Source organism: Rhinatrema bivittatum, chromosome 1 (assembly GCF_901001135.1).
Source record: "Rhinatrema bivittatum chromosome 1, aRhiBiv1.1, whole genome shotgun sequence".
NCBI lineage: Eukaryota > Metazoa > Chordata > Amphibia > Gymnophiona > Rhinatrematidae > Rhinatrema > Rhinatrema bivittatum.
This window is the reverse complement of record NC_042615.1, coordinates 285,916,390-286,180,908: the sequence shown is the minus strand read 5'-3', so window position 1 is coordinate 286,180,908 and position 264,519 is coordinate 285,916,390. Positions and strand designations below refer to the sequence as shown.

The 264,519-nt window shown below is 44.2% G+C and overlaps 1 protein-coding gene and 1 long non-coding RNA gene across 4 annotated transcripts; one reads left to right on the top strand and one right to left on the bottom strand.

Moving 5' to 3' along the window:
* Positions 1-16,526: 16,526 nt before the first annotated feature.
* On the top strand, positions 16,527-30,360 carry LOC115080543. Its single transcript, XR_003853593.1, has 3 exons — positions 16,527-16,611; positions 18,406-18,767; positions 30,213-30,360. It is a non-coding gene; the product is annotated as an uncharacterized LOC115080543 (long non-coding RNA).
* An 11,134-nt stretch (positions 30,361-41,494) lies between these two features.
* On the bottom strand, positions 41,495-249,650 carry EGF (epidermal growth factor). Of its 3 annotated transcripts, XM_029596110.1 has the most exons (23): positions 249,055-249,650; positions 197,299-197,498; positions 195,876-196,054; positions 174,522-174,749; positions 172,103-172,305; positions 169,782-169,904; positions 169,556-169,678; positions 161,237-161,359; positions 159,962-160,087; positions 158,093-158,229; positions 147,144-147,292; positions 146,118-146,222; positions 121,999-122,219; positions 117,550-117,717; positions 106,943-107,101; positions 105,251-105,367; positions 102,447-102,572; positions 96,534-96,656; positions 93,639-93,789; positions 73,828-73,992; positions 63,810-63,885; positions 60,979-61,084; positions 41,495-43,975 (listed from the first exon to the last, which is right to left on the bottom strand). In XM_029596110.1, exons 1-23 carry the CDS (start codon positions 249,182-249,184, stop codon positions 43,740-43,742), a joined length of 3,474 nt encoding a protein of 1,157 aa, XP_029451970.1. In that variant the 5' UTR covers positions 249,185-249,650; the 3' UTR covers positions 41,495-43,739. The 3 variants fall into 3 exon arrangements, with proteins under 3 accessions (XP_029451970.1, XP_029451977.1, XP_029451985.1); XM_029596117.1 differs by lacking the exons at positions 197,299-197,498; positions 249,055-249,650 and having other exon boundaries at positions 174,522-174,729; positions 195,876-196,008; XM_029596125.1 differs by lacking the exons at positions 41,495-43,975; positions 60,979-61,084; positions 63,810-63,885 and having other exon boundaries at positions 73,988-74,089.
* Positions 249,651-264,519: the final 14,869 nt, after the last annotated feature.

Here is a 264,519-nt window from a genome sequence, read left to right as displayed (position 1 = left end):
CCGATGAACGTTGGGAACATCTCATCGGTTTACTTTAAAACAAAATTATAGCTAACCGAGCTTTACATAGAAGTTGGAACTTGGAACCAAATGTAAAATAGTAACAGAACAGATAATTAAATACAAGACAGAATCAACAGTTAACTTATGAAGGGCATTAACTGAGATGGGAGCAATAAAGTATAAAATAGGGGCAAGAAAAGGGGAGCTATTTACAGGAAAATGGGGGAATAGTAATAAAAAAAAAATAATAATAATATTAAGGAATATGATTACAGGTAGTACCTTGCACTTTACCTTGATCATAAGCCTGTGCTGACATCACTCCGATTTATGTAAGGTATGGAACTCCATGCTCAGTCCGAGTGACCTCAGAGATCAGGTGGGGACTATGTAAAAAAAAGTACACAAGTATGTCTTCTTCCCAAGGTATAAAAACAGTGAAATATTCAGAGAAGTCTGAGAAGAAAAGCAGCATATGGAAAAACCTGGCTGTGAAACAAATGGTGTCAATAGTGTCAGATCCATCGGTAGTCAGGGACAGATTTAGGATTTTGCTGCTGTTGAGCACATTTGGTGCTTTTACCATCCCACCTCCTGCAAGAGTCTGTAACAGGGTAGCAGAAGGCTGTTCTCTGCTGAATGAGATTCAGCGGAGCTGGAAGACAGCAAATCGTAGCCATCTTGCTGCCCCGAAATGTTTGCCGCCCTAGGCACAGGCATAATAGATTCCTAAAAGAGGGCTGCAAAGCAATAGCTGCTAAATATGTAAAATCAGATAAAAGAGGTGCTGAGCAAACCTTTGTACATTGAAGCCAATGTTCAGAAGTGACTTATCTGGCTACGTGGTGGCTGATGAATATCTGGCCACATTCAGCAGCCACCATTTAGCTGAATAAGTCACCTATCCAGATAAGTAGTTAGCTAGATATGCAGTGGGCAGGTTGGGACAGTGCTGCTTAGCTGGATAAGTAGCAATATTCATACTTATTTGGTTAAGTTAATTGGATAAATTGGACCTGCCATGGATCAGGTCTAATTTAGCTGGATACAATTTATCTGGATAAGTAGCACCAAATATAAGGATTTTCAGCCACATAGCTGTGCTTGTGAATATCCCATGTAAAATTAGCTGGATAAATTTTATCCGGCTGATTTACCTAGCCATTTTCTTCCAAATATTGAGCCCATAAAGTTTTATTCTGCAGCATTTCCAAGTGGATGAGATATTTTTCTCTTATTTATTTCTTGCAGAATTAGCATTATATAAAACCATGTAAAGTGCCTATGTAAGGGAAAGTCAGTATGGTAACTGGGAATGACAACTTGTAGCCTGTCCATCCTGCTACTCTTGTGACTTCAGTTGCAGTGAAGACCATAGTTTACCAGAAGTATGACGGGTAGGACATGTCTTGGGCACTTAAGCTATCTCAGTGGGTCATTGCTCATAATTGTGGTGATTTTGATTTATGACAGCTCCTTATGTACAAACTGGATCCTGATGACCTTCACTACTCTCTAGCATGTGCAAACTTAGATGCAACCATATGGTGCATCTTCTGATATTTATTTCTGTATAATGGTTTGTCATTGCTTAAATCAACTCATGAAACAAATCTAAAATAGGCAGCTGAAATTGATTGCACCAGCTATTTTATCTAATAGTGGGTAATATTTATTTAACAGTATTGTAAAGGTTGGATGTAATAAGGGGAACTTGCTTTGTGCAGTTTCAGGCCTTAGAACTGGACTTAATGTTTTTTTGAGGTTTGTTTTTTTTTAAGAAAATCCCTCTATTTTTAAAAGGATTCCATTGTGTGTCTGTGACAAAAGTTCCTAAACATTTGTCAGCCTTCAGTACTAAAATTTATAGCTGTGTTCTTAAAAATGAAGAGTGTTTAGCAAACAAAAGAATGAATTTGTTTTTACATGTCTGTGACATAGTGTTGTATTTCCAAACCAGAATGTACTTTGCATATCACATTTGCGAATTCTCAGGGCAATACAAATCATCAAAGAATGAAGTCAGTCTCCAAGCTAAAATACTCGTTTTCAGTGTAGTAGCCCATGTATGCCCTCTATCACATCCTTTAGGCGTCTACAGTAAGACATGTCTGGTAATAACGATGTCAGGTTTTTGTTTTTTATAAACTTTTTAAAATAGTTTTAAATGTAATAAACACATTAAAGCAAACATAATGAGCAACGATATAAACTCTGTTTTGTTTTGTTTCCATATTTGCTGCAGTGATTTGATTTATGCTGAGTTGACATTGAATTCAATAAATGATGCCAGTGGGTATGACACTGTCATGCAGCAGATCCACCTTCAGCCTCCTTTCTCTCTCTCTCTCCTTCCCTGAAATGTCCCAGCTTGTCCTCCCAATCCTCTTCCCACCCCTGGCCAGGAGGAACAGCAGTGCATAATATCATGTCAGCATCCTGTGCCTCCTCCCCCAAGCATTCACACCCCTCCTTACTTTGTCCAACATTCATCAACTTTTGCACTGCCCCTGGCCCCCCCCCCCCCCCCCCCCATAAAACCATTCACCCCTTTCTCCCCTCACCCCCTTTCAGCATTCACCCGCCTTCCCTTCCTACAAACCAATGTCACCTGCCTGGAGTTCCGGTTGACACCCTCTTCTGCTGTCAGCTGAGCGATTCCCAAGTCCCTGCAGCGCTGACATCTAAGGCTGGGGGGCAGTGATTCTTCAAGCAAACAGAGCATAGTACTGAAGGACACTATACTCCAGGCAGCAGGTGGGGAGGGGCTGGAGCAGGGAGCACAGGCTCTTCTCTGTCATTCACTGCATCTGCGAAGGCTCCCTGCTTCTACCCCTCCCTCCAGTCTTCCTCAATGCTGTCTTGTGCCATGGGGACAGGTGGGAGGAGCTGAAGCAGCATGCAAGAGATATGGGGGCGCTGTCCAATGGAGTCAGAGCATGAGCCCGGGGAGGAGGATCATTCTGAGGCAGACAGCATTGCTGCATGGGAGGAACTTTCCCGAGGCCCACCAGTATGCCACAGCACACAGCTTGTGACAAAACACTCCAAAATAAGTACTTCGTTTGTGGTATGCTCCCATCAGTTGTACTGGACATTATAAATCTTATATCTGTATAAAAAGAGGAAACCAATGACTAAAATAGAACCTGCCACTACACTGTCCTTCTAATTCAGCAGGATTTCACAGGGTGTAGACTTTGGGGGAGGGGGGGGGGGTAAACTCTTTATCCAGTCCCTCCACCCTCCATGCTCTCATGCAGCTCCAAATAAAACTACAGGATTCACTGAGTTCAAATGTCTTGTTTATTTCCTGGCACATTTAAATACAGAGAATACAGGTTCCAAACGTGAGATTGTTGAATACATTCAAAGGAATCCCATAATCACCAGCACTTTAATAGATGATGTTACTGCCTGATGTCATTAATCAGTCCTGCATCAGACAATGCTGCTCATATTTTAGAGAATTCACTAACAGTGGAACTGATGTAACTCTCTATGGTACTCATGCACTGAGGGCCTGTCTGAGTCTTGGCAGGAGGAGTTCCAGAAAGACAGCTGGAATTATCCTCCTTGAAGCCCCCGGATTGCTCTACAGGGAGCTGGGTCCTCCTAAGGCAGCATCCTAGAAGAGCCGATGATGCATGCTCTCCTGCCGTCATGGAGTGACCTCACAAAAATGGAGCATGCTCTTTTATAGCAGCCAAAAATACTAAAACTCACCATTAGGGGCCACTAGAGTACCATGTTACATAAAGACACAGTTTGGAAACATCAGGGAGACATGGAGCATGAGTCCCAATAAAGGATAATGAAGATAGTGAATTGGACCCTCAATGGAAGGAAATACAGGATAACTGCAACAAACCACTTCACCCATAGGCATGGGGTCCCAATGACTTGTATATCTTTGAGGTAGAAATTATCAAATAGTCACTGGAGAAAATATTTACAAAAAAGGCAAATAAATAATTCCCTTTAGTCCTTTAAACAGGTTAAAAAAAATTCAACTAAGGGCTTCATTTACTAAGCATTTTTTCCATAGACACAGAATGGGAGAAAAGCCTTAGTAAATCAGGCCTTACGTAAGTGTAGGGAACCTCTGTTTTTCCTAACAGGAGTGTACAAACTATCTGGGGAGGTTTATGAATAGATTAGTAAAGAGAGGTTTGGGTCTTACTCCCCCATGTGGGAGATGCCGATGGTGTGTCATAGCTGTTTATCATCGCAAAGCATCATCTATCCTCGTGGATTTTAGTTTGGATTTAGTTGGAGCAGGAGTTCTCTGTTCCAGTCCTCTGTTTTTTTCCCCTAATTTATGGGAAAGGAGTAAGGAAGTTTCCTATATAGGGCTCAGTGTGTGTGTGTCCAGGTGTGTGTGTGTGTGTGTGTGTGTGTGCCCTGTTAGGTCAGACCTAAGGTCCATTGAGTCCAGTGTCCTGTCTCCTACAGTGGCTAAACCAGGTTGCTAAGAGGTACTCGGCAAGAGGCACAAAGAGGTAGATCCATTTCTTTTTGCTTACTCCCAGGAACAAGTGGTGACTTTCTCCAGTCTATCTGGCTAGTAATTGTTTATGGACTTTTCCTCCAGAAACTTGACCAAACACCTTTTAAACCTTGCTATGCTAGATATCTTGACCACATTCTCCAGCATCAAATTCCACACGGTTTAACTGTGTGTTGAGGGAAAAAGCTACTTTCATTGATTTGTTGTAAATTTGTTACTATTAGTTTCATGGAGAATCCTCTGGCATTCGTTCTATTTGGAAGCATAATTAATTGCTCCCTAGTTATTTGTTCCACCACTCTACTCATGATTTTGTTTACCTCTTCTCCAAGATGAAGATCCCTAACCTGTTTGGTCTTTCTTCAAAGGGGAACCATTCAATCCTCTCTATCATTTTTGTTGTCCTTCTCTGTTCCTTTTAAAGTTCCATTATATCCTTTATGAGATGGGGTGACAAGAAGTGTACAAAATACTCAAGGTGCGGTCGCACCATAGATCTATACAGAAGAATTATGATATTCTTCATTGTATTCTCCATTGCTTTAGTTAGAATAATTCCAAACATTCTATTTGCCTCTCTTGACTGCCACTGCACGTTGAGCAAAGGATTTCAATACCTTGTCTATAATGACTCCAAAATCCTTTTCCTTTTCCTAATATAGAACCCAGCATTACACTATAGTTAGGATTATTTTTACCTATGTGCATCAATTTGCATTTGTCCACATTAAATTTCATCTGCCATTTAGATGCCCAGCTCCCCAGGCTGGCAAAGTCCTTTTGTAGTTCTTCACAGCCTGCTTGTGGTTTTTTTTAACAACTTTGAATAATTTTGTGTCATCTGCAAATCTGATCACCTCACTCCTTGCTCCCTTTTCCAGATCATTTATGTAAATGTTAAACAGTACCGATCCCACTACAGATTTATTTTATTTATTTATTTAACAATTTTATATACCGACCTTCATAGTAGATTACCATATCGGATCGGTTTACAGTTTAACAAAGGGAAAAAACTAGAGTAACAAATTCACGTAAATGAAAGATAACCAAAGCAGGAATAAGTCACTATTCACCTTTCTCCTTTGGGAAAGCTACCTATTTAGTCCAACTATCTATTTCCTATCTTTTAACCAGTTACCAACCCAGAGCAGATCATAAAAACATAAATTTTGCCATACTGGGATCAGACAAGGTCCTTCAAGCCCAGTATCCTGTTTCTAACAGAGGCAAATCTAGGTCACAAGTACCTGGCAGGATTTGCCTCCACTTCTGTTTCTCTTTAATTTCCTGAGGAATCTCTCATGAGAGACACTTTCTATTCTCAGCCTGTTTGAAACAGGTAATTTGAATCATTTGTATTTGTCTGCTATATATAAATCCATCTGAGCTTCTTCAGCCCTTACCACAATCTCTCTTCGCTGTTTTGACAATATTCTTGGAACAGAGGTTCCCAGCTGGTGTGCCACGAGAACTTCATGCGTGCCAAAAAAATTTGGCCACCTGCAGAGGGAAGACAGGAGCGGGTCTTAACTGCTGCCACTGCTGGCAGAAAAGTCTTCCTCTTTCTTTTTCCGCCTGCAGCTCTTGCACAGTTGTCTCCTGCCATTGTGCCAACAGGAGTCACTGAGTAACACTCATCGGCTGCTACTACCTCCTCTGCTAGCTTCCTGCTGAAGTCAGAAATGCATGGAACTGATGGCTTTCCTGAAACTATGGAGCCCTGCATCGTTCAAACTTCAGCAGGAAGCCATAGAAGGAAGAGGCGGCAGCAGCAACAGGAGATGGAGATGAACCCAAGTGGGTAAGGGAACAGGGATGGGAAGAAAGTAGTGGTGCCATGGGGTGGGAGAGAAGGAAAGATGGTGATGCTAAAGGGTGAGAAGGAGGAGGAAGGGAAGGGATGATGGGGATGGCAGGGAGGAAAGGTAAGTGGTGCTGCCAGGGGATGGGAGCAGGGAAGGGAAGGTGGTGATGCCAGGGAGGTGGGGAGAAGGAAGGAATGTGGTGATCCCAGGAGTTGGTGGGAAGAAAGGTGGTGCTGCCAGGGTATGAAGGGAAGGAAGGGAAGTAGTGATGCCAGGGTGAGGGTGGAAAGGGAAGGAATGGTGGTGATGCCTAAGAGGAGAGAAGGGAAGTAGTGCCAAGAGGTGTGGGAGGAAAGGGAAGATGGTAATGGCAGGGGGGTAGGGGAGGGGAAGGAAGGTAGTGATGCCAGGCGGTGTAGGTAGGGAAGGGCTGGGATGGTGATGATGCCAGGCAGGTAGGAGAGGGAGGGAAGGAAGGAAAATAGTGATGCAAAGGGGTGGGGAGGAGAAAAATGGAAGGGATGATGGTAGTGGTGATGTCGGAGGAAGGGGGTTGGAAAGCGATGATACCAGGAGGGTGGGGAGGAGGAAATTTAATGATGTCAGAGGGTGGGGAGGTGGGATGGGGGTGATGCCAAGGGGGTGGAAAGGAAGGGAATGATGTCAGAGGGTGGGGAGGTGGGATGGGGGTGATGCCAAGGGGTGGAAAGGAAGGGAATGATGCCAGGGTGGGGCGGTTGAGGATGATACCAGGGGATGGTGGGTGGGGGGGAGGGAGGTGATGGTGTGCTGCAACAAAGTGAACCCAGTGTTGCTGCTATGGCATAATAAAGACTGGGAACCACTTCCTTAGAAGGTGCATCTCTCTGAGCCATGCACTCCTGTGTGGATGTTGGCTTCCCCCATGACCTAGGTTATAAGCTGCTCTATCTCCTTGCTGAATGTTATTTATTTATTTATTTATTTTTATGTTTTTTGTAGACTGTCGTTTAAGTGTTAACCATCACAACGATTTACAGTAAGGCACCCAATAAATTACAATATAAAAGTTAAAAGTGCCATCCTATAACATCAGGTTACAGAGTAAAACATAAAAATGTTAAAAACAATTAGCATCATTAACTGGGTTCCAACCTGATTAAGATGGAGTCCATCCAATCAGAATAGGCTCTTCCTTCTCCAAAATGTTCCCCAATTCCTAACAAATCTAAAACCCTCTTCACTGCACCATCGTCTCATCCACGCATTGAGACTCTAGAGCTCGGCCTACTCCTGGAGTCTTCTTGAGCATGAAAGTAGGAACATTTATGACAATGCAACCCTGGAGAATTTAGATTTTAATCTCCTACCTATAAACCTTAACCCATTATGTTCCAGTGTCCTATTTAGAGCAGAGCTTCTTAAAAAATTTGGGACATAATGGGTTAATCTGGCTTCCAGAACTTCTCTACTACTACTATTATTGCTATTGATCATTTCTAAAGTGCTATTAGACATATGCAGCGCTGTACAGATACAGATAAGAGACAGTCCCTGCTCCATGGAGCTTACAATCTAGTGACGACAAACATACATGACAAACAGGAGTCAGTGAAGAAGAAGGGCACAGATGAGAATGACTTGCTCAATGAAGAGAGTTCACAAGGAAGGGTATTGTTATGGTTTGTGGGTTTCGTGGACCCTTGGCCTGAGGTGAGAGTTGTTACCACCTGTGGGGAGGAGCCCCACAGGTCCACACTGTTAGGAGGCGAGGTCAGGTACAGCAGGAGCTCTGGGAGGGAATCTGTGGGAAGGTCCCGAGGAGTGGGGTGAGAGACACAGCAATGAGGTACCCCACAGTAAGCAGGGTGGGCTGGAGAGCAGTACCTGGGCAGAGACCTCTGAGAGGATGGCGCTAGGCAGGCCTGAGGAGCGGGAAACTCGAGGCAGGAAGTGCAAGAGGTATATTGCTGAGGCAACCCCGGGGGGCAGAGTTGTGTAGCGAGGAAGGTACTGATGTGATGATGTAGGCTAACCCGCAGAGCGGGGAAGCCAGAGCGGGTCTCCAGGCAATGACGTAGACAACCCGAAGAAGCGGGGAAGTACAGGAAATCACCGGTGTTTGAAAGTAGGCACTGCCCCAAGGAGCGGGGAAGCACAGTCTCTGGTGTAGAATGTAGGCACTGCCCCGAGGAGCATGGGAGCACGGAGATACTGTAGGTCTCCCAAGTGGTGAGAGCATTCCCAGAGGTGACCCCGAGGAGCCGGAAGCCGGCGGGTAGGACTCCTGGAAGGCGCAGGCCTAGCCCGAGAAGCAGGGGAAGCCAGGAGACCGGGTCTCCAGAGACAGCGCACGCAGACCCCTGAGAAGTGGGTACCTGAGACAGAGTCCAGAGTCCAAGAAGGGTTCACGACAGTGACCACAGGTCCGAGGAGACAGGAACAGGTAGAGTAGTGATGGAACTCGTTGCCAAGTCGGCTAGCAGGGGGAGGAAGGCGATGCTTAAGAACCCTGACCAAGTGATGTCATCAGTCAGGGTTGCCCCTGAGGTTCCCGCCGTAGCAACTTCAAAAGAGGGCCCGGTGGCAAGCATGTGCACCTAGGAAGGCCCAGAGTCGGCCTGGGTGGTGGCGGCATCCCGGCCGCCACGAGGAACCATGAGATACACGGCGGCAGAGGCTAGCCCCCGGCGGGAGCAGGCCCGGAGAGGGAAGCAGAGCAGTACAAGACGTGAGTAGACGCGGTTGCAGCCGTCTGCAACCGAAGGTCATAACAGGTATAGGGATAAAGAAGAAAAGATGAAAAGAGGCGTTGTATGTATATCTTGTAGTGAAGGCAGGCAGTTCAGTGGTAGCTGCTGTTTCCATGAAAGAGGAAGAGGCTGTGAAGCTCAAGGTTTGTGCTAAGTCATTTCAGTTGGCTCTTTAAGCTCTACTACATTTTCCTATGTCATTGGTGCCCACGTGTACCACAAAACAGCTGGCTCCTCCCCAGCCCTCTCTAAGATCCTGTCTAGGTGGTGCATGAGGTCTGCCATCTTTGCACCAGACAGGCAAATTACCGAATGATCTGCATGCCCACATCTACATTTTCTAACGATTAATTTGCCAGTAATGATGACAGTCCAATCCCATCCCATCCCACCTGGGCACATGCCCTTGGAGATACTTCCTCAGTGAGAGAGGATAGCTCATCATCTGGATGGGAGATCCTAGCTACAGGATTGCTTTCTGCCAAACCAAGGTGATGCTGTCCTTCCTGGTGACCTTGATCCTCCAAGACAGCACAGAGGCCAGACTCTACTATGTCCCTGAGGTCTCCTCTATATACCCCTTTATCTATCTCAACTCCTTCAGGTTTTCCACTGTAGCCTAAATAGATCAAGCTTGTTCTCTGAGATCCAGGAGCTCTTTTCACTGGGTACAAATATAGAACCTCCCAACAGCAGGCAGATACTCATATATGTGACGCTCGATGCAAAATACCATCTTAACTGCTGAAGCATCTTTTTGTTCATAATTTCTTTTTAAAGTTTAGGTTCCTGAAATGTAATTTATTTTTGTTTACTCTGTTTTCCCATAACCTATAATTATGGCTTCTGATCTTAGGGGTTTTATAAATTGTAAATTTAGGGGGGTTTTTTCCAGGCATTTTGGTGTGTTTGGCAGGTACTAAAATCATTAACAGTGTTTTCATGGTGCAAATTAAAATGTTTTGCACATTTTTAGGAGGATTCAATTGTAAAAGGCATAAATCAATGTATCTTCAAGTGTTTACATACTGTACTGCTCAATGTGTGTATGTGGCTAGGGTGGGAGTGGCAGAGGGGGTGTGTAGCTGAGGGGGTGGGGTAAGGACGTGGGGGTAGGAGAGTGGAAGAGTAAATGTGGGTGTGTGTGTATGCCTGGGGGATAGCAGGGTGTGTGTGCCTGGGGGATAGCAGGGTGTGTGAAGCTTTGGGGTTGGTGGGGGACTGTGTGAGGCTATGGGAGTCACAGGGCGCTTATGTGGTGGTGGTGGTGGTGGTGGGGGGGTTTGCTGCTGTGGTTCAGTGGGTCCTTCCCTATTGCACTCCCCCTTTTACTCCCCCGCCCCTCTCCACCCTTCCCCATCCCATTGCACTTCCCTTCCCTCCTTCCCCCCTCCCCCTTTGTCACCCCCTCTCTGTCCCATCCCAGCCCACTGCATTTCTCTTCCCTTTCCCATTGCACACCTTTCCCTTCTCTGCTCATATGTCCTGCAGCTTGCAGCAGAGTTTGGGCTCCCTGCCAGCCCACTCTTCCGGCTTGTTCCTTCTATGGCCGGTAGGGCTTGGTCTCCATGCTGGCCCACTCCCATGACATCATCTGGCCACAGCTCATGTGCTAGATGACATCATGGACAGCGTCCACAAGGTAGGCCTATTTTCAGGTTTTAGCAGTTAAAACCAAAAAACCCAATTTCCCCATCAGGAGTGTTCTATCAAGATTTCTCAGTTCTAACTGAAAATCAGAGACCCTATCTATAACTGATCTGCTATTTCTTTAAATTTCTGGGTAATTTTGCCTTAGTGATGCGAGGTCACTAATTGACTCCAATTATGCACAATTGGTTTCCCAACCCACTAACTGGGCAGTAATTTTAATTTATATAAATTTATACCAATACTTGAGCCTGGGAGGGGTGGGACAACGCTCACGTTTCCCACTCAAACAAGCTTCTGTTATAAACTTTTAAAAACGCACCCACTGCCCACACAGGAGAGCCCTTTTTTTTCCTGGTCCTGCGGCTCAGCACACCACCTAGAGGAAGATTCTCTCAGTGCATGTGCACAGATAGCTCTGCTCCACCAAGGCCCCTCTCAGTCTCACTCCTGCTCTCTCACCTTGAATTCACTATTCCAACTCTAGCATTTTCTCTACTCTTGTAACTCTCCCTTCTGGACTGGCTCACTCCTAGGCTTACTCCAAGGGTGAAAGCAGTCAGTCCATTCCCTGTTGAACTCATTTGTAGAATGCAATAAGGAATTTATTTTTCTTTTTCCTCTTATTTTCCTTTACTTTTCTAAAGTTAAATAATAATTTTGGAGTATAATTTCTTTTAAATAATTTGCCCCTGATAAAAGCAAATGGTTCCCAAAACATGATTACCCTGGGTCTCTATATTTAAGTGTTGAATAAAAGGTGGGGGTTCTTTTTCTTAGTTGTATTTTTTTCTTCTTGGAGGGCCATGTGGTTAGACTATTAGGTTATGTTTCTATGGACCATACCCTGAGTCTTAAGAGAGCTCCTTCTTCCATACTGAGCTGACATTGTCTCTGTACACAGGATGTAAGTGTTCTTTGCATTCTATAGACTTACATAGATATTTTAATTCAACCACTATTTCTCCTTGTGCGTTGCTTTTTGGGGTTGTGAGACCTGTTTTGATTCACCACTCAGTGGACAGATATCATTCTTTGTCACAATTCAGTAGATGTTTACTCTCTCCTTTACTTCTACAAATGACTAGGAAATCCTCAAGTAACCAAGACCTTACATCACCAACTTTTTCAAAGCTCCTGGCATCATGTATATACTAGCTGAAGATACCTGACATTCAGAGATTGCTCCAATGGATCAGCTTCATTATGCAAACTGTCATTAAATTCATCTCTACTCACGCGCGAGACAGATGCAAATGGCAATACAGGGTTTAATGGGTCAACATTGGTTCTGCCTCCATACAGCATCTCCACAGGGTCTCTGCAGGTGAAAAGCATTTTACTCAGCTAAATCGTCTCTCTGAATATTGCATGTTCTCAATGTGACTGACATTCTGCACACTGTTTCACAGCATGCATACTTTTGGCTGCATTCAGAGGAGGTGTTACCAGGGTGATTTTAGGTCATGGGAGGAAAAGCATGTATATAAATTGCATTTTCAAATATAGACATGTTTTCCCCAACAAAATTCTGCTTGCACAAAAGGCAGGTGCAGCCATCGCAGGTGCATCCATGCCGATTTTCAGTCTTGTCACCTTTGAAAATTTGTGCCAAGACTGCAGGCAGTATGAATATTGCTCCCAGGAACTTTCCCTTTGAAAATTGCCTTGCCTGCACCTTGCTTTTTTTGTGCAGATAGAATTTGGCTGGGAAAGTATGCACGTAGATCTGAAAATGCAAAGCCCGCATGTACTTTTCCTCTCCCAGTCTAAATAAGCCCCCCCGAAACGCCTCCTCAATGTGGCCAAAGCTGCTCTGGTCATGAAACAACAAGCACATTTTTAGCTGCACTGAGTATGGGCAATCTTTAATCGATCAATTTCCATGGCAGATGTCACCATGATAATTACGCTCCCGATCTTTTGTTTGTCTTAATCTTGTCTTAATCTCTTCATCTGTTTACCTTCACCCTGCATCCAGCATCCCCTCGGATCACCAGCTGGTCCCAATTACAAATTTAATTGTTCAAAATTCCTTGAGTGACTGCCTCGTGTCATTTGGTTGCAATGCACAGATTCCAAAAATGACTGCTGAACAGCTTAGTTCCCTGTGAAATAGCCTCAGGAAACCTGCTGTGCCTGCACCATAAAGTCACCAGAATTTGAAGCTCTGAGTAGAAGCGCAGACAATGAATGCTGGATTAAGTGAGAAAACAAACACAAGAAAAAAAGGTTACAAAGGCAAAAGTTGAAACTTCAAATTGGATATTGTCTTTTAAGCTTCTCTGCAAGAACATGTGGAAAGAATAAAGCTTAATCTTCATTCGTCTTTTTATTTTCTGCCAGGTTTTTTTTTATTCGGAAGACTAGTGTTTATTCTTTAAAGCCTCTGATATGACATCCTTTCACTGGAACTTTCCCTGTTTAGTCATTTGCTGGTATTAGTATCTGACTATGCATACATCCTTTCCTAGGATTTTGAAACATATTATTTGTTTGGTCTAAATGTTAAAACTTCCTTCCATTCGCTCCTTAGACTTTTCTGGTTGCATTCTAGCTGGATAGCTTGAAGAGCTTTCATATTTTCCAGGTCTGCAGTTGGCAGACTTTTGATTGGACGTTGATATGGAAAAGATTACCTAAGCTGTGGCAGTCATACAACTCTCATTTTGCAGCTGCAAATGAACCTGAGGTGAATAGGCTGTTTGGGCTGGTCAGAGACCAAAACGATTTTGAATTCAAAACTGGTGCAGAGGCTATGCAGGAAGCCAAATGAGGCAAATAGGGTGAAAATGAACATGTAATGAATCATTTTGAGCCCACCTCCCCACCCCCAAGCTGTGCAATGCATTAGATGCCTCCTCAGTGCATGCGCAGGATTATCCATTTCCAGACATGCAAAGTCACTCAAGTAATGTTGGTCTATAATAATAATAAAAAAAAGGGCAAGGAAACTGCACATTACCTCATTTGTATTATCTCTGAACAAGTATTCACCCCAGTTCCATAGACATCAATGGGATAAACCACTGCATGTACACGCATTTAAAAACTTCTTATTACAGTAAGAAGAAAAATCACAAATGTCTTATCAAGCCGCAAGACAAGAGGAACTGCCAATCTGCAAGACCAGCATGTGTCCATGTGTGAGCACTGAATATCGATCCAAATTTTCAAAGGAGAACTATATGGGGAGTTTACCTTTGAAAATTAGCTTGCAGGTACCAACAGGCCCATCTCCTCACCAAGATCTGATTACTGCCCTCCCCAAAGTCGATTTTCAAAAATGCTCAATTCCTAAATTAGGCTCCTACATTTTAGGCACATAATTTAGACAGATTTTCAATCATACTTCAGGACCTAAATTTTCTACTGAATATTCACCTAAATTTACATCCCAAGATTTATCAAGCCGCAATGTTTTTTTACAGGAAGGGTCTCACTATCACAGAAGGGTGTCACGGCAATAATTGGTACCCTCCCCCAAAAAAGCACCGTGGCTCTGTGGTGATTTCTTTTATGTCACGGTCAAACACAGCAACACAAAAGAATGCGGCAAGCAGCCCTTTAACGCGATGGCGGCTCCAACCTCATGGGTCCGTCATCATCTTAAAGGGCCTCTGCCCCTCCCTTCCCCCAATGTTGTAGCCAAATGGGAGGTTGAGCGGGGATTTCAGCCAGGAGCCAAGGAAAATGAAACAAAACACAAGTGTTCCATCACTTTTTCATGTTGTTTAAAAACAAATGCACATCCCTACTTGCCATGAAATATTTAGATACAAAACAATAGATAAATAAGCTTTGTATAGGACCCCCTGCGATAAAAGGGATTGTAGAGGAGCAGGGCACAACATGGGCAGCAACTGGAAGAGTCCCGAGGGGGGGTTGCTGAGGGATGGCAAAAGGATGGCTAAGGGAAGAAGATCAGATTAGAGACGTTGAGGGAAGGAGGGGGGGGGGGCAGGGATGAGGGGATTGAGTCGTACAGGAATACCAAAGGGATTTAAAATAGGAAAGGAGGAGGAGGGTGGGGCCAGGTACCAGGGGCATGCCGGCAGGAGAACAAAAAGAGGAAGGGATCAGAAACCCCCTTCCTTTCGTTCCTGCAAGCCGGCCAGAGAGGTTTCACCTGAGAAGCTTCTCCGAGCGCATATCCTCTAGTGCCGAACAGAGATTGGACAAGCAGCGATAATCCAAGAGCAGTCAGCTGCATTTTGCATTTGGCGCCACTCCAAACCTCCATCCCCCAATTTCTTCTACCAGGCCACGCAATGGCCGGCCTCCTTGCTGGTCAAGGAAGCCGGCATCTGGATGGCTTGTGCAGCCGGTGCCTCTCGATAGCAGCAAACGGCTGACAAGTAGCATGCGTTACTAGGGATGTGAATCGTGTCCTCGATCGTCTTAACGATCGATTTCGGCTGGGAGGGGGAGGGAATCGTATTGTTGCCGTTTGGGGGGGTAAAATATCGTGAAAAATCGTTAAAAATCGTTAAAAATCGAAAAATCAAAAAATCGAAAAACCGGCACATTAAAACCCCCTAAAACCCACCCCCGACCCTTTAAATTAAATCCCCCACCCTCCCGAACCCCATCCCTCGCCGGAACATCGTTAAAAATCGAAAAAATCGAAAAATCGAAAAACCGGCACACTAAACCCCCCTAAAACCCCCCCCCGACCCTTTAAATTAAATCCCCCACCCTCCCGAACCCCCCCCCCAAATAACTTAAATAACCTGCGGGTCCAGCGGCGGTCCGGAACGGGCTCCTGCTCCTCAATCTTGTCGTCTTCAGCCGGCGCCATTTTCCAAAATGGCGCCGAAAAATGGCGGCGGCCATAGACGAAAAAGATTGGACGGCAGGAGGTCCTTCCGGACCCCCGCTGGACTTTTGGCAAGTCTCGTGGGGGTCAGGAGGCCCCCCACAAGCTGGCCAAAAGTTCCTGGAGGTCCAGCGGGGGTCAGGGAGCGATTTCCCGCCGCGAATCGTTTTCGTACGGAAAATGGCGCCGGCAGGAGATCGACTGCAGGAGGTCGTTCAGCGAGGCGCCGGAACCCTCGCTGAACGACCTCCTGCAGTCGATCTCCTGCCGGCGCCATTTTCCGTACGGAAAATGGCACCGGCCATACGCGTATGGCCGGCGCCATTTTCCGTACGAAAACGATTCGTGGCGGGAAATCGCTCCCTGACCCCGCTGGACCTCCAGGAACTTTTGGCCAGCTTGTGGGGGGCCTCCTGACCCCCACGAGACTTGCCAAAAGTCCAGCGGGGGTCCGGAAGGACCTCCTGCCGTCCAATCTTTTTCGTCTATGGCCGCCGCCATTTTTCGGCGCCATTTTCCAAAATGGCGCCGGCTGAAGACGACAAGATTCAGGAGCAGGAGCCCGTTCCGGACCGCTGCCGTTCCGGACCGCCGCTGGACCCGCAGGTTATTTAAGTTATTTGGGGGGGGGTTCGGGAGGGTGGGGGATTTAATTTAAAGGGTCGGGGGTGGGTTTTAGGGGGTTTTAGTGTGCCGGCTCACGATTCTAACGATTTATAACGATAAATCGTTAGAATCTGTATTGTATTGTGTTCCATAACGGTTTAAGACGATATTAAAATTATCGGACGATAATTTTAATCGTCCTAAAACGATTCACATCCCTATGCGTTACACAGAGTGTATGTATAGTGGAGGAGCAGTGGTCTGGCTTCCCCTTTAGCAGCAAATTCTTTTACTTTTTCAAGGTGGAGTTGGAAGATAGCAGCAAGGAGGGGTGTGGGCGGTGCCCGCTGGTGCAATTTGCTTCATTGCTCAGTGATCGATTCGGCACTTGCGGGGGTGGAGGGGGCATCGGGCAGCTCTATGTGGATGGAGGGGCCGTGGAGGGTCTGAACGATGCCCTTACTGCCAACCTGTTTTTTGCCAGTGAGTATCGTGCTATATTTGTATTTAAAAAGGGAAGGAAGAGAAGCAATTGTAATCAAAGTTGGATCAGACCTTGTTGCAGGGTCCGGCTTGGCCATCAGATCCGACGGGCTGTGGGTGGCTTGGTGGCATGCTGCTCGGAGGAGATAGGTGGGCGGGGAGAAGTTGTGAGCGGTCATTTTGAGGACACCTTCAGGTCATGTGGGAGGTTCGTATATCTTCCAACGTCTTTGAGTTTGGCTGTGAATTTATTTTAAAATAAAAATATGTATATGGCTGGTGGGTGTCGGAAAGCAGGCATGGCCAGGTTATTTGTTGAATCAATTGCTGCCACGTGGTCCACTGTGCGTGCGGGGGAGGCGCACATTTTTACTCTCAAAAATTAACACCAGCTCTGGAGCTGGCATTAAGACTTGAGGAGTCCAAAAAGTGTACATAAAAGCAGAAAATAGAAAATACTGCTTTTCCATCCTTCTGCTGACTTAATATCGTGGCGATATTAAGTTGGAGGAATTAATAAAAATAAGCAAGGTCCCAAAAACAAAAATTAAAAAAAAAAAAAGTGTGCCGGCGATCAGGTTAAGAAAACGGACACTCTAAAACTGAGCATCTGTTTCCTAACCTGTGGATGATAGCCACCTCTCCCAGGCCCCCACTGTCGGGGAGGCAGTAGGGGTGCGCAGTTTCCCCTAGCGCCTCCTTTTTACCGTGGCAGACCATTTGCATTTAGCCTCGGGTGCCCCGGAGAGGAGGATCGGTGCACGTTAAAGGAGCAGGCGCCTAATTATCAGGCCGATACAGTAAAGTCCGCGGGAGAGGGGGCGAACACCCGCTCTCCCGGCGCACGCACCGGCCACTTGCCGGTGCGCGCGATTCTGTATTTAAATTAGGTGGTGCGGTAGAAACGGGAAAAAGGAGGCGCTAGGGACACTAGCGCGTCCCTAGCGCCTCCTTTTGACTCGGAGCGGCGGCTGTCAGCCGGCGTCGGTCTCGAGCCCGCTGACAGCCACGGGCTCGGAAACCGGACGCCGGCAAAATTGAGCGTCCGGTTTTCAGCCCGACAGCCGCCGGCCCATTTAAAAAAAAATTTTTCTTTTTCTTTTTTACTTTTTTTTACCCTTCAGGACCTCCGACTTAATATCGCCATGATATTAAGTCGGAGGGTGCACAGAAAAGCAGTAAAAACTGCTTTTCTGTGCACTTTCCCGGTGCCTGCAGAAACTAGCGCCTACCTTTGGGTAGGCGCTAATTTCTTAAAGTAAAATGTGCGGCTTGGCTGCACATTTTACTTTCTGTATCGCGCGGGCATACCTAATAGGGCCATCAACATGCATTTGCATGTTGATGGCCCTATTAGGGCATGTTGGAGCGCACTGTACTGTATCGGCCTGTATGATCGCCCCTTTAACATGCATCGGTATTGCATTGGCCCGTTAGTTAGAATGGTGTTTGCAGGGCTGGGGGAGGGATACAACAAAAAGGCCTACAAGACTGGGAGATTGTGAGCATTTGTACTTTATTTGTTGTTGAATTCAAAAGAGTATAGTCAGAATGACCTGCAGGCAAATCAAAGGGGCTGGATAAAAAGATTTAAGGGGCAGAGCATTGTTTTAGCTGGAGCAGCAAACAACTAGGAGCTGCTATGTCCAATTCTGCTGCAGGACACAATTTCTTATTATTATTATTGCTTTATCCAGTGTTTTGCTAATGTTGAAAGCAGATAAAACAAACAGAGAAATAATGTTAACCACTGACCATCGATTTGCTTCTCTGCTTATGTTGCTATTCCCATAGGAATTCCTGAATAAGGAGCTGATGATGCACCAAGGAAGCGGTCTGGGAGCACTACTGCTGAGGATAAGGCAGTGCCCAAAGGGCCAAATAAAAAAGAGGCCAGCAGGCCTATTTCCAGCGGCAACAAAAGAAAGAAAGCCGCCCGCACTGCAGCCCCAGCTGGGATACGAGTGCCATCTGGGCATACCAGCAAAGCTACTAGTGACCAGCAGGATCTCAAAGGAAGTACGCCAGCAGGCAATGACCCATGGTACACAATGGCTGTGAAGCAGGTTGACGCATAATGAACTCCCTGCTTTGCCCAAGCCAGGGACTGGCAGCAGTGCCTGGTGCGTCAGCGCAGGGCAATCTGCCAGATTCAGGTAAGAGAAAAGTCCATATTTCTACGCCAGGTGTCGGTTCTTCTGACACCGGTTCCATCTCTGATAGCAGACTTTCAAAAAAATGAGAGCAGCCAAAAAAGAAAGCTCTGCTGGTACAGTATGGGGTCATGACCTGCCACGGTCCACAGATACTTCTACCTCCATCCCAGCTTGCAGTACTTCTTCTGTTATCCCTTTGCATAATACTCACCATAAAGAGGATATTTTATGCGGTGTTAACATGCTGTCGAGAGGTATTTTGCGAAAAATTAAAAAGAAGATATGGAGGCAAGAATTCATTGATATTTTTTCCCTTTTAATTACTGACCAGGAAGGGGATGGTAGTGAGTCTAAGGTCAGGGATGGGTCAGTGGACAGCAAAGAAAAGAGACCCAAGGACCTAAAGACTATCCAGAACTGGGTTGCAGCATTCCATATTTTTATGAATGTCATAGCTGAGCGTGAGCCAGAACACGCCCCCTTTCTAATAAGGTATTTAGATACAATAATGAAAGGTCACAAGCGTTTTGGTGACTGGGTGTGGCTTAATTATGATATCAAATTCTAGTGGAGCATGGAAGAGGACAGCTCTAGCTCATGGAGACATCGGGTTGTAGACTTGTGGCTCGATGAGATGACTATGCAAAGACCATTCTCTTTGGACAGATCTAGCAGCTTCCTTCAAAATGTTGCAAGGGACAAGGACTCAAATTTCTCAGTGGGGAGGTGTGATTTCTGCAGGCAATATAATTCAGGCCATTGCACCTGGGAGAGTTGAAAGTTCCGGCACAGTTGCTCAATTTGCAGATCAGGGCATCCAGTGCAACACGCAAAAAGATAGGCGCCAGCAGACATCATTGCTTCCTCGAGGCAATGAGGGAACGAGCCCCTAACCCAGTCAACATTGAGGCCATGGTGCCTTGGCTTAAGGAATACCCTTTCAGGTAACAGGCTGGTGAGATAATAAAGGGTTTCTGAACTGGATATATTATTCCATGCAATATTCCTCTTGATTATAAGCCAAGTCACGTATGTAACGCAAAGTCCCTTGAACAACACATGAAAATAGCTGGGAAAAAGATTAGTCAGGAGGTCACCTTGGGTAGGATAGCTGGCCTTTTTCAACATCCACTGTTTTAGAATTTTGTCTTGTACCCGCTAGTGATGGTACCTAAAAAGGAGCCAGAAAAATTTAGACTATAACTTATCATACCCAGAAGGTCGGTTAGTTAATGACTGGTTAGACCTGCAAAACATACACTTCTTTTGATCAAGCATTAGACATCATTCGCAGCTTGGATAAGCAGGCAGGCTTGGCAAACCATCAAATTGACTTTCCGTTTGCTTCCACTTCATCCTTCTTCTTTTCATCTTCTTGGGTTCCAATTCTTGGGGAAGTACTTTTTTGACAGTTGCATTTCCATGGGGTGCACGATATCTTGTGCTTACTTTGAGAGCTTCTGCACCTTCTTATACTGGGTTGCAGGGCAAGTATCAGGGTCATGGAATATCGTTCATTATCTGGACAATTTTCTGTTCATGGGTAGTGATGCAAGCGAATGTTTCCATCTCCTGTCATCTTTTCAGCTGATGGCCAAAATGTTCATTATTCTGCTAGCAAAAGACAAGACTGAAGGTCCATCTGAGATTATTACATTTTTGGGTATTGAGATTTATGTTAATGCTAGGCTGACCAGATTACCTCAAGAAAAAGTTGCCAGGCTCTCAGAGGCTTTGGAAGCAGTTTGCGGGTCATGGAAGGCTATATTGGGGTAATTTCAGTCACTCAAAAGATTGTTAAATTTCACATGCCAAGTCATGCCAATGGGGAGGGTTTTCACTCACCATCTCGCTATGGCAATGGCAGGTGTTAGCAAAAAGCACCACCGTATTCGTGTCACCAGGAGTACCTATCAGGCAGGATATTGGAATATGGAGATCTTTCCTCAGTGATTTCAATGGGTTCACAATATGGCAAAACCCACTGAGATACAATTCTGAGCTTGAGTTCTTTACAGATGCAGCAGGTGGGAGCGGTTTTGGTATTTATTTCAGGGGGGCTTGGTGTGCTGAGGCTTGGCCTACAGAGTGGCATGAAAATGGCATTACCAGGAATGTTCCCCATTGTAGTAACCCTTAAAATCTGGGGAAAGGCCCTAAGCAATGCAAAAGTGGATTTCCGATCTGACAATATAGTAGTGGTATAAACAGACTGGGAAGGCTTTGGGTACAACTGTCAACTATGCTGTAGAGGGAGCTAGCACTGAGCTGTCTGCGCTTCAACATTACTTTGCACGCTTGTTAGCCCACTAGCAGCAGAGTACATGAGACCACCAGTGTGCACTCACCACTTCGATGGCGGATGGGGCAAGACAGTGCTACGTTACCACTCGAAAGCTGTGCCTTTGACGGATCAGGACGCTTGACAGCAAGATTAGCATACAAACCATTGAACTGGCTTTTATGGCCGGGCAAATGGGTTACAAGGGGCAGACGGCAGCCTGAGGCACAACAATTTACAGAATGTGGGTCACTCATTGCACAATTGGATTCACAAGTTCAGGCACTGACATATTTTGAATGCATATTGTTGGTGTTAGATAGTGCCAGTTGTTATTTAGGCACATGTTAAATGTAATGATATTTAAGTTTGCTGGGCTGCGGCCATATCATACCAAATAAAGAAGTGGCTTGTTTTTCTCATTGACGGTGAGGGCTCTAGTTATTTCAAAGTTTGGGGCAGGGGTGGTGTCTAGTAAGAAGGGACCCCCTCGGTTTGCACATGAGTCCAAGGTTTGCTGGGTCTTAATGTATTGATGTAAGAGTTGTCCCAATGTCCCTGCTCTGAAGGATTATGTTTGTCATCTGTGTTAATAATTCTAAAGTACATTTATTGTATTTTAGTACATCTTTGACTGCTCGGGCAAACAGAACGGTCTTCTGGTTCATAAGCCAAAAAAAAAAAAAAAAGAGAGAGCGTTATGACCTTGAGGATAATGGCAAAGCCTTTGAGTGGGTAGTTAATACCTCCTTTAGATCTTCATCAGCAAGATCTGTGCAGAAAGGACTGCTACTTAAGACCAATACTACTCTCTGGCAGAGAAAGAAGGAAAACCCAGTGCAAGCTGGACCCCTCTCCCTGCTGGCCCTGCTCTCATCACATGGATTAACCTTTATCCCTTTGTCTTTACTTTAATTCCAGACACCTGAACTGAATATAAGCAAATTCCACTGCTGCTGCAGCACCCATTAATGTTCAACATTTGGTCTGAGGAAATGAGTTTCAACTCTGTAACTATTTCATACAGAAGGGGGGGATCTGTAACCTCTTGTAATTACCAGCAGGAGGTTTCAAATCAGATGTTCGGCATCAAGGAAACAATAAGTTGACTGATGTCTTGAAACTCCAAAAGTAATTTCTAATCAGGCATTTTTAAACCTGTTTGAGAATATGTTTCCTTTTATACCATTTGCAAATCAAGCACATTTATTGGGTGCAATTTTCTTCTCTGTCTGAATTAAGACTTGCAAATGATGTTTTTCACTCAGAAAATCCCTCCCAGACACCCTGTGTGGCCTGGCGCATTGCTTTTCCCTACAGCAGTGGAGTGGTAAGTTGGGCCGCAGGGCGTAATACAGTACTGATACTATTTTGGCTCTCTGGCTGTGCAGACATAGGGTGGCAGCACTACAATTATGGTGCATCTGTTCATTTTATCAAATTGGAGATCAACTGTTCGTTCCATGTGGTATACTAAATACAATTTTAGCAATAGTTAAAAAATCATAAAAGGATTTTGTGCTTCTGAATTTTTCTTTTTAATATATGATTGTTCCTAATTTAGCAGGTAATTTAAAGAAAACATTTTTTACGGGGTTTGCAGACTCGTAGATACATTGTACCTGCAAACAAATTTTCAAAGTCATCCTCCCTGCAGTTTGGAGGCTGGCAGCACCACAGGTACTTCAGTACCCCCAGAATTTGCAGGTGCAAAGTCCAGCTTGGACTTTTCAAAAACAAAATTCTCATGCGTTTCTTGCCAGTTCCTAGCCTTCCCCTGGCCTCAGTCCCACACCCCCTGTGAAACTGGGAGGACAATTTTTCCAGCCCCTAAATTTACCGGGTAATTGCTTAGATAATAACTTACAGGCTGATTCAGTAAAGTCCGCGGGAGAGCGGGCGATATTAAGTTGGGACCTCCGACTTAATACCGTCATGATATTAAGTCGGAGGTGCGGCTTGGCTGCACATTTTACTTTCTGAATCACGCGCGAATACCTAATAGTGCCCTCAACATGCATTTGCATGTTGAGGGCACTATTAGGTTTGGCGGGTTGGACGCGCATTTTCCGCCCCTTACCGAATAAGGGGTAAGGGAAAACGCGTGTCCAATAGCAGGCTAACAGTGCGTTCCGTCGGAGCGCACTGTACTGTATCGGCCTGTTAGTAAAATATTTTGAAAATTGTCTTCCCATTCTCACTCTGCCTTGCTAGTTCTCTTTCTCCTCTCCCTGTCATAAGTGTGAAAGCAGTTGACAAAGGAATATAGCTGACCTAACCACAGAATTGGTTGGTGAGATCTCCTGTAGGAAAATTGCCCCGCTGCCATGCGGCTAGCTAGACTCACCTGGATTCTCTGCGAGGCTAATTAGCAGCTCTAAATGTAGCTGCCCAAGGGAAGGCCGGGGTACCATGACTGGGGGGGGGGGGGAGAAAACTGTGCATCTAATCCCATCCGCAGAACTAGTAGGGACTGAGCACACGGCTGCTTTTGTACCCGCATAATGTGTAGCGAATTTGTAAAGGGAAAATATCAGTATAGATTCCTCTTTGAATATTTGCTAAACGTATGCTGGTACATAAGTGGCCACGTGCCATGCTGCTCTGCAGCTGAAAATCGTCACCCATAGACACAGAACATCTGCCTATAGGACCTGAATTCCTAGCCGATGCCCTTAAACCTGCAGATTTTGGGAACGGCTCTGTCTAGGCCAGTGGAAAACCATGAGAAAAAGTCAAAAGACTGTGGTGTCTTTGTCAATGTGGGAAGAATCCAATGGCTTGCCAGCATAGGATGGATAAAAAATACTTTTTTTTTTTGTTTCATGTTTTTCTTTCACTAGAGGATGTACTATTACGCCAAAAAGAATATAGTTTCAAACGCTCCTGAAATTGATGGTGAATTCTAGTAAAAAACAATAATGTGAAATCAGTGGGTTAATGCAGAGTTTCCCAACCAGTGTACCTTGGTACACGCCCTCAGCCTGATCAGGTGCACCACAGAAAGGTCACCACTGCCTGATGCTCAGATGCAGGCCAGCACCTGGGCTCTGCTGTCAGCACTTTGCAGCAATCAGAGACTCCAGCAGAGGCTTTTAAATGTATCAGAGCTCCTTTCTGAGAACATGTGTATTCATGCATGCCTCCTTTTCCTGGCTACAGCATGAGCCCCAGAGTGTGGTAATTAAAGGGCAAGGATAGTTGGGCCCCCGCCCCGCTATGTCCAGCACACCCAGTGCACACAGCTCCTCCTCCTCTTCCCGGTCTTGAATCTCCTCCTGTTCCAGCTTCCTTCTTATCCCAGGCTAAATAAGAAGGGGAGAGCATACACTGAACCCTCGGTGTGGCTTAGGCTGAGTGCTGGAAACAACAGTGAAGGAGCTCTGGCAGCCATTTGCGCCCACCCACACCACACCGACTTCTCTCTTCTGAGGCACTTGTATATAGCAGGAGCTGCTGTATTGTGATAGGTTCATGTGTGTGACTCACACCTCTCTTCCTTTATTTTAAAATTTGAAAGAAAGACTGGTGGGGTTTCCAGTGCTTCCCTAGCTATTCTTTTAAGCATATGAGTCTTCTGTTTCTGCATTGCCTGCTGCAAGAAAACCTGTGTGCTTAGCTTCACAACATTTTGTTAAAGTAGGTGTGCCATGTGCTTGGCTTAACGTCATAGAGCAAAAGATGGTTGCTTTTTTTTTTTTTTTTTTTTAATTATCTCTATTGAAAATCTAAGATTTACTTTTTTTGGATTGCTGTGGTTTCTCTAATGCCTACTTATTATGGCAAGAACACTAAAGATGATATAAAATAGATGGCAAGCTTTTGAAAAAAATCTCGTTTTTAGACTGGGTGACTAATAAAATGATCAACAAAAATCAAGTTTTCCTAGCGTGTAGCAGATGGACTCAGGACCGATGGATCTTACTCACCACGGACGCGAGCCTACAAGGGTGGGGAGCTCACTGCCAGCAACTGACGGCCCAGGGGCAATGGGACAAGGAAGAGTCGGGATGGAACATCAACCGACTGGAAGCCCGGGCGGTCAGATTAGCCTGCATACGGTTCAGTCACAGACTCCAGATTTTCAGAAGATGTTTGACAAAGTCCCTCATGAGAGGTTTCTAAGAAAATTAGAAAGTCATGGGAAAGAAGGAGATGTCCTTTTGTGGAATGCAAAGTGGGTAAAAAGCAGGAAACAGAGAGTAGGATTAAATGGGCTGTTTCACAATGGAAAAAGTTAAACAGTGGCATGTCTCAGGGATATGTAATTGGACCAATTATTTTTAATATATTTATACATGATCTGAAAGGGGTTATGACAAGTGAGGTAATGAAATTTGAAGATGACACAAAATTATTCAGAATAGTTAAATCACAAATGGATTGTGATAAATTGCAAGAGGACTGTATGAGACTGGAAGATTGGATGTCCAAATGGTAGGTGAAATTTAATGTGGGTAAGTGCAAGGTGATGCATATAGGGAAAAATAACCCTTGCTGTAGTTACACGATATTAGGTTCCATATTAGGAACTACCATCCAATAAAGAGATCTAGTCATCATAGTGGATAATAATACATATTGATATTGTTGGCTCAGTATGCTTTGGCAGTAAAAAAAACAAACAGAATATTAGGAATTATTAGGAAGGGAATGGCAAATAAAATGGTGGATATCATAATGCTTCTGTATCGCTCCATGGTAAGACCACACCTTGAATACTGTGTGCAATTCTGGTCACTGCATCCCAAAAAAGATATAGTTGCACTGAAGAAAGTATAGAGAAGGGCGACCAAAATGATAAAGGGCATGGTATGCTTCTCCTGTGAGGAAAGGCTAAAGAGGTTAGGACTGATTAGCTTGGAGAAGAGACTGCTGAGAGGGTATATGATAGAGGTCTACAAAATCATGAAAGGACTTGAATGAGTAAATATGAATCAGTTATTTACTCTTTCAGATAATAGAAAGACTAGGAGACATTCCATGAACTTAGCAAGTAACACATTTAAAAGAAATCGGAGAAAATTCTTTTTCACTCAAAGCTCAATTAAGCTCTGGAATTCATTGCCAGAGGATGTGGTTAAGGCAGTTGGTGTAGCTGGGTTTAAAAAAGGTTTGGATAAATTCCTGGAGAAGTCTATAAACTGCTATTAATCAATAGCAGAACAGCCATTTTGCTTGTTACTAGCATTAGTACCTTGGGATCTATTTAATGTTTGGGTATTTGCCAGGTATGTGTCACTTGAATGAGCCACTGTTGGAAACAGGATACTGGGCTTGATGCACCCTTGGTCTGACCCAATATGACATATCTATCTGACCCAATATGACATATCTATCTCCCACTAAACTGATACGGACATACCAAACACTACACGTTCTTATTCTTGTTAAATTTCTATCGTCTTATTCTTCTTCTTTTCCCAGTTAGAACCATCCTTGTTTTATTGTAACTGATTTTTTTCTGCGCACTGTTATAACTTGTTATAATTTGTAAATATATAAAATGTATACTCATGTTATATTTATACACGTTTATAATGTATTGATCACCCCTGTTTTATGTAAACCGACATGATACGATTCTCCGTGAATGCCGGTATAGAAAAACTCAAATAAATAAATAAAAAATAAATCTTATGTTCTTATGTAAAGAGAACCAGTGAATTGATTTAGGGGAAAACTGTAGGTTGTAGAAGAGGATCCAAAATACATTTAATAAGATTAACTTTTATTATTTTGGGGCAGATTTAAAAAAACTATGCCCGCGCATACTTTTGTTCGTGCGACCGGTGCAAACAAAAGTACGCCGGATTTTAATAGATATGGGCGTATCTTTTAAAATCCGGGGTCGGCGCGCGCAAGGCTGCGCAAAATCGGCAGCCTGTGCACATTGAGCCGTGCAGCCTGCCTCCGTTCCCTCCGAGGCCGCTCCGAAATCGGAGAGGCCTAGGAGGGAACTTTCCTTCCACCCCCCGCACCTTCCTCTCCCTTTCCCTACCTATCCTACCCCACAGCCCTATCTAAACCCCCCTACCTTTGTTCAAAAAGTTACGCCTGCACGAGGAAGGCGCGCCATGTTCCGGTCCGGGGGCTGGTCCGGAGGCCGCGGCCATGCCCCCGGGCTGGAACCACACCCGCGGCCCCGCATCCGGAATGCCCCCGATGATGCGCCAGCTGCGACACGCCCCCGACTCGCCCCCCAGGAAAGCCCTGGGACTTACACGCGTCCCAGGGCTTTGCGCGCGCTGGCAGCCTATGCAACATAGGCTTGGTGCACTCAGGGGGAGCTTGGGGCAGGTTTTCGGGGGCTATGCGCGTATTTTACGCACGTACCCCTTTGAAAATCTGCCCCTTTATATTTTATCTGCCTTTTGACTATTCATCTTGGATTTGTCTTAAATGTAATATTATTTTTTTTTCATGATTGTCCTCTGCTTTGAACTAACTGTAAATGCAAGTCATAAATATGTTAAATAAATAAATAAAAATGTAATTCTGAGTAGTAGCTTTAGCTGTTCCTTTAGCAATGGGTGGTTTTCAGTTTTCTCTCGAAAAGCTATAATGATGAACTGAATGCACCAATACAAATACTAATAACCATGCAAAATCTGCTCCTTAATTAACACTTTTACAGAATGTAAGAAAAGAAGCAGCAACTTAGGTAAAAATAGAATACCCTTCCCCCCTCCCCAACAAAGTACAGTATTTTTGGCTGTATGCATGAGTCAGGAACAGCTTTATCATACCAAAGCATAGGGATATCGATGATTGTTATATTACTAGAGTTTCATAATGCGAGTTCAGTCAAAAACGTACCAGAAACTGAAATCACAGAAGAAATGCAAATATCAAAAAGCATAATTTCTTCTGTCCCCAAAAGCAATGCATTACATCCAGCATTTGAACCTGTATGATATGGGCATGGCTCAGCTACAGCTCATCACTATTCAGGTGTCTATATACTTACTAGTTTCTGCGCATCCCTTCTTTGGAGGGCAGTTGGAGGCTGCTTACTTCCTCTTCAAAATGAAATACTGAAATTGTTTTTCGCATTGCTAGCAAGCAATGTCAGAAATATCCAGGCATAACCTACTACCTATTAAGCTGTTTTATTTTCGTTCTTAAGACCGATTTTCTCCTTTGTTTGCTATAGTTGAAGGTGGTAGAGATTGGGATTTCAATAAAAAAAAAACCCAAACTATTTATGTTTATATTTACAATATAAATACATTTTCCTACTTTCATAATGTTTATTTGGATTACCATAGTGGCCCAATTACAAGATGAGATCTTTTTTTTTTTTTTTTTTTTTTTTTTTTGGGGGGGGGGGGGAAGTGCATTTTCAAGTCCTACCTCATCTTATAAATCGTAGCCAAGTGGAGAAGCTCAAGTGATGGCAATGGTATCTTGGTAGGCCTGGGTGGAGGAGGAGCCAGTAGTGTTCTTCCTGGGGTCTGCAGAGGAAGAGGAAGTAGCCACATGTAAGGCTCAGCCGGAGGATAAAGCAGCAGCCTCCCACCAGGCACAGGTGAAAGAGGAGGCCAAAAGATGAGTTTAGGGCTCAGAAGCATCACGTTGGCCTAAATATATGAGGATTGTCCTATATTTGCAGACATCATTCAGTCAGGCTGATACGGTACGTATGGGATCATATGGTGTATATATTCACTATCTGTTAAATGCATCTTATAAAATGGGCCAGAAAAATTGATATTGTGATTCATTAGACTGCACCTTGTGAGTATGTATAAAGTAGGACATAACTCATGATACAGGATGAATATAAAGATTATACACATGGGGGCAGTTGTTCCAAAAAAACAGAATCCCTAAATTTCAAATCCTAAATTAGGTGCTTCACTTAGGAGCCTATTTTTAGCCAAACCTACCCCGGGATTATAGCAGAATGATGAGTTGCGAAAAAAAAGGGGTGGGGGTAATACTGAGCAGGCGGCCGCAGCACGGCCATGCTGCCCATTATCGCTCACATAGCACCACAGCAAAAGGTGTAGTCATTTCCGGTGCTAATGCCAGCGATAATGTGTAAAACATTATCGCCTGCAGCGGTAAGGGCATTAAAATGTTATTAACCCCACCCTATCCCCTTTCCCTCATTTCAATTTTAAGGTTGCGATGCGGTAGTTAGTTATCGTGTGCATTAGGTGTTTCTACGTGCATTATTGCGCGAAAACGCGATAATGGCCCATTGTGTTTTAAAGAATGACCCTGTTAGAATCTTACGTTTTCAGCTGAAAATTCACATAAATTTAGATACCTAAAAGTTAGGATGCTAAATTTAGGCCTGTGTCCTGTCTCCACAGGTGTTTTTATGTCTGGCTTTCACAGTGTCTTGCTTCCAACGCAGTCTGTTTCTGTTGCTAATGCTGTGTTCGTGTTTTCATTCTGCATACTTTTCTTGTTTCTGTTATACTGACAACTGGTGGTCAGTCTGCATGTTCACAGCTTCTTCTGTATTCAGTGCAGCTGACTCTAAAGGGTTAACCTCTGACTTGGAAGCAGAGGCTCCTGGATGTTTTTCCTCGTGTTTTTTTGTCATCTTTGGTCAGCTCTGGCCTGTGCAATGCAGCAGCTAATCTGACCCACTTTTGCAAAATAATCCTTTTTATTATCTTTTATATCTTTGGCTTAGACTACACTGGTTGCTGTTATCTCCAGTTTACATACAGTAAAATACTGTTAATTGTTTTGCCCATTAATAAAGTTTAGAAAAAGCAGCCTCCTCAGTTCGCATGTAAAGACTGAGTTAATTTATCTGTTCAAGTTGTACATATGAAACGTGTAGCGAAGACAGAATTGTAAAATAAGGGATTAAACAATGGGATTAGAAAAGAAGCAGCATTGCACTAGCTCTCACAGCAGATTCACTCCTGTGGCTATATCTCTACTGTCTGGCCTCTCCTTACTGCCGGCCTTTGGACATACAGTCAAAACCAGGAGCAAAGTGCAAGCTTCAGATCTGCTGTTCCACTGACTGCTGTAACCTCTAAGACAGTATCCAGCTGATCCACAACAGGATTCAAAGCAGTGCCATCTGAACTCTGTCACCCTTTAACCCTGCTTGTGGGTTGTCAGTGCTAGAGACTCATAAGCAGGCATTATGGCAGAATCTAGGTTCACAGACACTACTATAATTTTTGCAGAAACCACAGAGGCTGAAATCCTCCCTCAGCAAATTCAGGAAAGTAGAAGGCCTAAGAGGACTGTGATTCTCACACAGAAGGCCAGAGAAAACTATGAAATTGTCAGAGACCAGGATCATAAGAAATTGGACAAAATCTGGAAAAAGACTCATTGGTATGTATAATATTACAAGCACAGCAAGTAAACAAACTGTGAGCTACCTTAGGTCCGCTTACAGGAGCTACCATGTACTATCACGAGAATATTTCACTTTCCTTATGTAATGGGACCCTCTGGATACATTACTATTAAGCCCTGGGTGAACTTCTTTCAGCTAGTGCAGTATACGTTTGGTAATTAGGGAGAGGTCTCATTCATATTTACTTATTTAAAATCTTTTCTATACTGTCGTTAAGTTATATACCATCACAACGGTTTACAGAGTGGCACATATAGTACTGTTCAGAATTGTGTTGGGTAATACGTTTTATAAAAAGCGCCATAAAGGTTCCGGTAACATAGTTTCACAATAAAGACTAATTGATGAGTGTACTAAATCTTGTCCTATTATACATGTAACAGTTTTGTTTACATGTATGACTCTTTTGAACTGTATCTTTTTCTTAAAGTTAACGGTGAATATAAAAACTAAAATAATGCCTCCCTTTGAGGGTGCTGGAATGGCCAACCCCCTGGAAAGTAATAAAAACAACTTTCTTCTGAGAGTACTGGGGGCAGTGCAGCTTGGTTTTGGAAGTTAGAGGAAGTGTTGGAGTTTGCCTTCATTGGTTTTTGGCCTATCCTGGGGCACAGGTGCCATCCACTTGCAGTCTCTGGGCTAGGTTGTGGGAGCATCCCTTTCAGTCCACTCACAAGCTGGCTGAGTTTGTTCTTGGGTTTGTTTGTCTGGCATTTTGAAGCATTTTCTTTGTAAGAAGCCTGTGAGACTTCTGGGCGTTGCTTGGGGTGAGAGCATGGGGGAGCCCTCTCCCTGGGGGGGGGGGGGGGGTGGGTCCAGGATAGGGAAGACCTGCCCCACTCTGATCTTCCAAGGAAGCAGATAAATAAATGGTGGTGGCCTGCTGCACTGTCCCCTGATATTTGGAAAGAGATATTTTGGGGTTAGAAGATCTGGGAGGAAGAGTTTTTGCTGCCCCTGCCCTGACAGAGGAGCATCGAGAGCTGTGTGTTCCAAGGGATCCCTTTCCAACAAGATTCGAAAAGGAAACAGAGAAAAAGATCGAGAGAGATATTTGGAAAATTATGAGTAAAATTAATATTGAGTTACATCTGAGGACCCCCTTGAAGTCTTCATCCCTGGGGAGAGCCAGGATTTGGACTCTGTGCAGAGACCGTGTTTCATCCTTTTTTTTTTACCAGTTTTGAAAGGGGTCTTCCTGTCCAACTAAAGGATACCCTACCCAGCTTGAAACTCGTCTTAGCCAAGTCCTGGAGTGTAGATGTTTCCCTGCCCTTGTACTGATTCCCATACACAAAGGGAAAAAGACTGTAAGAGAGAAAGGAAAATCTGTGGTGCTGAGGGCTCTGTTATTGTGCCATTTTTCAATCTGATTACCCATCAGTAAAGAGTTTGAATTTGGACCCTAAAGCTAACGTCTCCAGGCTGGTTATTGGCACTTACGGCACACACAGTGGGAAAACGTACACCTCTCCCAGGGAAAGAACGTGTAAAAGAATCACCCCTAGCCCTCCGGGCCTTGAAAGGAAAACCTTCCCCCCCACCCAACAAAAGGTTCATACCATGGGGGAAAGAGACAAGAAAAGAGCTCATCAGGAGTGGCTCTAGCCCCAAAGAGACTTTCAGTTCTTTTATGACCTCATCAGAGTGCAGTTAGCTCCCCGGGATGGGGTTACACTTACATGGATCAATTCGGATGACAGCTTGCAGCAGCAGTATCTTCAGCAAACTATTGAGCAGAGACATGATAGTTTGGTCAGAGTGATTGTAGCAGAAGTAGAATCTCAAATGGATTGCTTTAAAAAAAAACTGGGTGTTCTTCATGCTGCCCTAGGTAGATTGCCCACCGGTCTAGTGAGTAAATGGTTGGTGACATCGCTACACTGGGCACGGAGGAAATTTACAGCTATGTTGAAGATGGCTAGTGCATGTTTTCTGTTTTTGCCGATTCAGGGAAATTTAGATTTTTTTACCTGGTTCTCAGTCCAGATGCTTTATTTTCTGAGAGGACCAAGGTATCACACAAATCCAACATGTATAGTCAGATAATGGAGCATTATTATCTTTTCAATTGTTAAAAAATCAATTTGAATTGAGGGACTCTGATTTCTATTCATAATAAGTGCAATTGTGTCACTATGTCTTTCATTGCGAAAGGAAGACGGATATGAATACGGTTGAGATATTTGTAATTTCTTTCATACAGAGCGTACAAAGCTTTCCCTTTCCTGAATTCACAAATAGTTGCAAGATTCCTGGATTGGTTCTCTGTGGAATAGTTGAAAAGCAGTGAGCGGTTTTACTATCTCTCAAAATGTCTTAGTAACCTGCTTTAATAATTTGAAGAGTGTATCCTCAAATATTTACTTCAGGAAATGTAATTTAAATTTTTACATAGAGCATATATCTCTCCATTGTTGGCCTTTAACGTGTATATTACTAATTCCGAGATTTGTCTAAAATGCTCACAGGGAAAAAGTCAAAAGATCAATTACGCATGCTTTTGGACATGCCCTATAATATTGCAGTTTTGGGAGAAGATCTTATGTGGGTGATCTTTTGGGTGTGTCTGGAATTGTTTGGCATGGAACTACCTAAACATGTAAAGGAGGAAGGGGATAGGGTTTTTGTTAGTAAAGCATTGGTTCTGGGCAAGAAATCAATTTCATTGGTCTGGCATGACACCAGTCCACCTCTTACTGGCAATGGTGGCATGCCTTACATATCATGATGTTTATGGAATCATTAGCGGTTCATACCTCTTTTGCTTATAGAAAATGATTTTTTGAACACTTGGGATAATTATATTCAAAGCCTATTTGGGAGAGCTAGAAGTTTGATTTTGAATAATTTATAGAGAAGCTTGAATTGACACTCGAGAAATTTGGTGTATGCTGGGTATTAGTCCCTTGAATACTACATGTAGGAAGTTTAGGGTTGGGGTATGATATGGTAGGGGGGAGAGTCTCATATTTGTGGGATCCTTAAAATTATGGGAGCCTGGATATGCCAGAAAAAGACATCCAGGCCCAGTTGTTTACATGTATGTAAATGGAGATTTTTGGGATCCTGAAAGGAGGGGAGTAAAAAATTCAGAAAAGAAGAGAAACTAGACGAATAGAAACTATTGACTGTAGTTGACCTTGCTTGGTTCGAGGACTGTATTGGATGTGATAAACTATTGTTCTTTATTTGATGTCAATGTAGTCTGTTTTCAAAGTTGTGTGTTATATTGATATTTCAATAAAGATATGTAAACATAAAAAAATAATGTGTAGCAGTGCTCCAGGTCTTCTAGATGCAGAACAAAATCCTCAAAATCAGTGCACTCAAACCATTTTCAACAAGTGCAGCTGCCACCAGAGCACATACTGAAGCAGAAGCCACACAGGTACTTGCATCTTCTAGCAGGAAAGAGGCAGCCTTAAAACTGGAAAGAGCCAGCGTGGAGGAGCAGGAGCAGAATGCTGCAGTTGCCCCTGTACACAAGAAAGCCGAGTTAGAAGCTAACCTAGGTGTATTACAAGCAAAGGAACCAGCTACTAGATAATAGAAAGGAAGCAGCTGCAGTTAAGGCTCAGGCTGAGATACTTGGTACAGCTGCAGGGCAGGATGGCGGGGAGACCTGGGTTAGTCGAATTGCCTCAGAGGATAAGCTACTCTGCCAGATTTCCCTCCCAATGCAATGAGATATCAGATGTTGAGGCAATATAGACTTCTCATGAAGTAAATGTCACGTCTGACAGAGATCAACTCAATGCATGCCCTACCATGGATGCACTACCACTGACTCCAGATCCAGGCATGTCTGCTCAGAGATACACACTACTTCTTGCCCACAACTATCCCACATGAATTGGGATCATGATATGGCTGCAACCTTCCTGATGAAACTTGCCCTACTTTAGAATTAAAAACTGACATGCTAGGTGATGAACAAAGTCATATAACTTCCAAGAGTATCCCAAAGTATTTCATCAATCACAGACTGAGGACAAGGGCATGTCAGATCGTTCTAAATACATGGTTCATTGTGAGCTTGTCAATACAGGGCTTACCAAGTTGAATGACTGCTTGGAATACTACAGAACATGGGAATCTCTATTCAAAGGCATCATCTCAGAACTGAACATTACACCAAGTGAGGAGATTAACATATTGGTGAAATGGTTGGAGAATAAATCTTCAGAACACGTAAAGAGACTAAGGTCAGTGCATATATAATCCCTTAGTAATGTGTAATGTGGCAAAGACTTGAACAATGCTATGGTAGCCCAGAAGCAATTGAGAGTGCTCTGTTCAAGAGGATTGAGGACTTTCTAAAAATCTCAAAGATAATCACAAGCTGCAAGAGCTTGGAGATCTACTACATGGCTAAAGTTGACACATATATCTTTCAAGCCTTAGCTATCTAGACACTGCTTATGTAGTAAAACTGATCTTGAAGAAACTGCCATCAAGTCTGCAGGAAATGTGGGTTTTCTAAGGTTCAAAATATAAAATGGTCAATATTGGTGCTTTTTCACTTTTCACAGTTTTCTCCAGGTTCATCCGGGACTTAGCAGTGAAGAAAAATGAGCCAAATTTTATACATGATGTGCTAGATATGATCAGCCCAAGCCACCCCCTGGGAAGAACAGCCAACTACAAAATATGGTAACATAAAAACAACCTGTAGCTGTGCACAAAACAGAAGTTTCACCCATGACATCTACACCTTCCTACTGCCACAATCAAGAAAGTAGAAGATCTAGACAGACAAAAAAACCTCACCCTCTAAAGAAGTGCCTTGGCTTCAGGGATAAGTGGCTAGGTGAACATAAAAACTTACTCAAGGAAATAAGAATCTGCTTCAGATGCTGTTCTTCCACAAATCACCTCTCTAAAACCTGTAAAGCAGCCATTAAGTTCACAGAGGGGCGGATTTTAAAAGGGTTACACGCATAAGTTACGCGTGTAACCCTTAAAAAAAAACCCCTGCGTGCGCCGAGCCTATTTTGCATAGGCTCGGCGGCGCACGCAAGCCCTGGGACACGCGTAAGTCCCGGGGCTTTGCTAGGGGGGCGTGTCGGGGGCATGTCAGGGGGCGGCGCGACGTTTGGGGCGTTCCGGGGGGCGTGGTGCCGACCCAGGGCATTCCGGGGGGCGTGGCTGAGGCCTCTGGACCAGCCCATGGGTCGGGTGATGGCACGCCAGCGGGCCACCGGCACACGCGAATTACGCCTGCCTCGAGCAGGCATAACTTTTGCAATAAAGGTGGGGGGGTTTAGATAGGGCTGGGGGTGGGTGGGTTAGGTAGGGAAAGGTGGGGGAGGCGGAAGGAAATTTCCCTCCGATTTCGGAGCGGCCTCGGAGTGGCCTCAGAGGGAATGGGCAGCGCGCGCAGGGCTCGGCGCGCGCAAGGTGCACAAATGTGCACCACCTTGCGTGCGCCGACCCCGGATTTTAAAAGATATGCGCAGTAATTGTAATGGTTTTAAGCTACATATGGGAAGACCCAGTAATTGAACAATGGTCATGCAGAGCCAGCTCCATCACAAAAAGAATATGAAGAGTGCTGATATTTTCCTACCTTTGGTGTATAACATTCTCAGAAATCTGGTCAAATCAGGATTGTATTTGATTCAAGGGCACAGTTTCAAGGAGTTTCTCTGAATGATGTGCTTCTTACTGGAGCAGACTTGACAAACAGCCTTTTAGGAGTTTTGATCCAGTTCAGAAAAGAGCCTGTTGCTGTAACTGCTAAATATTTTTGGTCCGAGAAGATAATAGGAATTACTTAAGGTTCCTAGGGTACTGTGACAATAACATTAGCATTGACATCATCAAATACCATATGAGAGTGCATGACTTTGCCAACAGTCCATCCCCCACTGTAGCTACTTATGGACTCAGATGAACAGCACAAAAAGGAGAAATGGAGTATGTTACAAATGCCAGAGTTTGTGGAAAGGGACTCTTATGTAGCCAATGGATTCAAGTCTATGCCTACAGAGGAAGAGGCCACTGACCTGATGAAAAGGATGCAACAGATGTTAGCCGTTGCTAACTTGAGTCTGCACAAAATAGCTTCCAACAGTGCAAAGGTAGTGAAGGCATTCTTTTTGGACAACCATGCAAAGGATCCAAAGGACCTAGACCTAAGAGTCATCTCACCACCAATTCACTGCAGCCTTGGTCTCAACTGAAATTTCAAACAAGACACATTTATTTTTCAGGTTACAATCCAGGAAAAAAACTTATACCAGATGTTGGATCTATGTTATAGATGTGTCTTATTGCAATTGGCGTGGAGGGGGGGCACTTTTCCCGATGTCTTTTGCAAATTGAACAACTCTTATGATGTTTACAAACTCTTATGCCGTCTGGATTGAATACAGATTTAGATGTGTCTGTATTTTTATGATTACTTTGTAGCTGTTTTCAATGGTTGGTGCTAATAAAGTTTTTCTGTTCAGGAAGGCCAGATGATGTCATTTCTCTCATTGCATCTTCATAAAGAATTGCTCATGGTCGTGTCAGGACAACTTCTTTTCAACATATGGCGATCAGCTGATACAGTTAGAGCTATCGCTTCAGATGACACTTCATTTAAGAGGCAGGAGATCCAAAATGCCAGCTGATGTCAGGGTTTGGCTCTCTTATGTCAATGTGTTCTTTTCTTATTTATATAACAAATGGTGGATGCCACAAGAAGTCTTTTTCAAATATTTATTGTAGGAGACGTTAAAATCATATATTGATGCCCGACTCTGGCCGAGTTTCGCCACTGTGGGTGGCTGCCTCAGGGGCTTTTGTATCAGAGAATCAGTGAGATGATGGTTTAAATAGATTCCGACGTGCATATATAAATCTTGTTTCTACACAGAAGTTTTGTGTGAGAGGAGACAGATCGTGCCGGTGTAGAAACAAGATATATATATGCACGTCGGAATCTATTTAAACCATCATCTCACTGATTCTCTGATACAAAAGCCCCTGAGGCAGCCACCCACAGTGGCGAAACTCGGCCAGAGTCGGGCATCAATATATGATTTTAACGTCTCCTACAATAAATATTTGAAAAAGACTTCTTGTGGCATCCACCATTTGTTATTTCCTTACGGCTTCACTGGATCGCCTACCCTGCTGTTTTTTGGGTCCATCCTTTTCTTATTTATGCCTCTAAGTGTTTTTTATTTACAATTTTTCAAAAGTATACTTAAAAAATATTGATATGATTGTTGCCTACCAAGGGCCAGGGATGGATGACTGAGTTGTCCGGGTAATCTCCTTCTTTAAGCACCTGGCTTGCTGACACTCCATCTCTTGATTTAAATAAGTTTTGAGGATTTGTGTTGACTTGTATTTCTTTCGATTGCCTTTATTCATTTTGTCTTACACTGTGGGGTAGATTTTTAAACCTATGCATGTGCTTCCCGGTGCACACACATGGATACACCAATTTTATAACATGCGCACGCCAGCGTGCGCATGTTATGAAATCTAGGGACTGTACCATGTGTGCTGGATTTTATAATCCGCGCACACATGTGGGTGTGGCGCGCGCAAGGAGGGGGTATTATGCAATTTTCACGTGGCGATGCATTCTGGCCTTCCCCAGTTCACTCCCAGACTGCTCCAATTAAGGAGCGGACTGGGAGGGAATTTCCCTACCCCTCTACCTCACCTTCCCTACCCTTTCCCTCTCCTTCCTACCCCCTAAATCCAATTTTTTTTTTTTTACCTTTGTAGAGCAACTTACTTCAGCTCAGGAGCTGAAGTAAGTTGCATGTGCCAGCAGCCAGCCAGCGCGTGAGGCTCCGAGACAGCAAACAATGGCGCTGTCCCAGCCCGCCCAGAACATCCCCCCCCCCCTCCAGCCCAACTCTTCCAAGAAACCCAGCACTTGAGTGCCTACCAGCCTTTACGCGTGTGACTGGGCCTCTTGGAAAATATGCCCGGTGTGCGTAAGGCCCGGCCACACGCATAAAGACCGGAATTTCCGCTCGCCAGGCATTTAAAATCTGCCCGAGTGCCTTTTGTGTGGTTGATTTTTTAGTTGAGGACAGTTTTTGCGGGGCTTTATTTGTTTGGACCAAAAGTACAGAACAAAAATATGTGTGAATGTGCAATATTTCAGCCACACCTCTACCAATTAAAACTGGACTTCTAAGGTATTTTTCAGATAATTTACGTTGATTCCTTGTAATTCTCCTGAAGCTCCTGAATGATCCATAGGAAGTTTTTCCTCTGAGTTATTGAATATGCTGGTTGACATTTTGGTTATATCAGAGTGCTCACGGGATCCTTAGTAGGAAGCATAAACAGTATATGTGCCAGTGGAGCACATATGTATATGAGGTCATAGGAGGAGTTTAATGATATACATACGCACCCCAATGGGTGGTGCCTGAGGTTTCAGAGATGGAATAAAACCAAGCACACAGAAAGTTCTGGAATCTCTCTTCTGTAGTGGGTCTAAGATTCATGGTTGGAGTCCCTGGGACTAAAATGAGGGGGTGTTCTTACAGCAGCTGGGAGGGGTCTCCAAATGGGAATGTGTATAGTGATTCCTATTGAAAGGGAAGCATTTGCCATTCTTCTTGTTGTACTGGGATTTATTCACACCAATGTGATCTGAAGCAAGTGTATACCCTCAGGAACAAGCCAGGTTCCAGGGGTCTGCAATTGTGGAAGTTATGCTACAAAGGACAGTGCAGTAGGAGCTTCTCCAGTGTTTTGTCAATTCAAGAAGGGAAAAAGAGAACCTAGAGACTGAAGCATCAATCTTCTGGAACAGAGTGATCATTCAAAGAACTTCCAGGGAAAAAGAAGAGGGGAGGAGTCAAGTATAAAGGGGAGTCCAGGAGAGCCAGGGATAGTTTCTTGGAGTCAAATGAAGCCCCTACATGTTTGTGACTATTTATATTTAATTTGTGGATATCACCAAAAGAAAATGTATAATCCACACGTTTCTTGGTAAACACTATTGAGTAGCCTTTATTGCAAGCCCACAAGAGTATGTTTCTAGCCCTTTGGTTCTTGAAGCAAGTCTAGAGGAACCTCAGGGAAACCCATTTGTTACGCGATGGCCCAGCATCTCCCAGATGTGCTCCCTGTCCAGTCCAGGTGTGGAAGGGAGATTTTTACTTAATGGAAAGGGGAGCTGAGAAAAATGTTAGATATGGTTTTCCGGTTAAAGCCCATTGAGTATGTTTCTCAAAATCAGCGGCTTGGTTCTCAGAGAAATTGTGAGTAATGAAACCGTTAAGCTGACACCTTGAGAGGGAGCTGGTGTAAAATGCTTTTGAATTCAGGTAACCTTCTGTGTGTGGCTGATATCAGACCACATAAGACTACAGTTACGACTGCTAAGATAAAGAAGCTTTCTTCCACTATGGTTTCAGTGTAAAATAGCTGTAGGAGACTATTCCAAATAGTTAAGACATTATTCTCTCATTCAGCGAGTAAGCATCACTCATTCAAATTTAGAATGTGAGAAACTGCACGTTTTTTAATGATAAAAATTACAAAAATTTGTAGCGAGTTGGCAAATGTTAGACTGACTGAACCATCAAACATACAGTATCCTTTGCTGTAGAAAGCCTGACTATACTGAATGGTTTTAAACTGGTTGATCAGAAGACCTTGTTTGGGTCTTTAAAGAAATGAGAGCAACAATTTGTCCAGATCCTCCTTCTCCTTCTTGGCTGTGATTGTGGTGGTGGTGGTGGCGGTGGTGGTAGTAGGAGGGGGGTAATTTTTGTATGGTTTGTCTCTATATCAAATGTTTCCTTCAGCAAAAGAGTTGTGCCTAAGAGCTTGGAAAATGCAGTGGTATGAAAAAAAACCCTTACTGGACCAAAATAATCTTGAACGCTTCACACCAGTTTTCTGGGCCTCAATCTACTATGGTGATTCCATGGGAAGGAGGGAATTCCATGGCAAGGGATGAATTTTGTGGCCCTTACTACAGCCACAGACTTACAGGAGACCAGGGGCCCTGAATAAACAAATAATTAAATTATTAACTAGGCAGAAGTGGAGAAGTATCTTTTTTATTTTTGTAGAAATTGCCAAACAGAATGCAAACAATAAACTGATATTATATATCTAACTTCTTAGCTTTAGTAATGCAATATTTTTAGTATAAATATATAAATGTAAAATCTCTAATGATTATATCCCTCTGAAACAAAAATTACTAGGGGTGTGCACAGACATTTTTTCATTTTGTTTTGCTTTTCGCTTTGGAGGATTTTTATCATTTTCATTTTGTTTATTGTTTGTTTCATTTCTTTTCATTTCTGTATAACAAAAAACAAACAACAAAAGAAACAGAAAACATAAAATGGAAAACAAAAGTAAACAAATGGGTCCACAACCTAAAAAAAACCCCTCCACTTGTGGGCCCTCTCTTATTTCCTTTCAGTCCTCCCCTCCCTAGACTTTCTTATGAATTTATTGCAAATTTCTTCATGGGTCAGGAGCTACCATGGTTGCTTCTACCACACCATTTGCAATAGCAGTAGCTGCAGGGCGGGCACCACAAGGGATTGCTCATGCTCCGTGAAGAAATTTTCAACAAGAGGATAAGAGGGATGGGAACTTGGGAGGAGGATTGGGAGGACTCACGTGGGAGAGTTTGGGAACTCGGGAGGAGGATTGGGAGGACTCACGTGGGAGAGGGAGGAAAGTTTAGCAGTGGTGACAATGTTTGTTTTTTTAAAACCAAAATAAATTAAATTTCATTCAGTATTCTTTCATTTAGCTTTAAAAATGTAATAAAATGGGAACGTGGAGTGAAAATTTGAATATTGAACATGGAATAAAGCTGTTGTGACTGAAAGTAGCTGTTCTGAGAAAGTTATTCCAGAAAACTGTTAGCATTTCATGCACAGCCCAGCTGTTAGTCTGTTACAATGAAATTCACGTGGAAGTCACTAGTAAAATAGCTCACTACTCACATATGTGCAAACCATGCCCCTATCATGCCTTTATCACAGGTATTTTTACTTGTGCAGGCCTATATATATACATGCATGTTACATGTTTATAAAATTTGTATTGTGCACTCGGGCTCCATCTACACACGCGTATGAGCTTTTATGCATGTGTAAGCTTTTGAAAATTCACTTGCAAGGCTACAAGTGGTGTGTTCTTCAGAAAATAATGTGCCATCAATAGTGAACCCATAGGATTTTTTTTTTTTTTTTTAATAAAAATGAAAGCATCCTTGATAAAATGCTTCCATGTATTTTCAATAAGAAAAGTAAAGGGGAAAGTTCCTTTAGGTGTTGCTGTTATAAATAAATCACAAGGGATAAATATTACACATTTTGCATTTCCTCCTTCTGGCTCAAAAATTCCTGAGACATTGATGTGTGTGTGTGTGTGTGTGTGTGTGTTTTGTGCGGGAAGGGACAGTGAGGGGAATGGGGGAGGCCGAGAGTTTCCTCATACAAACTCCATTTGCAAACTGTTTTCAAAATGTGACATTTCCTCAGGGAGCACCTTTGAGACATTGGATGGGAGCAATTTTACAAATTAAGGGGCCGATTTGGAAAGTCTACGCAGGGCCTGTAAGCAACGTTTCCAAAGAGAAAAACCCTGCAGAGTTTACCATTGGAAACACAGGAGCTGGCTGCATGGGTACTTTTATCCACAGAACAGGAGGGCAATATTTGGGGGCCCCCTTCTCAACTTTACCCAGTTAATTGCTTAGTTACCTAGGTAAAATAGTTTGAAAATTGTCTTTCCAGAGGGCCATTTTGAGTCTCCCCACTGAGCTTGCAAGTCCCAGGGGGTATCCCACACCCATGGGACTATATGGGACTGGACTATATGGTCACGTTCACCGAGTACCTGTGTTCTTTGCACCTGCATGGAGGCTGTTTGGAAGTCAAAAGGTGAAAGCACACATGGAGTTTTGAACATGAAATCTCTATGTATGCTTTCTTCCCCCTGACCTAACTCTACCCCTTTTTTTTAGTGAGGGTAAAAGCATGCACGCTGTGAAACAGCTCATATTTACCTGCACACCAGAAGGTGACGTGAGGAGGGGGAGAGATCGTGTGGGATTTTCAAATTGTTTTTTAAGGCTGGTAAGCCCGCATTTACCCACGTATCACTGGGCTTACCCCTTTCTCTAGATTCTAAACAATGTTTCTTGTACCTTATGCTTACAGTGCATCCTATAATGAGGCTTTTCTGCTTCAAACCAATCCGATGTGAATGATTTCCCTTTCCACTGACCCTTAAACAAATGTCAAAAAACAACATAGTTCAAACCTGGCTTTTCTATTTGTCTTCCTCACTGAGAAAGCGCTTTCACAATCCAGTCAGATCATTTGGGAAGAAACCTGGTCTGAGATTCCTCACATGTCACAGAACAATCCAATCACATACTTACAGTAAATGGCATATAAATAATAATTGGGAGAAATTTCACACACATAAAAATAACAGGATTTACATCAATATCATCAGATAGTTTGACACCAGTTAAAACAAAATTAATTGGTAATGTTTATTTTTTCTTCATTTTTTTAGCATAGCGAATGCCAAGAATTGTGGATTAAGTATAGGCTTCCTGCTTCCCGACTGTAAAGCACAGAGGTAGGCAGCCTCCAGTCCCCGTGGACACCAATCTGCTCAGGTTTTTGGTCTATTCCTAATGAATAGGCATGTGGTATGTTTGCATGCACACGGCATCAACTGCCTCATTAGGGATATCCTGAAAACCTGAGCAGATTGGTGTCCACGGGGCCTGGAGGATGCTTAGTGCTGGTGGGCTTGGGTTGTTATGGCGCATAAGTGCACCTCCTTAGTTTCATAAGTATACCTATACTGTGTAATGCACAGCATGTTATTAGCAGTTGTTAATGGAGCACGTCAAATGTAATTTTCCTGTTCAGTCTCGCCCCCACCCTATTACTGTAGGTCCTCCCGTCCTGTGCTGACAGCTGCAATGCCTGCCTCTTTAATTGTTTGATTTTTACAAATTCACTATTTTACTAGAGCCGCACAAGAGATACAAATAGGGCCAGATTTACGTTTCGGGGGAAAGTAAGACACAAAAAGGCTGCCAGTTCTTTGGGAATATTGTGTGAAAGTGCTAAATATAAGAATCAGGCACAGATTGTAGGACATTTTGTCTGGTATATATATTTTTTTTCCTGTGGACTTTCTTTCCTTTCTGAATATGCAGACAATTAAAGAACCTTGGGCAAAAGATGTTTTGAAACTGTGCAAACCAACTGACTTGCAGGTTTTCGTAGGTTTGTGTCCTGCTTTGGGCCAAAATGTAAATCTGTTCTTTAATATTAAGTTCATTCCAGCCGTTGGGCTGCAGCCCTTGCGATCTTTAGTCTGGCTGCAGTGGCTGGCTGGCCTTCCCTGGCTGCTGAGTCAGACTGCCGTCACGCTGAGGCTGGCTTCTCTGCAGGTCTCCAGTCCCCCTTCTCTGCTCGGGACTTTGCTTTTCAACTTCATGAGAAGTTAATGTTTTGCTGTTAATCAGCTGGTGCCAGCATCCCAGTGTTTTTTCCATTTCTGGCAGTCCACTTGCTTCTCCATTATATTCGCAAGGCTCTGCACACCCTGCAGACAAAGTGCAAAACCTGTTATTTAAAGGAATGGGCATGATAGTCGTTAAAGTTTCCTCTACAGGACAGTAAAAAAAAAAAAAAAAAAGACAGTCCAGTCCTTCAGCAGCAATCCCAAAAAACTGAAATGTGCTTTTAGGGAGGGTAATTTTATAACAGCCTGAATTTTCAAATCAGATTTACATGCATAAGTCTTCTTTTAAAATTTGTGGGCTGCCTTGGTATGCATGTGTGTAGAAAGTTTATACTGTACTCCCCAATACCTTTCCACCAGTATATTTACCTGCATGTCCTTCAGAGTGAGGAAACCCACACAAAGATGAGATTTGTACAATGTTCTCTCAACCTAGCTTGATGGACTCTCAACTTGGGTAACATCAAGCTAGGTTGAGAGAACATTGTACAAATCTCATCTTTGTGTGAGTTTCCTCACTCCGAAGGACATCAAATCTTCACAAGAGTGTACTGTTCTAGATGTACGTCTCACTCTGCATGTCAAAATGGACCCTAACCTCCAAAACCACTACCTAAACCTCACCTCGAGTTACTAGGTGGGCCTCCTATAGAGATATAAATACCTAACTACTAGAAAGGCTTTATAGCTGTTCTCTCTCTTTCTCACTCTCAAAAATTGCAATTGATATTATGCATTATGGCTTTGCAAAGCCAGCCCACTGTTACAAAATTCCTGCCCCCCCCCCCCCCCCCCACTAATAACCACTTTCTGTTTTCTATTAAAAATGACCTGCATAAATTTAAAAACTGTACCTCCAATATCTATTTTTGATAAGCAATCAAGTAAAATTGTATCATCTACTATATCAACTGTTGCAGTAAGCTCAAGCATCACTGGGTGGTTTGCTGGCTTAAGTAGTAAATGCCTGGCACTTCCATGTGGAAGGTCCCTGATTTGATCTCTGGATCAGGACTTCGGCTCCCTGGGTTGGCCAGGGCTGAGGCTGCTACAGAGGCAATTTTCACAGCCCTTGGGAAGGAGGAAGGGAGTCATGCTTAAGGTTAACAGTTAAGTGGCCAGATTCAGGGTCCATGGTTTCAGGGTTTTGGAAGGAACCCTAGTGCATGACCCCAGCCCAGGATCATAATTGCAATGACTGAACTAAACATAAATTGGGAGAGGATATATAATAAGGAAAAAATTCCCTAGGTAGTTGTGAATGTTAGCTGATGCCAACAGATCTCAGTTCTGGTTTTGATTAAGCTGGAAGTACAAAGAAGCAGGATGAAACTGCCATGTAAAAAAAAGAAGCAAAATAGGTCATAACTAGGGTTTCCACACCACCCATATCCAATTGTAAGTCACTGGTTTGTAGGAGCATTTATTGAAGTAAACATTTCTCCCTCTGCCAGCAATTCCTAAGTTACAAGGACAAATGGCGACATGTAAATAACCCTTTGCAGTCCTTTTGTCAATCACAGACAAAATGCCTAAGGGTTGATGCCAGTGGATGTTTGTTTGAAAAAAAAGTGTAATCAACCTTATTTATGATAGGTACTTGAGAGCTGTATTTCCTCTTGAAGTGTTAAGTGGGGAACACTGACCTTATCAATACCAATTATGTATATGATTCTATTAGAACAGCAATTCATTAGACAACAGTGAAATTAATAGATATTACTGAAAAGGGAGAATACTAGAATTTATTATAATTACCTTTCCTTGTTCACTTATGAAATACTAATTTATATTTGAACTGACAAATGGTATATCTTTGCATCAGTGCTTAGGTAAGCAATATTTATTTAAACATTTTTATATACCACCTAAAGCAAAAACATTGTACTAGGCAGTTTACAATTACACATTTACCATGTTATACACATAAACACAGTATAATAAATACATAAAATTAAATGAATCAGTAAAATTACTAACAAACAAAATATAGAATAAATGTATAACATTACCAATCATAAAATAAAATAATTACTTATATATTCCCAGTAGCCAATAAAAAGCAAGGGATTCACTAATGAATATTTTTAAAGTGACAGTTTTTATTTAGAGTCTGAGAGAGAGAGAGAGAGAGAGAGAGAAAAGAGGCAGGGGGATATAGAGCACTGAGGTGATGCATACTTGCAGCTTGGCTACAGACCAGAGGGAAAAAAGTGGAAAAGGAATTTTCTTTTGCTGTAGGGAGTTTACCATTTGAATGTTCCCATATTCAACCAGCTGAAACAATCATAACCCCTTTGTTGTTTTTTAGCAAGAGCAATGAAATTGTTATTTATTTATTTACAAATGTGTTGACCACCTCTCCTGAGAGGCTGCAAGGCAGTGTATTTAAGCGAAAATAAATAATACTTAGGAAACCAAACACAAACATATCCTGCCACAAGGCCAGCACCAAAACCTGAGACATTTCCCTAATATTGTACTTTCTGTAATCTGTAACTTACTGACAGGTCAGTCACACTCAAGATCACTGTTTTCAGTTTTTTTCTTTTTTGCGGGCGTTGTGTAATTTCTGTTGAATCCAACACCCCTAATAATTTTCAAAAGTTGGCTCCTATGAATGCGACAAAGTCTTCCTGCTTGAGCCTACTTTTGGAGACAACCTCTCTTAGTTTATACCATTTATTTGGCTGTGCAGTGATTCATTTGGAATAATAATATACCTATGTCCTGCTACTTTTTATAAGACAGTTTCATGCAGAATATCGAGCACGAAACTGGAGGCTAGGCTTTCCACCCTTGAGTTAGTTGTATACGTGCCTCTGCACAGTTGCAGTGCATCATGGGATTCTGCTTGGATGAAAGAGAGATTGGTGGAGGATGCTACAGTGCCAGTTTTGGTTCTTGTCTCTTCTTCCCTTCCCGCTGTTAGTTTTGTGATGAGGAGGTAGGCAGCTGTGCGCAAATGAAAAACTATTTTAAATACTCTTTATTTTTTACATATCTGGGTCTGAGTGTGCCTTGGATCCCTATTGGCCTATCCTGGTTTAGGAACTTAAAATGCTCTAGTCATTTAGAGCTTGTCTTTGAAAGCAACTTACTTTCATAAAACCCTGTTATATATGCGTATAAGTGGCACTTTCAAAATCATTGTATTTTTTTAATTTAGTGTTTTTATTCTGTTTTAATGATGTACACTGCTTTGACCAGGTCTGGTACCTGATATGGTGGTGTAAAAGAATTTAGAAATAAAATAAATATATAAATAAATTTAGGAGAATGTGCATGTAAAAGTATGCATGAAACCTCATTGCACGCATATTTTAATCCATAACAGCAAGAGGCATTCTTGTGTGTGTGTGGGGGGGGGGGATTTAAAGTTGGGGCAGGGAAAGCTGGATTTACGCGCACAAGGCCCTCGTGCACCGGCGCGCCTGTTTTGCATAGGCCGCCGGCGCGTGCAGAGCCCCGGGACGCGCGTAAGTCCCGGGGCTTCGTAAAAGGGGCGTGTCGGGGACGTCGCGTAAATGTCGCGGCGTTTCTGGGGCGGCCCTGGGGGCGTGGTGCCAGCCCGAGGGCATGGTCGAGGCCTCCGGACCAGTCCCTGGGTCAGGTGATGGCGCGCCAGCAGTCCGCTGGCGTGCGCAGATTTACGTCTGCTTTCAGCAGGCGTAAATCTGCCAACAAAGGTAAGGGGGGTTTAGATAGGGCCGGGGAATGGAGGGGAAGGTGGGGGGAGGGCGAAGGAAAGTTCCCTCCGAGGCCGCTCCGAAATCGGAGCGGCCTCGGAGGGAACAGGCAGCGCACGCTGGGCTCAGCGCGCGCAGATTGCACAAATGTGCACCCCCTTGCGCGCGCCAACCCCGGATTTTATAAGATATGCGCGGCTACGCGCATATCTTATAAAACCCAGCGTACTTTTGTTCGCGCGCACAAAATTATAAAATCTACCCCTAGGGGGATCCAAGATGGCGCCGTAAGGAGAGGATGCACCGAGAGGAGCTCCTCACTCATTTCAATTTTCTTTCCTTCCTCGAAAAAGAATGCCTCACACTAAGAGGAAGGGGAAGGTAAGGCTGGTTTCTGCATCCACAGCCTTGCCAGACACCCTCCAACCATCGGTTGAGGGCTTCTTCGGCGCGGCATCAACTTCCACCCCAGAGACGGCCCGCGGAGGCGTCGGGAATGGAGCAAACTCAGACGCCGTTGGGCATTTCAACTTCTCTAAGCCCTGGGGTGCCCAATACTCCCTCTCCCCTACACACGGCGCGATCCCCGAGAAGGCCTGGGCAACGCGGCCGAAGGGGCCCATAGGAGGCCAGGCGGATGTGACTGCTTCTGGATCGGGAGCCATGGGAGCAGCAGCGTCTCTGAACACCAGAGGAGAGCGGATTGAACAACAAAGAACCGCAATGCAGGTCAAGGCGGATGAGAACGCAGCTGCGAATATCATCGGAGGGGGAGAGGAACCGACAGAGGAATGAGAATCTCAGAGGTCTGTCGGAGTCAGGAGGTAAGCCTGGATACCAGTTTCAAATTATCAAGGCCGCAAGTTGTAACATTGGATAGTGTATGGAGTGCCCTGGTTGCTCTAGAAAAAGCAATTGTAACTTTAACTGCAGCTGTAACCAACTTACAACAAAAGGACAGTGAAATTAAACCTATATTGGATTCGCATGATAAGAAGGTTAAAGAAATTGAAGAGACTATGACAAAAGTTCAAGAAGTCCAAGTGAATTTAATTAAAAGTGAGGCTAATACTATGAGAAAGCTGGAAGAGCTGGAAAATTACCAAAGATATCTAAACCTCAGGATACTAAACTTTCCCTCTATAAAATAGATCTCATTGCGTGACCTCTTTAAAAAATATTTGAAGGAAGTTTTACTATTTTCAAATGAGGCTATACCACCTATCACTAAAATATATTTTGTGAAGAAAATGATTGACGGATCCCAGCAAGAACAGAATCCCCCTAATAACATAGGGGTTGATTTAACAGCATTTCTTGAATTTTCTACAATGGAGCAAGTAGAGTTCCGTGGAACAGTATTGTGTACATTTGTTTTTTCTGGGGACTGTGATTTGGTTTTAAAGAGTTTTCTTCGTAATAGAGAAAAGTTGTTTTTCGAGGAGAAAATTAGAATTTACCCAGATATCGCAAGAAATACACAGCAGCGTAGAAAGCAAATGTTACAGATGTGTCAAGAAGCTAGACAACTTGGAGCAAAAATAACAATAAGATATCCTTGTTAATGTTTAATGTATATTAATAATAACAAATATGTGTATTATGATCCTATACACTTGCGATCCTTTATAGATAATTATGGAACTGAGAGCTAAATCCTAGAGTAAGGGCAATATGGATAATGTGCACCTCTTCCTTTTTGATTTCTTTTGACATAGTATTTGGAAAGTAATGATCTTTATAACGTCTGGATCCCCCACATACGTACCTTAACGAAGTTATCTATGAATACAAGAGGGTGATTTGAAATCCTTATTGGCATTGATGTATAATTCATATGTTTTTCTTCTTGTTTTTCACTTGTGGAATGTGAAATAAGGATGGATATAATTGCATTGTATGTTTAAAAAAGTTTGTTAGTCTTATAAATTATGGAAAAAGATTAATAAACATTAAATTTAAAAAAAAAAACAATCTACCCCTAAATGTATAATTATATACAAAACAATAATGCTTACATACAGAAAAAGACAGATAATTATAGAATAAAGAAAACATTTTACAGAAAGCAATTATAAATGTAATCATCAATCTAATAAAAGGAAAACACTTGAAGAAAGGAGGTGGCAAAAAATAGGAGAATAAAGGGAAAAAAGCAAAAAGGAAGAAACTAGTTTAACATGAACAAGCAGCACTACCTATACAATGGATCAATGCATTAATCCTACTGAGAACCAGAGGAAGTTGTTGGACCACATCTGGAATCTAAAAAGTACTTAAATTGTTCAGGCAGATTGCAATATCATGATGCAATATCACACATGTAAAAACATGCATCCAAATTGGGCCCATTTTCAATGCGCGCACTTCCACCTCTCCTGGGCATGCAATGCAATATTCTAATGAGCTACTGCACTAAAAAGGACATGCTAGGAATAAATTGTGCATCCCTAACGCTCAAAAGTATTGGGCACCCAGGAGACATGGCTGTGCACCGGTTAGGAAAATGGACGCTCAATGTGAGCATCTGTTTTATCCCGCAACAGTTCATTTACCCACACAATATACACTGCATGGAGCATGTATATTTTGTTTGTGTATTGTGCACCCCCAAAATTTAATTTTTTTATAATTTTATTCATCACAAGGAGTAGATCTTAGTACTGCAATGATATTAAATAGGAGAAACCACAGAAAAATAGTATTTTTTGTTTTTTAGTTGAGCTCTTGACACATGTGAAGACTTTACACTAGCTTTGGGGCTGGCATTAAATTTGCTGTGTTAAAAAGTGTGATTTTTTGCATCAGGGGTAATAGCTAATAGCCTCATCTACAAGGTATTTACAAGTCATTGGCACTATTAGCTACGCATTTGTTTGGACGCACATTTTGGATGTACTAATCCCCTTATTGCATCGGGTATAAGTCTAGCACATTTGAAACGCATGTCCAGCTGCGGGTTAACCTGTGCACTTGGCTGAGCACACTTTATTGCATCAGCCTAAGAAAGAAAACATAATTATTATGATATCTAATGATGCACTTGCAAGGATATCAGAGTAAATCAGATTTGTACTGCGTAAGACAGGGTATTTTAAAATGGGCATGCCACGCCATGACCAGTTTCACATGTTCATCCACCACTTCTCTTAGTCTACAGTTAATTCCTCCAAACCCCCCTGGTTTAATAGCCTGCACTCCCCTAGTTACCCCAACCCCTTTAAACCCCTCCGAAATTGCTGTTTTTATTTTAAACTTACACCTCCTCTGTAGCAGAAGTAAACTTACCTGGCAGTGGACCTGGGCGCGTAAGTATTTATGAGCACATCTTTGGCCATGCCCTGAAATGCTTATGCCCCACCTAGGCCATGCCCACACTATGCCCCTTTTTGAAATGGAGTGAGATGTGAGCACTGCAAGAGATACACTTGCATCTAATCGGCTTTTAAAATCTGGTCGGCGCGAGGAAGCCCGACTTGTGCTCAAATCACCTCATTGATGCGCACACCGGGTTTATGAAATTCACCTTAAAAGTAGCATATATCAAAGCCCATTTCCAAAGCCCATTTATGCGTGTAAAGCCTTTTGAAAATTCATCCCTATGCCGTGAATTTCCAAAGGAGTTATGCATGTAAAAGTAGCAATTTTCAAAAGTTCATTTACGCATGTAAATCCTTTTGAAAATGATCTACAGACTTTTTCAAATTAAAAAGTATGTGCAGAAATACTGACAGTGCTCCAACTCCAAACCCCCCTCCTTCCCAGGAATGCTTCTCAGTGCATGTAAAAGTATGTACTAAACTGGGTAATATGTGTATTTTTATGTGCACTTAGCCCATCAGCTAAATATATAGATTACCTGTGCACATTATACCTTTACTTGCTGCAGTATGGAATATCGGGTAATATGGTTCATGACTACCATGTAGGGATGTGCATTGTTTTTTGATGATTTAAAAAAATCGTCAAAAGAGTCGCGATACAATAGAAATTCCCCTGATTTATCGTGAAAAATCGTAAATCGGGGGAGGGCAGGAAAACCGGCACACCAAAACATCCCCTAAACTCACCCCGACCCTTTAAAATGAATCCCCCACCCTCACGAACCCCCCTTTTTAAAATAGGCCTGAATCACGTAGGCTTTTGAAAATCCGGGCCTTAGTTTTTGGGTACTTGCCAGGTTCTTATGGCCTGGATTGGCCACTGTTGGAGACAGAATGCTGGGCTTGATAGACCCTTGGTCTGACCCAGTATGGCATGTTCTTATGTTTGTGGTAGACCAAGTACAGAGGAGGAAGAAACCTCAGATTATCAACTTTCATCCCAGGGAAGTGGAAGTCTTGGTTCATAAAATGGCTTCACATATCCCACAGCTCTATGAAGAGCAGGTTAGCACCACTGGGAAACGCAGGAAGCATCTGATATTGCATCAAGTTCAAACTGCTGTTAATAAGATTGGTATGGCACACAGGGAGGTGAAGGCAGGAACTCAAAAGCATGTGAAGAGTTAAAACAATACAGGTGGTCTTCAAAGTAGCCAGGATAAGGCACCATGCCAGAGACATTTGAGGGCGTGGTGGGGGACACTACTTGTAGAATATCTAAATCTCTGGAGGGGATGTCTGCCTACTGCAGAGACTGTTTAAGAGGAGCTGGAATCAGGATTTAGCTCTCATCCTGGTAAAAGACAAATCTTAGAAAAATGTATAAATCTAACATTTATAGGACTCAAACTAAGGCTACATGCAAGCCTGCACTTCATAGGACAGAATGAATACCTGTATAACTTGGTATTGATACTGTAATATACTTGATATATATTTAGTTATCATAAGCAAGGTTAATGTTATTGCTAGTCTTCTGTAGGCATGCTCAGAGAAAAAGATTCATTTTGGTTCATTCATTTTTTCATGGGCACCTCAATTTGTTTCATTAGTTTAAAAATTATTATTTGTTTTATTTTTTTTTATTCATTCATTCATTTGCCATTAAAGTCAATAGGGAAAGCACTGCAGCCTGTTTTGAGCTTCAGAATTGAGGTTCTCTCATTAATTCTAATGAAATTTGTGGGAAGACATCATCAGAAGGGAAAAAGAACTCCAAGGCATATAGACTATGGCAAAGAGTCACCATAAGTGACATGAATAGTCTAAGGTACTGTTAATGAGCAAAGGGATACAAGTAGTGGCAGTTCTCAAGGTATTTTTAGAGGAGCAAAGCATCAGCAAGAAAACGAAGAACACCCCAAGGTTTCAAAAGAGGGCACCAACAACAGTGATATAAAACCTCAAAAGCAGCACAAGAAGCAAACTGGCACCAAGAATGGCATCAGCATTTTAAGGGTCCATGAAGGGGGATACAAGGCAGAAAAGACAACAGGGAAGAGGAAGTGACATCATGGTCCTGCATGGTCGCATAAGTTGTATGCATGGCTCAGTGAAATAAGTGCAAAGGAACAGGATTTCAGAAGTGAAATGACTCCCCTTATGTAGGACACACAAGCTTGACTGACCAGGTATTTTGACTCATTGAAAAACCGGGGAAATAAAATCATATTTTGGAATGTGCGAGTCAGGAGTGCAGTGCACTAGCAAAGTTAAGGAATCACATGTGCAGGCCGACTGGAACTGAGATGGTGCTAGTCAGAATGAAAGTACAAGGAACGCAATGCAAGCAACCTCATGGGGAGAGCTGAAGTGTTGATTCTGTGAATTAAAAGAGAACTTGACTGGGGTAAATGAGTTTTACCATGGCCATGATTACAGAGCTGCATGGCAACATTATGGTGGGTGGCCATATTGATGAGATTGAACAGAGGACCATGCAGAGCAGCTGGTGGGCCTCACCAAGGAGACAGAGCAGACTAACCCTGCAGAGGTATGGAATAAGTTAGAGAATCTGGAGAATCAGCTGCAATTCACATCCGAGGTCTACCGGAAAGTAGTATATGGATTGTATAGAAGTGGTCCAAAGGATTTAACTCAAAGGATTTAACTCACTCCACTATGAATAGGAGATCTGAGATCCCAGCAATGCCCCAGACATCACAACTGAGTGAGTGCATAGAGTACTGGATCCCAAAAACCAAATCTGCTAAAAGACATACTTGTCTGCTATAGAGATTTCCCCACCAAGGTCTCTATGGTGAGACCACACCTTGAATACTGTGTACAATTCTGGTCGCTGCTTCTCAAAAAAGATATAGTTGTGATGGAGAAGGTACAGAGATGGTGATGGAGAAGGTACCAAAATGACAAAGGGGATGGAACAGTTCCCATATGAGGAAAGACTAAAGAGGTTAGGGCTGTTCAGATTGGAGAAGAGACGGCTGAAGGGGGATATGATAGAGGTCTTTAAAAACATGAGAGGTCTAGAACGGGTAAATGTGAATTGGTTATTTACTCTTTTGGATAATAGAAGGACTAGAGGGCACTCCATGAAGTTAGCAAGTAGCACATTTAAAATTAATTGGAGAAAATTCTTTTTTCACTCAACGCACAATTAAACTTTGGAATTTGTTGCCAGGGGATGTGATTTGTGCAGTTAGTGTAGTTGGGTTTAAAAAAGGTTTGGATAAGTTCTTGGAGAAGTCCATTACCTGATATTAATCAAGCTGATTTAGAAAATAGTAGGGATGTGAATCTGTACCAGAATTTGTTCCGGTATCAGTATCGTGGACTCGTGAGAAATTCAATTTCCTGTGGTCCAAACGTTTTTTCTTTTTATCGGCTGCGCCAGAGCTGAAAAACAAAAACCCCACCCTGACCCTTTAAATCTAATTAGTTAGAATCTCCCACCCTCCCGACCCCCCCAAAACTTTCTTAAAGTACCTGGTGGTCCAGCGGGGGTCCAGGGAGCAATCTCCTGCTCTCGGGCCATCGGCTGCCAGTAAACAAAATGGTGCCAATGACAAGTTGCCCTTACCATGTAACAGGGGCTATCGGTGTCATTGGCCAGCCCCTGTCACATGGTAGGAGCAATGGATGGTCGGCGCCATCTTAAAAAATGGCGCGGGCCATCCATTGCTCCTACCAATGGGGCCCGCGCCATTGGTAGGAGCCAGCCAATGGCACCGATAACCCCTGTCACATAGTAAGGGCAAAGGGCCATCGGCGCCATTTTGATTAGTGGCAGCTGAGGCCCGAGAGCGGGAGATCGCTCCCGAGACCCCCGCTGGACCACCAGGTACTTTAAGAAAGTTTTGGGGGGTCGGGAGGGTGGGAGATTCTCATTAATTAGATTTAAAGGGTCAGGGTGGGGTTTTTTTGTGTGCCCTTTCTTCCCCCCTCCCCCAAAACTATAAGAAAACCACACGAAAAATTGTGTGGGGTTTTCCTATCACTTTCGGTGACCCCCTGATATCTGACGGATCAGAAAATATTCTACGATATTTTCATCCGTCAGAAAAATGATTCACATCCCTAGAAAATAGCCACTGCTATTACTAGCATCAGTAGCATGGGATATATTTAGTTTTTGGGTACTTGTCAGGTACTTGTAGTCATGATTGGCCACTGTTGGAAACAAGATGCTGGGCTTGATGGTCCCTTGGTCTGACCCAGTATGGCAATTTCTTATGTTTCTTAAGGAGTAAATAATAAGAAAAGCCCAAACAATGAGTACTGTTGTGTGGGAAGAACACCGGTTGGAAATTTTCAATGATCTATTGTCAGTGACTCAGATGGTTCAGAGAGATGGAGGTGGTCACAGAGGTCTTAAAACAAGGAAATGTGCTATATTGATGGCAACTGCTGTTCTGTCTCCTCTTCACCTTGGAGAGAAATCAGTGGAGGAGGGTCATAAGGCCTTGGTGAGAGTGGGACTAAGAGCAGAAGGATCTGCAGAGGATGAGCAGATTGAAAAAGCATGGGAAAAACTGCTAGCGAAAAGTGAAATGGTAAAGGGTCCCAGTTGGCAACAAAAGAGGGGGCAAACGATGAGTGGCCCAGGAGAGTTGCTTGAGAATTGAAATGTCTACTGGGGAGACCCTGGGGGCAACATAAAGTAATGGTGCTCCATTACTGTTCCTGTGGTTGATGTAGATTGTTCGTTACCATTTCTTGAAAGAGGGGGACTCTGATACCAGTTTATTAAGAGCGAAGTCCAGAAGGGAAGTAAGGCTTGGAGGGCTGGTGCATCACTCCTCTGCACTATTGTCTGCTCAAGAGTAGGGAGCAGTCGAGACTTTGGTATGTTACAGGAGGGGGTGGGGGTAAAGGGATTGGAGGATGGCTTCATGGAGGGGCAGGGATGGGATATGAGTAGAGGGGACATAGGGGATGGAGGGGAAATAGGAGCTGGGGGGAGGAGAGAGCATGGGGTGCAAGGCAGAGAGTGGGGAGTACACGGGGGTATAATGTTTGAGGCTTGAACACACAAATGAAATTACAATTGTTTCTCAAGGAGATCCGCCGAAGTGCTGCAGATATTATCTTCTTCAGGAAACGCATCTGAGGAGGAGAAATGAAAGTCTAATGAGATTCCAAGGGTAGAACTTGGGGGTATTCACCTCTAACTCAGGAAAGCAGACTTGTAGAGTGGGAATACTTTTTTGTAGCAATAATAACACTCAGATCCTTGAAGAGGGACACAAAGGGGCGCTAACGTTTTCTTAATATTGTTTCCAGGGGAGAAGCACTATGCATTGCCACCATTTATGCTTCAAATGTTACACAGAAACATAGAAATGATGGTAGAAAAACTTATGGTAGTATCTGCTGTGCCGTACAGGCCACCCCCATTTTTACCAGTTTCCCAGATTGTAAAAGTCAGGACCCTTGTTGGTTGCTGTCTGAGTCCAATTCCCCATTATCTCTTGCCATTGAAGCAGAGAGCAATGTTGGAGTTGCATCAAAAGTATCAGGTTTATTGTTAAGGGTAGTAAGCTCTGCATCAGCAAGTTACCCTCACGCTTATTTGTTTTCTCAGACCATAAAATTTGATGTCCTTGTTGGTTGCTGTCTGAATCAAATTCCCCTTTTCCTCTTTTGCCCCTGCCATTGAAGCAGAGAGGGATAATAGAGTTGCATCAATAGTATGAAGTTAAGGATAGTAACCACCACACCAGCAAGTTATCCCCATGCACTCTTTTCCTCATTTCCATCCTCTAGCCTTTAGGGATCCTCAGTGTTTATCCCATGCCCCTTTTAACTTTTTCTCTCTTTTTGTCTTCACCATCTCTTCTAGAAGGGCATTCCAGGCATCCACCACCCTCTCCATGAAGAAATAGTTCCTGACGTTGGTTCTGAGTCGTCCTTCCTGGAGTTTCTTTTCATGACCCCTGGTTCTACTAATTTCTTTCCAGCGGAAAAAATGTGTTGATTGTGCATCATAAAACCCTTTCAGGTATCTGAAGGACTGTATCATCTTTCCCCTGCACCTCTTCTCCTCCAGGATATACATATTTAGGTCCTTCAACCTCTCCTCATAAGTCATTTGATGGAGACACCACCCCCCCCCCACCCCCACCCCATTTTGGTCACCCTTCTCTGGACTACCTCCATCCTGTCTCTGTCCCTTTTGAGATATGGTCTCCAGAACTGAACATAGTATTCTAGGTGAGGCCTCACCAAGGACCTGTACAAGGGGATTATCACCTTCTTTTTGTTACTGATTATTCCTCTCTCTATGCAGCCCAGCATTCTTCTGGCTTTAGCTATCACCTTGTCACATTGTTTCACCATCTTCAGATCGCTAGATACTATCACAACAACCTTTCACCCCTCATCACATACAGCTCTTTTGAATTACCGCACCCCAGATGCAGGACTCTGCACATCTTGGCACTGAATCTCAACTTCCATATCTTCGATCTCTGTTCAAGCTTCCTTAAATTGCGTCTCATTCTCTGTACTCCTTCCTGTGTGTCCACTCTGTTGCAGATCTTACTATCATTCACAAACAGACAAACTTTACCTTCTATCTCTTCCACAATGTCGCTCACAAAGATATTGAACAGAACCGGACCTAACACCAATCCTTGTGGCACTCTGCTTAACGCTGTTCATTCTTCAGAGTAGGTTCCATTCACCATCACATGCTGTCTTCTATCTGTCATCCAGTCTGTAATCCATGCCACCACATTTGCGCTCATTCCTAGGCTTCTCATTTATTCATAAGCCTCCTATGCGGGACAGTATCAAAAGCTTTGCCGAAATCCAAGTAGATCACATCGAGTGCTCTTCCTCGATCCAATTCTTTAGTCACCCAATCAAAAAAATCAATCAGATTTGTCTGACCTTCCCCTGGTGAATCCGTGCTGTTGCAGATCGAGCAGGTCACCAGATTGTAGGTAGTTCACTATCCTTTCTTTCAGCAGGGTCTCCATTAATTTTCCCACCACCGAGGTGAAAATAACCGGCCTGTAATTTCCAGCCTCCTCTCTGTTCCCACTCTTGTGAAGCGGGACCACCGCTTCACAAGAGTGGGAACTCTCCAGTCACTCGGCACCACTCCCGTTTCCAGGGATCTATTGAACAGGTCACTCAGCGGACCCCCCCAGCACATCTCTGAGCTCTCTCAGTATCCTTGGATGAATCTCATCAGGCTCCATGGCTTTGCCCACTTTCAGTTTTCCTAGCTCTTCCCATTCATACTCTTCCATAAACAGGGTTTCATCAAATCCACCCCATCCACAGCCTTGTTAACCAGCGATGGTCCTTCTCCAGGGTCTTCCTTAGTGAACACCGAACTGAGGTATTTGTTTAGTATTTCTGCCTTTTCTTTGTCTCCTTCCACACATTGATCCTTTTCACCTTTCAGTTTCACTATACCACTTCGGACCTTTTTCCTTTCTTTGATGTACCTGAAAAAACTTTTGTCACATCTCTTTACCTCTTTGGCAATCCTTTCATCCGCCAGACTTTTTGCTTTCCTGATTACTTTCTTCGTTTCTCTTAGTTTAACCAGATATTCTTCCCTGTGTTCCTTTTTTTGGGATCCTTTATATTTCTTGAAAGCTGTTCTTTTTATTTTTATTTTATCAGCCACATCCTTTGAGAACCAGATAAGTTTCCTATTTCTCTTGCTTTTGTTTATTTTTCTAATATAAAGATTAGTTGCCTTTGTAATTGCTCCTTTTAGTTTGGCCCACAGTTGTTCCACCTCTCCCATTTTCTCCCAGTCTTCAAGTTCCATCTCAAAGAATTTTCCCATTTCAGCAAAGTCCGTATTTTTGAAGTTCAAAACTCGGCTCTTCATGTGACTTCTCTGTATCCTATTTGCAATATCAAACCATATTGTTTGATGATCACTGGTTCTAAAGTGGGCCCGCACCTGGACATTTGAGACGCTATCCCTGTTTGTGAATACTAAGTCGAGAATAGGTCCCTCCCTAATGTGTTCCATTACAATTTGTTTGAACAGAGCCCCTTGCAGGGTATCCACTCTCTCTCTGCTTCTGTTAGATTCTGCAGAAGGGAATCCTCCAGTCTACATCTGGCAGATTAAAATCTCCAACAATCAGCACATCTCCCTTTCTTCCCACCTTTTGGATGTCCTCAATCAGCTCTCTGTCTAGTTCTTCCATTTGAGTCATAGGTCTGTAAACCACTCCAGTAAAAATGGATGCACCAACCTCTTTTTTTAGGATGGCCCAAAATGCTTCTTCTCTACTCCCTATTCCTTGCAGTTCAGTTGCCTGGATATTGTTTTTGACATAGAGAGCTACTGCTCCCCCTTTTCTGTCCTCTCTGTCCTTCCTTAACAGGTTATAGCCCATTATGGTCATATCCCAATCATGAGATTCCGTGAACCAGGCCTCTGTGACAGCAACAACATCCAAGTCCACCTCCACCATTAGGGCTTGCAGGTCTGGGATTTTATTTCTCAAACTATGAGCATTTGTGCTCTCTGCTCTCCAGTTTCTCTCGTTCTGTTTACTGCTTTTCTTGGATTTGCTTTTTGCCTTACTTAGCTGACTTTTGTTATCTCTTTCACCCTTTTACTTTGTTTTTGTATTTGGTTTTGTTTTTGTTGTTGTTGAGAGGTGACATTCCAATGTCCCCCTGCCACCCTCGTCATTTAGTTTAAATGCCTTATGGCATAGGATTTGAATTTATCCCTTAGTATCCTTAGTATGGGAAAGGATAGTCAAGGGAAGTCCCTGTTAAAGATCCAGCGCTTGAGTGTAACCTGGAACAGTTAACGGATCTTGAGGAATGTTTCTAAACACATGAGGACCATTAAGCTAAATTGTTATGTATTTTTATGATTCACAGAATCAACAAGCTTACCATGTAACTAAGATATGTTCTTATTGCAAACGTTTACAGTGGCAGTCACATAGCATGTGTCTGAAAATGGAAACATGCTCAAGAGAGGAAAATAGAAAGGTACACAGTGTGCAATATTAAATGTTAAACAGTAATAAGACAGGCCGAAAAAAGCATTTGAGAAGCATCTTTACTAAGAAATAAAAAACTTAATGATAATTTTTTAATATGCATTAGAAGCAGAAATCCTGCCGCATAGAATGGGACCACTGGATGATCAAGATATAAAAGGCACACTCAAGTAGATACATTGCAGATTCTTTGCTCTTTAGCCTTTGCTAAAGAGCAAACAACTTTAGCCTTTGCTAAAGTTGTTTGGAAGTTCCCAAACCAGAGATATTCTTTTCAGAGGATAAAGCTTCCAAATTGGCTCAAACTGAGGTGATTAGTTGAGGGGATTTTAGAAAAAAGTGAGATATTAAGCAGAAGTGAACTATCTGGAGCATGCAGCATTCACCCAAGGGTTATACAGGAACTTAAATATGAAATTGCAAAACTGCTAACAATATGTAAATCTATCTCTAAAATCAGTGTTGGAGTCAAAGGACTGAACAGTTGGGTATGGGATACCGATCTTCATAAAGAGCTCTAAGGGTGATCCAGGAAATTACAGACCAATTTTTCCAGAACTGCTGCTCTGGAAAAATTGGTAGAATCATTAATCACAGAAAAAAATGTTGGGGAAGAAATGAGATGGACTTCTGCAAAGCCATTTTTCGTTAACCTGTTGGAATTCTTTCCAAGTGCTAACGAGCATGTCGATAAGAAGGATACAGATGATATAATACACTTAGATTTAAATAAAACAAACAAAAAACCTTCAGATATGGTCCCTCACTAAAAGCTCTTCATGAAACTAAATTGTCATGAAATAAGAGGAAAACACCTTTCATGAATCAAAAACTGGGCGAAGGCTAGGAAACAAAAAGTTTTGAAAGTTTTCATGAAAATCAGACACAAAGTATGATAGCCAGACTTCTGAAGTATTATAAATTGACAGCATGCTGAATAGGCAGTATATAAATGCATATTTTTCATTGAAATTATAACAATAATACCCCGAATAGACCTATCAAAATTTTTGGTAAAGTAATTGCGAAAGGAAGAACGGACTTCTGCTCACCCAGACGTGAGGGGCAGGGGGCGGGACATGGCTCTTTTGTCTCACAGACAACTAGATCCACAACTCGACAGTTCTTGTGCCCACTGTGTTCCATCACAACAATGAACTGCAAGGAAAAGAAAGGAACATAAATGTTATGCACCATGGACATGCCTGATTTTTGATGGGTGAAAAATACATTCTTTGAAAGTTGGGTGTCATTTAGCAACTGTATTTAAGGGAGTTGTGAATGCAACATGGTGCTTAGATGTCAGAGTTGCAAACCATGGTTCCCCTACTCACCTGAGTAGCTAGAGTTCACACTCTTGAGTGTAAGCTCTTCAGGAAAGGGGCAGTGAAACAACAATAGTCATTTTGTAAAGTGCTATATATAGTAAGGGTAATATGTATGTCTTCAATAAGTAGGTCCAGAGGTGCTAAGCGGTTTCTCCTATTATGAAACAGTCACTGCAAGAAACAGTTTACTATTTATACACAGAAAATATGTATAGGGAGGGCAATATTCAAAAGTCATGTACTTATCTAAATGCCTACTTACCTGGGTTCAGCAAAGTATCTCACCTGTAACAGATGCTCTCTGTAGCCACGCAAGTGAGTGATGTCATCTGACAGCACCAAAATGGAAAACTGTCAGAGCTCAGAAAAACTAGAGAGATCTTTCTGAGCACAAGCAGATCTTCCAACACAGGCACCACTGCACAGATCTCCTCAGTCTTTCTAGCAAGCTGACCTTCAACTCTAAGAGGAGGAGGAGGAGGGTGAGACTGTGTGGCTGATTTGCCCTACTTTCTATGAAGAACATCTGTTACAGGTGAGCAACTGATTTTCTCCATGGACAAGCAGGACAAGGATCAGCAAACACAAGTTGGGTCTCCCAGGCTGAAAACTGCATAGAAATCCTTATTCAATGTGAATCCTGACAGAGTTAGTTTCAATCTTGATTTAAAAAGGCATCACAGTTATTGAAATAACAAAGAAATAGACATGTAAAGGGATCTTTTAGACAAGAAGAGCACCAGATAGTAAACTTTTTCCATTTGAAGAAATAAGCTCATCTTGTTGAGTATTTTCTAGATGCAAGAAGAACTTTGCCCACTTCAGAAGGCAAATGTAAAGAAGATATTGGCTTGCTTTCAACATCCATGTAGTTAGAGCCAATGACTCAAGGTCAGGATGTAGAGGATTCCCCCCACTCTGTGTGATTAGGAATGGGAATATGCATAATTGTTCTGGATACTGAACAGCAAGGTCAAAAATAGGCAATTACAATCCTTTGATCCCTTTCTTTTCTAAAATTTGGAACTTCTTTGATTATAAGTTTAATTGGGGAAACACACAGCCGTGCTTGACACCACATGCTTGAGAAGACTTATGCAGCCAAATTTTCCTTTATTGAAATCCTGGAACAGTACCTGGTGACCTTGATGTTTAATGCTGTCGCAAAGAAAAATATGATTGAAGGGTCCCCCAAGTCAGAAAAGTTCCTGTGTTATTTATTTAGCCATTTTATATATCATCATCATTCCAAATAAAGATCTCAACGGTTTACAACATGACATGACGTCAAACAAAAACAAAACAACATCACCAGGTAAGTTGACTGAATAAGGTCAAACAACATAGGGGGTCATTTTCCAAGGCTGGTAAAGGATTATCATGGTTCATGATGTTTCGGGGGGGGGGAAGAGAAGGAAGGAGAGAGAGAGAGAGAGTGAAAGACTAACCATAATACACTCACACTAGATAGGTATTTATATCTCTATGGGAGGCCCACCTAGTAACTCGAGGTGAGGTTTAGGTATTAGTGTAGGGGTTAGGGGCCACTTTGACATTCAAAGTGAGATGTACGAACAGAACTAGTGCTCTCTTGTGAAGATTTATTTATTTTATTTATAACTTTTCTATACCGAAGTTCAAATAACAGAGTTAATTATCATTCTGATTTGATGACCTTTGGAGTGAGGAAACTCACCCAAAGATGAGATTTGTGTAGTGTTCTTTCAACCTAGCTTGATGTTACCCAGGTAGAGAGTCCATCAAGCTAGGTTGAGAGAACATTGCACAAATCTCATCTTTGGGTGAGTTTCCTCACTCTGAAGGTCATCAAATCTTCACAAGAGAGCACTGTTCTGTTTGTACATCTCACTTTGAATGTCAAAGTGGCCCCTAACCCTTACACTAATACCTAAACCTCACCTCGAGTTACTAGGTGGGCCTCCCATAGAGATATAAATACCTATCTAGTGTGCAGGCATTATGGTTAGTCTCTCTCTCTCTCTTTTTCTCTCTCTCTCTCACTCCTTGACTGGCTCTCCAGGAGCTTAAACATGGTCCTCCCCAGTGGCTATATGTAGGAAATACATCAATTCTGGCACTTATTGTGAAAAAGTTATTGCAATTTGCACTAAGATAGCTCTCTTCTGATGAATGTCCCCCACTGCTATAACCACTAGGCTACTCCTCCACTCCAAACAATGAAAAAAGGAATAAAAATCTTAAAAACAAAGAGAAGGCACAAGCTGCCATCTTCTTCTGGCATGCAGAATGCATGGCTTCCAGGGAAATCACAACTCCCAGTGATGTGCCATGTCATCACCACTGCTATTTCCTTAATTTAGACGCCTGGTTCTGCAACTGTTGTGCTGAGAGCTAACAATAACACACAGACAAATGTCTGTTACACATCCAGGGCATGGGGGGGTCACAGCAAAACCACTCCCTGATTCCTGCTGTCATTTAGTATATTTCAGATGTGAATTATTTGATGGCTTAATGTCAAGTGGATCGCTAATGCTCTTTGATGCTGCCTGCATTTTCCCCTCATACCTTACCTCAGGCCTGCTGCTGGTAGGTGTTTGGCTCTCACTCCTGTTATCCTGCACACTCTTCTTATGCAGCCTCTGGCTTCTGAAAAGGAAACGCAGATGGAACATTACAGCCCTCCCTGTGCATCCCAACCAGGAGATATGCTCTTCTTTATTCATTCATTACAATTTGTATGACTTAATCACACTTATTACATTACTGCGCTAATTGTATGTAGAAACGTTCTCTACTCACCTACTTTGCCAATGATCTTTTATTGTATTCACCCATTACACATGCACATTCTTTTGTTCCTAATTTAGTAAATCTTTTTGCCATAAATTTTTAATGATTGAAAAATGCAAACTACCTAAATATAATAGGAAGAAAAATAAGTCACATTAGCTTGATTACTTTCGCACTATGTTTTGCACTAGGTCTAGAAAATACTTGTTCAGAAGCAGTAGTGAGTGGCAATGTGTGGAGGCTGCAGTCCAGACTCTGGGACCCCCTCACTCTACTGGTAATAATCCCCTCACCTTAGCTCTATCACTCACCTAGAAAGGAAACTCTAGCAAGGGCCAGCTGAGCACTCATGTATGATGGGTTGCAAAAACTTTTCCCAATTCCTGAATGCTCCATATGCACATGGCTAATGCTACTCCACTTCAAAATACTGTGGTTAGCTTAGCTGCTACTTTGGCATTCTCTGCCAGCAATGCAGATTCTTGAGTTGGTAAATTTAGTTCAAGAAATTGCAAAGCACCGACATAAGAGCTCCACAGTCGGATGTCACTGAGACAATTTCAATAAAGGTTTTCACAACAATAACTTGGTCTTATTCCATACTGTAGACCAAAATCACCAAGCATCACATTCACCAAAATCCCAAACTGGAGAGGATCCCATATTAAAATGCCTCAGTTTTATTTAAAATATCATTAAAAATGCATGTAAAGCTATCCTTCACAGGTGAGGGACCCGAGATAAAATCCCCCATGGCGTTTCGAGCGACTTACTCCTTAATAATGCATTTGAATAAAATGGCTACCTTTGAATACTGGGTCCTTCCCTTCCCCGGCTCCAGTGATTTTAATGCATGCTGACGCTGGTGTCCAGCAAGCAATGGCTTGTGTCCGGGCTTCACTCTCTGTAGGGCTCCTTCCGTGAGCGAGCTTTTGTTTGGACACATTCTTTATTGTTAAAACCAGAAATGGATGCAGGGATGTACAGCATGGCCAACAGGCGTAAGCTTCCGAGACCCCACTGGAAACGGGCTCAGAGCATGAGATGTGTCTTCTCTGGCAAAAAAAAAAAAAAATGAACGGGGCCCATTTACGTCTTTTTCCAGGCCTACACATCTCCCACACCAAAGGGGAAAGACTGTCAGTCAGACCAGTGAAGAGATCCTGCCATGGGAGATTGAGATTCTCGCCAGGAAAAGGAAGTGGAATCTGCTCCAGTGTTGTATTTATTTATTTCCATTTAGAGTCTGTTTCCTCATGTATAAGATTGAAGCACATAGCATTTTTTTTTTTTTAACATAGATATGATTTTATGTTAGAAACATCTTGCCAGACTTGTACAAACATGATAAGAGAACTGAGAACAACACACTAATAATTGAAAATAACGGCACAAGCTCCAGACTTAAAAGGACAGAGAGGAAACAAAAACGATCTTTGTGGAAGTGCTCTAGGATATTAAATTGCACAAGTCTTTCTGCTGATGAGGTAGGTCAGGGAAGACAGAGTTGTCATGCTTAATATCAGTCGCTGTGCTTCGCTCTCATCTGAACTTCAGCTCCCTGGCCTTTAGTTTGAAATGGTTAGGGTCCCAGGATGGTTGGCCTTACAAATCTAGCCAGCTTGCACTGCAGATTTGCTGTGTAAAGGGCAGATAAACATTTGTACAGATCAAAAGCATTTGGAAAAAAGAACAAAAGTGAATCAGTGGGGTGGGAAGCTTGCAGCGAGGCCCTGCAGAAACTAAGATTATCTCCTCATAACCAGGACCCCATCCCTCCCTCCACCCGCTGCCTGGAGTCACCTGCATTTCATCCTCTGCAGGCAAAACAGCAGCAGAAAAGCTGACACTACAGCAAGCTGAGGGAGTCTTCACATACAACATTAACCAGTGACAAAGCTCTAGCAGGCCGAGCGCACCTTTAGTCCCCGATGGATGCGCGTTTTTGACACGCTATTATTACCCCTTATACAGTAAAGGGTAATAGCTCGTGGAAAATGTGCGGCCAACCCCCCCCCCCCCCCCCCCCCCGAAACTAATAGACAAATGCATGTTGATGAGCCTATTAGTTATTCACGCTCGATACAGAAAGTAAAATGTGCGGCCAAGCTCTGAGCCTGTTTCCAGTGGGGTCTCGGAAGCTTACGCCTGGTGGGCATGCTGTACATCCCTGCATCCATTTCTGGTTTTAACAATAAAGAATGTGTCTCAGAAATTAACTCCTGCCAAAGGCAGGACTTAATTTCAGCCGGCACCGGGCAAGTGTACAGAAAAGCAGTATTTCAGCCGGCATCAGGCAAATGTACAGAAAAGCAGAAAAAAATGCTTTTCTGTACACCCTCCGACTTAATATCATAGCGATATTAAGTCGGAGGCCCCAAAAATAAAAACAAAATAAAAAACATCCAAATAAAATCTGCCCGCGGCCCGCGGGTTGGAAAACAGACGCTCAATTTTGCCGGCGTCTGTGTTCTGAACCCGTGGCTGTCAGCGGGTTCGACAACCGACGCTGGTAAAATTAAGCGTCGGCTGTCAAACCCGCTGACAGCCGCCGCTTCCGCCAATAAAAAGGCGCTAGGGATGCGCTAGTGTCCCTAGTGCCTTCTTATTAGCGCGGGCCCTAATTTAAATACAGAATTGCGCGCCCAGGAGAGGGGCCTTGGCGCGCATTGGGTGAGCGGGTGCCCTCCTCGGAGCCCCGGCTCTCCCGCACACTTTACTGAATTGGCCTACAGCAGGGGGTACTCTCAGGGAACAGGACAAATCTGTTACCCTCTGTCTATTCAGCAGCCATCACTAGGCACTGAGAAAGGGATAGGTGCTTTTCCAGTACTATAGTCTCCATATAGAGACGTGGGCAGCAGAACAGAGGAAAGGGCACTGCAGAACTCGTCACGTACTCAGCAGTGCAATTACAGTATAAAGAGAAAGGATTCCATGTAGCCCAATCTGGAAGCATTTTCATGGATTATCAAGTTGTTTTTTAAAAAGTAGATAGTGCTTTGCATCCAGATTAATTCCTAGTGCAAATTACAGTTGAATACTTCAGCCACATGTATTCAGCCTCCTCTGCAGTTTATGGCCTAAGAGCTTATTTCTGGTGCCTGAATTGCATGAAAGATTCCAAGAGATATAAGGGAAGAAGGAACATTATGATTGTTACCCCACTATAGTTCAGATAGATATAATGACTTGGGCAAGGCAACAGATGGGATTTGCACATGCATCCTTCCTTACTCTGAAGTCACACTTAAGAGCATTGCCATGCTGGGTCAGACCAAGGGTCCATCAAGTCCAGCATCCTGTTTCCAACTATGGGCAATCCAGGCTACAAGTATCCGGCAAGTAACCAAACACTAAGTAGATCCCATGCTACTAATGCCAGTAATAGTAGTGGCTGTTCTCTAAGACAACTTGATTAATAGCAGGTAATGGACTTCTCTTCCAAGAGCTTATCCAAATCTTTTTTAAACCCAGCTACACTAACTGCACTAACCACATCCTCTGGCAACAAATTCCAGAGCTTAATTGAGCGTTGAGTGAAAAAAGTGCTACTTAGTAACTTCATGGAGAGCCCCCTAGCCCTTCTATTATCCAAAAGAGTAACTGAATCACATCTATCCATTCTAGGCATCTCATGATTTTAAAGTCCTGTATCATATCCCGCCTTAGGCATCTCGGGGCGGATTTTCAGAGCCCTGCTCGCGTAAATCCGCCCAAAACCGGGCGGATTTACGCGAGCAGGGCCCTGCGCGCCGGGAAGCCTATTTTACATAGGCCTCCCGGCGCGCGCAGAGCCCCAGGACTCGCGTACGTCCCGGGGTTCTCGGAGGGGGGCGTGTCGGGGGGCGGGGCCGGAGCGCGCGGCGTTGCGGGGGCGTGTCGGCAGCGTTTTGGGGGCGGGTACGGGGCGTGGCTACGGCCCGGGGGCGTGGCCGCGCCCTCCGTACCCGCCCCCAGGTCGCGGCCCGGCGCGCAGCAGGCCCGCTGGCGCGCGGGGATTTACGTCTCCCTCCGGGAGGCGTAAATCCCCCGACAAAGGTAAGGGGGGGGTGTAGACAGGGCCGGGGGGGTGGGTTAGGTAGGGGAAGGGAGGGTAAGGTGAGGGGAGGGCAAAGGAAAGTTCCCTCCGAGGCCGCTCCGATTTCGGAGCGGCCTTGGAGGGAACGGGGGGAGGCAGCGCGGCTCGGCGCGCGCAGGCTATACAAAATCGATAGCCTTGCGCGCGCCGATCCAGGATTTTAGTGGATACGCGCGGCTCCGCGCGTATCTACTAAAATCCAGCGTACTTTTGTTTGCGCCTGGAGCGCAAACAAAAGTAGGCTGTTCGCGCTCGTCTGAAAATCTACCCCCTCTTCTCCAAGCTGAAAAGTCCTAACCTATTCAGCCTTTCCTCATAGGGGAGCTGTTCCAACCCTTTTATCATTTTGGTTGCCCTTCTCTGTACCTTCTCCATCACAACTATATCTTTTCTGAGATTCGGTGACCAGAATTGTATACAGTAGAGATGTGAATCGGAACTGAAATCCGAACCGATTCTGGTTCCGATTCACATCTCTAGTATACAGTACTCAATGTGTAGTCTCACCATGGAGCAATACAAAGGCATTATGATATCCTCCGTTTTATTTGCCATTCCCTTCCTAATAATTCCTAACATTCCTTTTGCTTTTCTGACTGGCACAGCACATTGACGATTTCAGAGTATTATCCACTATGAATCCTAGAGCTCTTTCTTGGGTGGTAGGCACTAATATGGAACCTAACATCTTGTAACTATAGCACGGGTTATTTTTCCTTATATGCATCACCTTGCACATATCCACATTAAATTTCATCTGCCATTTGGATGCCTAATTTTCCTGTCTCGCAAGGTCCTCCTGCAATTTATCACAATCCGCTTGTGATTTAACTACTCTGAATAATTTTGTATCATCTGCAATTTTGATTACCTCACTCATTGTGGGGTAGATTTTAAAAGGGTTATGTGCATAAGGTACGCATGTAACCCTTTTAAAATGCCCCTGCAGGCGCCGAGCCTATTTTGCATAGGCTCGGCGGCACGCGCAAACCCTGGGACGCGCGTAAGTCCTGGGGCTTTGCTAGGGCGGCGTGTCGGGGGCGTGTTGGGTGGGCGTCGCGACGTTCGGGGCATTCCGGGGGGCATGTCGGGGGGCGTGGTGCCAGCCCAGGGGTGTTCCGGGGGCGCGGCTGAGGCCGGAGGCAAGCGTAACTTTTCAAATAAAGGTAGGTGGGGGTTTAGAGAGGGCCGGGGGGGGGGGGGTGTGGTTAGGTAGGGGAAGGGAGGGGAAGATGCGGGGGGGGGGGGGGGGGGGGGTGGAAGGAAAGATCCCTCCGTGCCGCTCCGTGCAGCAAAACACTGCACGGAGCGGCAGTAGCCACTGAGGCATTCACGGAGCGGGATGCCAGTGGCCAGTGGTTGGTGTTCCACCTTCACGGAGTGGAAGGATGGAGGGCTGCCATCTCAAAAAATAAAAAAAAACAAACAAGCAAACAAAACAGTGGTGGGTAAGGGGCAGGGGTGTGGCCTGCTGGTTGCGGCGGTTGCTACCCCTGATTGAGCTGGATGTTCACTAGGATGGCGCTGCTCTCTGCATTGGTGGAGGGGTGGAAGGGAATTGGGGCCGGAGGGTGCTGGAAGCCAATAGAGATGGGTGGGAGGGAGAAAAAAGGGGGGGAAAAAAATGGATAAACTGCGTAGCTTGCTGGGCAGACTGGATGGGCCGTTGGTCTTCTTCTGCCGTCACTTCTATGTTTCTATGATTTCGGAGCGGCCTCGGAGGGAACGGGCAGCATGCGCAGGGCTTGGTGCGTGCAAGGTGCACAAATGTGCACCCCCTTGCGCGCGCCGACCCCGGATTTTATAAGATACGCGGGGCTACGCGTGTATCTTATAAAATCCAGCGTACGTTTGTTTGCACCTGGTGCGCACGTGCTGTTTTTTAAAACGTACCCCTGTATTCCTTTCCAGATCATTTATAAATATATTGAAAAGCACTGGTCCAAGTACAGATCCCTGAGGCACTCCACTGTTTACCCTTTACCACTGAGAAAATTGTCCATTTAATCCTACTCTCTGTTTCCTGTCTTTCAACCAGTTTGTAATCCACGAAAGGACATCGCCTCCTATCCCATGACTTTTTAGTTTTCTTAGAAGCCTCTCATGAGGGACTTTGTTAAATGCTTTCTGAAAATCCAAATACACTACATCTACGATTCACCTTTATCCACATGTTTATTAACCCCTTCAAAAAATGAAGCAGATTTGTGAGGCAAGACTTCCCTTGGGTAAATCCATGTTGACTGTGTTCCATTAACCCCTCGAGACAACACAATACAATAGGCTCACTGATGAATATATTCGGGGTGGACCGGAAAGGGAGTTAAACCACGTCTGTCTATGTGTTCTGTGATTTTGATCTTTAGAATAGTTTCCCCTATTTTTCCTGGCACTGAAGTCAGGCTCACTGTTCTATAGTTTCCCGAATCGCCCCTGGAGCCCTTTTTAAATATTAGAGTTACTTTGGTCACCCTCCAGTCTTCAGTCACAAGTATGTGGCAGATCCCATAAAGTAGATGTAGTTCCTGCTACTCACTCCTAGGGATAGCAATAGCTTTCTTTAGTCTACCTGGCTAATAATGTATTAAGGACTTTTCCTCTAGGAACTTGTCCAAACCTATTTTAAACCCTGCAATGCTAGTCAATTTGATCCCGCCCTCTGGCAACAGATTCCATAACCTGGTAGCACACTTTCTACAATCTGTTTTGCATCTGCTAGTTGTTAGTTTCATGGAATGTCCCCCTTGCTTTAATATTAATTGAAAGATTAAATAACCATCTTTTATTTGCCCATTCTTCTCCACTCATGATTTTATATACGTCTATATAAATTACTTCGAATTACCAATGCAGAAGTAAATTATCTTAGACTACTGTTAACAAATTCCTGTAAGAGATCTGTACAATTAGGAACTAGGAATATTCCATAATACCATATTTTAGACATTGTCTTCTTTGGCTATTTATTTCTTCTTTAAATGCTATTTAGAAAAGCTCAATCTAAAACATTAAGATTTAGACATATAAGACCTGTTGTGCCATGTATAGTATATTTTGCTCTTATGTTTAAATGTTATTCAAAAAGTTATACAATATGTTACTCAAAAAAGTTCTTTGTTATATGTAATTGCCCACAAGCAAGCTTATTCAACTGTTCTCTGTAAACCGATTTGATTTACATATAATGTAAGAAGATCGGTATATAAAAACCATAAATAAATAAATAAAATAAATATCATGTCCCCTTTCAGCCATCTTTTTTCCAAGCTGAAGAGCCCTAGCCTGCATAGCCTCTCATCGTAGGAGAGATGTTCCAGCCCCTTTATCATTTTTTGTCGCCCTCTGCACCTTTTCTAGTTCTGCTACCGTATATCTTGTTTGAGATCTGGCAACCAGAATTGCCTATAACATTCATTACTCAATATGCAGTTGCACCATTGCTCAATACAGAGCCAATAGGATTTATTATTTATTTGATTTATATTCCACTTTTCGAGCACTTCAAAGCAGATTACATTCAGGTACTGTAGTCATTTCCCTGTCCCCAGAGGCTCACAATTTTCCCTAACACAGGTCCTGATGCTCCTGGGCTATAACATAAAAGGCCACAATGGCTGGAAAGAAAGCCCTTCCCCAACATGTGTAAAATACCCCCCCCCCTACTGTCTTGTGGGAGACTCCTGTCCCAATCCTCTGCCATGTCTAGATACATCCCCAAATTATCAAGGGTAAAACAAAATAGAATCAAAATCGAGTGGCAATGGCCCTCTCCCTTCCCAACACTTTGAAAAATTAGGCATCCCCAGCCTCCAAAGGGCCCCCCAAATCACTACCAACCCCACCCATGACCTCCGAAAGCCACCCTCCGATCCTCCTGACAGCCATATCAGCCAATCTCTGAGAGAGAGGGAGAGAAAGAAAGAGAAAAAGCTGACCCTCTCTACATCTCTCATTTAAGAGGGGCACTTTCAGCTCAGGGTGGGGCAGTGTTACATTGGTCTGCCTAAGGCACAAGGCTCTGTAGACCTTTGTAACACTGCCTCCCCCAAACCCACCCTGAGCTGAACGTGCCCCTCTTACAGTGGAATATAGAGAGTGTCAGATTCTCTCTATCTCTCTCTCGTGCCATTTGTACGCATGATATAAAATTAAGTGTATCTCTGCCTGTGTGCCAATATGGGCGCATGTGAGCTTCTTTTAAAATTTACCTGTAAGAGGATAACATTTAAACAACTGTGCATGGCTGCATATACATGTGTATGTGACCGCGCATTGATTTACCATAGTATTTTATAACATCACATACACGTTTTATAAACCTCACGTATGTTTACCCCACAACACAGGACGTATGTAGGCCAATGTGTTAATTCATGCAATGCATTGAAACGACATATTTCAATGCATATATTTTATGTATGAAAATAAAGTAGGACTTACTCGTGTAAATCGGTGCATTTTAAAACATACATGCGTGAGTAAAATTACCAGTTTATCCAATTAATCCACCAGTTTGCCCAGTCCTTCTCCAGATTATCAAGATCTTCCTGGTTCTTCAGCCTAAACTCCCCCCAGTTCACCCAGACCTCCCACCCAGTAAGTACTACACAATAAACAGGTTTAAATCACTTCCACTAGATAACTAGCAGGTGGAAAAATACGTAAGTCAGAAAATGTATGCGCATGACTTTTAAAATAGCAACTTATACGTGTAACTGTTGGAGCTGCCCAGGAACAACCCTAGAACACTGCTTTTATGCATACAAATATGTGCACGCAAAAGTGAACATATGCACATAGTTTGAACTTTTATAGAACACAGAATATGCAAATAGAAGTTACTTATACGAGCAGATGCTAATTTTTACATGCGTGACATTTTGAAATTCATCTTAAAGGTTGGCTTCGGCATGGGTGTATCTATGTCCATCAGGAATAAAAACTCAGCTGGATTATTTGAAGTGGGTGTTACGGGAGCACTAGGAAGCAGTCCCAATTCGGGGGAGATTGGTGTGCCCTTGGACCACGGCGCAACTGCAGAGGAGCTCCGAGGAAGCACCAAGACAGGCAAGACGTGTCCAAGCTCAGGCAGTCAGGGTGACGACCAGGAGCACTGACCTCTGCCGAACCTGAACGCACCAAAAGGACACACACAGAAGCAGGGAAAAACACCACATCTTTGTGAAAGCAACTCCCAAGTATCTAGTGTAGCTGCTTAAGCCAGGTCAGTCTTGACAAATTAACCCAGTCCTCATCTCATTACATTGAGACTTTTGTTACTTATAAATATCATACTGCAAGTCCCAGAGTGCAATGAAACAGTTGTTTTAAAAAGTCAGGAACAAACCAGCCTGTCAAAGTTGCCCTGGATCAGGAGGGAACCTACCACCAAAAAAAAAAAAAAAGAGGAACTTTCACTAAGGACTTTGCCCCCAAAGAGGGAAAGAATAGTCAAATCCCTAGCAAAGAGGGAGTAGCCATCGGGAAATGAGCACCCCACTCCGAAACGTGGACAGTTTCCTGGACATTAAGGACGGTGAGCCTCAAATAAGCTATCGCCTCTGCATAGTGACAGGCGGGAAGGGAAAAGCTTATCTCAACACAGGCACCAAAAAGTGGCACGGGGGGGGGGGGGGGGGGGAGAAAGTAAAATAAAAGCAAACGTCTTCCCTTACTTGTGGTGGGGAATCGAGCCTGCGCGTGCAGGAAAGCCTCACCTGTAGCAGTAAGCAGCGCAGGATGCCAGGCCCAGCAGCAGGACCAGGGCGGCCAGGCAGGCTGCGATCGCCACGGTGCGCTTCTTCATTGCCTCCACGCGCCGCTGCTCCCGCCACTCCAAGTCGCTGAACTGGCAGCGCTCCCCCATGTAGCCTGGGGCGCAGCTGTGGGTGGGGGAGAGAGAGAGCAAGACATGCCATGAGAACATCTCACCAGTCCTGCACCGCCTGGTGGGGATCCTTTCAGGGGCTCTGCCCTCACCTGGAAGGGAAATGGAATGATTTGATCATGTTTCCACCCGCCCCCCCCCCCTCCCCCCGCACCCCAAAAAAAGAAAAGGCTGAGATGTTTATTTGGAGAAAAGTGGGAGGTGAGTGGTGCTCAGGGAGCTGTAAAACAAACAATCAATCATTTACACTGGCCAGAGGGACAGCAGGAATGAAAGAAAAGGACAAGAATCAGCCATTTCCCCTGCCTCTTGGAGCCCCTTGCCTTAGACTAGCAGCTATTTAAAGAATATTCCAATCCCTGTGGCTTTAGTTGGATGTCTTTCCTCTGTCTCTGCCTGTTCTCCTTCTCTCAGTTCCAGCTCTGCTTCCTCACACTTTCTAATGTCTTTCTCCCTTTTCCTTTTCCTTTTCTGTTCCAGTTCTCTTCCTCCCTCCTTTGTAGCTTTCCTCTTAATACTTTCCTCTTCCTTCTCGTTCTGCTCTCCTCTGCTTCTCTTCTTCCTTGTCGCCTCTTCCTATTCTTTGATGCTTTCCTTTTCCTCATTCCTCTTTCCTTCACTCCTATGCTTTCTCCTCCATTCCTCATCTCCTTTCTCCTCCATTGTCTCCCTTGCTTCCTTCCCCCCAATCCAGGGTCTTTTCTCTCTCTCTCACCTCCCATTGCCAGTCTTCTCCCACCATCTACAGTCATTTCCCCCTTCCTCTCTACCATCCCCATCCACCATTAAAGGTCCTTTTTGCTTTTCAGGTTACAGACAGGAACCAGTACTCGCTCCTCGAGGGCCCTTGTTCCTGACTATCTGCTGATTCTCTTCTGCCTGGAAGCCATCACTGTCTACATCATTGTGAGTTACCATCGCTCTCTCAGAGCTTTCCCTGGAACCAGGTACTCGCTCCTCGAGGACCTATCCTTTCCAGATCCTGAGTTCCTTGAGACCAATATGTGAGTGTTGTCATCTAAGTTCTGTTCATGAACTCTGCATACCCTGCCTACTCACTATCTACAGTTTCTCAACAGCTCAGCCATCCAGGGATCGCTGTTCCAGTATCTGAGGGACTTCAGCCCTGCCGGGCACTTCAGCTCACTACTGCCACCTCTGGTGGTTTCAAGATCTGTTTAATAAAAGAACTAGTGTGTGTCTTTCTCCATACTCTAAGCCTAGCCGGTGGTCCCTCTAGGGGATCTTCCCCTGGGGGTGTGGTCATCTGCCACCAGCCAAGGATCCACCCACTATTCTCCAGCAGTCTGTAACAAGAGATTGCTTCTCCGCCTAAGGAATACATCAGATTGCTACTCCTATCTGATTGCTCCTCCCATCAACATTTATTTATTTATTTATTTATTTATTTTTAGATTTTTATATACCGGTGTTCCTGTATTAAAATACAGATCACATCGGTTTACATTGAAACATAAAAATTACGCCAAGAGGCGGTACATATAACAAGGTTATAGAACTTGGAAAACAGGGAAAACAGATTCGAAAAATAACATTGAGAAAATTGTAAAGTCTCTTTGAGAAACCAAATCATAAAATAAGGCGTAATTGTCTAAGTTAAATGTGATCTGCAGAAGGGATTGCGATGGTGAGAAAATCTTGATAGCTGGAGGTGAAAAAATAATCATAGTTCTGGAAAAGCTTGGCTAAAGAGCCAGGTTTTAATTTTCTTTTTGAAGGAAGCGAAGCAGATCTCAAGGCGGATGTCTGGCGGGAGCATGTTCCATTGGACGGGTCCTGCTAAAGAAATGGTACGTTTCTGATGTAAGGATATTGTTGAAGGAACATAGAGTGTGCCTTTATAAGCTCCTCTGATAGGTCTAGTTGAAGAGTGAAAACGTAGTTGGGTGCTTAAGTGGAGTGGGGATATGTTGTAAATAGATTTATGAATTGCTGTGTATACTTTATAGAGAATCCTTTGCTTAATAGGCAGCCAGTGGAGGAGTTTTAGTATGGGGGTTATGTGGTCTCTTTTATTCGTATTGGTAAGGATTCTAGCTGCAGAGTTTTGAATCATCTGGAGGGGTTTGATGGATGAGGTTGGGAGGCCAAAAAGGAGCGAGTTGCAATAGTCGATTTTTGTTAGTATAATGGCTTGTAGAACCATCCGAAAATCATTGAAGTGGAGAAGTGGTTTCAATTTTCTCAGGACAAGAAGTTTATAGAAGCAGTCTTTAGTGGTGGTGCTTATAAATTTTTTGAAGTTGAGCTGATTATCTATCATGACGCCTAAATCACGTACATATGGTGAGTGAATTATTATAGGAGTGGTAGAAATGAGTGGGACAGCTGGGTATATTAGATTGTTATTAACGTCATGATTGATAATTAAGATCTCGGTTTTGTTGTTGTTAAGAATGAGGCTGAGACTGGAGAGAAGATGATTGATTAGTTGCAAGCAATTATTCCAGTGAATCAAGGTTTTGTGTAGGGATTCTGAGATTGGGATGAGTATTTGGATGTCATCCGCGTAAATGTAGTGTGTTAGATTTAGATTATTAAGAAGTCGACAGAGAGGGAGAAGGTAAATGTTGAAAAGGGTTGGAGAGAGGGAGGAACCTTGAGGGACTCCTTGATTTGCTGGGACCGGGTGTGATTCTTTGTTGTTTATCTTTACCTTGAATTGTCTATTAACCAGGAAGGACTTGAACCAGCTGAGTACTGTTCCCTTAATGCCTATGTCTATCAGACCTTGTAATAAAGATGAATGGTTGACAGTGTCAAAGGCCGCAGAGAGATCTAAAAGAATAAGGAGGTGAGGTTGTTTTTTATCCATATTAGTTAGAATATTGTCGGTGAGAGAGATAAGTAGGGATTCAGTGCTTAACGATTTACGAAAACTGTACTGGGAAGGTGCAAGAATGTAGTTTTCTTCCAGGTACTCGGATAGTTGTCTATTGACTATCTTTTCCATAATTTTGGCGATCATTGGCAAATTGGCTATTGGGCGGAAGTTAGCTGGATCTGTAGCCGGAAGATTCGGTTTTTTAAGAAGAGGTTTAAGAATTGCTAGCTTAAGTTGGTCAGGAACTAGACCTTGGGAAAGAGAGCAATTAATGATATCGGCAATTGGCTTTGAAATGGTATTCCTTATAGCGATGAGGAGGTTGTTTGGAATTGTGTCTAAGGGATGAGAGGATGGTTTCATAGCGGATTATGACACTAATTAGCTGGTCACAGTCTCTTTTTCCCCTTGTCTGTCTTTTCCTAATTCCTTTTCCAATGTTTCTTTTATTCTTCTGCTTCTTCTCTCTTCTCCTGTCTTCTTTCCTTCCTCCCTCACAAAGGCTCCCACTCCCACATACTCTCTTACCCAGGCTCTCACTCTCACATCCAGGCTCTCATTTTCATATACTTTCTCTCACACGAAGGTTCCCACTCCCATTCACACACAGACTCTCACTGTTACATGCTGTCTCTCACATGCAGGCTCCCACTTCTACATGCTTGATGTCTCTTGCATCCACAGGACCTCATGCCCACATACTCTCTCTTTCTCACTCCCATGCAAGTTTTCCACTCCACATTCTCTCTCTCAAAAATATAGACTCACTCCCACATACTCTCTCACACACATACACACAGGCTTCTCACTTCATGTTCTCCCTCACACACACACAAAGGCTTCTCACTCCATGATCTCTCTCATGCATACACACAGGCTTCTCACTCCATGATCTCTCTCATGCATACACACACACAGGCTTCTCACTCCATGCTCTCTCTTATGCATATATACACACACACACAGGCTTCTCACTCCATGCTCTCCCTCATGCATACACACACACACACAGGGTTCTCACTCCATGCTCTCCCTCATGCATACACACACATAGGCTTCTCACTCCCATACACTCTATCAGCGCTATCCTTCTCTCCTGGGCCTCCTTGCTACAAAAGGCCTCCTTTTCGGGCCACATGGGATAAACTCCGCAATGGCCCTGCATCAGGCCTTTTCTTCTTGGGCCGCTTGGAATGAGCTCTGCGATCACCCTGCATCGAGCCTCCTCTTCTCAGGCCGTGCAGGGTGAGCTCTGCGATGGCCCTACGATGGGCCTCCTCTTCTCGGCCCCAGGTAACACAAATTGGGTAGGCCTGAAAACAAAGTGGGTGAGCTACAGCCCACTCAGGCCCACCCGTGGCTACGCTACTGAGCGACTGATTACCTAGAGTCCTGCAATTTTGGGGGCAGAAGGAAGGGTGACTACCGTGTTATGCAACAGAAAACTGATCCCTCCCATCCCTGGCAGCATGCAGGGATTAGGAGGGGAGAGTGTGAGACTGGAGTGCACAGAACACAGCAAAGAAGAGCTACTCTGGGCCCTATTCCAACCCCCTCCCCTCCTGTTGTTAACCACCCTTACCCCTTTAGTCTGCAGGAAACAGAAGGGAGTAAGTGAGATTGGAGAGGACAGAAGCAAACAAGAGTTCATATTTTGTTTGCATATTTCTGTTTCTAATTTCTTATTCTGTATTTTGTAAGGCTCTGTATTCTGCTTGTGTGACTCAGGTGAGGTATTTTTCTTGTGTGTAGTTTCTGTGGAGAGATCTGTGGCAGTCCTGCTTGTTCTGTGTTCCCACTAGGAAATGAATCGGTGTTCTAGGACCCCTGTAATATCTGCAGTGTTGCCTTTTCATAGACTGGGTTGTGACTGAGTAATTGTTTTGGTATGACAGATTAGCTATATTGCCAGTTTCTGAAGGGGTTTGTGTTACTTCACAAAATGCTTGGTAATGGAGCAAATCTGTGTCACTGTTACCGAGGTGACAAGAGAATTTGAATTTCTTTTGTATGGTGAATAGTAAAGGGAAATATCCTAGTTCAGACCAGCCAGCCATTTCAAAGATTACCTTCAAGCAATGTGGTATAGATTTCTTTTCATTTATAAATGTATGCATATCTTGATATTTTTTTTTTTTTTGCAGTCTACCCCACAAATCACAAATGACATTTATCAGACACTGTGACATGATTTATTTTTATTTATTTATTTATTTAAATTCTTTTAATATACCGATGCTCAAGACGAAGGTCTTATCGTACCGGTTTACAGTGTAACCAGGGATAACCAATTAAATAGAAGAAAGTTACAATGAACAGGGATTTACAGTACTGGAGAATTAAGAGCGAAAGAAATTAGTTTAACATAACTCTAAACTCTATATAACAAACAACACCCATATATTACATAACCGTTATGTAAAATTAACACATCTCATTAATACCATATGCTTCTTGGAAAAAAATGTTTTTACCCTCTTCCTAAAGTCTTTCGCATCCTGCATTACAAGATCATTTATTTATTTATTTATTTAGTATTTTTCTATACCGGCATTCACGGAGTTCGTATCATGTCGGTTTACATAAAACAAGGGGTGAGAAATACATTATAACGTAAATAACTAATAACATAAGAGTATACATTAAAAAGTAAAACAAGTGCATGGAAGAAAAAGTTACAATAAAACGGGGGTCATTCTAACTGGGATTAGAGTTAGAGGAAAGATAAAAAGTTTAACCAGAAGTAAAACATTGTAATGATTGGTAGATAGTGACTGTTTCAGTTTAATAGGAAATGTTCAGTAATGCTGCATTTGATGGTAGTGAATCTTTAAGGGTCCGGAAATGCTTTCATGAACAGCCATGTTTTCAGTCTTTTCCTGAAGGTTGGAAGACATGGTTCCTGTCTTAGTTCTAGGGGGATGGAGTTCCACAGTGGGGGACCTGCTGTGGAGAAGGCCCGATCTCTCAATGTTATATGTTGGGTGGTATTGTTGTGTGGTACCTGTAGATATTCTCTATATGCTTCTCTGATGGGTCTGTTGGAGGAGTGTTTTTTAAGAGCTATTTGTAGATGGAGTGGAGCCAGTCCATGGATATTCTTGTAGATTGTGGTGAGGGATTTATGAATTATTCTGTAGTGGATTGGTAACCAGTGTAGGTCTTTAAGGACTGGTGTAATGTGATCTCTTCTTCTTTTGTTTGTTAGAATTCTTGCTGCGGTGTTCTGTATCATTTGGAGCGGTTTAGTATGTGATGATGGGAGGCCTAGTAGGATCGAGTTGCAGTAATCAATTTTTGCAAATATTATTGCTTGGAGCACTGTTCTATAATCATGGAAGTGAAATAGGGGTTTTATTCTTTTTAATACGTGCAGTTTGTGGAAGCAGTCTTTGATTGTTTGGTTGATAAACGATTTCAAATTTAGCCGGTTGTCTATGGAGACTCCTAAATCTCTTACTTTTGAGGTTTGCAAGTTGGCTGGCGGGTTTGTAGTGATTTTGCAATTATCTGGAGAGATTAGAATGAATTCACTTTTTGATTGGTTTAGGATTAGGTTTAAGCTGGATAAGAGCTCGTTAATTTCTTGAAAGCCATTTTCCCAAAGTTCTAGCGCTTTAGTGATGGATTCTTTGATGGGGATCACAATCTGGACGTCGTCGGCAAATATGAAGTGTTTTAGGTTTAATTTGTTTAGCAGTTGGCAAAGCGGGAGAAGGTATAAGTTGAAAAGTGTTGGTGAGAGAGAGGAACCCTGAGGAACTCCTTGTGATGATGGGTATCTGGAGGATTCTTTGTTGTGGATTTTAACTTTAAAACCTCTATTTTCTAGGAATGTTTTGAACCATGTTAGTGCTGATCCTACAATACCGATGATCGCTAGTTGATTTAGTAATATGGCATGGTTACAGTATCGAACGCTGCCGATAGATCCAATAAGATCAGTAGGAAGGCCTGTCCTTTATCGAGGCCCAAAATAATGTAGTCAGTCAGTGAGATGAGAAGGGATTAGGTGCTTGAGGCTTTTCTAAAACCGAATTGAGTGGGGAAAAGAATTTTGTGTTCTTCTATGTAATCTGCTAGTTGTGTGTTAACTAGTTTCTCCATCACCTTGGCAATGAAAGGCAGATTTGAGATTGGACGGAAGTTGTTAGGATCTTTGGGGTCCAAGTTAGGCTTCTTAAGTAGCGGTTTGATGGATGCTATTTTGAGGTCGTCTGGGTAGAAACCCTGGATGAATGAGCAGTTTATAATGTCTGCTAGGGTTTTGGTTATGGTGTCCGGGATTAGCAGTAGTAATTTAGACGGAATCTGGTCTAGTGGATGCGATGAGGGTTTCATTTTCTTAAGAAGTGTTTGGATCTCTGAGGAAGAGGTGAGTTCAAGAGATTGGAGGGAGATGTCTTTATTATGAAGAATGTAATTACTGGTTGGTGTGCCGGTATTATGCTTTAATTGTGTTAGTAGGTTCGTGATTTTCTTACTGAAGAAGAGTGCCAGCTCATCAGCTTTTGTTTGAGCTTGGATAGGTGGTATGTCAGGAGGGTTTGCCTGAGTTAGATTGGAGACAAATGTGAATAGCGCTTTGGAATCGAATATAATGTTATGAATCTTGTGTGCATAGAAGTCCCTTTTTGTTTTTAAAGTGGAGCTCTTGTATGATTGGAGGGCGAGTTTGTATGTAGAAAGTGTGGAGGGGGAAGGGGCTTTACGCCATTTACTTTCTTTTCCGAATCATGTTTGTCAAACATGATACATATATATGTATGTATATGCGTACATACAGTATATAAAACAAAGTTATGGAGGTCAATATTCAGTTGCTGCATAATTATCTGGATAATTATCTGGATAATTTAGACAAAATAAGCAGTGGCATGGCTGTACTGATGAATATATCCAGATAAAGTTATTCGGATAAGTTCAGGCTGCATCATAGCATGACTAAGTTTATCTGGATAACTTACTGGATAACTTTAAATATCTGGGTTATGCAGGTACGTTATCTAGCTAAAGGGCCAATGTAATAATATGAGTGTTATAAAACTGTGCATTGGTTTGCAGCGCACATTTTTAATGCTCAAGTTAATTTTTTTTTAACTCCCAATGCAGTAAGCTAATGATATGCTAATGCATCGGGAGTTAAAAAAAATGAGCAAAAACTTTAAAATGTGCGTTCGGCACAGGTCAAACGCACATTTAAACTCAGGAAGGGAGAGGGGAGCTGTCTGTGACAGTCACAGTCGCCACTTAGCTGGATAAATACTGATTTATAAGTCTATCTGGCAGCAAGAAGCACTGCCAGATAGCCGGATAAGTCAGTACTTATGCGGGAAGTAGCGACACCAACTTACTTGTATAAGTAAGCTGCCACCACTTACCCCGATAAGTCTGTACTTATCCGCAGACATTTTTAAACAATTTTTGAAACTTTCTATCCTTTTTTTAAGGGCTTTAAATGCCAGCACAGTAGCACTGTAAACTTAACTCCAACTCTGTTTTGGAGTTAAATTTTCATCCCTAAAAAAAATGTGCGCTGTTCTGATGCAGTCTCCCTGCATCAGGAGTATTGCTTAATACCCTCATTTGCATGGGATTTCCATGTAAGGGTGTTAAGTAGTACTCCCTATTAGAAGCAGCCCTCTATCACGTATGACTTTTCTCTATTTGTGCAAAACAGACGGGCGGGCTTCCATGAGGTGAAGCAGGGATTACGAGCCAAGGGGTATTCCTATGCCCTGTTATATCCTGCCTGACTTAAGGTTATGCCAGCAGGCCAACCTTCCATCTTTTCTGATACAGTCAAGGCTGTAAAGTATTTTCTTTCAGCTGCGAATACTGGTCCCAATGGGGAAAATGGTGGTATACAAGATCATTGAGGCCCTCATGAGAGAGAGAGGGTTTTACTTCTTTTTTTATTTGCTGGGGTAAGTGTGCTGAAGGAGTGTAATGGCACCATATTGAGGAGCACCATGGGCCCCTTTTTTGATGGCCTTATCTTTTTTCTTCCTGTTGGTGGTTTATGTGTCTCCTATTTTTTTAATTTTTAATTTCATGTTTCCTATGTTCAGAAGACTGGTGAGGGGTTTTTGTCAGCTGGATTTCTAGATTCATCATGCCTGGAGGTCGTTCACTCTCAGTGCCCACTACTTTTTTGCTTTACTATGGTCCTGGCTTGGCAGTTATTTCAATTTTTGGGTGACCCCTGGCTTTTCAAGGTGGCCCGAGGGAAGTAGAGGATCCTCGGGTGCCTTTGCAACTTGCACTGCTCCGGACAGAGGGATCTTCAGATGAAGTGAAGTGCATCTCTAGATGCGATGCTGCATTGTTCTTACATTGTTTTTGATATGCTGTCAGAGATCTGCTAATATGTCTTGGACTTGTGTTTCTGTGTAGGATGTGCCATTTTTTCATATGCCTCTTTTTACTTTTATATATATTTTTTTCTTCTTTTTTCCTTACCTTGGTATTGGCTGGCATCCCTGGGGGGTTCTCCCCTCGGAGATTGCTAGGCAGGGATTCTTTTTGCATGTGCTAGCAGGTGGTTTATACCTTGGGAGTCATGCTTCTGGGATTTTTTTTTGCTACAGAACAGGGACATTGGCACCAAGGTCTTCTCATTAATTGCTTTGACTGTTGTTGGTGTGGATTGGGTGAGGGGGTGGTGGGGTTCAGGTTGGGGTTTTTCAAGGTAATGAAGTTTATTTGTTGGAGGGGTTGGGTTCTGTGGGGAGGTTGTATACTTTTCAGAGAGATGTGTGTTGGGGACTCTCCGCATTGGGGTTTTCAATTTCATATAGGTGACACCTGGGCTTCTCTGTCAGTGTTCTGGAAGGGAATTCTGGTTGCCTGCCAGGAGGGGTATTCCCTATGGGAAATTTCTGGTACAGATATTATTTACATCTTTGACCATGGCTGAAATAAAATATCTTTGAATGTCAGGAGAATTTTATCCGCTGTGAAACACACTAAGATTCTGCAGTTTCTGAGACAGAAGGCAGCAACTATTGCTTTCTTACAATAGACCCACCTCGTGGATAGTAAGCATGAAAAATTGCAAGAAGCATGGGTGAGGTAGGTCTATATGGCCTCTTTTTCCTCCAGATGTAGGGGAGTCTGTGTGTTAATTCATAAAAATCTTCCGTTGCAGGTTCACAACTCCTATTGTGACCCAGAAGGCCATTATGTAATTTTGGAATGTCGTATGTACAGGAGTTTGAATACCTTAATAATCTTCTACGGGCCAAATAGGGGCCAGGCTGCTTTTTACAGTAAACTGCAGAAGACCTTGGCAAATTATGATATGATGCGAGCTTGTATGGGGGGGCGACTGGAATGCGTGTCTCTGTCCGCTTCTCGACAGGTCAGGAGTCCGGAAGGTACAGGATAATAGTGGTAAGGGATCTGGGGACTTGATGCAGACCTTTGATCTTGTGAATATTTGGAGGCTACAAAACCCTAGTAGTAGGAATTATACGTATTTTTCTCCATGCTTTCATATTTATAGTTGCCTCGATTTATTTTTTTTTGTGCAGTAGGGGGTTGGTTCGCTCAGAATTTGATGGTGAGATTTTGGGGTGCACTCTCTCTGATCATCATGCTATTCCTCTGGCATTTTCAGTATGTGGAGACAAGAGCTATAAATGCTGGAGACTTAACACATCCCCCCTGTTAGGGAGAGCTGATTTTCAGGAGGGAGTCGGGCAGTTATAGCCAATTTTGAGGTGCATAATCCTCCAACCGCTTTTAACCCTACTCTTAGATGGAAGTCCCTGAAAGCGATGATACGCGGGTATATTATATCTTATGCTAGTCACCATAATAAACAGAGAAAGGCTGAGCAGGTTGCCTTGTAGGGTCAGATTAGGTTACTGGAAACTCAGCATAAACTAGACTGCTCTCCGGTGACCTGTAGGAAACTATGTCTGCTTCAAGATCGCCTTAAAGAGTTACAAGTAGATTTTATTGAAAAGTCTATGAATTTTCTGAAACAACGGAATTATGAGCATGGCAATAAAACTGGCTCCTTGTTAGCTAAGGCTATCCAGTTGAGTAAAAAGAACTCTTTAATCTATGGGATCCAGGATAGCCAGGGGAATATCAAGCGGCAGATTGTGGCAGGAGAGCAGGTAGATTTATGATCTGTACTGCGTTTGTGGATGCATAGTTGCAATCTTTGTCATGTCACCGGTATTTCTGTTTACTTGTACTGTATTGTTTTGAAAAGTTATAAATAAAGAGTTTAAAAAAATCTCTCAATGGGACATGGCCTATGAGCCTGAAAGCTAATTACTGGGGAGGCAAAAGGCTGAAGGTTTGCCTAGGGTGCCTAATATCCTTGCATTGGTTTTACCACTCTCAATATCTGCACTCACAAGCTTGCATTCTATTGCTGTTTAGGTTGCTACCTCTTCTGTTGAATGGGACATGACAACAACAATGGAACAGTGGTGCCATCTGCTGTGCAATGCTATGCGTGCACTTTTAGTAACCAGACTTCTGTACTAGATAGTCACACACAGTGCATGTATGGCTAGAGAGGACTCAAATCAACCAAAATTTGTGAATGTGACAAATCCTCTTCTTGAATCTTGTCAAAAAAAGGTAAGAATGAATAGAGATGTGCAGCCAAAAAAAAGTCATATTTTGACAGGAGTTCTGGGGAATCCAAGATGGCAACAGGCAACTAGAAAACAGCTCCTGATCCAGTGGAACCTATTTCCTCTTTTGATATGGGTTGGAAAAGAAAGGGCAAACTGGTAAGAACCCCTGCAGCAATACTTGCCTCTACTCCACGCGGACTCATGGATGCCTCATGTTGACAGAGGAGCCGTTGAGGAGTTCTGGGAGGGGAATGCTTGCTCCCATCTCCCCCAGCTTGAAGGCATCTCTTAGTCTGGTGATCAGAACGCCTCCAGTCCATCCCACAGCTGCTGGACTCTTTTCATTGCAGCTGGGGGAGCTGCTGACTGATGATGTTGATGCGATTCTCCCAGGTGCTGGGGATGCTGAGAGGAGCAGTGTTCCCACAAAGACCAATATAATAAAAGGTCTAACCCTACATTGTGACCCTGATGCACATGAGGAGGATATTGGCAGTGTTGCGGACATTGTTCCTGAGGCTGGTCAGAAACTTAAGAGAAACATGGGGGTAACCTTCGCGGAGCGGCAGTTACTACCTTGGGAAGCTAGCTGGGCAGACTGGATGGACCATTTTGGTCTTTTTCTGCCATCATTACTATGTTACTATGTTAGAAGAGCCTCAGATTGGTGAGGTTATGGGGAGGCTGATGTGCTGCAAGTTCAAAATTCCTATAACAGCTCCCTTTTTTCTGAAAGGGGCGTGCTTCCTTTCTAAACAGAAAACAAGTAGCAGTGTCAGTGTATGAGGAGGACCCATGCAAGCGCAGAGCACGGTCTCTATCAGTGTTCCTGGGCTGTACCGCAGTGCCGCTGCTATTCAGGGACTGGAAAGGAAGAGGAGGAGGAAGGGAAATGCGTGTCTGCTGTCTGAGACCCGGAGCTCCAGCATCCGAGCAGGGAGACCTGCAGGCAATCTCGGAGATGGGAGGGAATGCAGGCTGCCTGAGAGTTTCCTGGAAGAAATGGGAGATTTAGGGCTGGATTTACTAATACCGCCGAGCTCCTTGAATCCTGTGGTAATAGGGAGCGGGGGGGGGGGGGCGAAGCGTGCAGCAATCGCACCACCGCGGTGCAATCACTGCCGGCGTCGTGCTGAATAACTACACCATGAAAGGTGTAATTATTCAGCGTGAAACTGGCTGCGATAAAGTTGCGTACCTTTGGCTGTCGACGAAGTCTTCGCGGCGTTGGTCCCAGTGTCGCCCCCGACTCCTCTTCCAGGGCTAACGCCGCCCCGACTCCGCCCCGAACTTGGTATCGCACGCGATAAGGGACTTTTGAAAATGACCCCCTCTGGCTTCCTACACCTCTCTCCCCAATCCCCTTTTCTCCCCCTGTACCTCCACTCTGTTTCCATCTCTCCTTCCCTCTCTCTCTCTATTCCTTTCTCCCACTGGGAGTATGGGGTTAGAAAAACAAAAGGAGCAAGAGAGGCAAGTTGTGGTTGAAGGAATGGTGTCAGAAGCAGCAGTAATTGGGTTCCAATATTTCCATCATGTGAAGAAGGCATGGAAGAGAGAGAGGGGAAGGCAGAGAGGGAGGTGTAGCTGGAATGGACAGTGCCTAGAGCAGTAGGGATGGGCTCCAGTTGCTTTCACCACAGGCAAGAATAATTCTCTCTGTGGTTGCTGAGCTCCTTTAAAAAAAATTTCTGTGGGTGCTCAAGCCTTAGAGCAAGCACATAGTTGATGCCTATGGGAAACATCTTTTTATTTTAACCAGCTTTTTAAATTTAATTTAATTTTAAAAAATCTATATTCCACTTCTACAGAGTTAGCCAAGCAAGGTAGATTAAAATATCAAAACATAAATATAATAATATAAAACATAAAAAAACAATAAGTAAAAAAACCAGATAAAACATAAATATGATATATAATACACAACAAATAAAAGCAGGAGCAAGAACAATCAGATGGCCAAAATAGGGTCAATAGGTCCACCATATTATAACATTACAGCTCTCAAGGTTAAAACACCTACACACCCAAATATAACTAAAACCCTCAATTCCATCAGAATCAAAGCATACAAATAAAGAAGCCATTGTAAAAGAAAAACAATGTAAAAGAAAAATATCACTGAACAATTTCATTAGCAACTATCAGTGCAATGCAATCAAAAAAGCTAGAGATGGTGCTATCTATCCATTTGAACATTTGTCCCCTCTCCTTCCTCACCAGGATAATGTGGTAAAATGAGCTCATATCACAGGAGGGAGCAGAAGTAATATGAAGTAATGTTCTGCAGAGTGACCCTGCCCTCCTTTACCATGCAGCTCAGTTTACCAACTTTGAATAATGTGGTGCCAGCAGAGATATCAATCACCCACAAGACGAAACTATGTAATAGAACTGAGCCCATAAACTCCAGCTGTTTACCCCCCTGGGCATTGCCATGTGGTGTCAACTGTAGTGAGCACATGCAAAGGGGCTGTGAAAGTGTCCTCATACACAACTATCTCCCTCAGCTGTGTCATAGCTAAATGTAGCTTTAGCATTTACAGTGGACTTTCTTAAATTAAAGGACCTTGGCTTTATAAGACCCATGATTCTTGTTCCCCAAGAACACTTTCTGTGTCCTGTTTGGATTTCTTTGTTGCTGATATTTGTGGAACACAAAGTCACAATACAGATAAAGGAGGATGGAATGTCTATTGGAAAGGACGCTGTGTGCATTGTGCAATGGACAACAGGACAAAGGAAACAGTAAGATCAGGCTGTGCTGGAGGCATGTAGCCCACTTACCGTATTTACTTAAAGAATTTCATATTCACAGTTCTGGGTAGAGTACAGTAGTACATACATAAAAGTATGATTACATCTAGCAATGTCTCAACTAAGGACTATCCTAGTGGTTACAGCAATGAGCTGGGGAGCTCAGATCTTACTGACATTCTTTGTAACCTTATGCAAGTCACTTTAGCCAAAACTACAAGCCCTCTGGGGACAGGAAAATACCTACGGTACTTGAATGTATGGGTTGTTTTGTTTTTTTTTGAGGGACCATAGGGCAAATCAGGCAGGTCAAGAAAAAAGTGCTGGTCGCAGGTACCCCCTGAAAAAAAGCCCTGGAGAAAAATGAGATGACAGGAAAAGCTCAATGAGAGATATAGGGAAGGAAGTGAAGATATAAGGGGAGGGAAGAAATGGTAAAAGGACAGGAGACCCTGAAAAAGAAGTTAGTAGACTGTCAATAAGAAAACAGAAAAAAAGAGATGAGAACCAAAGTGATGAGAAAAATAAAATGTGCAGACTACAAAGGTAGAGGAAAGCATTTTATTTTTACTTTAGTGAATGGAATATGTTAACTCTGGGAATGTGCATCTGTGATATCTTTCTGCTTTGTACAATACAGGAGGAAATGCATTTCTGCTTCTGTTTCTCTGATGTTGCATTACATGCTGAGTCTGGCTTCTTGGGGTTTCCATTTCATCTTTTGCTTGCATGTTTCTGTTTCCAACTTGTGGTCACTTATTCTGTATTTGTTGAGGATCTGTCTGTGATGTACATGTGTGACACAGGTTAGATAATTTTGCTAGCATGCAGCTTGTGTAAGGCTCAGTAGTAAACTAGCTTGTTTTGTTTTCCAATAGGTAATATATTGTGTTCTAGGGCCTGTTGACTTTTGATAGTTAGGATTGTTGCGGTTTAGTAATATTTTGGTATGGCACACTTCATTAGGGTTGACTGATCTTATTGGGGGAGTGTCAGAGGGCAGTGTCAGAGGGCAGTGTGATGGCAGCATCAGTGCCCAGGGGTAGCAAAAACCTACATTTGTTATTGGGAGAGGGTAAAGGTCAGAGGAAGACTGGGTAGGGATCTGGAGGTGGGATAGGAGAGATCCCTGAAGTGGCTGCGGGCACTAGCATGAGTGAAGCCAGCATTTTTCACTGGGGGTAAGGGTGAAGTGTGACAATTTCAGATCTTGCACAGGGCACCGGTTAGCCTAGAGCAGGCCTTGAATGCCAAGAAGGTGACTGGACTAGCTCTGTGTGTCTACCGAGCATGCCACATATGTTGGAATCAAATTGGGGCACACCCAGTGCTGGTCCATTCAGACTGTAGAAGTATGTCTAGCTCTCAGTAGTACAGAGGATAAAAACACCAGGAAGTCAGGACAAAGCAATAACTCCTATAGCTCTGTGGTAGGTTCACTGCCTGAAGCTCCCAAGGCTGCAGGCTCAAACCCTGTTAAGAGAGCGGGTCACAGCTTCCATTCAGTAGTTGGAGATATATGTCTAGTGGTTTTTGTAGTTAAGTATTCTTAAGCGGATTTTTGTTCAGGAGGAAGTTTTGTCCACCCTTCCTGACCACCTAGAAAGGAATATGAAGTCTCCTGGTCAAGTTGGCATCACTTAGTGTAAGTGATTCCCTTGCCCATTTGGCAAACGTGGAGGAAGAAAGAGGAATACCTATCCAGTGTCCAACAGAGGGAGTGGAAATAAGAGGTGAGGAGATAATCACAACAGATACCCATCTGGTATAGAGTGGAGAATCTAGGAGGTACCTGACCTGTACAAGGAGAGGAGAGGAAAAGGAATTCAAGATGAAGCATTTGGATCCCAGGAATCTGAACAGGGAAGTAAATTGGGAAGTCCTCCCCCATATTTCATAGTAACCCAGGAAGCCTTCAATTCTAGCCAAAGATAAAGACGAGATTGCAAGGACTGTATCAAGGGATCACAGATTCACTATTTTGAGAGCCCCCTCTTAGCCTTTGGCAAGTGTCCACGCCCTTTTGCAAGCATGCAGGATGTGGCTTCAGCTGGTCTGAGTGCCCTCGGTGTGACACAGGTCTCACCAGATTCTGCCAGTTGGTGATGACAAGTTAGTGTCAGTGTGTTAAGGAGGAGCACCATTCCCCAATGGTATAAAACAGAGGTTTAAAAAATACTCTGCTCCCATGTGAGTAGGAGTCATCAAGGGTGGACTGTTGAGAGATATACGGAGTAGGATTCTAAGCCCTAGTCAGGGCTGTGTAGAGCCATCTCCCACAGAGGGTCTCCATAGGACCTGTCCCCCAAGAGAGGCCCTAAGAGCACTGTTCCAGGGTGGAAGTGCCTGGGAGACCAGAAGAGAGGGAAAGCCTGGAAGAGTTGGTGGACCAGTGTGTACTGGGAGGTGCCAGGAGAAAGGGTAACCTCCCTGGGAAAGTTCACCAGAAGTCAGAGGCTGTTTCAGCTAAATTCAGCCCAAGACTCACAGCAGAGTGAGAGGAAGAGAAAAGGACCCTGGAGAAGCAGATTGCATCTGCCAAACAGGTACTGGGGGTGCCCAGGGGAGAGGAGGATTCCTTCCCAAAAGAGCTGTCCTGGTTTTAAGAGAGGTAGAAAGAGACTGATTTTTGTTTTTTTGTGCTGTAGAACTGTGTTACAGTATTGATGCGCTATCCTTTGTGCGCTGAATTCTGGACCTATGTTTTGCTAGCACTTTCTTTGAGTAAAGAAGTAAAGACTTTATTTTGAACACCAGCTTGGTGGTAGAAGAGCGTTTTGTTACCCAACTAGTGAGCAGAAGAGCCCTGCGATACAAAACCCTAACGGCTAAATTTTAAATCCCCTGTGCGCAGGGAAAATGGGGCTCATGTGCGCGGCTGGGCCTTGCGCGCCACTAGCATCTGCAAAGGGGCCCGGCCACGCGCATAACTCCCGTTACGTGCAGAAGCGCCGGGCCCAAGAAAAGGTGAGGTCCAGGGGGGCGGGGAGGGGCAGGGCTGGAGGCGGCCGGTACAGCGGCCATTTGCTGCTGTGCCGGGGGATCGCGCGCCGGCAGCTGGTGTAAGTTCTACAACAAGGAAACAAAAATAAGGTAGGGCCTTCTAAGGGGTCAGGGAGGAGAGGGGAAGAGGGAGGGAGGGTAGGCAGGGGGGTAGGAAAGTTCCTTCCCAGTCCACTCCTTAATTGGAGCAGACTGGGAGGGAACTGGGGGAGGCCCGATCTCGTCGCCACGCGAAACATGCAAATTTCTACACACACACACCCCCCCCCCCCCCGCGTGCGCCGCCCCAGATTTTATAACATGCTCACGCCGGCGTACGCGCATGTTATAAAATCACGCATCCATGTGTGCGTGCCGGGTAGCGCGCACCCACACATGGTCGCGCGCGCATATTTTTTAAAAATCTACTCTTTTAGGCCTTAAAAACTTGCATTTCCCCCCTGTGCGGGAACCCTGGGATAGTCATGCGGCCTTGCACGGTCTGTGGCCCAACCCGTGTGCCCCCCATGTCCAGAACCGGAATGGGACCGGGGCAACTCTTGCTTTATGGATATCATCTGAAAAAAAAAAACTTGTACCAAGAGCCATGTTACATGATGGAACTGTTTCATCAGTAAAGTTGTTTGGAATACCAGCTTTTTGTGCAGGTTGGTTTATCGCATTCAATAATATAATTATAATTATGTTTGTTTTATTGTGAACCGTTTTCATCAAATATTATTTTTGTAAAGGCGGCATACAAACAATTTTTTAAATAGAATAAATAAAAGAAAGAAAGAAACAAATAATTAATGCCCAGGACCCATGAGATTATCCTTCCCCTCCAGCTCCGCCCCCTGAGGATTTGAAGAGACTGACTAAACTGAGATAGACACTTAGCCCCAGGTATTGAGTGCATGCCCTGTGGACTCCTAGGATCTTAGTATGGGGGTTACATTTAGTAAATCTGCCTTTTAGTCCACTGATATTTCTTGTCACTTATTTAGATAATGCTGTGCATTTCTTTCTGTTTTCTGGTTATTTTTCATATTTATGAAAATTTGAAGATTGTTGGTAGTTTCTAACTGGAGCAGGGGAAGCAGTAGAGGCTCAGGAGGGAAGGCCAGATCCTTTATTTCATTCCTGCTGCACCGGCTGTGAGAAAAATGTCAACAATATTCCCATTCCCATTTGCCAGCCCTGACAGCGTCCATTCAATAATTTCATCCACTCTGTTCTCCCCATCTTCTCTGCAAAAGTAAAAAGTATCCCCACCCTCGTCACTTCTAAGCCCCAGCTTTGTTTGCATTGAACAACTAATTGGACTTGAAAGGTCAAAAGTACTAGAAAAAAATTAAAACTATAAGGTTATGTAGTGTTGAGGGGGTGGAGCTCTTGTACGTCAAAGAGTCGTGTTTTGTTTGGTTCTCTTCTGATTTTTAAGAACCATTTCATTTATGAATCCACTTGGTTAGATGATTTACAAGCAATATATAAAGTTTTAAAAAATAATAATATTCAGACGCATTTAAACAGATAACTCAGTAGTTATTCGGCTAAATTAATATTTGGGCACTTAGCCAGCTAGAATTTAGCCAGATAAGTTAGGGGTGTTCCATGGGCATAACTGGGAGGTGTTGAGTTAGCCAACTAAGTTATCCAGCTAACTCCGATATTCAAAATTAGCTAGCTAACTTAGGGCTGGATTTTCTATCTTTGCACCGGTTTGTGAATCCCGGCGCTAAAGGGGGGGTGGGCTGCGAAAGTCGGCAGCGATCGCACCACCATGGTGCGATCGCTGCCAGATTTTGCACCCGATAGCGCCATCGTAAAAGGTGGTGCTATTGGGTGCGCTACTGGCGGCGATAAAGGGCCTTACCTTTTCGCCGTCAGTGAAGTTTCCGCGGCTTCCATCCCGACGACGCCCCGACTCCTCCTCTTCCGGTGCTGATGCCGGCCTGACTCCGCCCCGATCTAGGTATCGCACATGAAAAGTCCCTTTTCGCGTGCAATAGAGTTAGAAAATAACCCCTTTAGCCAGCCAAGTCTGGCTGGGTCAAAGAGCAGTCCTACGTTAGCCGGATAGCTGACTAACTTTAAGAGAGCCATATATATTCAGTACTGCGGCTTTACTATTGAATATATCTCCAAAGTTAGCCAGATAATTTTATCCGGTTATCTTTGCTATGCGGACAGTGATTGAATATGGATCTCCAAATGCCCAGTCCCTTTCTTGCAAGCAGCACCCCCCAGTACTGTGTGATGATGTGAACGCCTTGTCAATGCAAGCAGCATGCACCGCTGGCGTTTGTGTGCTGTCAGTCAGCCTCAAGGAACAGAACATGGCAAAACAGTGGGGCTCATTCCAGGCAAGACATTCTAGCCTGATATGCATAGCTCAGATGAAGGTCCACCTGCTATGCAAGAATGAATCAACAACTACTTCCAACTTACGTGCATGCATATTCCTGCAGGTCCAGAAAGTACATACAGGCTCCTCCATTAAAGCAATATTCATCGTAGGGTGGCAGGCAGATTCTCAGGTAGCCGCTTTGCCCTGATGTGGTGGGATAGATGGTGCTGACAGGAGCGGGAATGGAAAATTCTGGAAGGTTTCATACAGACACACAACTTTAGTTCATTAAACTTTAGAGCTGGGCGTGGTGCTCTCAGAAACTAAGCTAGGAAAATAAGTAAGCATTTGTAAGACAGGAAGTCATACCTATATTTTTGTAACCATTAACAGCATATGATGTTAATTTTGAATTATATAGCACCTTTTGCCCTGACTGGATTCTAGTTCGTACTTTACATTTTCATACTTCAAAAGCATGAAATAACATCCATCTCTAAGGTGGAAAGTTCAGTTTGATGCCCAATCTACACGACAGTTTCTAAAAGGGAAGCACAGTGAGATAAAGCGACTCGGCTAAGGTCACACGGGCGACGGTGGCAAAGCAGGCATTTGATCTCAAGAGCTCTTCTGACTGCTCCCTCTCTAATCTCGAGGCCTCAGCTTCTCGTAGCAGGATAAAAGCAATAATTCCAAAGAAATCTCACATTCACATGCAAACTACATGGGGCAGTAATGGTGAAACTTTTATTTCTCTATACATTCAACATGACCCAGTACTGCAATATTATAAAACTTACATAGCCTGTAAACTGTCACTGACCATACCATACTATAAGACCGAAACATCCCCAGCTCCAGTTCAGTGACCATAGAATTACACTCTTGATTGATAAAATGCATGAAGCAATTAGTTACTCAATAGGGTGGCATATGCTTTTTTTTTCTTTATTTTTACATTTAAGGCATGATGTTTTAAGTCAGCAAACAGACCCAGGCTCAGTGGATGTAACAGTACCTTTGTAACCCAGTTCTGCATGTACTTTTAGACAAATGGAGTACGTGTTCCAGAGGTAGGAGTAGAGGCATGACTTATGCATATTCTTTTGTATTTTCGAAAGCATGCATGGAAGTTGTCAAGTACAAGTTACGCCCTGCTTGGGGCCCTGGCTGGGCCTTCCAGGACCAAAAAACTGCCTGGGCCTAGTAACAAAGCCTAAGCCTGAGCTCAGGAAAAGATTCTTTACAAGATTTTTGGATTGGATTGACCAGTGCCAGAGGGAAGGGCACACCCCCAGCATCCCAAGGAACTGGATTAAGGATTGTTTTTGCCAAGCAGCCAGTAAACAGCATGAATGAGGAGAAGGAATAAGACTTTTGAGCCAATAACTCAAGAGACATGGATTTTGAGAGTTTGGACTACAGTTGAAGTGTTTTTGACTTTTTTGGAACACGTTTTGCTTGGGGTTACTTTTTTTTCTGACCAGTTCATGCCAGAACTGGAGCTACACTCTTGCTATCCCATCCTCACTGGTGAAGATATATATTTCTATGGATGAAGGTGGAAGGAGCAGGAGAGCTGTGAGAACATTTACAATGGACAGGGAAACCATCTGTTTTATTTTGGTGGTCTGTTGTATGCTGATCTTGATTTTTGTGATTCTGGCTTGGATCCTTTTCTTTAAGCTGCAGTAAAGACTTTACTTTGAACCTCATTTTTGGACTCCTGTTTGATTTTTCCTGTTAATTCCAGTGCAAGAACTGAATGGAGGGACACTGGTGTGAGTCTCGATTTTTATCCCCATTATTGGTTTTGGCTTTCTTGATCCTTTTCTGGACAGTTTGGCACCATTTGGAAATCTTCAGGTTAGAGTAGGAGCTTTGATTGAGACTGTGCAGGGTCAGAGTTTTGGGGGTTTTTTTTTTTTAACCTTTTCATGAGGGGGAGACCGGGGTCAGGGAAGGGAACCAGAGTGGAAAGGGGTTTTTTAACTTTATAATCATGGTTGGAGGGAGAGAAGGTGGTCTGCAGAGTCAGACTTTTTTTCTTTTTAAAAGTGAGGTCAGTGGGACGGAGGGGGCTGGCAGGGTCAGGAGTCAGCTTTTACATTTTATTTTATTGAAGTGGGGTAAAGGGGATTGAGGAGATTGAGGGGAGGTGACAGGCGGGAACATTTTCTTAGTTTTTAATGGCAGGGAGATTGGGAGGGAAAGGAGGGCAACAAGTCTTTTTTTTTGGTAAATAAAAATACAGTCTGGAGTGAGGGGGGATCTTGCCTTGATGGTAGTAGGGCCGGGCTGCATATAAGACTTTGGTGCCCATAGGCAGGATTCCCTCCCCCAGGATTTCGGAGAGCAGGGATTTCACCGCTGGAGACTGTAAAGCGGGGGATGGTTGTTTGGACAGAGTGCCACGGTGATGCCTCTTTGAAGCATGGCCCATGTGCCACGGTGATGCCTCTTTGGAGCGGCAGTGGCACATGGGCCCTAAAGTAAGTGGGAGAAGGCTCCTCTTAGGCCTGGGTATTTGGCACTGCCAACATTTGGCGCCCTAGGCAGTTGCCTCTGTTACCTGTGCCTAAACCCGGGGCTGTGGCAGGTTGTTAGAGTGCTCTGCTGGTTGGTGCTGGTTCCAGTGCGAATTGGCTAAGTGTAGCTGGAGAACCCAGTTGCACTAAATCTAGTCGGTCAAATTTTGACAGATAAATATTCTGCTGAAAACCTAAGCTGGTTAGAGTGAGCTGAATATTGTCCTAAAAATAAAGAGCCAACACATCAGCCCGGTTATCTTACCTACTCTGTCCAGGTGGCATCCTAAACATTAGTAAATAGAAGGCATTCTCAATCTCTCTTCCATGCTGCGATTTAGCTTCTTAAAGAATTTATAGACAAGCCTACAAATATTAATACTCCTCATCTTTCCCAGAGATGGGTGAGTGCCCCAGGAATGAACTTACATCGCTAATCTGCCTGGCCCAGTGAAAGTGCCTACATACCAGTGCAGTTGATGCTCGTGCCGACAGAGTCGCTGATGCACACGCAGGTGTAGTTCCCCTCCGTGTTCACGCAGATGGCTTGTTCTCCGCATGTATGGGTCCCCAGCCTGCACTCATCAATATCTGCCAGACACAGAGATTTTTCAGTTGGAGGAATGACTGGACTACAAGTTACAATATTTTCCTGAACACCCAGCTAATACCATAACAGCATTATCAGTGAAGTGCAAATATTTTTCACTTTTCTATTTTTAGGCACTCTGTACAGTAAAGTACAGTAGGAACGTCTTATGTGCCTAACAATGTGTTCATTTAGTTCTACATCTGCAAATGAGCAAAAACCTATGCATGCAAGTTCCCAGCCCATGCAAAGTTATGAAGGTTAACAAGAAATTTAAATTTATAATTAAAAAAAAACACAGGCTGAAAACAGGGGCAGGCTCAGAGGAGCTGGCAGGATTTCCCAAGCCCCACTAGGCAAAGCAAAGCAGCCAGGAGCCTGAACAGTGAGACTGACTGGGGGTCTCCATCCTTGCCAGTTGAAGATGAGGGAGAGGATCTGGCAGCCAGATCAGTGGGGCTGGCAGGAGCCCTCAGGCCCTCCCAGCCAAAGAACAGCAGGGGAAGCCAGGGGAAGTGGGTGGGGAAGAAGAATAGAAAAGGGGGAAAGGAGGGGGAAAGAAGGGGTGCCTGCATGAGGACAGAGATGAGAGAGGAGATAGGCATTGGGTGGGAGATAGAGTAGAAATGAGAGGGGTGGGTGGGAGGGAGGGTGAGCGGGTGGGGAACAGGAAAGAATGAGGGGTGAATGGTGGAGGGGAGAGAGAAGAGCAAGTGGTAAGTTGGGGCAGGAAGAGAGGAGAGTGACAGGGTGATTGGGTGGGAGGGAGAAAGATGAGTGAGGGAGCGAATGACTGAGGGGTGAGGGGGTGGGAGGGGGGTGAGGAAAGCAGAGCAGGAAGGGCAGGCGCTCCCCTTTCTCTCCTTCTCTCCCTTCAATATGGTTGAGGGCTTAGGGTCAAATGTTCAAGACGCCTAATATTGTCTTAAATAAAATACATTTTACTCTGAAACAGTATTGCCTTCTCTTTTCCCATAGATTTTTCTTTTCTTTGTAGGTAGGACATGAACTAACTTTGACAGAGGAAAGAGAGAAGCCCGGTCCGTCCTCCTGCTGGCTCACTCTGAATAAATCTGGTGGGGCCCTATGGAGGTGGCCATAGGAGACAGCGGAGTGGGGGGGGGGAGGGAAGGGTTATCGGGAGGGGGATCACTCGCCCTCCTTTTATTTTACTATCGGTGCCAGAGAGAGGATGATGGGGGGAGTTTATATTTCCTTGCATACCGCTCAGGACAGAGGGAGAGTGGCAGGGATCACTATTTTTTGTGGATCTGAAAAACAACTTATCCAGTTAATGCTGACTTTCAGGGCCATCCAGCAAAGTTTAACTGGGGAAACCCAGATGCACTAAATCTAGCCAGTCAGATTTAGCCAGATATTAAGCTAGGAGAAAGACTGCATTCATTATATGTTGGTTATTTGAATACTAAAGTTTGTTGATGTATAATTATGATGAATGTTTGCCATGTAATCCACACTGGACAATTGTATTGGAAATTATGGAATATAAGAAGAAAGAAAGGAAGAAAGAAAGAAACTTTTGCCTGGTTATCTTTACCCATTTAGCAGGTTTTTGAAAATGGACTAAAGTATTGAACATGTTCCAACAATTGTAAAAAAAAAACAAAAAAAAACCGTGCCAAGGCTTAGCCTGCACTCAGAAAGGGTAAGTTCTAAGTCATTTCTGCAGGTAAAACAGTGCTTTACGCACAGAAAAGGGCTTTTAGAAATCGGTTCGCACATGCTTTCCTACAAATGTCAAGAGTGCGTGGAAATTTTCGGTTTAGTGCACACATTTTACCAGGGGAACAAGGGGCACAGATTAAGAAAGAGGCGAGGAAGTTGCTATTTTGTAAGGAGATATGCATGCACACAGCACTGAACTCACTCGTACACTTCTACACCTGCTGACTGACTAGCGCACGTAAAATCAGGTCTGCACATTTTGGTACTTTATAAACTTCTTCTGAATTGACTGTACTTTGGGAAGATTTTGATTTAATATCATTTGAAGAAATTGAACAAACTATCAGCCACGAAGGCAACATCCTGCCCTTTAAATTCCTGCAGTCCTGCGACACTCAAGATGATTATTGATGATATTGCTTTCCCGTTAAAGGATTTACTGCCTGATTCACTAAGGCTTTTCTCCCATTCTGTGGTAATGGAAAATACCTTAGTCAATTTTCTGATCAAAGGAGAATTCCCTTCCCAGCTAAAACTATCTGCTGTCTGCCCTTTATTTTAAAAAAAAAATGCTCATCTCGACCCAACAGATATATCTAACTATAGAGCAATTTCCATGAATACCTTCCTGGCTAAAATGATTGAATCTGTTGTTTTTAAGCAGTTGCATAATTTTCTGGATGATCAAGATGTCCTTGACCAGTTCAATTTGGCTTTTACCCTACTGAAATCCTACTCAGATCCAGGTTAGGCATCATCTGGCGAGGTTTTGATGTAGGCACAAAATGTCGGCAGTGTTTGATACTGTTGATCATAGGATATCAATTAAGTGTTTTGCTGAGCTGGGTGTGACCTTGCATGGTTCCTTTCATATTTACCAGACCGGTTCCAGCAGATCTTTTGTGGTAGTGAAACTTTAGCCATGTATTATTCTATAACAGGAGTACCTCAAGGTTTATCTTTGTCTGCCATACTGTTTAATATTTATTTAAGACCTATTTGTAAATTACTGGTGGGCCTGGATCTTCACTACCACATTTATGTGGATGACATTCAGTTCTTTTTCCAGTTGATACTGATGTCAATACCTCCATGGGGTATCTTTCTATGTATCTGAATGCCATTCAGAGCTGGTTAGCTCACAACAGGTTAACTCAATATCTCCCAAGTTAAAAATTATAAAGCTGAGCCATCGTGTAACAACTATTTTTCCAATCAGTTTCATGGAGTTTCTATCCATGTGGCTAATGAAAGAAGGAATCTTGGTATTGTACAAAATTAGATTGAAAGCCTTGTGGGGATAGGGAAATACCTATATAATGTAATCCGCTTTGATGTACACTTTGAAGTGTTGAAAAGCAGTATATATAAAAATCTAAATAAATAAAAAATACTGGACTTATGTTTAATGCCCAGATTAAGTCAATGGTCCAAAGATCTTTCTTCAAGTTATGATTTTGAGGAAAGTTAAGCCATAGGGATGTGCATTTGTTTCATCCGTTTCCTATACAAGCATGTAATATGAAACGTATGAAACATATGAAACGAATGCACATCTAATTGAAGTGTAATGGGAAAGGAATGAAACAAATTAAACGAATGAAACGAATGCACATCCCTATTAAGCCATACCTGAAGATGAGGGATTTCAGAACAATACTCCAGGCTTTGATTATCATCTAACCCGGACTACTAAAACTCTGTTAACCTTGAACTCACCCCACTGTTCTATTAAGACACTCTAGGTTGTTTGGCGGCCAGGATTGTGATAGGATCAGCCTGCTACAAGCACATCACGCTCTTTCTGCACTTCACTGGCTCTCTGTTTGGCTGGTTTAGTTTAAGATCATTATGCTTGCTCATAAAGCTCTGAATGATGATATATCTCTCTGCATCAGTTCACTTCTTAAGCTTTGCTGCCCAACTACTAGGACCCTCTGATCAGCTGAGAAGGGTCTGCTTGAAATTCCTGATACAAGACAAAACAGATTAGTTGAGTCCAGTGAAAGGATGTTTTCAACAATGGCTTCCACTTTTTGGAATGGGATGCCGGAAATGCTTAGGAGGGTATCATATTAAAACCTTTAGGAAACAGCTGAAATCTGTTCTGTTTGTAGAAGCATTTGACTTGAGTTAAAGCTCTTCTATGGAACAGTTGAAAGCTATCTGGTTGGTAGAATCTTTTTGCCTGAATCAAATTTATTATACGATGCCTCCAGTGCTAATCATGTATGTCCTTCAAGTCTTGAGTACTAACATTTTAGTTGCTTGTTTATATCTGTTTGTTTTTCATTGTGAATGTAATTTTGTTAGCCACTGTGGACTTTTGATAAATGCGATATACTAATTTTTTTTTAAATAAAATCAAAATAAATAGTTAAATAAATAAACAAACTGTGCAGCTTCTGCCACACAGTTATAAAGTCTAGCATTAATCTCCAAGTGTCTAGTTATGTGCATAAATGCTGTATGTGAAAAGGTTTGAAAGTTGGGCTTTTACCATAGTGTGAAGAGGCATTCCTGGAGGTGGGATTGGGGGGTGGGATTTCCAAAAGTATATGCCTATTTTTTCTCAGATGTAAATGTGTACAGGTAGTTTTCCTGATATAATTTTCTAAATAAATAGGAATTTCACAATCAGATCAAGGCTTACTTATTTCTCAAGGTGGAATGATTTTTGGGTGAAATGGTGGGTAGGTTTTTAATTTTTATGTTTAATTTTAATCTGTTTTATGTAGACATGTTTTTAATTGATGTATTTTTTAATTTATCTATTGTTTATATTGATATAGGGAGTAATTTTCAAAGGAGTTACGCGCATAAATGTAACTACTATTGTAGCAATTTTCAAAAGCCATTTACTCACGTAAAGTGCACTTATGCGAATAAATCCTATGGACGATTCAATGGCATATATTGTAGCAATTTTCAAAAGCCCACTTACTCGAGTAAAGTGCATTTACATGCGTAAAACCCAGATTTACGCATGTAAATGCTTTTTAAAATCAGACCCTTTGTGTGGATGATTGTGAGTGTTTTTCTGTAAAATGCTTTTATTGGTTTTTATACTAATTATGCACTATATAAATTTGTTAAGAAATAAGTAATTGTCAAAGTCAAAGTACACACATACTTTCACTCTGAAAATGAATGTAAAGTCCGCAGGCAAAAATTCCCTGCAAATTTTGTATCAATGCGAGTAGTTTTAAAATCACCTACAAAATGTAATGTAAGAAACCCAACACCCACTTCTACAAATCTGTATTAGAAAGCAATTCCAAAGTCTTGCCTCTGCATGCATTCCCTACTTGTTTCATCTGAAGAAAGAACCAATACGATCATAAAAGCTCATACATAACATCTTTGGATAATTCTTACTTTGAAACAATAAAAGGTATCACAACCCAGAAAGAATCCATATTAATTCAGTACAATTCAGATTTTATTAATAGGCTGGAATCCTGTGGCTCTTCCTCATGGATGCGTCTGCTCTGCATGGAGAGAAGGAATGGCTCCTCCTATTAGAACTGAAGCCAAGCAAAGACCTTTAAAGGAAACTGGATCGGAAAGGATTTTTCTATTCGTATATTACATACATTTCTTTTGTATGTACGGTGAAGAGACAGCGTTGCATACAAACTGCAAAGTAAGACAGGACCAGAGTGATGATGGGAAAAAACAGGCAAATCATGAGCACGATGTAAAGAGAACAACCCTTTCAATCAGAGACTTGCTTTGTTGACCCAGTTGTAAATGTCCTCGGGCTTTTATGACTATTAAATTAATCTAGAATTACGTCAAGTACTGTACACAAATCAATGTCTATGTTAATCTTCAGCTATAGCAATTATTTCCAATAAACCTATATGTATTTTTCATGCCAACTCAGCTGCCAAAGTATAGAGAAATGGAGGCACATCCATTGATCACTATAGGCTTTCCATACTGACCAGCAGCTGACACTGATACTCAGCAAGGCACTGACAGAGGGGATGCCAAAAGTAGCATTCAGAGCTTTCCCCATCTAATACCAGGATCAGTATGATCCCTTCTGTATCTTGGCTATCGCACTGAGTCAAGTCATTAACCTTTTGTTTTCCTCTTACCTTGACATTGAAGTCCATCTCCAGTGAAGCCCTCTGAGCATTTGCAGACATAGCTACCCTCGGTATTGATGCAATCTGTTAAGTTTTGGCTGCAGAAGTCACCACTAATAGAACACTCGTCAATATCTACAAAATAATACCATAGTAAGCTAGTACCACAGGGCACTAGTACAAGTATTGAAAACAACAAAGAAAAACCACTGACAATATAATCCAAACTGAATTTGTGGAATATACTTTTTTGCGCTTTTCATCTGACGCTGAAAGCACTATATCATCAGTGATTCAATCCATCTGTCTGTCTTCTAGAGCAGGGGTGCTCAACCTGTCCTATGGGCTCCCCCAGCCAGTCGGGTTTTCAGGATATCCCTAATGAATATGCATGAGAAATATTTGCATACACAGGAGGTAATGCGTGCAAATACATCTCATGCATATTCATTAGGGATATCCTGGAAACCCAGCTGGCTGGGATGGGGAGCCCGTAGAACCAGTTTGAGCACCCCATTCTAGAGGCATGATAAGTCACATCCCTGTGAACCAATTGGTACCAAAATTAGGGAGGAGAGGTGGAACATGGTTCTGACCCATATTCTATTGAAAACAACCTCAACTGGGCCTCAGCAAGGCCCTTTTCAATAAGGGCAAGTTTAAAAAGGTCTCCAAATCCCCGCACATGCATGGTGTATCCTCGCTTATTCTTCTCAGCTACATTGTTTTTCTGGCTTATCTTATCAGAGGAGGAGAAGGAGAAAATAAGGAATTGCTTCTTACATTCTTGCTGCATCCTGGATGGCACTTTCTCTTGTGAAAGGGTCATGTGTAATGACATGTATTATGAAATGACAGCAGGCCATGGAAGCTGTGCTGATATTGGCTGAATATTCATAACTTAGTTTTTCATAATCACAATAATAATGAAAATCTGAATTTGCAGCTTTATTGCTCTTTAGAGCAATTTTCAAAACTTTTAGCCTAGTAAACTGGAATGTATTTGTCTATTTGCGGATGATTCTAAGATCTGCAACAGAGTGGACATGTCTGAAGGAGAAGAGAGAATGAAAAGTGATTTAAGAAAACTTGAAGAGTGGTTGATGATTTGGCAGCTGGGATTCAATGCCAGGAAGTGCAAAGTCATGCATCTGGGGTGCGGCAATCCAAAAGAGCTTTGTGTGATGGGCGGTGAAAGACTAATGTGGACGGACTGGGAGATGAACCTTGGTGTGATAGTGTCTGATGATCTGAAGATGGCGAAGCAATGTGACAAGACAAAAGCTAAAGCCAGAAGAGTGCTGGGCTGAATAGAGAGAGGAATAACCAGTAAGAAAAAAAAGAGGTGATAATGCCCTTGTACAGGTCCTTGGTGAGGCCTCACCTGGACTATTTCATTCAATACTGGTGCCCGTATCTCAAACAGGATAAAGTCAGTATAGAGGCGGTCCAAAGAAGAGACACCAAAATGGTGAGGGGTCAGCATTGGAAGAATTATGAGGAGAGGCTGAAGGATCTGAATATTTAAACCCTGGAAGAGAGGAGGTGCAGGGGAGATATGATACAGACCTTCAGATACAGGAAAGGTTTTAATGATGCAAAATTGTCAAACCTATTATGTTGGAAAGAAATCAATAGAACTAGGGGTTATGAAATGAAACTCCAGGGAGGATGACTCAGTACCAATGTCAGGAAATATTTCATCATGGAGAGGGTGGTGAATGCCTGGAATGCCCTTCTGGAAGAGGTGGTGAAGATGAAAACAGTCAAGGAATTCAAAGGGGCATGGGATAAACCCTGTGGATCCCTAAAGGCTAGAGTTTGGAAATAAAGAAAACAGTGCATGGGGGGTAACTGGGGGTAATTGCTGGTGTGGTAGTTGCTACCCTTAACAATTAAGCCTTGATACTGTTATTGCAACTCCATCATTGCTCTCTGCTTCAACGGCAGTGAGAAAAGGGGAATTGGATTCAGACAGAACCAACAAGTGCCCCGACTTTTACGATTTAGGGAACAAATAAACATGGGGTTAACTAGCTGATACGGCACTTACCACCCTTAAGCACTAAGCCTGATTCCTTTGATGCAACTCCAACATTGCTCTCTGTTTCCACGGCAATGGTCAAGGGAAACTGGATTCAAACAGCATCCGAGGGCCCTGACTTTTACGGTCTGATAAACTGATAAGCATTGGGGTATTCTGCATAGTGCAGTGGATTCTGGCACAGTGCAGTAGATACTGGCATAAGCATGTTGGGCAGACTGGGTGAATCATTTGGTCCTTTTCTGCTGTTATTTCTGTTTCTATGTAACCCCAGAAGAACAAAAGTTATAATTTAGCAATGTAACCACCGGATGCAAGTCTGTTTAAATTATCTCAGGGCTGTGGAGAGACACTGCCTACTTAAGCAAGAGAAGATTGAATATTTTGATTATAGAAATGCAGTCAAGGTGGTCACAGAGGACAAAAGAGGATTTTTATGCTTTCCCTATCCAGTGCATGAAAATATAGCTCTTCGCCTCTGAGCCAGGTCCAGTCCATCATTTGCTCAACAAAATTACATTTTGAAGCCATGGAGACTGGTGCCAGGAACCCAGAAATCTCAGCATCAGAACCCTTTTATTTTATGTGCCCCATCAGAAAGTTACACATAATTCAATTCTTCATGTATTTGCTTTCAATTATGCACTATGCTATTTCCTTTCTATGTTATGAAATGCAAACTTTTGGAAATAAAGCTTTATTCCTCCTGATTTGATAGCATTTTACAGCACGTATATTTATCTAGAATGTAGACACTTTACACCATTACCATCACATGATTTGCCATCCCCAGTAAATCCTTCCAAACACTGGCATGTGTCACCATCATCCGATGAAACACAGTGAGCATTGATGTCACAGTCTGATGCTGCACAATCATCCTGATCTGTGGAAGAAAGAACACCAAGCTCTGCAAAACCATATAATTCAAAATCTGCACTAATCATAAAGAGGTGCATTCTTAAGACGTTTACATGTGTAAAATCGGAAGTTACACAAGTAAGCAGCACTTATGTGCATAAGCAGCATTTTGCAAGAGCGTGTCCTAGCAGTGTCACACATAAATGTGAAAGATATAAGGGGCGGGTTAGGAGCATTTCAGCGCGGGGTTCAGAATTTGGCACACAAGTTAGTGTTTTCTAAATGGTATATGTACATTCATTACCAAACTTGCCCATACACTTTTACACCTGCTAATTAACAGGCCAATTTTAAAATGAGTGGGCAGGCGCCCATACACATGTACATGGCTGCGCGAGTGGAGATACGCTGCAATTTAAAATTGTGCACATAACTATGCTCCTACTTTGCGTATCTTCCATAAGACTTTGCCAGCTTTAACATCGCCATGTAAGCGGATATTAAAACATGCACACGCGAGGGAGATTCCCAGTTTATCCAATTAGTCCACCAGTTTGCTCAGTCGATATCAAGGTCTTCCAGACCCCCTCTGGTTCTTCATCCTGCTCGCCTCCCCAGTTGACCCTGCCTCCTCACCTTGTCCTATAAACCCTAAAATGTGAGTTCTGCAGACTTGCTCCTCGTATGGAGCAAGAGTAAAGTTATGCAGCTAAGAAGCCACCACAGGTTCTGGCCTCCGGTTGCAAAATATGGAGTTAGGTGGATAACTGCCTGCCCCTTTTCCACTCCCTTATTTTTTTTCTTGCACACACGCACATAAATCGCAGCCTTTTCAAATCTGCATTGCTCATGCACGGCCCACATACTCGCGGTGTGTGGGCAATTTTAGCGCAAGCAACGCTTTTAAAATTCGGCCCTGGGTGTGAAATGAAACTGCATTGTCTTTTATTTGCAGGTTTTGGTGGAACATCTGGGTTAAGTGTTGGAGGGTCAGGGTTAACAGGTGTAGGTCTGGGGGAATTGCTGGAGCTGTTGGCGAACTCGTGTTTGCTAATATGCACACAAGTAAGTATTTTCATAAGCAGAGTAGGTGCATTCTTTATAAAACACATGCCTCCATGTATAACTCAAGGTTCTTACACGCACTTGTTACAATTATGGTGCACGTAAAATATATGCACATACTTTTATAAAATGGATAGAGAAAGCATGCGCTTTCCTGCATCACAAATATATACCTGCATACTGAAACATAAGCATGTACTTTTGGGGCAGAAATACACGGTATTTTATAAAAACCGTGCTGCTCCCGGAACACGCTTTAGATGCACTGACTGATGCACGTAAGTACCGACTTACTCAGAATACCCTCAAAAGATGCAGGGAAGGCTGTATCTATTCTTGAACAGGGGTGAAAAATCTTAGAATCATCAGAAATCCAGTTTGTCCCTGGCCAAACCCACTGGCACCATTGTATAAAAATCCACCTGAAGAGGATGAACAGAACTGCAGATCTGTGTACGCACATTTTGTTCGCTGACGTTGAACACTGAGACGTGCGGGTTACAGAATGGTATTAAATGAACAAGCAAGACCTCACCTGACACCATTATCTCTGCGGCCAGCCGGTGCTTAGCGTGCGTCTCTCCTGGCTCCTCTGGAGTGTATGAGCTGCCAGCTGAGGGGCTGAGGGGAAAGGCTTCATGCACTGCTGTCGTATTACGCAGCGCCTCCTCCTCCTCTCGTGCAAAGGGACCTCCTGGATCGACAGAAGAGGAGGAAGAAGTGAGCATGCTTAGAAATGGGCCAGCTTTTTCATGATCTGGAGAAGACCACGGTGTTGCTAATCTGAGCTGAGAAATTCACCTGCATTCAATTTTCTTTCAACACCAGTCAACAATAACAACTCCCCAAGAAAATAAATCTGGCTAACAAGGCAGTTTGAAAGGTGCCAAGCCTGATGGGGAGGGCTACCCACCAGTGCTGATAACCTTGTAACAGCTAACATCCAAGGTAAAAAGACAAAAAAAAATTGAAAAAACTGCCTTTAAAACTGAGAAGAGATTTCTGTGGGGAAAGCCATAATTCTGAGACCCGCCCCCTCCCCTGACATCATCGCAAACGGAGCCGGGCAGTTTGAAAGGCGCCAAGCCAGTAGGTGTCGCCCGCCGAAGGGGCGCGACAAAGGGGCACTCCCCTTTGTGCACCCCTTCGTGCAACCCTTTGTGTTATTTCTTTAATATGCTCCTTGTTATACCTTTTGCTTAATTGTTAAAAACTTTGATTTTGATGGTTTTATTTTTGTAATGTCTTAGCCTCAGGTACAAAAATTTTAGATTGTAAGCCCTTTTAGGGGATAGTGAATTACCTATTGTACCTTATTGTAAACCGATGTGATATCTCTTTTTGAAATGAATGTCGGTATATAAAAACCGTAAATAAATAAATAAATAAATAAATGAATGAATGAATGAATGAATCTGGTTTGTGGGACAGACAAGACTCATACTCTTAGTAAAGTGAGTTCCTCATTAGATCGAAGAGGCTAGGAGCTAACGTGATTACCGTAACAGAATTTGACTACTGGAAAAACAGTGACCATGATTTACTGTGGGAGGCATGACTTCACTTTTCCATAATCAAAGCTCTTCCAACAGAGAGAATACTATCAGGCCAATTCAGTAAACTACGCAGGAGAGCTGGCGCTCCGAGGCGAGCGCCCGCTCTCCCAACGCGCGCCCAGGCCACTCTCCACTTACTGTATAAGGGGTAATAATAGCACGACAAAAACACGCGTCCAAACGGGGGCTAACGGTGCGCTCGGCCTGAGGGCACCGTACTGAATCGGCCTCTTAGGTAGTTGATCTGGTCCATGGTCAAGGCGCATTGCATTCAGACCCAATAGATAGGGCCCTGCCCACTGTGGGTTTTACAGTCTCAAGGGTAAATTTAACTAAGCTGTGGTAAGGCTTTACCACACAGTAAAGAGCATTTTTTACATGGTAAATGTATTACTGCAGAGATAATGCATGGGATTTCAAATTCCGCATGAACTTCTGAATAAAACATCTCAATATGGGTATTTAAATAATCTGATGTGCATGCAAATCAGGTCATAAATATGCTAAGGCACATGATGGGGCAAAAGTGTTCCTGAGGCCAGTTAGTGACATTTTGAATATGGTGCAGCTAGTCCTAGAGGCCTAGGGGGTACTCTTGGCACTGTGAGCCACCAAGTAAATAATGGTTGGGGACAGAGGGATCAGGAGTAGGGATGGGAAGGAGGTCAAAGGAGTGCGGGGAGGAGAACTTTTTAAATTACAAGGGGCAGGATTTGGACTGGTGGGATTGTGCCTTGCCAGGACATGTTTGTTTTTATTTTTAACAACTTTGGCTGCCTTTAGAGAGTGGGGTGAAAAAGGGAGGGCGTCTTCACTATCGAGAGGGGGTGGGGGAATATGCAGGCCACACAGGCTCTTTGTGAAAATACCATGGCTTATTAAATCTGTCCCTAAGTTAGAACCTGAGGTAGTGAAGGGTAAAATTACATGCCCCAGGAAAGAAGGTGTGTCAGAAGTAGGATTTCAGCCCTGGATTCCCTACTATTCAGCCTGCTGCTCTACTAGGCCACCCCTCCACTCTCCATTTGCATGGATTTGCATGTATGGTTTAAATCTCTCAAGCAAGCTGACTCACTAAATTAATGACCATCATAAGGCAAATGAATGTTTAAAGATGCAAACTTTCAAGAGTATGTGGTTATCGTTATAAAGGTTTCATATCTACCCAACTACTTTGCTGGGTTTCTTTTAAGTAATCTTACCATATGGGAAGACATGGCACTGTGCTCTATATATTTTAGACCCAAACAAATTATGATCTTGCTAAAAGGGCTCCCTGCCACTATCAGAAGCATAGTTTGTGTCAATAACAGAATAGTCATGTGAGCATGTCCCCCATGTCAAAGAGAAAGAAGGCCGTTGAAGTCGGTGGGATCTGTTAGCATTAGATTCAACTGGCATCAATTCTAGTAGTGTGCTCATCCACATCTGTTGCTATTGTTCAACCTTCACTGTCAGACCAAAGTATAATGCAGGAGTACCTCCTTTTCAAAGCCTTTTAAAACATAGTGTTTACGTGCCAAATCCTGCCTGTGACCAGGATTGTTTGAAACTGTTAAACCACATTTCAAGCTCGTCTCCGCAGTTACTGCTAACAACCTGGATGTGTGTGGTGGTCATGCGCGCTTGCCGAGGCCACTTAAATCTTATTTTGTTCACTCCAAGGCTGGCTAAGAGTAGTGTAAAGTGCTTTAAATCAACATTAAGAACGCGCTGCCGCGATCGCTGCTGTCAGATCGGATGTGAAGTAGCTCAGAATTGAGCGAAACTCGGCCTGAGACGGGCATTTTTTCAATAAAGTTCACTTGGTGTCTACCGATCCTCTCCGTTTGGTCGCTACTTGCAATACTGGATCAGTTTCCGGTTTGTTTCTTTGGACAGAGAAAGAAGGGACATGCTAACATCACTAATTGCTCTACCGCTGCAGACAGAATATGACTCACGAAATTAGATAGGGACTAAATGTATTGCCCAACCTGGGGTGCTTCCACAGCACTATAAGTCAGGATGGAGGAAATTTTCAGTAGCCCATTTTCTGTGCAAAGTATGTGGGCTATTTTAGCCCACATCTAATTTCACCAATTCCCACTTCCTTTCCCTTTGAAAACAAGCAGGTGCAAAGTGAGCAAATTAAAATTAATCCATGTACTTGGCACTTGCTATTTGTGTGGGAGGCCCACTGGGGGTATAATAGCGCCGGTAATTTTGGAAATCCCTGACCTAAACCCACCTACTTGCCAGGTTCTTTTGGGTACTTGCCAGGTTCTTATGGCCTGGATTGGCCACTGTTGGAAACAGGATGCTGGGCTTGATGGACCCTTGGTCTGACCCAGTATGGCATTTTCTTATGTTCTTATGTCCTCTTTTTATGTGGCTAATACTACATGCACTATGGAAGCCATGTTTCAGCCAAATTTGAGGAATACATTTACCAGGCCATTTTACCTGGGTAAATGCCTTTGAGAACTGCTCTGTAAGAATGGGGAGCACTGGATTTTCTCTTTAACATGCACAAATACGCAGCTTGTCAAGAAATGATTTGAGTAAACCTTTTGCGAGCGTGTGTGTGTCTCTCTGTGCGTATGTGTGCGCACACAAAAAACACTCTTAGAAAAGAAATCAAAGCAGTAAAAACAATAAAATAGTCACATGGTATATTACATAAAAGGAGATTATGAAAAATACTTGTGGAGGGCAAATTTCAGAGAATCTGAAATCTGAAAAGATCTAACAGACATTTTCATTAATCAGTAAAACTCTTGACGCCAGTGAATAGGAGAATAATGCAGTTCAAACTAATTCACAGAGTATGTGAATCATTAGCATCAGGGGAGCCAAGGCAATCAGATTTATGTGAAGAATGTAATTACCTGCCAGGAACATTGTATCATATGTTCACAAAATGTCACAAATTGACTTCTTTTGGGAGGAAAATATTTGACTGGAAAAATTACTGAGCAGTTCACTACTATGGTCCAGTGAATGGATCTATTTTGGAATAGTGAATATGGAACAGAGTTTACCTAAAGAAAGGAAAGGATTAATGATAAGTGCCATTGTGTTGATTAAGAAAAGCTTCTCATTATCCTGACGAGCTTCCTACCTATTTGAGCTGGAAGGTATTAATGAAAAATTAGGCAGTAATGGAAAAAAATGAAATCCATTGAGAAAAACATCATAAAAGAACAAATGTAAATGACCTTTATATACAATATTGTGAAAAGTTATCAAATCAATGAAATCTACATACATCAGAAGCTTTGAGGGTGTGAGTGCAACTTCAGAATACCCTCTTTATCAGTTAATGGGATGCCCATATATTTCTCTCAGCGTGTACATGATTTTGAGGTTTTTGTTGGACTCCCATTTGACTAAAACCTCGGATATGATCAGTGTTAAAATCTGCTTTTTACAAATCAAGATTAGGCAGTTCAGATATATGACGGTAACTTTAAACAGCCACGGGAGCGCACATGTATGTGCGTGTGCCGGCTCGCGTCTAGAAACGTGGCCATTTTATAACGTACACGCGTATATGCGCGCATGTTATGAAAAAGGATGACCGCGTGGAGCACAAATTTATATGGCCTCGCGCATGTGGACGCAAATGCCGCCTCTACTGCTTAAGCAGGGGAAATTTGATAAGAGACGCACGCCGTCGCCATACCATTTCCTTTCCCAGTTCATCCAGTTTAGGGATAGCACTTCCAAACCCCTCTAATTTATTAGCCTCCCTTTCCCCCTGTTAGCCCTAACCCATAAAACCCCGCTGACTAGCCTAGATTTTTTTGTTTTTGTACTTAATCAGCATCCACAGCAGTAGTGAAGTTACACGGCAGGGGACCCCGGGACGCACACATCTCTCGACCTTCACCTTACACACCTATGCCCTGCCCATACCAAGCCCACAGCGACGCCCCTTTTTCTGAACCTTTGACTTGCGATGTACCGCGAGATACGTGCGTGCATGGGCGCCTTTTAAAATCCGCGTTGTGCGCACTGGCCCCACATGTGTGGGTATCTCCCGGGTTTGGCGAACCTAGGGCTTTTAAAACTCATCTTTTAGCTTTCTGTTCCACATTTTTGTACAGTTGTTCAAGTTTTTATAATTACTTCTCTTGATTATTATAATTTGTTAAATAATGATCTGCCTAAAAATGCAATTAAGTGTTCTACAATTATTACAAAAATGCGGGTAGCACTCCTCCCAGTTCCTGAGCTCTCTATCCCGGAGGGGGATTTTTTTCTGTGGGGGGAGACTCTCATCTATGGCCCAGACAGTGGTGTGAGCATCCTTTGTGTGTGTTTGAAGCTGTGGCAACTCCTGGAGAAAGCTGCTGTATAGAACAGTGGGGCCGATGCAATAAAATTTGTGGAAAGCGGGCGCTGACTTTTCACCTCCGGCTTCCGAATGGACCCGGACAAGCTAACCAGCATCCGGGAGTGGCCGCAACCGGTGGGACTTTGTTCATTGCAGCAGTTCCTTGGTTTTGCCAACTTTTACAGAAACTTCATCCCACGATATTCCCATATCGTGGCACCACTTACAGTCCTATCTAGGAAAGGCTCTGACACCAGGCATTGGCCCACTGAGGCTGTCCAAGCCTTTGAAGAGCTTAAGAGGTCATTCTTACAAGAGCCCGGTCTCCACCACCCAGACCCGGCTCGTCCATTCATCATGGAAGTTGACACCTCTGACATAGCCGTAGGGGCAGTCCTTAGTCAGCACTCCAGCCAAGGGGCTCTACTCCCCTGTTCCTTCTCCCACAAATTTTCTCCCACAGAAAAGAAGTATGGAATTGGAGATAAAGAGCTGTTGGCCATAAAGATGGCCTTTGAAGAATGGAGACAATGGTTGGAGGGGGCGCAACACCCCATCACGGTCTACACAGACCACAAAAACTTAGAGTACCTCAGCAAAGCACAGCATCTGAACCCACGCCAGGCCTGCTGGTCCCTTTTCTTCAGCCAGTTCAACTTTGTGCTGCACTATCGTCCCACAACGAAGAACACCCGGGCAGATGCCCTATCTAGACTTCATGAGGCTGAAGACACACCGGACCTACCTCATTATATTTTGGACCCTGATAAAATCCTACTGGCCACCACAGACACGGTGCCTCAAGGGAAGACTGTGGTCCCACTCCACCTTCGACCCAAGGTACTATCTTGGGCTCACGATTCCCTCACTGCTGGACACCCAGGCAGAACACGAACCTTGGAATTGTTGTCCCGTTATTACTGGTAGCCCAGTATGACTCAGGAAGTTCATGCCTATGTCAGCTCCTTTCCAACTTATGCACAACAAAAACCACTGCCCGGCTGGCCATGGGGACTCCTACAGCCTCTTCCAGCTCCGCGGGAGCCGTGGACCCACTTCTCCACGGACTTCGTCGTAGACCTGCCCCTCTCCTCTGGCAACCAGGTGCTATGGGTAGTAGTCAACAGGTTCTCCAAAATGGCACATTTTATACCCCTACCCAAGCTGCCGTCAGCTCCTGAATTGGCACAACTGTTTACCCAGCATATCTTCCGACTACATGGCCTCCTCCTGCACATTGCGTCTGATCGTGGTCCCCAATTCATGGTCAGTACTGGGGCGCATTGTGCAAAACATTCGGTGTGCAGTTGGACTCCACTACAGCCTTTTACCCTCAAGGGAATGGGCAAGCCAAACGGATTGACCAGGGGTCGAAAACCTTCCTCTGCTTGTTTGTAGGGAGCAGCCATGATAACTGGGCCACACTACTACCGTGGGCAGAATTTTCACACAATTCATACGTGCACTCCGCTACTGGAACTTCTCCCTTTCAAGTTGTGTATGGCAAATATACAAGGCCTCCCTTGCCTTTGCCTCTCTCCGTACCTTCTCCAGCAGCTCAGCTCACAGAAGAACAGCTGCACGACTTGTGGGAGTCTACCAACGCTAATCTGGTGAAAGCTGCCAACTCTGCCAAGCATATGTCGGACAAGCACCATCGCCCTGCTCCTCTCTTAAACCCGGGGGACTGGGTTTGGCTCAGTATCCGCCACTCTGCCTTTGGGTTCCTTCAATAAGGCTGGCTCCCAGGTACATCGGTCCATTCTCTGTCAGTGAACGCCTGGGTCCAGTGACCTACCGCTTACGACTTCCCACCAGCCTCCAGATATATAATTCCTTTCAGGTATCTCTATTGAAGCCCTTGATACTCTCTCCTTTCCACCCCACTCCACCCAAGCCTCCAGAAGTGGTTTCTGAGGATGACCCTATCTACCAGGTCTGGGATATTTTGGACATCGTCAAACTCACAGGCACTGGGAATACTTTATCGCCTGAGAAGGCTTTGGTTCTGAAGAGAATACGTGGGAACCAGCATCCAATATCTTGGATAAATCCTTACTCCAGCACTTCCATCGCACACACCCAGGCAAGCCTGGCCTTTCTGTGAGGGGGCTTAAGGGGGGTTACTGTTGCGGCTGCCGTCCCCCCTACCTGCTCCACTGCTGACCTCCGCCGCAGCCCGGAGCAGCATGCCCCGCTCTGCGGCAGGCTGACTGTGGACTATCGCATGGAAGCGAACGCCATTCTTCTCCGTCCAGCGGGGTTCTCCCTAGGCATGTGTGTGTGCGAGAGGCTCTGCCCTTTAAAGGGGCCACGGCAGGAAACCTCAGCCCAGCCCCGGGAGATGACATCAAAAGGGAGGGCTATTTAAACCCTGCAGCAGTCTTCAGTCCTTTGCCTTTGCAACAGGTCGTTTCCTCGGTGTGCTAGTTGCTGTTCCTGACGTCTTTGTTCCTGTTCCTGCCTTGATCCTGATCCTGGTTCCGTTCCTGCTTCTGCTCCAGTCCTTGTGTTCCTGAGTCCTGTCCTGGCATTCCAGCTCTTGCTTTCCTGCCCATGCCTTCGTTCCAGTCTCCGGTCTTCTCCTTGATCCTGTGATCCCATACTCGGCTTGATCTCCTGGTTTGACCTCGGCTTGCCTTCTCATCTCTACTTGTCTGCTGCCCATCTTGACCCTTGGCCTGGTACTTCGCTCTTGCCTGTTTGCCTGCCCCGGATCTTCAGTTTGGACTCCATTCCCCACCTTTGCTGCCAGCCCAGACCTGGACCTCTGACCCTGTCTTCACTCTCAGCTCCATCTGCTTCCACGAGGCACCCGCACCTAAGTCCTGCCAGCCCCGGCACCCAAGAGCTCAACCTGTGGGGAACGAGGGCTGGTATAGGTGAAGGTCCTGCCGGGTTGTCCTCGCCAGCTCCACCTACTGGAGACAAGACCCATTGGGGGCAATCCCTCAGTGGTTACGTTATCACTCACTCCGGCCCAAAGGTCCACAATGATAACATAAGCAAGTACCTTTAGCTGAACTGTATGCACTTTGGCACTCTGCATCCAACTATAGGTGCTCCAGCAGAGAATTTACACTTTTAGTTAGCTGTAGGTGCTCACCCCAAAAAGCTTATGCTTTGACTTTACTTGCCATTCTCTGCCAAAAGCACCTTGGATACAAAAATTTGCTCTTTGGAGTGGGCACTTGTTAGGATAGTGGACCCTTGAGTCGAGACGAGGTTGACGCTACCTTCAGGGGATGACCCCTGTAGGTTCTCGTCGTCGGAAAGCGGATCCGGGAGAGAAGACCTAATTGGAACTTCACCTATACCAGCCCACGTTCCCCGCAGGTTGAGCCCTTGGGTACCGGGGCCGGCAGGACTTAGGCTCAGTTCTCTTTCAAAGACAATCCCAGAAGACAGGAGGCAGAAGCGACGTTAGATGTATTAGAGGTCAGAGCAGGCAGCAGATGAGAGGAACTAGGCACAGTCCAGGAGTCAGGGCAGCAGCAAACGAGAAGAGTCAGAGATCAGGCAGATGGTCAGGACAGGTATCAGTCAAAGCAGAATCCAGGAATGAAGCAGGGTCAGAGCCAGGAGAGCAATCTGAGGGGGCGAGGAGTCAAGACAGGAACCAGGACCAGGAATCAAGAATCCAGAGACGGAGCAGGAACCAGGAACAGGAATCAAGAACGCAGGATCTAGGAGCAGGAATCAGGAACGCAGGAACCAAGACACTCTGGAAAGAGCAGGACCCGTGGCTGAGGTGAAGAGGGAACGGCAAGGCAGGGTATTTATACCTGCCTTGCCTGATGTCATCTTCCTGGGCCGCAGGGAGCTTTCCTGCATTGGCCCTTTAAATTACTGGAAGTGGCATGTGCGAGTGCCTAGAGGGACCGCGGGAGGAGTCAGCAGCATCGAGACATGCCGTGAGGGCAGAGGCAGGCCAAGAAGGTTGAGGCCGGTGCCGGAGGCGAGGGCCGGTGAAGGACAGGGCAGGAGCGGGCCTTCTGCCTCTCAAAGTGAGGGGACCCAGCCGCATGGGCCCGTGGCCAGGGCGCCTAACAGCACTTACAGCTGGCTGAACAAAGTGGCAGCTAAACAGTATGCTAGAGTTGGATGCAAGGTGCCAATGTACTGTTCAACTGCTGGTGCTCTCCCCGAGAGGATCATAAATAAACTCACATTTCTGATGGCCAAGGTTATTCTATTTACTGTGCCCAGTGTGGCAGAAGCAGCTAGACACCTCCACACTGGGCACAACAATAGCATAATATGGCAACCAGAATACGAGTTAAGTTTTACTCCTGCTCTTACCCAGAAGTTAAATTTCCAGCGTTAAGAAAATGTGCTTTAAACTGTCTGAAAGGGCGCCTCTCTGCATTGCTGGGGTATCGCTAACACCTTCTTTTACATGGGATTTGCATGAACCAGTGCTAATTTTAATGCTGGTTTTTATTCCTGTTTTAGCGCCCATTTTTTTAGGGGTTAAAACCTCTGGTTAAGTTATGCAAGAAAAATGGGTTCTAAAACAGGAGTAAAAAAAAAACCCTGCACTAACATTAGCACCCCTTATTACATTGGCTGCAAGGAGAGATATCCAATATCCAGCGAGCCTCTGTAAGGTGACAGAAGGTAGAATTTTCCAAAGTATGTTTTGGCATTTCTATAAACACAAATGCTCCTTGAGGAAAGGAACTAGAATAAACTCAGAGATGAAGTAGACAGTAGGTAAAGAGAAAAGAGCTGACTAGATGGGCCTTGTGTTGTTATTTGCCTTTATTTTTTATCTTTTTATGGTGAATATTTTGTGAGTTTGCATTTTTTTCAGAATATTCACAAATTATACATTTCCTTTCTTCACTCCTTGCCTGACCCCAGTGCATTGCAGTGGAGGATTAAGACATCCCCCTGCTTTCAGCTAATCTTCTTCTCAAGCGCTGTCAGTCTTTGGCTTTTGAGCTGGAGAAAGCCACCAGCATTGTCTCAAGAAGATGATGCTCTAATGTACCTTGACACGTGAAAAATAAAAAAAACCATGAACTAGCAGAAAAACCTGTTTAGGAGCAGCAGTTTCCTCAAGATGAAAAGGCATAGCTGTGTTCCTGAGTACTAGGCCCTGCCTCATGTAAGAACCATTAGGAAAACAAATCTTCCATATTTTCTTTTAAGAAGGTTTAATTTCTAAGAATACTGAAAATTGTGGCCACATATGTTTCTCTGTAAAAAATAATAATATTAATAATCAACAAGAAAACCAAGGTAAACAATGCTATCTACCTGGCTTGGCTAGGGGATGAACTACCACCACTGATGATGGCCTCCACATGCTCCCCCGCAGACGGACTCTGTTTTGTCCAGTCTTCTTGTCCACTCTTATTAGTGAAGTCTGAGCCCAATCCGAGAACCAGACATGATCTTCAAACACTGCTATATCAAATGGACGGCCTAGGAAACATTATTTTCATACATTATAGTGCATCAGATTACTCAAATTGCATATGCAAACCGTATCTTTTACTGTATAATATTTGTCTATATATTTTTTGTAGATAGCAGAGACACGTAAGTATTAAACTGAAAGAGAGAGAGAGAAACCTCGGCTACCTTTCAAGTTTTGGCCTAGCAAAAATAAACACAGCAAACTCTCTGAAAGAAAATGTCCACAAATCTTGAATGCAAAACTTGTAAAAAGTATTACTATCCTCACAGTAAGCCTGGTCAATACCACATGCAACTTTTATTTATACTCAAAATAATCCCACAATAATACAAAGTCATCTCTCCCAGCGTTACATAAATTAAGCACATGCAATGGCAGTATTGGCAGGCATGTTTATTGTAATCTATAGGATTGGAAATGTGTCCACACAGATATGCAAAATTTGGCTAGACTTGAGGCTTTTATTGGAAAACTAAAGGGGTTGATTACAGTGCCTGAAGCAGAAGACTGAAGGAGTTACTATCTTCCCTTGAAGACATGCCTTTACCCTGCGCCGCCAGCATTTTCCACTATATGTCAATAACCTTCAATATCTGCACTATTGAACTTTATACTGCTCGAAAAAAAATGATTTTAACTCGCAGTATTACATGCCTGGTACACGGGCGCAGGAATGGAGCACGGCCCGGCAACCAAACGACCTGCAGGGGGTGGATTCAGGAAGAAGACAGACAGAAGAGCATGGACTGTGGAGTTTAGAATTTATATGAAAAAAAAACAAAAAACTGTGGCACTAATATGACAAGCTCAGGCGTGTTTCAGGCTACTTAGGTGCAGAAAGTAGGAAATAGTTCAATGGATAAGTTTAGTCTTTCCCTCTTTTGTTAAAATCTGAATGAACTACAGAACACCGCGTTTAGCAGAGTCCTCTGCCCTACAACTTCCTTCCTAGCTTTATTTATCGCTCAGCCACAAGGCAAGCAATTTCTTCTTCATTCTCCTGCCTGTCTTTCACTTCCCTGTTTCCAAAATTAAAACCCATCTTTACCAAAAAGGAGATTCATGCTGCATCCCCTGCCTTCCCCCTTTCACAGAAACTCGGTAAATATTTATCCTTTGTTTGCTGCATTCAAAAAGTTTTCACTTTCAGTTTTGTCCATTAGGGGAAAAAAATGAAAGTGAAAAAATCATATGGGAGTTGGGGGGGGGGGGGGCAGCTGAGAGCAGGCATGGGGCTCTGGGAAATATTCTGATAACTTAAGCTTTGGTTGCACCACTGTACCCTAACTCAAGAGCATGGATTAAAGTTCTAACAACAAATAAAAAGCCACAATTCATGCCTCCTGGAAGTTTACGCTTGAAGGGTTATGTTATGTGCAGATGTACTATATTGTATATAGTTTTAAGACAGATGATAGAGAAACAAATGGGAAGGTATTAGGTTTAAGCTTCTGATTTGTCACAGGGTTCCTGACTGATTCATCACGACTAAAAATAGAATAAGGTTTTGTCCTCTAAACAGGCAATAGTTCACGTTGCTGTCTATGTAGGGGTGGGAAGAATAAAACATTTTGTTTCATTTTGGGGGGGTGGCGTTGGTTTCCCACAGATTTTGTTTCATCTAATGTTATTTTGTTTATTTAGTTTAAAAAAAAAGAAAAGAAATAAACATTAAAAAAAACGCAAAAGTGAAAAAAAAACAGAAATGGGGCCTCCCATGTCCCCTCAACCCAACCGCACAACCCAAAAAATGCCAGGGCCAGAATCCTCCCCAGCACCTACTTACCTGGTCTGGGGAGATCTGATTCCAAGGCCTAGGCCCAGAACGAAGCCTAGGCATTGCATAGGGCCTAGGCCAAGGTTACAGCAACCTAAAGGGGCCTACGCAAAGCCTGAGCCCAGGTGGCGGGAAGCTGCTTCAAGGCCTGGTCCAGACATCTAGGCCCAGACAGAAGCCTTAGGCTTGCGCAGACCTAGGCCATGGTAGGTTGCCGGGACTTCAGCCTAGACCGTAAGCAAGGCCTATGCTTCGATGGCTGGACCTGATGCCTGGGCCTCGGTGTGGCCCAGGCATAACAGGGCCCAATCCAGGAACTGGGTCTCGATGCCAGGGCATTGGCCCGGACGCAGGCCTGATGTCGGGGCCTGACCCAGAGGCCAGGTCTCGATGCCTTGGCCTCGGCCTAGGCTGGGGACCGGGCCCAGGCACAGGGCTACAGCCCGATCCAGAGATTGGGTCCTGACACTGGTGCCTCGGTCTGGACCCAGGCCCAAAAATCGGTTGAACCTGGAGGTCAAGTCCCAACTCCGGGACCTCAGCCCAGGCCCAGGCCCAACACCAGAACTGAACCCGGAGGCGCGGTCCCAACACCTGGACTTTGGCCTAGGCCAGGGCCTGGGCCCAATGATGCAGCCCGGTCTGGAGACCGGATCCCAGGTCTCAGAAGCTTTCTGTCTTCTTTCTTCTTCAACGAAATGATGCCATCTTCTTGGGAGGTGGAATGCGCCATTTTGATAGATGGCAGCCTAATTGTTATGCTGTACATCAAATGGTACCCCCCCCCCCCCCCCACTGAGGAGGATGTGGCAGAGTTAATTAACTCCAGCACCTCCCAAGCAGATGGCGACATTTCATTGTAGAAGAAGACAGAAGACCTCCAAGACCGAGGCCCCAGTGTCGGGATCTGGTCTCTGGTCCGGGACCCAGAATTGGGCCTGGGTTCAGGCCGAGACCCCTGCTCAAAACCTGATCTCCGACCTGGGCTGAGGCGTCTGGCCTAGACCGCGACACTAGATCCTCAATGGAATAGGTAAGTTTTCCAATTTTTGTGTCCTCAACTGTGGCCCCAGTATTAGGCCCAAGTCTCATCCAAGACCCCGTCGTCATGCACGGTCGTAAGCCAAGACTCCTGCATCAGGCTGCAGCTTATTTCTAGGCGAGGCCCCGGCCTTGGTGTTGCACTCGGCCTATTCCCTAGGTGAGGCACCGGCTTTGGCTCTGGCCTAGGCCCAATGGATCAATTTTTTTGTTTATAAAATGAAATGTGAAAACCAACAAGTTTCATCAGATTTTCATTTGTTTTGCATTGAGAATGAAATGAAACAAAATAGAAAATTTCATCTCATTCCTATTTCATTTCTCCTGAATGCCCATCCCTAGACTATAGTTAAACATGATGGCATAATTAAACTTCTATTCACTGTGTTTTATAGGATAGTGGAACAAATTAAATATAGAATGACACTGTCACTTTATAGTGAAAGCAGCAATGACCACATCAGTAGGACTAAGATGACACTCCTCAAGCCATATGGCCTCCTTACTACAGCGTACAATTATCCCACTACAATGGGTAGTGAGATAATTGTACAATCATGCATGTAGTTAAGTAGAACAAATAGCTGCACTAAAAGTGGGCGGAAAATAACATAAGTTCATAAGAACATAAGAACATGCCATACTGGGTCAGACCAAGGGTCCATCAAGCCCAGCATCCTGTTTCCAACAGTGGCCAATCCAGGCCATAAGAACCTGGCATGTACCCAAAAACTAAGTCTATTCCATGTAACCATTGCTAATGGCAGTGGCTATTCTCTAAGTGAACTTAATAGCAGGTAATGGACTTCTCCTCCAAGAACTTATCCAATCCTTTTTTAAACACAGCTATACTAACTGCACTAACCACATCCTCTGGCAACAAATTCCAGAGTTTAATTGTGCGTTGAGTAAAAAAGAACTTTCTCTGATTAGTTTTAAATATCAAAGCAAAATACATGTCAAACTTCGAACACGGGAGATTCTCCCAAGCTGACCAAAAGTACCATGATCAAACTGTGGGAGCCATGCTCAAACAAATGTCTATAATGCTTTCTTTCCATGTGGCACAAGAGTTCTTTGCACTGTTCTCATTGGCGGTATTTAAAAACAGGAATGCCCAGAATGACTTATCCATCTTTACAGAAAGGGAAAAAATGACAGATATGTATCACAGAGACTGGTAGCCAGTGGAAAATGATTATCCCATGACACGCTATTGTTTGCTGGAGGCTGATTAAACTTTTCTAAATATCATTCTGATACTATCGGTAAATGGCCTGAAAGTCTTCACAGTAAGTGTCTGGGGTTCCAGCTTTTACATAAGGAGTTGTATACTCACCCCAGGGATTTAAATCTTTCAAAAAGTGCATAAAGTGACCCAGGTAAAGTACCAGCAAACACACAAACTCCTATACAGCAAACACACAAACTCCTATATAACAGGTAATCTTCTACCCAAAAACCTCACCTACTTCATTCTGTGTAAGCGTTTGGCGATTTGAGCCATCCAGATTTGCAGTTTCAATAGAGTGTTTAGCATCACACCAATACAGCTTGTCAGCCAGGAAGTCTATTGTTATTCCACTGGGCCACACCAGGTCAGTATTAGCTATCACCAGTCGGTCAGCGCCTTGTAGGGAAGAGCTTCCAATGTATGGATTTACCCCCAGATCCGTCCAGAATAACCTCCTTAAACACAAAAAAAATACATGCACAAAGAAGTCAGTGAATAGGCCTATTGCTTCTTATATACCACATCACCTAAAGTTATATGCAAATCAAGCACGTATATAATAGAGAGTAAACGTTGTAAGCAGCAGGTGCTTTACATGCATACTGTTCATCATGTCCCGTGATCCTTTACAGAAGTTTACAGAGGAGGTAAACAGTCTGTTGTGTATTTCTATCATTAACCCAATTGGTCATTAACTATAAGTTATTTCATAGTCTATCCCTCAGCTCCGTTCAGATTTATCTCCTTAGCTGTAAAAGTAATGTAATATGAATTATTATTATTTATTTACTTTATTATTTATTTTATAGAGTAAATACATAAATAATGACGCTGTAAAAGTAATGTAATATGAATTAAAGAAGACTTTTTTTTTAATTATCACAAGTGGATGCAACAGAAAGTAGAGAGAATGACATGATAGCCCTCTCAAAAATAAATGCTGTTAAAGGAAAACCAGCAAAATACCTGAGTAGAGAATGTTGCCTTTTTTTTTTTTTTGAGGATGGGGGAGGCTTGGCCTGGCAGTTTCCTCTTGTCCTTTTGCTTTTCAGTTCAGTCAGAACCAGCCTCAACTAAGCTACATCACCATGAACCTTCATTGGCAACTACCACATTTTCCCTTATTTTTCCTGCCCAGTCATCTCAGCACTAGTCCTTGTTCAGCTTCCCAAGCCTGGTCATTAGGTGCCACTGTTGAGTAATAGCTGAGTCTACGGCCTCTGCCCCCACCCCTGGGGCTATGAATACTGCCTCTGCACCATCCCCAGCTGGCCCCAATAACTAAACCCAGATCTTGCTCACAGCACTGCACAGCAGCAGCCAAGTAGAGGAGGTTTGAAGATGCAGGCTGAGACACTGCCCGAAGATGGGATCTCACCTGACCTGAAAACCTGTGAAGTTCATATTCAGAAGCATTTAAAATGGATAACTCAGAAGTTATCCAGCTAAATGAATATTTGAGCACTTAGCCAGCTTATATTTTAGCCAGCTAATCAGTTACCCAGCTAAGGGGGTCATTTATCAAAATGCGCTAGGGCTTTAGGGCTCTAACGCACGCGATAACGCCGTAACACATGTGATAAACACCGCATCATAAAATGTGTACGCAAATTTGTAAATTGTATTCAAGGTTCCATATTAGGTGCTACAACCCAAGAAAGAGATCTAGGCGTCATAGTGGATAACACATTGAAATTGTCGGTTCAGTGTGCTGTGGCAGTCAAAAAAGCAAACAGAATGTTGGGAATTATTAGAAAGGGAATGGTGAATAAAACGGAAAATGTCATAATGCCTCTGTATCGCTCCATGGTGAGACCGCACCTTGAATACTGTGTACAATTCTGGTCACCGCATCTCAAAAAAGATATAATTGCGATGGAGAAGGTACAGAGAAGGGCTACCAAAATGATAAGGGGAATGGAACAGCTCCCCTATGAGGAAAGACTAAAGAGGTTAGGACTTTTCAGCTTGGAGAAGAGACGGCTGAGGGGGGATATAATAGAGGTGTTTAAAATCATGAGAGGTCTAGAACGGGTAGATGTGAATCGGTTATTTACTCTTTTGGATAATAGAAAGACTAGGGGGCACTCCATGAAGTTAGCATGGGGCATATTTAAAACTAATCGGAGAAAGTTCTTTTTTACTCAACTCACAATTAAACTCTGGAATTTGTTGCCAGAGGATGTGGTTAGTGCAGTTAGTATAGCTGTGTTTGACAAAGGATTGGATAAGTTTTTGGAGGAGAAGTCCATTACCTGCTATTAAGTTCATTTAGAGGAAAAGTCCATTAACTGCTATTAATCAAGTTTACTTAGGGGAATAGCCACTGCTTTTAATTGCATCAGTAGCATGGGATGTTCTTGGTGTTTGGGTACTTGCCAAGTTCTTATGGCCTGGATTGGCCACTGTTGGAAACAGGATGCTGGGCTTGATGGACCCTTGGTCTGACCCAGTATGGCATTTTCTTATGTTCTTATAAGTTTGGGCGGAGTAATAGTAATGAGGGCTGGTTAACATTGCATGTGATAACGTAACGCACACTATCACGGGATTTACCTCCAGAAATAACTATATCTCTTTTCTGGGTATTATGCCTGTGATAGCTGTGCGTTATGACCGAAAAGGGATTTATCGCAAATCCTGTTTCAGGAGGGGAGAGGGAGAGGAAAGGGGAGGAGAGGGAGAGAGAGAGGCAGAGACAGAGATCCTCTCTGGAGACCCACTGTAAGAGGGAGCATTATGAACTTGGGGTGAAGTTTATGGGATGAATTGGGCTTTATGGACAGTTTTACATGCATAGTCATAGGTATGAACAGCACAGTTACCATCAGTGAAGATTTAATGTGATTTGGAGGGATAAAAGGTGAATGCAGCAAGCTAGGTGAAGAGTACATGGTACAAATCTACTCTTCTTTCACCTTTCATCCCTCCAAATCACATTAAATCTTCACTGATGGTAACTGTGCTGTTCGTACCTATGACTGTGTATGTAAAATTGCCCTTCAGAAACCACCCCACCCCAGAATCCTCACCCAGAATTACTAGTGCCCTCTCATACAGTGGTATAAATAGTTAACTTTTTTGTGAGCTTCGACACCTCTCTCTCTCTCAAGCAGCTCAAAATGCAATAGACTGCAGGCACTATATCACAAAATGGTGAATCTAGGCATACATTGGTTTAGGTGGCTAAGTTATCTGATTAACTCCAATATTCAAAGTTAGCTGGCTAAGGGCTAGATTCATCATTCCCTGTGGAATGATGAGCTGCCGCAGTAATGGGGGCAGAGCGGCGAAAAAAGGGGCAGGGAGCTAGAATGCAGCTGGTGGTGCAGTTTCTCCCATCGCGATGCGGCTGTACCGCACATAGCGCCACGCTAAAAGGCATTGCTATTTCCCATGCTACTGCTGGCGATAATGTCCAAAACATTACCGCCGGCAGCGGTGCCACCACCACCCCATTTCCCTAGACCCCTCCCTAACTCCACCCCCTTCCCCTAATTTTAATTTTACCGTATATCATATTCAATCATTTCTTACAAAATCAGCATAAAAACTATTATAAAAAATTATACAAACATATGTAACTTACCCCAAACATAGATATACATATAATACACATCCTTAAAACACAAAAGTACACACACTAAATACATTTTCCTATGCCCCTATTACAATCCTTCTGTGTACCCAACAAAGGCCCTTGTTTCACCAATGGCTTCATCAGGGGATATTACATAACTAACTAACTCGGGGTTAATAATACTAGAGTGTGTTTCAAGTAAAAAGCTTTATTTTAGATTGGAAGAGCAACCTAAAAGTTTATTTGGGAGCTAGAGGTTAAAAAAGGATTTGACTCTCTTGTAGATAAGTGGAATATGGAATTGCAGGAAGATTTTGCTGAGTCTCTGCTGATAGGAAGTATTAAAAAGGATTCCTGAGCTGACTGCTAATTTTGCTTTAAGGGAAACCCAATACAGGCTCCTGAACAGGGCACATGTCTCATGAGTACTGGCATTCAAGATGGGTGTGTCTGAAAGGATGTGTGTAATTTTAGAGTGTGGCTCATTGGGTCATATGTTTTGGTCTTGCCCAATTGTTCACTTGTACTGGGAGAAAGGTCGAGCAATGTCTGTCAGCTGATAGGAGGGGTCATTTAGGCTTATTCCAACAGTGATCTTACTAGATGATGTTTCTACTTTAGATCTAATGGGGAAACCTCTGAAACTGTTTGTTAGAAAGGCTTTTTTAATAGGAAAGAAAGCAATTCTATGGAATTGGAGAGCAGTTAAATTCTTCTGCCTCTAGGAAATGGAGAAATCTATTTTATAGCCCAAATAGAAATAGTAAAGTCTGAATCTCTGTAAATAGAAAAGTGTACTTGCATCCCTGTGAGGAATATATTTACTCCTTGCCCTCCAGAGCTTGATGTCATGTACTCAAATATTTTGATTTGGATAATGATCTGGAATATAGTTTAACTTAAGGGTCAGGAGAGGAGAGGAAAGGTGGTGTGAGCATTTGGTTTTGTGTGTATTTGACAGGATTTCTACTTCTAAAATGTTAAAATTCTCAGTTTGTACTAGATAGGAAAATTGGTTCTTACCTGCTAATTTTCATTCCTGTAGTACCAAGGATCAGTCCAGACTGTGGGTTTTGCCTCCCTTCCAGCAGATGGAGACAGAGAAAAAAACTTGGAGCACCCCCTCTTAACCTGATGTGCCACCTGCATCTCTTCAGTATGAACATTACCAAAGCAGAACACAATAAAAGGATATAGTACAGATCAAGCAAAAGTAACCATAAATTTGGAAAAAACCGGAGTACAGGATAAGGAGAAACCTGTAGCCTTCTGCAGTGCTTGAAACAATTAGAGTGGACTCTCAAGAAACTGACTGATCATCCCCCCAATGGGAGGGCATCTGGACTTATCCGTGGAACTATAGGAAAAAAGATTAGCAGGTAAGAACCAAATTTTCCTTTCCATGTACGTACCCGGATCAGGCCAGACTGCTGGTTTGAACCAAAGCTTCCCTATCTGGGGTGAGACCTTGAAAGTCCTGCTGAATGACACTGCTCCCGAAACTGCTGACCTCCGGTGCCTGGATGGCCAAACGGTAATGCCCAGCAAAAGTATGTAAAGACTTCCAGGTCTCTGCCATGCAGGTTTCTTGTGGCGAGACCAACCGGCATGCTGAGCAAGAAGCAGCCTGAGACCGCATCGAATGCGCTTTCAAAACATCAGGGACAGCCCATCTGCGGCAAATGTAAGCGGAAGCCATGGCCACTTTCAACCAAATGGCCACAGCATCTTTCTAGAATCTAGATGCCTCAACTCCCTAGCATAAGGCACCTCCACCTCGAAGCCAGAAGTTCTACATATAGAATCACGTGTAAGGCCAACACAACTCTTGGCAAAAAAGATGTAACTGGTCTGAGAGAGACTCCGGATTTGGAGATTCGCAAAAACATTGCCTTCAGAGTTAGATCATAGAGGCTCAAAGGGGCTTTACCCAAGATCCTGAGGACTAAATTTAAGGCTCCAGGCCAGACAGACCAGACGGATTGGGAGATTCAAAAGCTTCGTCCCTTGGAGGAAACGCATCACATCCAGATGCGCAGTAGTGCCACATCATGAACCTTGCCTCTAAGGCAACCCAAGGCCGCCATCTGCAGCTGGAGGGAATGAAAAGACAGCCCTTTTCTTAGGCCTTTCTGTAAGAATGTCAGAATCCGCGCCACCAAGGACTAACAAGAGAGGACCTCCCACTCATGACACCACGATTCAAAGACCTTCTATACCATAACAAGTTAAAGAGGTAGGGGTCCTCCGGATAACCCTTCTTCTTCAATTGCTGCTTTTCAAAAGCCAAGCCACTAGACAAAAGGCGATTCGACTGGTCGAAATATATGGAGCGTTGACAAAGGAGATTTGGAAGATGACCTAGCCTCAGGGAACTGTCCACCGCAAGGTTGATTAGGTCCGCGAATCAGGGCCGCTGGTTCCACTCCAGGGCTACTACGATTACCATTCCGGGATGAACTTCCATTCTCCGGAGAATCTTGCCTACCAGAGGCCACAGAAGGAACGCATAGAGGAGCATGTCGGTCGGCCATGGGAGCACCAGTGTGTTAACCCCTTCCGCACCGTGTTCTCCACTGCGACTGAAGAAGCATGGAGCCTGATTCGCCATCAAGTCCAGATGGGTAGGACCCCATCTGCGAGAGATGAGGTTCATTGCTTCGCCTGAGAGTTCCCACTCTCCAGGGACTAACCTCTGCCAGCTCTGAAAATCCGTTTGTACAATGTCCGTCCCTGCCATGTGTGATGCCGCTATCAAGACTAGATGCTGTTCCGCACAGGCCATCAGCTGCACCGCTTCCAGGACTACCAGACGACTTTTGATTCCTCCTTGATGGTCAATATAGGCTACAATTGTCACATTGTTGGATAAAACTCGCACTGCCCGGTTGCGTACAAGAGCAGAAAATTCTGTAATGCCAAACGGACCGCTCTCATTTCCAGGCAATTGATGGACTAGTGCGCCCCCCCCCCCCCCACCTGTGACCACTGGCCCTAGACTGAATGAGACTGGCACAGTACTCCTCAGCTGGAGAGACTGGCACTCGTGGAGCCAATCACCCATTAAGGCACCTCGAGATCCACCCCGTGCCTCTAGTGTTCTGGGGCGAGCCACCAACCAAGACTGGACTTGGCGGAAGCTGTGAGCGGTAAGGGTATCTGGAACTCTTCCAACATCAGATCCCAACAGGATAGTAACACTCACTGTAAAGGCCTCATATGAGCAAGTGGCCATGAGCAATTCCAGAGCGGACGTTATTGAGCCAAGGAGCTGCAACGTGTTGCGTTAACATGGTAATCTGCTCCTCCTATAGGAAGACTTTACTCACTCGTGTGTTGAACCACGCTCACAGGAAGTCCAAGACCTGAGAAGGAAGAGAGGATGCTTGACCTGATGGCAACTCATCTGAGGGACTGCAAAAGGTGTAAGGCCTTGCTGACCGCCAGCTCGCAGACTTCTTTCAACTTTGCCTAAATGAGCCAGTCATCCAGGTATGAGGGACCAGTCTTCCCTCCCCCCCCAAGAGCTGCGGCCACCACCACCATCATCACCTTGGTGAAAGAGCAAGAAGCTGAAACCAGACCAAATGGGGGGACCCGGAGCTGGAAATGCATTCTGAGGATCATGAACTGAAGAAACTTCCAGTGATCTTTGTGGATACCGATGTGTAGACAAGCGATCAGGGAAGGTGTCATTGCGAATACAAATCAAGAGGAAGGGCTTTGGGGACCCGATGGGCGGTCACAGCCGCTCACACATCCTCGGACCACAAATAAGAAACACTGCCACACAGCAAACAGTGACAGCCTGCATATAGTCTCTTTTTTTTTAAGTGCTGAGCATAATAAAGGAAAAAGGTTACCAGCATGGCATACAGGCTGCTCCAGGACTGGGCTGGTTGAGGGGGAGGGACCGGACCACCGGTGATCACCCCTGGTGCCTGACTAGAACGGAGAACTTTATGAGGTATCCAACCCCTGCTCTACCAGGGGGGATGGTCCCACCAGGACCTGCCGACCCCCTGGGAGGAAATTTCACCTCTTGTTGTTGTGCTTGATCTTCTTTCTCTCTCTTTTTTTTTTTTTTTTTTTAAATCTTGAGATTGGTTCAAGCCCGCAGGTTTTGCACCATTTCCATCTGCTGGAGACAGAGAAATACTGAAGAGATGCAGGTGGAACACCAGGTTAAGAGGGGGTGCTCTTCAAGTTTTTTCTCTCTGTCTCCATCTGCTGGAAGGGAGGCAAAACCCAACAGTCTGGACTGATCCGGGTATGTACATGGAAATGCCTGTTCTGAGGGTCTGGTATGCATCAGAACCAAACGTATCTCAGGTGATTGCTATATACTTTTCACTGTAATCAAAAGTTTTCAAAAGAAATAGCAAGGCCACAACTGAGAAGATTTAGTAGGTGAGATTAAACTGAGGAAGCGGCAACTTTAAGTATTAATACAAAATGATGTAGGAGTCTGTAAATGTTTCAAAGAGAATTTTGGCCATGTACGTTGTTGCTGATCAGTCTCTCTTATATAATGCAACAGGCCTTGAGTTCTGTCTGAAACAGAGAAATGCACTCCTCAGTTCAAATGGATGAATCTGTTGCATGAGCAAGAAAAACTGAGCTTTGAGTTTTAAAAGCAGCCTTGATGAAGTGAGCTTTTTGAAGTGCCAAAAGGTGGAATATAAATCAAATAAATAAATACATTTAGGATGGATTAATTTGAATCTGGTAAGACAAAGAGCATGGAGCGAGTGTAGTAAGTGTTTTTCCCATTTTGTGTCTATAAGGAAGAAAAAAAGGTTAGTATACCTGACCTTAAGTGGATCCCAGTAATTATTTGGATTTATTTAGTGCCTTTTATTCAAACAAATCGCAGCACTTTTTTAAAAATGCTTCATAAACATACATGCAGCCACCTCAAAGGTAGATGTCCCAGCAGACTATTCTGTCACCTGAATTGCTTCTAAACCTCCAAAAGAGAGATGGGAGAAGAAACCATGTTATAATAATAATAATAATAATAATTTCCCTGTTATAGATAAACAAAGTTGAGTTTCCCAGAGCCACAAGAGAATCAGTGGCAGAGATCAATATCCCAAGACTTCCCACTTGCAATGTATTTCTCTAATTATTAGACCATGTCTCCTCCCACATCCTAACCTTTCAGTTATTTAGAATATCAAGATATCAGATGGTTTTTGCAAAACCTGCCGTGTCTGGAGCAGGGGGGCCCTTTCAGACACTCTTCCCAAAAGGAAGTCTAGTAGTCCCCTAAGAATGACAGCTCCTTGCAATGTTTTCACACAGAAAGAGCATCAGACAGGCTTATTGTAAATAAGTAGCTCGTTGGTAATATAAGACATGTGAGCCCTCTGGGGACAGGGACATACCTAGTGCACCTGAATGCAGCTTGCCTTGAGCTACCAATGAAAAGGTGTGGGCTAAATCCAAAAATAAATAAGTGAAGACATTGCTTGAAATGGACTCACGCCCTAGCAGACTGCACCTTTACCTTTCACAAATGGGATGGAGGGGAATTTATACAGACAGCAGACAATAATCCGCCACCCAGAGCGATCACACAGCTCTGTAAATCCTTACAAGCCAGCAAGTAAAAGGCATAGGAGCATCCTGACTGACAAGCATTCTGGCTCTGGACTGTGGGCATGTAGTGTGACACCAGCCACACGCCTCGCCAAACACTAGTCAGCCAGAAATACTCCAAACAGAATGTTACAAGCATGGCTTTGGAGCAAACCTATAAGACATGCACATCGATCCAGAGCACTGTGTTATTGTTTCCATTGTGACTGGCAGAGCTAGCCAAGTGCTGTTGTGTATATGCTGCAGTGCAGAGACTGTTCTGGTAATGTCTGTCTGTAGCAAGGGTGCAAAACTGTGGTTCACAAAAGGTTCCAGGCCCAGCAGGGTTGACACTTAGTCATTCATCACTTCTCACTAGGTAGGTAATACTAATTGTAACCGGTGCCCATAAAGTGTATTAGGTAAAAATGCCATATTATATAAACTGTAATGTTAGGGAACCCCGTCTTTCATGAGATATTTCCACACAGTCCACACAGTCTTATAACACAGTACAGAGTAAATGACAGAAGACAGAGACCAAAATGGACCAGCAAGGTGTTTAGGGGTGTGACTGCTTCTCTGTGCATGTCACGTCATGCCTTCTATTTATTAGGATTGTATTTTTAAACTCCCATCTCATAATATTACGGGGTTTGAAATCTTGTCTTTGTGATTCCTCTCTAACAGACCACATGAAATGGCATCTCGCCTAGGGTTACCAGCTGGGTCTGACATTTTTTTTCAGAAAGACTATTCCAGTCCCAGCTTTACCATATTGCAATTTGGGCTCAAAGGTCAGATTTATTTAAGAAAAGCAGAAAAAGTGGCTCCTGGCTTGCAGGACTGGATCAACCTATCTGGGGAAAATAGAACCAGATGGCAACTCTGTTGTCTTCTTCACATCAACTCTCTTCCACCTTTCAAATCGCATCTCAAGACTCAGCACTTTTCCTTTTCCACTTCTCTTCTTGGTCTGAGTTAGATTGTTTTATTTTTTTAAGGAATATTGAACAAAGGGGAAGGGAGATTGAAGGGATGGGCTCCACCTTAACTGGGATGGAACCAAGCTGCTAGTGCTAACTTTTAAAAAGGAGATAGAGCAGCTTTTAAACAAAGGGATAAGCCGACAGTCGCTCAGCAGTGCATGGTTCAAAAGGAGGTATCTTTGATGGAGACTAATGATGCGTTATAATTTATTTATTTTATTTTTATTTAAAAGCTTTTATATACCTTTTTTTAAAAATAATTTTTTCTCAAAAACGGTTCACAAAGATAAAAATAAAACATAAAATAATTAAAATAAAATGGAATTTTTAAATTTTACATAAAATAGTCAATGGCTAGTCAGAGTGCTAGCATTAAGGCTTTTATAAATAAAAGGATTTTTTGGTGCCGTGGGGCTTATTATTTTGGGGGAATGGATAGGTAGAGAATGTGAAATATAGAGGTTGTATGATATTATAAGGGGAGTGAAGGATGTATTGATTAAAGAAAGTATGAGATGAGAGTTTATGGAGAGAATGAGCATGTTTTGTAATTATAGATTGTATAAGGTGAGAGTTATGGAGGGTGGAAGTAACTTTGTAAATGTAGATTGGGTATTGGTAACAGTTTAGTTAGATGAGGTATTAAATGCAAGTTGGAAGAGGTAGGTTTTAAGAGATTTTTTGAAATGAGAGGGAATAGATATTGAACGGAGATGGTTTGGTAGAGAATTCCAGAGTATTGGTCCGGCTATTGAAAAGGCTCTCTTTCTGGTGAGATCTAGTCTGGCTTGTTTGGGAGAAGGGATATCTAGTAGATTTTGATTAAGTGATCTTAAATGTCGCGTTGGTTTGTAGATGCGTAGTAGTGAGCAGAGCCAGGTGAATGTATGATTATGAATTAAGCTATGAATAATGGAAAGAGAGAGGTTCCAATAATAAGAAAAGTACTCCAAGTGCCTGTAATTAAAAACTCACCTGAGCTAAAAGATTCCAATTTATCCCTGACAACTGAAAAGCATAATGTAAATACAAACAAAAAACACATTTTGAAATGTTTGTATGCTAATGCCAAAAGTCTAAGAAGTAAGATGGGAGAATTAGAGAGTATAGCAATGAATGATGACATGGACTTAATTGGCATCTCAGAGACATGGTGGAAGGAGGAGACTATTGTGTGAGTGTTACCATCAAGGTTCTGTTCCTGAACTCTGCATACTCTCCCTACTCACTATACTCAGTTTCTCTACAGCTCAGCCATCCTGGGATCGCTGTTCCAGTACCTGAGGGTCCACAGCCCAGCTGGGCTCTTCCAGCTCACTACTGCTACCTCTGGTGGTTCAATATACAGTTTAATAAAAGATCTAGTGTGTGTCTGTCTCCCAACTCTGAGCTTGACCTGTGGCCCCTCTCGGGATCTTCCCCCGGGGGCGTGGTCATCTGCCACCGGCCTAAAGATCCACCCACAATTATCACAAATAATAACACTCAGAACAGAAACCAGGCAGGATCATCCCTCTGCTGGACCCACACGCACCAATGCGACGCAGCAACGCAATACTGGTCTCGGGAGTAGCCCTCTGGTCACTCGAAAGCCCTTCCAGACACACCGCTTGGGAACGACAAGTGCGTGAGGCCAGACGGAGGCTGAGGGCAGGAACAAGATGAGGACTTGGAACTTGGAAGGTGCAGGGGGGCACTGTCCCTCAGGGCGCCCTACACAGCCCCCCATGGGCTGGTCATGGACCATCATGTCCACTTGCACGCCCTACACATCCTAGGAAGGCTGGTTGTGGACCACGCAGGAGCAAGACAAGCGTCAGAAGGGGATCCAACCAAATGAGGCTCCAATGACCAGAAACAGGAACCATATCTATAAGGATTTACCCTCGGGGTGGCCATCTGGAGGACTGAAAGAGCTGGAAGACTCGGAACTTGGAACATCTGGAACTAGGACAAGACAACGAAGGAGCTCCGACTAGGAATGAGACCAGGAACATCAAAGACATGGAATGAAGAGCCATCTTAGACAAATGAAGACCACGGAGGACCTTGACCGGCGAAGGAGAACATGGACGACCATGGGATCCAGTCCGAAGGCCTCAAGGAACAGGAATTGAGCCCTTTTATAGGGCTGAAGCAGGAAGTGAAGCAGATGAGGACTTCCGGTGGGGTCGCGGGCTTTTCACGCCGCTGGCTCTTTAAATGAAGTGAAGAGGCGCATGCCGGTGCCTAGAGGAGGGCCCAGGAAATGGAGCAGGACCAAGGTCAGTGGTGGCTGCAAAGAATGAAGGAACAGCAGCCCCCTGCTGATCAGGGAGAAGGAGCCAGGTGGTCTCCCGCTGTGGAGGTATATGGCAGCGGCGGCGGCATTCCAGGCCGCAAAAGAGGAAGCAGGGCCCAGCAGCACCAGGCCATGAGGAAAGGCCCCAGCAGCATCCGTAGCAGCGGCACCAGGCTGTGCAGATGGCGTCAGCGGCATCTGGCCGCACAAACAAGGCCCCGGGGAGCAGCGAGCGGCAGCAGCCCAGCCACGAAAAGAAGATCTCTGCAGTGGTTTCCCCGCCGTGGAAGCAAAGTCAGCGGCGGCAACTTACCAGCCGCACAGGAGGATGGTAAGGGCCCTTCCTGCTGCGAGAGTGGCGTCGGCCGCGAAGCAGCAGCGGTCCGGAACTGCATAGGCTGCAACAACGGAGTCCTGCGGCATCGGGCCGATGGCAGTGAGTGGAGACCTCCTTGCGGGGTGAGGTCTGCGAGCAGGATCGTAACCTACAGCACTGCTTTTCGAAACTATGAAAATTTTTACTTATAGTCACTTTCACTTTTCACTCAGTTATCTCTGCTAGTTCAACTCAGCTTGATGGACACAGTGACTGAAAGAAGCACTGCCCAATCAGAAACCTGCTTGCAGCAAGAGAACCAATAAAAAGAAAAATGTGTCTACTGCAGTTTGCTGGCAATCTGAAAGTAATGAAACTGAAGACAGAAAGCAAACTTGCTTACCCGTAACAGGTGTTCTCCATGGACCACAAGACAAACAGCCACAAAACTTGGTGTTGTCATCTGATGTTGCCGAGTCAGGTATTCTACTAGCATGTGCAGTGCTTCCTGTGACAACTCTACTACAGAAGACATCTCAGTCTAATACCTAGCTTACATTAACTTACCGTGGAGGAGAATAGGTTTCTGTGGCTGTTTGTCCTGTTATCCACAGAGAACAACTGTTACAGGTAAGCGACTTTGCTTTCTCTGTTGACCAGCCAGACAGTACAGCCACACAACTGGGGACTCCCTCGCTAAATGTTGTAGGTGAATATATTATGCGTTGACTTTTGTCCTTCAACCATTCGGGCTGATTTTAGACCACCCCCCGCATGTAAAAAACAGGGCTTATGCATGCGGACGGACCTTGCACGCACTGCGTACATTTTAGAAGAGGCCCGGCCACGCATGTAACCCGCACAAGAGTCAGGCCTCTATGAAAGGATGGTTCCGGGGATGGGGCGGGCCATGGCAGCGCCATTCCTCGCTATCCCGGCTGCCAGCGCAAGCAAGTTATTTCAGGTGAGGCCCTGAAGTAACTTGCCGATTAAAAGGAAAAAAAAAAAAAGGGGGGTTTAGAGGATGGGGAGGAGTGGGAAGGGGATGGGAGGTTAGAGTAGGGAGTAGGAAAATTCCCTCCTAGTCCGCTCTTTAATTGGAGCGGACTAAGAAGGAACTGGGAAAAGGGACCATCGTGTCACCACGCATAAATTAAAAATTTACCTCTCCCTGCGCACGTGAGTCCCAGGCCGTGCACAGATGTTAAAATCTGCCACGCATGTGCGCGCGCCCCTCTTATTTTATAACAACCTTGCGCCAATGCATGCGTGTTATAAAATAGCCGCGTCCATATGTGCACGCATGTAAGTTTTAAAATCTACCCCTTTATTTTTTTGTGGAAAGTTTCTTCTTTTCCTTTTTTTTTGTTTGTTTATCATTTGACCAAAGATATTGTTTGTCGACAACAATGCTGGTCTTTTCTGATTTTCCGTGGTGAGTTCGCGATATTAAATCCTATAAAGCAACCATTGTCCGAAATTTGACAGCTAAGTATTTTAGATTTTTTAGCAATGAGTGTACACGTAGTGAGCTATTCTGATAGCTTTTGATTTTGAAGCAGATATCTTTGTTAATATGATCCTAAAATAGAAATATGTTGTGATGATATGGTTAGGTTCTATAGATCATTTCTCTATGGACAGAATGTTGTTTGCAGAACCGACTGAATTCAGTGGAATTGAGATTACTTCAGGTAGAAATCTAGGCTTTCTTTTTTTTTTTAATTTGCTGACAATGGCCTTTTGGAAAATTTTTCTTTTTTTTTTTACTGATCATATATTGATATCACATTCATATGTATTGAAATAGAATCTGCCATTATCCTTGTTTTCATGTTAAAGTAGGTCCTCAGTCCTGGGGGAATTCTGCGCTACTGCGGAATACAGAATTTCCACAGATTTCCCCCTTTGTGCAGATTTTCATATTTACCTTGCAGAATTCGCTGCTTCCAGGCCCCACCATTGTTCCGACCTCAAATGCAGGTAGGATCATGGCAATAATGGCTCCGCAAGCCTGCCGGAAGAGGAGGGCGTTTATCTGCAGGACTCCATGATCCCAGAAGAATGTGCCAGTTTCGCAGGAGGTAGCACATCATTTATAGCCTAGCTCTGTGAGTCTGCCTGAATAGGTGGGTCGGGGCCTTTGCGAATGCAGCATAACCAAGCAGTTATGCAGCATAACCAAGCATAACCAGCAGTACAAGCAATAAGGTTCCTACCCAGCATCATTCATGCTCTCCTGATCTACCACTCAGCCCAATATATCCTCAACTTTCCTCAGCTTCCTCGCCACAAACGGCCTGCTTAGAGGATTTCGAGCTTACATCTTCTTTAGAGATTGTAAACCTTTTAAAGAAACTCAAGCCATCCTCACACCCTCTTGATGCAATTCCGGCTAACCTTCTCATAACCTGCGCTGAAGACGTCGCTAAGCCTATCACCCAGATCATCAATGCCTCTCTATCACAGGGCCTGGTCCCTGACCACCTCAAACTTGCCATCTTAAAACCCTTATTAAAAAAACCAAATCTCTCTACAGATAACCCAGCAAATTTCCGCCTGATTGCTAATCTTCCGATCATTGCCAAAATCCTGGAAAGAATAGTCAACAAACAGCTCTCTGAATTCCTTGAAAATAACAACATCCTCATGAATCTAGAAAACAAACATCCCTGCTTGCTCATCCTCCTTGATCTTTCGGCCGCCTTTGACACGGTCAACCATGATTATCTCATCAAAAGACTATCCGAGATCTGCATCAAAAACAAAGCTCTAAACTGGTTCAAATCTTTCCTCCAGATCAGATACTACAAAGTTAAGATCAATAGCAAAGAGTCACCACCGTTCAGTTCCACATTAGGGGTCCCTCAAGGCTCTTCGCTTTGCCCTACGTTATTCAATATCTATCTTCTCCCGCTTTGTCATCTCCTTTCCACTCTAAAGTTAACCCATTACTTATATGCAGATGACATCCAAATCCTTATTCCTATCACTGAATCACTACAAAAGACCGTACTTTTTTGGAACTCCTGCCTCCTCTCCATTAACAAACTCCTGTCTAACCTTAACCTGATACTCAACACTGACAAGACAGAATTCCTCCTGATCACTCAAGATGGCACCCTTCCATTGAATAGCTCTCACCTTCCATTGAATAGCTCTCACCTTCCATTGAATAGCTCTCACCTTACGCCGCTCCCAGTTCTCTCCCCACGAGTCAGAAACCTTGGGGTGGTCATGGATAACCAACTGAGCTTTTCTGATTTCATCAACACTACGGTTAAAGAGTGCTACTACAAACTCCAAGTTCTAAAAAGGCTTCGACCCCTCCTTCATTTTCACAATTTCAGGTCAGTGTTACAATCCATCATCTTCTCGAAAATGGACTACTGTAATTCACTGCTACATGGACTCCCAGTCTACACCCTAAAGCCTCTTCAACTGTTACAGAACGCTACAGCAAGGTGTCTCACTAAATGCAACAAAAGAGATCATATAACACCAATTCTAAAGAAGCTCAACTGGCTCCCAGTCAAATCCCGAATCCTGTTTAAACTGCTATCAATCACCCACAAAGCCATATTCAACAACACTCCACTGGACCTCAGAATCCCTCTTCAGCTTCACACGTCTTCCCGACCGCTAAGATTAGCACAAAGAGGAACTCTACATGCACCTCCCATGAAAACATCTTTAAGTAAAAGAGCTCTATCCACAGCAGGCCCCAAACAGTGGAATCTGCATCCTCCGGAGCTAAGGCTGATACATTGCCCCAACACGTTCAAAAAAAGACTCAAGACATGGCTGTTCGGTCAAGCATTCCCTTAACTTACTAGGGATGTGAATCGTTTTCCATATCGTCTTAACGATAGAAATCGTGTGGCAGGGCAAGAAAATCGTGTTAGGCACGATTTTTTAGTTAAAAAATCGTTAAAAATCGTTTTTTCCGATTAGTGCGCACTAACGGGAGTTAGTGCGCACTAACTGAAAATGATACAATTTGACACTTTTCAGGTCAGTTAAGGTCAGTTTAGGAATGAATATGTATTCCTATTGGCTGCCCTCTTATTTATTCATGTTACCAAGGTTCCCACTGACAGTATATGGGGGATGGGAAATGGAAACAGTTGGTAGCTTGACAAAACAAGTAATGTGATCAGTCAATGTGACTAGAACTTGTGCCCTAACCCTGATACCAGGGGTATTGTGATCTTCCTGCACACAGTGCCCTATCCCTATTAATACCAGGAGTGTTGTGATCTTCCTGCACACAGTGCCCTAACCCTGGCACCAGGGGTGTTGTGATCTTCCTGCACACAGTGCCCTATCCCTATTAATACCAGGAGTGTTGTGATCTTCCTGCACACAGTGCCCTAACCCTGGCACCAGGGGTGTTGTGATCTTCATGTACACAGTGCCCTATCCCTATTAATACCAGGAGTGTTGTGATCTTCCTGTACACAGTGCCCTATCATTAATACCAGGGGTGTTGTGATCTTCCTGCACACAGTGCCCTATTCCTGATACCGGGGGTGTTGTGATCTTCCTGCACACAGTGCCCTATTCCTGATACCGGGGGTGTTGTGATCTTCTTGCACACATCCCGGTATCAGGGATAGGGCACTGCATGCAGGAAGATCACAACACTCTTGGTATCAGGAATAGGGCACTGTGTGCAGGAAGATCACAACACCCCTGGTATTAGGGATAGGGCACTGCGTGCAGGAAGATCACAACACTCCTGGTATTAATAGGGATAGGGCACTGCATGCAGGAAGATCACAACACCCCTGGTATCAGGGATAGGGCACTGTGTGCAGGAAGATCACAATACCCCGGAGGAGTGAGGGTCAGGCAGCTCCCCCCTGTCTGTGAAGCCAGCCTCTCACTAGTAATGCAGGGAGGGAGCTGTCTCAGACTTCACCATCCTCCCCCCCCCCCCTCACCCACACACCATTCACTAGCTGGGACATGGGGGAAGTCAGGAGTGAGGGTCAGACAGCTCCCCCCTGTCTGTGAAGCCAGCCTCTCACTAGTAATGCAGGGAGGGAGCTGTCTCAGACTGGTATCAGGGATAGGGCACTGAGTGCAGGAAGATCACAACACCCCTGGTATCAGGAATAGGGCACAGGTTCTAGTCATATTGACTGATCACATTACTTTTTTTGTCAACTACAAACAGTTTCCATTTCCCCTCCCCCCAACCATCACCTCAGTTGGAACCTTGGTAACATCAATAGATAAGAGGGCAGCCAGCCAATAGGAATACATATTTATTCCTAACTGACCTTTACTGACCTGGATAGTGTCAATAATTTGTATCATTTTCTGTTAGTGTTCCTGAGTTCCCATTTCCATTTCCCATCCCCCCAACCATCACCTCAGTGGGAACCTGGTTAACATCAATAGATAAGAGGGCAGCCAGCCAATAGGAACACATATTCATTCCTAACTGACCTTTACTGACCTGGAAAGTGTCAATTTGTATCATTTTCAGTTAGTGCGCACTAACTCGAGTTAGTGCGCACTAACACGATTTAACGATTTTTAACGATAAATCGTTAGAATTTCTATTGTATTGTGTTCTATAACTATTTAAGACGATATTAAAATTAACGGACGATAATTTTAATCGTTAAAAAACGATTCACATCCCTATAACTTACTAAGTCTTCCACAGCTCCCATAGACAGTTTTCATACGGTTGACGTCCAGAACCTATGCTCTTGTTTTTACTCATCAATAAGAAATTTCTCCCTCCTCCTCCCCTCCATGAACAACCTTCCTTCCCCCTCCCCCCCATTAGCAAATTTCCCTCCCCATGCACTAGTTTCGCTCTAATAGTGCATACTACTACTGTTCCTAGTTATGTTATGTTATATTATCCAAGTTGTTCACTCCCTTGTTCATTGTAAGACATACGTTGTCATTGTTTACTACCTGTTATAATGTAAACCGGAGTGATAAGTAATTCTGTTACCTGAACTTCGGTATAGAAAAGTTATAAATAAATAAATAAATAAATAACCAGGCAGCTTGAAGATTGCACTCCACTGTTTGTTTCCCATTCAGTGCATATTATTCCTGCCCTGTGAGAAAGAGGTAAACAAACCGCTGTTGGGGGGGGAGGGGGTTAAGGAGGACAAAGGAGAAGGAGGAGGATTAAGAAGGAAGAGGGAGAAGGAGGAATAGGAAGAAGGAGGGGATTAAGGAGGAGGGGAAAGAAGGAGGGGATTAAGGAGGAGGGGAAAGAAGGAGGGGGATTAAGGAGAAGGGGAAAGGGAAAGGGAGGGGGAGGGGGATTAAAGAGGAAGAGGGAGAAGGAGGGGAAGAGGAAGGAGAGATTAAGGATAAGGAGGGAGAAGGAGTGAGAGGGGGAAGTTGGAGGGGAAGCAGGAGAGGGAAAGGGAGAGGGAGGAGAGAAATTAAGGAGAGGGGAAGAGGGAGGAGAAGGAGGAGAAGGAAGAGAAGGAGGGAGAAGGGAGAAGGGAAGGAGGGAGAAGGGAAGGAGGGAGGGGAAAGGGGTAGGAGCTGACAACAGGAATCATGTTCAAATGAATTTTATCTCCTGATCCCCTGGGGGCATTCTCGCAACTCTTATCACAAGACCTGCCCCGTGGCAGCAGGAGATGACTTTTGGTTAAATGTGACTCTTGTTGCCGTGCACGCCGTGATGCAGCAGGCCAACACCATGAATTTGAGAGAGGACCCAGGGACACAAGCAGACCTCATCCCGCTGGCAGCTGAAGAAGAGGCTCAGGCCCTGGGAGAGAGTGTACTTTCTGTCAGAAGGAAATCACTAAGTACCTAATTCACGCAAAAGTAAACTTATAACCCGTGTGCAGGCATCCATGTGTGTGCGGTTCCCGGACAACTCAGGGGTGGGGAATAGGCAGATCAGGGAGTAGTTGAATAAGCCAGATAAGCTATCCAGCTATCTCTGGTCAGCCCATACACCTGTCCTAAAGTTAGTAAGATAAACTTAGTGCTCAGTTCCTCTACTGCCTTTTCTCTTCTTCTGGGTCCACATCTGTCTCCTAGCTCACAAGCTTCTGGTCATCAAATTTTGAGAGCTAGGAGTTCTGGCAGAGGTTCAGGAGTTGGGACAGGTTCTTTTGTTCATAGGTCCACCACTTCCCTTTCCATCTTTCCCCATGTTCATCTCACCTCCTGAGCTCTAATCCTTTTTTCTCTTTTTCTGCCTAAAACAAATTGAAGAAAATTCTTTTTCACACAGTGCGTAGTTAAGCTCTGGTTACGGCAGTTAATGTAACTGAGTTTAAAAAAGGTTTGGATAAGCTCCTATAGGAAAAACCCATAAACTGCTGTTCATTAATAAGGAATAGTAGCTTGAGATCTATCTAATGTACTTGTTAGGTACTTGTGACTTGGATTGGCCACTGTTGGAAACAGGATATTCGGCTTGATGGACCCTTGATCTGACCCGGTATGGCATATTTTATGTTCTTATATGTTTTTGGCTCATATCCTCCTGTCTATATGCTCTGCTGAAACTGATTTATTCTCCCTCCTTTTCAAGTATTTGCATATCAATGAAGGACCTCTGAATATAATAAAAATCTGTACAGCATTTGGTGCTAAAGTGGTTTTGGAGGTCCATCAATATCAGTGATTGTCATGGTGTGCTGGCAATTTCCTTGGAGTCTGTTATGCCTTGAGTGGGTTACACTCTTTCAAGAGCTCTCTTCAAATGTGGATGGTGACTATGGAGGCAAAGGAGATATTTCTGGTGCAGCATTATAGAAAAGGATGGCAAATGGATTTTACACTTTGAAAGACTGTCAGAGATATTTCTTGATATGTCTTGTGTGATAATGTTTTGGGTTATTTCTCAGATATTTGATCCATGCAGTAAGGAGGATGTGGTCTACATCTGCTTGATGTACACCTGAGTTGTACAGATTAGCTAATTTGATAGCACATAACAGATAAGACAGTATTATAGGTATTACGAGAGTATGCAGAACATGCTCTAAAACAAATTCTTGGAAAGCAACAATTATCAAGTAACCTCTGTTTCTTGTAGAGTTAAAGCAACCGCTTCTGTTTGTGAAATGTGGGGGTGCAGACTTCCATGTGTTAAAAAAATGCCCAAAAGAAATAATAGGAGAGGCATGGATAGAGCTGTGCTCTTCTCAAGAAAAAATAACTATACCCTGGTCTTAGGAATGACAAAGGTAAATAAAATACATACATAAATTTAAGGAAATGTGTGTGGACAGAGTGAGGCATGTTCATGAAGTATCTAAGATGATACCCTCTTTTGCACACCCAGAATGTATTTTTCCAGGCCATGACAAATATTTTCTTTTCTCTGACAATGCTTTGGGGGTTTTCCACTATTTGCCTTCCAGTGGTCAAGAAGACTTTTGGAAACTCACGCCCTCTGTTTGCTACTTTACGAAAGAGTATAAGAAAATGTAAACAAGGGATTCAGGCTGAGGCATAAAATATTAAGGAGTCCATATTCAGTGGCATTTAGCTAGATAACTTGTGAATTATACAGCTAAATGTCATTTGAATATTTCCCTCACTTGTCCAGCTAAAATTCCAGGGTAGAGTTAAATTAGCCAGATAACTTATCTGACTAACTCTGATATTCAGTTAGTTGGATAACTTCTCTGGCCAGTCACATTTGTGCTGTAAAGTAGTCCTAAAGTTAGTGAAATAAACATGTCTGGCTAACTTTAAGATAGTTGGATATATTCAGTGCTGCAGCAATGCCACTGGACATCCTGCCGAAGTCAGCCAATAAGTATAGCTGGTTAATTCTGCAAGCCGGCCAAAGGCTGAATATTTCACCCTTTGTGCCTGTCTTCTCAGCACATACACATAAACACAATTACATTCAAAGCATTTGCAGGGATTGCCTAATTTTTCAAACTATGGGGGTCATTCTCTAATGCTATCGCATGCGATAGCTAGCTTGGGGCTATGGTGTAGTTATTCGGCATGAAAGTAGGCAGCAATCACAGGTCTGCCCCCAGCTTCGCCCCCCCCCCCCCCCCCCCATTACCGCCGGATTCTCTAAGGTCTGTGACCTTAGAGAATCCAGGCCTATATGATTAGTTTCTTCTTTCAAACACTAAGGGTCAGCTATGCTAAGGGACATATCACATTCTGTGTCAATGGCAAAACTGCTTTGTACAAGTGACCCTAATTCTCTAAAACAAAATGTGAGTTTGTGGCATGCTCAGACTCTTATTTCCTTCAAAATGTATACCAACATTAATTAAAATTACCTGCAAAAAATGCAAAGCATTTATAAAATAATGTTACAGGCCTCCAAACTAGGCTCTATGTCACTGCATATGGCCTGGGAGAGAATCTGGGTAGGGGGATTCCTCTGACCTCTTTCCTAGGGTTTTGTACATGATTGATGGTGTTTCTGAATGTCTGATTAGGAAAAGTTAAGCTTTATGGAAAATAACCGATAAGACAGTTACCTTGAATAGCCACCAGATGGCAGAAGAACATGTGTATGTTATCTAATGGGAAATTTGTGAATGTAATTTCTTTTGGATGTTGATTTGCAGAAGAGGATCCTCTAGAGCAGTGGTTCCCAACCCTGTCCTGGGGACCCCCCAGCCAGTCAGGTTTTCAGGATATCCACAATGAATATGCATATGTTGAAAGTTTGGGGGGAGGAGATTGGAGGGACCACCAAACATTTGGGGTCTCCGAAGTGCAGGTTTTTTTCCTTTCAAGGGGAAAAGCCTGAGGCTGGAGTAGTTTTTCTTTAAAGGGACTAAAGGATGAGGATATGGTCCTAATAATTGAAAAATAAACTGAGGTCCCATTCTCTAGGGAGGACCAAAGAGTGCAGTGGTTCTTCGTGGGTAGAAGCTCAGGATGCCAGGGAATCCCTTGCAAATGCAAAAATCTGGAGTCTATTTTGCAAGGATATTGAGTTGCAGTGTGAGATGAGAAGAAGAAGTATACATTTTTCAAGTGGGAGTTAATGATGGATCTATGTGTGAAGTGAGCGCTGAGAGAAATGCGTGGAATCTCTTCTACTTAAGAGAAGGGTTGGGGAGTACTATTTGAACTTTCTTTTAGAGAATAAGTAAATAGGTGGTAAGAAATATTTTGTTCATGTTTATTTTGTTATGGCAAAGCTGCTATAGCCTAGCTGTAGAAACCTGTGAACCCTGATCAAATCAGTGTCTTTTAAATACTTTGCAAATTTCTGCCAGAAACCCCAGAAATAAAGGTTCTATTTGTTGATGACACCTTTGTATGTAAGTCCCTCCTTTATCCAAAGGTGCGAGTTCATCAGAGGCTGGTATCAGTGTTGGAGGAAGGTGGAAAGAAGTGGGATTCACAGAGGGGAAACAGAAGTGCTTTCAGGTTCCCTTTCCAGCTTGGTAAATATTGCCCTTTGCCTCTGTGCCTGATCCACTACACCATCTGCTTGACCATTGTTTTTAATGAACCTACCAAGAAACTGATGCTCAGCTCACAAACGAGCACCAGACACCTCTCACATTTTTATGTGCCATGTCAAGGGCTTACAATAACATTAAAGAAAACACTAAAGGGTCGACATTCAAAAGGGTTTGTCCAGCTAAGTTTTGGATTTATATCCTGTCCATCAAACAGCTTTGTTTTAGCCAGAAAAAAAAAGAGGCAGGGGTATTCCAGAAGTATAGCCAAAATGTATACATCTAGCATTGACATTCAGCACTTAACAAGTAAACTTACCCAACTAATTCTGATCAGGAAAAAAAATGGCATGTCTAAACTTAGCTGAGTAAGCGAAAAAAAAAAAAAAAAACCAACCCTCACATCCCAGTAGTGGTTATATCCCTCCCACTTATCCCAATGACTTCCAGCATAGACTGGCAAATCTACTAAGGAGGGCTTTAAAACTAGGACCATTGGTGATGGGTGAACAAAACCCTAAGAAAAGTAAATTTGAAATATTTGTATAGAAAATAGGGCATGTCTCATGCCTATTCATTGTGGATATCCTGAAAACCTGATTGGCTGTGGAGTCCCCAGGACAGGTTAAGGAAGCCCTGATCTAAGGAAATATTTCTTTATGGAGAGGGTAGTGGATGCCTTCTTGTGGAACAGCCTCCTCCTAGAAGTGGTAGAGCCAAAAATTATATCTGAAAGCATGGGATAAACACAGGAGATCTCTGAGGGAGTGAGAGGAATCGAAAAGCTGAATTATTTAGGTGGACTGGCAGACTGCATAGGCCATATGGTCTTTTTTCTGCCATCACATTTCTATGTTTTTAAGCTTCTAACCCCGCAAAATAATTTAAAAAAACATGTTATGGGCTGAACAGCCGACTTACTCCCCCTTCATAAACAAATGGGGCATTCCCCCTCCCATCCAAATCTCCATAAATCTCCCTATACCCCAGCAGGCAGAAGAAAGGCTCTTACTTCCTCCCACAGGGCAAATATCTACGTGCCAGTAGCTGTCAGCTGTACCAGCATTTAGATATTCCTTTATTCTTTTCACTCGAGCCAGGAGCCAAGCAATTGGTAAAAGGACACAGGGGAAAACCTCCAGTGCAAGCCATTTTCCCCTGCTTATAGTGTGGGCGGCTGTCATATGTTGCTTCGTACTTAGCCAATGGGTGGACAGCGATCCCTCTCGGCCGATCAATGCTTTCCTTGATGATTATTTCTCTGTTTATTCCATTCAATTCGCTTCTTTCAATATGGGACCTCCTGAAAGGGTTGCAAAAATAGTGTCTTACCACGCGGTTCTTTTCATGTCATCTAAGAGCATTGTACATCCACAACGCACATACCTTTCCCTTTGAGAACTGATACAAAGCCCTTTGCATCAATGTGGGCGCTCGGAAAACTGACCCAATAATTTCAGCACTTTTTGGGTATAGAATCCCACCTCTATTTGTAGTGGAATCTATTTTTTCCCTTAGCCCGAGAGGACCCCGTCTCCCACTGATTTGGGTTTCTTTATCCCTCCAGAATTAAAAGATATTCTGCTAGATCCCTATAAGGTCCTCTGGGACATTTGTACAATATAATAAATCCCCTCTCTCTCATTCATCTTTGTTTTTTTTAAAGACTTAGCTTGGGTAAGCTTTCAGAAAAGGTAAACCCTCACGTCCTTTGTATTAACTTGGGTCCTTGGCTATCCTTTTTGAGACCAATTGCCCAAAAATGAACTTCCTGTTCCAAATCTGCCTCTCGGGATGACCTCTTGCTCTTTGTTTCCACCACGGTTAATGCCCACCACGATGAGCCCAGCTTTGACTGCTACTGCTTGGCTTTGCCCATTTATTCCCAGTTTATTATCAACTAACGTACTCAGCTCTTTTTCCTGGTTACTGTTAGCAAGCAGTACCCATTTAGAAGTATAATGTGCTTACCCTATTCTCGTGACCCTACAATTGTCACCACTAATTCTCCTTTGCCAGTTCTCTGCCTGTTGCCTAGGGGCTAGGGCACTTATATTCTTCTGTAAAATCAGTGAGTTTTGAAGTTTATTGTCTGCAGACATTTAAGAAAATTGGAGGGCTACTTAATTTATAAACAAATTTCTCCAGGTAAAATAAGCATGCAGTTGGACTAGAGTGAAACTTTTCCATGAGTTCTGAGATCATTTCTGCAGGAAGCACATACCCCTTGTCAGTCCAGTAGAGTTTACGGTTAATCCAGTCCACGGCAAGGCCTTCGGGGTTATCCAAATCTGCAGAAATCACTTTCTCCCGCTCCGAGCCATCCATGTTCGCTCTTTCTATCCACTTCAAGGCTGTGTGTGCAAAGTAAATCTGGAAAGAAGAAAAGTAAAGTTCTCTTTTCCGTGGGTGTACATTTCATGGCCGTTTTACATCAGATACTGACGTTTTCTCTAGTTTACATAGCACCGAAGTTTTCTTGGAACTGGCTGAGTTACATGCAGCACGGAAGTGTATCATCAGTTACCTTCCACCCAAGAACCCTGCTTCCTTGGGCAACTTAAGGATAAAGTCTGTGGCCAATTTTTTGAAATGTTGTGGCAGTCATACATCATATCCACAGTACAATATACGTTTATGTAATTGTCCTTTAAGTACTTTACAAAATACCTGCCTCCATGCTTAATTCTGGGTGTTCATTCGCACAATGTCACAAATATTTCTCACGTGAAATTTACATAAAGAGGTCAATATTTAAAAGTTAGCTGTTTAGTAACTTAGACAGATATAGCATATCCGGCTATGTTACAAGGTATATTCAGTGGCACGGTTAAACCACTGAATATACGCTGAATATGCATCAAAGCAGCTCTGCCGTGATCCTCCCATTGCCTGCCCGCAACTTATGCACATAACCTTTTAGCTGGTTAAGTCACTTATCCAGCTAAGTAGCAGCGGCTGAACATAGGTGCATATTCAGCTGCCACTACTTAGCCGGATAAGATATACTTATGTGGCTAAATTACGCTGAATGCGCTTTGAATATTGATCTTGATATGTTTATAAAAAGGGTAGAGAAAGTATGCTGTGGGAATATACATGGATACTGAAATATGCACATACAATTGGAGCAGAAATATGCAGTATTTTACTAAATATGCAGCTCCCATTGCAGAGTTTACAAAATACTAGCATTAATTTCCGTACATCCACATACGTGTGCAAATGCTGTACCATGGATTCGTTTGAAAGTTAGGTACTCAGTGTGGTAAAACCCATGCGGAATGTGATACAGCTTCTGTGATTTCTAAATTTGGTCTGGAAAATAGTGTCTTTCTGTGCAGAGATTTTGCAACAATTTCTGCTCCTGCTTATAATTTCTCCTGTCCCCGGGGTTCATCTTCCCAGGCCTGGTGAGCACTGGGCCTGTGTCACCAACGTGGGGTACATTTTCTCCAGGGCTGCAGGCTGGGGCCAGCTTTCCCTGCAAGGCCAAACTGGACGGAGGACCTCCCAGAATAACTCCAATGTCCACATCACTCTGGTGCTCCAAAAATTAGAACATTTAATGTCAAATTCCAAAACAGTAGTAGCAAAAAGACCAGGTTAGAACCATAGTCCATTTTTACAGTCCTTTTCCTTGCCAACTTGGTCATGTCTTCCAGGAAAAAAAAAGATCTTAATTCAATATTTTCCCACTTCTGAGCGGTTCCATTTGTACCCCTTTAAGCTACTCTTCACACCTCAGGGGCCCCGGTTTACCTTTCCACTGCACTTCCACGCATCCAGATTACTCCCAGAGCTTAAGAGGCTCTGGTTCACCTTCCCACTGCTCCTGTTCACACTTCTCCATAAGAGCAGTCTCTCTGTCTCCCTCTCTTCCACTCATCCTAATTTACATTGATACAGTCTCTCTTTTAGGGTCCCAAGAGGGTTCCTAAATGGAATCTCTTTCTGTCACAGAAAACAAACCAATTTACTCACACTTCAGAAGCTGTTATCCCACTGCAGGAGCAGCTCCAGGGGCAGGTCACCCCGGGCATATCGGGCCAGTGCCAATCCCGAGCCCTGTGGTGAAATAACCAACTGGTACCTCTCCCTTAGGTCCAGCCAGCACCCACCACCACCATAGTTCCTCAGTACAATCTCCAAGCTAAAGACCTCTTTCTCTCTGTCCGCTGCACTCACACTTCTGCCAAATCTCCTCTCAGTCCAGAGAGCTGAGGAGAGCTCTCAGATGATATTTCAATCCACACTTACTTCTTCTTTCACCTCTGTAACTCCACGCTCTCCCAAGTCACTGCTTCCAGCAAGCTGTGTCCCTCAAGGGGAGGGATCTGCTGTTTCTCCAGTCACTCCTATAGAAAAGCTCCTCCAGAACACTCAAAATCGCCTGAGATTCCTTCCTTAGACAACCAGCCCCTTAGAAAGGGCAAACACTCCTTTCTAAACGACACTCACTCCCCAGAACTATTGGCTAAGAATCACTCACACCCTGGCACACAGCTTCTGGGGCCGTCCCTTGCAGCCTCATCTGGAACATTCCACATTTTACAGAATAAGGAAAACTTTTAACCATTTAGAACCACCACCCTCCCAGGGGCAAGGCTACTAAACTCTCCTGCCCTAGAAACCACCCACTTACTGAAACCTCAGGATAACCTTGAAAGAACAGTCCTATGGTAAAGGCACAAAAACTATGAGCCCTTGTAAAATACAGGACTAAACATGCCATCTAGTGGCACCCGGGCTACACTTATGATGCTGGCTCCTAATGTGCTCATCAGCGTGAGCACGGATCATTGTATTCAGTATCCCAGTGATTCTCAACCCACTTCTGGAGGTGCATCTATCTAGTTGAGCTTTTGAGATTGTCACAATGCATACGCATGAGATAGATTGGCATGTGTAAATGCTTGCACATAGAAATAAAAAGCAGCAGCAGGCAATGCCTTCCTATTGGACAAATCTTACTCCTGTGGAATTCTGCACACAAAAATTTAAAATTCTGTGCACAAAACCTTAAAATTCTGCATATTTTATATAGGTCAAAATAACACAATATACATGACAGTCTTTAAGTAATCAATTTAAAATGTAATATATAAAAATCTTCCCTAGAGGTTCACTGGAAGAGTATCTCTTCCATCCTCTCTCCCTACTCCCCAGCCAGTCTCCTTTCACTTTGTCCTCTCAGGCCACAACTCCTCCATTTGCTACTATCTCTCCCCTCCCGCTCTAGGCTCAATCCCTTCCACTCTGTCTCCACTCCCAGAGTTTGACCTCTCTCTCAGTACTGCCCTTCACACAGGCTCCCTCTGACTCTCTCTCTATCTCTCTCATACACACACACATACAGGCTCCCATTCTCTCTAAAGCACATACACACACACACACACACACCCTCATACAGGCTCCCTCTCTCTCACACACATACACACACACACACGCTCGCACACACACTCATACAGGCTCCTTCTTTCTCTCTCACGCACTCACCATGACACAAGCCACCTATGTCTCTCTCTCTCACATACCCCTGCACACTGGCTCCCTCTCTCGCTCATCCCCCTTATACATAGGCTCCCTCTCTCTCTCTCTTACACACACACAAACACATACATCCCTTCACACAGGCTCTCTTTCTTACACATTCACACACTATCACACAGGCCCCCTCGCTAACAAACAAGCACTTTCACATACACACAATCCCTTTTTCACACACTGGTTCCCAATCTCTCACACATATACACACTCCTTCACAATCTTCTCACATAGGCTCCCTCTCTTTGGCACCCACACTCACACACCCTCATATGTGCTCTCTCTCTCACCCCTAAAGCAAAGAGGAGGTTAACAAGTGGCCACAGTAGATCCAATGCCGCCATGGCCCAAGTGAAGAAAAGGCCAGCAGGGCCATGCCGGACCCCATCGCACCACAGCACAAATGCACAGAAGGCCATCGGGGACATGGCAGACCCCATCCCGCCACAGCCCAAAGTGAAGAGAAAGCCAGCAGAGTCATGGTGGACCTCATCCTGCCACACCCTGAAGTGAAGTGCAGGATGCCGTGGCAGTGGCAGACCCCATTCTGCCACAGCCCAAATTGAAGAGGAGGCCACTGGGGCAATGGCAGACCCCATCCCACCACAGCCCAAAGTGAAAAAGAGACCAGCGGTGCCATGGTGTTCCAATCCTGTCACGGCCTGAAGTAAAGAAGAAATCAGTGGAGCTGTGATGGTCCTATCACACCACAGCCCGAAGCGAAGAGGAGGCCAGCAGGCGGCTGTAACAGACCCAATGCTGCCATGGCCTGAAGGATACCAGTGCAGCCGTGACAGACCCCATCACGCCAGGGCCCAAATGCAGAGGCCAGCGGGGCTATGGAGGACCTCATCCCGCAACACTCAAAGTGAAGAGGAGACCAGCAGGACCATGGTGGACACCATCACATAATGGCCCAAAGCGAAGAGGAGGCCAGCAGGGCTGTGGTGTGGTGAACCACATCCTGCCACAGTCCGAAGTGAAGAGGAGGCCACCAGGACCGTGATGAACCCAATCCCACTATGGCCTGAAGTGAAGAGGAGACCACCATGACCATGGTGGACCCCATTCCTACCACAACCCAAAGTGAAGAGGAGGCCTAAGGGCCGTAAGTGTAGAGGATGCTGCCGGGGCCGTGACAGACCCCCATTTTGCCACAGCTGAAAGTGAAGAGGAGGCCACTGGGACCATGGTGGATCCCATCCTGCCATGGCTTGAAGTGAAGAGGTAGCCTCCATGACCATGGTGGACCCCATTCCCACTACAACCCAAAGTGAAGAGGAGGCTGGCAGGGCAGGGCCAAATGTGAAGAGGAGACTGCGTGTGTTTGTGCGTTTATGTCTATGTGAGAGCTTGTGGGCATGTGTATATGTCTGTGAGAGCCTATTTGTATGTGTGTTTGTCTGTGTGAGAGCCTGTGGGTGGGTGTATAATGTCTGTAAGAGGCCCTGTAAATGTGAGAGGCTATGTGTGTCTGTGTTTAGAGACTGTGCTATATCATGTGTTTGTAAGAGCCTGTGTGTATGAGCGCATGCCTGTGAGAGCCTATGTGTCCCAAGCACAGGCATGTGCACGCACACAGTGAGTGTGTGTGTGAGGAAGAGAGTGCTTGTGTGTGTGAGAGAGAGAGGGAGTGTATTTATGAAAGAGGGAGTGTTGGAAAGAATGAATATGTTAGTATGTGTGTGTGAGTAAGGGAGAGAGAGAAGATAGTTTGTGCGGCCTTCTCTCCCCTAATGCTCGATAATACAGGGTGATTGGAAATCAAAAGATCCCAGGTATGGAAATCAGAATTTTTTTTTATTTACATTTTTTCAAAAAAGGTTTTACATCTACTACAAATAGATAAAGAAAATCGTATAATACTTCTTTCAAAAAGACAAAGAAAAAGTATTCACTAATCAAGAAAATTCCATTTTGCATATACATAATCTAGTCCACATTATAGAGGGGCAACAAAACATAAAACAGAGATAAGAAGAATCAGCACAGCAATGAATACATCAAAATTATATACTACCCCCCAATTTATATCCTGGAGATATAAACTTCATATAAAACATATGTTCCCCCCTTTTATCACTCAGAAATGTTTCCAAATTAATAGGATCAGTAAATTAAAATTTGTTATTCTGATATGAAACCAAAAATTTGCATGGAAACCTAAGAGAAAGAGACTCCCAATACTAATACACGTTGCCTCATCAATAAGAACATAAAAAATTGCCAGGCTGAGTCAGACCAAGGGTCCATCAAGCCCAGTATCCTGTTTCCAACAGAGGCCAAACCAGGCCACAAGAACCTGGCAATTACCCAAACACTAAGAAGATCCCATACTACTGATGCAATTAATAGTAGTGGCTATTAGAGATGTGAATCGTGTCCTCGATCGTCTTAACGATCGATTTCGGCTGGGAGGGGGAGGGAATCGTATTGTTGCCGTTTGGGTGTTTAAAATATCGTGAAAATCGTTAGAATCGTGAGCCGGCACACTAAAACCCCCTAAAACCCACCCCCGACCCTTTAAATTAAATCCCCCACCCCAAATGCCTTAATACTTCATCAACTTTGGGAGGGAAGTACTTACTTGCCCTAAACCAATGGCAGGAAAACCGGCACACTAAAACCCACCCCCGACCCTTTAAATTAAATCCCCCACCCTCCTGAACCCCCCCCAAATGCCTTAAATTACCTGGGGGTCCAGCGGCGGTCCGGAACGGGCTCCTGCAATTGAATTGTGTTGTCTTCAGCCGGTGCCATTTTGCAAAATGGCGGCCTCAAAATGGCGGCGGCCATAGACCAACACGATTCGACTGCAGGAGGTTGTTCCGGACCCCCGCTGGACTTTTGGCTAGTCTTGTGGGGGTCAGGAGGCCCCCCCCCAAGCTGGCCAAAAGTCCCTGGGGGTCCAGCGGGGGTCCGGGAGCGATCTCCTGCCGCGAATCATTTTCCGTACGGAAAATGGCGCCGGCAGGAGATCGACTGCAGGAGGTCATTCAGCGGGGGTTCTGGACCGCCGCTGAATGACCTCTCAACAAAGATCCTAGCCCTCTCATCAAAACCATCACATCTAACATCAACACCAACCACCCCACCATCATCCTAGGAGACTTTAACCTCCACTTTGACAATTCTCCCCTCTCCCCTTCTTGTGAGCTCCTCCTCAACTCACTAACTGCTATGGGCTTCATACAAATAATAAACTCCCCCAAGCAGAAATCAGGCCACATCCTGGATCTGATCTTCATCAACAACAAAATAACACTCAACCCCCCCCCCCCCCCCACCACCACCACCACCTCTTCTGTCCCCTGGTCAGATCACATGATAATAAAAACAAAACTCCAAGTGGACCATACCCACATCCACACTCTAAAAGACAAAAAACATATAATCTTCACCAAACCATGCTCCAGCAAGACCCTAGAAAAAACCTTACCTGATGTCCTAAAGCAACTAGACACCTCTAATACCATTAATGCAGTCAACTCTTGGGCCACAATCAACATGGAGACAGCAAAAACAATCTGCCCAACCATCGAGAAGGAAATCGAAACCACAGCAAAACGCAAATCACCCTGGTATAACCAGGATCTAAAAAACATAAAACGCCAACTAAGACAAGCAGAAAAAGCATGGCGAAGCAACCCCACTAGCCAACTACGTGACTGATATAGAACTCTCCTATACATTTATACAACCGACATCAACGAAGCCAAACGGAACTTCTACTCCCAAAGAATTCACAATTACCAATACAACCCGAGAGTCCTGTTTGAGTATGTAACCCAGCTGACGCAACCCATCAGCAACCCCGCACAAAAAGAAACTGCAACAATATCCAGCCACAGCTTCGCCCAATACCTTATAGACAAAACAGCTAAACTTAACTCAAAAGACCCACCAATCAACCTCGAACCCAACTCACAAACATACTCACAGCATCAACATGGTCACAGTTTGAGACCATAGCCTCCACTGAGGTGGAAAACATTGTGCGAAAGATCAACCCAGCTGCACACCCGCTCGACCCCATCCCAACAAAAACCCTCAAGCTAATTCCAAACTGCCTAACTAGACCCATCGCTGACATCACCAATCTCTTCCTCGAGCAAGGAGTACTCCCGGATTCCCTTAAATGTGCTGTAGTCAAGCCTATCCTAAAAAAAACCCAACTCAACCCGACCATCCCATCCAACTACTGACCCATCTCAAATCTACCGTTCCTGGCCAAGATCATCGAGAAGACCGTCAACCACCAACTCTCAGAATTCCTGGAAAACCACAACATACTGGCCCCCGCTCAACACGGCTTCAAAAAAATTTCACAGCACCGAATCACTACTACTCACCCTCACAGATACCATACTACGAGGATTTGACAAAGGCACATCCTTCCTCCTAATCCTACTGGATATCTCCGCCGCATTTGTCACAGTCAGCTATAAGATTCTAATCCACAGACTAAGAGAAATAAGCATCAGCGGCATCATTCTCAAATGGTTTCAATCATTCCTCACCAACAGATCTTTTAAAGTAGCCGAAGAAAATACAACATCAAAAAGAATCCCCCTTTCACAGGGAGTCCCACAAGGCTCATCCCTATCCCCTACCCTCTTCAAAGTCTATATGCTGCCACTATGCAAATACTTAGACAAAACAGGGCTCACATATTTTCTTTACACAGATGACGTACAGATCTTGCTCCCCCTCGGAGATAACATCAGCAATACCCTAAACCGATGGGAAGCATACCGGACAGACATAACCTCCATCCTCTCAGAAATGGCACTAACGCTCAACCAGAGCAAGACGTAAATTCTTCACCTCTCCAGAAAAACCTCAACACCCATCTCTGACCCCACAACCCTATCCAATTACAACATGCTCTCGACGGTTAGAGACCTCGGCGTAACCCTGGAGCAGGAACTGAACTTCAAATCTCATATCAAGAAACTGATAAAAGAAGGATTCTACAAATTAGAAATCCTAAAGAAACTCCAACCTCTACTACATCCCCCAGACTACCGGATGGTACTGCAATCCCTCCTTTTCACCAAGATAGTCTATTGCAACGCCCTCCTAACTGGCCTTCCCGCATCCACCCTCAAGCCCCTCCAGCTTCTACAAAATGCTGCCACTCGGTCATTAACGAATAAGAAAAAATCAGATCACATCACGCCCGCACTTAAACAACTCCACTGGCTGCCCGTCCCATTCAGATCTCAACACAAAACACTCATGCTCATACACAAAGCAATCCATAATGCCAAAGCCAGCTGGCTACAAGAACCTCTGACCCCTCACAACCCCACTAGAAATCTCCGCTCAACCAACACAGGCCTACTCCCCATTCCCCCCACCAAGGAAGTACATAGAGTCTCCACTAGAGAACGCGCTGCATCTGTAGCCGGCCCTCATCTCTGAAACAACCTTCCACCTGCTCTCAGAACTGACCCCTCTACACCCACCTTCCGAAAGAACCTCAAAACCTGGCTCTTCCGGAAAGCATTCACACTAGATAAATAATCCCGCCACAGCCCCCCCACCTCCCACCTTATAACAACCCCCCCTCCCACCCCCCAGTCCCAATCCTGCCACTGAACATAGTTAATTTAAATTTAACTCTTGATATATTCTGTAAGAAGTTATGCTAATAAGCATGTTATATTTTAATAATATCTTATAAAACAGTTTTATGTACTTAGCTAGTTACTCAATTAAGCTGTTATATTATATCATGTCATTATAAGGCCAGCCTTAGACATCCTGTTATATGTAAACCAATGTGATATGTCAAATCGAATGTTGGTATAGAAATAAATAAATAAATAAATAAATGAATGAATGAATGTCCTGTTCTCCAGATGTCCTGATGCCCAGATGTTCCATTTCTCAGCGCCTCCTTGATGCTCTTGAGTGTCTGGAGGGTTCGATGTCCTGATGTTCCAGATGTCCCTTGATGTCCTTGTATCCAGATGTCCTTTCCACGGCAGCGCAAGCCTCTGGTAGACCCTTGCTTTTAATGTTCCAAGTTCCGAGTCTTGAATCCTGAGTCCTGTATCCTGTTCCCAGTCTTCGGAGTACTTTGTGCCTGCTTCTGTCCTTGATCTAGACCCTGAGACCCAAGCAGCAGGTCCGAAAGGGCTATCAAGTGGCCGGAGGGCTACCCCAGAGACCAACATTGGATTGCTGGGTCTCTTTGATGCGTTCAGGTTCGGCAGAGGTAAGGGCCCCTGATCTTCAGTCTGTCTGCCCTTGCTTGGACACGTCTCACCTGCCTCAGCGCTTCCCTGGAGCCCCTCTGCAGTCGCGCCGTCGTCCGAGGGCCATGGCGCGACCACAGAGGGAATTGGGACCACTTCCCAGTGCTCCCATAACAAAAATATTTCAAAACTGCAAGCCCATCAAATAACACCTAATAATTAAATCTTTTAAGAATACAACAAATCTCACTCTCCGTACCTGGGACATTTTGATTTCCAGTCACCCTGAGATTGTCGTAGATTAGTTGAAGGATGGGAAGTAATATGCTCACAAATTTTCCCCTCTTTCTTTAACATTCACATACTCTCCAACAATACACATATGCTCTCACACACACACGCATGCACGCAGTCTCCCTCACATGCTCACACTCACAAGTGCTCTGTTTCTCACATACACATACATACAAACACATACACATATACGCACTGTCTCTCATATGCTCTCTCTCACCCAACACACACACTCTCTCTGTCTCTCTCACCCCTCCATCTCTCCAGCTCTGGAAGATCAGGATACCCTCACCGCTGGAGAAGAGGGTGCTACTAGGCATAGTGCAGTAGTTGTGGTGGAGTCGTTAATCATGATGGTCCTAGTGGGAATGGTCTGGCCTAGATAGAGGCCACAGGGGAAGTTAAGACTTGGTGTCCTCCTGCTCTGCGTCTCCTGTGGCCATTCCTCCTCCACCATACAGCACACTCCTTGTGTCAGCAAACAGGACTGGGCCCTCAGCAGAGGAAACAATGCAGGGGTAAGTACAATGGATTAACACTTGTGCATCGCTGCCACCGCCCAGGAAGCTTCAGTGTGAGCAACCACTTCCTAAATCTCCTGTGCCTGTCCATACAACTAGGGCAATACATTGCACTAGGACTAGGGAAGTACATGCAGGGTCAGTGGAACCACTAAGCAGCTGCCCCCATACCTGTGGCGCTCTAGGTGGCAGTCTAGTCTGCCAGTGCGTCCACTAGCCCTGGTTCAGATTAAATCTGTATCTTATATGGAAAAGATTTAGTTTGGTTCTACCTGGAAGACCTAACACTACTCCAACCCTCATTCCTCCATGAGACTATAGAGACCGTGATGGATTTGACAGAAATTGATTTTCCATTCGTAACATTCAATATGGTTACAACAGACCCTCTTCTAATACCAGAATACAAATTTCTAAACATCTGATTTCAACTCTAGTTTCAAACATAATTAAAATGGGCTAAAGACTGCAAGTCTGAAACAGGTCATGTTACGAGAGAAGTCATACTAAAGCACTAATCAGCGCAATAAACAGGTTGATTTAAGTCAAGAAGAAGCACAAATTAATCCTTATCACTAGGAAATCCTCTTGTTCCAATGTCTTACCTTATTTTCGGATGGATCATAATCCAGCGCTAAGACTCTTCCTATCTGCCAGTCGAGAAGGCTTTCATAGTCTGTTCCATCAAAGTTGATTCGTCGTATATCTTGAAAATTTGAAAATAATAAAAAAGGTCTAGGACCTGTGAAAAGGATTGTGCAAGTATTATACATTAATGTTGCAGTCTATAGTAATCTATAAATAAGATTAGCCTAAGGTCTCATCAAAAATGATGGGAAAACGTGGTATCTGTGTGTGTGAACTCACTCATTGGACCTCACCCCACCCCCAGGAACGGTGCTTTTCTCAGTAGTTGAAAATAGGCGCCAGCGGCCATAATGCTTTTACCAGACAGAGGCCAGACAATGTTCAGAAGGGAGTTATAACCACGTAAACAGTTTTACCCATGTGAAATACATAGAAAATTGCCATATTTATGTACCCCATGAGAAAGTCATTTTTATTGTATTTCATATTCAAATAAGTTTGCTAAGGGACAATTTTTGATGGGATTTCGAGAGTAAATCCTAAGGAAAAAAACTCTGTTAATATCCCAAAAAGTCAGTGCAAATATGGTTTTTGGAGCATGACTGACAGAGTGACCAACACACAAATGTAGTAAATTTTATTATAGCGAGAAATAGTATGGTTTTGATTCCTCAAGGTGTTTAGAGATATGCTTTATTACACTCTAGCACTTCCATTTTTTTATTGTATTTTTCATTTCCTCATCTCCTTAATGATGAAGGCTAGAAGGAAGGCCCCCAACAATACTGACTGCTTCAAGGTACATGAGAGAGAGACCTGGCCATTTAAATATTAAGATAGCCAATGAAGAGTGAGCCATTTCATCTATGGAAAGATTATGTAAGACTACAATTCCAGGCTGAAATCTTTTGAAATAATCTATAGGGCAAAGCTGACACCCTCCAGAATTTATACATTTTAGCTCTATCTAATAATTGTTGGAGAGGTTATTAGGTAGAAGATATCCATATGCGTATGTTGTGCTTTTGTCCACCTAATCTTACAGTTCTGGCAAAAGTATAACTTTTTTTTTCATTTGTTATTGAATGTCAGTTGCCTCAAATACCAGAATTGGCTTTTGAAACCTCAGTTCCTTGGAAGTACATCAGAAGATGGTGCTAGATATTTTATTAGGACAAATAATAATTCTGAGACAGCGGAAATTAATTGAAATTGATCATTTTCAAGAATGGTATAATGTGGTCTCCTCTAAAGCATCATATGAACATTTGGTGTTGGCGAGAATGACCAATTCACTTGGAAAGGTTAAAAAAAAACCTGGGCTAATTTGAACCATTGACATTTAAATAAAGAGTTTGGTCTTTAGTTTAATTTTAGCATGACTGAGGGAAATTTGTTGAGAAAGGCACAGGCAGTGTTTGGCATTTTTGTTGTTTTTATTTTGCTCTATTTTTTCCAAAAAAAACAGAGGAACATAATTATTGATTGTTTCTGTAGTGAGATGTTTACTGCTGTGTATACTGGTTATTTGTTTTCTTGTGGTTTCTCAATAACCTTCTGAAACAGAAAGGCTGACCACTTAAGTACTGGGCATGAGCCAGCAGAGGTCATCCCTTAGGCCTTAGGGAACACCTTCATCGTTAGTGAATAAGGGAAGTAATAAATAAACAGACAAACCCCAGAAGGGGAGTGGGTGGTGGTGTGCCTCATAGGGATTATGAATTTGTTTGACAAGGATTTGGGGCCCACACAATCTCTTGCTAAAACACTGCAAAAAGTCAAGGTCCAGCGAGCAAAAAGCCCAATGTGTAAAGTCTATAAGGCTGTCTGTTAATTTTCTTCTGTCTTCCAGATGACATACTCTATTTGAATTACAAGTCACTGACCTGAGGCAATGCAGCGCCTTTTATCCGGGTGGAGGTTATACCCAGGGAAGCAATCACATTCCCAGATCACTGGACTGAAAGGGACACAGATCTGGCTACATCCACCATTGTCTGGAGATGTACAACCTTAGAAGGGGAGCAGATCCAGTTAATTCATACATCTGACAGGGCAAGGTCGTATACACAAAGGTTCAGAGGGATTATATTTTTGGGCAAGAATTTGCCCCCCACTTTCTTTTGTTTCTCCTCCTGAAGACAATTACATAGGACCATTTGCTGGCCATGTGCTAGAGAGGTTTCTTCCAAGACTAGTTATGGTATTCTCTTTCTGCTTTCCAAACACTGATTCAAGCAAGCCAGTACATAGAGACGCATATACATACACGCACACACACACACAGATTTTTCTTTCTTGCTGTCTGTCTTTAACATCTGATGGCCCTCACCAGTATTGGCCATTTACTGATAACCAGTCCACTGGTTAATTGTAATTTGGATACAGATAGCTTTTGGACTATTTATAGCTCATACAGGGAATTTTTAAATAATTTTATATTTTATAATATCTTCAATTTATATGGCATCAAGGTGTATTAAAAGATAATTTGAAATATCTTCTGAAGTGTTCACTGACGGTCTTACAGGAAATAATAAATACTATTGTATTTCTATTATGTTTATTAGCAGTGTTATTGTTACAGTATTGCAATTATTATGACTCCATTACATCTGAGATCTGCGAAAGCAGTATCAGACAGTCAGTGTTCAGTTCAGGCATATCCTGGAGTGAAGCAATATCAATTAGGTGCCCCCTCACCCCCCTTCCCAAATGAAGCAGTCTTTAATATTAATTAAAATAGCTTAATAGTTTTATAATCCGGTCTTTCTACTTCTATCAGTAGCAACTTTAGTTTACCTTCCCTCTCCGCTCCTCACTCTCCTCGTTATTCCAGGTTTGCCCTGCCAGGGACAAACATTTGTGAACTGAACAGCACCTGCAGTCATTGAAAGAGTAGGAACTGCAGAAGCCAGCAGACCCTGATTTTCAGCGCTACATTCCAACCACTATCACGTACTCCCCCTCATTAGTGAAATCAAGAGAAGAGTTTGTTGATAATTTTTTTTAAACCTAAAGCAATTTCCAGCTCAAGATGGGGTGTCAAATATACTATATGAGAAGTTGCAATTTTAAAACACTTCCAGTATTATTAAAGCTGTTAGAAAAAAAGAGGGGGACAGTAGAATGACCGACTACCCTAGAACGCACCTGCTCACCTGTGCATGTTTTTCTGTCCTCCTTCAGCACTGATCCCTTGGGGCAAAAGCAGATCGGCCCTTTTGATGTCTCGGTGCAGCCATGGCTACATGCTGTATAATTCTGTGTGCAGGGAAGGAGATCTAGGGAGAAAGAAAAAAAAAGCATTAGGCAGGATTACCCACAATAGCTTGAAAAGAATGATTCATAGCGTTCTGCTCAAAAGTTGAATTAAAAGCAATTCTATCAAATCAGCTTGTTTTGCTAAATTCTTACAGGGTCATTTATCAAATTGCGTTAAGGCATTTTTGTTGCAGTTGGACACTGCTGGCGAGATAGTGGACCCTTGGGCCGGCCTACCTAGGGTGACAGGGCAGGCCGGGGGGCGGAGCCACAAGCAGAAGGTGTTCACCCAGGAACCAGGAACCCCCCGGGAGGAGCCCGTAGGGCACCGGGTCCTCGGGACTTGGTATGGAGACAGAAAGTCCAGGAACTTAGATAGGCTAAACCGGGACCAGAGCAAGCAGGAAGGATAGGCAGTCCAAGGTACCCGGGAGACAGGGGCCGGCTGTACAGGGCTGAGGGCCGGCTGAAGGCAGGGCAGCGGGCAGCAGGCAGCAGCGGAGTCTGTAGCAAACCGGAGGCGGAAGCAGGCTGTAGGCTTAAGCGGAATCGGTAGCAAACCGGAGGCTGAAGCAGGCTGTAGGCTGAAGCGGAATCGGTAGCAAACCGGAGGCTGAAGCAGGCTGTAGGCTGAAGTGGACGCCAGTGGCGTAGCCACGGGTGGGCCTGGGTGGGCAGGTGCCCACCCAACTTAGACCCAGGCCCACCCAACTAGCACCGGAACTGCAAGGCTGTCGCGGGATCCCATCCCCGCGACAGCGAACAAGAGAACCCACGCCTCGCGCGCCATCACGGCACACAAGGGGAAGCGCTGCTGCGGCCGTATGGCCAACCGGTCTTCCTGTTTGGGGGTGGGGAGCGGAAGCGCCGCGGGCAGCTTCCGCTTCCTCCCCCCAATGCAGGAAGATCAGCTGCCTCTCCTGCTGCCACCCGTTCTCCGGCTATCTTCGGACCAAACGGCCCGCCGAACTTCCTGTTTGGGGGAGCGGAAGCGCCGCGCACAGCTTCCGCTTTCTCCCCCAAAACAGGAAGATCAGCTGCCTCTCCTGCTGCCACCGGCCTCCTGCTATCTTCGGGCGTCGGGCCGTACTGCCCGCCGATCTTCCTGCTTGGGGGGGAGGAAGCGGACGTTGTGCGCTGCGCTTCCGCTCCCCCCCCCCCGACAGGAAGTTCGGCGGGCAGTACGGCCCGACGCCCGAAGATAGCAGGAGGCCAGTGGCAGCAGGAGAGGCAGCTGATCTTCCTGCTTTGGGGGAGAAAGCGGAAGCTGTGCACGTGCTTGAATGTGTATGTGTGGATGAGAATGGGAGTGTGTGTGTGTGGGTGAAAACTGGAGCCTGGGTGTGTATGTGGGTGAGAATGGAAGCTTGAATATGTGGGTGAATGGGAGCTTGAATGTGTGTATGTGTGGTTGAGAATGGGAGCCTGGGTTTGTGGGTGGGTGAGAATGGGAGCTTGAATGTGTGTATATATGGGTGAGAATGAGAGCCTGGGTTTGTGTGGGTGGGTGAGAATGGAAGCTTGAATATGTGGATAAGAATGGGTGCTTGAATGTGTGTATGTGTGGGTGAGAATAGTACCTTAAATGTGTATATGTATGGATGAGAATGGGAGCTTGGATATGTGTGGGTGAGACTGGGAGCATGGGTTTGTGGGTGAGAATGGGAGTCTGGGTTTATGTGTGTGGGTGAGAATGGGTGCCTGGATGTGTGTCTGTGTGTGCATAAGAATATAAGCCTGGGGAGGGGTGAGAAAGTGAGAACTTGAATGTGAGCTTGTGGGGGGGGGGGGGGGGGGGGAGAGCATATGAGAGTGACAGCTTGAGTGTGTGAGAGGGAGTCTGTGAGAGAAAGCATGTGTGTGTGTGTGTGGAAGGGAAGAAGACAGTAATAGAAGAAAGACACTGAAAAGGAATTAGGAAATGAGCTATAAGGGAAAAAATGGGAAAAAGAGACCAGGACCAACTGATTAGAAACATACAAAGATCAGACAACAAAGGTAAAAATATATATCTATATTTTGAGATGTTAGCAATTTAAATATAAGCAACACAACCGCTCTCTCAAAATTTATGGACAGGTAGGAGCCGTGTATAAAATCGTAACAATAAGAAGGCTAAAGTACCACAAATCACCGTGAATTATGTTTGTATCATTAAGTAGACCTTATACTTAGGTGTAGATGTGAATGCTGTTCTGCATAATTTGGCATTATTTATCAGTAAAAAAACAACTAGTAGACCTGCATGCCTACAGCCCACCCATGTTAACCTTGTGCCCACCCAAAAAATCAATTCTGGCTACGCCACTGGTGGACGCAGGCCGAGGTCAGAGGCTGGCTGCAGACTGAAGCGGAGTCGGAGGCAAACCGGAGTCGGAGGCAGGCAGCAGGCAGAAGCGGAGTCAGAGGCAAACCGGAGTCGGAGGCAGGCAGCAGGCTGAAGCGGAGTCAGAGGCAAACCGGAGTCGGAGGCAGGCAGCAGGCTGAAGCGGAAGTCAGAAGCAAACCGGAATCAGAGGCAGGCAGCAGGCTGAAGCGAAGTCAAAAGCAAACCGGAGTCATAAGCAGGCAACGTGGAGATCACCAGGAACGCAACTAAGAACAACTATGGAGTTGTGAACCTCGTTGCAAGGCGATGAGAGAGAGTTTGAGCGCCAGTTATATTGGGACTTGGGCGTGACGTCACCCGCACGGGCGGGGCCAGGCTTCCGGGGGTTGAGCGCTCAAGACTGGCGTCCTCGCGCGCGCACGAGACAGAAGAGAAGCAGGCACGTAATGGCAGCCACCACGTGGAGTGAGAGAAGCCCCCGAGGTCCGTAGCGGGTGGAGCGCGGTGATTCCTGAAGCGGAGGTAGGCAGGTTTGGGCCTTAGGCGGAGGGAAGCGGTAGAGACCGCAACAATTTTTGCATGCATTAAGGCATTTTTGCATGCAAAAAACGCCTTAATACACGCGAAAACGCCTTAATGCATGTGATAAGCACTATAACACATGGTGCAATGCAAAATTTTTTTAAAGGGGAGGGATTGGAGAGGAGTCAGGGGTGAGATTTCTGAAAAAGTGGGCTGGCGTCACAAAGTGTGAAGCTATAACGCACTGTTTTAATGCCGAAAATAACTACACCTTTTTCAGTTGCATTAAGCTGTATGATATTGTGCATTATGCTCATAAATCAATTTGTGATTTTTTTGCAAATTCCGTTTTGGGCATTTTTAGGCTTGGGGAGGGCCTGAGATTGTGAGGGAAAGGAGAGAGAGAGAACATATGGGAGGGGGCACCATAGTAAGCAGTTATTTTTGCTACTATAGGAGGCCCACCTAGTAAGTCGAGGTGAGGTTTAGGTAGTAGTGTAGGAGTTAGTGGCCACTTTTACATGCAGAGTGAGACGTACGACAGAACAGTACACTCTTGTGAAGATCTGATGTCCTTTGGAGTGAGGAAACTCACACAACGATGAGATTTGTACAATGTTCTCTCAACCTAGCTTGATGGACTCTCTATCTGGTTAACATCAAGCTAGGTTGAGAGAACATTGTGCAAATCTCATCTTTGTGTGAGTTTCCTCACTCCGAAGGACATCAAATCTTCACAAGAGAGCACTGTTCTGTTCATACGTCTCACTCTGCATGTAAAAGTGGCCCCTAACCCCTACACTACTACCTAAACCTCACCTCAAGTTACTAGGTGGGCCTCCTATAGAGATATAAATAGCTAACTACTAGACAGCTCTTTCTTATCATCTCTCTCCCCCCCCCCCCTCCCAATCTTTTATTAATTATATATGGAGTGATTTTATAACAGGCAGCACAAATTTTGCAGACTTATGCACCCAATTTATACCAAATTTCAAAGCAAACTTTGAAAATTATCCCAGCAGAATTAGACACTCAGTTATACCTGTCATTCAATGCACATAATGTCTCAGAGAGAGTTCACATGTCCAGAGGTCCATATTCAGTGCATTCAGTGCACTTGTCCAGTTAAGTTTGGCACTTAGCCGGAGAAATGCTGGAATTTTAAAATTCTGCCTGTCTGACCAGGGTGAGCCAAATAACCCTATAAAGCAGACTAAAGTTAGCCAGATAAACTAATATGGTTAACTTTAAAATAGTCGGGTATATTCAGTGGCGATAAACAAAAGGGGTGTGTGTATTCAAGTCGGCAGCCTGCCGCATCGCAGAGGTAAATACTGCCCGCGGTGATCCATTATCACACACAGTGGTGCATCATTGAGGTGTGTCGTGCGTCTTTGCGCAGTGCATTATTTTTTCCCCTGTATAAATGCTGGCTACCTGCACCTTCTTCTTTGAGGGTGTGTTGGGCATTGGAGTGAGAGGAGAGGATGAGAATGGGAATGTTGGGCATTGGAGGAGAGGAGAGGATGAGAGGATGAGAATGGGAATGTTGGGCATTGGAGGAGAGGATGAGAATGGGAGTGTGTGTGTGTGGGTGAAAACTGGAGCCTGGGTGTGTATGTGGGTGAGAATGGAAGCTTGAATATGTGGGTGAATGGGAGCTTGAATGTGTGTATGTGTGGTTGAGAATGGGAGCCTGGGTTTGTGGGTGGGTGAGAATGGGAGCTTGAATGTGTGTATATATGGGTGAGAATGAGAGCCTGGGTTTGTGTGGGTGGGTGAGAATGGAAGCTTGCGATTACTGATTGAGTTGTGCTATTTTCTGTAGTCATCTCTTTCCTTTCCCTTTTGTGATATTTGTTGGAGTGAAAACTTGTAAGTCCTGTTTGTCTTTTTGAGTGGAGGTGGTGAGGAGGAGTGGAGGAGGAGGAGTAGAGGAGTATGATTGTGAGGAGGAGCAGAGCAGGAGTGTGTGAGGAGGAACGGAGGAGGAGTGTGTGTGTGTGAGCGGTGAGAACATGGAGTATGATAGGCCTGGAAAGAGAGGAGAGACCTTTTTTGTGTTAAGCGATTAATAAATTTTAATAAATGAAAATGAAAAATGAGTGAGGACAGCAGAGGGAGGAGGAGGCAAAGGGAGTGGGGGGAGGAGGAGGGCAGGAGTGACAGGGGAAGGAGAAGTGGGAAGAGAAATAGGGACAGGAGGAGAAATAGAGAGAGGCATGAGGGAAGAGATAGGAGGGTGGGGGGGGGGAAGGAGTTAGGTAAGAAAGAGTGGTGGGAGGAGTAGGGCAGCATAAGGATAATCAGACAGGGCAGAGGGGAATGGAGTTGGTAAGCCAGGGTGAGGTGGGGGGGGGGACGGGACAGCAGAACGGAGAGTGAGGGCAGGAAGGACACCTCTCCGGGAGAGGAAGTGGCATCCCTTTCGGCTACCAAGCTGCACCACGGCAGAGACTGAGGGCCATAAAGTTCAGTGAGGCAGAGAATGAGATACTCATCACTAGAGTCCTGCAGCATTACGACATGTTATTTGGAAACCAGGCAGCAAAGACTTCAAAGGCAGCCAAGGGCCAAATATGGCGAAATATTTCCCAGGCCATCAGCCGCCAGAGCGGAGTGCAACGAAGCAGGGAGCAGGTCACCCATTGTTACCGGGACATGGAAACCCAGATCAAGGCCAAGCTTGCAGCAAGATTGAAATACCAACGGCAAACTGGAGGAAGGGCCCCTGTCCCATAGTAGTGACAGAAATGGAGCAGCAACTGATAGAAAGGCTGAGACTGGACATGTTCGAGGGCATGGATGAGCAGCTAGACACCTCATGAGCCACTACCTGTAAGCTCATCTCACCCATGAACGGGCAGACAGCAACAAGTGTACACATAGGGGATCTTTTACTAGGTGTTTTTCCCATACACACAAAATGGGAAAAACCCTTTTGTAAACAGACCCCATAATTTGGCATAAGATGATCACTTTGCAAAGAACAAAAGAGCACTTCTGATGCCAAAGAAATAAACTATACTTACTGGCATATGTACTTATGCCTTTGTTTTCTGTTTCTTCTCTGTTTCCACAGCTCTCGAGCAGGAAGCTGCCAGTCCCAGCCAGGAGAACCCAAGACCCAGCTGGGAAGCCCCAGGGACTAGCCACCCAATACCAATGCTCCAGAGGCCCTTACAGATGGACGTTGAGACACAGCGGTAGAAGGAGCAGCAGGAGGCAGAGCAATCATAGGCTATGTTCTTGTTGCAGCTCCTAGGCTCAGAACCCCAGTTCACATCCACCTCGATCTGGAGACATTAATGGAGGCAGGGAATCTGGACTGGCAACCTTCAGACGAGCAATAGGCAGGAACCAACACCCCACGCCACTCTGCAGTCTTAACATCACCAGACCACATAATTTGCACTCTCAGATACCACATATATCTTCAGCACCTGCACCGACACCACCACCATCGGGGCCACTGCCACCATTGGGGCCACAGCCACCGTCAGCAGCACCCACACCCCTACCATCGGGGCCACTGCCACCATTGGGGCCACAGCCACCGTCAGCAGCAGCCACACCACCATCAGGACCAGAACCGGCACCGACACCTGCAGCAGGCATGACTGGAGGTGAAGTCAGGCACTTGCAGGGAGCAATACGGGTCCTGACATGATCTGTAGAGTGCCAAATAGGATCCTGCAGCAAACCATGACAGCCAACACCCAAAATGCCAACACAATTGTTGTAGCTATCAGCAACCTCACCACCATGCTGACCCAAATCCTTCAGTGCATGACAGAGCAGCCGTCAGAGTCGTCAGGTGCATCCCTCGCATCCACACCCCGCAGCAGTCCTGGAGATGGAAGACGCAGCAGGGGTAGACCCTCAAAACATATACCCTCCCCCCCAAGTGGGAAGCCACGGCGAGGCAAGAGGCCTGAACATGAACAAAATGGCCAATAAGGGCCAAGGTATTGTTTTTCATATAGGCGATAGACGGCAGGCGTACCGTTCCTGCGTGTACACAGCACAGAGGGAGTGATAAAAAAAAAGGGGGGGCTGGTGTGCCAACCTCCATGTCAACTGTGCATGATATGAAATACTGAGAGATGCTAACAGACAACAGTGACAAAAAAAATGGGACTTTAATAGGATGTTCCCAATGCCTGTGTGAAGTGGCAAACTTGCCACGACCTCCCCCCCCCCCCCCCCCACAGACACACACACACACACACACACATACACACAAAGCCATGAACCCAGAGTTCTCAGTACATGCAGCGTGTAAAGCTGCAGGATGGTAAGCACTCGTCTCACAGTCTGGTGATAACAGGCCTTAAGTTGAATCATAAATACACTGAGCAGGTGCCGCCTGACCAGGGAAGGATCTACAGCATCATTAGCTATGTAAATACTGTCTTCCATGTTCCACTACAGCGGAACCATGTCAAAGGCCTCACTGAAATCCAAGTGCACTATATCTTGCACTCTCCCCTGATCCAACTCTCTCGACTGCCAACCAAAGAAATTATTCATTTTCATCTGACAAAACCTACCTTGGATCTTGTAATGCATTAGACTGCAAAAACTGCTCTAATGCTCCGTTTTACATCTATTTACTGGAAATTTTTTCCTTCTCTGGAACCAACTATTTGCTGGAAATCCTTTTTTCCGTCTCTCAAGGAACTCATTGTGCATGTTTGAGTACTGACGGGACTGACAATGTCTGTTTGGAAGAATTAGAATTTTGGCTGATTTGCTGCTATTTCTCAATTGTGGAGCCTGTGACCGATTCCTGTATTAATTTATTCCTAATTACTCCTAAAGAGTAAACTCATTTCAGTTAAAGTTGGAATCTCCAAGCCAAGAGATTTCTTTAATTGATTTCCAGGGTATGGATTTGAAGAAGCTGAGGCCACCAAAGAGATGGGTGAAGAGGATTCACTGGGGGGGTGGGGAGGGCACAAGTTACAGTCATGGAGAAAAACATTGTTTTTTTTCTTTTTCCCTGTCCAGCAGAGAAACAAACACACACACACCCCAGTGAACAAAGAGCCCATTTCAATCCAGCATCTTACCTGACCAGTTTTTGAACCCTGAGACCAGGAGCCAAGCTGAAAAAAACCTTTCAGCCAGGACCTTTATTTTATGTGCATTAACTGAGGTAACAATAGTATTTACTATGAATTTTGAATTTTGAATTTTTGCAAGCCTGGGGGGTTTGCCTGATACCTCAAACTCTTGAAAGGGTGTACAGTGGTCATGAGGGTTGAGAACACCTATCTCAGTGGCCTGTCATTTTTCATCATTCAAGCTGGAATGGTCCATCCCATCCTTTCTATATATATTTACTGCTATCACCTACCGTGACAAGTTTTCAGATCAGGAAGCAGAACAAATCTTTCAGGGCAGGTGCAGTAATAGGAACCAGGGATATTTGCACAGCCAAGAGTACAGCCATGGTTCCACAAGGCACACTCATTCACATCTAACAAGAGAAAGAAAGAAATCTCATTAATGGCAGCACGGCTGCAGAGCTAAGCGGCCTAAACGCATAGCGAAGCACCCTTTTGCTTTTGGTAGTTCATTACCTTCACAGAATGCCCCATATTTGTTCAGGACAAAACCATCTGAGCATGTGCATTGCTGGACCTTAGAGTCTTGATTGCACATGCTCCAGCAATCTCCTTTACTTAGATGACACGATTCCTGGGCTGGGAAACAAAAACAATGTATTTACTTAATGGTAAAAATAGAAAAGCATCATGTTTGGTGACACATATTATCGTATACAGTGTATACATATTCACATTGCACTGGCCCAATTCTGACACGTGTCCAGCTGGCTACAGGTGGGGGGATGTGTGTATATCCCCCTTGGATGATGAGGCTGCATGATATATACAAGCAGTCATGTAAGGATTTAACTGAGTTCCTATTGCCACTATAGCAGCATGGAGTATTGACACTTTGCCCCTGATTTGCAGCTGATTTAAACTGGTAAAATTTAGCAGAATAAAACTTACCCCGATAGATCAGAAGCAGTCCTGATAATTTAGTCAGATAATGCCATTATCCAGCTAAGTTAACCAGGTAAGTCTGGCTGTGCCAGATAGCAGTTCTAAAGTAGTCCAGATAACTTTATCTGGGTATATTCAGTAGAACGCATAACCAGCTGAATAACTTAGTAAAGTTATCCAGATAATTCTACCGGGAAAAAAGTTACCTGCTTGCCATGAATATTCCTTTGAAAATTACCTTGTGTAAATAATGCATTAAACATGCTGCAATAAGATGCGAATGCACAATTTTTAAAAAAAATAATTTATAATTTTCAATCAAATATAATCAACATACAAAATGTTGATGGGAAATATATATATATATAGTCAACACAATAGCAGAAAAAAAAAGTTCTCATTAAACATAGATTAAACTCCTGAAATTTCTTTAACATCTCTAATTCTTCCTTTTAGAAGTATTTTTCAGATTTTCCAATTTGTTCTAAATGGAGGTTACCCCTAAGAATGACACTAGTCTCCTGCATTAAGGTTACAGTTTTCTCACAGTACTTCATGCATTCATCAAATTTCTGAGCCAAATAATATGATACCAATTTGTTAGCAGTCTCCCCAGTAAAGTCACAGTCACACCCTCTCTGTAAAGAAATATTTCCTTAGATTATTCTTGAATCTACCCCCTTGTACCCTTATCCCATGATCCCTTGCCCTAAAGCCTCCAATCCATTAAAAGAGGCCTGCCTCCTGTGCATGGAAACCTTGGAGGTATTTAAATTTCTCTACCATATTTCCTCTATCCCACCTTGCCTCTAGAGTACAAATGTTTAGACCTTTATATCTGTCCCCATATGCTTTAGAATGAAGACAGTGACCATTTTAGTAGTCACTCTCTGGACTGATTCCAACTAGTTTACATTCTTTTGAAGGTTCAGTCTCCAGAATTGAACGCAGTACTCTAAAGAGGTCTCACCAGATACATATAGGGGCACTCTTTTCTGCTGGCCATTCCTCTCCCTGTGCACCCAATCACTTTTCTGGCTTTTTCCATTGTTTTATTCACCTGTTTGATCACCTTAAGATCATCAGATACAATTCCCCCCCCCCCCCACCCCCCCCCCCCCCCCCCCCGATCCCGCTCTTTGTGCTTAGAATAATTTCATCCCCTGAACTGCACCACTCCTATGGGTTTTTGCAGACTAGATGCATGACTGTATTTTTTAGCTTCAGCTGCCAGACTCTAGACCATTCCTTTAGTTTTCCTTGATCCCTCTGCATCCCTCCACACCTTCCTGGATGTCATAAGAACATAAGAAATTGCCATGCTGGGTCAGACCAAGGGTCCATCAAGCCCAGCATCCTGTTTCCAACAGAGGCCAAAACCAGGCCACAAGAACCTGGCAATTACCCAAACACTAAGAAGAACCCATGCTACTGATGCAATTAATAGCAGTGGCTATTCCCTAAGAGGTAGATCTTCAAACATACGCGCGCGTGTACTTTTGTTCGCGCCACCGGCGCAAACAAAAATACACCAGATTTTATAAGATACGCGCGTAACCGCGCGTATCTTATAAAATCCAGGGTCGGCGTGCGCAAGGCTGCGCAAAATCAGCAGCCTGCGCGCGCCGAGCTGCGCAGCCTGCCTCCGTTCCCTCCGAGGCTGCTCCAGAGGAATGAAGGCTGAGGAAGAGCATCATAGAAAGGAACATATGGTGAAGGAGTATCATTAATATTCGAGAGGGAAGAGCACAAGGCATGTCACCTAGACTGGGGGCTAAGACTAGATTGAAGAAGCATCACAGTAGGGCACCGGGGACGTAGAGCATCACCAAACTAGTTAACGACAAATATCATCATTATTCTTTAGGTACTGTTAGTACTTTGCAACTTACGGGAACTGTGTGAATCTGCTCTACTGCCAGGTTGCTTTAACGGATGCACTACTTTTACTTCAGCAGGAGGCGACTGTGAAGTTGTCAGGGTCATTTTTACAATCTCTTCCCCAGTATATTTATTGACTCTTCGGATAGTACCAGTTTTCCATTCAGAATAATAGACATTGTCAGCAAATAGAGAGAGCCCAATCACACGGTATCTGAGGAGAAAAACAAATCAAACATGATTTTTCATTTCTGAACATTTTTTTTAACATCCATTTCTGAAAATAACTTAGCTGTTTTTGATCCTGTGTGTTTCTGGAGCTGCTTAAAGATATTTCGATTAGGTTCGAGTTATTGTACCTGAAGATTGATGGGTGGCCAGTGTAACCCTGATATTTAAAAAAGGCTCCAGGGGTGATCTGAGAAACTATAGCCCAATGAGCCTGACTTCAGTGCCAGGACAAATCATGGAAACTATTCTAAAGAACAAAATCACAGAACCTATAGACAGACATGGTTTAATGGGACACAGCCAGCATGGATTTACCCAAGGGAAGTCTTTCCTCACAAATCTGCTTCATTTTTTTGAAGGGGTTAATAGACATGTGGATAAAGGTGAGCCGGTAGATGCAGAGATGGATTTAGGGTCTTGCCACCCCTAGGTACTGTTGCTGTTATTGCTCCTTCCCCCTGATAAAGTCAAAGAACAGGAAGCAGGAGTCCAAGGTATAGCCTCACAGTAATTAGACAATTCTGAAGCACATTGGCAAACATTCCCATCAATAGGTAAGCTAAGGGACGAGGTGTATGACCCAAGATTCACCTAGGTCATCAAAAACGCTTGCACCAGCCATGGAGGAGGGAGTAGGATAGGTTCAGGAGTGGGTTCCAGGATCTGGAGAGAAGGCAGAAGGAGGAAGGGATGATCCATGATCCGGGGGGACAGAATTCAAGATCAAGGGAGAGAGACTCTGAATTGAGGTAGGAAAGAGGGGAGGGGAGAGGAGAGGAGAGGAGATAGGTGTCCCTACTGTGCTCAGTTCCTGCTCCCCCCTGCGTCCCCTCTCTGACTTCTCAGTCTGGCCTATGCACACCCAGCCCCAATCTCTTCTCTCTCACACACAATCTCCTACTCAATTCACTTTCATTTGCTAGCATCTTTCCTTATCTCCGAATAATCCCCATTCAGTCCCTCATAACTTCCCAAAAATGATCCCCCTTTACTAAGTGTATTCCAGGCTCATCCCCTCTCATCCTGTTCCCCCTTTGCTATCTGGGAATGGAGGGGCTTGATCAGGAAGCAGAGGGCTCGTCTCTGCTGACTGATACTGAATACAGCTGGAAGGCTGCAAATCTTCAGCAACAGGTGCAGAACAGAACTAGGACATGCAAAAACTTTTCAGCAATTGGAATATACTATCTTTGGGAATGTGCATTTCTTATATATTTCTTTTGCTTTTTCTTCAGCATTCCAGTAGTCACATAGTCTGGTTTCTCAGGTTTTCCATTTCAGTTTTGTTTGAATGTTTGTTTCTAATTTGTAGTCCCTTATTCTGTCTTAGGTAAGTGTTATGGTATGGTAAAGTGTTATTTATTTATTTGTTTGCAGGGTTTGTGTTACTTTACAAAGTGTTTGGAAGTGAAGGGATTGTGTTTTGCTGTCACTGAGGTGACACCGGAATTTGAACTTACAGATGTTTAGAAAAAAATCGGAGGAAAAAAGGCCTCAGGACCTCATGTTATGTTCTACATAGAACTTTTAACATATAGGAGGTAGTTGTAATCATTGGTCTTTAAAAAACCTCCAACCTTTTAACTGATTTATTAATTTTAAATCTTTTTAATCAATTTTCTTAATTTTTCTTAAACGTAAGCATGTACATTAAATTGAAGGAAAAAGTTGGCTATCGTTATCATTCAACTTTCAAAAAATTATTTTCTCCCAAAATCAATTTGTGGTGACTTCTAGTCACAACACAACAAGAACAAGATTTTTTTAAATCAGTTCAAGAATGTACTTGTTGAATCAATTCATTTCCATTCAATTCATTGTCCTTAAACCAACTTTCCATGTAATCCTTTGTTTAGAATTATGCAATACGCAATTTCCAAAGATAGTATGATTGTTACTCAACTTTCAAAAAACCAACTAGTATTCCTGAGGTCTGGACTACCTGTAGCCTGTGCATGAGCCACGTGCAGGCCATTACAGCAAACAACCTATACCCCTGCCTTGTCAGTTCTGCAAAGCTACTCATAAAATTCACTCTTTTAAATTGACACACAATTCTACACTCATTGTTTTGTATTATTATTGTTGAAATAAACCTTTACCAAACTGTAAATAAATAATAATAAAAAGCTTCAGAAACTGTTGTGCATTGTTTTTGTTTTGATTTTTTTCCCCCCAAATGAAACATATAAGACTTACTGTTCAGAATATTTGAGCAAATTAGTAGCGCCACCATCATAATTACACGAACCAATGCTTGGAAAATCTTCACCATCATACTGGATCCAAAATATTCTCTTTTCCGTTAAATCCAGTGACAGGGTCTGTACTATTTCTGGGGCTCTTAGGAGGGCAGTAGGATAGGCTCCATCAACTGTTGCCTTATGAATTCCAAAAGGAGCAATACCTGAAGACCAAAATATGAATCTGAAGAAAATAAAACATATACCTGTAATTGCATTTATATAATGGCTCCCAGAAGTCACTACTAACAGACTCCAGCAAATATGGCAATGGTGAAAACATTTATAGGTCAACGGCTAGGCTGTCTTTACACTGAGCTTCATTTAAAGTAAAATTAAACCCAGATGAAGCATTAAATATGGGAAGGGCCATAATGAAAGTAGCTGTGGAACTGCAGACACCTCCCACTGTTCAAAATTATTAGCTGTGACCTATGTTTTCAATTTTGTTTTTTGGTTGAAGGGCTTACGTGTTTCTGCCTCCATATTACCTCATTCAAACTACAAAAACCAGAGATTAAAGATACTGTTAGCCTTATAAAAGGGAAACATGCAAATATTGGGGGTGAGGGGGTGCCAATTTTCAGTCTCCCCCGGCAGTTTGCAGGCCTGTGGGTATTTTGTGCTTTGCACCCACAAACATGTGACTCATTTTGAACAAGTACCCAGGGACTGTGCACCTGCATGGCAGCAGGAGCTAAGGATGCACTGGCAAGGATACCTACCGTGTTTTCCACGTGAAATCACCCCATAGACTTCTCCCCTCATCTAGTCCCACTCCCTTTTCCCTGTGCAGGTGTCATCGAACAGCATTCAGACTTTCACCCACACTGAGGGAGCAGTTTTCAAAAGACATTTTTACATTGGTAAAGGAGTTTACCAACATAAAATCTTAGGAAAGTATCCTCTTTATGGATAAAATGCTGTGTTATCCGAAAACATAGTGGAGTACAATTGTTTTAAATCTGTCTTGCACTCTACCATGTTTGTGACTATTATAAGCAACTATTTTTTTAATGGTCTTTTCATTTGATATTAAAATGCTGCATTGTACATGGGGGAAGGCAATAATCAATCTCCCTGCAGATCTTGCCTGCGGGAGGGTGAATTCTTTTTTGAAGAGAAACTCCCAAGAGTTTCCCTTTGAAAATGTGGCTGGCGCGCACACCACAGGCACATTTGTATCCCGTGTACATTTTGCTTTCATAGAATCAGATGCAAAGCACACAACTGAAAGTATAGGAAATTTCTATGTATACTTTCACTCCCCAACTTCATTGCACCCACAATTACGCACCCTGTTTTACAGAACACATACCATTACCCGCAATATTTCAGACACATTGTTACACAGACAGAAACCTGCATAAAAACCTATTACAGCTCTCTAAACACTTAGAAGTAAATCCTCAAGTTCTCACAAAAAATGAAATAGAAAATGTGATTCATGAAAACGTTAAGAATGAACATATATTTCACTGGCCAGAGAAGTGAGTCGCATCTGCCTTTAAAAACAAACATTGGCTTTGTTCATTTAGAAGCAGGCATTGTTTGCAAAGGCTCACCGCCTAATTTTCCTTATCATTTTTGCCCTCGCTATGAATTTATTTAGACGTCTCTATTTGCAGCCTGGAAAAAGTCATCCATTGGAGCTGCCATGCAAAATGCCCAATTAATATATCAAACACCTCCTGGAAAACAGGGGCAAATGCGTTTGATGAATTCCTCATAAACCGCCCCCCAAACTCTTAAACAAAAGTGATGGGGACAAAGAAAGGAGAAGGGGAAACATGCAGAAGAGAAACTATCAGGGAGGTTGCGTTGCCTTGCATAGCACAGTTGTAAATTAAAGAAAATCTTTGGTTAATTCCCGGTGACCTGACTGGCTTGCACATAGGGTGGTGATCCCCCCCTCTTTCGCTGCTTTACCTTCTCCCATTACAAATTCCGAGGGCAACTTTCAAAGCCACTCGCCCGGCTGTATTAGCCTGTCAGAAAATCATTGCTTTCCCCTGACCAGCTGAAAGTGTGTGCGGATTCCCATTGCGCGCCTAGTTTTATCCGGATTGAAAAGAGGCACTCCCTCCCGGGACAGGGTGAGGCAGGGTTGTTTAGATCAGCAGAGGTAAACAGCCCGCGTACTTGGCAGGTTCTAAAGCATGCGACCCTTAGCTGCCCAAACAAGTAACGGGTGCAAAGTGCGCAGGCGCTTTCCTTTGAGTATTTATTTATTTATTTATTTAACAACATTTCTATACCGGTATTCGTGTGAACATCATATTGGTTTACATCAAACAAAAGATAGAAATTACATCGAACAGGGTAGGGGGGAAACTGGGACAGGGAGGGAAGATAACTAGGGGGTGAGGCAGAGAGAGGTTAAAGTTAACAACTAATGCATAACAATGAGGTCAACAACAAATGCAAGGTAAATAAATAGTTAAATAGTAAACTGAGAGTGCGTTACAGATAGGTAGACAAGGCAAGGCAAGGTGATCATATCCGAGTCAAAGCAGAAGGGGGGGGGGGGGGGGGGGGGGGGAGAGGCTGGAGTGGGTCCTATTCTGGGTATGTCTGTTTAAATAGCCAGGTCTTTAATTTTTTTTTGAAATTTTTGGGGCAGGGCTCAAGACGGAGGTTTGGAGGTAGTTTGTTCCAACAGGTAGGGCCCGCAATAGACAAGTCTCTGTCTCTTGTTGAGGAAAGGTGTGCTTTTTTGAGGGAGGGTATTTGGAGCATACCCAAACGTTTTGTTTGAGTGGGGCGGCTAGGTTGAGCGAGAGTGAAAGGTTCGCCTAGCCAGTTAGAGTTATGTGAATAGATGGATTTGTGAATGATGGTCAGTGTTTTGTGGAGGATACGGAAGGGAACGTGGAGCCAGTGTAGGTCTTTAAGGATAGGGGTGATGTGGTCTGATTTGCGTGCATGGGCGATGATTCTTGCTGCCGCGTTCTGCAGCATTTGTAGGGGTCTGATGGTAGTGTAGGGGAGGCAAAGGAGGATGGAATTACAGTAGTCGAGTCTAGATATGAGGGTTGACTGAATGACAGTGCGGAGATCTTGGGAGTGGAGAAGGGGTTTAAGCTTTTTCATGACGTTGAGTTTAAGAAATCCTTCCTTCAGTACTTTGTTAATGTGTTTTCTAAAGTTTAGGGATTGGTCAATTTTGACTCCTAGGTCTCGTGCGCAGAGTTGAGTGGCAATGGAATTGAAAGCGGGGTCATTTGCAAGTGCCGGCTTCAGGGTTTGATAGTTGGTTATGAGTAGTAGCTCTGTTTTTGAGGAATTCAGGGCTAGTTGGAGGGTTGAGAGGAGGTTGTTTATTGAGTTGAGGCATTTGTCCCAGAAATTGAGGGTGTCTGTTAAGGAGCTTTGTATAGGGATGATGATTTGTACGTCATCAGCGTAGATGAAAATTTTGAGCCCCAGATTGGTTAGGAGGTGGCAGAGGGGAAGGAGGTAAATATTAGGGATGTGCAGAGCAAAATTTTATGTTCATATTTCTTATGTCCGAAAGGGGGTCCCACTTGCGGCCAATATGGACATAAAAAAAATCTAATGAGTTGGGTATATGTACATATGTCGCCCATTAAAGTCAATGGGGGAAGGATTTCCAGCCTATTTTTGGCTGCAGAATTGTGGTTTTCTTATCAATTGGCCCAGGAGAGAGTTCCCTTTCCTTTGTGCAGGGAAGTACTCCCTGGAAAGGGTCCACCCCTAGAGTTGTGTGTACCCGGTGTTTACATTGGCGTCCAGTGAATATCGTTGGCGTCTAGTGAATTCCGTTGGCGTCTAGTGAATTCAGACGGTACTTACGCACTTCAGCAGATGACAAAGGAATTGGAGGATCTCTCAGAAATAAGAATACGTGTGGGAACACAAGGTCTGGATGAACAGGCAGGCACAGCAATGGAGTTAAAACAGCAGTAGGAACACAAGGCCTGGATGAACAGGCACTTCCTTCGAGGACAGAGGTCAATCCCAGCTAGGGACACAAGGCCTGCATGAACAGGCACAGGAACTAGGTTAAAACACTGGTAGCTCGCCAGCATCTTTCTGATGCATGCTAGAATATTGGCAGCGGTGTGGGCATGGTCCGTCAGGTGGGTGTGCAGTAAAGCCCACCTCCACCCTCATGCTTGTTCAGGGAAGGACTCCCTGGAACGGGTCCACCCCTAGAGTTGTGTGTACCCGGTGTTTACATTGGCGTCCAGTGAATATCGTTGGCGTCTAGTGAATTCCGTTGGCGTCTAGTGAATTCAGACTGTACTTACGCACTTCAGCTGATGACAAACGAATTGGAGCCTAGGATCTCTCACAAATAAGAATACGTGTGGGAACACAAGGCCTGGATGAACAGGTACATCATTCAAGGACAGAGGTCAATTCCAGCTAGGGACACAAGGCCTGCATGAACAGGCACAGCAACCAGGTTAAAACACTTGTGGGAACACAAGGCCTGGATGAACAGGCACAGCCACTGAGTTAAAACACCTGTGGGAACACAAGGCCTGGATGAACAGGCACCGCCACTGAGTTAAAACACCTGTGGGAACACAAGGCCCGGAAGAATGGGCACAGCAACTGAGTTAAAACACCTGTGGGAACACAAGGCCTGGATGAACACGGATACTCGGATAGTAATTATGTGTTTTTTTAATGTATTTATATTCTTATTCGAAAACGTTTCTAGCACGTCATACTTGATTACACTCAGGTACTGTAGGTATTTCCCTATCCCCAGAGGAACACAAGGCCTGGATGAACAGGCACCGCCACTGAGTTAAACACCTGTGGGAACACAAGGCCTGGATGAACAGGCAGGCACAGCAATGGAGTTAAAACACCAGTAGGAACATGGATGAACACTGATACTCGGATAGTACAATTTTTTTTTTATGGATTTATATTCTTTTTTTAAAAAGTTTATAGCACTTCATTTATTTTTATATTTATTTGTCATTTTTATATACTGACATTCTTGTATTCAATGCAAATCATACTTGCTTACACTCAGTTACTGTATGTATTTCCCTATCCCCAGAGGAACACAAGGCCTGCAGGAACGGGCACAGCAACGGAGTTAAAACACTTGTGGGAACACAAGGCCGGGATGAAGAGGCGCAGCAGTCGAGCACAGAGGTCGATCCCAGCTAGGGACACAAGGCCTGGATGAAGAGGCACATCATTCGAGGACAGAGTTCAATCACAGCTAGGGACACAAGCCGCGGAGGAAAAGACACTAACCAGGATCCTCCAAGCCCTCATTTTCTCCAAATTAGACTACTGCAACTCTACATTTCTTGGACTCCCTTCCTCATACACAAAACCACTCCAAATGGTTCAAAACGCAGCAGCCCGTCTACTAACAAACACTAGGAAAAGAGACCACATTTCCCCAGTCCTAAAAGACCTCCACTGGTTACCAATTCAGTTCAGAGTCATTTACAAATCCATCACCTTGATATACAAAATCTTTCACCAACACACCATAATCGACCTACAAATTCCTCTCCGTTTATACAAATGCACAAGACCGACCAGGGAAGCCTACAGAGGATGCCTCCTTGTTCCACCCTCCAAAACCACTTATCACAGCACCTTTAGAGATTGAGCCCTTTCCACAGCAGGTCCACCGTTATGGAACTCCATCCCCCCAGATCTCAGAAATGAACCTTGCCTCCTAACCTTTCGGAAAAGACTCAAGACATGGCTTTTCAGGCAAGCCTTCCCGAACTGCACCTAACACACACCATCAATAAATTCTCAGCTCAGAAGCTGTATATATTGGACGCCATATTTGTAATGTACTCTTGTATATTTTTATATTCTACACATGTATATAATTAACCTCCTCTATCCCTCTTTATTTCTTACACTCCCAGTTCATAGCCCCAGTTAATTGTAACTGCATCTCTTCACCACGTGTATTTATGTTATAGGTTGTTTTCTTTGCACCCCTGTTTTCTGTAAAGTGACATCATGTGAACGATTTCATGAATGCCGGTATAAAAAAACCTTAAATAAATAAAATAAATAAGTAAGTACCGCAAGGGAAAGTTGAAAACAACTTTGAAGAGGGAGTTCAAGAGGGCGTGAAATTGTAAAGAGGTAAATGGGTGGGGTCCGTGCAGTCCGCCCACAGGATTCAACCCGGCGGGTTCGGTCGGACCGGGGTTTCGGCGGATCCCCCACCCCCACCCCTTTCGCGGGGGGTGGGGGAGGGGCGGGGAACGCCTCCCGGACGGCCCCGGCCCCCGCAGGGCGCATTTCCTCCGCGGCGGTGCGCCGCGACCGGCAACGGGTCGGCTGGGAAGGCCCAGGGGGGCAGGTGGCCCGCTGCTCCGGCGGCGCGTGTTATAGACCCCCCTCCCGGCGTTTCCTCCTTCCCCTTTGGCAACTGTTAACTTGTCTTAACCTCATTCACTACATCTATGCAGACGATGTTCAGATTCTTATTCCCATAACAGAATCTATTAACAAACTTGGCTATTCTTACAAGCCTTCCCTGATCCTTCAAACTTTCACTAGATAAGTACAGCTACTCAGCTTTGAATATGGAACTTCGCCCCTCCAATATTCTCCTCATTTAGCTACCCTACTTATGCACTTCAGAAAATGACAAAGGAATTGTAAGATCTCTCAGAAATAATAATACGTGTGGGAACACAAGGTCTGGATGAACAGGCAGGCACAGCAATGGACTTAAAACACCAGTAGGAACACTAGGCCTGGATGAAGAGGCACATCATTCTAGGACAGAGGTCAATCCCACCTATGGACACAAGCCGCGGAGGAAAAGAAACTAACCAGGATTCCCTCCGTAACGGCGAGTGAAGAGGGAAGAGCCCAGCGCCGAATCCCCGCTCGTCCGGCGGGCGCGGGAAATGTGGCATACGGAAGATCGCCTCTCTGGCGCCGCTCGGGGGCCCAAGTCCTTCTCATCAAGCCTCAGCCCGCGGACGGTGTTAGGCCGGTAGCGGCCCCCGGTGCTCCGGGACCGGGTTTTCTCGTAGTCTGTTTGTTTGGGAATGCAGGCCAAAGTGGGTGGTAAACTCCATCTAAGGGTAAATACCGGCTCCGGCGCGTGTTATTGCCCCCCCCCCCCCGGCAGCAGCTTCGCCGTTTCCCCCGGACAAGGGTCCACCTCCAAGTTCAACAATTTCTTACTCTTTACTTTGTCTGTCGAGGCTTGACGTCTCTAAAAGGGTTTGACCTGGAATGCTGTGCATGTCCATCCAATATCGCATACAATATAAAGTGGCATGTTTAATTCAAAATGTTGTACACGGGGAGATCTCAGAAATGAACCTCGCCTCCTAACCTTTCGGGAAAGACTCAAGACATGGCTTTTCAGGCAAGCCTTCCCGAACTCCACCTAACACGCACCATCAATAAATTCTCTGCTCAGAAGCTGTATATATTGTATATACAGGTGGCCCGCCGCTCCGGCGGCGCGTGTTATAGCCCCCCCTGGCAGCAGCTTCGCCGTTTCCCCCGCCGTTTCCTCCTTCCCCTTTGCCAACTGTTAACTAGTCTTAACCTCATTCACTACATCTATGCAGACGATGTTCAGATTCTTATTCCCATAACAGAATCTATTAACAAAGCCATCGCACTTTGGAACAACAGCTTACAAGCCATCACTAATCTCCTCAACAGTCAAAGCATGAGATCTTATTAAGAAACTGACATTATCCTCAATAAATTCTTACTCCTAGCAAAACCTCTACCAAGTAAGTACACAGGGGTCTGTATTTTCATACCCCAGTGCTTGCTGTTTGAATACCGCTCTTGCCGTACCGACCCGCAGGGACCACCTAGGGACACAAGCTGTGGAGGAAAATAAACTAACCAGGATTCCCTCAGTAACGGTGAGTGAAGAGGGAAGAGCCCAGCGCCGAATCCCCGCCTGTCCGGCGGGCGCGGGAAATGTGGCATACGGAAGACCGGCTCCCCAGCGCCGCTCGGGGGCCCAAGTCCTTCTGATGGAGGATCAGCCGGCGGACGGTGTTAGGCCGGTAGTGGCCCCCCAATAAAACCACCAAAGACTGCTTCTATAAACTGCAAGTTTAAAAAAGGATAAGACCACTCTTCCACGCCAAACACTTCAGAACCATCCTCCAAGCCCTCATTTTCTACTACTGCAACTCTACATTACTTGGACTCCCTTCCTCATACACGAAACCACTCCAAATGGTTGAAAACGCAGCAGCCCGTCTACTAACAAACACTAGGAAAGGAGGCCACATTTCCCCAGTCCTAAAAGACCTCCACTGGTTACCAATTCAGTTCAGAGTCATTTACAAATCCATCACCTTGATATAAAAAATCATTCACCAACACACCATTATCGACCTACAAATTCCTCTCCGTTTATTCAAATGCACAAGACCGACCAGGGAAGCCTACAGCGGATGCAATGCCGGTATAAATAAATAAAATAAATAAATAAAATCAATAAGTACGTAAGGGAAAGTTGAAAATAACTTTCAAGAGCGAGTTCAAAAGGGCGGGAAACCGTTAAGAGGTAAACGGGTGGGGTGCGTGCAGTCCGCGGCCCCGGCCCCGTCCAGGAATAAAAAAAATAAAGTAAATCAATAAAATCAATAAGTACGTAAGGGAAAGTTGAAAACAACTTTCAAGAGCGAGTTCAAAAGGGCGGGAAACCGTTAAGAGGTAAACGGGTGGGGTGCGTGCAGTCCGCCTGGAGGATTCAAACCGGCGGCGGGTTCGGTGGGACCGGGGGTGGTTTCGGCGCATCCCCCACCCCTTTCGCGGGGGGGCGGGGAACGCCTCCCGGACGGCCCCGGCCCCGTCCAGGAATAAAAAAAATAAAGTAAATATATAAAATCAATAAGTACGTAAGGGAAAGTTGAAAACAACTTTCAAGAGCGAGTTCAAAAGGGCGGGAAACCGTTAAAAGTTAAACGGGTGGGGTGCGTGCAGTCCGCCTGGAGGATTGAACCCGGCGGGTTCGGTGGGACCGGGGGTGGTTTCGGCGCATCCCCCACCCCTTTCGCGGGGGGGCGGGGAACGCCTCCCGGACGGCCCCGGCCCCGTCCAGGAATAAAAAAAATAAAGTAAATATATAAAATCAATAAGTACGTAAGGGAAAGTTGAAAACAACTTTCAAGAGCGAGTTCAAAAGGGCGGGAAACCGTTAAGAGTTAAACGGGTGAGGTGCGTGCAGTCCACCTGGAGGATTGAACCCGGCGGGTTCGGTGGGACCGGGGGTGGTTTCGGCGCATCCCCCACCCCTTTCGCGGGGGGGCGGGGAACGCCTCCCGGACGGCCCCGGCCCCGTCCAGGAATAAAAAAATAAAGTAAATATATAAAATCAATAAGTACGTAAGGGAAAGTTGAAAATAACTTTCAAGAGCGAGTTCAAAAGGGCGGGAAACCGTTAAGAGGTAAACGGGTGGGGTGCGTGCAGTCCGCCTGGAGGATTCAACCCGGCGGCGGGTTCGGTGGGACCGGGGGGGTTTCGGCGCATCCCCCACCCCTTTCGCGGGGGGGCGGGGAACGCCTCCCGGACGGCCGCAGGGCGCATTTCCTCCGCGGCGGAGCGCCGCAACCGGCTCCGTGTCGGCTGGGAAGGCCCAGGGGGGGCAGGTGGGCCGCCGCTCCGGCGGCGCGTGTTATAGCCCCCCCTGGCAGCAGCTTTGCCGTTTCCCCCGCCGTTTCCTCCTTCCCCTTTGCCAACTGTTTAGTCTTAACCTCATTCACTACATCTATGCAGACGATGTTCAGATTCTTATTCCCATAACAGAATCTATTAAGAAAGCCATCGCACTTTGGAACAACAGCTTACAAGCCGAAGCCACCACTAATCTCCTCAACAGTCTAAACCTGGTCCTCAATGCCTCTAAAACTAAACTCCTCTTCATTTCCTACAAGCAAGAAAACCTCCCATCTCAGATCCATCACAAACACCTTCTCACCCACAACCATGTGAGAGACCTGGGAGTAATTATAGACAACCGTCTTCACCTAAAGAATATGATCCAAACCACAACTGTAAGATATAATATTATATCTTAATGGGCCTCGACAAAGGAAACTCTTTCCTATTGATCTTGTTAGACCTTTCCGCAGCGTTCGACACGGTCAACCACGCCATCCTCCTAAACCAGCTTTCGTCCATAGGAATCAGCGGCACCGTCCGATCCTGGTTCAAAACGTTTCTCAATAACAGAGGTTACAAAGTTAAACTCCAAAACAAGGAATCCTCAAGATTTGACTCTGTCATAGGAGTCCCTCAAGGTTCTTGATTATCTCCGACCCTATTTAATATCTATCTTCTTCCTCTCTGCCAACTTCTTACCGACCTCAATCTAAAGTACTTCCTTTACGCAGATGATATTGAAATCATCATCCATATCAAAGACACATACTCTAAAACTCTTGACTACTGGGAAACATGCCACCAGAAAATCAAACAAGTAGTAAACAACCTACACCTCATCTTAAACTCATCCAAGACAGAAATCCTACTCATCTCTCCTGAAAACAATATCTCCAACACTACTCTTCCCACCAACCTACCTACCACACAAGTTACAGACTTAGGAGTGATAATAGACAACCGGCTAAACTTCAAGGCACATATCAACAAAACAACCAAAGACTGCTTCTATAAACTCCAGGTTCGGAAGAGGATAAGACCTCTTTTCCATGCTCAAGACTTCAGAACGATCATCCAAGCAGTCATTTTTGCGAAATTAGACTACTGCAGTTCCCTATTGCTAGGTCTGCCCTCATCCTATTCCAAACCACTACAGATGGTTCAAAATTCAGCAGCCCGATTACTAACAGGCGCAAGAAAGAGAGACCACATATCTCCCATTCTGAAAGAGTTACATTGGCTACCCGTCCACTTCCGTATCATCTATAAAGCCATATGTGTCATCTTCAAAACTATTCATCAACGCATCTTATGCACTTTAGCTGATGACAAAGGAATCGGAAAATCTCTCAGAAATAAGAATACGCGTGGGAACACAAGGTCTGGATGAACAGGCACATCATTTGAGGACAGATGTCAATCCCAGCTAGGGACACAAGCAGCGTAGGAAAAGAAACTAACCAGGATTCCCTCAGTAACGGCGAGTGAAGAGGGAAGAGCCCAGCGCCGAATCTCCGCCACTCCGGGTTCGGGGATCTGAACCCGACTCCCTTTCGATCGGCCGAGGACGACGGAGGCCATCGCCCGTCCCTTCCGAACGGCGCTCGCCTATCTGTTAGGACCGGCTGACCCATGTTGAACTGCTGTTCACATGGAACCCTTCTCCACTTCGGCCTTGAAGAAGAATGCTCAGTCTGTTTAAAAGAACAAAATTAACGGACCCACTCAAGGACTATGCTCAGTCTGTTTAAAAGAACACAATTAACGGACCCACTCTGAAGGTCAATGCTCAGTCTGTTTAAAATAGCAATATCAACAGACCCACTCTGAAGGACAATGCTCAGTCTGTTTAAAATAACAAAATGGAACTGCCCAGCTAGGGACACAAGGCCTGGAGGAACAGGCACATCATTGGTGGACAGAGGTCAATCCCGGCTAGGGACACAAGGCCTGGAGGGACAGGCAGGCACAGCAATGGAGTTAAAACACCAGTAGAAACACAATGCCTGGAGGTACAGGCAGGAACAGCAACGGAGTTAAAACACTTGTGGGAACACAAGGCCTGGAGGAACAGGCACATCATTGGAGGACAGAGGTCAATCCCAGCTAGGGACACAAGTCGCATAGGAAAAGAAACTGACCAGGATTCCCTCAGTAACGGCGAGTGAAGAGGGAAGAGCCCAGCGCCGATTCTCCACCACTCCGGGTTCGTGGATCTGAACCCGATTCCCTTTCGATCAGCCGAGGACGACGGAGGCCATCGCCCGTCCCTTCCGAACGGCGCTCGCCTATCTGTTAGGACCGGCTGACCCATGTTGAACTGCTGTTCACATGGAACCCTTCTCCACTTCGGCCTTGAAGAAGAAAGCTCAGTCTGTTTAAAATAAGAAAATTAACGGACCCACTCTGAAGGACCATGCTCAGTCTGTTTAAAAGAACAAAATTAACGGACCCACTCAAGGACTATGCTCAGTCTGTTTAAAATAAGAAAATTAACGGACCCACTCTGAAGGTCAATGCTCAGTCTGTTTAAAATAGCAATATCAACAGACCCACTCTGAAGGACAATGCTCAGTCTGTTTAAAATAACCAAATGGAACTGCCCAGCTAGGAACACAATGCCTGGAGGTACAGGCAGGAACAGCAACGGAGTTAAAACACTTGTGGGAACACTAGGGCTGCACAGTAGATGCCGGTCAGACACAGCGATTCATGTCAAGAACATGTGCTGCAGTGCTTACTGCTTACATTATCTTGAGCATAGGAGGCAATTGGAACTGCTGCAAGGCTCCTTTCAATAGCTTTTATTCATCTTGCCATTCACAAGGAAAATCGGGAAAGCCAAGCAATGGCAGGTTTACTTTCAAAAACACTAGCATTTCCATCAAGACCGGTGAAAGCCTTGAGCGGTGAGGGCTCATGATATCCCCTGTCATTGAAAAAACACGTTCACTGGGCACACTTGTTGGTGGACATGACAGATATCCTTCAGCCACTTTGGCTAGGTGTGGCCAGACAGTGGACTTGTGTGCCCAATATGCCAGCGGATCTGTCTGCGTGTTCTCTATCGGCTCTGAGAGATACCGTTTCACTGACAGCTCTGCTGCTGTCTCCTCCTGTGCTTGGGAGGGCTGAGAGTCACTCAATCCAGTTACTTTCTCTCTCGCCTGTTGCACTACTGATGTATCTTTATGGCCAACATGCCTTGGGCGTTCTGACGTTGAGGTGGAGGCACTAGTAATAGTATCTGTCACTGACACAGTCCTTCTCCTGCCAGGGCTAGCAGCAGCACAACTCTGTGACGTGCCTGCTGTTTCCACCTGTGCTTCAAGCCTAATCTGTCTCCGCCTATGGTGCTCCTGTTCACGGACCTGTGCTAACAACAGCTCCTTCACAAATGACAGACAATTGGTCTGTAGGGCGATTTTACCTTTCACACGGGGATCACAGACAGAGGCGAGCATGTATGTGCTGTCCTCTGTTAAAGGCCTTAATCTGTCTTTCACCTGCTGCTGCAAAACGTCCACACACTGCAGCACCTCAGCAGTCATTCCCTCTTGCCGTTTAATGCCTTCCAAATGGTCATCCAGGAATTTCACTATAGGGATGATGTCAGCCAAGGTGGAACTTCTGGAACTCAGCTCCTCCGTGACGTCCTTGAAGGGCTGCAGGATTTTTAACAGCTGACTCATGACTAACCAATCGTGATGCCCTAGGGGATTCTGTACACCTATGTCTATTGTACCAGAAAGTTCATGAAGGGGTGTCTGCAGCTCCAATAACCTCTCCAGCATCATAAAGGTGGAATTCCACCGGGTAGGAACGTCTTGAATGAGACGCTTCTCGGGCATATCCAAAGCAGTCTGATTTTCTCGGAGAACCTGCCCCGCCCTGACACTTCTGTGGAAGTGTGCTGCTATGTTCCTGCACTTGTGTATTAACCGACGCAGGTATTCAGTCTCCTTGTCCTTGGACTCCAAGCCCAAACCTGACTTCACTACCAGATGCAGAGTGTGTGCAAAACATCGGATGTTCTTAAACCGCCCATCGCTTATTGCCTTAACCATGTTTGCACCGTTGTCTGTGACAAAAAAGCCTGCCCGCGTTTTACTGTCTCGCTGGTGTACTTTCCAGCTCGCCAGCATCTTTCTGATGCATGCTAGAATATTGGCAGCGGTATGGGAATGGTCCGTCAGGTGGGTGTTCAGTAAAGCCCACCTCCACCCTGATGCTTGTTCAGTAATAGAGCTGCTGGCTGCCCCTGCCTCTGCCATGTCCCACCAGTGTGCTGTCAGAGAGAGGTAAGAGTGTGCAGCATTCATGGCGGTCCAGATATCGCAGGTGAAATGCACTCTTCCGTCTGCCTTACCTAGCAGTGCTTGCAGGCGACTGACACAGTGCTTGTACAGGCTGGGGATGACCTTTCTACTAAATGTGGTTCTGGAGGGGACTTTGTAATTTGGAAGTACGACCTTCAAGAAACGTTTGAAACCCACATTCTCAACTAACTGCAGGGGCTGGTCATCAAGGGCAATCATTTCCCCAATGCTCCTGGTTACTACTTTTGCGGCTGCCTGCCTCCTACCCCGGGATAGCGTTACCGCACTCCACCCCATTTCCTCCATGGTGCATTGTCGCTTCTCCCACATGTCAGTGGGTTTCTGGCCTGCCGCCTGACTGCTAGAAGGGTATGAGGGCGTGGGCTGACTCTGCTGCTTTCCTACCACTGCACCCTGGTTGGAAGGGGAAGGGGTCCCCTGACGGAAAATGCTACCATCCCCAGATGGCAGTAATCTTGTTGGGTGTTGCCTCTTAACATGATACTCCATGCCAAAATTTGACAGATGTCCCAGTTGCTTGCCTCTGCTAATATCCCTGGCACAGTAATTACACCGAGCATAACGCGGGTCTTCTGTCACTTTAAAATGTGCCCAGATCGCAGATTTCTTTTGTGATCCTCCTCTCTTTCCCGCCCTGGGGGTGGATGGTGGCACTGGAGTTGAGGTACTACTGGGTGTGGGTGGTGCACCCACTGCACCCGGCGAAGCAATGCCAGCGGGGGCAACAGTCACCCTCTGTCTCCCTTCTGACAGCTCTTCCTCCTCCTCGATATCAGTGGAATGTCTCCCCTGCCGCAGATTTCTGGAGGTGGAGGCTAAAACAGGACTAACTGACAATTCTACCGAAGATTGCTCAGGTATTACATCTTCCGTTTCTGATGAGAATCCCATCCAAGAAGATTCTTCTTCTGAATCAGAAGCTAACAGTGCCAGCGCTACCTTGTCACCGCAAAGTTTTGCAGGACACTTCTGTCCCCTGGCTGCTCTTGGGTGTGTAACTTTTGTCTGGCTAGACTCTGCCTCCTCTTCACTCTCCTCCAAAACTACAGTGCCAGAAACAGGTGCTGGCGATTGCAAAGTTTCATGGTCTGATTTCTTTTTTTTTGCCATGGAACTGCCATCCCCTACAAAGACGTTTGATTGCGACAGTTGCCTTTTTACCTGTACTGGTGGTGTTGCGCTGGTGTCTTTTGCGGTGCCTCCGCTGCCATTCCCACTAAGTCGCTTGCATCTCCCTTTCCCTGACATTATGGATTTAATGTCAATGAGTACTAGTGGTAACACTGCCCACTGTCCCACAATAATAATGTTCGGTCAGTTTAAAATAACTAAATTAACAGACCCACTCAAGAAGAATGCTCAGTCTGTTTAAAATAACAAAATGAACGGACCAAGTCAAGGACAATGCGGTTAAGTCTGTTTAAAAATAGCAGATTGAACAGACTCGCTGAAGGCCAATCTTCACTCTGTTTACAATGCCCACTGCCTCACTGCCTGCCTGGCAATGCACGGAATGTGTCTGTCTGTGTGTGTGCAGTGAGTGCACAGAGAACAAGCTTCCTTTTCAGTAGATATGAGGCAGGGTACTCCCAGCCCTGGAACTGCTGCCCACCCAGCACTGAACCACTCAAGGACAATGCGGTTAAGTCTGTTTAAAAATAACAAATTGAACAGACTCGCTTAAGGCCAATCTTCACTCTGTTTATGCCCACTGCCTGCCTGGCAATGCACGGAATGTGTCTGTCTGTGTGTGTGCAGTGAGTGCACAGAGAACAAGCTTCCTTTTCAGTAGATATGAGACAGGGTACTCCCAGCCCTGGAACTGCTGCCCACCCAGCACTGAACCACTCAAGGAGAATGCTTTTAAGTCTGTTTAAAAATAGCAGATTGAACAGACTCGCTGAAGGCCAATCTTCACTCTGTTTACAATGCCCACTGCCTCACTGCCTGCCTGGCAATGCACGGAATGTGTCTGTCTGTGTGTGTGCAGTGAGTGCACAGAGAACAAGCTTCCTTTTCAGTAGATATGAGGCAGGGTACTCCCAGCCCTGGAACTGCTGCCCACCCAGCACTGAACCACTCAAGGAGAATGCTTTTAAGTCTGTTTAAAAATAGCAAATGTAACAGACTCGCTGAAGGGCAATGTTCACTCTGTTTACAATGCCCACTGCCTCACTGCCTGCCTGGCAATGCACGGAATGTGTCTGTCTGTGTGTGTGCAGTGAGTGCACAGAGAACAAGCTTCCTTTTCAGTAGATATGAGGCAGGGTACTCCCAGCCCTGGAACTGCTGCCCACCCAGCACTGAACCACTCAAGGAGAATGCTTTTAAGTCTGTTTAAAAATAGCAGAATGTAACAGACTCGCTGAAGGGCAATGTTCACTCTGTTTACAATGCCCACTGCCTCACTGCCTGCCTGGCAATGCACGGAATGTGTCTGTCTGTGTGTGTGCAGTGAGTGCACAGAGAACAAGCTTCCTTTTCAGTAGATATGAGGCAGGGTACTCCCAGCCCTGGAACTGCTGCCCACCCAGCACTGAACCACTCAAGGACAATGCGGTTAAGTCTGTTTAAAAATAACAAATTGAACAGACTCGCTTAAGGCCAATCTTCACTCTGTTTATGCCCACTGCCTGCCTGGCAATGCACGGAATGTGTCTGTCTGTGTGTGTGCAGTGAGTGCACAGAGAACAAGCTTCCTTTTCAGTAGATATGAGGCAGGGTACTCCCAGCCCTGGAACTGCTGCCCACCCAGCACTGAACCACTCAAGGACAATGCGGTTAAGTCTGTTTAAAAATAACAAATTGAACAGACTCGCTTAAGGCCAATCTTCACTCTGTTTATGCCCACTGCCTGCCTGGCAATGCACGGAATGTGTCTGTCTGTGTGTGTGCAGTGAGTGCACAGAGAACAAGCTTCCTTTTCAGTAGATATGAGGCAGGGTACTCCCAGCCCTGGAACTGCTGCCCACCCAGCACTGAACCACTCAAGGAGAATGCTTTTAAGTCTGTTTAAAAATAGCAAATGTAACAGACTCGCTGAAGGGCAATGTTCACTCTGTTTACAATGCCCACTGCCTCACTGCCTGCCTGGCAATGCACGGAATGTGTCTGTCTGTGTGTGTGCAGTGAGTGCACAGAGAACAAGCTTCCTTTTCAGTAGATATGAGGCAGGGTACTCCCAGCCCTGGAACTGCTGCCCACCCAGCACTGAACCACTCAAGGAGAATGCTTTTAAGTCTGTTTAAAAATAGCAAATGTAACAGACTCGCTGAAGGGCAATGTTCACTCTGTTTACAATGCCCACTGCCTCACTGTCTGCCTGGCAATGCACAGAATGTGTCTGTCTGTGTGCACTGCAGTGCACATAGAACTAAAGTATATATGAGGCAGGGTATTCCCAGCCTTGGAACTGCTGCCCAGTGCCCACCCAGCACTGAACCACTCAAGGAGAATGCTTTTAAGTCTGTTTAAAAATAGCAAATGTAACAGACTCGCTGAAGGGCAATGTTCACTCTGTTTACAATGCCCACTGCCTCACTGTCTGCCTGGCAATGCACGGAATGTGTCTGTCTGTGTGCACTGCAGTGCACATAGAACTAAAGTAGATATGAGGCAGAGTACTCCCAGCCCTGGAACTGCTGCCCAGCCAGCACTGAACCACTCAAGGAGAATGCTTTTAAGTCTGTTTAAAAATAGCAGATTGAATAGACTCGCTGAAGGCCAATCTTCACTCTGTTTACAATGCCCACTGCCTCACTGCCTGCCTGGCAATGCACGGAATGTGTCTGTCTGTGTGTGTGCAGTGAGTGCACAGAGAACAAGCTTCCTTTTCAGTAGATATGAGGCAGGGTACTCCCAGCCCTGGAACTGCTGCCCACCCAGCACTGAACCACTCAAGGACAATGCGGTTAAGTCTGTTTAAAAATAGCAAATGTAACAGACTCGCTGAAGGGCAATGTTCACTCTGTTTACAATGCCCACTGCCTCACTGCCTGCCTGGCAATGCACGGAATGTGTCTGTCTGTGTGCACTGCAGTGCACATAGAACTAAAGTAGATATGAGGCAGGGTACTCCCAGCACTGGAACTGCTGCCCACCCAGCACTGAACCACTGAAGGAGAATGTGTTCACTCTGTTTACAATGCCCACTGCCTCACTGCCTGCCTGGCAATGCACGGAATGTGTCTGTCTGTGTGTGTGCAGTGAGTGCACAGAGAACAAGCTTCCTTTTCAGTAGATATGAGGCAGAGTACTGCCAGTGCCAGCCCTGGCACTGCCCACCCAGCACTGAACCACTCAAGGAGAATGCTTTTAAGTCTGTTTAAAAATAGCAAATGTAACAGACTCGCTGAAGGGCAATGTTCACTCTGTTTACAATGCCCACTGCCTCACTGTCTGCCTGGCAATGCACGGAATGTGTCTGTCTGTGTGCACTGCAGTGCACATAGAACTAAAGTATATATGAGGCAGGGTATTCCCAGCCCTGGAACTGCTGCCCAGTGCCCACCCAGCACTGAACCACTCAAGGAGAATGCTTTTAAGTCTGTTTAAAAATAGCAAATGTAACAGACTCGCTGAAGGGCAATGTTCACTCTGTTTACAATGCCCACTGCCTCACTGTCTGCCTGGCAATGCACAGAATGTGTCTGTCTGTGTGCACTGCAGTGCACATAGAACTAAAGTATATATGAGGCAGGGTATTCCCAGCCTTGGAACTGCTGCCCAGTGCCCACCCAGCACTGAACCACTCAAGGAGAATGCTTTTAAGTCTGTTTAAAAATAGCAAATGTAACAGACTCGCTGAAGGGCAATGTTCACTCTGTTTACAATGCCCACTGCCTCACTGTCTGCCTGGCAATGCACGGAATGTGTCTGTCTGTGTGCACTGCAGTGCACATAGAACTAAAGTAGATATGAGGCAGAGTACTCCCAGCCCTGGAACTGCTGCCCAGCCAGCACTGAACCACTCAAGGAGAATGCTTTTAAGTCTGTTTAAAAATAGCAAATATGAGGCAGAGTACTGCCAGCCCTGCCTGGCACTGCCCAGGATAAAATGTACAGACTCACTCAATAAGAATGTTCTTTTTTTTTTTTCCCTAACAAAGAATCTGTTCTGTGTTGTCTATCAAATCTGGTTCTGTTCTGTGTTGTCTATCAAATCGGGTTCTGCTATCTTCTCTGCCTCAGCCTGCCTAAGCCCACCCTGCACGATCCCGATCCCACCTCCCCACTGAATCGCTGACAATGTCCGTCAGTCCTCGTGCTGCTGCTGCTTTTATAGTGCTGCTGGCTCGTCAGGAAATCCTCAGAGAAGCACGGAATGACAGCGCGATTCGCTGCATTCAGTGCTTCTCTGAAAAGGTGAACGCAGATTCGCTGCGTTCCGGTATCCATGCCGACCTGTCCCACCCTTTCCTGTGAGTCACTGAGACTCACAGGACAGGGTCAGACAGGTTGGCATAGGTTACCGCAGGGGCGCCGCCATTTTCAGGTAATCCGGGGCTCCGAGCTCGAGTCGCAGGTAATGGCGGCGAGAAAGCGCGCGCATGGCGATTCGCCGTATCCGACATATCTATGTTCATTTATGTCGGAAATCTGCTCGTATACGCCCCATCTTTTTTTTAAGTAAAAAAAAAAAATTGAGTTGCGTTTTCCATATGCGGTCAATCCGAATGCACATCCCTAGTAAATATTAAATAGAGTAGAAGAGAGGGAAAAGCTTTGTGGGACTCCTTGAGAAAGGGGGTGATGGGGGGACTCTGCATTGCCGATTTTAACAGAAAATTTTCTGTTGGCTAGGTATGAGGCGAACCAGAGCAGGGCTGTACCAGAGATGCCAATCTCGGCGAGGCGGGAAAGCATGAGGTTGTGACTGATGGTATCTAATGCGGCGGAGATGTCAAGGAGTGCCAGAATGTAGCTTTGTCCTTGGCCCATGCCTAAGAAAAGGGTGTCTAAGAGGGCAAGGAGGAGGGTTTCCGTATTTAGATTTTTTCGAAAGCCAAACTGGGATGGGTGGAGGATATTGCTATCATCAAGGTAGTCCATGAGTTGAGTATTAACCACTTTTTCCATAATTTTGGCAATAAATGGAAGATTGGAAATGGGGCAGTAGTTCGAAGGGTCTTGGGGGTCCAGAGAGGGTTTTTTGATGAGGGGTTTGACAATTGCATGTTTCAGAGAGTCTGGGACTAAGCCCGAGGTTAGGGAACAATTGATAATGTCAGCTAAAGGTTTCGCCATGGCGTTGGGAATAGATAAGAGCGTTTTTGTGGGGATGGTGTCAGTGGGGTGGGAAGCTGGTTTAAGTTTTTTTTAGGATCTAGTCTATTTCCTTTGAAGAGGTAAGGTCAAGGGAGCTAAGATTGGTGTTGGTAGTGGTGGAGGTGATGGGTATGGGAAGGGGGTTGTTGGGGAATCTACGAAGGATGTTTGCTATTTTATTGTGGAAGAATGAGGCAAGCTCTTCACTTTTTTGGGGGGCTTCCTTGTCAGGGATGCTGGGGGGTATAGGTTTCGTAATGTCAGAGACGAATGGAGAATAGAGCTTTGGGGTTGTACATGTAATTGCGTATTTTGGCTGCAAAGAAATCTCGTTTCGCATTGAGTGTGGCAAGTCTGTAGGTGTATAGGGAGGATTTGTATATGGCCGCTAGATGCGGGGAGGGATTTTTGCGCCAGTTTCTTTCTTTCATACGGAGATTGGTTTTCATAGTTTTGAGTTCAGGTGTGTTCCAAGGGGATTTTTTTTGGGTACAATGTTGAGTATATTTTATGCTGGTTCATTTAAAAAAAAAAGAAATTCCCTGGGTAGTTTCGCTTTCCACATTCGCTGCAAGCGCAGGCAGTGAACGCAGAGTGGGTCATTCTGTTACAGCCCACCTGAAGCTGACAGCAAACACGTGCATAGGGTTGCACCAGTTTTCCAAGGAAACCTGCAGGCGTCAGGGACGCAGTGAAAACTATGCCTGTCAAACCACCCTGCACACAATTGCATCTGCTGTTGCATGCACAGACATCTTTCAGGAAATGTTATGTTCATACTTTTGCGAGTGAAAAAAAGCACAGAAGTGCTAAGCCCCCTCCCCAACCACACCCCCGGGACCGCCTCTGCTCAGTCCCAGTGCACTTATGTGCATCCATGACATACGTGTGTATGTTTACCCACATAGCGGATGAGTAATTTCATAGCAGGCCATTTCCGTAGGGGAAGTATCGTTTTTATCCATGGAAATATCCTATGAAATTTACCCTCACAGTGTCCTGCCACTGCGATTAAATATAAGAGCATTTCTCCATAGTGCTAGCATCCTGGTTTTGCCTGGAAAGCTCTGCCTACCTTTCAACAGCATCAACAGCCAGGCCCGTGGGGTGGACTAAACTGAGAAGGGTTGTGGAATTCTTTCCATTCAGGTCTGTTGATTCAATGCTTCTCTTCTGCTGGTTGGCCCAAAGAATGACTTTTTTAATCCAGTCTATTGCAAATCCTAAAACTCCTTTTTTAACAAAACTCACCTTCTGTAAAATGAAAATAAAACAAAAGCTAAAAGACTGTGTTAACGGAACAGAAATACAGTGACATTCCATACATAGGATTTCCAATCTAGAAAACTGTTCTGATATATTTCTTTGTTTATGTATTTATCTGTTGGTGTTTTTACTTGCTTGGAAACCAAAAAAGCCCTCCGAGCAAGGAACAACAGATTTACATACAAAAATTAAAATACATACAAGCAACAATAAATCAGTGAAATCATTAACCAATCAAGATTCAAATTCAAATGATAACAATTAAATCAAATAATAAGCAACATTAATAAGAGCTAACCCAAAAATAAAATCAGATTTATATAAATTAACAGAGTAATCATCATCTTCCAGTAACCAAAAACAATTACCTTCACATCAAAAAATATTATTTGAAAGTAAAGACAGCATGCTCTTTCATATTCAAAACAGAGAAACTGACAGCGGAAAAGGAGTGTAAGGCTCATCTAGTCTGATCACTTTTTTCCTGATAAAATGCCTTAGAGCAGGGGTTCTCAATCCAGTCCCCAGCTAGCCAGTCATGGAGGCAGCGTATGCAAAGCTACCTCATGCATATTCACTGAGTATATCCCGACAACCTGATGGGCTAATTGGTTCCCAATGACTGGGCTGAGAACCTCTGCCTTAGACTTTAGACTCTGGATAATCACCGCTGATTTCTATCTTCCCCTTCACATCTTAACATAGTAAATGACAGCAGATAAATAGAAAAATGGTTCATTCAGTCTGCCCAGCAAGGTGTTCAGGGGTACAATTGCTGCTCCATGCAGATTACCCTAAGGGCTGGGAGACCCCATCCAAGCCATAATAGCAAGTAATGGCCAGACCTGTACCCCTTTTCAACTTTTTGTCTGTAAGTATATTAAGGGTAAAGGGGCCCCATCTGAGCCATACAAGCAGGGGGATGTCCAGACTATCCCCTCCCAACTTTATTTATTCATTTCTCCTTGTGGTGCACAGAGGGCCTGCCCCAGCTTTGGAACTGACCCTGCGCTAATGATCATGAGTAAATTTGATCAAACTTTGTTGAAGTAATATAAACAGCTGATACTACAGAATTAGCACCATTGTGTAACAACAGTTTGAACAGTGTATGCCTTGAAACAATATATTCGTAGATTTGGTCACTACATTGCTTGTCAGTTTCAGGCAAGTCTTCATGCATCTTCCTTACCTTCCTTATGAAAGTGTCAAAAGAAGAGAAGCTACTTTACCTCTTGTTTGGTGCCATTAAGGAATATTCTCTGTAAGAGTCTCCTTTCAGTGTCCACCCAATAGATTCTTCCTTCTTCGTAATGGAAATCCAGCAGTATTGACATGCCAGCACTAGCCACCAATTTTTGGTGATTAGTCCCTTCTCTGTCAATTCTAAAAATGGCATCTTCATGGCTAAAAATCAAGAATGGTTCAGGAGCTGAAAAATACCATATATTCTTGGTCATTAGAATGCATTTTGGAAGGCCATTTGTTGGTGGTGGTGTTGTTTATATTGTATTGCTCTACACAGTTTGTTCACTTGAAATCTGGCACCACATGCAAGCAGAAGTCAACAGCACTACAAAGAAAGCCAATATAAAAGAGCTTGCAGAGTTTATAAGCATTAAGAGCCTAATTGTCATTGGCATGCAGGTCAATCTACCAATTAAACAATATGAGAGTAATTTTCAAAGCCACTTACACGTACAAAGCATGGGTTTATACACATAAACAGCTGGTTATAACATTGTCCGGGGGTTGTGCACATAAAAGTGTGTAATCTGATTTCACGCATGCTTTTATGCACGCAAAAGATAGGCATTCCCGGGGGGGGGGGGGGGCAGGATTTAGAGTGGAATTGAGTTTTAGATGCATACCTTTGATTTTTAAAAAGTATGCACATGAATGAACGGGTACAAGGCTACAAGCTACGCCCGGTAAAAGAGTAAGCAGAACTGTATGCGGGTCAGTGCATGCGCGTTATTTTAGATCATCTTCAAAGGGGATTTATATGCATTAATCCACTTCCTTATGTGGGCTGTATGACCCTCCCTATCTGTTTTTACATTGAATTCATCTACCATCCAAATATCTTTCTGGCAGTTGATCAGTACAATGAGCACAAAATAATTCTCAGTTTATTGGACGGTGCATTGCTTGGGGTTACCCTTGCCATATTGTACCATGTTCTAAACTATGGCTTCCCACAGCAATGTGCAGTATCACATCAAGCAGTGCACTTCAAGAGAAATGTGATTACCATATCCTACTACTGCAAATTTTAGAAAATTTAGAGTTGTGCACAGTGAAGCCAAATCTGCTGCAAGAGATTTGGAATGCTGATAAAGGCTTTCTGGAAAAAAAAAACCAACCCTGATGAGTAATAAAGCATCATTTTTGAAAATGAATGTACACAGCTATCAAAAGTAAACCCACAAATTATATTGCAAGCAGTTATTACTAGTTGCATTCAATGCAGACAGATTCATAAAAAAAGAGGTCTAAGCAGCAGGGCCATTCTTCCATTAGACGAGCTAGGCAGTTCCTTAGGATGCCAAAATTTGGGGGATTGGGGGCAGCGAAACCCCAGAAAGCTCCAGATGTCGTCTACCCACTTTTAAGGCCCAACAGCACAAGAGAGAAAGGAATGGCTGCTGGGCAGATGTGGGGTGTGGAGACAGAGAGGAAGTTGGGTGGATGCAGGAGATGTGGAGAGAGAGGAGCTGAGCAGGTAATGGTGAGATGGAGAGAGAGAATTCTGGGCTGGTAGATGGGAGAGAGAGAGAGACAAGAGAGGATTCTGGGCACTGCAAAAAAGGGGCAACGAGATGGGGATATGCTGAGCAGGGAGTGAAAGGGAGAAAGAAGAAAAGGGGAGAGATGCAGGACAGGTGGATAGAAAGGATGCTGGGCACTGTGAACAGAAGGCAAAGGGAGGGAGATGCAGGACTTGACAGAGAGTCAGAGGAGAGTGAGAGGTGGACACTGAGTGGGACGGGGGCGGGGGGGACGGGACACTATGCCAGAGCCGCTTTTGACAAAAAGACAAAAGTTTGCCTAGGGCACCTAATATCCTTGCAATGGCCCTGCTAGGCAGGATATAAAATATTATACCATATTGAAACATTTTTATAAATAACTCAGGTGGAAAGTTTGATCTTCCATCTTGACTAGAGAACATTGTCTAAAAAAGACATGGCAAAGTTCTTCTGAATAAGTTAAAATCTAGCTAAACAGCCTCAAAATGTGCACTATAATGTTGTGCTCGGGGGTGGACCCTTGTCCTGAGGCAAGGATGGAAAGCATCCTGAAAGGGAACAGGAGATAACTGCCCCCAGGAGGTGGAGCACGGAAGGAGACAGAGGCTAGGAAGCCTCACCACTGGAAGCCCGAGGTCCCCCCGGGAGGAGCTCGTAGGGACCTGGGCCGCTTGGACTTAGGTGGGCCTCGCAGGGTCTCCTGGGAGAGTGGAAGTCCAGTGTGCCCACAGACACAGAAGGAGTGCGGTCGATTTCGAGCTGGAAGAACCAGAACGGAGTTGGTGATTACAAGGCGAGGAACAGAGCCAGAATCCGGAGGTAAAGTCAGGCAGACAAAAGGTCAATGTCCGTAGGTCAGTCCGAGGAATGGTCAACGAGGCAAGGGTCAGATACCGGAGGTGAGACGTAGTCAGAGGCAAGCAGAGGTCAAGAGGCAGGTGGCAGACAGGCGAGCAGGTCTGGAATAGGCTGAGGTCTTTGAGGCTGGCGACAGACAGGTGGGTCAAGAGACAAGCCGGGGTCAGTACCAAGAGACAGTTCAAAGGTCCAACCTGGGGTTGCGCAGGAACAGACAGGTGCTGAGACAGCAGGGCGCTGTAATAGGACTGAAGGATAAGCGTGGTCAATCAGGCTGAGGTCGGGTTCCGGAAGTCAGACGAGGCCACAGGCAGGCCGAGGTCAAAAATGGACAAACGAAGAGATTCAAGAAACTTGAAACGGAAACAGGAGCCCAGACAACCTAAGGAGGAAGCCAGTTGCAAAGGCAAGCTCTGGTTGCCAGAGCTTGCCTTATATGATCCCAAGGGAATTACGTCATCGGAAGAGGCCCGGCAGCCCTAGCATGTCACGGCCCCTTTAAGCCTCGGGGAAGGGTGCGCATGCCCGCGCTAGGGGAATCTTTGGCTAGAACAGGGCTCGGCGGCAGGGACGCAACGCAAGGGCTGGAGGTTGATTGCAACGGCCGCGCCGCGGGAGGAAGTCGTCTGCGCAGCAAAGGAGGGGTGAGAAGAGCCGGCCACGGCTCTTCTCATCCCTCCTTCACCCACTCCTCCTTCATAACACTATAAAGCCTGAAGAATTGTAATAGACATGGGATGCCTCTTGTTCTGTCATAATTGCTTCTGATTGCGAGCATGCTAGTTTGTATTTACTTATTTCTATAAAATTAGGCTGACCATCATTGCCTGATTTGGAACGAAAGCCTTGCCCACTGCTATAACACGAAATAAAAGGTGCTGCAGAAGAAACTGAGTTTATAGGCCGCCTTTCCTCAGGTTGTTCAAGGCTTTTATCAGATTTGAACAGCTGCTTCTAGAAAGTTAGTCCCTGTTCATCCAATGTTGACACTGGACAGCTGAATGTGAGAATATTTAAAATATTTAGCCTGGCTTTACGTAAATGGCAAATGAATGTTAAACTACAGTTTCTTTGATTTGTCTCAGGATCCTGACAGCCATAGTGCATTTTTCTTGCCCATTATTACCTTTAGACAAAAGATTACACAATTTTTGACTGGCCAGTAAAATACAAAAAGCTTTATTTAGGGCTCAAATATCAACAGGGAAAGGAAAACCCAAGTGAAGAATTTATAATATGAAGCTTCCCTGTGGAAGGAATCACTCATTTCTGGATAATGCCCCTGTTGAAGGTCTTTAAGATGAAAAGACTGCTCATTTTCCATGCATCTGATGCAGTCAATGGGTGTGTATCAAGAGCAAGGTAAATGAAATTAAACTTGAAGCAGCCATTGACCTTGTTAATAGGCAGAGAAGTAGTTCCCAAACCAGGAGGCTCATAACCCTACGGAGAAAGAAGGGAGGTTTATATAAAGCTGCCGTTGGGAGGCAAGGATGATTGCGACTGGACCGGCAAACTTAACACTGTAGAACGCTTTTTATGTTTGTAAGAAAGTCTAGGCCACAAATCTCAGGAGTTATTTGATATTGTCCTAAATAAATTACAAGAATGTAATATTGCTACTACTAATTGTAGAGGACAATCCTAAGACATATGGCTGGAATATTCACCAGCATTCAGGTTATGATAAAATAAATGAATGAACTTGCTGTATTTGTACCATGTTTAGCTCATTCACTACATCTTGCAGGAACTTGTGCTGCCGACAGCTGCCAAAATGCTGCTGCTTTTTTTAGTATTTTGCAGCACATTTATACCTTCTTTAAATCATCAACATATCGATGGGAAATTCTTCTTTCTCATATCAAGCCTAAAAAAGTTGTGAAGTGCTTGTCAGTAATATGATGGTCAGCCCATGAAGATGTTTGCAAAAGTTTAAGTGATTCCTGGAAAAAAAAATTCATTAAAGTTTTAGAAACAATTGAGAATGATTCTTCAGAAAAGGCTAGTAGATGGTGGGAAGCTTCAGGATTGCAAAAGCAATTAGAAAATCTTGAAATAGCTTTCATGTGTATTTTCTGGAACAAAATATTGGAGAGATTTGATGCGATTAGCATCGATGTTGGCATTGTGGTAGAACCTTACCCCTCATTGATTGTATTTATATCTGCTATGCACAACAGCAAAAGGTTTGATGAATTTGAACAAAATGCAATGAATTTCTCTGGGTTGTCAGAATATGTTCAGAAAAGAGAAAAGAAAATCATTTTTTTGATAAATGCAAGGCAATGAAATTGAATTGACCGAAAGGGATAATTTTCAAATAAATACCTTTTTCCTCATATCAGAATTGATTTGGTGCAGTAAAACATATAAGTCATTTGTAGATCTGTTTGCCTTTCTTCCTAAAATATGCAGCATGGAACTGTCAGAAATTTTAGAGAAATCAAAAAATTTCTTGAACCACTACCCAATCAATTTGGAAGAAACATTTGTTGAAGAATACCTTCATTTCCAGGCTTACCCATCTGGAATGACAAAGAATGATGAAAATACCTCATTGCTTACACTAGGTAAACGTATTCTGGAGAAAAACGTCACATTGATATGGCAATATGAGTTTTTAAGTACTGCAGCAACAAAATTGTAGTGCAAAAGGATCATTTTCCAAACTGAAAACAGTTAAAAACTATTTGCAGTCTACCACGGGCCATGATCAAATTAATAGCCATGCAACTATAGCACTTGAAAGATTTGTCCAGAGCACTGAACTTTGATGATGTCATCAATACCTCTGTTAGTCAGAAAGCTAGGAAAAAGAAACTTCAGCCTGCTTCTGATCAGGGACATGATTTAGTGTATAAAGGACTTCCAGATCTGAGCTGTACTTATGAACCTGAACTAATGAAAGGCACATCTTCTTTGACTTTCTGGACAGGGGCTCTGCAGATTTAGGAAGGGTGAATTGTTCTAGATGCATAAAGGTACATGTATATCCTGACATATGTTGATATATACTGACATTTTTAGCACTGCATTAGTTAACAGCTAGAAAGCAGACTCTTTTTCCATCAGGTCAGGGGTAAAAAAGGCTTCCCTCTCTCACCTCTTATGTTTGTTTTATAGAGTTTTTCATAGAGCACATCAGTATGCACACAGAAATTAAAAGGATCACAGTCCAAGACACCCAAGGAAGACATCAAATGAAGTGCTCGCTCTATAAAGACAATGTCACCATCTTGTGCGAAAATGAGGACAAAGAAATGTGTACGAGTACTTTAGGAGAGGATCAGATGACGTGAACTGCAGGAAGTCAGAGACCATGCTGATCAGAGTGGGACATGGCTTCTGCCAGGCTCACCTTCCCTATCAGGTAAGCCTAATCAAGATCCTAGGTAACTGGTTCAGGAAAGAGAGAGCAAACCCTGAACTGTTGGGAAGAGAGACTCGTGAAAGTGATTCACAAGCTGAGACCATGGAGTAGCCCCTCTCACATGACTTAATTAAGACCATGGATACAAATTAAGAGACTGCATCACATGGAAGTATGTGTAATCCACCAATGTTCTTTTTTTTTTTCTTTTTTTTTTACTTTTTTTCTATTTGAAGTCATAAATCTTACAAGTAAAAAATAAACATTTCAATCATGAAGAAATTCTTGCACTTATAAAATATCAGAGAGAAATGGAAGAGAGGACAAGCAAAGCAAGAGATTGACTTCCCATTATTAAATCCACTCTGGAGGAAACCAAGAGGCCCAAACCTTGAGCGATATGGCAGCTATTATGCCAGACAAAAGAAACAAATATTAAATACAATATGATTAGTCTTCCAAGGAAGATAATGAGCCAGGATTTCCATTTTTGTACAAGATAAATTCCCCAAAAAAGAGGACAGTTGATCCGTTTCAAAGAAAATATAGATTGTATGCTGGTTAACAATTTTACAATTGCAAGGGTAAATTTTAAAAAAACATAGCACTTGCAGCTAAAGTTTGAGAATGCAGTAATATAAGTTTTTAGTGACGAACCTGAGTCTCTCTAGTAACATCTGGGTAGATTCTTATTAGTTGACCAATACATTTCTTATCTCACCAGGACAAAAATTATTTTAAAACCCAGTATTATTCAGACTTTTAACAACAGAGTGACTAACAGAGTACCCTTAGCCATAGACTCTGGCAACATTTCCAAAGACATCTCTGAAGAAGAAGAATCTATACTAATCTTTCTGTTTAAGTTTGTTTGAAAATTATCCCTTTTTTTAACTGGCAAATAATATGCAAAAATCAATGGTGGTATACTGCCTCCGGGCTTTCCGTTTCTTTTAAATAACTATTCAACAAATCTGAACCTGAAATATTAGGCAATTTAGGGATATTAACTAGTAATAAATTTCTACACTTCAATGCATTTTCTGAATTTTCCAGTTTACAATGTAATATCATATTATCTTTTACCAATAAATCACAAGTATCTTGCCTCTGGGTAATGTTAGACTATGTGCCCACTACTATTTCAGTACATTTCTCCATTTGATTTTCATATTTAATCACTACTAATTCATGCTGTAATTCAATTTTTATTAATTACATGACATCTTATTACACTATGGATAGATGACTGTCAATTCAAAATATAATTAATGGTGGAAGGTGGTAATTTCATAAATGGTCCAACACAATGTATTATATCCAGGTTACTGTGGACAAATACTCTAATCATTAACTGCCACCCAACCTACCTAAAAGACATTTTTTGTTATGGTAGTCAATCCATTTGAAAAATCTTTTTTTAACACAAGATTTTTTTTTATTTTTATGTATTTAAAATATTTTGTAACCTTGAAGTATTTCCATACAGAAATGAAAAAGATGATACTTAAGCCACATTTCTTCTCCACGTTCACCATGCTAAACCAATTTCATACTCTGCGTCAACAGTTATTTACAGCGTATTCATCTCCCCATCAGATTTTATTCACCACAATAATCCAAATCTATCCAACGTGGCCACATTTCGGAAAAGAATCTTTCATCAGAGAACAATAATAATAAACTTTTGTGATGGCTACAAAACTTCCACTCCAATCAGGATCTTACGTTATAGTCTTCAAACAACAAAAATTGAAATGCAACCATTTTGAACTGCCCATGAAACTTGGAAACAACCTATCAAATAATTTTTCCAAAAATAGAAAGCCGACATTCAGTATTTCAAGAGAGGGGGAAGCAAGATGGCCGCTTGACTGAGATGCCAACTTCTGCTGCTCCTTTCCCATTGCTCCTTTTCTTTCCAGTTGTTCTCTTGGCTCCCAAACACAAAGGGAAGGTAAAGGTCTCACCTCAGAGACCTCTTACCTCAAAAGTCAGCAGCTTATCACCTTGTTTGCGTCTTCTGCTCCTGGATTGGGTGGTGGAAGTCCCGATGTGAGAGTTAATTGAGGAGCACTGATCTCACTGAGAGAAGAGGTTTCCCTCAGCCCCCACCCACAAGCATCTCTGCAGGCTCCTGGAAGTGATTCCTTTTTGATGGCCGCTATGGCACGGGTCAAACGTAGACCATTGCCGGTATGGTAGAGGGACGCCATAGGTCTTGCATCCAGCGTTTCATCTTTGGGAGAGAGAGGATCTACTCCAGCATTGATTTCCTCAAAAGTCTCCTTGGAAAACCTGGGGGCAGTTTCTTTGCTGTACCTTTTGAAAACAGTACTTCCCTGTTACCATTATCAGAGTATTTCTTTCTAAAAAGCCTGCAGAGGTAACTTTAGATTCTTTATGGGAGCTGATATCACATGTTGGCCAGGCTCTGGCTATTTCTGCTTCTAAGCTGGATTCTTTTGTGGCAAAATTAGATCCTATAGTTAGTATGCATGAGACTAAGTTGGGTGACATGAAATTAAACTTTCTTCAATTCAGCAAGATTTATTCAAGGTGACCACTGTTCAGGCTCAATTAGTTCAAGACAGAACACTATTTCCAGAAGGGTTGAGTTCCTGGAGAATTCTTCATGTTGTTGAATCTTCACTTCTTGCAATTTCCTAAAGTAATGGGGGAACTCCCCATTATGACCTTACAGAGATACTTTATGGATGTTTTAAAAATTCCATTGGACTCCCTTCCTTATATTAACAAAGCTTTTTTCTTACCTTCCTCCTCCAGTAATTTTCCTTCTCCCTTTTTAAATGTAACTCACTTATTGAGTCATCTGTGTTGCAATGCGGCCCGTGGCTGGAGCCATGAGCTGCCTCTTACCTCCATCGCCACCGCCCCACAGCCCAGCAAGGCTGCAGCCTGACTTCCCTCACAGCCCAGAGGCCGCTATCTTCACCGCTCCCATGGCCAGCCTGGAATCATCATTGCCGCGGATCCCCATGGCCTGGCTGCCATCTTGCCGCCTCTCCAACTCAGCCTGGAGGCCGCTGAAGCTGGGACCTGTTCGGCGGTGCTACCCCCGGACCCCTCCTACGTGGCTGATGCCAACGACGACGTCAGGGTCTGCTTCTCCAGCTTCCCACACTCTCCTGCTACAGCGGCAGCATGGCTGCTGTCCAAGGTCCTGCTACAGCTCCTCCTAGGGGGCAGGCTTGCGGCTCTCTTCCCTATTTAAAGGGACAGTGAGGGTGTGGTCCTGGGGACTCCTTCCGCAAGCTCCTCCCAGGAAGTTGCCTCCTAGCCCTACAAAAGGGCTCAGTTGCCATTCAGTCTTTGCCTTGGAATTGGATTGTTCTACAGCTCCTTGTCCAGTGCTTGCTCCGGATCCCATGTCCTGGTTGACTGCATCCTGGGACTACCGTTCCGTCCGGCGTCCGCTTCCATGGTAGCTGGGACTCAGGTCCAGAAGAACAGTCGCTCAGGTCGATCCTTCATCAGGTTGTCACTCCTGTCTCCTGTTCCAAGTGCCTTCAGTTCCAGCATCCTTGTGTCCTTCTGTTCCAGTACCTCCAGTGTCTCCTACGTCTCCAGTTCCCTCGTCTCTCCTTCCAAGGTTTTTGGGTACTTGCCAGGTTCTTATGGCCTGGAATGGCCACTGTTGGAAACAGGATGCTGGGCTTGATGGACCCTTGGTCTGACCCAGTATGGCATGTTCTTAAGTTCTTATGTTCTTAAGGTAGTACCCCCGGACAGTCTTCTCAGTACTGATCTTTTGCCTGTTCCTCGACCATCCTTGCCTGCCGCTTGCCCGGACCTATGCCTGGGACCTGACTACGCTGATTGCCTTCTGGAACCCGACCTTGTTTTGGTTAACTATTCTGGACTGATCTCTTGGTACCGACCCCTGATTTCCATATGGACTCTTCTTGCTGGCCTCCCTTGATCTCCGGCCTACCTCCTTGAACAATGACTGTGCACCCTGGTGGTAGTGGGCACTCCTCTGAACTGTCTCTTCTGAGATCCTGTGAGGCCCACTGTTGACCATCTCTGTCTGTACTCCGCCTTCTGGTGGCAGGCGCCATCCGGGTCTGACCGGAGGGCCATGCCAACCTTGCCCTGGTTACAAGATGCCAACCTACTTTGTTACTGAGGGGGATCTAAGTAAGATAATGTCTATATTTTCGCAATCTTAACTCCAATTTTCATGGGCAAGTTTTTCGTATTTTCCCAAACCTTTCGAGGATCACTCAGGAGCGGAGAAAATGTTTTCTTCTTTTGAGACAGGAGGTACTAGGAATAGGTGATATTTTTATTCTTTGTTACCCCTGTAAATGTTGTGTTACTTATCTTTCAGTTAGCCATATTTTCTTCTCTTCTGAACGGCTTAGATCTTTTATTGATGCAAGGAAAGTTGTATCATCTTTGCCAGTTCTCTAGTTGATCTATATAGCTTGTATGTATTTTAAGCAGGAGTCTTATCCATTGCTATCGTCTTTTCTGTTGCACTGGAGGTGGACCCTTGGCCTGGTGCAGGATTAGTACGGCCCTCTTGTCGGACCCAGAGAGCGTCTGCCACCAGGAGGCGGAGCACACAAGGAGACAGAGGCTAGCTGGAGCTTCGCCAATAGCAATCCGGGATTTCCGCAGGTTGAGCCCTTGGGTACCCATACCACCTGGACTTAGGTGGGCCTCCGAGGGTCTCCCAGAGAGATGGTGGAGAGGTGTGCCCACCATGAGCAAAGGTGCACAGCTGGTGAAGAAAGGATGGGATAGACCAGGATCAGGATCACCGGAGACCTCTGGAAGGAGACAGGAAGTGAAAGTCCTCCGGGTGAAATAGGCAGCGCCCACTGGTCTAGTCAGATGTAGGCCATGGGCAGTGTCCGAGCAGGTTGCTCTGGTGGTCACAGGAGTGAACAGAGTATCCGAATGTAGTGCAAGGGTCAAAGCCAGGGTGTCCGTCCGAGTGTGGTCAGCCAAAGCATGGGTCAGTTCCAACATCAGTCCATATGTAGTCAAGATGAGCAAAGGTCAGTTCCAGGTGGCAGTCAAACATGGTCAGAAGGCAGGCAGTGGTTGGTTCCAGGCAGCGGTCAAATGTGGTCAGAAGGCAGGCAGTGGGAAGTTCCAGGCAGTGGTCAAACTAGTCAGGCAAGCAGAGGTCAGTACCGTAAATCAATCCGAGAAGGTAAGACAAGAGGAGGAACGTAGAGCAGGAATCAGAAGAGATACTGGAACACAGAGAGGAACACAGGAACACAGGAGTACTGGAACAAGACACACAGGAACGCTGGAATAAGACTGGATCAAGGAAGCAGGAGAACACAGGAACGAGGAACAGCAAACTAGCTACACTGAAGTGTCGACCTGGATTGCCAAGGCGAGGTTCTGGGAACAGAGCCTCGCCTTAAGTAGGAGCCTTAGGTGACGTCATTGGGCGGCATCCGAGATAAGCTTCCCTCACTTGGCCCTTTACATGTTCTAGTGTCGGCCACGCGCGTGCACCTAGGGGTGGGACCGAGGAGGTTGAAGACGCAGAGCCCCTAGGGGAGCTCCGCTGAGAGGCCTGCAGCGTGGAGGAAGCCTGAGAGGGCCACGGTGAGCGTCGGGGACGTTGGGAGCTGGCAGCAACGGCAAGTGGTAGGAACCAGAGCTGGTGGAGGGAAGCGAGAGGTGAGCAGGCCCGGTCGCTGCACCAACAAGGCCGGGACACGCAACATTTTCTTTATAATTTACTTTATAATCTCTTTTTTCTTTGCTTTCCTCCCAATTTTCTTATTTCATAATGGATAACAAAATATTCTGATTACATATTGTTTCTTTATGCTATTTCTTTGGTTATTTACATTTAAGAATCACTTCAAAGTATTGTAATGTGTGCTTTTATTTATAAATGCCAATAAATAAATATTTAAAAAAAATAGAAAGCCAATCAAAAGCCTAACTCGATCTCCAATAGTATGGAGACTCTCCATAATGGACAATCAAAAATTGTCCATCCAACAACACCGAAAGAGAAAAATGTCAATATACAAGCTTGCAGTACTGTTGATCAATCCAGCTCTTCATTCATACCCACCAGGAAAATACAGTTGAGTGAATAAATCCAAAACTATTCATGGTAATTTAACCTGACTGTTAAATCATCCTCCCTCCCATGGTGACTTATTAACTTGTTCAATGATAGTCCACTGAAGCTGGTCAAACATAAGAATAGTCAGTACAATGTTGGGAATAGTCAGTACAATGTTGCACTATAGGTTCCCCCACTTTAACCATATGTAAATGTGATCGGTGTTTTGTAAGTCTGATCTTTTGTTGCGCCTGCAGGTGGACCCTTGTCCTGGTCAGGCCCAGGAAACACCTGCCACTAGAAGGCGGAGCACAGGAGGAGACATAGGCTAGCTGGAGCTTCACCACTGGAAGCCTGAGGTCCCCCCAGGTGGAGCCCTTGGGGACCCAGGCTGCTTGGACTTAGGTGGGCCTCACAGGGTCTCCTGGAAAGGAAGTATAGGGTTGTGCCCACCAGGATCAAGGGTGCATGGTTGATGTCAAGACTGGAGGCTTGGAAATCAAGGAAGGCCAGAACAGTGTCTGCGATAACCAGGCTAGGAGCAGGGCCAGGCTCAAGGAGGCGTGGTCAGTGATAGCAGGGGTCAAGCTCCAAAGATCAGTCCGAGATTAAACCAAAGCAGGGGTCAGGTTCCAGAGATCAGTCGTGGTCAAGGAGGCAGGCAAAGGTCAGAATCTGGGCAGCGATCAGCGTAGTCAAGAGCAGGCAGAGGTCAATATCCAGGCAGCAATCAGCGTAGTCAAGAACAGGCAGAGGTCAGTACCAGAGAGTTAGTCCAAGAGGTACTACCTGAGGGAACACAGGAACAGGAGGACGCTGGAACAGAAGGACGCTGGAACAAGGCTGGAACAAGACTGGAACAAGCGATGAGACACTGAGGCAAACTAGTACACACACGGTGTCAACCCGATTGCCAAGGCAAGGAAGTGCAGGCAGGAACTTCCTGATATACTGTGCTCAATCAGGACGCACCGCAGAGCTTGGACCCGCCCCTAGCCCTTTAAGGGGCTGGGCGGTCCGCACGCGCGCCTAGGGGCGGGGCCGATGTCATGGAGGGAGTCCCGTCATGAGGCCTGGTGCACTGAGGAAGACCTGGCGACCGCTGCCGTGGGAGGCCTCGGCCTCGAGGAGCTATCTGCAGCCACTGGAGACGCCGACCTAGGACCTGCGGAAGAGTTGGGAAGGTGAGCAGGCCCGTGTGCGGGCCGAGTGCGGATGGGGCTCGCAACATCTTTACTATGTGTGTGGCACGGGCAAATATATGTGTACATAACACTTGTTGTTGAATAGACAATTTTTGATTGGCCATTATGGAGAGTCTCCTTACTAGTGGATATCAAGTTAGGCTTTGGATTGGCTTTCTATTTTTGAAAAAACAATTTGAGTTTGTTTCCAAGTTTCACGGGCAGTTCAAAATGGATGCCATTTCAATCTTTGTAGTTTGAAGATTATAATGTAAGATCCTGATTGGAGTGGAAGTTTTGTAGCCATCACAACTCAAATTTATTATTATTGTTCCTGGGCCAGATTGGATGGATTTGGATTATTGTGGAGAACAAAATCTGATGGGGAGACAAACACTCCATAAATAACTGCCTGCGCAGAATCAAACACTGAATTAGCATGGTGAAAATGGAGAAGAAACACCATGATAAAATTGTGGCTTAAGTATCTTTTTCATTTCTGTATGAATATACTTCAAAGTTACTGTAGCGCTTCCCGGCCACGTCTGCTCCACGGCAGGGCCTGCTTACCTCTCTCTCCTGTCCACAAGCTCTGGGCTGTCCTCAGCCGCAACCGCAGCTAGTTTGCGGTGTCCCCTGCTCCCCCGCTCACTGTCTCCGTTGCCGGCCTCACAGCGGAGCTCTCATAGGGACTCCGCGTCTATCTGCTCCTCAGCCCCGCCCCTAGGCACACACGCAGCCGACGTCGCCCTATTTAAAGGGCCAAGCGCGGGAAACCCGAACCCAGCGCTCCCTGATGTCATCATGCAACCCAGGTATATAAGGCAAGGCCCGTTCCCCTGAACAGTGCCTTGGCAATCGGGTCGTACCCTCTGGAGTTCCTTAGTTTGCCTTCCAAGCGTCTCTTGTTCCAGTGTCTTCTGTTTCAGTGTCTCCTATTCCAGCATTTCCTGTTCCAGCGTCTCCTGTGTCTCCTCTTCCAGCGTCTCCTGTTCCAGCGTCTCCTGTGCCTCTTGTTCCAGCATCTCCTGCTCCTTCGTCTCTCCATCCCTGGTAGTACCCTTCAGACTGATCTCACGGTACTGACCTTTGCCTGTTCTTCGACTACTCCTGATTGCTGCCTGACCTGACCTTTGCCTGTTCTCTGACCATTCTTGATCGCTGCCTGGAACTTGACCTCTGCCTGACCTGACTACTCTTGATCGCTGCCTGGAACTTGACCTCTGCCTGACCTGATTACACTTGGATTGACTACAGATACTGACCCCTGCTTCGGCTGACCATTCTGGGCTGATACTCTGGCCTTGATCCTCGCTATCCACTCGGACACTCTCCTCTGGCCTCCTGCGACCTCTGGCCATCCCTGATTGAACATTGACCGTTCACCCTTGTTCATGATGGGCACGTCTTTGAACTTTCTCTCTAGGAGACCCTGCGAGGCCCACCTAAGTCCAGGCGGCCCGGGTAACCAAGGGCTCAACCTAAGGGAACCCCCGGTTGCTACTGGCGAAGCTCCAGCTAGCCTCTGTCTCCTCCTGTGCTCCGCCTCCTGGTGCCAGGCGCTCTCCGGGTCCAACCGGTGGGCCGTACCAATCCTGCACCAGGCCAAGGGTCCACCTCCAGCGCAACAGTTACAAAATATTTTTTTTAAAAAAGCTTGTGTTAAAAAATTTTTTATTTGTAGCACAAATCCCATAATATGGGGGGAAAAAGAAGTAATATATATGGATAATTATCCAATATATATATATAATATTAACCATATAATGCCCTATTTTCACTAATGGGCATTACTGGAAAAACAAATTAGTACTGGAGAGAGAAAGTTATTTCAATTTTTAATGGACTTCGCCCTCTGGTATCTGAACTGGATTTTTATCAATCAAAAACGTTTCCAAATGAGTAGGGTCAGTAAATCCAAATTTTTTCTTTGACAGGTCACATAACACAAACATGGAAACTTTAAGAAGAATGTTGCCCCATGTGCTAACACTCGACTTTTTAAAGATAAGAAAAACTTCCTCCATGCTTGGGTAGCTCATGCCACATCCGGGAATATTTGGACTTTATGAACACAGAATAAAACATCTTTATTCCTAAAAAAAATTTTGATTAATATATCCTTGTCCTGCTCAGCCATAAATAAACAGAGAGGGTTGCCCTATTATTTATCACATCAACAGATTCTTCCAAGAAGGTTGAAATAATCATACTAGGAGAAATAGCTTCATTAATTCTTTGTTCTTCCATATTTTTTACCATTTTACTAGGAAAATAATATATTTTTGACACATTAGGAATATCTTTTTCTCCATATAACAATATTTCTTTCAAAAATTTCTTGAACATCTCTAAAGGCGATAACAAATGCATTTGAGGAAAATTAATAATTCTAAGATTTTTTATCCTATACAGATTTTCAATATATTCAATCTCGTTATGCATTACTAGACTATCTCTAATAAACACATTTTCAGAGTTTTGTATTAACTGAACTTTTGTTGTTAAAGTAACTACTTCCTTCTCACAGTGGATATTCTCTTTCCTTGGTCATCAATTGATGCACTATTACCATTAATTTTTTATGTTCTTCCTTTATATTTTAATATATTTTATATTCTTCCTTTATGTTTTAAGTTATTTTACCCATGTATTCTGTTCCAAGTTTTTAAGTCCCTGTTCTATGTAACTTGCATTCTACATGCATGTCTTGTTCAGTTATAATGTAAACCGAGCTGATATGCAATCCTGCATGAAGCCCGGTATATAAAAATGTTAAATAAATAAATAAAATAAATAAATTAATTAATTACAGTCGACAAGGTTTTGTTCATCATCATTATATTACTATCCAGTCTAGCTATCATTCGCCCTAAATCTAACAGAGTAACATTGTCAGGTATAACAATTGGACTAATATTATTCTCTATTTCAACTGGGAGCTTTACTTTAATCAAATTATTCATTTGAACAGAATTAGTATTAACAACATTATCAGTCCATGAAGATACCGCTTGTGTTCCCAAGCTCAAATCCCCATGAACAGCTCCTACCAGTTCTCTATTTGGCTGAGGTGGAGATGATGGTCCTTCACCATATTGATTGATTTTTGTAAAAATTAATTTGATTGTAACACATTTTTTTCTTATTTCATGATGTTAATTCATTGAAGAAAATAATAAAATGTAAATTACAAAAAAAAAAATATATATATATATATATATTTTTTTTTTTTCAATTTGATTGACTGCCATAACAAAACATTTCTTTTAGGTGTGTTGGGTGGCAGTCAATGATTACAGTATTTGTCCACAGTAACCTGGATGGTATATTGTGTTGGTCCATTTATGAAACTACCACCTTCCATCATTAATTATATTTTGTATTGACATTCAGCTGTTCATGGTATAATAGGGTGCCATGTAATTGATTGATTTTGATATTGTCACTCTATAGTGGAGATTGTTTTGCCAGGTGTAATTCAATTTTAGTCACAACCGAAAATTCCAACCAAACAAATGCTTTGTAATATAGTCTCTAATTGAGAACCCTATGATTCAAAGTTTTTAACCTCTTGATGCGAGTCTGACAGAAATAAAGTTATTTTCCCTAGAGAAACCTGACCAGAATATGTTTTATCCAAAAATTCACTGTTAGGTTTGGCAGCTCACAGGACATCCTCATGAGCTGCCTCACTCACCCCAATGTCATCGGAAATCCCCCGCAGCCTGGACATTGCCAGCAACACAGCCTTGCCGAGCGCGGCTTAGGACACCACCTTGCCACTGCTCCCCCATCCTGCTTTAGGTGCATGCTTGCCAACAGCATGACCCTTAAAGGGCCTGTGGTGGAAAGACAGCTATGGTGCCCTCTGACTTCACTGGTCCCTCTCTAATAAAGGCTCCATCAGAGGAGCAACAGATGCCTCAGAAACAGGTCTCCTGATATGCCTTGTGCTTCAGTGTGTGTTGCTTTCATTCCTATGTTCCAGCATTCCTGTTCCTGTGTTCCTGTCTATCCCTCGCCTTCCTGCCTTGTTCCTGGCCACTTTGCCTTGCTCCATCCTTGTTTGCCTTGCCCAGCTGTGCCCTAGCCATTGTCTTTGCCCTTGTCTTGGTTCTTGTCTTTGTCTTGTCTCTCCTTGTCTTCCCTCGGCTTGCCTTCTTGGATTCTGACCTCTGCTCGGACCTTGACCATTCTTTGATTGCTGCCTGGACCTGATCTTTGTCTTGGATCTGACTATGCCCTGTCTGCTGCCTGCTCTGACCTTTGGCATGTTTCCGATATATCCTGTTTGCTGCCTTCCCCGATCTCTGGCCTGTCTTCGATATCTCCTGTCTACTGCCAGCCCTGACCTTGGTCTGTCTTTGGACTCTCGTCTACCTGACTGTCCCAGGGACCTACATAAGTCCTGCTGGCCATCAGAACCCAAGGGCTCAACCTGCAGGGAAGGTGGCTGGTATAGGTGAAGCTCCAGTTTGTCCCACTGCAAGATGTCTGCCACCTGCTAGGTTGTGCCAACCATGCTACAGCACTAAGGGCCCAACGATACTGAGCTCCTTACATTCACCTCCTGCAGCCATCAAGTCCACCTCATGCTGCATCGTTGAAACAGAACTCTTCTGATCAACCATCCCTCTCTCTTCAGGCAAAATAGATGATGAGGAAAATAATCCAATTCATATAACATAATCAGCTCGATCCAGTATAGTAGCATCCTCCATTGCTGCACTTGCCACTATCAGAATCAACCTCCATATAACTGTTGCTGCTGTTGGGCTAAGGCCTGTCACTTTACTCACCTCCTGTGACAACCTGTGTTCAGTAGTGGAGGGACTCACAAGTCCCTCCACTACTGAACACAGATCTTTATCCAATGCCGACATAGGGAAGAAATACCTCATGGGTGACTCCTGCAGGGAAACCAAACTCAGAAGCGAATTCTGCTCATACACATCTGGTCCTGCAGGAAACAGTGCAGAGTACTGAGAAATCTTAGAAGCCTGGGTAAGTTCTAGATTGGGGACTGAATGAATAGCCAGGGTACTAGTTTAAAAACTTGGTACTAATGACTCTCTGGTACTTATCCCAAAGAATCCTTCTTGACCAAAAATGGAAGAATAGATGTCTGGTGGGTCTCTCCTAAAGGAGAGGGGATATTGCCCTTCCATGTGGCCATTAGAAATTAAATTTGAAAACAAACACAAGAGATGCAGCAGCCATCTTGGAACCCACTGGTATTCTACAGACTGTTTCCAAGAATGCACACTACTGCATCAAAGATATCTTCCTCTTTTCTAGGAACCAGTTGTGGTTTAGAGTGAGGTTGTACACATTCAGGCCTGCTGTCAACTGATCCACAGCTAGCTCCATGACTTACACCATCATTAAAAGGCCTGAGGAGTAAGATGAGAAATGAACATTTGTACAATGGATTGTTTAAATTACAATACATAAATATTTTCTAAAATGTGCCATGTACAAAACATTCTGACACCCACCCACCCATCCCCCACATCACTCTACCCCCAACCAAGAAATGATTTTGTCACTGCTCCCCTCTAGTGATTTTGCTATCATGGGAGAGACCTTTTATTCTCCCTCAAGTAATGATTTTACATGGGGGAAGTACTCTTCCCAATCTGGAGTATAATTGATCAGCAACATGTTATAGGTGTTTTAGCATGCTATATGTCATTTATAAGGGCTTTTAATTTATTTATTTATTTATTATTTTTATATACCGATGTTCTTGTATGAAATACAAATCACTCCAGTTTACATATAACAGTGAAATGCCCAAAAAAGGGGAGGGGCTTTACATAGAACATTAGAACTTTAGAACAATAGAGCAAAGTACAAATTACAAATTAAACATAGTATAGTATAAATACAAGAAACGTATGAACTCTAAATCATAGTGCAATTAAAAAAGTCATGATAGGATAATTCAATGAGGTATCCCCTAATTGGGTTTATCATAGCATCTAGGCAGCATTAAGTGTCTGGGAAGGCTTGGCGGAAAAGCCAGGTTTTTAGCTTTTTTTTGAACTCCTGATGACTTATGTGAATGTTCAGTGCACAGGCCACCAGTTTAAAAATAGACAGGGGTAGGGCTCACTTAGATAGAGCCTACAAGGCCAAACTCAGAATAAGGGGGAAAAAAATTAAAGACTAAATTGGAACTTAAAGTACAGTTCCTCCAAACAGAGTAGCTCACTTATGAATACTGGAATCATTCACAATAGTGGCTGCCAGGGGTAAAAAACTAAAAGGCTGCAGACAGCTGTGTGAGGTACATTAAAATAGTTTCCCATAGCTATCTGAAGACTCATTATTTATTCTACCGGCCACTTCAGAAACTTTGGAATGGGTCCTGATATCCAACCATACATAATTTAATTTGCACAAATTGTTCATATCTTACCTTAAAAAAACAAGTCTTGATTTTGGCCTTCACTAGCAACCCAGGGACGTGACAGCACATAAGTCCTTCATGCTCAGATGCTCTCTACCCTGTCAAGCATGCTAATGTCCTGTCTTGTGAGACTGCAGCATCTCTCAGGCTTTGATATTAAGCGGAATGGAGATTCGTGCTGATGCACAATGGCATTCAGAACTGCCAACACTGCAATATGAGTCACCACTGTTGCCGACTCCTGAAAGCATTGTCCACTGAGACCACATAAAGGAGCTTTATACAGCAGTGCCAAGAACTTCATTCTTCCATTCAGAAGGGCCGGTCATGTGACTGCACATAGCTCTTTGTACTTCCTAAACCAATTTCATTCACAGGAAGGGTCCCATTAAGGGAAGCTGTTGCTGGGATACCTATGATAGCTAAAACATTATTAATGGCTTCACTTTGGTGTCCCTTCGCTTTGGGAAGGAAGACAGAGCAGAGGCTAATTCAGCAGTTGCTAGTGAAAGATTATTATACAATTAGATTGACAGGGATTTTAAGAAGAAAAAGGGCAGATACTGATATAATTTCAGCTTTTAGTAAAATACTGCAAATTCAGCACATCAAATCACAAATAAGAAACTGTTCTATGGGATCCAGTTCAATGATCCAGAGCCAGCACTGCACACCACTGAGCAAGAGATCTAGGTTCAATTTCCAGACTGGGACCGCTGATCCTCCAGCAGTCTCTCTATAGTGACTCCTCCTGATTGATTCAAAAGTGCATTTGCACAAGGCTCCACAAAGCTGTGGTCTATGTTTCTCAGCCAAGGACCATCACTGCAACAGCCAGGCTGGGTGTAGGGGACGGGAGACAAGAGGGAAGAGATTAAATTATTGGGGGGGGAACCCAATGGCCTGCAAGCGAAAGCTCACAGCACCTCAGACCAAGTCGGATGCATGCACTGAGCAGCAGGAAGCTGCAGATCAATAAGCAGAATGGGGCAAGGGAAAGAAAATGCATTCACCTTTGAGCAGAGAGTATATGAACATTTCATTCTGCCAAGGGACATTTCACAGCTGATATTTGATTCCTTAACGAATATTGTTATTTATATAAATTCTAAAACAATTTGTAAAACTTTATATTTATTAATTTTTACCAAATATACAAAAAAAAGCACTTTGTATATGGTAACACATAAAAAAATAGTATTAATTACAAATGAGAAAATATAGCATATTTATAGTTTCCTATTCAATCGCACAACAGCTTCTGGGAAGAGGCAGAAAATCAAGGAGATAAAAAGAAAAAAAAACTTAATCAGGAACAGCATCACATGAAAAGGAGCCACCATATAATATCAGATCTGAATTAGACTAATTGGAAACTAAAGAGTCAACCAACAACTTTTTAGAATCCAGAAAAGATTTCAGTTGTTCAGGCACAACAAAAATATAACAATCATTATTAAATTTAACAATGCACTTGCATGAATAACGCAATGTGAATGAAGCACCTAAAACAATAGTGTCCTGCCTCAAAGCTAGAAAACTCCTCCTTTTTTCTTGAGTTATTTTAGTGATATCAAGAAAAGCCTCTTTCAGTTTGACCATAAAACAGAGAATTCAAATACTTAAACTATTTATCTCTGTAACAAAGAAAACTAATACTGTATAACCTCCAGACAAGAATTTGCCTGGAAATTTGTCAGGTTAATGAGATTTTTTAGAAACATGAGTGAACTGAAATTGTTGGAGATCCGCTTGAACCAAAGTAGGCAAAAAATAAACCTTATTAACAGAAGGAATTTGGTCGACTACAATGTGTAGAACTTCCAGGAAATATTTCTTCAAGGTTTACATACACCATTTCACCCATGATTTTAGGAAAAATTACCATCCGAAGAGTCAAATGCCAATTCCAATTTTCTAAAATGTGAAAGTGTAGCACTAATACAAGTCAGGATCTTGTCTTGCAAGGAAGACTAATTCAATCGCTCAGGAGCAGTGAAAATCCATCCTGAATATAAATTCAGTGTGCTGAGAAACAAACAATTTCCGGTTCTTTCTTGACACACTATTTGGATTTATATTCAAGATGGATTTTCACTGCACCTGAGCGATTGAATTAGTCTTCCTTGCAAGAAAGGATCCTGACCTGTATTAGTGCTACACTTTCACATTTTGGATATCATCCCTGTGTGTACCGCTCATCCTCTCCATTATGCTATTCCAATTTTCTATCAATTCAGTCCTTCTAGAGAGGGAATTCCTATCTTTAACCATGGAAGCATTGAAACTCTGAATGTTCTTAACATTGGACTCCACAGCTTGAATCATTAGCTTCCATTATTAAATTCTATGCCTCTTCACCATAGGCTCTAAATTAGTTGAAACAAATTCAAGTTTGATAGTACAGTCATCAATGGCTTTCCCAAAGTCAGCCGTTAGTTCCTACAATGGGTCTAAGGTCACCACCACTGGCTTAGTTGGTACTGAGAGAAACTCACCAGAGATGGCAGGCCACTCCAAATAGGATGATGTCATGGGAGAAAACCCTGCTGTATCCACACCTCCTCCAACAACCAGCATTGGAGAAAACAGCCATGAGGCAGTACCCTTGCTTCCTTCCTCCTTCAGTGGTGACTCCACTTCTGCTTTGGCGCAAACCCCCTCCATTGAGGTTGCACTGATTACATTATCGGACTGCACCACGGACAGCTCATGAGGTAAGTTGGCAGTGGTCGCAGGTTAAGGGGGCTGAAAGATGTTTCCTCCCCTGGTGAAACTGACACTCCTTCACCTGAATTCACAGTGGGGACATCACCCCCTTGGACAGTAGTTCCAGAGAACATGTAGGCTGAAATAAGCTGCAGGCCATCAAGTTGAATAGATATGGAGGGAAACACCCTCACCTTCCCCCTCCTTTTAGACAACATCATGAAGAGAAACAACAAAGAGAAACCCGGGGAGTGCTCAGCAGCTAAACAAGCCCTCCATCATGCTACCATCTTGCTTCGCCACAGAATCTTAAAACAACAATTTTATTGCAATACAAATAGGGAAAGCATACGGAAGCATGACTTTGAGAATGCTTTGCAACATAAATCTATGTGTAGGAAATGTGGTGTGTGTATGTAGGGTAGTGGGATGGGATGTGGGCAACAGTCAATGTGTGGGAGGGATGTGTGTATGTAGATAGATCTGTGGGGAGTGAGTGAAGGTATTTGATGGGGTAGAGATGTGGGAAGTAGGTGTTTGATGGATATATGTGGGCAGGTGCATAGGTATGGGTTTGGCTGTGTGGTATGACGGAGGTATGGGTGTGAGGTGGGGAATATGGTGAATGGGGGATGCATGGGTGTTTCGGAGTGTGGAGGTGTCGGAGTGTGAATACGGGACATAAGTAGGGGTATGAGATTTTATGCAGAGGGTTGTATATCTAGTTGGGTGAGGGTATGCAGGGGATATGTATATGGGGGGTATTTAGGTAACTGGGGGAATTTGTGTTGGAAGTGTGTGTTAGGGGTGGGCTATTACATATGTGGTTTGGGTGGGGGAGGAAGGATAGTGTGTCTGGGTGTGAGGGACAAGGTGTGTATGTGTGAGTGTGTGTGTGTTGTGTAGATGGATGAGAATGTGGACCCCCCTCGCCCGAGGTGGAGTTGACGCAACCTGAAAGGGCGAACCTCCGCAGATCCCCACCATCGGAAGGCGAGGCCAGGCTTATGCAGGGGCCAGCTGGAGCTTTGCCAATACCAACCCCATTCCCCGCAGATTGAGCCTTTGGGTGCGGGGGCCTGCTGGTCTTAGGTGGGCCCCTGTGAAGATGGTTGTGGGACAGCCGGAAGAGTCGTCCAAATACAGTCCAAGATGAGAAGCCAAAGGATCGCCGATAGCCAGTCCGGGATCAGAAGCCAGAAGAATCACTGAAGCCAGTCCGGGGTCAGAAGCCAGAAGAATCACTGAAGCCAGTCCGAGGTCATAAGCCAGAAGAATCCATCCGCAGGAGTCAAGGAAGGGAGCAGAAGCAGGACTCGGAAGGCAGGAACAAGACTCGGAAGGCAGGAACAGGAACCAGGAGGCAGGGACAGGAACCAGAAGGCAGGAATGCACGAAGAAGCACAGCACCGAAGCACAGCCACGAAGACCTGTTGCCAAGTCGTCTAAGGATCATTGGAAGTGAGGTTTTAAAGGTCCAGGCCCTGATGTCAAGGGGAAGGGCCAGCGGCATCTTTCTGCCACGGGCCCTTTAAATCTTGTCAGAAGGCGCACACGCCTAGAGCTGGAGGCTGTCGGGAGCTGTGCTGGCGGCATCCTGCACGCCGGCAGGGCCGCGCCAATGTTATTTTATTTATTTATGTATTTATTTACTTATTTAAAGTTTTTTTTTACCGACATTCGTCAGGGACATCATGCCGGTTTACATGGAACAGAGGAAACAAAATAATCAATTACAAAAAACAAGGGCATAGTAAACTGGGAAATTGCGACGTTAGCAGGAGCGGAGGCCTTCTGGCCTTGAGAAACGAAGCAGGAGGGGGGCCCGGCCCGGGACCGGGACCGGGATGTGAGTATAACAGTACCCCCCCTCCTAAGTCCCCTCCCAGGTGGCTTTGGCTTCTTGGGGTGAGAAGCATGGAACTGAAGTAGCAGATTTTTATCCAGAATGTTGATGGCGGGTTCCCAGGAGTTCTCCTCTGGGCCAAAACCCTCCCAGGCGAGGAGGTACTCCCATTTGCGACCTCACTTTCTTACATCCAGATCGTCTCAGACTTGATAGGTAGCGTCGTCCTCAAAGGCTATAGGTTGTGGTTCCGGTTGTTTCCTGGTGGGCCATGAGGGGATCAAAGGTTTCAGGAGCAATACATGAAAGGAATTGTGGATTCGTAGTGATGGGGGTAAGTGAAGCTGATAGGTGGCAGAGCCCAAGCGATGGAGGATGGGAATGGTCCAATATATTGTGGAGCCAGGCGCATGGATGAGAGTTTAAGGCGTATATTTCGGGTGCTGAGCCAGACTTTTTCACCTGGCCTGAACTGAGATGCCGATCTCTGGTGGACATCCTCCATTTTCTTGGCCTTGTGGGTATCCTTCCAAAGAGCATGTACCTCTTGAACTTTTAGCTGAGCTGCTGGAGATGGTACTGCTAGTGGTACTGGTAAAGGAGGAAGAGGCTGTCGGCCATAGACCAGGAGGAAAGGAGACATCTTGGTGGCTGAAGAGAAGTGAAAATTCAGTGTGAATTCTGCCCAGGGCAGGAGGGATGCCCAGGGCAGGAGGGTCCTTCCTGCTTGTCCATTCGCTTGCGAGTGATATGCTGTGGTGAAGTCTAGCGAAATATTAAACTTTTTGCAAAGGGCTTTTCGAAATTTGGTTGCAAATTGCATTCCACGATCTGAAACAATATGCTGGGGAAGGCCATGGAGGCGGAAGATGTGTTGATCGAAAAGTTGTGCCAACTGCAAGGCGGAGAGAAGAGCAGGCAAGGCGACAAAGTGTGCCATTTTGGAGAACCGGTCTACTATCGACCATATGACGGTGTTTCCCTCAGAGGATGGCAGGTCTACCACAAAATCCGTGGTGATGTGCGTCCATGGCTCCGTGGGCACAGGAAAGGGTTGCAGTAGGCCCTAGGGTTGTCCAGCGAGTGGTTTTTGTTGAGTGCAAACTGGGCAGGAATCCACGTAGTTATTTACATCATGTCTGATCGTGGGCCACCAGTAGAAGTGTTGTAGAGCGGCCAACGTATGAGCTCTCCCAAGGTGACCCACAGTGCGGGCATCATGGGCCCATTGCATAACGGTGTTCCACCGTCGATGCGGGACAACCGTCTTCCCCAAAGGCACGGTTGTGGTGGCGGAGAGGATGACCCGAGCCAAGTCGATGATATGGTCTGGAGGTTCTTCGATGTCCTCTGGGATAAAGGAACAAGAGAGGGCGCAGCTTTGAGATTTTTTTGTAGCAGGGCGGTAGCATAGACAGAAATTGAAATGAGTGAAGAAGAGGGCCCAGCGGGCCTGACGGGGATTCAGTCTCTGGGCTTGATGAAGGTATTTTAAATTTTTATGGTCCATGTATACAATAATGGGATATTGTGCTCCTTTGAGCCAAGGCCGCTATTCCTCGAAAGCGAGTTTCACCGCCAGGAGCTCTTTGTCACCAATTCCATAGTTGTGTTCTGCAGGGGGAAATTGTTTTGAATAGAAGGAGCATGGATGAAGAGTGCCGTAGGGGAATGCTGGCTCAAAACTGCTCCCACCCCTACGGAGGAGGCATCCACTTCAATCAGGAATGGCCGCGACGGATTGGGATGCCGGAGACAAGGTTCCTGAAGGAAGGCATTTTTTAGATGTTGAAAAGCGGATACAGCCACAGCAGGCCACTGCTTCGGGTTCGCTGTCTTCGGATCAAAGCAGTGAGAGGCGCCACTAGTTTTGCATAGTTATGGATAAAAGTATGATAATAGTTAGCGAATCCTAGGAAGAGCTGTAGGGCTTGCAAGCCGATTGACTGGGGCCAGTTCAGAATGCTTTTGAGTTTTTCGGGGTCCATTTGGAATCAATGTCGAGAGACGATATAACCAAGAAACGGTAAACTTTCCACCTCAAAGGAGAATTTCTCCAGTTTAACAAACAGATGGTTGTTTCAAAGATGCTGAAGTACCTGGACAACATCTTGGCAATGTATGTGTAAGTCTTTGGAGAAGACCAGGATATCATCTAAGTAGATAACTACACAGCTGTATAAAAGATCGCAAAAAATTTAATTCATCATGTTTTGAAAGGTGGCGGGGGCATTGCACCAGCCAAATGGCATAACAAGGTACTCATAGTGCCCATCTCAAGTATTGAACACCATCTTCCACTCATCGCCCTCTCGTATGCAAATTAGGTTGTAGGGCCCCGCGGAGATCAAGTTTCAAGAAAATTCTGGCTCCTCGTAGGTGATGGAATAACTCTGAGATGAGTGGCAACGGATAACAGTCCTTTTGGGTAATGGTGTTCAAACCCCTGTAGTCTATGGAGGGTCACAGAGACGCATCCTTTTTTCCCACAAAAAAAAATCCTGCTCCAGCAGGGGATGTTGACTGTCATATGAATCCCTTAGCCAAATTATCCTGCACATAGTCAGACATGGCCTTGGTCTCAGAAAGGGAGAGAGGATAGACACGCCCACGAAGAGGTTCCGTATTAGATAGAAGATTGATGGCGCAATCATACGGATAATGGGGTGGTAGAATATCCACCCCTTGTTTCGAAAAAACGTCCGTATAGGTGGTATAGTGGGCTGGTAGATAGACAGGAGCCAGGGCGGTAGCGAGGCAGTGTTGAGTGGAAGGTGTCTTTAGGCAGGCACCATGACATAAGGGACCCCACTGTGACAACTGCATGGAGATCCACTCAAATTGAGGGGAGTGTTTTCAGAGCCAGGGCAACCCCAGAACTATGGGGTGAATAGCACGGTCCAAGATGTGAAAGTTGATGCTTTCCTTGTGAAGGACACCGGTGCGCATCGTCATGGGTATTGTAGTATGAGTGATCCTCCCTGGCAAGGGCTCACCTGAGATGGAAGAAATTATCAGCGGCATTGGAGCGAGACAGGTGGGGATCCATAAATGTTGAACCAGTCGTTTAAGAATGAAATTTCTGCCTGAACCGGAATCAACTAAAGCCAAGGTGTGAAAATCTTCCTTCTCACCGACGATGGTAACTGGTAATGTAAGCAGGGGAGCAGGAGAAGTTAGGCCTAGGGAAAGTCTCCCGATTTGCCCTAGGCTCAGAAGTTTTCTGTGCGCACCAGACAATGGGCAAGGAGATGCCCTGCTCCTCTGCAGTACAAGCAGAGTCCTGCACGACTCCGTTGGAGCAGTTCTTCGGGGGTCAAGTGACTGCGACCCAACTGCATGGGTTCTTCAGGCGTTTCCCTGGCGCAGGCGGTACTGGATTGGGAGAAGGTGAATGGCAAGGGGGCCAAGCTGTGGGTATTGGTCTCCTAGTAGTTGATAACTCCTGGGACCTTTCCTGGAGCCGGCGATCAATACGGCCGGCCAGGTCAATCAAGGTGTCCAATGAAGAAGGAAACTCACAGGCCGCCAACTCATCCTTGATCCATGGGTTTAAACCATCCAAGAAAATTGAGCGCAAATAGTCCTCGCCCCAGTGAAGTTAGAACACCAAGGTGCGGAACTGTATCACAAAGTCTGTAAGGGAACAAGACCCTTGCGCAGATGCAGCAGAGTGCTGCTGGAGACTGTCTGCCATCCGGGGTCATCAAAGATGGTACGGAACAATGAAAGAAACGCATGAAGATCCTCCAGAACCGGATCAGCTTGCTCCCAAAGCAGGGAGGCCCAGGCCAGGGCCTTACCGTCCAAAAGGGAGAGCATGTAGGTGATCTTGGTGAGGTCCGAGGGAAAGAGAGTGGACTGCAGGCAAAAATGCATGTGGCACTGATTAATGAAGCCATGACACAGCTGAGAGTCCTCGGCGAAGCGTGGAGGAGCTGGAAGCGGTAGGACCAGTCGTGCAGAAGGCATGGAAGGCGAGAGATGCTCAGTGGCCAGGGCAAATGCCTCCTGTTGAATGGAGGACTCAAGGAGCTGGTTGAGACGCTCCACTGTCAAGGCGAGGGACTCAAGGACCTTCTGCTGTTCCAGGAATTTCTGGACAAGGCCTGGTATGGCCTGTCGGGCAGAGGCCTCTGCCGGGTCCATGGACTTGGCAATCTGTTGCATAGATGGATGAGAATGTGGACCCCTCACCCGAGGTGGAGTTGACGCAACCTGAGAGGGAGAACCCCCGCAGGTCCCCACCGTCGGGAGGCAAGGCCGGGCTGGTGCAGGGGCCAGCTGGAGCTTCGCCAATACCAACCCCGATCTCCACGAGTTGAGCCTTTGGGTGCGGGGGCCGGCTGGTCTTAGGTGGGCCCCTGTGAAGATGGTTGTGGGACAGCCGGAAGAGTCGTCACAATACAGTCCAAGATCAGAAACCAGAGGATCGCCGATAGCTAGACCGGGGTCAGAAGCCAGAAGAATCCGTCCGCAAGAGACAAGGAAGGGAGCAGGAGCAGGACTCAGAAGGCAGGAACAAGACTCAGAAGGCAAGAACAGGAACCAGGAAGCAGGGACAGGAACCGGAAGGCAGGAACGCACGAAGCACAGCACCGAAGCACAGCCACGAAGACTTGTTGCCAAGTCGTCTAAGCATCATCGGAAGTGAGGTTGTAAAGGTCCAGGCCCTGATGTCAAGGGGAAGTGCCGGTGGCATCTTCCTGCTGCGGGCCCTTTAAATCTTGTCAGAAGGCACGCGCCTAGAGCTGGAGGCCATCGGGAGCTGCGCCAGCAGGGTCCTGCGCACCAGCAGGGCTGCACCAATGTTAGCAGGAGCGGAGGCCTTCTGGCCTCGAGAAGGAGAGGGTCCCGGCCTGGGCCCAGGACTTGAGTATAACAGTGTGTAAGACAGCAATTTTGGAAGTGTGGGGGGAGGTGGCTTTGAAGTTTCTTTTTGGTGCCATCCTTCACAGCTGTTTCAGTTATTGCTATCTGTTTCTTCTTGCCTGTGTTGCTCTGTGCCAACGTTGGAAGGAAGGGGTGGGGGACCTTTTGAAATGGAACTTCGCCTGTAACTGTTTTCTATAGAAAGCAATGGAAATTATTTTGGAAGCTCAATTCTCTGAAAATATTCACCCAAAGTGTACAGCTCTCTAACACATCTGAAATAATCACATTTTTTTCCTGCATGGCAAATTTAATAAATTTACATCCCTTTTTTTGGAGTTATTGTACTTACAGACAGGCAGATATTGATCTCTTTTACATAATTCTTTCCAAACATTCTGTATATTGGAAATGATAGGCCTGATATCTGCTTGTAAACAGAGGAGTGTCAGGGTGTAGAAAAATGCTCTTCAAACATGATTCTTGTACTACAGGTCAAAATGCATTGCTACAATAGACCCAAGGGTTACGCAGCAAGGGACAGATCCTTAAACTAGGAAATAAACAAGAACATGATATCGAGATGAGTCATGATTTATGAGATGGTTTCAGTATAACTAATTACTCTTGAAAGAGACATAGTACCTTCTATGACTAGCCAATAAACATACATTGTATTTGTCATCCTAGCCAGCCAGGTGCCTTTTGACTGCTTATTTTGGTATGTCTGGTATGTAATATGGATTGTCTCTTGATTTTATATGCTGATTGTGCCAACTTAAGCAACAGATAAGGAGGAGGCATAATTGCTTCTCAGAACATACTTAACAACATAACTTGGACTCATTTTAATTCACTAAGAGCCTGCAATTTGTTGCTTGTGGATTTCTTTGTTTGAATTTTAGTAATGTTTAACACAATATATATTTTTGTGGACATTAGTTCAGTTTTTGTTTGCATGTTGAAAAACCCACTCTGTGCAGACAGTACGGGGTGTGCAACCATGCAAACCTTGCACTGATTTGACCTTCTCCTTCTTGTAGGAAACAATAGCACAGGGATAGAGACCTCTGGTGCTCGGGTGTCACAAATAGGTTTGAATAGGCCTAAAATGAAGCTGGCTCTTGTGTTAAAGATCTGTCTCTTTGCAAACCTCTGAAAGCTAGGCATGTTTGTGGCACTCAGCTCCAGTATCATAGCTCACCATCCAGAATCTAGGCATGTAACACCTGACTGCACATGGGACTGTTCCCCCAGTTATCAATATGCAAGATTTCATATTTGTTTGTACTTCTGAGACTCATGGGTAACACATCCAACTCTAAAAAGAAGCCCCATCTCACCATGGTCTGTTAACAGTCTCTGCTGGTTGTACTATTTGGCCTTGGCTTAGGTACTGTTAAACTGTTGTCCATGGAAAAAGACATCTCCTAGTGTTGAAAGGTAGGGGAGAACTGAGGTTCTTGAAACAGACTACTACAGAAAATGTCATCTTTTGTCCTTCAGATACCTCCAAACAGTGATTCCCCCTCCCCCCCCCCCTCCGAACCTGCACTACCTCTAAAAAAGGTCATTGACTTCATTATAAAATGGTACAATGTGGCTGCTGTGGGGATTGAGATCTGGACGGGATGAGAAAAGAAATGAACCTCATAATTACACTCTGCAAAAAACAACTGAATCAGACTGCCAATGTAGTCACTCTCAGAGAACAACCGTATGCTGAAAACCCCCAAATCAGGTCCTGCAGTACTTAACCTAACATGATATTGTTTGGTATTTAAGCATTCTACTCTGCTTCCATTTTTTTCTCTTTTGTAGTGGTAAAGCGCTTTCTTTTTTCCTAAATGGGCACTTGCTGAAGCTACTGCTTGGGTCATCTTGTAAGAAAGCTGCAAGTATAATTCAGTCAATGACACCCCTCAGAAACCTCTGTAGCAGGCTGGCCCTGTGGCTTGGCTCATAGGGCTGTTTGCTGTGACATAAGGGATCCAAGTTCATATCCCCCTCATGTCAGGCCTTTTGGGGCCTAAGAAAACCACGCAAATGGTGCATGCATGTCTACCTAGGGAAGAAGACTACTGCTACAGTGGCAGTCCCTGCCAGCCAACTAGCGGCACTGCAAGCATGCCATGTAGAAGGCACCCTTACAGCTCTCGGGTCACCAAAGGTTTCTGCAACTACCTGGGCATCATGCTGTCCAGGATTATAAAAATGAAAGGACAAAAAAAAGTCACACAAAAATGAGATTTCTACAATGCTCTCTCGCCCTAGCTTGATGGACTCTACCAGAGTACTGACTTTCCTCACTCCAAACATGTCAAATCTTCAATGATGTGTAATGTGCTATTCATACATCTCACTGTGCATGTAAAACTGGCCCCAAAACTCTAGACCCCCACTAAAACCTCACCTTGAGTTACTAGCTGGCCCTCCTATAGTGGTATAAAGAGTTGACTACTATGAGAGCCCTATAAAAAGTCTCTCTCTCTCTATCTCTCTCTCCCTCACTCTCTCTCTCTCTCTCATGCCTGTCTGGGCACTTCACAACTTGCAAACTACAAATATCACAGGGTGCAATAACTTTGACACACATTACAATAAAATACCTTTGAGAAGTAGTAACTCTAAAATTATCATAGCCATGCCCCTTTTCCTTATCACAGGCATTATTCATGTGAAAATGATCACATTTTGATAATTCTAGCTATAATATAGCTGAGTATATTCAGTAGCACAACTGAATATACCCTGCTAGCTAGCCAAATATGTTTACCTGGCTAACTAGCCGAAGGAAAGAGGATTTTCAAAGTGCAGTCTTCTGAGGTAAAAATCCCACAACAACATGTATATTATATTTACATGCACTGCTGTGGTGCCAATCAGAAACCCTGCAAAAATTACATTTGTAACTCATATGGTATTAGACTTCATGGTATGTGTAGGCTTGGTCCTCAAAAATCCATGAGTAAACTGAGTGAATTACAATTACAATATAGTAAACCTCCCATACCAATAAATCACTAACTGCTAGCACTCAAACAGTTAATAATCCTAACTATGAAAAAGATATATTGCAAATATTACACTAGACTCTAAAACACCAATATACCTGTTATTAGGAAAACAGAATAAACTAAGCTGCTATAGATCCCTACACAGAAACTACATGCTAGCAGAATACCTCGCCTTGGTCACACATGCAATAGGCAGCAGACCCTTGCAAAATACAGAATAAAATGACCATAAAGTATAAATAAAAATGTGCAAACAAAAACTGAACTGAAGACTGTAAGCAGCCAGACTCTGTATCAGTGAAACAATGGAAAAACAAACATTACATTTCTCATAAAACATCAAACAATAAAATCAAGATGTATAAAACAAAAATTATAATAATAAAACCATACAAATAAAAAGAATAAATATTTCAAAACAGTTGACAAATGGAACATCTAATAATAAAAATCTCCAGCCCATTCTTGAACACTCTCGCCTCCCATAGTGTGTGCCTTGGGGCTCCTCCCTGAGCCACGCTGTGGCCCAAGAGCTCACATCCCCCTAGAGCAAGCTACCGCACCTTTGTGTTTGCAACAGGATGCGAAGGCCAAGAGCTCAGTGGGTGTGTTCCTGTGACTGGCAAGTCTTTGGACTATCTGATGTCTTGCTCCTTGTCAAGAATTTTTGCCCAAGTTTTCCTGGATTTTTTGCTCTGATCTTGCCAACATTTTTTAATCTGTGTTTGGATTTTTTATTTTTTCATGACCCACAGGCGGCACCTGCATTTGCTTTCAATCTTCCGCTCCTTTTGGAGCACCTGTTATTGTGCCTGGGTTTACTTTTTACAACCTGCAGGAGTCGCCTGCACCCAGGTTTCTCAAGCTCTTCAGTTTGCTCCTGGAGCCTTCTTGATCCATCAACAGTCTCCACTTTTAGGACTCATTTTGTCCCTTGCCAGTCTTCAGATTTTTTTCCCTGGGGTTATTTTTTCTCCACCTGCAGGAGGCGCCTGCACCCAGGGTTCAACTTTATTGGCTTCAAGACTGCTGGCTTTCTATCAAGAGTCCTTGACCTGCAGGGGATGCCTGCATCCAGTCATCGATTTACAGCTGTCCCAGGATCCTTGACCCATCTGACCTGCAGTAGGCGCCTGCACCCAAGGCCTTTGTCCGCCCCTTCAGCTTTAACTTCATCTCTGCATTACATCTTTTGCGTTACCTCTGCTGCAAATCCACAGTTCATCTGCAATGGTAAACTTGGCGGTGCCCTCCACTGGGTCACCGTTCACATCTGTTGCCGTTACCCAGTTTTTGACCTTGAGCAAGGATGCCGTTGTTGGGATTATCACAAGAATCCACCGCTTATTCATCTTGTGCGGAGAAGCTCCTTCCAAAAATCCACAAGAACCTCCGCCTCTGCCCTCACTCAACCAGGCCTCTCCCTCTCTTCTTTGATTGAAGTGCCCCGGCAGCCTCTGGCTCTCCTCTTCACGTATTCTGCCACCAGAGGTTGGGGTCTGCTGGGCTGCCACATTCTCCTGTTGATGTCTTCCACCTGTACCAGGAGACTCCACTGGCTGCTGGCGGGTTGGGGTCCGCCGGGTCACCCCCAGGCAGCTGCTGTCCTCTGAAAGGCCTTTACAGTGGATTGCACAAGCCCTGTTCTCTCTCTTCTCATAATTTCTCCCCCCTCCTGCCCCCATGCAGTTGGTAATACAGCTCAAATCCAGAGTCAGATATTTCTGCTTTGGGATTAGACAAGTTTTTGAAAATTCCCTGAGAACACTAGAGGAAAAAGGGCTGCAAGATTAGCTTGGCAGGATTTGCACTGAATAGATTCTGGAGGAAAATTTCAACTGAATGCACATCTGATGTTATATTTGGGAAACAAATGATAAAGGATACCAAATTATCTTTAAAACAGTCTTCTTGTCCAATTCTGATTTGCCAGTAATGGATATTTTGGCTGACCCTTAGGCAGTGTGGGAGCTTGGGGTTTCTCATGGTTTGCTGCCAGAAATCATACTTCTCTCTTAATGCCCTCTAGTTTCCTCAGTCTTAATTCCTGATATGTCTTCCTTCTGCATGCTTTATCTAGCAAGCAAGCCCAAAATAAGAACATATAAGAACATAAGATATGCCATACTGGGTCAGACAAAGGGTCCATCAAGCCCAGCATCCTGTATCCAACAGTGGCCAACCAAGTCACAAATACCTGGCAAGTACCCAAACATTAAATGAATAGATCCCAAGCTACTAATCCTTATTGATTAATAGCGGTTTATGGACTTCTGCTCTAGGAACTTATTCAAACCATTTTTAAACCCAGCTACACTAACTGCCATAACCACATCCTCTGGCAATGACTTCTAGAGCTTAATTATGCGATGAGTGAAAAGCTTTAAATTAGCTACTTGCTAACTTCATGGAGTGCCCCTAGTCCTTATATTATCCAAAAGAGTAAATAACTGATTCACATTTACCCGTTCTAGACATCTCATGATCTTAAACACCTCTATCATATCCCTCCTCAGCCGTCTCTTCTCCAAGCTGAACAGCCCTAACCTCTTCAGCCTTTCCTCATAGGGGAGCTGTTCCATCCCCTTTATCATTTTGGTACTTTCTCTAGTGCAACTAAATCTTTTTTGAGATGCAGTGACCAGAACTGCATACATATTCAAGGTGTGGTCTCCCAAGCACAAAATGACTGCAAACATCAACGGTCAACAGCTTTGTTGAGGCTTTGCTTACAGCATTGCTGGCTTCCAATGAAGAAGCAAGGCTTGGAAGTTCCAAACGACTGCTCCCATCAGCTTCTGTTACATTGCAGCTACAGGCTGCGAGATCCATTTAAATATTCATCTGCCTTAGAAAACAAAAATTGGCTTCCTATCACACATTTTCAGCATCAGTAACAATGCTGGTACACAGAAACTAGAAGGAGGAAGTATCAGAACCTGAACCTGGTGACAATTCACACAAAATTACTGTACGTGCTTTGACAAATTCAACACTGTTGTAGAATGACAGCCTTGCATTTTCTGCCTCACTTATATTAACTATTTTAGTATATAAGGTGTCAGTGTGCTAACAGAAAGACAGACAGATAGCTGGACCAACAGATACATTCACTGTAAAGCTTCCTGGGCAGGCTACTATAGAAAGGCTGAAAATAAATACACAGGGACAGGAGTTCCTATATACTGAAATGTCAGGGTTGAGTGCTCCATTCCCTATACTTGCTGAATTTGAATTTTTTTACTAGATTCAGCTGTGAAGCATCAGAGATTCACAGTTGTATTCACATTATTCAAAGTTAAAAAAAATCTCAGATAGTTCAAATAAGAACGAAATGTTCCATCCAGCATGAATGGAGCCTACTTTCTGGGATGTACATGTGCATCCATGTGTGTATGTGGATCAAAAACTCATCCAGATCCCCTTAGACCTCCTGACCTGTACTGAAAATGTGGCGTGGATAAACACAGACGTTATGAGAGGGGACAGTGATCTCACAAGCCTTCTTCCCTTTAGAAAGTAAGTTAAAAAGAAACAGATTCTGACTATTCAAGTATATTCAAATACGTGCAGATTTGAAACTGGGTCAAAGGAAGCTCACTCCTACCTAGCTACAGCTTTTTATTACCAATTTTGGTGCCAGGATGCTATAAATTAGATATACTATGCACAAAAGACAGGAAACTAATTAAATGATTACATTAAGAGGGTAATTTTCAGCCGCATGCCTGCAGTTAAAACTGCTTGGACCTGCAGAAATGGCCTTTCACAAAACTGCCTGCCTGATACGAACGTTTACCCGGCCTGAGTGGAGGACTTCCTGGGCATGGGATCGAGGAGGAGTTTGCATTTACACACACAATTTTGCATTTTCAAAAGTATGCAAGGAAATTGTCCTGGAAAAAAAAAAAAAGAAAACGAAGCTGTGCACAAATTAGCAGGTATAACCATGTGTGGGTAGATTTTGGTGGAATAATTTTCAATGCGAATTTACTGGCATAAATTCACTTTGAAAACTGTTGTAACTCATGGGCGTATTTCATTTCAAATGTAGGTGGCCATTGCAAAAACTACTTGTAAGAGGGCAATTTTCCAAAGGCATTTAAGTGGGTAGAAGGATATTTTGAGAACTGCCCGTCCCTGAATCCAGGTACATTGATGCATCGACTCCTTGCCCACATTGTAGTGAAGGCGTACCCAAGGGCAGGTTTGGTTGGGGGAGAAAAGAAGCTTTGGGATTTTCATGTTATTTTGGTCATAAATAGCATCTTCGGGAGGAGGAGGTGCAAATCTCTGCAATTACTTTTCTTTGGATAGTTTTCTAAACGGAATGTACAGGCAGACTTTTTTTTTTCTTTCTTGGGAAAACTGCTGCAAAATCCATGGATAGAAACACTGGCTGATTTTTTGCCTGCCTGCATGGTTTGAGAAATTGCTTCCTAGAGGAGCAGCTTCTCAGACTGTCCACACTGGACAAAGTCCGTGGTACTCTCTCTACCCCATGGAGTTCCACCAGTTTTCAGAGTGAAAGTGTGCGCATGCTTTTGCTTTCAAACTTGATGCGGATATTTGGACGTTTGCTCATGCCCTTCTCTGTGAAGACTTGAACGTATCTCCTGTGCACGTACATTTCCTCCCCTGACCTAAACACGCCCCCGGAAATACCTCCTACGAAGATGATTAAAAGTTTCCACATGGGATACAACACAAACTTACAGCCCCATTGGAAAAGGTGCAAGTTTCAGACAATTAACCCAGGTAGAACACTTTCCACACAGTGCATTGCCTTAGAAATTGCCCTCCCCAACAAGAGCAGTGGCATAGCCATGGGTGGGCCTGGGTTGGCCATGGACCACCCATTTTGGGCTCAGGCCTACCCAATCAGCATAGCCCACGGCGGCACAACTAGAGATGCTGCCATAGGACTGCGGTCTCCGAGAAGAGGAGACCATGCCACAGGGTCACCTAATAGCTCATCTCACGGCTGCTCAAGAAAAGAAGGCTCTGCCACAGGGCTGCTGCAGAGCTCATCCTGCAGTGTCCCAAGAAGAGGAGACCTTGAAGCAAGGAGGACTGGAAGAGAGAGAGAGAGACTCTGGTAGAGAGAGAGAGAGAGTATGTGTGTGTGTGTGTGTGTGAGAGAGAGAGAGAGAGCATGTGGGTGAGAGAGCCTGTACATGTGTGAGGTGGGAATGGAAGCCTGATTGTGAAAGAGAGCATGTGAGAGTGGGAGCCTGTATGTGTGGGAATGGGAGCCTGTGCGTGAGAGAGCACATGTAAGAGCGAGAGCGAGAACCTGCATGTAAGAGCATGTGAGAGTGAGGTGTGTGTGTGTTGGAGGGGGAGTGGGAGCCTGTGGGTGAGAGAAAGCAAGCTAGAGCATTTGTATGTCTATTTGTGGGAATGAGAGCCTGCATATAAGAGCATGTGAGAGTGAGAGCCTGTGAGTGTGTGTGTGTGGGAGTGGGAGCCTGTGTGTGAGTGAGAGCATGTGAGAATGAAAGCCTGCATGTGAGAGAGAGCATATGAGAGTGGGAGCCTGGGTCTAGCAGTGGGAGCCTGGGTGAGAAAGTATGTGTGGGAGTAGGAGCCTGTGTGTGTGTGTGTGTGCCTGAGACAGAGCATGCAAGAGTGGGAGCCTATATGAGAGAAAGTGTGTGTGTGTGTGTGAGTGTGTGTGTGTGTGTATGTGTGTGTGAGAGAGAGAGAGAGAGAGAGAAAGAGAGCACATGTGAGAGAGAACCAGTGTGTGTGTGTGTGTGTGTATGAGGAAGAGAGGAAGGAAAAAAGAAAGAAGGAGAGAGAAGAAAGAATAAAAGAGACCCTGAAAAGGGAATTAGGAAAAGACAGACAAGGGGGAAAAAAGAGACTGGGACCAACCGATTAGAAAAATAAGATCAAACAACAAAGGTAAAAAAAATTATTTTAACTTTCAGCTATTGGACTATGCCATCTTTGGGAATGTGCATTTCTTGCTGTATATATTTGAATTATGCTTTTTATTCAGTATTCTACTGTTCACAGAGTCTCTTTTCTTAGGCTTACCATTTCAGTTTATTCTGCATACTTATATTTCTAATTTGTAGCCTCTTATTTTGTCTGTGTTGCACATATGTGACAGAGATGCAGTTTTTTGGCTAGTGTGTAGTTTCTCTGTAGGATTTTGTAGCAATCTGGCTTGTTCTGTTTGCCTAATAGGTGGTGTATTAGTGTTCTAGGGCCTGGGGTAATATTTGCATTGCTGCCTTTTCATAGATAAGGTTGTTGCTGTTTTGAGTCCTGAAAGTTACTGCTGTAATGGTATGATATGGCAAGGTTTTAGGTAGCTTTTTATTATATTTTTGTAGGGGTTTCTATTCCCAAAGTGTTTGGCAGTGGAGAGAGTTTGTTTTGCTGTTGCAGAGGTGACACCAGAATTTGAATACATATTTTTGGCATGTTCTAGTTCTGTTCTGCACACATTGCAAATCTTAAGTTTATATGATTATTATGATTATTGCTGTATTATTGTAGTTATAATATCCTCTTCATTTTTGGAAAGAGGATTCATAAAAGAATACATTGATAGTTGTTTTATTACGTGATTTCTGTTAAGTGTTCTTTGTTTACATTTTTATATGATATTCTTGTGTATTTATAAACTGCAATAAATATAAAATAATACAGATTAATAGGGCATTTTTAATATTGGTAAGTGGTTAAAATAAAATATTTAGAAGTGTCACTCATGATTTATGATGGTTGTTGCAGACTACTTAGAAATCCATTGTCAGATGTACTCTAAGGCATTATTTATCAATAATATAACTAGTAGGGCCTAATCCTATATGTTTACTGCCCACCCAAATTAACCTTGGGTCTCCCTAAAAAATTCAGTTCTGGCTTCGTCACTGCCCAAGAGTAATACTGCCAGGAAGATCCAGTTTCAAACCAACAGGACTTCCAAAGTATGGATCAAAGTCACTGCTTACCCTTATAGGAACAATTAAAATGTCATCATCCTGCACTGCAGCACTGTCTGTGACTTACCCCCACAATCAACCCTCCTTACCCCAAATACTGTCATCCAGAACTCCTTATAACTTATTACAAGTAGAGTCACCCTGTTCTCCCTGCAACTTTCCCCCAGAATCAGACTATCTTACCCCATTAACTGTCATCCTGTCCTCCCCGTGACTTTCCCCCAGAATCAGACTTCCTTCCCACATTAACTGTCACTCTACCCTCCTTGTGACTTACCCCCAAAATCAGACTCCCTTACCCCATTAACTGTCACTCTACCCTCCATGTGACTTTCCCCCAGAATCAGACTTCTTTACCCCATTAACTGTTACTCTACCCTCCTTCTGACTTACCCCCAGAATCAGACTTCCTTACCTCATTAACTGTCACCCTGCCCTCCCCGTGACTTTCCCCCAGAATCAGACTTCCTTACCCCAATAACTGCCACCCTGTCCTCCATGTGACTTACCCCCAGAATCAGACTTCTTTACCCCATTAACTGTTACTCTACCCTCCTTCTGGCTTACCCCCAGAATCAGACTTCCTTACCTCATTAACTGTCACCCTGCCCTCCCCGTGACTTTCCTCCAAAATCAGACTTCCTTACCCCAATAACTGCCATCCTGTCCTCCATGTGACTTACCCCCAGAATCAGACTTCTTTACCCCATTAACTGTCACTTTATCCTCCTTGTGACTTACCCCCAGAATCAGACTTCCTTACCCCATTAACTGTCAGCCTGTGTTCCCTGTGACTTAACCCCAGCATCAGACTTCCTTACCCCATTAAACTGTCACTCTACCCTCTTTGTTGACTTACCACCAGAATCAGACTTCCTTACCTCATTAACTGTCACCCTGCCCTCCCCGTGACTTTCCTCCAAAATCAGACTTCCTTACCCCAATAACTGCCACCCTGTCCTCCATGTGACTTACCCCCAGAATCAGACTTCCTTACCCCATTAAACTGTCACTCTACCCTCTTTGTTGACTTACCCCCAGAATCAGACTTCCTTACCCTATTAACTGTCACCCTGTCCTCCCCATGACTTAACCCCAGAATCAGTCTTCTTTACCCTATTAACTGTCACTTTATCCTCCTTGTGACTTACCCCCAGAATCAGACTTCCTTACCCCATTAACTGTCACCCTGCCCTCCCTGTGACTTTTCCCCAGAATCAGACTTCTTTATCCCGTTAACTGTCAGCCTGCGTTCCCTGTGACTTAACCCTAGAATCAGACTTCCTTACCTCATTAACTGTCATCTTCTCCTCCCTGTAAATTACCCCCACAGTCAGACCTTTACCCCATTAACTGTCGCCCATTTCCATATTCCAAGTTTCATATTCTGCAAGCCTAGACTCTCTTTGACTTACCAACACAACACCCTGTCTCTTGTACTGCCATCTTAGATTTCATGTGACTTAACCTCTACAATAAAATTTCTGTACCTTGGAATGTACAGCAGATGAGGGCTACCAAAATGGTAGTGTCTCCTTATAAGGAGACACTAACAACCAAAATGTACAACTTTTAGGAGAGAAAGGAGAGTGGGGAGAGGATAGAGAAAGTTGTTAATGTTACTGTTTCATTAGTTACTAATTTAATTGTATTAGATTGAGGTTGCTTTAACCCATTTCCTTTTCAGAGACATGAGGACACGCTCCCCAATTAAGTGTAGGGGGTGTAGGAATCTACTATGGACCAGACTCTTGCCCCCATGAGCTCACCATGTGTTGGAGCTTTGCAGTGAGGACCGAGCTGCATCTGGGTGATATGTTTTGGACCTGATTTGGGGGGGGGTTTCAGCCTGAGGAAAATAGAAATTGCTTTGAAACCCCTGTCATTTCTCCTGTGAAGGAAAGGTGTTCTGCAGGAGCCAGCATCCAGCACTCATAGTGTTGGCAAGTTGGGAAAAGGGCTGTACTATTTAGCCTTCCCAGAGAATAGCACTACATAGCCAACAGAGGAGGACACCAAAGGAATACTGGGAGACCATTTAAGGTAGAAAAGGCATAATTTGGCTGGCTCTCTTTGTGTATACGGGGCGGGGATGGCCAAAAGTTGGAGCCAGGAGCCAGGAAGAGAGGAGTGCATCTGGCAGTCCTGCAATCAGTTCTTCTCCTGAACAGCTAATTATCAAGAGGGAGAGACAAAAGTCTGCACATGAGGAAATAGAGAGACAGCTGTTCTTGCTTCTTAGCCAAGCTACAAGCAAAATCCCCAACAAGGAACAGAGGAACCAGGAGCTGAGACACTGGGAGACTGGGAGACTTCCTTTCCACAGATATCCAGGTCCAGGACCATATGGCTGGATCATCCTCCTAAGAGATTGAGTTAAGTAATCTAAACTTTGTACAGAGTGTACCTTAGTAGAGGAAGGAGAAGGTTTATTTCCTTGCCTTTTGTCCTCAATTTCAGTATCTCATCTTAACTGTTTTAGCCTTTCAGACAAAGTCAAGCATAAACCCTTGCTACAGCCACATGAGGTAGCACTGGGAAAGAGAAGCTGATGGACCGTGGTCTTTCTGTAAGAGCTTTCTGTTTAGTAGTAAGTGAACCATTTCAGTAAGCTCCCCAGGAGAGACAGAGAGACCATTCACACACTGCAGAGCTCATCTGTTTGGTTTGTTATCTAGCTCAGCAGTAAAAGGTAAAAGTACAATGATAAAGGTAATATCGTAGCCTAAACCAATACAAGGTGAATTGGACATTGATTTATTACACTTACCTATTAATATTATTGCAAACTATGTTACCGATCCTTAACGGCACCTATGTAACTTAAAATACTTTAGCATTATTTTTATGTGCCTTAATGTAAACCATTGTGACGGTCCCCACCATACGATGGTATAGAAAAATGTTAAAATAAATAAATAAATAAATAGCCAGCTCCACCATCAAGAGGGACTTCTTCATATTCCTAACTGTTTTATTTCACACAATTTTGTGTTTGGCTCAGAGTGCACCTTCTACAAACTGGTTGGATTTCTTCTCACCCCCCCCTCCTTTTTTTTTTAAGTATTCAGAGGTAAAGCTGTATACTTCACTGCCTTTCTCCCAACCTTTCTCTATTAGCATTCTTTTTTTTTTTTTACTATTCATATGAGTATGTTGGTTTCCTAGGTTAACAGTGTTATTTTTGCATTTTTGCATTGCTTGATAAAATAAGAAAACTGCTTTATATTATACTTCCCTACTGTACTTTTCCTGTTTAATGTTCTGGTTGGATTTACTGTCTACTTACACAATACTAGTAATAAAGTTGTTTACTGTTTTATTCTGGTGTGATGATTTTATCTGGTCTGTGGTGCCACAAGTCAGAAGTTTTGGTATCAGGGTAACCAGGACCCTGTCTCATCCCCCATTCAGGCTACAAACCCCATTCAGGCTACAGACCTACCAGAGATGCTTACAAAAGATCTCTCCAAGTACCTCCCGCCAAAACAACCAGACATGTCACCTTAAGAGATCGAGCCCTTTCTACAGCTGGTCCACCGTTATGGAACTCCATCCCACCTGATCTCAGACAGGAGCCCTGCCTCCCCACCTTTAGAAAAAGACTTAAGACTTGGCTGTTCAAGCAAGCCTTCCCTGACTCAAACTAATGCCTTCACCTTCTATATATTTAAAACAAGCAGCTCATCTCCGTCTCCTTGTACATAGTTTTTAGCCATTACTAATCTCTTTCCTTTATGTCCATCTTCTCCCAGTTCATCATTCCTTGTTATTTGTAACTGCTTTTTCCTGCACGATAGTTCTAGTTGATGTATTTATTCACGCCTGTTCATATGTAAACCAGCATGATGTGATTTTATCATGAATGCCGGTATATAAAAACCTTAAATAAATAAATAAATAAATAAATAAATAAATAAATAAATCTGAAGATAAATCATATTAGTAAATATAATTTCTCATGTGGTATTCCCCACCCCAAACATAGGGGTAATTCATAATCCAGACCAAGAGGGAGGGTGTCACAGTAGAGCTAATTGGTCATTTTTCTCAATGGAGAAAGGTGAATAGTGGACTGCCCCATGGATCTTTAGTGAAACCACTTTCTTTAAACATATTTATAAATGACTTATAAATGGGAAGAATGAGTGAGGTGATCAATTTGTTGATAATACAAAATTATTCAAAGTGGTTTTATTTATTTATTTGTTTTAACTTTTTTTTATATACTGTTTATACATGTTATGGTCTAAGCAGTTTACAAACTAAAATCACATACATAAATTTAAAGTAAAATACATAGAACAAACTATAGTGAATACAATCAAATCCAAAAACATAACAAAATGGATAAAAACATGTTTAAAATTAAAGTAAACATGATGTAAAACATAGGAATGTAAAAGGAAAAGGAAAGAGGAGTGATATTATTGATCTGTGTAAGTTAAATTAAATGCGGTACAACAGAGATATGTTTTCAGTTTTTTCTTAAATTCTTTTGGATTGGATATGATTCTGAGGGAGGTTGGGAGAGAATTCCAAAGTAAAGGACCTGCCACTGAGAAAGCACATTTCCTAGTCATTTCTAGTCTCGCAATTTTAACTGTTGGAACCTCGAGGAGATTTTTATCTAGTGATCATAAGTGGAGCCAGGGTTGGTAAAGATGAAGAGTTGGACATAACCAAATGGCTGAAGGGTTGTGGATTAAATTAAATATTAGCATCAGAATTTTGTAGTGAATTCATTGTTTGATAAGTAACCAGTGAAGATTTAACAAAATAAGTGATATGTGATCTTTTAGTCTGGAGCCAGTTAAGAGTCGGACAGCAGAATTTTGAATAAGTTGGAGAGGACAGAGTGCTGATTCTGGAAGACCATTATATAAAGAATTACAGTAATCCATTCCTGAGAGAATACGTGCTTGAAGAACAGATCTGAAGTCATCTTGAAAAAGTAGTCGCTTGAGTCTTTTTAAGAGGTTAAGTTTACAGAATGAAGCTATCATTAACTTTGATATATTTTCTGACATGATTAAATCACAAGAAGATTGTGAGAAATTACAAGAGGACTTAGAGATCTAGGTGTCATAGTGGATAACACATTGAAATCATCAGTTCAGTGTGCTGCGGCAGTCAAAAAAGCAAACAGAATGTTGGGAATTATTAGAAAGGGAATGGTGAATAAAACGGAAAATGTCATAATGCCTCTCTATCGCTCCATGGTGAGACCACAACTTGAATACTGTGTTCAATTCTGGTTGCCGCATCTCAAAAAAGATATAATTGCGATGGAGAAGGTGCAGAGAAGGGCTACCAAAATGATAAGGGGAATGGAACAGCTCCCCTATGAGGAAAGACTAAAGAGGTTAGGACTTTTCAGCTTGGAGAAGAGATGGCTGAGGGGGGATATGATAGAGGTGTTTAAAATCATGAGAGGTCTAGAACAGGTAGATGTGAATCGGTTATTTACTCTTTCGGATAATTGAAAGACTAGGGGGCACTCCATGAAGTTAGCATGTGGCACATTTAAAACTAATTGGAGAAAGTTCTTTTTTACTCAACGCACAATTAAACTCTGGAATTTGTTGTCAGAGGATGTGATTAGTGCAGTTAGTATAGCTGTGTTTAAAAAAGGATTGGATAAGTTCTTGGAGGAGAAGTCCATTACCTGCTATTAATTAAGTTGACTTAGAAAATAGCCACTTCTATTACTAGCAACGGTAACATGGAATAGACTTAGTTTTTGGGTACTTGCCAGGTTCTTATGACCTGATTGGCCACTGTTGGAAACAGGATGCTGGGCTTGATGGACCCTTGGTCTGACCCAGTATGGCATGTTCTTATGTTCTTATGACCTTGTGAGACTGGGAGACTGGTCATCCAAATGGCAGATGACATTTAATGTGGACAAGTATAAAGTGATGCATGTATGGAAGAGCAACCCAAATTATAGCTACACAATGCAAGGTTCCAGATTGGGAGTCACCACCCAGGAAAAGCATGATTTAAGCAGAGAAAGTCTGATACTTCACTTTCAATGCATATCTAGCATAACTCTCTGCTTCAACGCTAGGAGGAAATGAAGAAAAGTGGATCTATATACAGATAAGGACTGGGTAAACAAATAAGCATGGGTGTAGCTTGCTTATTGCGGCGGTTACTACTCCTAACTAATTAAGCTAGATATTTCACTTAGATGCAGTTCCAATACTGCTCTCTACATTAATAGTGGGGGTGGAAGAGAAATAGAACCAAAACATTACTAAGAGCCAAGAGTAACAGATAAGTATGAGAAAAAAAAAAGTGCGAAGCTTGCTGGGCAGACTGGATGGGCCGTTTGGTCTTCTTCTGCCATCATTTCTATATTTCTATATATTATGTTGAAATTCTCACCTCACTGTATGGTGGTGGCCTAAAAAGCAAATAGAATGCTAGGAATTATTAGGAAAAGAATGGAGAATAAAATAGAGAATGCTATAATGTCTCTGTATCTCTCCATGGTACAACCACACCTTGTGTATTATGTACAATTCTGGTCATTGCATCTCAAAAAAGATATAGCAGAACTAGAAAGGTACAGTGAAGGGCAACCAAAGTAATAAAAGGGATGAAACGATTCCCCTATGAGGAAAAGCTAAAGAGATTAGGCCTCTTCAGCTTGGAGAAGAGATGGCTTAGGGGAGATCTGATAGAGATATATAAAATAATGAGTGGAGTGGAACTGGTAAACACTATTAAATTGTTTACTCTTTTAAAAAAAGTACATAGACTAGGGGACACAATGCAATTACTTAGTAATACATTTTAGACAAATAGGAGAAAATAGGTTTTTACTCAACATATAATTAACCTCTGGAATTCATTGCCAGAAGATGTGGTACTAGCTGTTAGTGTAGATGAGTTGCTGGAAGAAAAGTCCATAAACCATTATTAAGATGGGATTACAAAAATCCACTTCCTATCCCTGGGATAAGCAGCATGGAATCTCTCTACCCCTTGGGATCCTGCCAGATACTTGTGACCTGGATTTGTCACTGTTGGAAACAGGATCCTTGGCTTGATGGACCTTTGGTCTGACCCAGTATGGCAAATCTTATGTTCTTAAGGTATTCAAATACTTCAAATGTATAAATAATCACCTAAGGCAAGCAACTTTTTTTTTTTTTTTTAGTAGAAAAGGAGTTCCAGAACAAGGAATCATGATATAAATCTGGAGGAAATAGATTCAGGAGTAATATAAAATAGTATTTCTTCACAGAAAGAGTGGAGAATACACACAACATTCTCCCAGGGGAGATGGTGGAGATAAAAATGGTAACAGAATTCAAAAAAGCCTGGGACAAGCACAGTGGGGATCCTAAGAGCCTGATTCACTACGGTCTCAATTTTTGAAAGCCATCTAGCTGCCTAACTAAGGCGGCTTTGAAAATTGCCCCCTTTTGAATGGGGTCTCAAATTCTGGGCACCTCAGGTAGTAGAAGAAAGGCATCCAGTGCTGATTTTCTGCACTAAACCCTGAAATTGTCCGACCGAACTTAAGTGCTGCAGTAGCAGAAATAAAATTTAGGTGGCTATGTGGCCTGGACCTGGCTCTCTCTCTCTCTCTCTCTCTCTCTCTCCCTTCAACCTTGGCAACCAAAACTCAATAGATTACCCCCCATCCCCCAAACTGTAATCCTCCCTCTCACCTGAAGCCCTGATGCTGACAGAGAAGGTCATGTTTCCCCTCCCCGCCCCTATGAAGATGTCAATCGAAAGGTTGCTGACAGGAAGGAATGTCCCAGTCACGACAAATTCAAATTTTAAGTCAATTTAGCTGAACTTTCAGGCACAATGTAGCTGGCTGGGGGGTTCGCAAAACAGACGCCTAAGACTTATTCTCCTAGTCTGTGTCTAGGGGGAAAACTTGGGGTCCTAAACAATGGGGAAGTGAGGGTAAAACTGGAGATCAGGTAGGGTCTTCAGTATTACAAATAAGAAGGGAGACTCATATCTTTATTTGATGTCATATTCTCTGTTTCTATTTTGCACCTAGCAGCACTCAGTAAGATCGATACTTATTGTGTACTTTCTTTCTGTGCAGTAAAACATTTCTCATTGTGTTATTCTTTTCATTGTTTCTTTGTTTTTGTTTTTTTTATCATACTCAGAGTTTGCTATTAGATAAAGGTTTTATTCTCACTGATCATGAAGAAGGAGAAGGTTGTGGACATGAAGATCGTGCCGTTTCCGTGTATACGTTTTGAACATTCAAGCACCTTATGTGAATCGTGTCCTCGATCGTCTTAACGATCGATTTCGGCTGGGAGGGGAGGGAATCGTATTGTTGCCGTTTGGGTGTGTAAAGTATCGTGAAAATCGTTAAAATCGTGAGCCGGCACACTAAAACCCCCTAAAGCCCACCCCGACCCTTTAAATTAAATCCCCCAACCTCCTGAACCCCCCCAAATGCCTTAAATTACCTGGGGGTCCAGCAGCACACTAAAACCCCCTAAAACCCACCCCGACCCTTTAAATTTAATCCCCCACCCCCAAATGCCTTAAATTACCTGGGAGTCCGTAGCCTTAAATTACCTCCGTAGTGGCGGTCCGTAGCTAAATCGGGGAAAGGGGGAGAGCAGGAAAAGCGGCACACTAAATCGTGTGGTCTTCAGCCGGCGCCATTTTGCAAAATGGCCGCCGCAAAATGGCGGCGGCCATAGACCAAAACGATTCGACGCAGGAGGTCGTTCCGGACCCCCGCTGGACTTTTGGCAAGTCTTGTGGGGGTCAGAAGGCCCCCCCCAAGCTGGCCAAAAGTTCCTGGGGGTCCAGCGGGCGTCCGGGAGCGATTTCCTGCCGCAAATCGTTTTCCGTACGGAAAATGGTGCCGGCAGGAGATCGACTGCAGGAGGTCGTTCAGCGGGGGTCGGAACCCCCTGTGTGAAATAAAACAGTTAGGAATATTCAGCGAGGGTTCTGACCCCCGCTGAACGACCTCCTGCAGTCGATCTCCTGCCGGCGCCATTTTCCGTACGGAAAACAATTTGCGGCAGGAAATCGCTCCCGGACGCCCGCTGGACCCCCAGGAACTTTTGGCCAGCTTGGGGGGGCCTCCTGACCCCCACAAGACTTGCCAAAAGCCAGCGGGGGTCCGGAACGACCTCCTGCGTCGAATTGTTTTGGTCTATGGCCGCCGCCATTTTGCGGCCATTTTGCAAAATGGCACCGGCTGAAGACCACACGATTTAGTGTGCCGCTTTTCCTGCTCTCCCCCTTTCCCCGATTTAGCTACGGACCGCCGCTACGGAGGTAATTTAAGGCTACGGACCCCCAGGTAATTTAAGGCATTTGGGGTGGGGGATTTAATTTAAAGGGTCGGGGTGGGTTTTAGCGTGCCGTGTTTTAGTGTGCCGCTGGACCCCCAGGGATTTTAAGGCATTTGGGGGGGGTTCGGGAGGGTGGGGGATTTAATTTAAAGGGTCGGGGGTGGGTTTTAGGGTGTTTTAGTGTGCCGGTTTTCCTGCCCTCCCCCTTCCCCCGATTTACGATTTTTTGACGATAAATCGGGGGAATTGGTATTGTATCGTGGCCCTAATGATTTTTGACGATTTAAAATATATCGGACGATATTTTAAATCGTCAAAAAACGATTCACATCCCTACATCCTGAACACGCTCCCCAAACCACCTTCTTCTATGCAGCTAAATGTACTCATGAATGTATGGGGTTGAAACGTTGCATAGGCACATACGGCCAACTTACGCGCTTTACTCCTTATTTTACTTGTGTAAGTCATGACTAAGCTTTTTCTAACTTTATCCCACAACAGCACGAGCTGGCTTCCAATGCATCATTGCTACTGTAACTGATGTCTAGCCTTATTTCCATTCCAAATGTATGTACTCTGTAGCAATTACAGATGCCTGAAGAGATGTGCAGCAATAGTAAAATTGGGGAAACGCAGGGAAATTCGCAGAAGTACATTTTTTTGTTTCAAATCATTCCATTATGGAATTTAACGGGAAACATTTTGATGAAGCAAGCAAAACAATAACCCTGGCTTTTTTTTTTTGTTTGATTTGTATTGTATACAGGAATTCCGGTATATAAAAATTAAAAATAAAAAAATAATAAATTTTTGGTTTTGCACTGTTTCACTACATCCTCACAACTATGGTAACCCGGCAGCCTATTCCTTATGAAAGCATGGAGCTGAGCCAGTCCTAGTTATATCGGACTTCATCTACCAATTTGTTGTCCTAAGGGACTGATTCATCAAGGCAGAGGTTCCCAAATCAGCCAGTCCGGTTTTCAGGGTATTTAACAACGAATACGTGAGCTGCATTGAAGACCCAGTATCCGTAAATCGTTTTCATGCATGTAGATTGTGGATATCCTGAAAACCCGAATGACTTAGGGAAAAGGAAAACAGGCTTGGGAACTCCTGCACAAAGGTCTTTCTCCCATTCTGTATCTTTGTCAAAGACTTTGAAGGGTCAGGCCCCTGGCGTTCTTAAAAGAAATTAAGATCTACAAGTCCGCAGCTGAAACAGGGTAAAACGAAGACTGCTTCTGCTGTCCTCTATGATATGAATCTATCTGATCACTTTTCCCAAAATGCAAAATCCGGAATTCTTAACAAAAAACAAAACCCCAGCAAAATGCAGAAATTATTATTTATCCATTATTCTTTTGTCACTCGGAAACGCCCCCATTAAGATTTATGGCAAATATAAGTTATGAAGAATTGTACTTTTCACAGGCACCCTTAGCAAAATAGAGCCAGCGCCCTAAAATGTGCATTTAACATGCACGATCTTCTTCTGTATCTGTTTCCTAACTGCTGTTCCTCTGGCAGGACCTCAGGAGCCACCTGTTACAAAATAACTAGAGGGTCTGTCAGAAAAACAGGACTGGCAAAGTAAGGCTAAGGCTCCTTTTACTTTCCTGCTAGCAAAGCTCAGTTCAGAAGGCAGTCGGATGGCCTCAGTAGTGCTCCTTCCCCTTACCGTGTGTGTGTGTGTGTGTGTGTGTGTGTGTGTGTGTGTGTGTTCTCCCCACCCTCCATACATTTTGTCTTTTTTTGTGTGTCCTATTCCCACCCAATCTTCAGCACATGTCAGGGAGTTCAACGAGATCCTGACAGGCATATTATTATTATTATTATTATTATTATTATTATTATTTGATCCACATATATGTGTGAACGCATATTCCAGAAAGCAGCCTCCTTTAGTTCTGCCTGGATCTTCTTGTTTGACAGTGCAGTGTCTATCGGCAGCACTACTTGACCACAAGGAAAGAGAAAAGAGTGAGGCAGGCTCAGAGTTTCAGGTAAACTGTAGGAGGGCCTGCTTCCAAATCTCTCCTCAAAGAGCTGAAAGCACCAGATTTATATGAACAGTAGTCATTATTATTATTATTCTAACAGTTAAAACTCATGAAAATGTTTCCAGATTTCAGAATTTCTGACACGAAATTTCTAGCTAAACATTCCAGTTCACATTTGGGGTTTTAGAGTAACTGTGTAAGAAGACTGGAAGAATTGTCTTACAAGAAAAATGAAATGACTTGGGTTAGGTAATGCAGATTTGTAGACCTGCTCTGGAAAGCCCGCTGCTACCAAATTCACAAATGTTATTAAGGCCCTCCCCATGTAATAAGTAAGCCAGATGTAATAAAAGGGTTTTCTCATTTTGTGTCTGTGGGAAAAATGCTTAATCCATCTGGCCCAAAAGGGAAGAAAGCGTTTAGTATGTGAGCCTTAGTTATATAACGATCCATGGAGATTCATGAGTGCTCACACTGAACAAATCTCGGGATAATGTATGTGTGCACTCACTTTGGCGTTTGCAGAATGAGCAGAGAACAAAAAACGGGGGACATTGTTCACACAGCACTGCACCGTCAATGCGAATTTGGAAAATGCAAAGCAGAACGGCTGCAGCTAATTGTTAAAAAGTGAAGACTCTGGAATATTGATGATTTGTTTATTGCTGCAGTTAACAGATAGGGCTCAGCCTCACCAAGAACATTTATTTATTTCAGAAATTTGTATTCTACTCATATCTAAAGTTCAAGGCGGATAACAAAAAATCCATCTTTATTCTTCAAAGGTACAGAGCTCAGATCGAATTCCACACAATAACAAAATGATAACCTGGCACTTTGCGGGAGCATTATGTCTTTCCAGAATGCAAGTTTCATAACTTTTGTAATGAGCATACTGCTGTATGCCGATCCCTTCTCTATAACCACAGTCAGTCTCAATGCTATTGACTTCTTCTCCTAAGGGATGCATCTTAGTTGTCTTTAAACCAAAAGGTTTTGTTTTTTTTTCCTGAAGGGATCTTTTATTTAGAGTGACCACTGCAGAAATCAAGGACGTGAAGGACAGCGATCAAACATGCAAACAGAATCAAACAAAAGAAACATGGACCCTTTATCTTTAATAACACCGAGGTGGGGAGGGAGATTTTAGCAAAGTTTTGCCTCACTTTATCAAAGAAACATCCAGGTGCAAACCAGCAACTATTTTTGCAGGGGAGCAAAACTTTTCATCTTTCCCAGTTTCCCCAAAGGGGCCAGAAATGCGAATTACGAATTTCTTATTTGAATGCCATACTACTTATTTGAAATAATATAATAGATAATATAATATAATATAATATAATATAATATATATATATATATATATATATATATATATATATATACACACACACACACACACACACACACACACACACATATATATATACACACACACACACACACACTTATCTATTATTTCTACTCTAGGACAAGTTAAGAACAATTGACTCATTTTTTGAAATCCAAATTCTAACACCTGGGCAAAGTGCACCTTTACAGAATGAGCGGTAAGAAGGGACACAGCCAGGCAGCCTCTCTGAACACCGATCTGCAGTGCTTTACTTACCAGCGCACGTTGTGTTGTCCTTCCTGAAGCGGTAGCCCTCTGGACAGTTCCTGTGCTGCAATGCTGAGAGGCTGCTCACCAAACCAGCGTTAGAAAACAGCGGCCAAAGCGCTGCCACGAAGAAGAACATAATCGCCCTTTTTTTTTTTTTTTTTTTGGGGGGGTGGGGGGGGGACTACTAACGCGGGTGCACAGCCACTCACACCCAGGGGTGGCAGAGCAAAGGTAATGCTGCCGGCACCTCTGCAACAGCCTTCCTACCACCACGAGGCATCCTGCTACAGTGTCTGCTTATGCTCTTAATTGCCCCCTTCTGTTCTCTTGTACTTGTTCTGTGGCTGTCACTGACTGCAGCCTTTACAATCGCTGTACACACAGAGGCTTTCTCCAATGGTTCTCCACCACCCCCCTGCCTTTGGCAGCAAAGTATGAAATGTCTGACACTTTTGTGAGAAATTTAACACATCTCAAAAATGAAGCAGGTCAGGATTAGTCCAGATCTCACTGTGGCTCCCTGAGCTGGGAGGTAAAGGTCAGAAGAGGACCCCTGGCAGGCTGTCTGTCCACTGCATCCCTGTAGTGTAGTTTTTTGCCTCCGCTTGGCCTTTTCTCTTTAGAGAGAATTCCTGGGGCTCCCCTCCTAATACTCTGCTCGCCCCCACCTCTTCTCTTTTTACTGCCAGCTGACTGAAGGCTGTGTTTGCAAATACTTATCTGGGGAATTCGGAGCTACTGGAAAGCAGGAAAGTCAGCCAGCGAGCAGATACAGCTACCACCCATTATAAATACAGCATGTGAAAAGGTTTGGCGTCTATGGGCTACCTGTGAAATGCAAGTGATGCTAGATTCCTGGGACGGGAGGAGTCATTCTGGCCATTCTCATATAGTGAGTGATAGGGTGCAAAGCTATTCAACTCTTTCCAGCACAAGCCATCTGCACTTTTGATAGTTTTGCCTTTTTTTTTTTTTTTCTTAACAAGCTATCCTATCACAAGGTTTAGAAAATTAGTTTTGGGAAGTTTATTTCCTAAGCCATGCAAAATATAGGCCATTATAATGCATATTAATGTATTAATGATCTATTTAAATACAGTTTACATTACAATGAATGAGACCTAATTACACAGCTGCATTAGTAATGCATGCTAACTGTGGAAAGGCAGTAGTACACTTTAGTAACTAGGCCTATTGGTTTGATGTATAGAAAATCTATTCATTCAGTAAAGCACATTCATACTGTAAGTATGTTTAGGGGCACAGGGACCTGTCTGCTACAGGACACTTCCAGTTCCCCTCACACTTCACGATCCTGAGTTCAGGAAAAGACAACATGTTCTTCTCAGAATTAGACTTTTATTTATCATATTTGGCAGGATTTAGCATTTAGAAAATAACAACAATTCCTGTCTCTAACATTCTGGCCACTAAACAGCAGTTTACCCTAAAGAAAGTTTTGTACCATGGGTGGTTTCAAACATGCCATAAACTTTAGCCTGCCCAATATATTAGTACTTATGGCTAACTAACTTACCCTTGGTCCCAACTTCGGGTGATTTCCCTAATTACCTCTAAAGCAGGCTCTGGCTGAAGGTCTGGAGAATGTGGGCAAGGGAAGAGGCTTGCTTCCTGATCTGGGACTGGCAGAGCTGCAGGGTAGTCCAGGAAGGAGGCTTGCTTCTGGGTCTGGTACTGAAGAGCTGTCAGGCTGTCTGGGCTTGCTTCTGGGTCTGATACTGGTAGAGCTACTGTGCTGCTCACGGCTCCTCACTCGCCTCACACTGCAAGCCCCTCTGACCCTAAGCAGAGTGTCTCCTCTCTCCAGTCTCCTGACCTAGTCTCCTCCCTCCTTGATTGCAGGGGGTGCTAGGTTGCTTCAGATTTTTTCTTTTTTCTCCTTATTTGCCCCCTATCTTATACTTTCCAGCTGATAAATATGCATAAGCTCTTGCATTGTGGGTGGAGGGTCTTTGCTGCATTGCAGGTCATTTCCCCCTCCCCTTTTCTTTGTGTGTGTGTGTGGGGGGGGGGGGGGTCCTGCCATATCTGTATGCCAAGCTGTATGCCAGAGTCAGTATTTTCTCCATTTCAGAATACCCCCATCATTCAAGGGTGGGGGTCTTTATGACTTCTAGACTTTCCTTGGCTGGTTAATGACTTCAGCTTATGAGCTTAAGTTGCTGCATTGTCCCTCTGCCTTAGTGCCTTGGTTTTATTTACACAGGAGCTTACAAATAGGCAGATCTTGATAAGCATCCTTCAATTCTGGTTTAAAGTTCTCGTCTGGGCAAAGTTTCTTTTCTTTAGATATGACAGCAGTTTGGCCTGGCAGTATATTGTCTGCATACTTCTTGGCTATTATGATTCATATTACATACTTTCAATGGTAAAACATGGGATATCTCCCTACATTTCTCCCTTCTTAAGCGGGATGAGCCAGCAATGGAGCTTATCACTATTTAAGTCTAACTATCAGGCTACTATGCAGGCTTCAGCTGTATGACATGTATGATCACCAATGATGACATTATCAACTTGAGGAAGGAATTATTTATTTATTTATTTATTTAGGATTTTTATATATGCATCAACAATAATAGTCATAGTACTTATAAGAAATCATAATAGTAAAAATAGAATGGGAGTAATAATAATAATAGTAATGTAATAATGTAATAGAATAACAGTGGATAAAATCATTGATATAATGAGGAAAGGCAAAAAAGTATATCGAAGGAAAATAAGTGTGGAATAGTAACAGGAAATATATATAAGTATGATAAGAAATAGGGAAATAATATAGTTCTCACATGGTGCGTGCTGTAGAAACATGAGGTAGGGACATTATCTCAGACATGAGGTAGAGTATCTGTTTGTGCAACCCTCCTTTCCCTAGTCTTGAAAGTAATGAAGTGTGATCACTGAGTACCTGGTGCCTCATATGGTTCCAGAGATGGGGGCAGTTGGAGGTTTCACAAGCACATAGCTTTATGGCAAGAACTTTCCTGTGTATGACTCATTAGGGCCATTACTCTTTTAAAAACAGTGATTGAAAATAGCAGGTGGACCACAATCACCATGGCTAGGGCAGGTAAAGCATAAGACAGGATATAGACAGTATCTAAAATATCTTCATCTCTGGAATCATAGCTGTAGTCAGCAATTTCTGCTGTGTCTTGGTCTACAGACTGATCCACAGTATAAGAGACTTTAAAGCCTAAAAGATATACCAGGTTTTCATCAAAGTTAATTTCATGGCCCCAGAACACATTCAGGATTTCTACCTCTGTGGGAACTGGGTCTGGTTCTAGGCAGTCTAAGGATATATCCCCTACACTAACTATTGAGTTCTTAGGTACTGTGACTAAAGAAACATTACTGGGTAAGGGAACCTTACTGGTAACATCATGCATGTTAGAAATAGCAAGAATTTTCAGAGGGGTGCTAACCAAACATTATTTACAACAGCAACCTTGGTTTCAGAGAATCGATCATACTTTGTCATGTTAATCTTACATTTCTCTTGGACATTATCCAAGGACAATCCATACAGAGCTTCTGTAGTATCTTTTAGCAAAGGCTTACTGTTTTGGTTTTGAGGTGTTGGAGTGGATTCTTGGGTACTGCAGTGATGGTCACTCCCAAGGGGAGGAGCCCCATGAGGCTAGACTCTATACACGCAGACACAAATAATTTGTATTTATTATACAGCTTGGTGGTATGCCCAGGGAGCAGCAGCAGTGAGGTAACCCAGTAGAAGTAGTACAGGGTTCCTCAGCAGAGGAGACCAGTCCCATACTCAAGTAGATGGTAGGCAGCACAGGGTGGTAGAGAAAAGTCCCGGATGCAGACTCCGAGCGCTGAAGCTGGAGGTGAGTCAGACTGACAAGGTTAGTTACTCACTGAAGTAGATAGCTATATTGATAAAGATCCTAGCAGGTAGAAGTAGATCAGTAAAGCACCAGAGTAGGAAGAGCAGGCCCTCGAGGAGCAAGTACCCAATATCACAGATAGGTACCTGTAAGAGAGAATAAGGGCCCCCGAGGAGCAGGTACCCAGGTTAGCGATGAAATACCCCAAAGGGCAGAGAGAACGTCCTGTGGCAGCAAGGAAGCAGCAGAGCAGCTTAGACCAGAGGCATTCCAATCCTTGCTAACTCAGTTTGTTAGCAAACGAAGGGCAGGCTAAATACCAGGATGTTGTGACATCACTCAGAGGGGACACCCCTGAGGTTCCCGCCATGATGTGGATAAAGACGTGGGTGGCATGCACACGTGCACCCTAGGAGGCCCTCAGGAGAAACATGGCGAACACCGTCGCCGTTGCCATTCCAGGGACGCCGGGGAGAGCGGCATGAAGACCCGGCAGCAGCCATCTTCCCAAGGCTTGTGGAGAGAGAAGAAAGAAAGGTGAGGCACAGAGGTCAAAGCCGTCTGAGACCGATGGACGCAACACTTACCAGAACATAAACAATGTATATCCTTTGTTTATTGGCATAGGCCTAAATTAGGAACTAAATATTGCTGTGGATTGTCACTCTGATAGGCTGGAAGGTATACATTATTTGAAAGGTACCTACATTAATTCTTTCAATTGGTAAATATTCTCAGGTAAAATGAAAGGCAAATTTAAAACATGCCCAACCTCCATATTCTCAATGTCCACATGCAGAGGTATAGCATTACCCATATGATAAGCAATCTGGACCTGGACAGATTCGATGTTACTTCATGTAACATCGAAATTGGCCCCTTTGTGCCAATTTTGTGCCTTCCTGGACCCCCGGAACCAAACCCTTTACCTCATCACTCCTTCTCACCCACCATCCTATCACCCCCCTCCACAAAACCTTCATCTTATCCCCACACTCCCCTTGCTAAAACACCCCCCCACACACACACACGCCCCAAACAACCCCCTTACCTCCCCAAATATTCCCCTACCACATAATCCCACTCCATCTCTCCTACCCTATACCTAGCCCAATATGCAGTCCTTCCCGATTCCAATCCTCAAATACAACACCACATACTCCCACCCCAACTATCTCAACTACCCTCAGGAACGCCGCAGATCCCTTCTTCCCATCATGACCTCCCCTCTCACACAACTAATTGACATCACTACCTTCACAATACTTCTCATAAACACTCAATCAATCATCAAGAAGATGAGCTTACTCAATGACATCCTCACCGATGACTGCCCTGACATCTGCGCACTCACAGAAACCTGGCTAAAGGAGTCCGACTCTGTTCTCATCAACCAACTTCCTACAGACCAATACTGCATATTCTCCATTCCCAAAATCAAAAAAAGAGGAGGTGGACTCCTGCTCGCTGCCAAAAAAAACATTCAACCTAACCCTCCAGCCCATTCCCCCCCCTCGCCGTCTCGAAATCACCCTATTTAAATCACCAACCCTACAAATCTGTCTTATCTATGCCCCACCTGGACTCCTTGAAAATGACCCATCCCCTCTAATTGAATATATATCCAAGTACTTGGACTTACGTACCCCTACCATCATCCTCGGCGATCTAAACCTCCATGTTGACAAGACCCCCCTCTCTCCAACATGCCACTCCCTACTCACCTCACTACTAGCCCTAGGCTTCAAACAAATTATATCTAACCCCACCCACAAGGCAGGCCACACCCTAGACCTCTTTACCAACGACAAGATTCAATCTGAACCGCCCTCCTATCAACCTATCCCCTGGTCTGACCATTTTCGCATCGAAACCACATGCTCCATCAATCTCCCTCCTTCCCTCACACCACCCAAAGAAACCATTCATTTCCGAAAATCCTGCTCAACGGAAGAGCTCATCTCTGCCCTCACCAATGAGCTATCCAACCTAGATCTCTCTGATGCAGAATCTGCACTCTCCTCATGGCATCAGATAACTAGCGACATAGCCAACACCCTCTGAGAAATCAACCCCGCTAATACCAGAAAGAAGCCATGGTACTCCCCCGAGCTCCAAGCCATGAAGCGCCATCTCAGAAAACTTGAAAAAAAATGGCGCAGGGAGCAGTCCACATCCCACCAATCTGCCTTTGGATCCTACCTCCATTCCTATAAAGAGGCCACTGACAAAGCCAAGAGGGATTACTATGCCCAGAAGATCCACCACCTCCAATTCAATGCTAAGACCCTCTTCAACTTTGCTGCCTCCCTCACCAAATCCAATTCCACCCTCCCTCCTGACACAAATCACCCCGCTAAATGCGAAGAACTTGCACAATACTTTCACAAAAAAATTGACACAATCATGTCACGCTTCTCCCCCCCTACACAACTCTTCCCATTAGTACACCGAGCATCCCCTTAATCCCCTCACACAGCCCCACTACCACACAACTAAGCAACACACCTGCAACCCTCAGTTCTTTTGATACCATAACATACACGGAAATAGAAACTATTCTTAAAAAAATCAACCCTGCAACCCATCCTACAGATACCATCCCCACCAAAACCCTTCTCTCAATCCCCAACATCATCTCTAAACCTATCACAGACATTATTAATTGCTCAATCTCCTCCGGCACAGTACCCAGCCTACTCAAACAAGCTATAATTAAACCAATCCTTAAAAAACCTACTCTGGATCCAACAGACCCAGCCAACTACCGCCCAATCTCCAATCTATCCTTTATCTCGAAAATACTAGAAAAAGTCATCAACAGGCAACTTACAACCTATCTTGATGACCACCACATCCTATTCCCATCGCAATTCGGATTTAGCCGGCACCATAGCACTGAAACCCTCCTCACCTCCCCCTCTGACCACATTCTAAAAGCCCTTGACAGAGGTCAATCATATATCCTTGCCCTTCTGGATATCTCTGCAGCCTTTGACATGGTCCATCACACCCTACTAATTGAGCAACTAAGAGAAATTGGTATAACTAATGCCACTCTCTCCTGGTTCAAATCATACCTCTCCAACAGGCAATACCAAGTAAAAAGCGGACCCTGCCAATCGAAACCTGTCAATCTATTGCAAGGTGTCCCCCAAGGCTCTGCCCTCTCCTCCACCATGTTCAATATATACCTCTTACCCCTCTGCCAACTGCTGTCAAGTCTCGGCCTCCCACATTTCATATATGCCGATGATGTTCAAATCCTGATTCCTGTAACCGATACCATACCCATGGCCCTAAAAACTTGGGAAACCGCCCTTGCAGCCATCAGCACCCTGCTCACAAACAATTATTTCGCTCTCAATGCCTCCAAAACAGAGCTCCTCTTCATCTCACCCCCCTACTGCAACCAAGACTCCACCCTCCACACACCTCTTCTCCCCTCCACATTCACTCAACAAGTGCGTAGCCTTGGTGTCGTCCTTGATAACCACCACAATTTGAAAACATTCATTAACTCAACTTTGAAAGAGGGTTTCTTCAAGCTCCACACACTCAAAAAACTGAAACCCCTGCTCCACATCAATGATTTCCGCACAGTTCTGCAAGCCACCATTCTTGCCAAGCTCGACTACTGTAATGCCATCCTCCTCGGCCTCCCAAAAAACGCCCTATGGCCCTTACAGATGCTCCAAAACTCAGCAGCGCGCATTCTCACTAATGCCCACCGAGAGGATCACATCACCCCCGTCCTCAAGCACCTACATTGGCTGCCAATCAACTCCAGGATCACTTACAAAGCACTCACCCCCATCCACAAATCCACTCACAATCGCGACATGTCCTGGTTCCAAAATCACCTCCGAATCTGCGTTCACAACAGACCTACCAGAGCGCAACACCTTGCCACAATGCATATTCCCTCTCCTAAGATGTCCAAACTTAAATCCACCAGGGCACGTGCCCTCTCCCTAGCCGGACCCGCCCTCTGGAATAAAATGCCCCCAACCCTTCGCTTAGAATCTTGTCATAAAAGATTCAAACAGAACCTCAAGACCTGGCTCTTCAAACAGGCCTTCACCTAACCCCCCTCATAATCTCATTGTTTTCCTCTTTGCTCCTTTGAATCTCTTTAGAAATATCCAGTATACCCCAGCTAGTTCACCCCTCCTCTCCCCTTCCCCCCTTTACTCCATGCCACCTTTTGTGCCAGGTGTTCTCCTGCGCACTTTGCCTCCCTCTCCCCACAATGTTACCCACTTTTAACACTCCTGTCACAATATTACTCTCTATAAAACTTAAACTGTTAATAACCTAATTTATTCATGACTGCCTTATACCAACCTAATTTATTCATGACTGCATTATACCAATGCTTAATTTGTAACTAGTTTCTCTGTATTGCCTGTTTTACTTGCACATGTTTATCACGGTTCCCTTTATTAACGTTCTCCTTGTAACTCATTCTATGTAAAGCTTGTTGCTATGTTCAGTTATCTGTGAACCGGGATGATGTTCCCAACGTATCCCGGTATATAAAAACACTTAAATAAATAAATAAATAAATGTAGTTTTAGCAAAAGCATCGGTAATGATATCTGGAGAAACTAAATTGTAATCTGTCCTGCTGTTGTCCAGCTCTCTAAACAAGTCATTGGTTGTCACTTGAATGGGCTGGATAAAAGTATGGTACTCGCTCAGCTCAGTTTTAATGGTGGTAATGTCCTCTTGATTATGTTCAATTGCTTGAGAAAGTAGGTTAAGAACATAAGAAACATAAGAAATTGCTATACGGGGTCAGACCAAGGGTCCATCATGCCCAGCATCCTGTTTTCCAACAGTGGCCAATCCAGACTAGAAGTACCTGGCAAGTACCCAAAAACTAAATATATCCCATGCTGCTGATGCTAGTAATAGCAGTGGTTATTTTCTAAGTCAACTTGATTAATAGCAGGTAATGGACTTCTCCTCCAAGAACTTATCCAAACCTTTTTTAAACCCAGCTACATTAACTGCACTAACCACATCCCCTGGCAATAAATTCCAGAGTTTAATTGTGCGTTGAGTGAAAAAGAATTTTCTCCTATTAGTTTTAAATGTGCTACATGCTAACTTCATGGAGTGCCCCCTAATCCTTCTATTATCTGAAAGAGTAAATAACCGATTCACATTTACCCATTTTAGAACTCTCATGGTTTTAAAGACCTCTATCATATCCCCCCTTAAGCCATCTCTTCTCCAAGCTGAATAACCCTAACCTTTTTAGTCTTTCCTTAAGGGGAGCTGTTCCATCTGTCATTTTGGTTGCCCTTCTCTGTACCTTCTCCATCGTAACTATATCTTTTTTGAGATGCGGCAACCAGAATTATACACAGTATTCAAGGTGCGGTCTCACCATGGAGCGATACAGAGGCATTATGACATTTTCTGTTTTATTCACCATTCCCTTTCTAATAATTCCTAACATTCTGTTTGCTTTTTTGACTGCTGAAGCACACTGAGTTAACAATTTCAATGTATTATCCACTATGATGCATAGATCTCTTTCCTGGGTGGTAGCTTCTAATATGGAACCTAACATCATGTAACTACAGCATGTGTTATTTTTCCTTATATGCATCACCTTGCACTTATCCATATTAAATTTCATCTGCCACTGGATGCCCAACCTTCCAGTCTCACAAAGTCCTCTTGCAATTTATCACAATCTGCTTGTGATTTAACTACTCTGAATAATTTTGTATCATCTGCAGATTTGATTATCTCACTCGTCGTATTCCTTCCAGATCATGTCGTGAAGACTAAAACTGTGAAGGATTTCAAAGGGGCATTGGATAAACACTGTGGATCCATAAAGGCTAGAGAATGGTAATGAAGAGAAGAGCCATGGGGGTGGCTTGCTGGAATGGTGGCTACTACCTGGTGATTACTACCGTTACTCAATAGGCCTTCACACAGTTAATGCAACTCCAACATTGCTCTCTGCTTCAATGCAAGGGGAAATGTGGAAAAGAGGATTTGCATTCAGACCACAATCTACAAGGACTTAACTACACAGTATGGGTAAGCAAATAAGCGTGGGGGTAGCTTGCTTATTGTGGCAGTTACTACCCTTTATTTATTTTATTTAAAAGATTTTATATACCGTAGTTTGTGTTTACATCTCAACAGTGTACAAAGACCTTAAAGCATTAAACGAAATACATCGCAAGGAACAGCAATTAGTACACTTTAAAAGAGGCATAAAACAATTTAACATTAAAAGAAATATGCATTGTGACAAATCAGGTATGGTTAATTCTCAAATTAATGATTTGTTTGTAGACTATCCATAAAGGCTTACTCAAAGAGCCACGTCTTCAGTCCTTTCTTAAATTTTTTTAGCTCTGTCTCCAATCTTAAGTCTGCTGGCATAGTATTCCAAACACTTGGCCCTGCAATGGAAATAACTCTGTCTCGGACTAAGGCCAAGAGGGCAGTGTTTATTGAAGGGACCCTAAATCAATTAAGCCTGATACTTCACTTTGAATGCATATACAGCGTTGCTCTCTGCTTCAATGGCAGGGGGAAATGTGGAAAAGAGGATTTACATTCAGACAACATCCAACAAGGCATTGATTTGTGCAGTCTGGGTAAATAAGCATTGGGGTAACTTGCTTGATGTGGTGGTTACTACCCTTAACCATTAAGCCTTATGATTCACCTTTGATGCACATTATTCTCTGCATCAACGGCAGGGGGTGGCAGGAAATTCGAATCAAACAGTTACCAACAAGAGCCCTGAACTTGATGGTTGGTGAAACAAATAAATATGGGAAACTAAGTGTGAGAACTTGCTGGGCAGAGTGGACAGGCTGTGTGTTCTTTTTCTGCCATCATTTCTATTTCTATATGTTTCTATGTTTCTATATTGAAAAGCTCGGGTCCTAGTATAGATCCTTGAGGCACTCCACTGTTTACCCTTTTCCACTGAGAAAATTGTCCATTTAATCCTACTCTCTGTTTCCTGTCTTTTAAGCAGTTTGTAATCCATGAAAGGACATTGCCACCTATCCCATGACTTTTTACTTTTCCTAGAAGCCTCTCATGAGGAACTCTGTCAAATGCCTTCTGAAAATCCAAATACACTACATCTACCTGTTCACCTTTATCTACATGTTTATTAACCCCTTCAAAAAAGTGAAGCAGATTTGTGAGGCAAGACTTCCCTTGGGTAAAGCCATGCTGACTTTGTGCCATTAAACAATGTCTTTCTATATGTTCTGTGATTTTGATCTTTAGAACACTTTCCACTATTTTTCCTGGCACTGACGTCAGGCTAACTGGTCTGTAGTTTCCTGCATCGCCTCTGGAGCCCTTTTTAAATATTGGGGTTACATTAGCCCCCCTCCAGTCTTCAGGTACAAAGGATTACTTTAATGATAGTTTACAAATTTTAACTAATAGATCAGAAATTTCAATTTTTAGTTCCTTCAGAACCCTGGGATGTATACCATCTGGTCCAGGTGATTTACTACTCTTCAGTTTGTCAATCAGGCTTGCCACATCTTCCACGTTCACCGTGATTTCGTTCAGTTCATCTGAATCATTACCTATGAAAACCTTCTCTGGAACAGGCATCTCGCCAACATCCTCTTCAGTAAATACCGAAGCAAATAAATCATTTAATTTTTCCATGATGGCCTTATCTTCTTTAAAGTGCTCCTTTAACCCCTCAATCATCTAACGGTCCAACTGACTCCCTTGCAGGCTTTCTGCTTCGGATATATTTTTAAAAGTTTTTACTGTGAGTTTTTGCTCTATGGTCAACTTCTTTTTCTCTCTTAGCCTCTTATTAATGTCTTACATTTAACTTGCCAACACTTATGCTTTATCCTATTTTCTTCTGTTGGATCCTTCTTTCAATTTTTGAATCAAGATATTTTAGCTAAAATATCCTCTTTCACCTCACCTATTAACCATGCTGGTAATTGTTTTACCTTCCTTCCACCTTTCTTAATGTGTGGAATACATCTGGACTGTGCTTCTAGGATGGTATTTTTTAACAATGTTCATGCCTCTTGCTCACCTTTTACCTTTGTAGCTGCTTTCAGTTTTTTTCTAACTATTTTTATCATTTTATCAAAGTTTCCCTTTTGAAAGTTTAGCACTAGAGCCATGGATTTACTTACTGTCCCCTTCCAGTCATTAATTCAAATTTGATCATATTATGATCACTATTACAAAGTACTCCACCACTGCTACTTCTCTCACCAAATCCTGTGATCCACTAAGAATTAGATCTAAAATTTCTCCCTCTCTCATCAGTTCCTGAACCAGTTGCTGTATAAAACTGTCATTTATTCCATCCAGGAACTTTATCTCTCTTGCATGTCCTGATGTTATATTTACCCAGTCAGTATTGGGGTAATTGAAAACTTCCATTGTTACAGCACTACCAATTTGGTTAGCTTCCCTAATTTCTCTTAGCATTTCACACTCCATCTCACCATCTTGGCCAGGTGGATGGTAGAATACTCCTATTACTATACTCTTCCCCAACACACAAGGAATTTCTACACATAAAGATTCAGTTGTGCATTTAGGGGCGGATTTTAAAAGCCCTGCTCGCGTAAATCCGCCCGGATTTACGCGAGCAGGGCCTTGCGCGCTGGCGCGCCTATTTTCCATAGGCCGCCGGTGCGTGCAGAACCCCGGGACGCGCGTAGGTCCCAGGGTTTTTGGAAGGGGGGCGTGTCAGGGCGGGGCCGAACGACGCGGCATTTCGGGGGCGGGGTGGGGCGTTTCGGGGGCGGGATCGGGGCGTGGCGCCAGCCCGGGGCATTCCGGGGGCGTGGCCGCGCCCTCCGGAACCGCCCCCGGGTCGGGTCTCGGCGAGCCAGCAGCCCGCTGGCACGCATGGATTTACGTCTCCCTCCGGGAGGCGTAAATCCGTGGATAAAGGTAAGGGGGGGGGGGTTAGATAGGGCCGGGGGACTGGGTTAGGTAGGGGAAGGGAGGGGAAGGTGAGGGGAGGGCGAAAGCAAGTTCCCTCCGAGGCCGCTCCGATTTCGGAGCGGCCTCGGAGGGAATGGAGACAGGCTGCGCGGCTCGGCGCGCGCCGGCTGCCCAAAATCGGCAGCCTTGTGTGCACCGATCCAGGATTTTAGAAGATACGCGCGGCTACGCTCGTATCTTATAAAATACAGCGTACTTTTGTTTGCGCCTGCTGCGCAAACAAAAGTACGCGAACGCGCTTTTTTAAAAAATCTACCCATTAGTTTCAAGCAGGATACCATCCCAGACATTTAGCACCACCCCACCTCCCTGATGCTCCTCTCTATCATTGTGATATAATTTGTACCTCAGTATAGCACTGTCCCATTAGTTATCCTCCTTCCACCATGTCTCTGAGATGCCAATTAAGACTGTCATCATTCACTGCTATACATTCTAATTCTCCCATCTTACTTCTTAGATTTCTGGCATTAGCATACAAACATTTCAAAGTGTGTTTTTTTTTAATTTTCATTCTGCTTTTTAATTGATAGAGATAAATTGGAGTCTTTTAGCTCAGGTAAATTTCTAATTACAGGCACTTGGACTGCTTGTCTTATTACTGGAACTTCACTGTCAGGATGCCCTAATTCTAATGCGTCATTAGTATCCTTTGAAGATACCTCCCTTCGAACCATGTGCTGCTGAGCGACTGTTGGCTTTCCCCTTTGTTCTAGTTTAAAAGCTGCTCTATCTCCTTTTTAAAGGTTAGCGCCAGCAGCCTGGTTCCACTCTGGTTAAGGTGGAGCCTATTCCTTCGGAAAAATCTCCCCCTTCCCCAAAAGGTTCCCCAGTTCCTTAGAAACTGAAACCCTCTTTGTTGCACCATCATCTCATCCATGCATTGAAATTCTGGAGCTCTGCCTGCCTCTGGGGACCTGCGTGTGGAACAGGGAGCATTTCAGAGAATGCTACCCTGGAGGTTCTGGAATTCAGCTTTCTACCTAAGAGACTTAATTTGGCTTCCAGAATCTCCATCTCACATTTTCCTATGTCATTGGTGCCCACATGTACCATGACAGCTGGCTCCTCCCAAGCACTGTCTAAAATCCTTTTTAGGTAACGTGTGAGTTCCGCCACCTTCACACCAGGTAGGCATGTTACCAGGCAATCCTTAAGCCCACCAGCCACTCAGCAGTCTATATTCCTAATAATCGAATCACCAACTATGACGGCCGACCTAACCCTTCCCTCCTGGGCAATAGCCCTGGAAGAAACATCCTCGGTGCAAGAGGACAATGCACCACCTGGAGAGCAGGGGCTTGCTACAGGATCCTTTCCTGCTGCACCAGGTTGATGCTGTCTGATCATGAGATCTTGCTCCTCCAAGGCTGCCAGTCTGAAGTTGGGACTTGGCTATTATGTCCCTGAAGGTCTCATCTATCCACTTCTCTGTCTGCCTCAGCTCCTCCAGGTCTGCTACTCTAACCTCTAGAGATCGGACTTGTTCTCTGAGAGACAGAAGCTCTTTGCATCAGATGCACACGTACAACTTCTCATCGGCAGGTAAAAAATCATACATGTGACACTCGATGCAAAAAACTGGGAGGCCCCCCTCTCGACAGTGTTACTTAGAGTTTTACCTTGAGAAGTTAACTGTTCTTGTTGGTGTATTTGTTTAGAGGTACTTTTCATATCGACCTGCAACTCTTTCGGGCGGATTTTAAAAGCCCTGCTCGCCGGCGCGCCTATTTTGCATAGGCCGCCGGCGCGCGCAGAGCCCCGGGACACGCGTAGGTCCCGGGGTTTTCTGAAGGGGGCCTGTCAGGGGCGTGTCGGGGGCGGGGCTGAACGATGCAGCGTTTTGGGGGCAGGACGCGGCATATCGGGGGCGGGCCTGGGGGCGTGATTTCGGCCCGGGGTGTTCCGGGGGCGTGGCCGCGCCCTCCGTAACCGCCCCCGGGTCGGGTCACGGCGCGCCAGCAGCCCGCTGGTGCGCGTGGATTTACGTCTCCCTCTGGGAGGCGTAAATCCATGGATAAAGGTAGGGGGGGGGGTTACATAGGGCCGGGGGGGGGGGGGGGGGTTAGGTAGGGGAAGGGGGGGGAAGGTGAGGGGAGGGCGAAAGAAAGCTCCCTCCGAGGCCGCTCCGATTTCGGAGCGGCCTCGGAGGGAATGGATGCAGGCTGCGCGGCTCGGCGCGCGCCGGCTGCCCAAAATCGGCAGCCTTGCGCACGCTGATCCAGGATTTTATAAGACACGCGTATCTTATAAAATCCAGCGTACTTTTGTTTGCGCCTGGTGCGTCAACAAAAGTACGCGAACGCGCTTTTTTAAAAAATCTACCCCAGTATTTTTATTATAAATGTGTTTATATCATTTTTTATTACAGATACGCGCGTAGCCGCGCGTATCTTATAAAATCCGGGGTCGGCACGCGCAAGGGGGTGCACATTTGTGCAACCTGCGCGTGCTGAGCCCAGCGCGCGCTGCCTGTTCCCTCCGAGGCCTCTCCGATTTCGGAGCGGCCTCGGAGGGAACTTTCTTTCGCCCTCCCCCCACCGCGCCGATCGGCCACGCCCCTGACACGCCCCCCTCGACAAACCCCGGGACTTAC

What these genes read in the sequence shown, in the direction of transcription:
- EGF (XM_029596110.1), bottom strand. Translation starts at nt 249,184, where the DNA reads ATGTTCTTCTTCGTGGCAGCGCTTTGGCCGCTGTTTTCTAACGCTGGT. An exon ending in AAGGCGCTGCATTGCCTCAG is followed by an intron (nt 158,230 to 159,961) that starts GTCAGTGACTTG and finishes TCCTTTTCACAG; the next exon opens with GTCCTAGACCTTTTTTATTA. An exon ending in GGATGGCAAATCATGTGATG is followed by an intron (nt 102,573 to 105,250) that starts GTAATGGTGTAA and finishes ATTATTTTGTAG; the next exon opens with ATATTGACGAGTGTTCTATT.